The 240,731-nt window shown below is 36.1% G+C and overlaps 8 protein-coding genes, 3 long non-coding RNA genes and 2 pseudogenes across 13 annotated transcripts; 7 read left to right on the top strand and 6 right to left on the bottom strand.

The window, feature by feature from the left end:
- Positions 1 to 558: 558 nt before the first annotated feature.
- On the top strand, positions 559 to 24,281 carry LOC123667163 (adenylyl cyclase 78C-like). The gene is made up of 19 exons (XM_045601135.1): positions 559 to 751; positions 1,841 to 1,984; positions 2,226 to 2,305; positions 2,613 to 2,762; positions 3,557 to 3,693; positions 4,028 to 4,195; positions 4,469 to 4,574; positions 4,671 to 4,772; positions 11,307 to 11,518; positions 15,077 to 15,265; positions 15,412 to 15,726; positions 16,247 to 16,481; positions 16,931 to 17,051; positions 17,190 to 17,296; positions 18,238 to 18,352; positions 18,779 to 18,924; positions 20,986 to 21,244; positions 21,981 to 22,074; positions 23,581 to 24,281. Exons 1-19 carry the CDS (start codon positions 598 to 600, stop codon positions 23,975 to 23,977), a joined length of 3,231 nt encoding a protein of 1,076 aa, XP_045457091.1. The 5' UTR covers positions 559 to 597; the 3' UTR covers positions 23,978 to 24,281.
- A 4,183-nt stretch (positions 24,282 to 28,464) lies between these two features.
- Positions 28,465 to 44,226, bottom strand: LOC123667174 (FERM, ARHGEF and pleckstrin domain-containing protein 2-like). Its single transcript, XM_045601146.1, has 16 exons — positions 44,196 to 44,226; positions 43,777 to 43,965; positions 43,390 to 43,483; positions 43,020 to 43,146; positions 39,100 to 39,265; positions 37,967 to 38,059; positions 37,474 to 37,541; positions 35,222 to 35,402; positions 34,180 to 34,317; positions 33,835 to 33,932; positions 33,472 to 33,595; positions 32,711 to 32,860; positions 31,893 to 31,996; positions 31,107 to 31,249; positions 30,694 to 30,810; positions 28,465 to 28,821 (listed from the first exon to the last, which is right to left on the bottom strand). The coding sequence occupies exons 1-16, from the start codon at positions 44,224 to 44,226 to the stop codon at positions 28,776 to 28,778; spliced, it is 1,869 nt and encodes a 622-aa protein (XP_045457102.1). The 3' UTR covers positions 28,465 to 28,775.
- Positions 44,227 to 50,568: 6,342 nt separating this feature from the next.
- Positions 50,569 to 110,986, bottom strand: LOC123667185 (microtubule-associated protein futsch). The gene is made up of 13 exons (XM_045601156.1): positions 110,911 to 110,986; positions 106,737 to 106,879; positions 77,196 to 77,300; positions 76,384 to 76,606; positions 70,084 to 70,207; positions 69,555 to 69,619; positions 68,746 to 68,924; positions 68,140 to 68,300; positions 67,542 to 67,616; positions 65,595 to 65,713; positions 65,115 to 65,266; positions 59,381 to 61,878; positions 50,569 to 59,314 (listed from the first exon to the last, which is right to left on the bottom strand). The coding sequence occupies exons 1-13, from the start codon at positions 110,984 to 110,986 to the stop codon at positions 50,569 to 50,571; spliced, it is 12,666 nt and encodes a 4,221-aa protein (XP_045457112.1).
- A 6,113-nt stretch (positions 110,987 to 117,099) lies between these two features.
- On the top strand, positions 117,100 to 139,438 carry LOC123659813 (probable phospholipid-transporting ATPase IIB). Its single transcript, XM_045594985.1, has 16 exons — positions 117,100 to 117,268; positions 120,545 to 120,787; positions 127,171 to 127,391; positions 128,590 to 128,797; positions 129,710 to 129,932; positions 131,646 to 131,835; positions 132,885 to 133,000; positions 133,375 to 133,512; positions 133,911 to 134,084; positions 134,448 to 134,618; positions 134,725 to 135,100; positions 136,199 to 136,374; positions 137,307 to 137,411; positions 137,646 to 137,772; positions 138,156 to 138,359; positions 139,268 to 139,438. The coding sequence occupies exons 1-16, from the start codon at positions 117,144 to 117,146 to the stop codon at positions 139,402 to 139,404; spliced, it is 2,934 nt and encodes a 977-aa protein (XP_045450941.1). The 5' UTR covers positions 117,100 to 117,143; the 3' UTR covers positions 139,405 to 139,438.
- A 4,075-nt stretch (positions 139,439 to 143,513) lies between these two features.
- LOC123667198 lies at positions 143,514 to 145,533 on the bottom strand. Its single transcript, XM_045601162.1, has 2 exons — positions 145,503 to 145,533; positions 143,514 to 145,393 (listed from the first exon to the last, which is right to left on the bottom strand). Exons 1-2 carry the CDS (start codon positions 145,531 to 145,533, stop codon positions 143,709 to 143,711), a joined length of 1,716 nt encoding a protein of 571 aa, XP_045457118.1. The 3' UTR covers positions 143,514 to 143,708.
- Positions 145,534 to 146,010: 477 nt separating this feature from the next.
- Positions 146,011 to 159,136, top strand: LOC123663084 (replication factor C subunit 1). The gene is made up of 18 exons (XM_045597824.1): positions 146,011 to 146,235; positions 147,836 to 147,934; positions 148,215 to 148,785; positions 149,441 to 149,550; positions 149,928 to 150,056; positions 150,285 to 150,696; positions 151,585 to 151,708; positions 152,285 to 152,412; positions 152,581 to 152,727; positions 153,406 to 153,489; positions 153,831 to 153,979; positions 154,417 to 154,593; positions 155,002 to 155,153; positions 156,074 to 156,182; positions 156,707 to 156,852; positions 157,224 to 157,437; positions 158,133 to 158,303; positions 158,934 to 159,136. The coding sequence occupies exons 1-18, from the start codon at positions 146,227 to 146,229 to the stop codon at positions 159,060 to 159,062; spliced, it is 3,060 nt and encodes a 1,019-aa protein (XP_045453780.1). The 5' UTR covers positions 146,011 to 146,226; the 3' UTR covers positions 159,063 to 159,136.
- Positions 159,137 to 170,583: 11,447 nt separating this feature from the next.
- LOC123659819 lies at positions 170,584 to 171,458 on the bottom strand (annotated as a pseudogene).
- Positions 171,459 to 171,568: 110 nt separating this feature from the next.
- On the bottom strand, positions 171,569 to 172,558 carry LOC123659827 (annotated as a pseudogene).
- Positions 172,559 to 174,829: 2,271 nt separating this feature from the next.
- Positions 174,830 to 192,042, top strand: LOC123663091 (aspartate aminotransferase, cytoplasmic). The gene is made up of 10 exons (XM_045597832.1): positions 174,830 to 175,096; positions 175,618 to 175,725; positions 182,435 to 182,508; positions 182,981 to 183,089; positions 183,598 to 183,815; positions 185,942 to 186,092; positions 186,883 to 187,048; positions 187,288 to 187,359; positions 187,952 to 188,167; positions 191,814 to 192,042. Exons 1-10 carry the CDS (start codon positions 174,985 to 174,987, stop codon positions 191,833 to 191,835), a joined length of 1,248 nt encoding a protein of 415 aa, XP_045453788.1. The 5' UTR covers positions 174,830 to 174,984; the 3' UTR covers positions 191,836 to 192,042.
- On the top strand, positions 188,308 to 190,996 carry LOC123663105. The gene is made up of 2 exons (XR_006744612.1): positions 188,308 to 188,998; positions 189,423 to 190,996. It is a non-coding gene; the product is annotated as an uncharacterized LOC123663105 (long non-coding RNA).
- Positions 192,043 to 193,574: 1,532 nt separating the features above from the next.
- LOC123663099 lies at positions 193,575 to 194,327 on the bottom strand. The gene is made up of 2 exons (XR_006744609.1): positions 193,995 to 194,327; positions 193,575 to 193,800 (listed from the first exon to the last, which is right to left on the bottom strand). It is a non-coding gene; the product is annotated as an uncharacterized LOC123663099 (long non-coding RNA).
- A 30,131-nt stretch (positions 194,328 to 224,458) lies between these two features.
- LOC123663114 lies at positions 224,459 to 237,846 on the top strand. Of its 3 annotated transcripts, none has more exons than XR_006744618.1 (6): positions 224,459 to 224,534; positions 225,756 to 225,953; positions 226,768 to 227,146; positions 228,060 to 228,201; positions 236,215 to 236,294; positions 237,369 to 237,465. XR_006744618.1 is itself a non-coding variant. In XM_045597847.1 (6 exons), the coding sequence occupies exons 1-6, from the start codon at positions 224,496 to 224,498 to the stop codon at positions 237,621 to 237,623; spliced, it is 1,089 nt and encodes a 362-aa protein (XP_045453803.1). In that variant the 5' UTR covers positions 224,479 to 224,495; the 3' UTR covers positions 237,624 to 237,846. The 3 variants fall into 3 exon arrangements, 2 of the variants coding, with proteins under 2 accessions (XP_045453803.1, XP_045453804.1); XM_045597847.1 differs by having other exon boundaries at positions 224,479 to 224,534; positions 228,060 to 228,197; positions 237,369 to 237,846; XM_045597848.1 differs by having other exon boundaries at positions 224,481 to 224,522; positions 228,060 to 228,197; positions 237,369 to 237,846.
- LOC123663160 lies at positions 230,422 to 231,161 on the top strand. The gene is made up of 2 exons (XR_006744621.1): positions 230,422 to 230,963; positions 231,110 to 231,161. It is a non-coding gene; the product is annotated as an uncharacterized LOC123663160 (long non-coding RNA).
- Positions 237,847 to 240,731: the final 2,885 nt, after the last annotated feature.

A 240,731-nucleotide genomic window follows, 5' to 3' on the forward strand; every position in this document is an offset into this window, starting at 1 on the left:
TACTTTATTTAACTTCTTGGAGAACCCACAAGTATAATTTTAACTTTTCGGAAACTTCGTTTTACACTAAAAAGTCGTTCAATATAAATCAATTTTTGAATATGAGTCTAGTAGGTTATATTCTCACTATATGATCTGGATAATAGTAGCACTTGTGAATCTTAACTTATTCAAACACCTCATGCACTTTTTTGTTTATTATACAATACTTCTTAATTTTTAATACAAAAAATACACGGAGCTGATGTAGTGAACTGATAGCGACATCTGTCTAAATAAGAGAAAGCTTCATTTTAAAACACGACCTTCCTTAAGTGCTAATGTCAATCACAACCAACTTTCTTTGTAACTTTTGATCGGATTAAATAAATAATTTAGAGACACTCAACTTATCTTGAATTTTTTTTTTTTTTTGATTTATTAAAATATCAAAAGAGAACTTATTTTAGAAACCCAATTTCACATGTTTTTCCATATATTTTTACTAATTTATGTCTAAAGTTAGAAATAGAAGAACGCGACAAAAAAAAAGGTGAGTTAGATATTTTTCTCTATCAGGCTCCATCATGTGGTATACGGCTTCTCTTTGGCAACGCCATGCTCTACACTGCTGTTAACTTCGGCGGCATGTACACTAAGTATCTAGCGGACTGGGGGCAGAGGAAAGCGTTTCTGGAGACTCATAAGTCGATGGTGACGAGGCAAAAGACGAAGCGAGAGAGCGATCGACAATGGAAACTGTTTCAAAGTGGTAAGACCCATACACAAAATACCATATCACTTACTCCTATCGTAGTCCACTGCTGGACATAGGCCTCCACTAGTTCGCGCCAAAAATGGCGTGAACTCATGTATTACACCCAAAATCATCGCACTGGGTAGGCGGGTTTGTGACTGCACGGCTGGCTTTGTCGCACCAAAGACGTTGCTGCCCGTCTTTGGCCTGTGTATTTCAAAGCCAGCAGTTGGACGGTTATTCCGACATCGGTCGGATTTTTAAATTCCAAGGTGGTTGTGGAATTGCGTTATCCCTTAGTCACCTCTTACGACACCCACGGGAAGAGAGGGGGTGGCTATATTTATTTATTTATTTATTTATTTATTTATTTATTTATTCTATTTTATTTCTTACATCTAATATTACAGGCATAACCCAATTCATTAGACATAGTAAACGAGACAAAAAGCAAAAATTAAAAAAAAAAAAATTAAACTACAATTAAAAAAGAATTAGCTGACTTGAGCATAACACTAAAAACAAAACAATGTAACATTAATAACTATAAAACATTAAATTCATTTCTCATAACATATTATGTACAAAGTATATATTATTTGCTGCCCTAACCACACAGCACAAAACACCATATACGTAGGTACGTAGGTATTTTAGTAGTATGTGCCGAAGCATGATGTTTCTTTTTACTAGTTAAATTTAATTTATATAAAATAATTTAAGTGGATTAGTAAGTTAATAGTTTATCGAGTAATTCTTAAATGAATAGATTAGAATGAACAAAATAGTATCAGTTCTAATCACATTAAGAGAGCGAGTTTACTTTGAAACAACCACATTTGAAAACAAATTAGTAACCCAATTACGCTACAGCCTGTACTATTCCACTGCTGGGCATAGGCCTCTTTCCACATGTAGGAGGAAGATCAGAGCTTAATCCACCACTCCGCTCCAATGTGGGTTGAAGGATGGTAATACAATTAAGCTAAATTAAATTTCGAATAGTGTTATATATATATATATATATATATATATATATATATATATATATATATATATATATATATATTTAAATAATAAACGTAAGCTTTATTTTCTCAATAGTGATACCAGATTTTCTAGCCAAAGAGATTTCTAGTCATGTGTCGAGAGTCCGAGGAGAGTTCCAAGAGCAGCAATTTAATAATTTGTACATTCAAAGGCATGAAGATGTTTCAATTCTCTTTGCTGATATCAAGGGTTTTACAGGTTTGTTATTTATATTTCTGTCTGATTATGAATGCATATGATATAAATTGAGAATCCTTATGATTGAATGTAAATATGAAGAAAAGCAACGTTGTTTTATATTTCAATGTCTAAGAGACAAGATTGTCATATCGCAAAGGGAATATGGTGTTTTGCTCACAATTAAGACAATACCGTGTCTCTTCTATATATGTATTTTGCTTAGTAAAAATAATATTGACTTTATTTTCATATCTTTTAGAACTTTCGAGCAAATGTAGCGCCCAGGATTTGGTTAAATTATTAAATGAACTTTTTGCAAGATTCGATCGATTGGCGTCGGTAAGTGTTTCACATTATTTTTACAATATTCAAAAGTACCATCAGTTTATAGAACAAATTATTTTTAAAACAAACTCAAAGGAACAATATGGACATGATTATCGCCACCAATAACTTCATTAATAAAATAATAATGGAAACTTGAAGTGTTGGCGATGCGTTCACAGCAACAGGACGCGGGCTCGATCCCCGTACATGACAAACATTTGTGTTTATATATCGATGTTTGTCGTGGTTTGGGCATTCTGTTTAAAACCTGATATCATTTGACATGGCTCTTAATAATCAATTGTTATTGTCCATGCAGGAGAACCACTGCCTTAGAATCAAGCTGCTGGGCGACTGCTACTTCTGCGTGAGCGGCTTGCCGGACAAGCGCAGCGACCACGCCTTCTGCTGCGTCAACATGGGCCTGCAGATGATACGCGTCATCCGCGACGTTCGGTACAACAAACAGGTCAACTACTGCTTTTTTGTCTGATTACATTCCTAAAATTCCAGTAATGTCAAGTTAGAATTGTGCATCTTAGTGTATTATAAGAAATGAAACAAAAAAAAAAGAGTGTGCTTAGACCACACGACTGAAGTGAAACTTCTTTAGCTCCACCTAACTTATATCTCCCTCTCAACTTCCGTTCGCCTCGCCCCATCACACTTTTCGTGACGCTTTCGTTACGCATTCACCAGCTTATTCCCCAAGTCAAACGTGAGTAAAGAAGTTTTACCTCAAGTTAGTGAAATTTATGGAATTGTACTAAATTTTAAATATAATCGTATATTATAAATAACAAATAATACTAACTACTAATTAAAATATTTAATGAGGTAATAATCTATAATATAAAAATGAGTCGCTGAATGTGTTGCTAAGCGCAAAACTCGAGAACGGTTGGACCGATTTCGCTAATTCTTTTTTTTAAATATTCCTTGAAGTACGAGGATGGTTCTTACGGAGAGAAAAATTATAAAAAAAAAATTTAAAATTTCCTGAAAAAGTCTAAAAACAACACTTTTCTATACTCCCATACAAAAGATTTGTGATAATACTTAAAAGTCAATTTTAACTTTAATACCATACGATAAAGTTTGTGTTAGGCGATACGAGTTCGCCGGGTCAGCTAGTAATAAATAATTATATATTTCAACTTCGTTGACGTTTTAGTTAGTGTTTATAAAGAGAACTTTTCTAAAAACGTAACCTCGATACTGGACACCAAGACCACCTAACTAACATTTGATGATAATTAACAGGTGGACTTAGACATGCGGATCGGAATACATAGTGGCATAGTGTTGTGCGGAGTTCTTGGTCTGCTTAAATGGCAATTCGATCTCTGGTCGCATGATGTTACACTAGCGAACCATATGGAAAGTGGAGGGCTGCCAGGGTAAGTTTAAGACATAGAACTGTCCAAAGTAAAACTAAACACAAAAAGTGCAGATAATTCAAAATAAAATCATTAAATTTAAAATTTTGAAGCCTAATAGATTCTTAGAACGAACTATTTGGTGATGTGACAAGACAGGGTCGCGTTTCCAATCTCGACAAGTAACGCAATATTTTAAAACCGTAAAGTTTTCAATATTCATCTCGTGCGTTGATAAATAACATTGATAACCTAAATAGGTTTCAAGTGGAATTCCAAAATATATGCTAGATTAACATATACATGACCGTAGATAAGTCTGTTCACAAATAGATAAATATGTTTGGTATTGTAGGCGTGTGCACATATCGTCAGCAACCATGGAGTGCCTGAATGGCGCGTTTGAAGTTGAACCCGGGGAGGGAGAAAAACGTAATCCGTATTTACGAGAGCTTAACATTACCACGTATCTGATAAAAGCAACAGAGCAGCCGAGGAGGAGTAGAAACAAATCGACAAATAAGTAAGACGCCAATGTTTTACTATAAACATCTGAACCGAACGAACGTGTGAAATTAAAATAATCGTTAGATTTTCTGAAATATTTCCATAAAAAAAAAAAAAAAAAAAAAAAAAAAAAAAAAACTAGTAAAAGGTAGTACCTAGAAAGCTTTTTTTAATAATATGCTGAATTAATCCAGTCGATATTTAGCGATTCCTTTTTATTTATATTGATTTGCGAATTTCCCGTACAGTTTTATTGGATTATGTATAATTTAAACATATTTTTATGTAGTGTACAACAACAAGTGCGACAAAACGATACGACATGCAGACGCCCGAGCGGAAGCATTGAAGAGGAAACCACTACCGATTGGATACCAGAAATGCCGTTTCAAAATGTAAGAAAAAGTCAAATTCAATTTGAGCAATAAAATAAATTATGTTTTGGTAATGACTATTTTATATAAATACTTTAATATTTTTTAATTTTTCAGTATTTTCAAAGTAGCACCCCGAGTACAACGTGGTACCGGCGTGTTGACAAAAATAAGGATGTCGAGCACGGCCAAGACGTTGAAATCACATCAATATCGGAGGTATATTTAAATTTAAATTTGAAATCAATGAATCAAATTATTTTATAGGATTTTGTAATACAGTAAAAAGTATTTAAAATTTTGAGAGGAATATGAGCGGGTAAATAATTTTCTTTTATTTCTTTAGTAACAAATGTTCAGGATTCAAGAGTAATTATCGTAAAATCTTTTCAAAGTTTAAGTGCTCTCAGCTTATATTTAGAATCGAGATGATATTTATGTGTTACTGGCTGACTCGGCAAACGTTGTCTTGCCGCTAAACGCTATTTAAAAATAGGGGTTGGTGGTAGAAGGGTGAAAATTTAAGGTTGTATGTATTTTTCAACGCCAAATCATAATAAAATAATAAATAAATAATTTATCTAATAATTAGAAAAAAAAATTGGGGTGGACTACTTTAGTATTTAGGGGGGTGAAAAATAGACGTTGTTCGATTCTCAGACCTACCCAGTATGCACACAAAATTTCATGAGAATCGATCAAGCCGTTTCGGAGGAGTTTAACTATAAACACCGCGACACGAGAATTTTATATATTAGATATTACTTTTACCTATATAGGAATTATGGCAATGATCATTTTGAAACCCACGATATTTCGGCGACGTTGCAGACGCCACGGTCATACCATATGGTAAAGTGAAAATTTAAAAACTTATGTGTCGAAACTGATGAACCGATTTAGTCTGTAATATCCTACTGTTGGTCATAGGCTGCTTTCTTCAAAAAGGAGATGAAGTTTAATCCACCACGCTGCCCCACAATGAGTAGTGATCACTACTACCTCTTTCTGAGAACAAACAACCAGGTCTGACAACTTAACGCACGTCTTGGCACGATGGGACAGGAGACCATAGACATAGACCCACAAGGACAGACACACAAACTGGAAATAAATATTTCTAAGAATAAAAACATCTACTCCGAGCGGAGTTAAGGCATATAAGACCCGTACGATGCATATGCGGCGTTTCCCCGCGTATTAAACTTTTTATATCAGAAAATAATTAAATCTCATTTCATGTTTTTTTTTTATATTTTTTATATAAATATTTATTGATATATGTTAATTATTGATATTTTGAATTCTTCTTTACAATTTGTATGTTACAATTTATCTATATAGTCCGGTCAAATTAGACTAAAAAATAGAGGTGAGGTTAAAAAAATTCCGACTTGGCTGAATATTGGTAGGATTGTTCAATATACTATTATAAAGGAAATGTGAAAAGTCCTCATCGATCCGACACGTGCAAAAAAATTTACCCGGGGTCAGTAAATTTTAACATAAAATTAGCTCAGACAAAAATTGTAGATCAGATAATTATCTATTAAAAATGTATGAATACATTTTTTCCTAAGAGCCACCGTTTTTGAGATATAACGATTCAAAAAGTTGAAAGCGTTGTAATCGTCATAATATGCACACGTGTCCACGCCACCTTTGAGGTAGCGTACTTAGCGCGTTTTTTTTTAATGTGGTTTCCCCAGTAAGTCTATTCCACTGATATTTTATGATTCTATTTAATTACCTGACTGCCAAGGAAGGGTTATGTTTTTTGCGCGTATCTTGTATGTATGTATGTTTGTATGTAATATTCTTTACTACCTCATATTTCCAGAACCACTGAACGGATCTACATAATTGAAGTATCGTTAGGTTCGTCTTAGCTGCCCAAGTGTTCTTAGATAGGTGACATTAAAAAAAAAAACAAACATGGCGGCTGCGCGAAGCCATTGTAGTTAATGAAAAATTTTTTTTTCTCGAATACTACAATATGGGTATCAAATTGAAGGGCACAATACAAGGATTTGAATTTTTTTTTTTGTTGGAAAAGAGACATCCCTGGTGTGGTACCATGATTAGGAAACCAGGATCTGATGATGGGATCCCAGAGAAATCGAGGGAAACTCTCGAAAATCCGCATAACTTTTTACTGGGTGTACCGATTTTGATGATTTTAACTTAATCGAAAGCCGATGTTTATCATGTGGTCATATTTCATCGAGATCTGATTACAACTTTTGGAGTAATCTTTGATAATGCGTATTTCTTGACGATTTTTTCGTGTACCTCGTACATTGTATTACTTGTCGATGTAATTGAAGTCGATTTTTTTTCGTTTGCCTGCAAACACAATTATTAATAATGAATTAACGCAAAATAAAAATAAAAAATAACGATAAATTAAAAATTGATACAAAATACACAATTACAAGACTGAGAGTAATTGCTTCTCAAAAACTGATAGGCGCTCCAACAAATCGTCTTTTTTTTTTGAAAATCATATCTAAATACGAATTACATATACCGACAGTAATATAAAAATATCAAAAATAAAAAATAATTAAAAAATAATAATGATAAAATGTGAAAAATATTTTTCGATTTTACAGACATAATAATAAAAAATAAGACTGGGGATTTGAACCATGATCTTCTCAGTTGATCCCGACCGGCCGATTTCCCCCCGAGCTATTGCAACTAAATTGACAGATGCGAAATTTACCTTCGTATTCTAACGATATTTTTTCACGCCCTAAAAACAGGGATTAAACGACATTTTCTAAAAATGAATCCTAGCTATATCGATTTGTCTCCCCCGAAATATCCTATATACTAAATTTTATGAAAATCGTTGGAGCTGTTTCCTAGATTCAGATTATATATATATTCATATACATATATATACATGAATTGCTCGTTTAATAGTATAACATATAGAGTAGGAGTGCAGAATGCTAATATTTTTTTTTAAATTATGCATAAAAATATACTAAACTAGCTGTGCCCGCGGCTTCGCCCGCGTTGAAATCAGTGTGTCACAGAGTTTTCCCGGCAAACTTCCAGTGAAACTCTTATCAAAATCGGCTTAGCCGTTCTGTAAACCTTCCTCTTGAAGCCCTTCATTGGTGAAACCGCATGAAAACCCGTTCAGTAGATTTTGAGGGAATCGATCACAAACACTTTTGGAGACTTTGTTTTATAATACACTAACTGTTTAACGCAAATTATTTTTTTATTTAAGTCACTTGAAACGATTATCACACTGAGTAACTTTTTAAAAGGCACACTTTAGTATAATTTAATAAAAACATTATAAAACCTCTCTATACACCACATTTTTAGTTTTATTTTTAGGCTGCAGTATAAATAACCTATCAGGCGAACTTACAGGTGCTGTATATGTTTCATACAAACTATAAACCCCCATTACACCCCCTTAGCGGTGGAATATCGCAAAACCCGTTCTTAGCGGACGTCTACCAACTGTAATCTACCTTCCTGCCAAAATTCACCTCTGTCTCCATCCTGGATGGATGGAACCATCCAGCGGTTTATGAGTCAGTGACCTTTCTCTTACATATATTTAGATTTCATTCATTCATTCATTCATTACAGCCTATACAGTCCACGCTGGACATAGGCCTCCACAAGTTTACGCCAAAAATAACGTGAACTTATGTGTTTTGCCCATAGTCATCACGCTGGGCAGGCGGGTTAGTGACCGCAGTACTGGCTTTGTCGCACCGAAGACGCTGCTGCCCGTCTTCGGCCTGTGTATTTCAAAGCCAGCAGTTGGATGGTTATCCCGCCATCGGTCGGCTTCTTAAGTCCCAAGGTGGTTGTGGAACCTTGTTATCCCTTAGTCGCCTCTTACGACACCCACGGGAAGAGAGGGGGTGGCTAAATTCTTTAGTGCCGTAGCCACACAGCACATATATAGATTATGATACATTATTTGGAAACTTCGTCACCATCTATAGAGCATACATTTTAAATTTCAAGTTTCTTACTTCAAAAACATAGGACTTTCATACAAACTTCCAACCCCCGTTTTATCCCTTTAGGGGTCGAATTTCGTAAAATCCGTTCTTAGCGGATGTCTCAGCTCTATAAGAAACCTACCTGCCAAATTTCAAGTTTGTAGCTGTTATAGTTTCGGAGATTTCGTGATGAATGCGTTAACATACCATGCCCCGTTTTAACCCCAAAAAGGAGTTGATTTCTAAGATGCATTATTTGAACACCTTCTCACCTTCTATAGAGTATACATTTGAAATTTCAAGTCTCTTACTTCAAAAACATAGGACTTTCATGCAAACTTCGAACCCCCGTTTTACCCTCATAGGGGTCGAGTTTCGTAAAATCCATTCTTAGCGTAGTTTACGCCCTATAAGGAGCCTACTTGCTAAAATTCAAGTTTGTAGATGTTATAGTTTCGGAGATTTCGTGATCAGTGAGTCAACCTATGATCCCCCGTTTTAATCCCAAAAAGGAGTTGATTTCTAAAGATACATTATTTGGACACCTTTTCATCATCTATAGAGCTTACATTTTAAATTTCAAGTCTCTTCATTCAAAAACATAGGACTTTCATACAAACTTCCTACCCCCGTTTTACCTCCTTAAGGGTCGAGTTTCGTAAAATACGTTCTTAGCAAATGCCTACGTCTTATAAGGAGTCTACCTGCCAAATTTCAAGTTTGTAGGTGTTATAGTTTCGGAGATTTCGTGATGAATGCGTTAACCTACAATGCCCCGTTTTAACCCCAAAAGGGAGTTGATTTCTAAAGATATATTATTTGGACACCTCCTCACCATCTATAGAGCATACATTTTAAATTTCAAGTCTTTTACCTCAAAAAGATAGGACTTTCATACAAACTTCCAACCCCCGTTTTACCCCCTTAGGGGTCGAGTTTTATAAAATCCGTTCTTAGCGAATGTCTAAACCCTATAAGAAACCTACTTGTCAAATTTCAAGTTTGTAGGTGTTATAGGTTCGGAGATTTCGTGATCAGTGAGTCAACCTACGATCCCCCGTTTTAACCCCAAAAAGGAGTTTATTTCTAAAGATACATTATTTGGACACCTTTTCATCATCTATAGAGCTTACATTTTAAATTTCAAGTCTCTTACTTAAAAAACATAGGACTTTCATACAAACTTCCAACCCCCATTTCACCCCCTTAGGGGTCGAGTTTCGTAAAATCCGTTCTTAGCGGATGCGTACGTCTTATAAGGAGCCTACCTGCCAAATTTCAAGTTTGTAGGTGTTATATTTTTTTTTTTTTTTTTTTTTTTTTTTTTTTTTTTTTTTTTTTTTTTTTTTTTTTTTTTAATTCATGTGCATATTTGTAAAACAAGGCAAATACATAAGAAATTCTCAGTACCTAATTGAACTGACTTCGTCGCGGGCGGTTGGTTCAGCACGTGCTTCGGTGACAGCCTCGTCGACGTTGACGTCATTTGTTTTTATTTTATGTATGCCATCGTCTCTTTTTTTTTTTTTATAGCCTGTAAATGCAGGGTTGTGTAAGATAAATTAGGCACGGGAACGATTTTAAAGAAATATGATCTTACCTTAATAAATAGCCTCATTCGTAGCCTTGCTCCTTTTATATATTATACGAGTATAATGGAAGCGTGCGTCGTCGGGCTTACGTCTTCCCATGTCCGGCGCGCGCGGTGGTCTGAGCTTACCTGCATTCCGTGCACCCGACGACGTAACATCACATAATTTCACTACTATTTATTTATTTATTTATTTATGCAAAATATATCTTCTCTGTTGTTACTTATTTATTTATTTTGCTCCATTTTACATGTTTATTTATAATATTTGTTATATACATGTACGGATATGTATATGTGTGTATGTGTATTATATGTTTATGTGTGTGTGTATGTGTATGTATGTGTGTGTGGTGTATGTATGCGTATATAATTATATTGCTAGAAGAAAGGAATGATACTTGTCGCGCTAGTCAAAACAGGGGTATCACTGAAAATCAGCGTTGGTTTTTGTTTTTTATGAAAGCCAACACCAAGCTGAGTGATATACCTTTTTGGGGCACAGCACTTAGCCGCAGGCGGTATTATTTGGTCATATAATCACACATTTTCACATTTCTTGTTTATTCGTCTTTTTTTTTCATAACTTCTTTGGAATTTTTTATGTACATTTTTTTTTTACTTTTTTTTTTTTTTTTTGATGTTATAGTTTTTTGTAGTCTATATTACTGGTCATGTAAATTTCTTTTTTCTATATGTAGTTATTGATTAATTATTATTATGTCTATTTAAGTGTGTCTTTTTTTGTGTAAAAACTGTCTGCGTTTTTGAGTGATGCTCCGAATAAACGTGTTTCTTTCTTTCTTTCTTTCTTTCTTTCTTTCTTTATAGTTTCGGAGATTTCGTGATGAGTGAGTGACCTTTCGCTTTTATATATATTATAGATTATAGATAGATATATGGCTCTTATATTGATTGTCAGTCTGTAGTCAAATTGAAATTTTTTAAAAAAGATTCTTTATTTTCATTTTTTTTTTGGTTTTCTTTGATTTAAATTTTTAATTGTGGTCGAATATCGACCTCTGGGCGACCAACTAGTCAATTCTATTATTTATTTTGCATGGAGTATACCGTTTTTCACTAAAAGTCGGTGGAGATATCGAAGGTTCTATCATGACTTCATCCGTTAAATAGCCGATTCGCTAAACATTTAGTGACACGTAGCCGTGTGTGCAGCAGGAAGACGACGTGATAAACCACTCGATCGAGGTGAGCAGCAACCGGCGCATGCGGCTGCGGCACATGCGGCCGTGGTCGCTGCGCTTCCGGCGCGCCGCGCTCGAGCGCAGCTTCGGCCGCCTCGACGAGCGCACCTTCAAGTCCAACGCCATGTGCTGCTGGCTGCTCTGGCTCTTCATCGTCGCCGTGCAGTGCGTCGTGCACTACAAGTACGTTACTTTACATCGACTTCGGCCGCCTCGACGAGCGCACCTTCAAGTCCAACGCCATGTGCTGCTGGCTGCTCTGGCTCTTCATCGTCGCCGTGCAGTGCGTCGTGCACTACAAGTACGTTACTTTACATCGACTTCGGCCGCCTCGACGAGCGCACCTTCAAGTCCAACGCCATGTGCTGCTGGCTGCTCTGGCTCTTCATCGTCGCCGTGCAGTGCGTCGTGCACTACAAGTACGTTACTTTACATCGACTTCGGCCGCCTCGACGAGCGCACCTTCAAGTCCAACGCCATGTGCTGCTGGCTGCTCTGGCTCTTCATCGTCGCCGTGCAGTGCGTCGTGCACTACAAGTACGTTACTTTACATCGACTTCGGCCGCCTCGACGAGCGCACCTTCAAGTCCAACGCCATGTGCTGCTGGCTGCTCTGGCTCTTCATCGTCGCCGTGCAGTGCGTCGTGCACTACAAGTACGTTACTTTACATCGACTTCGGCCGCCTCGACGAGCGCACCTTCAAGTCCAACGCCATGTGCTGCTGGCTGCTCTGGCTCTTCATCGTCGCCGTGCAGTGCGTCGTGCACTACAAGTACGTTACTTTACATCGACTTCGGCCGCCTCGACGAGCGCACCTTCAAGTCCAACGCCATGTGCTGCTGGCTGCTCTGGCTCTTCATCGTCGCCGTGCAGTGCGTCGTGCACTACAAGTACGTTACTTTACATCGACTTCGGCCGCCTCGACGAGCGCACCTTCAAGTCCAACGCCATGTGCTGCTGGCTGCTCTGGCTCTTCATCGTCGCCGTGCAGTGCGTCGTGCACTACAAGTACGTTACTTTACATCGACTTCGGCCGCCTCGACGAGCGCACCTTCAAGTCCAACGCCATGTGCTGCTGGCTGCTCTGGCTCTTCATCGTCGCCGTGCAGTGCGTCGTGCACTACAAGTACGTTACTTTACATCGACTTCGGCCGCCTCGACGAGCGCACCTTCAAGTCCAACGCCATGTGCTGCTGGCTGCTCTGGCTCTTCATCGTCGCCGTGCAGTGCGTCGTGCACTACAAGTACGTTACTTTACATCGACTTCGGCCGCCTCGACGAGCGCACCTTCAAGTCCAACGCCATGTGCTGCTGGCTGCTCTGGCTCTTCATCGTCGCCGTGCAGTGCGTCGTGCACTACAAGTACGTTACTTTACATCGACTTCGGCCGCCTCGACGAGCGCACCTTCAAGTCCAACGCCATGTGCTGCTGGCTGCTCTGGCTCTTCATCGTCGCCGTGCAGTGCGTCGTGCACTACAAGTACGTTACTTTACATCGACTTCGGCCGCCTCGACGAGCGCACCTTCAAGTCCAACGCCATGTGCTGCTGGCTGCTCTGGCTCTTCATCGTCGCCGTGCAGTGCGTCGTGCACTACAAGTACGTTACTTTACATCGACTTCGGCCGCCTCGACGAGCGCACCTTCAAGTCCAACGCCATGTGCTGCTGGCTGCTCTGGCTCTTCATCGTCGCCGTGCAGTGCGTCGTGCACTACAAGTACGTTACTTTACATCGACTTCGGCCGCCTCGACGAGCGCACCTTCAAGTCCAACGCCATGTGCTGCTGGCTGCTCTGGCTCTTCATCGTCGCCGTGCAGTGCGTCGTGCACTACAAGTACGTTACTTTACATCGACTTCGGCCGCCTCGACGAGCGCACCTTCAAGTCCAACGCCATGTGCTGCTGGCTGCTCTGGCTCTTCATCGTCGCCGTGCAGTGCGTCGTGCACTACAAGTACGTTACTTTACATCGACTTCGGCCGCCTCGACGAGCGCACCTTCAAGTCCAACGCCATGTGCTGCTGGCTGCTCTGGCTCTTCATCGTCGCCGTGCAGTGCGTCGTGCACTACAAGTACGTTACTTTACATCGACTTCGGCCGCCTCGACGAGCGCACCTTCAAGTCCAACGCCATGTGCTGCTGGCTGCTCTGGCTCTTCATCGTCGCCGTGCAGTGCGTCGTGCACTACAAGTACGTTACTTTACATCGACTTCGGCCGCCTCGACGAGCGCACCTTCAAGTCCAACGCCATGTGCTGCTGGCTGCTCTGGCTCTTCATCGTCGCCGTGCAGTGCGTCGTGCACTACAAGTACGTTACTTTACATCGACTTCGGCCGCCTCGACGAGCGCACCTTCAAGTCCAACGCCATGTGCTGCTGGCTGCTCTGGCTCTTCATCGTCGCCGTGCAGTGCGTCGTGCACTACAAGTACGTTACTTTACATCGACTTCGGCCGCCTCGACGAGCGCACCTTCAAGTCCAACGCCATGTGCTGCTGGCTGCTCTGGCTCTTCATCGTCGCCGTGCAGTGCGTCGTGCACTACAAGTACGTTACTTTACATCGACTTCGGCCGCCTCGACGAGCGCACCTTCAAGTCCAACGCCATGTGCTGCTGGCTGCTCTGGCTCTTCATCGTCGCCGTGCAGTGCGTCGTGCACTACAAGTACGTTACTTTACATCGACTTCGGCCGCCTCGACGAGCGCACCTTCAAGTCCAACGCCATGTGCTGCTGGCTGCTCTGGCTCTTCATCGTCGCCGTGCAGTGCGTCGTGCACTACAAGTACGTTACTTTACATCGACTTCGGCCGCCTCGACGAGCGCACCTTCAAGTCCAACGCCATGTGCTGCTGGCTGCTCTGGCTCTTCATCGTCGCCGTGCAGTGCGTCGTGCACTACAAGTACGTTACTTTACATCGACTTCGGCCGCCTCGACGAGCGCACCTTCAAGTCCAACGCCATGTGCTGCTGGCTGCTCTGGCTCTTCATCGTCGCCGTGCAGTGCGTCGTGCACTACAAGTACATTGCTCTACACTGACTTCGCAGAACAACGAGATTCTCTTTTTTTTTTATATCCCTAGTTCGGCAAACAAGCGTACGGCTCACCTGATGGTAAGCGATTACCGTAGCTTATAGACGCCTGCAACACCAGAAGCATCGCAAGCGCGTTGCCGACTCAATCCCCAATCCCCCGGGAGCTCTGGTCACCTTACTCACTACAGCATCACAACACTGCTTGAAAACAGTATTATTTAGCTATGATCTTCTGTAAGGTTGAGGTACTACCCCAGTCGGGCTGCTCTATATTTTGAGCAGGAATTTTCCTGCTGTACCCTACCTCAGTTACACTACACTACTCTCTCTACTCGTCTCTATTCGACTGATTTTTTTTAAATGTATGTTATCTCAGAACTTTTGACTGAGTGGTGAGAAAAATAGATTATCAATTAAATTACCATATTTAGTCAAGAAAGGGTTTAGAAATGGAAACAGTTACAGTAGAATATACACAATTCAGATTTGCCTAGACAAATCAATTTCTCAGATTATTTATTTCCAACTACAAAGTCATGTATAACACATTTACATACACACGTTTATAAATATTTTTTTAGATCTTAATTAATGTAAAAAATATTTCTTTAAATCTTAATTAATGTAAAAAAATATTTTTTTAGATCTTAATAAATGTAAAAGTATTTTTTAGATCTTAATTAATGTAAAAAATACATTTCTTTTTCGTAGTTGCTGGATATTGCTAATAATTCTGGCAGGAATGACGGTATCCCTTACACTATCGTTCTTTGTGGTAATGGCGGAAGAATTTCCAGTTGCACTGCCACGCCTGGCAAATTTCTCAGCGGCATTAAGCGCTGACAGAATACGACGAAATGTTCACATTTGTTGTTTTGTGACTATTATGTCAATATCTAGGTAAGCGTGGAATTTATCTATATTTTTATACAAAACTGATAACTATACACTATGTCAAGCATGTTTACTCTAGTAGAAGTTAATGTAAGAAACGTTTAACTCGATTCCTGAACAGCTTACATTGATTACGTTTTAAACATTTTCAGTACAGTAAAGTTATACATATGCCCACCATCTTTTCCCGATATTGGTCCATCGAACACAAGTACGCCAGCAGAAGCAACTTTACAAAGTCACGCAAACAATGACTCGCTGTCAGAAGAGGAAATAAGATCATTCGAATGTTACAAGCCAGAATACGTTGTCTTTACTTGGATAATATGTCTAGTAGCTCTAACTTCAATATTGAAACTGTACTACTTGATAAAAACACTGCTAGCGTTGATCAATGTAGCTCTGTACTCAGTTCTGTTACTCATTTACTATAACGTTGATTATTACAGTTCCCCAGCACATGACACGTAAGTTTCTTGTTTTTTTAGTTATATTTTCTACAGTTAATATTACTAACTAGCATCATTACGATTAAAATCCAGTTTCAATGGTTTTTTTTTTTTTTTTTTTTAATATGTATCACTAGGTCGGCAAACAAGCGTACGGCTCACTTGATGGTAAGCGATTACCGTAGCTTATAAACACTTGCAACACCAGAAGCATCGCAAGCGCGTTGCCGACCCAATCCCCAATCCCCCCAGGAGCTCTGGTCACCTTACTCACCAACAGGAACACAACACTGCTTGAAAACAGTATTATTTAGCTGTGATCTTCTGTAAGGTCGAGGTGCTACCCCAGTCGGGCCGCTCCATATTTAGAGCAGGAAATTCCTGCTGTGCCCTACCTCAGTTGGTGTTATGTAGTTTTGAACTAATATGGTAACTAAAAATATTTACACAAGCTTTAAAATTGTTTATTACTCTAGATGTCGTTGTTAGTTTTTTTGAAGACAGAATAGGTAAAATCATAATATTATTACATTTTCAGTGAGTTACGGTTTTACGTCCAGATGTTGATCTTGATGACAATGTTCTCAATAATAGTAATATATCACGCGCGTCTGGTTGAAGTTACGTCTAGGCTTGACTTCCTCTGGAAGTTACAAGCCGAAACCGACTTAAAGGAAATGAGGGACACGCAGAGAACCAACAGACATCTGCTGAAACACATACTGCCTGATCACGTGGTCAATCATTTTTTATCCAAAGACAGGTGTCCAGATGTAAGTAGTATTAATGCACCTTATTTGTTATATTCGAGATTCCTTTGACTAGATCCATTAAGATGCGCTGACCCATATTCAGGTAGAAATAAGCATTGAATACGAACCTCGAGAGTTAGAGCTCGTTTTGCCCAAAAATGGGACGTTTATAGCAGTATAGTACTGTAACTATGAAAATAATATTTGATATCAATTACTGGTGTTCTATTATAAAGAAAATATAAAAATGAATGTTTGTCTATATGTCCTTTATAGAATCTGAAACTATACATTTGATCATGTCATGATCTTCAGCAAAGTATTGTGTATGAGCACGCAAAGGTTTCTGAGTTGTTACGACCAAAACAAAAAAAAAGCGTAGCAACTATCGAATATTCTATTAAAAAGAAGAAAATTCTGAACAAATTATTTTATTTTATTTTCTTAACTACTACCATTGGTGTTTTTAGGAATTGTATTGGCAATGGAGAGGAGAAGTTGGAGTAATGTTTGCCGGAATACCAAATTTTCATGAATTCTATTCCGAACAAAAAGCCGTTGACTGCATGCGACTCCTCAACGAGATCATTTGTAATGTACCAATCGGATTTACCCGTCTCAGTCAAATTCTTGTAGAAAACAAGAGAACTTTTTTTGGCTGTTGAATTAATAAATTTAATTGAATCAATACTTCAAGGCAAATAACTCGAACCTCGTGCTTGTTTGCAGTTGACTTCGATAGATTACTGATGCAGCCACGGTTCAAAAGTATCGAGAAAATAAAGACAATTGCAGCAACGTATATGGCAGCTTCTGGCTTGAACCCTAATCATAAGGTATGTTTGAGTTGTGCGTATTTACGATATATTTATTTTTTCTTATCAATTGTGATTTATAAGTACTGAAAGTAATTGGTTTCTTATCAAGCTGTGATATTGTAATAAATATACCTTACTCCTAATAACTTGTAAGTACGTCCTTTAAGGAAAAATAATATTTTTATTATAATAAATGAAATATAATCAATAAGCTGTGTGCCTACGGCACTAAAGAATATAGCCAGCCCCGTCTCTTTCCGTGGGTGTCGTAAGGAACGATTAAGGGGTAACACAGTTCCACTATCACCTTGGAACTTATAAAGCGGACCGATGGCAGAATAACCATAAATGAATCACAATCAAATTATAATATTCTCAAGTACAGGTCAGTCACGTCAGTGGTACAAAAAATTATGTGGTATCACGGGACACCAGGTAGGAACGAAGTTTCTTCGGATAGTATAGAAGCAACACAATTAAAAAAAAAATTAAATTTTATATATTTTCTAGTTCTTGATTTTTTTTTCTTTGTTGATTGGATTTTAATTAAGTACATAAAAGTATATAGGAAATTTAGTATTTTAGAAAATAACAAATACCGTAAAATAAAATAAATCAAACGAAATAATAATAATAATAATAATTCAAACTATTAAGTGGAAAAAAAACACGTCTATTTATTTTTGTCGACAGTATAAAATTACATAAATAATTTAAAAAAAGGTTTACTAGTAATATTTTAATTTTACAAACGTCATATTATACAGTCGTGTGACTGATATTACGTCACTTCCGTTATATATTTTACTTACGGCTTTAGTATCACATTTTTTTCAGTTCGATCGCCCAGCCAAATGTCAAGCCTGCCGTAAGAAACTTCGTTTCAAAAATATCTGATAATTTTGTTAAATAATATGCTAATTACATTTCACTTTTTTTTAAATATACCGTATTTCTAGACTACCGATGACGATTACGACCATCTCTGTGCGCTGGTCGACTACGCCTTCGCGCTGCGGGAGGCGCTCGAAGATATCAACAAACACAGTTTTAATAAGTTTCGGTTACGAGTCGGTGAGACATTTCTTCATAAAGACTAAATGTCAGCTTTCGAGGAGTATAACTGGAATATAATAATATATTTTTCAATGATAGTCTGACTATTTTGCCAGTTTTCAAAATTAAATTCAGACTGTTATCTCAACTGCACCGATCAATCAATCTCCGTGTGTTCTCCACTCTACGCGACATTGGTGGAATCAACCGTGCTACTTTGGCACAATTCAAAGCCATTAAACCAATCAATCAATCAATTAATATAAATTTCTTAAAAAGGTCTATGTTTTGTTATTTAAGTCATAAGGTCATAGTCATATGTCCACAAAAATGTAAAGTTTAATCTGTGACATTTATTAATCCACACATTATCTATTAGCCAAAATGTATTTAAACAATGTCAGGACTCGCCCATCTGAAAAACAAACGTTTTATGCATTGCAGGAATCAGCTGCGGACCTTTGGTTGGCGGGGTGATCGGCGCTCGTAAGCCCGTGTATGATATTTGGGGCAACACTGTTAACGAAGCTTCGCGGATGGAGTCCACTGGTGCTATGGATCGAATACAAGTTACGAAGTACACAAAACATGTAAGTTTAGTTGTAAGGCCTACAAATGTAGTAAAAATATATGAGGTTTATAACTCACGCCTAGCTTAGGACTTTCTAAAACGTGCCAATTTTAGACATCTCTCTGCGCTCTGAAATAAGCTAATAAAACTATAAACTTAAAACAAATAAAGCTTAAAGATATGTTTATTTTATAAAATACTATTTGTACCCTACAAACACTGTTGCAGTTTATGCATTACTATTATATCACACATTCAACCATTTAATCATTCATAACATTTAAACATTTAACCACTCAGTACTCAACGATTCAAACATTTAACCATTCAATCATTTAAACATTTGTATAATTCAACTGTTTAACTATTCCTACCACTCAATTCAACCATTTAACCGTTCGTACCACTTAATTACCAGCTGGAACCAGACAACATTCCACTGGTATTCTTATCAAAGTTCACGGATCCACTTTCCTTGCCGTTGCTTTTAATCTTTAATCGATTCATAATAGATGGTAAATTTCCAAACAAATGGAAGATGAGCAAAATTGTTCCCGTACATAAATATCTGGTAGAAAAGACATGGTGTGCAACTATCGACTTATCTCACTACAAATTTGGTATCGTACGGGTCCATTTTATGTGTTAGCATCGATATAGGCAAACAGGTGGATGTTGTCTGTACCGATTTTTCGAAAGCTTTTGATAAGTTTAATCGCAAAATACTAGGAAAAAATTCTCATTATTTGGGATATGCGACCTACTTCTTGCATAGTGTGAATCATCGGCAGGTTTTTCACTGTGGTAATAAATGGACACCAATCACAAATGTTTGTTTTGACTTTCGATAATTTTACAATTTTGACATAATATATAACATAATAATGTATACATAATATATTATAAACACGGTTATTAGTGTTTATAGTGGCGGCCCCACGTTGGGCGCCACTATAAACACGGGTATCGTGCTTAAACTATTTATTACTAGTTCAGGTTAGGTACAAAACAGTAACAACGCAACAAAAACACAACATACTACTACAATGTAAGAAATAATCGCATGCGCTCTGGACAACGGCGTGGGACCCACTGTATCTATGCGCCGTGCACCGCCCTACGTTGGGCGCCAGATTATACATTTTAGTTTAGCCTGACGTGGTAATTTGTTAATTTTATTTGATTTCAATGTTGGCAATGGCAATTATTTTATTATTTTTTATTTTAGCTTCTTAAATTTTTGTACTTTCGACATTGTATTTTATCATGTTTCTCTGAATTGTTAATGGGTATTGTACTAGATACATATTAACGATATTGTTCATTCTTAATTTTAATCAGTAATTGCTTATTTATTTGATAATCAACAAAAGATACATTAACAATAGTTTCTTACACACGAGCTTACAATATGATGTCAATGTTCTTTTAATTACATTACCTACGTGATAATGCATGTGATAACCGACATGCATTATCACGTCAAGTAACACAAAGAATTTTATTATAATTTAATTGCCAAGTACACACACACACACTTCAGCCTACCGCAGTCCACTGCTGGACATAGGCCTCCCCAAGTTCTCCCCGGTCTTCCGCAATCCTCATCCAACCTACACCGGCAATCTTACGTAGATCGTCGTAATTAAATTATAATTTAATTGCCAAGTATAAAAGTTAGTAAATAAATAAGTTAATGAATTATTACAGCCTATACAGTCCACTGCTGGACATAGGCCTCCACAAGTTTACGCCAAAAACAACGTGAACTCATGTGTTCTGCCCATAGTCACCACGCTGGGCAGGCGGGTCGGTGACCGCAGTACTGGCTTTGTCGTACCGAAGACGCTGCTGCCCGTCTTCGGCCTGTGTATTTCAAAGCCAGCAGTTGGATGGTTATCGCGCCATCGGTCGGCTTCTTAAGTTCCAAGGTGGTAGCGGAACTGTGTTATCCCTTAGTCGCCTCTTACGACACCCACGGGAAGAGAGGGGGTGGCTAAATTCTTTAGTGCCGTAGCCACACAGCACAGCAAGTTAATGAAAGTAGTGAGCTATTCGAGTGTAGTCGTGCGGCCGGCAGGTGCTGGAGCGGCGCGGCTACGGGCTGCAGGCGCGCGGCGCGGTGGAGGTGAAGGGCAAGGGGCGCATGGAGACGTGGTGGGTGACGCGCGAGGGCGCGCGCGGGGGGGGCGCGCCCGCCGCGCCCGCGCCGCCGCGCTCGCTGGCCGCGCTCGTGTACAGCATGCTGCAGGCGCGCCGCCGCATCTACACGCACCCCTTCGGCGCCGCCGGTCAGTCGCTGGAGTGGCCCACTGCTGGGCACAGCGCCCAGCGCCGCGGTGCGCTGGAGTGCCCCACAGCATAGGCCTCTGTCCTCGTGTAGGAGACAGATCAGATCGCTATCAAATGTACATGATAACAACCGGGCCCGATAGCTTAAAACACGGTGAGGAGACTCACAAGAGCTAACAACCAGATCGAAAATATTTGTATAAATAAAAATATCCACTGCGAGCGGAAATCGAACGCGCGACTATCAGTGTTTAGGCGCCGCCGACTGTACACCATTACACCATAGCGGTCAACATCGTCGGTCACATATTGGTACAAGACGATTACCCAAATTGGGTACACAGGGTACCCCGAATCGCAGAATATAATAAATCCGTAATCACGAAAACTCTATTTTATTAAAGCTCTTTCCTTACAAATTGCAGTCTGACTCAGTCATTGCCGTTTTTTTAGTTGTTAAAGTAAAATAAACAAATATAGACAAGTCATTACTATGATTATTAATCCTCAATCAATCATCTAGCATAAAAATTGTGTCTCCTAAATGTTAGATATCATTTTTTTTTTCTTCAAAAGGTGTCAAAAAGTTTGTTAGAATATTTGTACCTCTACGTTTGAAAACAAAGTTGAACTCAATTGATATTTTACAAAAAAGACAAGTAGATAGTATATAACATACACATTATATACATTTATAATTCCTAACATAATCGAATTCAATTTAAAATACACTTTATTCAAGTACATTTTAGGCTGTTTTCTGACACGTTGAGGACGTTCCAGGTCCAAGCCGGATACGGCCGGAGCGCGCCGGCACCGCGCCCAGCGAGCGGCGGCCCGGCGCCCGCCAGCCGCGGCCCCGGAACACGTTCGTGTAGTACGTACACCGTGCATACAAATCTATACATATAACTAGCTGACCCGGCGAACTTCGTATTGCCTAACAGTGACTTTTAAGTATTATCACAAATCTTTTGTATGGGAGTATAGAAAAGTGTGGTTTTTAGACTTTTTTAGAAAATTTAAATATTTTTTTTTTTACAATTTTCTCTCCGTAAGAACCATCCTCGTACTTCAAGGAATATTTTAAAAAAAGAATTAGCGAAATCGGTCCAACCGTTCTCGAGTTTTGCGCTTAGCAACACATTCAGCGACTCATTTTCATATTATAGATAAAATGGTAGGAAAGCCAAAACTGTACATTGAATATTTTTTAAAAAAAATACTTGGGGTGTGATCTACAATCGATACCGAAGCCAAAAGAATTTTTGTCTGTTTGTCTGTATGTATGTCCGGGATAAACTCAAAAAGTACCGCACGGATTTACTTCAAATTTGGCACGAATATTATTAAGAAGTCAGGTCAACATATAGGCTACAAATTATCACGCTATCAACTACGAGCAGTGAACCTTTATTTCTTCAACGCATTCTGTAACAACGTGTAATCTAACGACGCATATTTGAATATTGTTATTATGTTAATAACCATGCTATAAGCTAGCTTCACACTATAAATAAAGACATTCTGTAGTATATTTAGTATCAGCATTGCATCCGTGCGAAGCCGGGGCGGGTCGCTAGTATGAAATAACGAAATTAGAATATCTTGACAACATTTATCCGATGTGCCTTATTTAAACTTTTTTATTAAAATATGGACGTAGATTTTATTTTATTATTTAAATAAATACATCACTAGGTCGGCGAACAAGCGAACGGCTCACCTGATGGTAAGCGATTGCCGTAGCTTATAGACGCCTGCAACACCAGAAGCATTGCAAGCGCGTTGCCGACCCTATCGCCCATCAGGTGCTCTGGTCACCTTACTCGCCAAAAGGAACACAATACTGCTTGAAAACAGTATTATTTAGCTGTGGTCTTCTGTAAGGTCGAGGTACTACCCCAGTCGGACTGCTTCATATTTTGAGCAGGAAATTTCCTGTTGTGGCCCTACCTTAGTTAAAAATGAGACGCGTAGGTAAATAGCTAATATCGAGTTTTGACTAAAACGTTGTAATTAAGTTTGAGACGCGTTGAGGTCATAAGTAATAGCACTGGCTGTTGCACTGGCGGTTGCGGGTTTGATCCTCGCTTATGACAAATATTTGTGTTAGCCATATAGATTTGCCATAGTACACCAGAATGTGTGAAGAAAAAAAAAACTCTTTATATTCTACGGTTGGCGCCATTTTTCAGTTTTTTTTTTTTTATTATATTAAATTGCTTTATTTTTTCGCAACTGTATTAAAAATAGTCGGTTCAGTACACGTGCGGAACCGTAATTTCAACTTGTTCCGACTGTCAACGTTGGAACTCTTTGCAATGACAGCCTTTCCACACTCGTAATGGAATATAGTATGACGCCTCCGTCCTGTGCGCAGTAGTGCGCACTCGGAGGCGGGCAGCCGGCCGCACGCCAACAGCGCGGCGGCGCGCCGGCCGCACATGGCGCCGCTGGCGTCCAGCTCCGCGCCGCACACGCCCACCGCCGCGCACGCGTCGCCCGAACAGATCTTCACCGGCCCCACCAAGCTAGGCATAGGCGCGCGACTCAAGGCCGCGAGCTTCTCCTACAGAACGAGGCCGAGCAGGGACCGCTCGCCGAACATTCGAGAAGAGAATCTCGGATCGGGAACTTCGATAGCGAACGGAGCTCCCGGTTCCTTCAGATTTAGATCCGTGACGACGGCGTCCTTCTTCAGAAGCAGAAATAAGGAGAGAAAACAGAATCAAGAGATGACCAACGAGAGCGGCGACACGGTCACCACTCGTATGTGAATAATGAAAGAATATTAGACGGTTACCGACGTTGCATTTGTAATAATTTTTGATATATTGTACGTAAGTTTAAAGGGTATTTAAAGTCAGACGCTGGCGTCGATGTAGATTTAATATTAATTTCTCAAATTTTGACCCGATATTTATTTATTGTTTCGGTTTTTATAGTATCTTTCAGTACATCTTACAGGTACATATTTATACTTATTGTTAAGATTTTATCGTAACTAAGTTGTGATTTTAATACTTTTCACGTAAATGTTATTTTTATTTTATTTAATTATAATAAAACAATTATTTACTACTTTTTATATATTTGATGGAGCAAACCATTTAACGCTTAAATTATGAGATCTATTAAATATTTATAGATGCCATATGTAGACATAAAATACAAAATACGTACAAACGAACGCGACAAAGTCGATATTTACAGAGTTGATTACTTTGAGTACTGACAACTTTTGTTTTTTTATATATATATTCAAGATTATAAGAAGCAATACCTACCTACAGTAATTTATTTCTTTAACTACTTATATTTAATTATACTGTCAATCACTCCTCGCATTTCATAGACTCTATAATTGATATATCTAATTTTAAACAATTTTAATTTTAAATTACGTTTAAAAAAATTTTCTTTCTTTATATTTATATTTCAATAACTGTAATAATTTAAAAATACTAAACCATTCAAAGACTACATTAAAATCAAGTTTTTTGTATCTTTAATACATACCTACTGTTTTGTTAGTGAGAATACTTTTTAATGTGTGCAGCCATTAAGTAAAAGTTTAAGTCAAAAAATATACTATAATGTATTTTAAGTATCATAAAAAAATTATTTAACTTTCACAAAATAAAATATCCACGAATTTGGCGGATTTAATGTACGTTAAATAATAATTATTACATTGTGTGCAATTTTACTAAAGGTTGTACTCGTTAGTAGTCGTAATGTATGTATATTTTACTAATTATATGAAATCGTATGCCAAAAGAAAACCATTGATCTCCTAATATTTTAAGCCATAAAACGGGTACACTTTAACTATAGCAAATTAAAAATATTTTATAAATACATTTATATATTGTATATCTTTAGAATTAAGACGATAATTATTATATATATTTTAAAGAATTAATACGATCATGAATTTTAAAATATTTTAAGATATTATCTGTAAAGTAGAAAATAAATGGAAGCCAAATAATTTAATCTCTGTTAAATGATCTTAAATGTCTATTTGTAATTTGTAGTCTAAAAATATATGGTGGTCAAAATAAACATTTTTTTTCTATTTAACTTTATCAAAATAATCTTCAAATTATCGTTATAAATCATGACAATGGTAAGATAACGCTGTGTAGTACCAATGACACATTTCCTTATTGACTGTTTTACATGAATGGAAATCACCGAAAAATTATTGTGATTAATCGATAAATATGAAACGGTAAAGATAAAATGATGAGTCAATTTTTATACGATATCTTTTTGTGAAATTTTCCTAATCGATAAAAATAATCTCTTATCCTATTTGTGTATTTAAGACAGATAAAAACAATAATAATATTGCATTTTTTTTTAAATGATTGTTACTGTTGGCTATAGCGTCACCGGTGTGGGGGGCCAGGTAGGTACTATAGACACCGGCCGCGAAGGACGATGTGAGCCTTTTTAGAGGGCTCAGGGGGACGTTCATCCTAAGGGTGTCTTCTAGTGATATCGCACCTCGGCTTAGAACGTCGTCGGAATGGAGAAATTATATTTGAACAACGTTTTAACTAAATGGAAAGCGTTTACGCATTCCCGAGCATAAAGCAGAGAGTATATGGTACTAAGACTCTATGAAATAGTTAAAAACGAAAGGTTAAGAAAAATACGACTAAATAATACACAACTCATATTTTCAATTTCTATAATTCATACAAAAATCTTGTGTTGACCTTTGTGATGTACATGATTACGAAACAAAGTCCCTCATAATTTCTTTGTGACTATTTAACCTTTCCTTATTATGGCCAGTATATTTGATACGCTAGATATTGGAACTAATAATGTCTGTGAAATATTATTTAAGAATTTATGACACATTATATAAAAGCTTTGATCTTTCGATTATATTCGTTTTTATAAATATTCATAACATTAAAAATATTTGTTTTAAAATCTGGCGTTAAATATACACTCATGTACTAAAACAGAGTAACCTTATCGACAAAAATGAAGAAATGGGATTTTAAAAAATGTATACAAACAATATTTAAGTTTATCTTCAAGATAAATAATGCGATTACTGAGTTCAAAGCCTACATATACTAAACATATTTAATTTACAAGACAAGATTTCCTATATTTTTTGTAAAAATTGTTTTCAATTAAACATTTTCATTTGTTATTAACAATAATCTTGCAATAAATCGTAATACATTTTTCCTTTTATTTATTTCATAAAATTAAACACTTAATTGAAATATTTACAGACAACATTATATTATTTATGAAAGCTTTCCTTTATTTCAACGATAAAAAAACTTAAATAAGAAAATAATATTAAATAGTTACGAAAAAATACATATTTTGTACAAATTTAAAAAAAAATCATTCAAGTCACAGATCGTTATTTTCATTTCTTATTTAATTATTCTCAATATTATCAATATGTTATCAGATATACTGTCACAAAAAGTGATATATTTTCATGTAAATAGCAAATTAATATCTGAATATGCATATAGCTAAAAGACAAAACATGCCATGTGTTCCCATTGATACTATACATGGATACATTTCTTAACACCAAATATCATATTATAAATCGCAAAATTTAAACCAAAAAATATATATATTATATTATATTTTTTTTATACTTCTCCCTTTCCTTTTTTAGATAATTTACTTACTAGTGATATTATTGAAAAAGTTCACATACCTAATTATCACTTTTCATATCGTAAAATGTGATTTATGATAATCGTTTTTATACAGATAATTTACAATATTTTATTCAATAGACGATAGTTTGTACTAAACAAATAACCTTTCTACAATTTTTTTACTATACTACGCACATACATACACATATTTGTAATTTTTATATGTACGTACACTTTCCTATGTATTTGTTCATCAAATACAATAATTATAAAAAAGTTTAGACCAATTTATCTATAAACTTAATATGAATTTGGCATTCAGTTTATTGTCACGTTAAAATTTTTTGAAGATATTCATAATTTTTTGGAATGTCCTCCTAACAAACATAACATCTAATATTGTACTATTATATTCGACAATATAATCTTATATTCACTTCAAAATTAGCAGTTTTATTAAATAGAAAAAGAAGATAAGGCAGAAGATAAGAAGCTATCTTCTCCTCTTCTCTTCTGTTAGTAAAGAATTGTGTGAATATTTTTATTAATAAATAAAATAAATATATACTTAATACGTATTATTATGATTCATCTTAATTATGTGTAACATAAATTTAATTACATTTATTTCATCAGACTACGGAGAAGAATAGTAATTTATTTCAAGTTTGTCTATTTCTTTGACAACCATGAGTTGTTTACAAATAAATAAGTAGGAATTACTTTTCTTCTGTTATCGCAGTCAAATGTCTTTCCTATATATCTCTGAATAACTAAATTAATTTACTAGTATGTCTTTACTCTTTACGTACCGTCTTTTATTTGTACAAATATCATAATAAATAAGTTAGTATGCATTTAACAATTGTTAATTATACTTATAAAATAGCATTTCATGACTAACTGCTCTGTTTTATAATCTTAACACTCAAACAGGAAGATTTTTGGGAAAAGCATAGTAAGACCACGCCAATGATATGAATGAACTACTAAAACTTGTTTTCTTTTTAAAGATTAATGTAATGAAACGATTAATATTTGTCAGTAAAAACATCAGACCTCAATCAGTTTCCAGACATTATGATAAGTCCATCTTCGTTTTCAAAGACTTCTTTTTAACGAGTCATGTTTACCTTAGAGAAGAAGGCATCACAGAGAAGTTCTTCAACCTTCATATACCGGACCACACGAAGTATTGGAAATATAAAGACAGACTTGTTACTGTATCAATGGTAAGACTCACGCCTGCTTATATTATAACAGAAGAGTTCGAAAACAAAGACGATAAACCCATCATTATACCCCACCTCAGATAAAAAAAAAATTAAAATGAAAAAGTGAAATCACGTTCAGGAAGAACAGTAGATATTATATACGTAAGTATTATCGACCGTAGAACGGTCTCTGGAGGGTCGTACTCACCACACCTAATTTTTTTTACAGTCTTAGCATAAAAACTTATTTGATATATATAATTTAAAAAAAAAAAGAATTTTTAAAAATGTCATAAAACATTTTTACATCTTTCGAATTACGCGCCATTTTTATTTTTCATGTTATTTACTTTTTCTGTCGTTTTAATTCCTTGAATAAAAATTAGTGGATTAATAAAAGAAATTTTTATTTCAACAAATGAAAATAACAAGAATCAATAACATCTCCACTCCACTTAAAATCTGTACTAATATAATTGATATAAATAAACGAAACCTACCTGTTTACGAAATAAATATAGGCAAGATCTTTTGAAAGTGTACAGATATTTTTACTAATTAAAAATTTGCTTATTTTTTACAGAGCGTCCTATCAACTTATGGCACCAATGTTAATGGTTTTACTATATTAAAACATTTCTTTTGTATTCTTATTTTAAATTTTTCTTACAAATTTGGAGTTTTACTATAGTTAACATTATTCAGTTGCTGTCTGAAGCCATCGGGGTTTTTAAGACTTCTATCCATCTGTGAACAAAAATTTGAAATAAACATACATATAAAAACAATGTATAAGAATGTATTACGGCTGAAATCTGAATCTAAGCAATGAAATTCAAATCCTATATAAATTATAATCAGATATATATTTTTATATTTCTGTTTTCTTGTATTTTAATGATGTGCTCATAGGCATTATTAGAAAAAATCAAGATTTGTTTGATCTGAGTCACGTATTTCCATCTGCTATAGTTACGGAAATATTTTTTGTACAATGTGATATGTGTAAAAAAAATCGTTAATATCGATACTTGTCAAGTTGTAACCGTTTATCGGTAATCAATGACTCGAAGTATTCTATACTTTTTTCGTACTTAGTGATTTAAATGCGATTGTATTCAATTTTCAGTACATTTTTCGTGAACACTGAAATAATCTAGAGTTATATCCCTTTGAACCTAATATTTTTCTAAACTGGTAAAATTCAGGTATATTGTATGAATGGCCAAATGATAAAAATAAATAAATCTAAAGAGTTATCTATTGTTTGAGGAACGTTGATTTAGTATAATTATTCTAGAATTTAAACAACGATAAGTTATGGGTGTAAAGTAATTTAACTGTACTAGTATAATTTATGACATAATTGTAACACTTAGTGAATATGAAAAAAGGTACAACTCGAAATGATTCAATTTAATATTTACTACAAAAACGAAAATGTATTATCAAAGCTACTTCACTCTACAAAAGGTAATATTTAAGTTAAACCTAGCCCACTTAGTTCACGAAGAAGAAATTTTAATTTTATTTTGTTCTGTAAAATAATGATTTTCGTCTAGTATCACTTGTCACAGGAGGCACAGATCTTATTTATGGACTTATTCAACACGACGCCAGTCCCATTGTAACTTTGACTAATAATTAAAGCTATACAAATAAAATTGTTGGCGCAACGGTTACAGCCATGGATTGTACCTGTTGCGTTGGCGGCTGCGGGTTCTATCCTCGCACATAAAAAACATTTGTATTGGCCATACGGGTGTTTGCCGTGGTCTGGGTGTTTGTGCAGTCTTTGTGGGTCTCCACACCGTGCCTCGGAGAGCATTTTAAGCCGTCGGTCCCGGTTGTTATCATGTACACCTGATAGCGATCGTTACTCATAGTAGGGAATATATCCGCCAACCCGCATTGGAGCAGCGTGGTGGATTAAGCTCTGATCCTTCTCCTACATGAGGAAAGGGGCCTATGCCCAGTAGTGGGATATTACAGGCTGGAGCGAATACAAATTAAATAAATAAAAAACCAAAACAATTGGTTTGGAATATCAGTCATTTGTGGTTCATTTATCATGTAAACGGCGCTATGCGTGCTCATTATTTCTAGGAAAGTAAAGACTTTGAGATAAATGAAATTTGTTATTAGGTAATTACCCATGATCACTATGTATTATCACGATGATACGGATTGAAACGCATACAGTTTTGATATGTGTGATACTGTAGCTGTCGTCCGAGCGATATACGTTTTCTACTCGCCTTATCGTGCGAGAACATTCAATAAAATAATTATTTTAACTCGCGACAATCGTGCGTGAGCAACAAGTATTCTTAACGCTTTATTGTAGTGAATATACTCGTACAATAAAAAAAAAAACAACTTGCAAATATTTAAGTAAAGAATTACATTAGTTTCTGTCGTCACACAAGTACGTACTATATCCATAAAAGCTTGACACACACATAATCACGCAACATAGAAAGAATTCTCCGCTTATTATATAGCCAATATCCATTACTTTTGTAAAAAACAATTCGAACCAGTAATTCCTGAGATTAGCGCGTTCAAACAAACAAACACCTCAGCTTCATAATATTACTATAGTGTAAATAGCCATACCTGCTATAAGTGAAGTGGCTGTCCGCTCGGAAGAAGTACACGTGGTTCTTGAACTGCAGTTTGAACACGAACTCCTTGTCGATGCCGTCACTCGGAACCGGCGCGCCCACGTTGTAGCTATCATGTGTAATTAATTAAAAGATAATTAAATATAGATGTATTTAGTAAGTAACAGTGTTATGGACAAGTCGTGGATTTAAAGTTCTCTTTTTACCATTCAAAAAAAAAATAAAAAAATAAAACTCTTTTAAGAAAAATAGTTTTATTTTAGTTACCCGTTAAATACAAAAAAAGACTCTCATGACTGAATTACAAATTCTTATGAGTAAATAAAGTATCTCAATCCTCAAATGTTGGAGCAATTTAATTTTAGCATATCTCTTGATAATTTATTATTATGTTAGTAATCTCACCCAAGCAGAGGCAGCGAGGCTAATGGCGAGTTGTCACGACACGTCTTATAAAAGAACAATGTGAACATCGCGAACACCACCCACAGCTTCTGCCAGCCATGTGAGTTCTTGAACTTTCGTAGTAAGTAGCCGGACAGTTGGCTCTGTTGATAATAATACACATTTTGTGTAATAAATGACACAGTATAATATAATTCATTAAAAATTATTAGTGTACACATTGCGTAGTAGTAGTAGTGTACTCAATGTGTAGTAGTAGTAATGTACTCAATGTGTAGTAGTAGTAGTGTACGCAGTGTATAGTAGTAGTAGTAATGTACTCAATGTGTAGTAGTAGTAATGTACTCAATGTGTAGTAGTAGTAGTGTACGCAGTGTATAGTAGTAGCAGTAATGTACTCAATGTGTAGTAGTAGTAGTGTACGCAGTGTGTAGTAGTAATAGTAGTGTATTCAATGTGTAGTAGTAGTAGTAGTGTACGCAGTGTGTAGTAGTAATAGTAGTGTACTCAATGTGTAGTAGTAGTAGTGTACCAATGTATAGTAGTAGTAGTAGTGTACTCAATGTGTAGTAGTAGTAGTAGTAGTAGTAGTAGTGTACTCAATGTGTAGTAGTAGTAGTAGTAGTGTACTCAATGTGTAGTAGTAGTAGTAGTAGTGTACTCAATGTGTAGTAGTAGTAGTAGTAGTGTACTCAATGTGTAGTAGTCGTAGTAGTCGTGTAGGCAGTGCGTAAAGTAGTGTAGTGAATGTGTCGATAGTGTAGTGTGCGCAGTCGGCGAGCGTACCCGCATGGCGCGGTGCAGCTGCGCCCGCCGCAGCGAGGCGGCGCGGTGCCAGCACACGTGCGCCAGTGCGCTGCCCGCGCCCGCGCCCGCGCCTTCACTCTCCTCTGGGCACAGACACATTCTATTGATTACATTACATTCAACTAATTCCAGTTTCGGTTGTTGATTGTTAATAATAATTGTTTGCTTGCAAACAAAAAAAAAACGACTTCAATTACATCGACAAGTAATACGACGCAAGTAGACGGAAAAAATTAACAAACGCACTAGTCGTCACTACGATTTTCAAGGATTCCCCTCTATTTCTCTGGGATTCCCTCATCAGATCCTGATTTTCTTATCATGGTATCACACTTGGGATATTTCCTTTCCAACAAAAAAAGAACTATCAAAATCGGTTCATAACCAACGAAATTGTATAAGTTGTTATATATATATATATATATATATATATATATATATATATATATATATATGTGCGTTTGAATTGAGTAACCTCTTCCTTTTTTGAAGTCTGTTAAAAAGCACAATCAAACTGTAGATAATACTTTGGCTTTTCCTAAATAATCAAAATTAGCTTACTAACCAAATGTATATAGTAATAAGACTGTTCTGTAGCATAAGTATTTATCGCGGAACGGAAAACTATCCGCATTCGACGTTCACTAAGTGGAAACGCTTTCTTACAGAAAGCGTCCCAAAAATTATCTCTGACTAGATCATTTATTTAAAAAACATGTTTTAAGCATTAAAAAAAACTGGGTTAAGGACGAGTATGCAAGTAGATACCGTAGTTAGAGCACAAGTTGTGTACGTACCGTAGTCAGGCAGTGCGTTGGAAAGCTGCAAGTCTCCGGGCGTGGGCGCCGGGCGGTCGCGTGCGCGGGCTATCGCGTCCTCTACGGCGGCGCTCCACCCGGCGTACTCGCTCTCGCTGCTGCTTAGCGTCAGTCGAGACTCGTCAGTCACTGGGAACGTAAGGAAATATTTAAATACAAACCGGATCGGCATCATTCTTATCATAGAAAGAAAATTTCGCTTTAATCCCGATCTTTAACTACATGCGTTAAGCAAAATTTAATAGGGTTTATTAGAAAAAAATAAAAAATTCTTCCGTCAAACAATCCAACCAAATAAACTTTTAATTTAATATTGTACACAACAAAGCAAATTTAACAGTTTAGTTTATTTACTTTGAGAAAATGGTTTGTAATCGCTGTCACTTAGGCGCTTTAGATCAGGGACATACCCCTTGATCAATTAAATCATATAGAATTAGAACGGCGTGTTCAAATTGACCTGTTGAAGTAAAAACAGCTGGTCTAATTTACAACTATATATTTGGTTAAGAGCGCGGTTAAGCTAAATGACAGTAATGATTTACTATTTTCTTATTCTGAAGACTATGCTATACGATTAGCCTTATCAATAAAGAAATTTTTTTAGCAAATAGACTTGTTAAGAGGAAAAAAAATGATAAAATGTGTACCACAAGACTTAGTAGATTTACGATTTGTACGACTTTATGCAATAAATAAAACACTGCCATATTGCCTACATTAACTATTGATAAGCATACCTTTAATGACAAAGGAATGAGGTAAATCCGCATTTTCGATAGTCAACTGTTGCAGCGGCAACACCGCCTGCGCTCGAAACTGACCGCTCGAACACTTCGAAGCCAGGATGAGAATGTCGTTGAACTATGGATAAACACGCAAAATGTCATTAATTCTTATACTAATATAATAAAGATATAGTTTTTTGGGGGATTTTTGGGGGATTTATTTTTCACCAGTTAAAAGTTAAATTATCCCATTCAGTCAGAATGTCATAGGCTACATTTTATTTCGGTTATAGTAAGATTTTAGTTTAAAAATTGAATTTTGCTAAACAAGCCAAAAGAAAAGGCACTACTGTAGTACCAAGTAAGACAACATACCAAAAACAGCATTCTTTGTTGCAATCCCTTTGAAGTGTGTGTATAGACGCAGCCCAATCTTATAAATTCTCGGTCTGCGACCAGCAACTTATCATATCCTGAACAAGAAATTCAATATGACTGTCAAGTTATGAAAATCCTATTGCTACGTGGAATTGATTAGAATTTATAGATAGTTTTGTACAGATTTACAAATTGGGTTGGACTCTTATTTATACTCTATACAAAACTTAGCACAGCAGAACGTCTACAAGAAAAAACATAATAAAACAGATTTCTGACAAAACAAAATTGTTATTATGTATAGAGCATTGTGAATATACGTAAGAAATGTTTAATACTTACCAACGAGATCTCGCTGCAACTGACACAGCGCGGCGTGGTTCTCCACATGTCGTAGTTGTTCATTCGCTGCTTCCGCAAGGCTTCGAGCGCATTCAAGCGCTGCACGAGCCATCTTGCTACCCGTCGCCGACCAAAGCTCTGTATGAGACACATATTTTACTAAACATCTTAGCAAACTAGTTTTGATTGTACTTTATGTATATTTCTTTAATGTGATATAAAATCATGTAAAAAAAGAGATAAAAAATAGAGTAGAAAAATAGAGTATTTATTATTAACAATAACGCCGACGCCGCGTTGGCGCAACGGTTACAGCCATGGATTGTACCTGTTGCGCGGGCGGTTGCGGGTTCGATCCCCACACATGACAAACATTTGTATTAGCCATACAGGTGTTTGCCGTGGGGGGGTGTCTGGGTGTTTGTGCAGTCCTTGTGGGTCTCCCCACCGTGCCTCGGAGAGCACGTTAAGCCGTCGATCCCGGTTATTATCATGTACACCTGATAGCGATCGTTACTCATAGTGAGGAATATATCCGCCAACCCGCATTGGAGCAGCGTGGTGGATTAAGCTCTTATCCTTCTCATATATGGGGAAAGAGGCCTATGCCCAGTAGTGGGATATTACAGGCTGAAGCGTATTAACAATAATAGGACAATATCTAATAATTCATATTTATTTTACGTTTAACATAACCCTTTAGAAAATTCTAACAGTAGTGACGTAGCCCTGGTACAAAGCAGAAGCCAAGTAGAGTAACCACGGCAGCAAAGCGACACGATTAAATGCAATACGTATACGCCATACACAAAAGCAAATGAAAAGCGTGGTAGTGGTAGTGGTAGTGTTGCTGGTAGTGGTGGTGATAGTGATGGTAGTGATGGTGATGGTAGTGATAGTGATGGCAGTGGTAGTGATAGTGATGGTGGTAGTGTGGGTGGTAGTAGTGGTGGTGGTAGTGGTAGCTATGGTAGTGGTGGTGGTGGTGGTAGCTACGGCAGTGGTGGTGGTGGTTTTGGTGATGGCGGTGGCAGCGGGGTACCGTGAGCGAGCCGCTCGTAGTGCTGCAGGCGGTGCAGCGGCCGCAGCAGCAGGCAGGCGAGCGGCAGCGGCGCGGCGCGCTCGAAGGCGGCGGCGTGGCGCGCGCCCTCGCCGCCGCGCCGCCGCGCGCTCTCCACCAGCGCCACGGCGCCCGCCGCCTGCTCCGTGTACGACTTGTACGCCTGCGCCCACATGCGGTCACATTCATTCCTTTTAAGTCATCGAGAGCAGTCCAATCATTGACTATATGGGTCCTATCACTCCTATCCTAAGGTTGCCTAAAAGAGATCGCTGTCTTAACGATAAGGCCGCCTCTTGTGCATTTTTTTTGTTGCTATGTAAATCCTTTTTGATGAACAATAAAGAGTATAAATAAATTAAGTATTAAAAATTACTGTGTGATGACACACATAATATGTCTGTCTAATATCAATTTAATTAACTAATGAATATTATTAAAATAACTTTTTATTATATGATAAAAAACATTATTATATATTATACACATTGAAACATCGACATTTATTGACTAATAAAAAAAAATTGATCCATAGCTGTGTCTATAGGGCACTTTCAGTAGTGAAAAATAAATTATAAATTTGATAAAAATTAAAATTTGTGTAGAAATACACTTAAATATTCTGATTTGGAATCATTAAAGCACATTATTGTTTTATTATATTGAAATTAAAAGTCGTATATTTTAATCTGTATATCATGTGACCTAAACACGACCCGCCATGGTATGACGTCATACGAGCAATAACAAAAACATAGTTCTGTCACAGCTGTAAACAGCTAGGTAGTATCAACTTTAACTTCAAGGAGTAATACTTGCGCTCTTTCGTTAGTGCATTTCATTTGTACCTATTTATTTATTAAAATGCAAAAAGGTTTTATAAAAGCAGATAGTACGAATCTGCCAAAAATTGATTGAATGATGGTTGTAAAGTTTTTTGCATGTAAACCAGACTTCTATTCTGCGGACTGCTGTGTTATTTCGGAAAATATCTTTGTATTACTTGTTATATTATACTGTTTTTTTTTTTAATGTAGGTATACCTAATTTGAAAAATAGTGTTAAAAAGTGTCTGGTTATGTTTTATTCCTTATGTTACTGCCAAATTAAGATTTAATAGTATTTTAATGCTAGTATTTATACAGCTAGATACTACACACCAACGATAGCTATTGTAATTCATTATTTTACACAAAAACATCAAATATTTGTAGCTGTTAACGTTGAACGACAAAGAGTATATGTATAAGGTATTGAACTTTTGACGTATTGAACGAGTTCGGTCTTACATACGTCATACACGACTTTTGTTATTAACCATATTACGTCACTAAAATGACTGATTAACGTTTTCACGGAAATAAAATAGGTTTAAAATGTAATTTAATTTTATGGCATGAAAGCGTGTTTATTCTGCCGAAATATATTTTTTTTTTTTGTGGCTTTTTATTGGAAAATCAACATTTCGAAGTACTTTTTCAAACATAGTGGAATACCCTATTGTAAGCGCGCCATCCAATTGTTCCGAATGCAACAACGTAATAGTCTTATAAATATTATAAAGGGAATCCTGTTATTGGCCTTATTTTTTTAATTGTTTATAGTATGTATTAACTAAAACGCTGTTGGTTTTTTTTAATAAAAAAATAAATAAAATAAAGTATGCAAGAAAAATCCGATTTTGCTTAATCCTAAAACCGTAGTATTAAAATTCAATCGACTTTTATTGTAGACTAGCTGACCCGGCGAACTTCGTATCGCCTAACACAAACTTTATCGTATGGTATTAAAGTTCAAATTGACTTTTAAGTATTATCACAAATCTTTTGTATGGGAGTATAGAAAAGTGTTGTTTTTAGACTTTTTCAGGAAATTTTCAATTTTTTTTTTTTTAGAATTTTTCTCTCCGTAAGAACCATCCTCGTACTTCAAGGAATATTTTAAAAAAAGAATTAGCGAAATCGGTCCAACCGTTCTCGAGTTTTGCGCTTAGCAACACATTCAGCGACTCATTTTTATATTATAGAATAAGTAAAGCAACTTTTACATTTTAAAAAATCTTTTAATAAAGTGCGTGCATGGGTCTGATGGGTGCAAATTGTATTTGTCTGTATATGCGTAAGCGCGTGCACACACACGAGCCTATACATCAAATTCTCATAAATAAGAGTAAACATTTATGTCATAATAAATCATAAAAAACTATAACTATAAACGTTTGTAATTATACGTACGTCAGATGTGTTGGTCAAATAGTCGCTTAGTAACTCAGCAACTTTCTTATATTCTGGTTCTTCATTATCTGCAACAAATTATGTACAGTAAAAATACACACTTTTATTTATTAGACATTTATACGAGTATATAGCTTCAAATATGACATACTTATACATAAGACAATTACATTTTATTTAAACACACAAAATTGGCAATGGAGCTTTTAATGAAACTATTTTAAAAAGTAATGGTCACGAAAAAGTTATAATCATATCCATGAAAAAAAATTTTTTTAGTAAACAAATATTTGAACAATATTAACAATGTTATGTATGTGTTCATGCGCAAATGCAATTATAAATTTTTTACTACAAGTTCATACTGAATTATTAACGACAGACTTATTTCAATCAGAACAGCATAAACAATGATAATGGTCTATGGCATTTTCAATAGCGCTACTATGGCACGGACTCTACAACGTTATACCGACATGCTTTTTACCATCGCTTTTGATCGGTAAATCGATACATGAGACAATTCGATCGAGGTACGCAAGAAACGGTCCCGCGGGTAACGCAAGCAGAGTTTCCAAATCCACTTCTGTAAAAAAATGTATGATAACTATTTTTAGAACGTTAAAAACTAAAACACGACTACGAATAAAGTTGCTAAAAAGGGACTGGCTGGACACTGAAATGCAAAAACGATTAACAGAACCGAAGTGAATCAGTCAGTAAATTTGCTACTGCTGGGATAAGGCTTGTTTTGCTCAAATACGGGTTGACGAAACATTTAATTATCATAACCATCTGATTAAAGTTAAGAAGTAGGAGCAAATGCTCAAACAAGGCAGGCCCCTGTTTCCCTGGTCCTTTTGTCACTAACTCCCTGCCGATGGGGATAAGTATATATATGTAATGTAATGTAAGTATGTATGTGTGCATGTATGGGTGTAACGCCGAGTTGCACGAAAAGAAATTAACATTTAAGTAGTGATTAATCTAATTTAATCGCAAGAATTTTATGAAATTCTTGTGATTAAATTAGTTTAATCTCTACTTAAATTTTAATTTTGTTTCGTGCAACTCGGCGTAAGTGTATGTAATTATGTATACATAAAAAAAAACCGTCCCCTGCCGGCCGGCAGCGCCAGCGGCTCGAGCGCGAGGCAGGCGCGCGCCAGCGACCCCACGTACGCGAGCACACGAGCGGCACAGTACCTTCGTGGGCGGCGGGCTCGGAGGCCAGCGCGCGGTCGAGGCGGGCGAGCAGCGCGCCGGCCGGCAGCGCCAGCGGCTCGAGCGCGAGGCAGGCGCGCGCCAGCGACCCCACGTACGCGAGCACACGAGCGGCACAGTACCTTCGTGGGCGGCGGGCTCGGAGGCCAGCGCGCGGTCGAGGCGGGCGAGCAGCGCGCCGGCCGGCAGCGCCAGCGGCTCGAGCGCGAGGCAGGCGCGCGCCAGCGACCCCACGTACGCGAGCACACGAGCGGCACAGTACCTTCGTGGGCGGCGGGCTCGGAGGCCAGCGCGCGGTCGAGGCGGGCGAGCAGCGCGCCGGCCGGCAGCGCCAGCGGCTCGAGCGCGAGGCAGGCGCGCGCCAGCGACCCCACGTACGCGAGCACACGAGCGGCACAGTACCTTCGTGGGCGGCGGGCTCGGAGGCCAGCGCGCGGTCGAGGCGGGCGAGCAGCGCGCCGGCCGGCAGCGCCAGCGGCTCGAGCGCGAGGCAGGCGCGCGCCAGCGCCGCCGCCTCCGCGCCGCCCGCCGCGCTGCGGCACAGCGACCCCACGCGCTTCGACCACGTCTGCGAACAGCGCTCACTGTCTGCATATATTGTGGCGGTTCTATGTTTTTATCGGAATCAAATAATTGTGTTTGCTCGCAAAGTAAAAAAAACTGACTTCAATTATATTGACAATTAAAACAACGTAGGGACACGAAACAATAGTCAAGTAAATACGCGTTATCAAAGACTATTCAAAAAGTAGTAATCAGATCTCGGTCAAATTTTAATGGGACAACAGGACACGCAACACTTTCGATTTAAAAAAAAATCATCGAAATCGGTCCACCCAGTCAAGAGTTCTGAGGTAACATACATTAAAATAAAATGCAATCAAATTAAAAACCTCCTTTTTTGGAAGTTCATTAAAAGGGAGGGCGTTCTTAATTTGACTGAAATTTTACTACCTCATAACTTTTAATAAGTGTACCGATTTTGATGATTCTTTTTTTATTCGTAAGCTGGTGCTTGTCGTGTGATCACATTTAAATTTAAACGAAATCAGATAATAAATTTATGAGATAACCCTAATAATACGTACATACCTAATTGTCTGTTCTATCGACTACCTACGTCGTACTACTTGTCGATGTAATTCAAGTCGGGTTCTTTTCGTTTGCGAGGAAACACAATTAGGAAATTAATATTGGAATTAACTCCTTAAGAGTCATTTCGCAATTTTACGCTCTGCGAGTTTAGGTAAATTTGGTCACATCGCGCGAGTCGTACGAGCCGCGCGATCTTTGTGCTAGTAAGTATAGTGTGACAACCAAAAGACCATCTTGATCATTTTCTAATGTATAATAAAAATTAATAATATACACGGTGATTTTATAACCGTTTTGGAAACGAAATATTTTACTTTGGAATCATCTATAGTACATATAAAAATGGATAAATCAATTGTAATGTTGACTAAAAAAAAGTTTCAATTTTAATATTCATTTTTATTCGATCGACTTGGAAAGTAGTAAGGCACTGATCATTCATTCATTATTTTATATGAATGAAACACGTCCGTGCGCGTTTCGGTTGATAAAAGTAGGTATACCTATAGGCGCGAGCTAGCGAGTACTTACGTAGATAGACTCGTTTGTCCTTCATACTTTACACGGGCTTAGGACCGTCAGAAATACCTATTTTATTTAAACTTCTTTTCGATTATTAACCACGATTGTTCTTTTCACAAAAAATCAATTTATAAACGGACTGTAGGTATAAACTTCAGGCGTATTTAAAAAATCGGAGTTTTCTACAGAATAATTAACTTACATACCTATTAACAGTTTATTTACACTATTTACACTTCTCTGTATCGAAGCAACTGCTCAAAATGGAGTCCGCTGCGTTCAATACACAAATGTACGCATTTAATACAATTGTCTTTTAATTTTCTTAATGTGTCTTGATCACTTTTCACTTTATCAAAAGCGTCCACTATCGCAATGCGTAAATCATCACAGCTTTCATAATGACTGACGTGTATAACTTTTTATTTCCGATCACAAGAAAAAATCCAGTGGCGTAAAGTCTGGACTTCCAGGTGGCCAAGACACAGGCCCTCCTCGACCTATCCACCTATCACTAAACTCACTGTCCAGGTACATCGTCTACTAACTCAGATATTACTCTCCTTAACATCTCTAAGTACGAATTGCCGGTTAGATGACCAAACAAAATAATTCCACGTTATTGAGCTGATAATCAATAAAAATAGGCCCTATTAGTTGGTCGTTAATAATACCGGCCTACACGTTCACACTGAAACAAACCTGGTGATGGTTTTCTCGTATCAAGTGGGGGTTAATTAGAGCCCAGTAATGCTCATTGTGCACATTGTATAGTCCCACTCGAGTAAACAGTGACTCGTCCGTCCAGAGTATGTTGTCGTTTGTATTATTTAACAACCACTGGCAAAAGGCGATTCTTTCCGGTGCGTTGTTTATTACGTGAGCCTTACGAAAATGATACGGGTGTAATCCTTGTGTACGTAATATCTTCCATACGAAGTTTTGGCTAACATCGAATTCTCTTGCTGCCATCCTTGTCCTCCGCCAGGGATCGCACTCGAAGTACTCAAGAACATCTTCAAACTCCGGCGAATAATAATTTAAACGTCCTTGACCTTGTTTACGCATGTACCGCTATGGTATTACTGACCGACTGAAAGCCAGGGACGCGGGACGCCGACGATTACAAGGACAAGTGAGCAACGCCGTCATTGGTCGACTCCGGCGCAACTCGGTAGCTTTGTTTTTATTGGCTAATACGATTTTGTGACTCGCTATTAAAACGTATAGTATTTCTATTTTTAGAATGTACCTACCGTGTAGCGCTACTACTGGTTCTCACTTTTTATCTGTAAACGATATGAATATCGACTTTGATGAAAAAAAAAATACATATATTATTAAATTAACGTTATATATAGGTTCTGTTATTGATAAATAATTCAAAATTTTCGTTTCCAAAACGCTTTCAAAATCACCCGGTATAATATATGGTATATATAATATATAGTATAAAATGTTTTTTACATAATTAATTTGTTAAATATTTCAAGTATGTTATATAACAACAGTCAATAAATTTAAAATAAAAATAAAAATTCAATTTTATGAAATAATTTTTCTTTAAATTGATTTAGTTTTTTCAGTTTACGAATGAATCTAATATTTACGATATGAATAAAATAGCATTTTATGACATCGAAACCGACAAACATATTAATTAACAAATAACAAGACAAACAGATTGAAATGCCTATTTGTATTGATAATGTGAGAAAAGAAAATTAAATTATACATTTGTTTACAGAAATTATCATTATATTATTTTACAGTCATTTTCGTAATATGTTTATTTTATTATGAAAGTATCAAATGCGGTTTATCCGCTATAACAACAGGCGCTTGGCGCGTGTGAGCGAAAGAGACGGCTGCGCAGAATTTGGCGTGGACCTTACCTCTAAGAGCGCTAGCGCTCGACTGATTTACTGGGCTTGATGCGTGGTAATATATACTATCTTTTTATTATAAAATGATTATATCTTTTAATTATTTTTGTATTCCTTAATGATGTAAGTTTACTTTAATGAAGATAGTTCGTTAAAATTTCTTAGTTTTCTAAGAAAAATATCGCTTTTAAAATTGTACTTATTTGAAAAATATTCGTAACTTTAAATTTTTTTTATCGTTTAATAGAGATACAAATGGAATAAAAATCTGTGATAGTCCTCAACAAAACTATATTCCACATATTACGATATTTTTTTAAAATATACATTGCGACCGTTTACCCAGGGAGGAGGCTGATGAAAAGGTTAATAATTTTATACACACAATATAAATCAAAATTCTGATCTGACTATCGACTACAACAAAGGTTGCTCTATTATATTTCAAGAATATAAATTACATTATTGCATCCAACACTGAGATTAACGACGTTAAAATATTACAATTTCGCGGATTGTTACCGATTTTTGTGAAATGGCTCTTAAGAAACGATATAAGCTCCGCGGAGAAAAAATATGGAGAATGAGTGTAAAACGATTGACGCTGACGCTCAGCTCACTGTACCGTAATAACAGCAAGCGTTAATATGTTTTAACTTCAGAATTTTATTATTTAAAGTATTTATAAATTGTTTAAATTAAAAGAACATTCAAATATCACGAGAAACAAAAAAAAATATTCATAGCGTAAGTATAAGAACCAAAACGTTTAATAACATTTCACTCTACAAGCGATAGATTATATAATCAAATACTTACAACTGTGACTAACTCCAGGTCGCGCTTGTACGTTCGTTCCGTCATGAGTAATTCTTTAGCCACATAATACGTTATGTCGCCGCGTCGCTTGCCTGTGTCTCCCGCTACCGCTACTCCGGATGGTATGCTAAGAATAAACAAATATTGTAAACTTTTTAATATACTTTTTAGTACTTAGTTAAGTAAAGATAAATCGTTTTTTATGTGTTTGTGACTTTTAACACGTAACAAACACACTTTTTTTTAGTTGCTAACATCTGGAATTCGTAGTAACAATATGTTATATTATTTTCAACTGTCGCATTAAAATCAGTTGAATGGAAACATTTGATTCATAGTATAGTAAGAACCTCTAGCATATAATATTTACCTATTATTGTTCCGCCTCGACAATGTATCGCCTGCGTCACTCTCTCCACCGCTTAAGACATCCATATTGTTGGTCGACGCCGACACTATATTAACTGCAAAATTAAGAAGTAATCTTTTGGGAATAGTTTGTATGAGATCAAAAAATCAAGATAATATATAAATAAAATTAATCACTAAGTGTGGTGCTAAGGCATTAACTTGTAAATGGCTAGATGGCGTATATTTTCCGTTTCATAATAATAATAGTCACAATTTAAAAATTATCACGTTTTCTAATTCTTATACACTCGATAGAAAACTGACTGACACTGAAAATTCTTTGCTCGTTATTTTATGTATAAAGTTATTTAATTCCATTCAATACATAAGCCCTATCTACACTAACCATGAACATTCCCATTAACAGTGTCGCAATCCCTCCTGTTATCCAGCGTCTCGTGTCTGTATCCATTTGTCACGCGTCTCTCGAACGGCGTGGACGTACACACGGGCGCGTCCGTTGTGTCCGTAGTGTCGTTGGGCGACATGCATAGACTTGCTGAGGATACCGTTGGATCCTCTTGTGACGTCACATCTATTGAAATATTATATTTATTAGTGATATGATTTTCAAGTGTTAGATAAATAATTTAAAATAATTATAAAGTTGAAATACCAAAATTAAGTTGAAAACAAAATTTAAAAGTTGTAAAAATTAAATATCTATATTTTGTATAGTTTTAAAAGGCGTTTATAAATGAAGATTGTTAAAGCGTGTGTTTTAAATTTTTATTTTTGGTTCAATGAATAAAATTAGTATATTACCAAAGTTATTTAAGGCAATAACATTATTCATTTATGTAAAAAATAATCTTTTAACATAAAAATAACGGCAAACTAATATAAAAATATGTGTAATAGTAAAAAAATGTATAAGCCTGTAAAAATAATAAATTAAAAATTAAACAAAAACCCTGCCTGTAATAATAATAAAAAAAAACATATTTTTTTTATTCAAACAGATTAACCAATAAAATAACAACATGCCAACATTATAACAAACTTACACGTATTTCCTGGCTGCACTATTATAGTATAGGTTAAAACAAAATTATAAAGACAAAATAGAAAACATCGATATTCGTTCATTTTATTTATTTATTGTATTACTATCCCCAACCCGAGGGCTAGCGTATTGCAGGGATATCGTACACTTAAAATTACATATAAATTCAAAAAGGAAGTAACGTTCGAAACATTAAAAAACAATACGTAATACGATATTAAAATCATATAATATCAATGAAATAACATTACAGTCTATTCTGATTGTACAATTTCAATCGAAAATTCGAAACACTTAATAGCTACGATTTTTTAATTATTTTTTTAATGCCATATTATTGCACTAACTAAAGAGGTTTAATAGCCTCTCGACAATATTTAACTAATGTTACGTGCGCGGTTCGTTGCAGTGCGCACGTGTGTGAGGACGTGCGTACGTGCGCATGTACGTACATGTGTGCGTGCGTACGTGAGCCGTTAAATGAACGAACTTAACATATTTATGACTGCTTAAAAATAAAACAATTATGCATATTGAGACAGCAAAAAAGATTTTGCATACATTAGAACTTAGTGTTTATTATTTAAAAATTTATGAAAACTATAATCGTGAAAAATAAATTACATATATCTTTTACAACGCACATGTCTATATCGACGCTAGAAAGCAAACAGGTAGTAATCCACAAAAGTACAATTGTTCACCAGAGCAGAAAAACTTTTTGTTTTTTTTTAATTTTAATCATAACTTGCGTTATTATGGACCTAGAGTTGCCATTTTTTGACACTATATTTATGATTTTTTGCTAAATAGCTTATCTTAAATGGATTTAACCTAAAGTTTATTTAAAATAATATTTTGTGGGTTACGACATTTGACAATATATTTTACAATCCATTAAAACGTAGTAACTGAAGTAAGTAAACGTATGGAACGACAAAAATCGCACTTTTTTTTGGAAAGAAAAAATGTGGTAACGATCATTACTTTAGGTAACATCACCTATAAAAACCGCATAATAATGAACAATGTTTGATATTTTGTCATCAGTACGTAGTAACTAGTATTATTTTGCATAACCCGAAAAATCTAATTGTAGTAAAGGTAAATCAATTGAACTGAGGTTGCTAAACAGCCTGCAGTAAGAGTCAAAGAAATAAAACGTATATAATAGAAATAAATGTACTTTTGATATTATGTTTATGTAAAAAAAATCAGAAAGTATTTTTAACATATTGTTTCGGTTTTTAGACCATAATTTGACCAATTGAATTTAAGAATACAAATCAGTTTAATTTAATATTTGAAAAAAAAATTACAATTAGACCTAAACAAAACATGATGTACCTTCTTGCACTAATCGAAATTAAAACAATCATTATTACGTATTAATCCATAAAACATTAACAATCAACAGTTTCTGTCATAACATATAAGTATAAATAAAAAACAATTTTTGTTATAATAAACCCTACAAACCTTTAAAAATAATCAGTACTTTCTTTAGCTTCAATAAACTAAAAATAATTACTTTAACAATCGTCTTCAACATCGGTGTCAGGTAAACAATCTTTGACTTTTGCGCTGGTCTTAAAATCTAAATATTCTTTTGCGAAAGCGAATCTTTTCGGAATTACCAGTTTTTCTACAAATTTTTTTAAATCTGCATATTTCTTTTGACAAATTGGCAACTTTGAAGAGTACAACTTCTGTTTTGGGGTCACAAAGGGGTGGGGTTTTATGAGAAACGACCCCTAAGGGGGTAAAACGGGGGTTGGAAGTTTGTATGAAAGTCCTATGTTTTTGAAGTAAGAGACTTGAAATTTCAAATGTAAGCTCTATAGATGGTGAAAAGGTGTCCAAATAATGTATCTTTAGAAATCAACCCCTTTTTGGGGTTAAAACGGGGGATTGTAGGTTTACTCACTCATCACGAAATCTCCGAAATTATAACACCTACAAACTTGAAATTTGGCAAATAGGTTTTGTATAGGACATAAAAGATAAAACGGGGGTCGGAAGTTTGTATGAAAGGCCTATGTTTTTAAAGTAAGAGACGAAATTTAAAATGTATGCTCTATAGATGGTGAAAAGGAGTCCAAATAATGTATCGTAATCTATATATATATATATATAAAAGAGAAGGGTCACTGACTCACTCATCACGAGAACTCAAAAACCGCTGGATGGTCCATCCATCCAGGATGGACAAAGATGAAATTTAGCAGGGAGGTAGATTATAGTTAGTAAACGTCCGATAAGAACGGATTTTTTGATATTCCACTGCTAAGGGCGTTTGATTGGGATTAATAGTTTGTATGAAACATATACAGCAGCTACCAGTTCGCCTGCTAGGTTATTTATACTGCAGCCTGAAAATAAAACTAAAAATGTAGTGTATAGAGATGTTTTATAAAAATAACTAATAAATTATACTAAATTGTGCGTTAGAAAAAGTTACTCAGAGTAATAAGCATTTCAAGTGACTGAAATTAAAAAATAATTTGCTTAAACATCTTGATTGTAATTTATATCTCCATAACCACGCGAACGTAGTCGCGGGCAACAGTTAGTGTATTATAACAATAAGTCCCCAAAAGTGTATGTGATCGATTCCCTCAAAATTTACTGAACGGCTTTTCATGCGGTTTTACCAATGGAGAGAGGGCTTCAAGAGGAAGGTTTACGGAACGACTAAGCCGATTTTGATGAGATTTTGAGTTTCACTGGAAGTTTGCCGGGAAAACTTTGTGACTCACTGATTTAAACGCTGACGAAGCCGCGGACACAGCTAGTTTAGTATATATGCGTTGTGTTGAACCTAAAATCTTTAGTAGTGTTGTGAAACAAAGTTACTTGTTTCATTGAATCCTTGTAAATGGTGTAAATAAAGTGAAAAAAATAAAATAAACCGTGTAAAGCGTTATAAGCATCACAATATAAAAAAATATCACCTACTAAAAGGTATTAAACGCATGTGACCATAATTTTACGAGCAGCAAAACTGTAGTAACCCGCATTAGATATGGAATTATTGATGTTGTAACTTTTAGATTAGTTTTTTTTGTAGAAAACAAATTGTCGTAAGAAACAGAGTAAGAAATAATACCTGTTTTTTTGTTATTTACATCGTTTTATTGGTGCAAGAATGAAAAAAATATGGCAATTTTGAAAATCCTATATTTTTTATTATCAGTCGTACAGTTACTTGACATATACCATTCGACGCGTAATTTTTTTCTTATTCTAATGACGCAATAAAAAAATATTTCGATGGGTGTTGGTTACTACGTGTTTGCTTTCTAGCGTCGATATATTTCAGAAAGTACACGTGATTTTTGTATGTGTGTCACATAACAATAAAATATACCATACTGCAACGGATACCTTATTATTTCAAGTACAATTCATGTAAATATATAATTCTTAAATAGAGAATTAGATATACTCGAAATGATTATGAAATACATAGAAAAATACATTCTAACTTTAACCAAAATTTTGTGTTAAGTCCGGCCCTGGCATGAATTTTTTTTACGTGTGTACATAGAAAATTTTGACAAACAGATAGACATAATTAAAAATATAAAGTGATAATATATTTTAGTTTTTGTGCAGTTTCAATATTGTTGAAGTAAAACTTCTTCACGCACGCTTGACTTGAGGAGTAAGCTAGAGAATGCCTGAAGAGAGCGATACCAAGTGTGATCGATACAAGTTAGATGGAACTAAAGAAGTTTCGCTGCAGTTGTGTGGTCTAAACCACGCTCGTTTTTAGGTAATTATGTTTTTAATAAATATGGAACACGAGACAGGAAACTTGACATAAATATCTTAGTGTCAAATAAATAAAAACAATAGTCCTTTTAAGTCGAAACAAAAGAAATGAAGTATAAAACATTAGACGTGACGACGCGTTAGCGCAGCGGTCATAGCACTGGCGATTGTGCTGGCGGTCGCGGGTTCGATCTCCGCTCGCGACAGCATTTGTATTAGCCATATAGATGTTTGTCGTGGTCTAGGCGTTTTTGCTTGTGTATTGTGTGTGTTACCGGACCCCCGGACACAGGAGATAATCCTACTGGGGGCCGTTGAGTGTAAAAATAAAAACTTTGGAAGCAAATGCATGTAGGATAAAAGCCAATTTTAATAACAACAAATTAATTTTAGTTATTGGCAAAAAAACTCGCCACTATAAGTGGCACATCCAGGAACATCTAACCTACCCTTAATATGACGAAAATTTAACAATTAATAAAATAAATCTTTAAATTTTTCAAATAACTGAATAAATACAAAAAAAAATTGTTTTAATCAATATATCTTTAACAATATGTCACAAGTGTCAACGAATTATTTTAAATACAAATAACAAAACATATATTACATTCATCAATGATTTCGTATTTTAACAATTGCCTAATTAAATAGCATAAGTTTTACGGTGAATTATTTCTTTTAATTTGTATGTGAGGACTATGAAGTGAGCTTATTGCTATGTTATTTATTATCGAAACTTAGTCTCAAGTTGGGAATCCCTACCTTTAAAGACTATATCAGTTCTAATAGTTTTAAGTCATTCAAATGACTTTATTTTTGTATTTCTTTACATTCTTGTCAATATTAATACACATAATACGAAGTTGAATCAAACATACTGGAACACTTAGTAACATTTGAATTGACATTTATTTGGTACTATTTGGTACATTGAGTCAACATAACGTGGTACATTATTATAGTTTAACGTCTCTTTAAATTGTCACCAGCCAGTATATATATATATATATAAGATTATAAGAATATGTTTACACATCCGTATTAAAGTATAAAATAAAATAATAAGATCATTTAGAAGTTAAAACTACTAAGAGAATTTAACAAGTTACTTTTAAAAGTAATTAAAAAAGAAATATAGTTATAAAAGATGTTTAAATTATTAAACTTAAGTAAATTATTACTTATTCGTTATTTTTTATAATTTCGATATCGATGGAATGGGGAGTAATATTATTACTTAGCTAATGAAAATCTTATACAGGTACGACTACCTTTTATTCTACTCTCGCCGCAGATTTCGATGCTTAATAATTCTGATCTACTTTCACTCACATACTAAGACGAAATGGGATCGACAAATTTGACAATTACACACCTTACTCGAAATGTGTTTATAACATTCTCTTTAAAAATTCGAATAAAAATCATTTTTTTTAATAAACGGTGGATAAATTGAGCAGATTTGGCACGATTGCAGACATTTTCGTATGCAAGTCTTATTGTACATGGAAGTGACGACAAAAGAAATAGTCTTTTGAGACAAATCAATTGAGCAATAATATAAACAATACAAGACCTTGGATCTCTACACAAAAATAAATTCACAGCCTTTATACAATACTTATACACCTGAAGTAAGTTTTAATAACAATTAAACAACGCAAACAAAGGCGGAGTTTGACTAGGATATTTTTAAATTACAAATAAAAAATAATCATGTATATCGTGATACGAGGTTTGCTTCTAAGTCGACCAAGGAAAATAGAACCTTTTATATATATATTAATAAATATTGCGTTTTATGTAATATATTGTGTTAATATCGTGGCTAAAACGGAACTGACAATTTCATCGTTATAATATAAACGTATAATAAGCTTATTTTTTAATGTTGGTATTCTTTACAGGTTGTCAGGCAACTTTTCCTTGGACGAATTTTTTAGAGCTTTATAAAACGAAAACTATTGCTTAAACGCTTTTGTATATAATTGCTATACAATAAGTAAACGATTAAAAGTAGATATTTCGCCAATATACACATAACTACATCTAGTATACTTAATAAGCTAGGGTAAGGTACAATAACGTTTTTAAATTACACGTTAATCAATTACAGTCACGCTATCAGGGTTTGGCACTATATATTTTTTTCTAGTCAATAAAAGTGAGAAGGTAAATATTTAATTTAATAGGAATCGTAATATCGATACGATCGTAACAATTAATAGCGAATTAGAATCACTACTACGAAACGCTAAATAAAACAAAACACGCTCGCACGGAATAATTAATAATCATCCAACAACGGGAGTCGACGATGACTTGGCCAGAAGTGATCATTTAGAAGTGCAGCTATTCGTTCTCGTCATCAGAGCAAAGGGGAGGGGGGAGGGTGGAAACATCAAACTTTTGCTCGGGACTATCACTCGAAGCTTGAGAATCGACATAGTGACTAGAATAAAAACGTTCCACATTGTTCAAACTGAAACGCTGATCGAGATCCCTTGAAAATCGTTCGTCGGCACCATCTCTCCGCTCTACGTTGTGTTCGTATTGTGGATAAAATTCTTGAGTTTGAAACATATCCACATCCTCATAGTGCTCAGGATAAGGACTGCCTCTGTACTCTTCGTATTCATCCTTGTCTGGAGGCAACTCTGTGTCCGAATAGGCGATTGATTCTCCGCGTTCAAATAAGTAACTTCCCGATTTGTTTATTTTTGGAGCTCTTTTTATGGTGTCGATAGGATATGCGTAATCGTCAGAATCATCCTTGTCGCTTGGGTCATCATAAAACATAGACCTAGACTGGTGTTGACCTGATGACTCACCTAAGCTCTTATTCTCAGTTTGACGATATCCTGTAGATTTAACCCTTTTGAGTGAAGACTGTCGGCTACTTTTATTTGAGTAGGAAGTTCTTGGAGGACTACCCTCTGGCACAAAAGGCGGCTCTTGAGAATCGAGATATGGATGACGCAAGCGACCCAATCTATCAAATCGGGGAAAACCCATTTCATCTTCTTCAACGGAAGATCCGAAACCTTGGAATTGAACTGGATTTATATTAACGGGAAATTTCTGTGATTCATACGATGCACTTTTATATTTGGCGTAGTTAACTTGTTCTTCATCTTCCGAATAACTGGCTGTCTCTTGAACCTCGTCATTTTTAGAATCTGCTTTTGACATTTCTGATGAACCCGATTCTACTTCAGGAATATAACTGTCAGAGCATTCAGAGCTTTCCATACGTCGAAGAGAGTCATCGACTGCTAAATATTTAGTTCCTTTAAATTTATCGCTTTCAGAAGAACATTGACTTTTGGTTGAATCTTCTTCGAGCACATCTTGTATCTTTTCTTGTTTTTTGCGCGTGTTAGTAACTTGTTTTTTACGTCTAAAAGTCCTCATTCTCTCACGCGGATCTCGAATAACATCCAGTGAACTGTCTGTATCATTTCCGCTTGGTGGGCTTTTTAATGAAATATTTCTAACGAGTAAAGATTTTTTCACTGGTGTTTTAAGAGGTTGAATAGGAGGTGATTCTGAACTTAAACTACTGGAGTAGTAAGGGGAACATCTAGACAATGGCGTTTTCCCTGACCTTTCATTAGATTTTTTTTCCTGCAATTCTCTATGAACAGATGGTATTTCGGGAACGGTTATTACAGGTAAATCTGATGAAGACAAGTAATGCTCATGGAATGACCAGCTTTTGGGCTTACTGCGAAACTGTTGAGATATTTTATACTCCTTAATTTGATTTTTTGAAAGTGTTTTATCATCATAACTGGCATGTTTTGCTAAGGGCTTGTAATCAGATCGTACAAAGTGACTAGTCGATTCTTCACGAATTATATTAGAAAACTCTTGGCTTTGATATCGTTCACTATGTTTTTCTTCTTGACTGTAAAGCTGGGAAGGTATATCAATATCAATTTCAGGCTGTGGTCCAAAAAAGTAAGGCTTATTATAACCAATATCTTCACTTTGACATCGGGTTGTGGGTCGAATGTGTTTATGTGTCTCTTCCTCGTAGCTTAAGCTCTTCGGCGGTGTTTTAAGATATCGTTCTTTGGTCAGATCTTCAGAAGCTGGGATACCTCGTAAGCGTTGGTCGAATCTCAGAACACCGTTTGTATGTTTTTGTAAACTACTTAAAGAGCTTGAACTTGATTTGTCAGACTTGTCACTGTAACTGATCGATGATGATTTATCTGTTTTACCAGTATATGACGTAGTTAGTCTAAGCACGGGTTCCTTAGTATCGCTTACCTCGTTAGTCGTTGTAGACGTTCTTTCATAAGTTCTATCATCTGCCTCAATCTTTTCTTCAACCGGTGAATTATCTTTTATAACAGTTTTATCTGACTTTGTATCATCTAAATCTGGTTGATCTTCACGAGCAGTAGCCACTAATGTGTGACTTGTACTCGCGGACCACTCAGATATAGATTGAGCTAAAGTAAGAGTACTATCACTTTTTGTACCTGAACTACTATCTACTTTTCTGGACACTGTCGTTTCCGAACTGCATAACTTATCATATCTTATATTTTCTGAACTTTTATCAAGACTGCTACTTTTAGAACTAGCTTCTGCTTGAGATCCCATTTTAGGTAATTGTTCAGATTTCTTACTTGAGTGAGATGTTGAATACTTTTTAACTGTCTTTTTATCGGATTTATCACTTTTTGGAATAGATACGGCAGATATACTTTCCGATGCTGAAAGATTCGCGTATTGTCTTACTGTATTTGTACCTGTCGACCACTCTGAAATACTTAAGCAAATTGACGTGTCTTCCGAGTGTGAACTGTGAGTGCATTTTTTTTGGGGTAATCCAATTTTAACGGTACCATCTAAATCAGTACCAAAAGAACTCGTTTCTTCTTCAGAGTGGCTACTGTGACTACATCTCTTACATGCACTCGAGCTACCAACGCTAAGTTTAGCGACAGCTCTAACAGTTTCTTCAACATTTGTTTGTGAAAGTAAGTCATCAATTGATGTATCTGAATTATTCGAACCAAACGAAAATTTTTGACCGCCTATTTGCGAAAAACCTTTATCGAAATCAGGTGAAAGTGACTTAGGGTCGCCACCAAAAACATCGTCTGTATACAGATGATCATCATCATATACTGGACTATGATTGGTAGGAGACTTTTGGGGCTGACTTATGATCACCTTATCTTCCAAATTGTTTTTTACGGTAAAAGATTTGCTTTCAGCTCTTGAGCAACACGTACCCATATCACCCATTAAACACGTTGCTTTGCTTATGGTTCCACTAAGACAAGATTTGTCATAATTCGGAACTACACCTTTGTTAAGACATGTATACTCATCGTGATTATCCAAGGGTTCTACCATATAACCTGATTTATCATAAGGAATAACTTTAGGACTTTTCTGATTAATATCTGGAATTGGTTCAGTAGATTTCTCCGACTTCGATTCCAGCACATCTCTTTCTAAGTCTTCGTCGTTATTTAAAGTATCACTATCATCATCTGACCCCACTTGACCTTTAGAACTCTCGGACTGTATCATTACTTTCATAGCTTGTTCTGGTTCATTACTCATATAATAAATATGAACTTTCTCAACAATAGGTGTTTCTAATGTTCCCGAAGCAAAGGAATTTATATCTTCATTATCACTAGATTTTTGTCGGCCTAGATCTGAACCCATACTTTTCGTAGCTGCTTGTGGCGGCAATTCTGGTAGTGGCCAGTCTTCAGAATCTTGACTTTCACTAGCTGAAGATTGTCTGAATGGTGCCAAATGGTGTCCATTGCCTGATTTCTTTTGACGTTCTTCATTTCTTTTCGAATCAAATACGTCATCATATTTCTTACTATTCAATTTTTCAAGGTCTTTCTTTGATTCTGAATACATATCACTAATTTTAGTTTGGTCTATCGGTATATCAGGCATCTCAGCAGACGTTCTGCGATCTGTATCTGATATATACGCAACATTGGCATTACTAGGCGGATCAGAGCTTAGGCTGGCTTGATGATCGCTTGAGTTTAATGACTCTTCATTTATACTCTCTGACCTTGAACAAGCTTTTGTAGAATCTTCATCTGCACTAGTTTTTTCTGATGTTGTACTACGTTCTGAAATTCGAGACAAAGTTCGACCAAAATTTTGACCGTAACCAATAACGACATCAGAGGTCTGTGCTGATGACGTTGCTGGATATAGAAAGTTCACGGGAAAATCATTAAGATCATCTGTAAAATCAGCTTCTGTAGAATCCTTTGAAGTGTTAGCTGACAAAGGTGGATTTTTAGAAAATGTATGAAAATCGTCAAGCAGTCTTTGATTATTATATTCGAATGCGTCTTTATTCACTGATAAACTTTCATACCCCTCGTGATCCTGCGGTATCCAAGCTTCTTCAATACTCGTACTATTTTCACTACCCGAAGCGCCAAAGAAAGGTCGCCACGTCGGTTTTAGTTCTTCACCGCGTCGATACGCCTCACCCAGAGATCCAGACGTAGACTCAGTTGTTTCAAATGATCCTCGCGATTCGACACTAAGTGATCCCCTAGAATCCATACTAGACTTTGATGAACTCTTTTGTTCATCAAGCCTAGCTTTTCTCCGAGATGAAGAATCATCCACACTAAGAGATCCTTTGGAAGGCGTTGTTGTGGTAGTAGTATCCACACTCGATTTAGATGAACTCTTTTGGTCAACATCCTTTAAGGCTCTCTTTTTCATAAGCTCTCTTTCGAATGAAGATGTTATAACATTACCATCATCATCAAAATCAACCGTCATATTTTGATCTTCTTGAGATATCGTAATAGCAATTTTCGTCTTTTTAACAGTTTTTTGCAACTCTTTTTTAATATCAGAAGCTTTCGATGCTGCTGATTGGCTTGATTCTGACTCTTCTACAACACATTTACCTATTTTATCTAAAGCATTCTTTCTTTGATTGGGCTTAGAAAGTTGTTCGACGGTTTTGTCAATACTTTCAGAACTCGAATCCGAATCTGTTGGCGCTTTTTGAGAATCTACTTGCCCTTGTTTTTCTAAAGTTGGAGTTGGAGACTTTCTAGTACCAAATTTCGATGGACTTCTTGGACTTTCAATACGACCTAATTCAGGTACAGGTGAAGGTGACTTTGAGTTTGATTTTGAATGTTCACTAGACATAGTATGCTGAGATAATAAATGTTCTTCACCATATTCCATAGCTTGTTTTAACTCCTCTAAGCACTCTCTGTCCTTTTTATTAAGTTTCTCGATATCTTGTGATATACCTAAAGGTCTCGCAATTGAACAACTTACACTCGATTCATCATCAATTGAACTTCCTTTGATGTTTGCACTGGAAGGACTCACATCTTTCTCTATGCTAGTCCAAGATGTTGACTCTGAACTTCGTGAACGTTCTGCGCTTAATTTAAGCAGTTCGCCACGTCTTGACTTTGCAGATAATAGTGTCTTATGTTCATTTTTTTGTTCTGTTGGTGATATGTCATTTGCACTGCCAGAACTACCGGTGAGCTCCCCTGATTCAGATTTATTTGCAGATTTAGAAGTGCTAGCATCAATAAATGGAATACTTTCAATAGTTGGGCTGTTTTCTTGTGGCGGAGTAACGATAATTTTATTTTTATTTTTGAACTTCAATGCTAAATCTGTTGATTTAATAACATCTTTAACCTTAACTTCAGCGTCCGTGTCATTGTCTATTATTAATTGGGACATAGATTCATTCTTCAAAAATTCAACTAAACTTGCCGATGATTCTTCAAATGTACTTTGCGCTTCTAAAGCTTTCATGCTTTTATTTGTGTCCGAAAATGGTAAGTCAGTATCTGCCGTTAATTCATCATAATCTGCGGTCACACCTGAACCAGTATCGTCACTTTTTCCACGAGGCAAAGTACTTATTTTTTCTCTTTTAGACGCTTGGTCTTGATCTGATGAACTATCAGCATCTATATAAGGAAGTGAGATACCTAGCATGTTACTTTCATCAGACATTTTCAAGTCACTAACTTCAGTGATCGATTCTTCTTCACTTGTTAAACGTGTAATTTCAGGTTTTTTATCTTCAACTACAGTCTTCAAATCTTGATTGCTCTTGCTTTCTTGTAGTTCCGATTGTTTTTGCTTATTATAGATTTCTATCTTTCTACGTTCCATAATGACTGTTTGAGTATCATTTTCAATAACTGTATGTTGTGAACTTGTTATCCATTCAATTGACGAATCGTCCTCGGTTTTTTCTTTGTAACTATGTGTGGGAGAACTTTCTTTTGCTTCAGTATCTTGTAGAATAGTATCAGTTTCTTCTTTGACAGTAGGATGCACGTCAACTGTTACAACTTCCTGTTTAAAATATATATCATTATTAGACTCTTGTATAGAAGCTGGTGTCACATAATTTCTATCCAAACTCTTTGATTTGACTTTTGATTCAAAATATGGATCAACTTTTCTCTCGAGACTTTTTGATTTTATGCTTGGATGAACTTTCTGATAAACTACTTTCCCTTCTATTTGTTGTTTTATCTCTTGCTTCTTGGACAAAGTTTTAGGAGGTTTTTGTAGACTTGCCAAGTCATCAAATTTATCTTCTAACGATTGACTCGATTTATCATCCATACTTTTATTGATTTTATTATTTGTTTTTGCCGTCTTCTGATCTTCGAAGCTCCTGCTGATTTTTCCAGCTAGTTTATTATCAAGTTTTTTCGGTGACTTTGCAATAAATACGTGATCTTCTGCTTTACTATTTATTTTAGTTTCTATAATTATTTTGTCACCTTCGGTCTTGACCACTATTTTATCCTCTGGTGGTGGGAAAGGTGGTAACGTATCTTTTACGGGACTTATTAAAGTTTTGGTTTGTTTTAATGCTGCTTCAAACAACATTTGTTGTTTTTCTTTACGTTTTGCAATTTCGGTGTCACTATCTTCTTGAGATTTGGTACGTTCCTTGCTTCCTCCACGTTTAACTTCCATTTTTTCTAAAGATTTAGACTTTTCTTTGGAAACTCTCTTCGCAGTTTGATCTATTTCTTGACTTTTGGTTCTAGCTATATCTAAAGGAGGCACAGTTAAGAAATCTGGTCTTTCTTTAAGCGACGATGGCAATGATTTTTGCGTTTGAAGGGCTTTTACTTTAGTTTCATTTGTGTCAAGAGAACCTGCTTTATTTAATTTACTAGTCTTTTGTTTATCATCAGGTTTTGGTTTAAGAGTTAATTTCTTTTTCTCTTTACGTTTTATTCTTTCAATATCGGGTACTATTTGATCCTCGCTCAAATCTGATAATTTTCTTATACTTCCTCTAGGTGAATTCAACGAAGATGTTGGTGATCTCGAAGGCGACTTAGACAGTGGTGACCGTGATATAGGTGATCGAGCTAGGGGTGATCTAGATGGTGATTTTGCTTTTGTTATTTTACTTAAATCATATTGGCGTTTAAATGAACGAGGCCTTCTTTGCACAACTAATTCTTCTAACAATTTCATTTCTTCATTATCAATTAAAGCTGACTTTGACGTTCCTGATGCTTCTGCTATATTTTCTTCTTCTTCATCAATTTTATCGATAACTTCCTTTTTTACTGTAGTTTTAGACATCTTGTCATCCATTAATGACTTCTCCTCCAAAATATCTCCTTCTTCATTAACATCTTCAACGGTATCATCTTTTGATGAAAATGCATTCATTGGTGGTAACCTATGTAACTGTATAACAGGCGTATCTAAGCTTTTAGCTCTACGACTGGACGTCGGCGAATCTTGGGTAGCTTTTTGTCGTTGTAAAGAAAAAACAGACCCTTCAGAAAGATTCAATCTAGCATGAGCAAAAAGTATAGGAGTGCCTCCTGGTTTACGAAGCATTGGAGAAATTAATTCATCACGTAACCTTTTTTTAATATCAAGTTTGCTTTGATCCTTTTTATCAGTCTGTGACAACTCGTTTTTTTCTTCCGACTGAGTGCGTATGCCCGTTACCTTTTGGATTTCCATGTCAACTAGTTCATCATCAGATTTTAAAAACTCAGTACTTTCGAGAATCGGAGATGGTATATTCTCATTGTACTCCCAAGTAGAACTTTCCTTGCTGACCTGTTTTATTTCTGGCGCTTTTGTTACAATGTCATCTTCTGAACTTGGTATTGAAATAGAACGCTCCGAAATCCGTCTTAATTCAGTGGCATTACAGCTAACATTATCTAATACTTGAGGATTATATTTTGCCTCAAGTTCAGCTAACTTACGACATTGCGGTGGTGAACCTTCTATTTCTGTTGAACTCATAGTCTGACCTCGATGCCAAGCACCTGAAGTAATTTTATCATACTCTAGTTGAAGTATAGGCTCTAAGTCTTTACGGGACTGTGGCGGTGAAAATTCTAATTTAGGTGCAGCTTCCGTAGTACCAAACACATCATCCGAATCTACGCTTTCGTCATCTGATGAAAACGAAGTAATCCTTATTTTGTTGTTATTTTTATTTTTTACCTTTCCACCAGGGCCTTTTTTACCAGTTCCACGGCCTTTCGGTATTCTTTTGGGTGGTAATTTTTCTGATTTTGATTTAATATCTGCACGAAGTTTTTCTGCAGCCGTTAAAGGCTTTGGGTCTTTACAAATAGGCGGCTGTTGAACATTACGTCCGTTTATAGCAAATTTTATATCATGTGAATATTGGGGTTCTTGTCTCATACTATCTGTTTTTGAGCTTGTAGCTGAATCACTTTCTATTTGGCTTAATTTAGAGTTTAATGTTTCCAGTAATGCTGAATCTAACGTTTTCGAAATATCTCTTTTTGGACTTGGTAAATGTTGTAACTGTCCGCTTTTATCTACTTCTAAGGTAACCGGATCGACCTTCGATAAATCAATATTTTGCGTAAATAAGAAATCGCGGTTTTCTACTTCTAGGAATTTAGAGACGTGATCAGGCTGAACGCTATTTCTAGGAGATTTCGGTGACTTAGGAGATTTAGGCGACTTTGGTGATTTAGGTGATTTTGGAGATTTTGGTGACTTAGGTGACTTCGGTGAACGAGGAGATTTTGGATGATCATGATATTTGCACCTGGGATGAGCATTTACATGATGACGACCGTTTTGCGGTGGCAATGTTATAATATCTGGTGGGGGCTTTTTATCTTCAAGAGGAGAAGGGGCAGTCCCATTCATGATGTGCCTCTTATGTAACACATACGGAATATCATAATCATCAGTGACCTTTCTATTATCATTAAAACCAGCTTTAAAAGCATCGAAATCTTTAAAGTAATTTTGAGGTAAATCAAATAAGGGTCGTATAGTTTCCGAGTGTCTAGCAGGTAATTCGAAATGCGATCGCTTAGTCGCAATTGGTGGGGCGCTTGGTATTTGCCGAAAGATGTAATCTTCGTCACTTGATTCAGCGGGAGTCAAATCAATGGATTTTTGATGCATGAGCACATGTCTTCTTGAATTTACACTGCTAAATCGCGGTCTGTTGGCTAAACTATTAGGATCACTCTTTGTCCTTTCGACAGTAGGATGAATATATGGTACAGCAGTATCAGCGAGACGACTGCTAGAACTCGTGTCCAATATAAGCTTTGGATTATATTCATCAAAGTGAGTCTTTGCCATCAGTTCTTCTTTGAGATTTTCCTTTCTTACAATATGTGTATGAACTTTACCACGCATAGATTTATCGAACTCTGATTGAAGAATCGACGATGTACCAGATTGAATAGCTGCAGACTTAGCTCTATTTTTAGCGTACTCAATACTGTCCATTGCTGGCAAAATACGCACATTAACATCAGATTCATTTGACGATTCTTTAACCAATTGTGATGGTTGAGTTTCTTTACTTATCGATCTAGTTAAAGATTCTATTTTCTCTTTATCAAAGCTAAACACGGTTTCCGAAGAACGACGTCTTTGATAATTTTGAATTTTAGCCGATCTATTACTATCGATTTCAGTCTCTAGACCGGCAATTTTCTCGGGCCAAATATGAGTAGTACGCGGATGCATATCTTCTTCTTCAGTAGAAAATTCGTCACTTTTCTTTATCGGACTTGAATCAGAATATTGTGCGTATTGATCAAGATCTACATTTTGCAAACTAGTTGAATGTACATGATTACTTTCTTTATGCTTATTATTACTCGGGAACGTTGAGTATGGTGTCGGAAGGTGATAGTAGTTGGGTGAAGTGATCAAATTTGCTATAAGGTCCTCATGAGATTTATCGAATAGTGTTTTTTCTCGATATTCTGGCTTTTCCATCCCAATAAAAGTCGATTGAGTGTCGTAAAAATCTTTGCCAGAATCGGGACTGGAAGAAGGTGAAATAGGTTCAAAGGGATCAATATATGCGTTTTGGATACTTGTACTACTCCGACGCCTCATACTTAAATCGTCAGGTTCATACAAGTTCTTTTTACAATCATAGTAATCGGATTTAGAATCTTGACTAGAGGTTCTCGAACCGGACCTATCGGAACTTTTACTTTTAAGCGTTTCCCGAGATTTTTTGCTATCGGTATGATAGACGCTATCGCGTGACTTTTTACTAGATTCGGCGCTACTTTTAGACAGTTTAGAGTCGTAAATATCGCTCTTCGATTCCTGGCTAGACGTACGAGAACCTAGAGCGCGTTTAATTTCTTTATAGAAGTTTCCGTCCGATCGAACCGAAAGTTTCTCTCGAGGCAGAATTCTCGGATCGTCCGCTAGGAACGGATCCAGAGGTAAATCGTTATCGCTCTTATATTTGACTCCCGAAATGTTGAGATTCGCGTCCGCGTCCTCGGTCTCCGAGAGGTGGGACAGCGACTGGTCGTCGTCGGAGGGCAGGTCGTTGCCGGAGTCGAGCGAGCACGAGCGCGTGCGCGCGACGGCCGAGCGCGAGGCGGAGCGCACGCGCGCGTAGCGGCGCTCCGAGCACTCGTCGTCGGAGCGCTCCACGAGCTCGTAGCTGTCGTGCGACAGGTCGTCCTGCGAGCCGCTGCGCGCGAAGGGCGGCAGGTCGAGCCGGGCCTCGCCCACCGCGCCCGGGAAGCTGGACGAGTACGCGCGCCCGATCAGCTCGCGCTGCGAGCCGACGCCCAGGACGAAGGCGAGCGTGCGCGCGTCGTCGTAGCGCGTGACGGGCGAGTCGACGCGGCGCGGGCGATAGGCGTCCAGGTCGGCCAGCAGGCTGCGCGTGTCGGGCGCGCGGCGCGAGCGGCCGGCCTCGTCGAAGCTGAAGTCGCGCAGGTTGCGGCAGCTCGCGCTGCGGCCCCACGGCGCGCGCCGCGCGGGCGGCGAGGCGCCCCCTTCGAGCGCCGGCGACGCGGCCGAGCGCGACGAGCGCGTGGACGGGCACGCCGAGTAGATATTGCTCTGCGAGAGCTCGAACTCGAGCCGCTCCGAGGACTTGTTAAAGCTGGACGACTGCTTGGCGAGCACGAAGTCCGGGTAGACGCTAGGGGGCGGGGAGTCTGCGGCGGGGCGCGTGGCAGTGTGTGTGTGCGTGTGGGTGCGCGTGCGCGTGTGCGTGTGCGAGGGCTGACCTGGCGTGCGCGGGCGCGGCCCACGAGGCGGCGGAGTGGGAGCGCGCGCGCGCCCACTGCGCTCCGCATCCACCGTCCACGTACTCTCCGGAGACGTCTACGAGAGTAAAAATCTATATTATTATATATTAATACGTGAAACATAAGCTTTTCACCCCTTTTTACGAAAACTGCGCGGACTGAGGAATATGAAATTTCGTACACTTATAGTTTATATAGAGAAGAAGTGCAGAACGCTAGTTTTTTTTTTTTTTTTTTGTTATGCATAAAAATATATGAAATCAATAAAAAAGACATTATACACACTCTTTTGTTGACTGTCAAAGTCTGTAATCAAATTGAAAAATTTGAAAAAAGGTTCTTTATTTTCATCATTTTTTTCGTTTTATTTAATTTAAACTTAGTACCACTAGTAAAAATAAATAAATAAATATCTTTAACATTCACACACGACCGTTTTTTTCTAAGGTAAGCAACTTAATGCATGTGTTCTAGGAAACAACCGACTGATAAAGCTACATATTTATTTTACACACACACACACACACGAACACACGTAAATATATGTATATTACATATATATATTACAAGCCAGAATTTGGGTGAGTATCGATGAATTTTAAATGTTGCACTGGACGATTGCGTCTATATCGGAAGCTTACGAATACGAAAATCGAATATCTCACCAACGGTGTCGTCATCTGATGAGGCGGAAGCGAATCCTCCATAGGATGATGATTGACCTCGGCATGGGTCACTACTTCTGGACCCACCTGTGTGTACGTAAACAGCCATCTTTATATATTAATGATCAATAATACAGGTTCTAGGCACACATAAATTTTAGTGGCATGTGCTGAGAAAGATGGTGTGCTAGTTACTTTATGACCTCTTACGACAACAGATTACTAAACATTTTCAACCTTGACATTAAAGTATTAACATATAAATGTTTATTATCTGTCATTATACAGGTGTGTCATAAATAGTGGATAATCCGTTAACTGGGGTTAGCCCTGATGTCGAGCTTCAAAAAAATGTACTTTTTATGTCAGGGGGGATTTTTTTGATAAATTTTATGGGAAAATACTAGACATATGAGTAGCTAGCAACATTAAATTCTGAAATCTATTTAATTTTTTGTAAAATTTATCACTGGGGACAAGAGAAGGAATGTGGCAACAAAATGACGGGTGTCTCGTGCATTTTACTGTTCGGGTGCGGGAATATTTTAACGACACATACCCAGATATGAGGATTGGGCGCTTGGGTCCAATTTTATGGCAACCACGATCGCCTGACCTGAACTACGTGGACGTATTTTTTGGATGGATTAAAGAAAAAGTTTATAATAAAGCAGTGTCGACAATCGAAGAATTGCGCACACGTGTGCAATTAGCCGCTCGTGAAATTGAAATATCAGGCTATGCACGCCGTATAAAGATATATAAGGCGATGTCGAGCCTGCATTGCTGCCAATGGAGGACATTTTGAACATTTAGTTCGATGTAACAAATGCATTTTTATAATAAAAACCTTTGCTTTTTTTTTCTTTATCCTAACATTTAAGCGTCAAATGCTAATGACACAAAACGAACTTACCGACCGTGATAAGCTCTTTCACTCCTACAAAGTAATTATGCTTGTCAAAGCACTAATTGTTATACCTTTTTAGAAACTAGACTAAGATTTTTTTTAAATACTGGGCAATTCTAGTACAGTACATTTTTTCACGGTTAAATGGTTAAATCTTGCCAAAAAGTAGGGATTAAAAATAAAAATAACATCTAACGCTAATTTTCACAAGTTTAGAATAAATTATGCCTGAAATAGTAATTTCATTAGATAGTAAAAGGATTCCAGAGTAAAATTAAATAAAAATTACACTAAAATACCTTAATTTGTAAAAATTATGACCAAATTACTAGTTGCGGTAGTTTTTTTTTTTTTTTTTGAAAAAACACAAAAATTCTCAATTTTTAGTGTTGGCAACCCTGACATAAAAAGTACATTTTCTTGAAGCGCAGCATCAGGGCTACCCTCAGTTACGATATTATCCACTATTTACGACACAGCCTGTATATGTGTAAATGAGTGGGAGCAATAATTTGACACAGAAACATGTATGAAATTAATGTCAAAATTATTAAAATAAAATTCACATTGAATATAAATATTAAAACAAACACCACATATTGACACAAAGCAAAGAAGTTGTTAGGTTATGACTGCAAGAAAAATTAGAAACATTTTACAGACACAGACTATCAAAGCCCTTACTATTTGATTGCAGTACAGTTTTGTAAGCTGAAAAAGAAAGAAATTATTTTTCTAGGTGCAATAAAAATTTAAAATTTACTTGGTAACCAAGTTGGTAAGGTTGATAGACCAATTCGATTTCATTTTTTAAATATATACAAATACATACAATTGGAGTGTCTGTTTGTAATATTAAAATAACCACTTTTAACTAAATTTATATGTAAATACGATACATATACCAAAATAACATTTTTATAATTTTTGTCTATCTATCTGTCTGTCTGTTTGTTCCGGCTAATCTCTGAAACGGTTGGATCGATTTTGACGGGTCTTTCACTAGCAGATAACTGATGTAAATAAGGAGTAACTGAGGCTACTTTTATTTTAGTTTTTTCTTTTTAATTTATAACTGCGAGCTGAACAATAATTGTTTTCTTAAAACCCACGCGGGCGAAGTTACGGGTACAGCTAGTTAAGAAATAATATTTTACGTTGCCTCCAAATTTAATCATTCACATTACAATGTTACATTAGGTACAAGAAAAGAAACTGTTATTTCAAATACAAATGTACGCGTACATACAAAATTGAAGAATTAGCGTGATTTCAGAATGTCCTTTGTAAATATACTTTCATGTAAAGTACAATTTTTAAATAAAAGCAAAGGATCCTGACTTTCAACCGCGGATGGCATTGACGAACACTTCACTTCAACAAATTTGTCTTTAAAATTTATTTTTTGCGTGAAGTTGCAGGGAAACATCACGAAGAAAACTTTCGAATGTTTCGAAAAAAGCTGAAGAAAGGAGTGAGGCAAAGTAGCGGATTTAAGCTCAAACCCCGTCCATTTCTAGAATTTTCCCCTTTCTCCTTCTTGCCTGTGTCCATTATCTTTTGCATGACGTTGGAGGAAATCTATTTGATATTCCGAAAGAATTTGAAGAACTGCTGTGAGGTAAACTAGTGGATTTAGGCTCAAACCTTTTACCTTCGTGAAAATAAGAGACTCGGGTCTCTTAGGACGTTGGTTAGGTCGTTTAGGACGTGAGTAGCCACTATCTAGGTACGTACCTTGTCCCTCGTGGAGACGAAGGCGGTAGCTGGTGGGGGTGGGCGAGCGGTTGCGCGGCGCGCCGCCGCCGCCGCCTCCTCCGCAGAGTAGCCCTTCATCATCAGAGAGGCCTCCAGGTAGTGAGGTTGCTTGTCCCACTCCAGGGAAATCGCTGCACCGGATCAATCGATATCATTACAATCGTACGATTCGTTAGCTCTCTGTGAGTTTGATAAACGGAGACAAAATTCCGACAAGTATCAAAATTCCATATGTCATCAAAAACATCCACATAACAAAATACAATTACTTTCGATGAGTATTCGATTAGCGATTGACGGTTTCGTTTATCGATTTGTCTCAATATACAATAACTAAACGAGTTTTTCATTTAACTACTAAACATCGTAGTATGTTTCGGTAGCAGTAGACGTGATTCGAAAACCGCTACCGCCAATCGCCGCACGTCAGTAGCTAGTGTACGGCCGAGACCGCGTTACCGTCGGAGCCGGGCGGCAGCGGCAGCAGCGGGTGCGCGGACACGCTGGCGCTGAGCGCGGGCGCGGGCGCGGCGGCGCGCGGGCCGGCCGCCGGGCGCGGCGCGCGGAACGAGCCCGACCTGGACATCGGGCAGAGGATGGTCACTCCTGGCTCAATCGCGCGCTCTACCACTGCGCCACCGAACACCCCCTCCTCTCCACCCATCTCTCTTTCTATCCATCTCTCTCTCTATCCATCTCTCTCTCTATACATCTCTCTCTCTATACATCTCTCTCTCTATACATCTCTCTCTCTATACATCTCTCTCTCTATACATCTCTCTCTCTATCCATCTCTCCATCCATCTTTTCCTCCGTTCTCGATTTAAGGGATCGACATCGGACAGAAGATGGTCACGCCTGGCACCTGGCTCGAGCGACCCCTCACCTCATTACCACTGCGCGACCGTACCGATTCCTCTCCCTCTTTCTTTCTCTCTCTCTCTCTCTCTCTCTCTCTCACACTCCGTTCTAGATATACGCGATTTGCCACACCGAGCGACGGGATCGGCTGACGTCGGGCGGCGAGTGTCTTTATTCGTTACGCACGATGATAGAAAAAAAAAAAACTAATAAAAACATCAATGAAAAATCTACTCATATTCGAACCATGTACGAAACAAAACGGGTAGGATATAACGACAAAAATGTGCACAGTGGTAGATTAGAAAAAAAAAGTATTAATCTAAAAATCGAAAGCGTCACGACAGATTAACACGAGCGTGGCGCTGTATTGGAGACGGTGATACCGACACTATTGCATTTTTTTTAACGTGACATTGATCGTAATCAAAGCTAAAACTCAGATAACATCGAACGAGCGTACCATCCTCCGACCGATAGTCAGTGTCGCGTGACGACTACACTTGATTCAAGTTTTGGAAGAAGCGAAAGTCTCAACGTATACAGCGCATGCTCGAGAATGCTAATCACCATTTATAATACAAAACCATTCGAAGCCTCCCACTACCCGATACTAATTATTTGTTTAGGGTCTTCAAATAACATGCAAATAAATCACGCTTCGATAAATCGGTGTTATAAGTATTATTTCGTGAAACAACCAAAAGCTAGTGTTTTTAAACCCACTTTGGTTAAACGGACTTAATATACAATTAATCTTAGTTAAAGTAATTAGCATAAATCAGTAATGGAAATTGAAGATATAAAGTATTAGTCTAATAGAAAATATATGTAATAAAAAGGCCACTATTTCTTCTTAGTCTAGTTAATAAGTTCAACTACGCGTTAAACAGAGATAAAGCTCCTAAAAATATGAGCCTTAGCTCATTCGATCCGGAATGACGTCTAGAAAAATGGGTCGAAAGGATTTTCTAGCACACAAAAATTGCAAGTTATTATAGTTATGTATAGCAAATGAAGTTGCAAAAAAAGGGAACATAGTTTTTTCTTAAGAACTCCGAAATTATTAACTTTTAAGAAGTTTTAAATGAAAGGCAATTTATGCGTGCAAGAAGACCCATTAGAACCATTTTCCTAGACGTCATTCCGGATCTAATGAGCCATGGCTCATTGTGAACTTTATGTGTATTTAACACGTGCTTGAACTTATTGACTAGGCTATCTAATCATAAAATAATAATTTGAAACATCAATAGATCAATTTTGATTTTTGAAATTGATCACTTACAAGAAAATTTGCCTATCGTCACTAGCAAATGTCTTAAATTAAATAATTTGTCCTTTTTTAAAAAAAAAATCGTGACTTTCATAATTTTGGTAACAGAGGACAAAACAACTAAATGTACAACACTAGGATTAGACTAGCTACTACTAACAACTAACTAATACTATTTTAAAGCATACCTGGAAACTAGGCTTTTCATGAAAACATGCAGGATATGTCCAAATACTTTAAAACTAATGCTACTAAAAGAAATTACGCACCTCTGGAATGTTTGTCTCTTCACGTAGTTGTCTCTAACGAACTCCACAATTTGTTTTTGTGTTTTACCACTATACCTGAAATATATATAAAGGAATATATTCCTTTGAGTTTGCATACTTGTATAGTACCTTTTTTTTATAACAGTAGTAATATGTTTTGTTTTAGAAAGAGATTTTTGACACTTCATTATAGTCACATATAAAAGAAATAATTAATTTTAATTTTATGTATAGTAATTGGTAAATAGCTTTAAATGTCGTTTCTTTGTTTTTTCAGAGCAACACATTGTATAATTTTCCGATTCCTTTAAGTAATCAACTAATATCTTATATATATTAGGTGATTTATGAACAATTTTAGAAAAATATTGTTCGGTAGCCCACAACTCGATCTTAGCTATTGTTTTAAAAATATGGCAATACCATTTTTATGAATATTTTCATATTCCAAAGTTTTTCAAAGTTCACAATTGTCAGTCAGAAAAAAGTCAAAAAAGTTTTTTCAATGTTTGAACAGCGTAAATCCGACTCGAACTTATATTTTATAGAAACAATTATAATTAAAAAAGTCAATCTTAATGATGTAAGTTGAAATTACCTAAACGACGATCCTCTAGACATGACCCTTGTCTTGTGTCTGGGGAGGCGAGGCACGCTAGAACATCGGAAGAAACCGTGGTTTTCGACGCATTTCTTCCAAAAGTTCTTGCATTCGTTTCTACTCTCAAAGAAAAACTCGACTACGTCGCGATAGTAGCCCTGGAAAAGAAAAGTTTTTGCAACATACAAATAAGTATTTTTGGTCTGATTTTTATTTCTGCTAAATCAGCAGAAATCCTTGATCCAATATAAATTTTAAATGTGACAACGTATATTATTTAATAGCCCAAACTCGCAAGGTAGTTTTACGACGATTAATCAGACATTAAAGTTGTAGGATCAGAAACCCATTATCGGTGTTTTTCATATAGTATTCTGAAATAACTTATCCAATTTTGATTGATTTGCAACATACTCAACCGACTTCTTTTACAGATTGTCCACTTTTTGGGCACTTATACCCCCACTTTTATTGAATTATACTATTAGCCCATTTAATGGCATTTAAAGCTTATAATCCTTTATTGCTTAGCTAATAATTATTTGATTAGTTAGGGTTAGTAGGGTTCATTTGATGTTAACAGAGATTATAAGCAAGCATTACGTATCCCTCCGGATGTAATTTGATCAAGAATCGTTTCCTCTTGAAGGATATCTTCCTGATCTTGGCCCAGCTGAAGGTGTTGATCTTGGTGATGTGTTGGAACACGACGATGCCCATGTGAGCCACCGCTAGGTTTAGAGGAACACCCTCATGGTCTTTTGCCGCATGCATCTTTATACCTACAAAAGGCAAACGACTGTTCTAAGAGCAATATTTTTTTGGGCTATACATATCATTTATACCAGTTAAGTAGCATGAAAACCTCATAGGTTTATTTGGGTACAGAGAGTCTTCCATATTATGAAGTTCTAAATAAACACTTAACACTTAACGGACCTCACTAGGATTGACTCATGTGTTGGGGGTCCAGAAACACACAATATACAAGTCCAAGAGCCCATACCAAGGAGAAAATCGGTATGGCCAAAACAAATGTACACCTTGTACGGGAATCGAACCCGCAACCGCCAATACAAAAGCCATAAGCAAGTGCTGTGACCATTGCGCTAACGCATCATCAATATTTTGAAAATGGTATAATTTCATTCCTGAATACTTATGCAGACTTTAGATTATTCATTGTTGTTTTTTTTTTCGGGTTTGATTATTCATGCCCTATACAAAAAAAAAAAAAAAAAAAAAAAAAAAAAAAAAAAAAAAAAAAAATATATATATATATATATATATATATATATATTATATATATTATCAAATTGTGTATAAGCGAGAAAATGAAACCTATTATGAAACAAATTTAATTCATTTATGTTTGTTTAATTTAGTAACATTATTTAGCAGTAAAATTTTACCGTATAATTCACATCTTCGCGCTGTCTCTAATAAATTCAAATCCGCCTCTGCGGGGCTTTGGCCGCTGTAACAAGAGTAACATACATTAACATATTATTAGATTCATAAGTCTAATATTGTAACAGAGCAAACAAATTAAAGCACTGTCTCATAAGATCTATTTCAAAATTAAAGGGTTATTTACAAAATCATTTATCTTGAAGGTAATTAGAGCAATAACGTAGCCAAAGTACGGAAGCCGTAGTAAGTGAGAATGCATTTTAATTCTTACAGCTTTGACAATAGGATATTAAATATTTATGTCATTAAGAATGTTTCCTAAAAACCCTAAGTATATTTAGTAAAGAAAGCTCTTAGCATTATGTCTTGTGAAGTTCATAAATTTTGTTTTCAAGTTAAATTAGTTAGTAACCAAAATGTTTTCAAAGCGAGTTAATATTTATATGTGTGTGTTGTGTAATTTTGCTGTATGTATAATTTGCTTTTCGTATGGTTTACAATTTGCATTGCAAATATATGTAAACACACATGTGTTTCTTGTGGTTCTCCATTATCCGCCTCTCGGACTCCGAATCCTGTCCGGGGAAGAACTTGTAGCCACTGAGGTAGGTGTGGTCCGGATAGTCTTCAGGTACGAAGTCACCGCACTCAGCTGGAAAAAGTAATTTAATTACATTACACATACAGTAATTGTACGTACGGTGTATTATTAATAATATTTAAGCTTTGTGGTGAATTCAAAATTTAAAAAAATACAGTCAATGAGCTTTGAAGGAGTAAAATGAACGTCCCATATCTTCTATGGTTCAGATAATCGGATTATATTGTACTTTCTAATTAAAAAAGCCTGTAATATCCCACTACTGGGCATAGGCCTCTTTCCCCGTGTAGGAGGAAGGATCAGAGCTTAATCTACCAGGCTGCTCCAATGCGGGTTGGCGGATATATTCCCTACTATGAGTAACGATCGCTATCAGGTAGGTGTACTTGATAACACTGCACTTGCTCTCCGAGGCACGGTGGGAGGATCCACAAGGACTATCAACCAGACCGGAAATAAATATTTGTATAAACACAAATATCAACTCCGAGCGGGAATCGAAACCCGACCGTCGGTGTTTAGGCACCGCCGACACGGCACACGCACCATTACACCAGAGCGATCGTCGTGACTGACAGAACTTAATAAAGAAAAAAAAACTAAATTAATGTTAAAATAATTTTAAAAGTTAAATAATGAGAAATATTATAATATATGCAAAGCTAATAAAACATAGTCCCATGAGTACAAAGTGAAGTTAACGTTTACATCATTGATGACGAGCTGCCAAGGTCTCGGTCATTGTTTAGAGTCCAATGCATGAACGCGTCAGAGTCTCGTCTCAGTTATTTATTATTTACTTTAGTGCGAGCTCCAGTACACTATCTACACTTCGGATATGAAACTTCGAGATAAAGCATTTTTTCGTTTCCTCCATTCCATACGCTTTGGTAGTTACTTTATTTGGAGGATTGTATGATGACTCAATATACTCAAAGATTGTTTATTGACATATTCATCATTCATACCAGATAAGATTTTCCGAGATATTTAAAAGTCGAAATGAATTAAATACGGTCATTGACATCTGACGGTAACGACAAATTTTTGTATAGACCATTCAGATGTTTGTCTTGGTCTGAACGTTTGTGCTTGTATTGTTAGTGTTTCTGAACCCCGACACAGGATTGTCATCCTACTGCAGTCCATGGATTGTGAGGCGCTAATTTATTTATTTAACGGAATTAGACGGTACTGTTCACACGAATATTTAGCGACTTGATTATAAAGGTGTCCCGTGATAAAGTGCAACCTCGAAAGGTAGTAAAACTAGACAACAAAATAGAAATAGAATTAAAAAACAATAATTCTATTAATTATTTTATTTTGATTTTACCCAAAGTAGTGGGATCGATTACTTTAAAATAAAAATAAAATATTATGCCATGTACTCGGCGGTAAGGATAAAATAACAATTAATTAGCTCGCAAAAAAGTGCCAAAATTTATGACTTTAACTTTGCAAAAAATTTTGAAAAAAAAAAACATTTCTTATGACTGGTTTTTTCAATGATGTCTAAAGGAGATGGGGACTTTTGGGCCAAAATGTAATGAGTAGAGATATTGTTTAAAAAATTGGTCCTATTTTTTTATTTTAAAATATAAAATATCAGCTCAATTCTGAATCTGGAAGCGGAGAAAATTGAGAAAGATAGTTTTCATCAAATTATTTGGGTATCGATTCCACTATAATCGATTACAGAATTCAAAAAGAAAATGTTTGCACTAGTTAATTAACTCAAGATAATTTAGATGCATAATTAAAGCTGTAAACAATAATGTGCATTTAAATAAAGTTACATTAATATCGAAAATATCAATTAATATTTGATAAACCAAAATGATTATCGATTTCGTATCGATCTAAAATAAATCATATTTTTAATGACAGCTTTGACAGCTTACTAACAGTAATACTGTGTCCGTCACTCGATTCGTGTTTACTGTTTTCCGATGTATTCTGAGTCCATTCCTGATATTTATTTATGCTTTCAAGTGTATATCAATATTTGTAATGAGTTTTCAAACAGTCTTTACTAAATATAACAAACATTAATGCTACAAGAACTTAGTGATTGGGTTTTTTTATAGACATTGTAACATAACCTCACTTTTACGAAAAGTCTAATAACTCCACTCTCAGATAGCCAAAATATAGATAATTTTCAGGAGGGATCAATAAGCCTAAATGCATTAATTGATACCATTTTCATTTATTACATTTTGGCCCAAGAATGTATGGAATCGTATCCATCTCCTTTCTCAGAATTATGCCCCCAATACCGAGAAATAGTAGGGGACAGCATGGGAACATGCACAATATAAGCAAAAAAACGTGTATCAGTTCTGACACGCGACTCGAGTTTCTTTTTAACCGACTTCTAAAAAAGGAGGAGGTTCTCAATTCGACTGTATTATTATTATTATTTTTTTATGTATGTTACATCAGAACTTTTGACCAGGTAGACCGATTTCGACAAATTTTGTTTTAATCGAAAGGTGGTGTATGTCAATTGGTCCCATTTAAATTTATTTGAGATCTAACAGCTACTTTTCGAGTTATATCTAATAATGCGTTTTTACTTGACGCTTTTTTCGTCGACTTACGTTGTATTATACCGCATAACTTTCTACTGGATGTACCGATTTTGATAATTATTTTTTTGTTGGAAAGGAGATATCCCTAGTTTAGTACCATGATAAGGAAACTAGGATCTGATAATGGGATCCAAGAGAAATCGAGGGAAACTCTCGAAAATCCGCAATAACTTTTTACTGGGTATACCGATTTTGATAATTTTTAATTTAATCGAAAGCTGGTGTTTATCATGTGGTCACATATAAATTTTATCGAGATCTGATAACTACTTTTTGAGTAATCTTTGATAACGCGTAGTTGCTTAACTATTTTTTCGTCGATCTACGTTGTATTACTTGTCGATGTAATTGAAGTCGGTTTTTTTTTGTTTGCGAGCACATAATTTTTCAAAATGTCCTATGGATATATGAATTTATATAACGTATATTTAACACAAGTCGTTTAAAAGTATTTTTTTTAGTAATGTAATTTTTAGTGTCCCCAAGCCTAGAAATTGCGACTGTTATATGACACATTTGGAAAACATATTTGCTCATATTACACAGAAATCGAAAGACTCTGTGTCACATTCATCATTTACAACGTACATTATTCCAAATCATTGAGCTTGTACGTAGTACGTTATACTTCAATGTTCCAAATCAATTAAAGACTATAAATTAGTTTGACGTTGGATTTAGGATAATCTAATCGACCAACAATAGTAACTACATCACATCTTAAATTTCAGTTAAAATAATTTGTATTCATTTAACTGTCAGAACGACATTATATCATAACGCAGTTTCAAATTCAGACAGTAATTTATAACATCCTGATCTGACGAGGCAAGGATACGGGGGCATTGATTGTATTTGAACGATCGTTACGTCGAGTTAACCGGGTACGTCTTCATAAAAATATACCAACTCTGCTCTTATTTGTCCTTTTTCTTGAATACAGTTGCCTAAAAAAACACGGTTAGGAATATTTTACAAGTATTTTCATAAATTATTAAGATTAGATAAGACATCCTCTTCCTTTTCATCTTCTTTTTATTTTTGTTGGGGTTATAATTTTTTTATTAATTTAATTGAAAAATTAAGCCACACGTCGCTTCAGCCTGTAATATACAATTTCTTTGCCGAAATAGATTCTGGTTTTGTCAAAATACGATTACATTCTCCAAAATTGGTATAAAACAGTTTGTTAGGAAAAAATTAACGTCTTCTCGTTTACTATTTTAATAACTACAATATAATAATTTATCACAACAATATAATTTTAATAATTTTAATGATCGAATAAATGTGTAGTGTTTACTAATGCGTAAAGAAAATTTACGCTTCAGCCTGTAATATCCCACTACTGGACATAGGCCTCTTTCCCCATGTAGGAGAAGGATCAGAGCTTAATCCACCACGCTGCTCCAATGCGGGTTGGCAGATATATTCCCTACTATGAGTAACGATCGCTATCAGGTATACATGATAACAACCGGGACCGACGGCTTAAAATGCTCTTCGAGGCACGATGGGAATAAGCCACACGTAATAATAAGTAAATGTTTATTTTTCAACATCTAGAAACATTTAGAGCAACGCCATAATAGTTTCGTTTTAATATTGTAAAAGTCGAGAATAGAAAAAAAACTACACATTACATCTACACAATAATTTAACAAATATCTCGTGGCGAAATAGGATAGTAGTAGGTGTTGGTTTAATGACATCACTCAGTGAACATAAAGGTGAATAGTTAGTTACCACAAACGCCAAGCGATTTGTTCGATAATATGCGAAACAACGTGTGTGCATTAACCTGGTTCTAACCGCAAAGCCTAGTGTCAACGTAAGAGTGAAACACTTGATATTTAAACACATATTAAATTAATCTTTTATTTACTCGAAGCAAAATATCTAGACGGGGTAACAATAAGGGGTTAATTAAGTCTACGGTGAGTGGGGTGCTCTCCGACCCTGTACTTGGACACATCAATTAGTGTGTATTTACGCGTTTGATTGATACAAAAATAAAAATTACTTTAGTTTTTGACAAGTAAACATAAGTATTTCAACTGTTTTATGATTTCAATTTGAAAAACGGAACAAGTGATACTACAATTACGCATAATTAAATAAATAAAATAAGTATTCTTTTAAAATCACTGAACAGCTGACTTTCGATATTATAATACAAAACAATTTAGAACACACTTTATTTCTAGAATCTTAGACAAAAATAGGCTTAGAACATAGAACAAGATCGATGAACAAAATTAAATAAATATCTTTAAATTACACACACTGTCGTCTGTTCTTTAGGTAGCCAACATGCCACGCAACAGGTAACAGCCAACTTATATAATAGCTACATTTTCTTGTGACCTTGTGTCAATGACTAATAGCAGCATTATCGGTCAAAGCGAGCGGAACATCAGTGAGTTTTTATACCGAGATATTGTATTGTATGCTAAGTATGTAGTTTTTCAACAACTCAGTTTATTGGCCGCGCTTTTTTATTATATGACTGAAGACCTTTACCTCTATCTCTATATACAAAATATGATTGGTCATTCAGTAAACATATTCAAACAAACTGAAACACTTAGAACAATAATCCTTTAAACGTATTGTTAAATCATGCGTTCACGTGAAAACTAATTTTATTAGTTACATCACCGCAAAGCGAACGAGACATTAATTAAAAATTCCTTAACAATACAAATTATTATCTCTATTTCTTATTAATTCCGCTCTTAAATTAAAGTGTAATTACAGTACACACTTAACTGAACTTAATTGTCTTTTAAATGTACATCCCGCACCTTATATTATATGCCTTTTAATTATATTATAGGCCTCATTTCTCTCTCCGCTCTCTGAGCTCTGGTTACCTTACTCACTACAGAAACACAATATTATTTGAGAGCAGTATCAATTCGCAGCAATTTTCTGTAAGATCTAGGAATTTTCCGCGTCAAGAGTCTTCAGATTTAGAGCAATGTTTTTCTGCTGCGCTTTCCTACAAGGATTTATAAACATTGATATAGAAATCCTTTCAAGCACAAACAAATATATTCTCAACTTTTGAAACAAAAACACACACGTACCTAAACCAACTTTTATATAATAACACTAATACTTAAATAGAGTCTACGGATTCCATTTAACACACGTAAAAGGTTACTCCGAGAACGCAAACAAAACAAAATCCCCAAGTGAATTCTTCGTATATTAATCTCAGCTTTCATAAGCTTTTTTCTGGAACACGCACCCATTCTTTGCATACCGCGTTGTGTAATCTTATATATACATAATATACTTTATTAAGGAATTCAGAAGATAGTGTAGTTTGTTTTTTTCTTTTGAGTAACTCGGTATATTCTTAAAATGTAAAATTTGGGACGATGAGCACGATCTATTCAGAAACTCCCGTATATTTTTATTGAATTTTAACGTAGCTTAACCTTAAAATTATTATGAAAGTAACGTTGCTAACTTACAACCTAACGTAATACAAGTATACAAAGAATAATACTTGTTCACGTATTCTGCAGTTTACGACTTATGCTTTGAAAACGGAGCGGAAAATTCTGACTTGTAACATCCAATTAAAATAGACAACTCAACAAGAAGAATTTCTCTTACCTTGGACAATATAACTGGCCATCAAAGCCGCTGTATTTTCGTTACATTGTATGCATCCCTGTGCGAGGTCTCTCTTCACTTGTAAGCAGAAGAGATACCGAGTGAACTCTTCTTCGAGCCTAGCGGGGTCCGGAGTGTAGAACTTGACACAAAACCTCAGAGTTGGTTCCAACATTGACAGACCAACTTGCCGGCACATTGGCTTTTCGACGTCCAACCAGTACTATAAGGGGAAAATTATAATATATAATTATATACTTTAATACTTATTATTAAAAGTATGGTACTCTAATTGCAGATTGACTAGCATGCTTTTATTTAATTCTATTTATTGAATTGAGTGATCGTAAACCACTTAATTGATCGACAGAGCTTAAGTATATTTTTCTCCGACTTGAAATATAAGCGTAATAATTAGTTATTGTTTCATTTTCCTATTAATTTTTATTTTTTTGACTCTGTATAGTGTAGCTTTAGCATTTTCATCCTGTAATGGCTATACAAAAGAAAGCAACAGAAATCATTGTTGACCAATTATTCTATTAACTTGCACTCGATATTACCATCAGTGACATATAGTTCTGCTATCAGTTCTCACTAGTTTCTATAAAACATAAAATTTATACTGGACATAAAAAATCTAAACTTCAGTAAAAGTTGAGCAATTAGTGTAGTTGAAAGAATAACTCAAACATGGACAATACAAAGATGTTCATATTACGGATTCCCTTGTTAGTTCTGAAACATATTGTACTGAAGATTCCAAGGTACATTTTAACTTTACCGTTGTTAAAAGTTAGGTCTCACTTTACCTTTGATCCGTTGGCGTCTTGGTACTCGAGCCCGAAGTAATCTGCTTCTAGTAGATGTAGCTGTCGACACACTTGATCGAACAATACTCGTCCGAGCGCCTTTGACTGCGACAAAAATAAAATCGTTATAAAATGTACCGAAATTACTTTACCCTTACTAAGTTAAGTATAATATCGGTTAATTATTACTTTTACAACAGTTTAAAAAAAAAACTTTTATTTTAAAACACATTACGCATTACATTAACGCAGAGAGACGTAAAGTAGACAGACTAGCCCTTAGGCGCAGTTTATAGTGACCCTGCTTTCTGCTCCGAGGGTTGTGGGTACGATTTCCACCCCGGGTCTGATGTAATATAAATATTTATTTATATATTTATATATTTATATATGTATTATTTATGTTTATCGAAAAAAATATGTAGCTATATACAAGTCGGCTGTTACCTATTACACAAGCATTAAGTTGCTAACTTTAGGAACAGACGACCATGTGTGTATTGTATAGATATTTATTTATTTAAATAATTGACCCGTTTTCAGAAGGGTCCGAACGCTGGTATGTACAAAATATGGAACCCTAAAAACGATAAATTTCGAAAAGATATGTTTAAAATTTAACGGTTCGAAAACAAAACGAATCGGTTTTTGAATGTAGGAACCGGGTGTAAAGCGGCATTATAAAACCATGTTTAAATAAAAGCCTATGTACATATATGCCTCAAGTATATTCAAGTATATAGTCAGTTCTATACGAGCGATTGTGCGTTAATAAACTAAGAAATACTTTATTTTGTGTTATATCACTGTAATGGACTCTTGAGGGAGAAAACTCTGGCGTATCGCCGACACATACATACTCCTTATGTGTTAGAGTTAAATGTTGAATTTACCAATTATATCTTTATTAAGTATCCATTCCAAACGAGTACCGAACCCGCAATTATGTCCTATATTTAGTTATAGATATTTTTTTTAATTAACCGACTTCAAGAAAGGAGGATGTTACTCAATTCGACCGTATATATATCACTTCAGTCAATCGCAGTCCACTGCTGCACATAGGCCTCCAAAGTTCGTACCAAAAATGGCGTGAACTCATGTGTTTTGCCCATAGTCACCACACCGAAGCACCGAAGACGCTGCTGCCCGTCTTCGGCCTGTGTATTCCAAAGCCAGCAGTTGGATGGTTATCCCGCCATCGGTCGGCTTTGTAAGTTCCAAGGTGGTAGTGGAACTGTGTTATCCCTTAGTCGCCTCTTACGAAACTCACAGGAAGAGGGGGGTATATTCTTACTGCCGGAGCCACACAGCGTATATAAAATCATTACGTAAACAATATTATGAAAAACATTGACTATCTATACTATGTAAAATTACAACCGTAAAACTAAAGTTTTATATATATATATATATATATATATATATATATATATATATATATATATATATATATTAGTTATATGTATGTGTATATATATATAATTTTTTGGTGGTTTTTTAAAGCTATTTATAATGAATAAGTACAGTATTGTTTATTTGATAAAAAAAGAAAAGAACTATACTTATAAGCGAAATACTGTATATGGATAATGTAATATGGATAAAAGCATAGAATACATAATACAAGTGTAGCAACTCATACATATTATGCAGGGATATAAAAAACAATTATACGTATTAAGTGACAAATAGTACGCTTTAAGGTCTTTTTTGAAGCAAGATAGGGATTGGCTTGTTTTATAGGAGGAGGTAGAGCATTCCAAAGTTGAACAGCTTTAACTGCAAAAGAGTTGAAATAAAAAGAAGTAATGTGAGCTGGAGTTTCGAGCATCAAAGTAGACTCAGATCTAAGGGTGCGTTCATGTGTATTACAAAGATACTTGAAACGCTCCTTAAGGTACAGAGGTGTATCAGAATGAAAAAGTATACAATATACACTCGCGTGCAACTGAATCGACTCAAGCCGTATATTGGTATATAAGTTTGATTTTTCGGAAAATGGCTTATCGGATTTTTGTAAAACTTTTTTTATTCGAAAGACATATATTTTTTTTTCATAAATATAGCCATTTTCAAATAAACAATGAAAAACTTTTTAAATAAATACGGTCAAACATGAGCGTTCCAGAAATTACTCGTTGCGGTATCCATGAGTTGCGAGACTAAATCATGTATAAAAGCTCACGTGACCCATATTTTTTATCAATCACTCGTCAGACGTTGACAGGTATACATCTCCTTAAGCTCCCAGTATTTAAATCGCGATCCAATGGACACTACCTCAGAAGCAACGGTCCAAGTTGTTGGTTTGTTGCAAGCGGGCCATCATCACAGGCAAGTCGCTCGTAAACTTAACATGAGCCAATCAGCTGTTTCACGAGTATACAGAAGGTTTCAAGAGACTAGTGGCTTCGTTCGGAGACCATAAACCAATAGACACCGGAGCACATCTGAGACGGACGACCGCTTCATTGTCTTAACTTCGTTGAGAAATCGGTATCTCACGGGCGTTGATGTGCAACAGGAGCTCAGAAGGGTTCGAGAAGTGGCTGTCAGTCAGTGGCTAATTAGAAGACGGCTGAAGAAATCCAATTTAACTCCTAAACGGCCAGCCAGAGGCCCGAAACTGACCGCAGGTCACCGTTAAGCCCGACTTTAATTTGCTCGTGAACACCTCAATTGGACTATTGAGCAATGGAGCTCCAACCTGTTCATTGACGATAGCAGAATGTGTCTCCATGGCAACGACAGACGAGACCGAGTATACAGGCGTCCAGGGAAATGGTCCTCGCAATGATGTTTCGTTGAAACAGTATCATATGGCGGTGGTTCAGTTATGATGTGGGCTGGAATATCATATGAAGGGATGACCGAGCTTGTTTTCGTGCCTGGTGGTGGTCGGAGTGGTGGTCTAACAGCTCAAAAGTACGTGGAAAACATTCTCCTCGATCATGTTGTACCTTATGCAGGGTACATAGGAGAAGATTTTCTATTGATGCATGATAATGCTCGGTGCCATACAGCAAGTGTTACTCGCCAGTTTCTTCAAGAGGTGCATATTGAGACGATGATGTGGCCAGCCCTCAGTCCTGATCTGAATTGCATTGAGCATTTATGGGATGAGCTGAAATGGAGGGTGCGAGCTAGAGATACGGCTCCATCAAGCATCGTTGAGCTCAAAACTACGCTAGAGGAAGAATGGAATACGATACCTCAAGATTTTATCAAAAAAGTGATAAAATCAATGAAAAATCGCATGTAAGCCATTATAAAAGCTAGGGGAGGCAATAAAAAGTATAGAAAATTTTAATTTTCTTTACTTATATCAAAAATAATTTTTTTATTCATTATGTTGTTGTTTTCATTTTTCTTCATTTTTTATGCATTTCTGTCAAATTAAATTTTATCAATAAATACTCAACCGATTTTTCTCATTAGAATAGCATTTTTTAAGAGAAAAGATTAGGCTTTCAAACAAAAAAAAAAACAAGAAAATCGGATAAGCCATTTTCCTAAAAATCGATCTTTTATACCAATATACGGCTTGAGTCGATTCAGTTGCACGCGAGTGTAGTAGCGAGAGTATGTGAGTATTCCTGCGAAAGCGAATCGGAAGCCACTTGAGACAATTGCGAAATTCGGAAACGTGGTCATATTTGCGAAGACCAAATATGAACCGTATGCAGAGATTTTGAAGGCGCTCAAGCTTATTTAATTGCTCCTCTTTAAGATCAAGATAGCAAGTGTCAGCATAGTCAAGAATTGGTAGAAGGAGTGACTGTGCTAACGTAATTTTGGTAGGCAGAGGGAGGAAATATTGCAGTCGTCGCAGTGATCCGATAGCTGCAAATAGTTTACGGCTCATCTCACTCAGCTGAGGTGCCCAAGAAAGATGTCTATCGAAGATAATTCCGAGGTTTTTGACTTTGTCGCTGTAACTGGTTACGGCGTTGTTATAAACGACTGGTGGTATAAGTGACCAATCTATTCGACACACAAGTTTAGGACTACCGATAATAATGACTTGACATTTTGAGGGATTGAATGTTTAATCCGTAGGAGTTACTCCATCTATATATGTTCTTCAAGTCATTATTTAAATTGCTTATTGATGTAGGTAGATCTGTCAACTTAGCGTGAGAATAAATTTGAAGATCATCGGCATGCAAGTGGTAGAGAGAAGATATGCGGAGAGTTATTGAATTTATGAAGATCGAAAATAAGAGCGAGGACAACATGCCACCTTGCGGAACGCCAGCATTAACGTTAGACCAGTCTGAATAAGAATCCTGGACACGAACGCGCTGCCGACGACCAAACAAGTAACTATGAAACCAATCAATTGCTGATGGAGATATGTTAATTGAGCACAAAACAGCCAACAGTAAATCAAAATCCACCGCGTTAAACGCATTGCTAAAGTCCAGCAAGGTCAACACGGTGAGATTCTGACCGTCCATTGCCCGCCTAATGTCGTCAGTGATTTTCACAAGGGCCGTTGCCGTACTATGACCTTTATGGAAACCGGACTGATAAGGATTTAGGATATATTAAAAGGGTAGGAAAATCAAAACTGTACATTGAATATTTTTTTCAAAGAATACTTGGGGTGTGATATATATACATATATATGATATACAATAGATACCAAAGCCAAAAATATAGTTTTTAGAATTTTTGTCTGTTTGCCTGTTAGTCTGTATGTATGTCCGGTATAAACTAAAAAAGTACTGCATGGATTTACTTCAAATTTGGCACGAATATTATTAAGAAGTCGGGTCAACATATAGGCTACATATTATCACGCTATCACCTACGGGGACGAGCAGTGAACCTTTATTTCTTCAACGCATTCTGTAACAACGTGTAATCTAACGACGCATATTTGAATGTTGTTGTTATTATGTTAATAACCATGTCATAAGCTAGCTTCACACTATAAATAAAGACATTCTGTAGTATATTTAGTATCAGCATTGCACCCGTGCGAAGCCGGAACGGGTCGCTAGTTAAATTATAAATTAAAAATGAATTGTTTCTAATTAAAATCTTTTACAATGTAACATGATGCATTGTTTGATAACAATATTTTGCCATAATGAGTACGATAGGCAGTAATGACGCGAATCACTACATAGTATAAAACAAAGTCGCTTTCTCTGTCCCTGCACATGTATGTACGCTTAAATCTTTAAAACTACGCATCAGATTTTGATGCGGTTCTTTTTAATAGATAGATTGATTCAAGAGGAAGGTTTATATGTATAATGACATCCATTAAATAGTGGAGAAATACTGTTATTTTTGAGTTTTCTAATGTTATGTCGTAAATAATAATTTTTTTTTTCGCTTAAATTGCAAACGCAGGCTGAACCCTACGAGATTTATCAAAATAATGTACTAAGTATTGTACACATTGAAAAGGTCTACAGAAAACTCCGCGATGGTATATACCTATCTCTTATGGATATCCCACAATAACATTTTTTTGTCATTTACTTTTTACGACAAATAATGGCTAATTTTCGAAGCGATTTTAACCAATACAGCATTAATCCTTATCCAATTAAATACCTTAAATGTATTTTTTATTTAATATAGATCTATATGGCCCTTTACTGCATATGATTTAAATGAATATTTTCGAAGATATTACAGATTTAAAAATCGCGGTACGTAGCGTTTGCGGCGGTTCCGGCAGGCTTTTACTCTAAGTTAACGCGTGCGGGCCACGGGCAGTAATGAATAAATCAAAACTATTGGATCGATTTTAATCATTTTTTCAGGAAATGACATAGGCTATAATTATATTTTATACCCGTGCGAAGCCGGAGCGGGTCGCTAGTTTTTATATAAATGCTTTTATGTAAATATTGTTCTGTTGTACAAAGAGGTTCTATATTTACGATATTTTTTAGAAAAAGAACGTGCTAATTTTGAGATTTTTTTGATTATAATACGATTTAAAATCTCCATTTCAACATCAACACTATACTCACTGTTTACCAAATTTGTTGAGGTTCATTGAGTAAGGTTAAGTTCATTTTGGAATTGGGGTCTCTAGCCCAATATCCTTGTTCCCAATCATATTTCAGACTAATTATATAACTGTGTCAAGTGTGTTTGTCCCGAGGGCTGCAGCATTAAGATTTTATTTTACTGTTTGTTATTTTTCTTTTATCATTACTTAATTTGTTTATATAAAACTTTAAATATAATTCTGTAATATTAAAAAAGAAAAACAAATATTTTCTTTCTATAATAATTACAAAGTCAAACTTTTAAATTTATACCTAATACAAAAATTCGACACCGTTCTCTTATAAAACACTTAAAATAATTAACGCGAGGGTATTTTATAAAGTAAATATCGCGTTCCTTTGAAGACATTGTCACTTTATACCGCCTCGCTTTCAAATTGTTATCCTCCAGGTCAATGTAACTTGATGACGATGTCTATGCAGGATCGGAATTTCATATTGTTTTCTGTGAGTGGAAGGCACCACTTTAACCTCTAAGGGTATACACGTATAAATTTAAAGAAATTGTTTTGAATTCCACATTACATATTGTGTAATATATACTATACCGGCTAGTATAATCAATATGTACAATGTTCTCGTATATTGGCTAATTTTGTACATTAAGCATTTTAGTTTTTGGTTTTCTGTTTGGCCTCTTTGTTTGAAATATAAATTTCAAAAATTCTTAACCGATTAAGAAGAAATATGAAATAATAAAAGTAAAAAACTAGCAACCGCTCTGGTGTGTAGTGATGTAGTGATATAGTGATGCGTGTAGACACCTAAAACAACAGTGGGGTGTTACAGGCTGAAGCGAAAAGTAACTTTATACATCAGAACTTTTGACCGTGTGGACCGATTTCGACAATTTTTTTTTTAATCGAAAGGTGGTGTGTGTCAATTGGTCCCATTTAAATTTATTTGAGATCTAACAACTACTTTTCGAGTTATATCTAATAATGCGTTTTTACTTGACGCTTTTTTCGTCGACCTACGTTGTATTATACCGCATAACTTTCCACTGGATGTACCGATTTTGATAATTCTTTTTTTGTTGGAAAGGAGATATCCTTAGTTTAGTACCATGATAAGGAAACCAGGATCTGATGATGGGATCCCAGAGAAATCGAGGGAAACTCTTGAAAATTCGCAATAACGTTTTACTGGGTGTACCGATTTTAACAATTTTTAGTTTAATCGAAAGCTGATGTTTGTCATGTGGTCACATATAAATTTTATTGAGATCTGATAACTACTTTTTGAGTAATCTTTGATAACGCGTAGTTACTTGACTATTTTTTCGTCGATCTACGTTGTATTACTCGTCGATGTAATTGAAGTCGGTTTTTTTCGTTTGCGAGCAAACACAATTATTTTATGATTTAATGTATTTTTCTGCGTAATTTCAAAAAAATATTCACATTCTGCACTCCTGCTCTATATAAGCAATCATTACAGCCTATACAGTCCACTGCTGGACATAGGCCTCCACAAGTTTACGCCAAAAATAACGTGAACTCATGTGTTTTGCCCATAGTCACCACGCTGGGCAGGCGGGTTGGTGACCGCAGTACTGGCTTTGTCGCACCGAAGACGCTGCTGCCCGTCTTCGGCCTACGTATTTCAAAGCCAGCAGTTGGATGGTTATCCCGCCATCGGTCGGCTTCTTATGTTCCAAGGTGATTGTGGAACCTTGTTATCCCTTAGTCGCCTCTTACGACACCCACGGGAAGAGAGGGGGTGGCTAAATTCTTTAGTGCCGTAGCCACACAGCTATATAAGCAATAAATGTGCGAAATTTTATACTACTCAGTCCGCGAAATTTTCGTAAAAAGGGGTACAAAGTTTTTTACAAGTCTTCGCGTATTAATATATAGATAGTTACATACGTAGATAGATAATATTAAAACCATTTCAAATAGTTATGAAAATATTTATTGACAGAAATGACCAACCAGACGGCCAAACCGATTTACATGTGAGGTATTTAATCGAATAATTTCCGCTCAGAATATATTCCGCTTCCTCGTCCTGGAGGCTCGTTCGCACTGGGCTAGTAACTTAGCTGAGTAGCGTTTACTTTGGCAACTAGCTAATACCCGGCGCGACAATGTCTTCATTGCGTTTAAAATGTATTTAAGTATACTGTGCTAATTTTTTTTTTTTTTGTAACACGTAGTGGTTTTTAAAATTATTTTTAAACTTTTTTTTAAAGATTACATACTAAGTAAAAAATGAATCAAAATATTGTAATATGACTATTATATTAATAAGGGTCAAGAGTCTAATCGTGAGTCAAATTAAAATCAATAATTGAATTCTATAAAGTAGCTTTGCTGTGAAGCACGGACGAGGGTAGAACTCTTTCGTTTTAATAACATACATATGTAAATAGTACTCGGTACACAAGTATACAGTGAAAAAGTGGTGCTTTTGTTAAATATCTTGACTACAACAACAGATTTGTTTCTTTAACAGCTAATGATAAATTTGAATGGAAAAATAAAATAGTGTCACTATGTCACTTGTCACATATATATATTTAACTCTTAAGACTATTATAACTCGGCTAACTTTTTAGCTTACGATATATTCGTGTTAAGAAAATAGTATGTCATCGCTGTCATTTGTTCAAATAAACTAATTGCAATGAGGCAATTAGAAGGCTAATTTAAGTGACAACGATGACTTATTATTTTCTTAAAGCAAATAGACTATAGTGTAAAAAAAAAACAATTATTCGAATAAAATTTTAGTGTAGCCATTTTAGTATATGTACCATTAACATAGTTGCAAGGTTTCTCTAACAAACAGGAGGACTGTGTCTTAAATAAATATTACTATTATTATTGAATGGGTCGTCTGTATATTCGCTTATTATACTGATTTTTATGTTCAGTTATGTTGAGCCATAAAATTATTCTACACTTGACTAAATACTAGCTCGGAGCGAAGCAACCATAACCCACAGCTCTCTATACTATTAACAGTGCAATCGTGTCGATAACGAACGACCGAGGGAGCGTACGAGGGAGCGAGTCGTATAAATAAAGTTGATTGTTTGATGGATATGTACATATGTATGATATCTTTATGTATTCGAAGATTTGTGTTTTTGAGTTATGTTTAGGCTCTGTTTCTTTTTATCTAAGAGATAGAAATTTTATAATATACTAGCTGACTCAGCAAACGTTGTCTTGCCGCTAAACGCTATTTAAAAAGAAGGGTTGGTGGTAGAAGGGTGAAAATTTAGGGTTGTATGTATTTTTCAACGCCAAATCATTATAAAATAAAAAATAAATAATTTATCAAAAAATTAAAAAGAAAATTGGGGTGGACTATCCTTAACATTTAGGGGGATGAAAAAAAGATGTTGTTCGATTCTCAGACCTACCCAATATGCACACAAAATTTCATGAGAATCGCTCAAGCCCTTTCGAGGGAGTTTAACTACAAACACCGCGACACGAGAATTTTATATATTAGATTTTTCTTTTTCACCAATAAACTTCACATCTGCCAGATCATTGATTTCTATATCTGCCAGATATATCTATTCATAAATTGCGATTGAAAAAATTTGTAATTTATCGATTAAGGGGAAACAGCATCTAAGGACATGTTTTACCTCCGGTTGATAAAGTATTTCAGAAACGTTTGTATGAGATAAACTTTATTAACAAACTAGCCGACCCGTGCCCACTTCGTTGGGCGTTAATTGTTATTATATTAACCAAATAACATACTTTAAAGAACAAATTTTATAGCACTTAAATAAATAATATGTTGCTCCAACGCCATCTATCAAAAATCGAGAAAACGTCGTCGATAGACTAAAATAAGACTAAATTAATAACGTCGAAAGACTTATAAATTGTTTTCTAATAGCGATAGATGGCGCTAGTTTATTTACCATTTTAATATTATATATTTTTTTTTTCTTATTTACTGAATTTATTGTTCAATTACAATAAAATATAGCCTATATCACTTCTGAATAGTGTAGCTTTCTGTTAGTGAAAGAATTTTCATGATCGGATCAGTATTTGCGAAGATTACCCCCTACATACAAACAAAGTTATAAACTTTACCTCTTTATAATATTAGTATAGATATAGAAGTATAGATGTTGAAACAAGCACTTTATACTTGTACGGGTCAACGCACATTGAGCAATATGATTGTTTTGCTAATTAGTAACCTCTTTAATTTAGCTGATTTATTACGAAATTGTTATTTTCTTATGCAGATTTCTAATGAAATTGATATTTGTTTGCTACGATTGACGTCAAATGACGTCTGTACTTCTGCCTATATATACTCAAAATAATCTGAATAAATTTAGTGTTTGATCGACTCTCATTGGGTTTGGTTTCCCTCATAACCTTCCCTCACATGTCATCACTCACTCAACCATAGACTGTACCATACAGTTTTTTTGGTCCTTCGAGATTACTTTCTACAAGACAACAGTCTTTCTTCGAGGATTCACACAGACAGGACCATACATACAGTTTTTTGGTCCTTCGAGAATACAGCCTTGCTGCTGACAAGCTACGCAGTCATTCTGAACCTGCAAGCTACAAGACAACAGTCTTACTTCGAGGATACATACAGTTTTTTGGTCCTTCGAGAATACAGCCTTGCTGCTGACAAGCTGCGCAGTCATTCTGAACCTGCAGGCTAGAAGACAACAGTCTTACTTCGAGGATACATACAGTCGTTGATCCTTCGAGAAAAAATAAATATTTCTTCGAGAAATCACTCAAGAAAACGGTCAATCAAGACTATAAACTCTAAGGATTTCCATCGACATTTGGAGAATCCACATACAGTGGCCACAACGCTCACGTGGAATTTGTGTGACTGCGAATCGGTTGACTGGCTTCCCAGAAGCGGGTTCCACCAGTTAAATTGAGAAGGCGCAAACAAGGTCGCACTATCCACTGAGAGACTGGCCTGGACCTCTGAAGACGGTCCTATCAATTATACATCAACGTCAGCATTAAAAAATGATGAAAATGGAGGGATCACTTCAAATTTCAAACGCCACTAAGACCTCACCAACGGATCGAGGTCAGGCAACAGAATTAATGTCACTCCAAAGAACAAACTTCCGAGCTTTTCATCGACAAATAAATCGCTTGAAAGTAGATGAAATCCAAGACAAATGGGAGCTGGAAGACGAGTTACGCAACATACAAACGCGCTGGAACGCAATAGACGCTTTGCACTTGCAAATAGATAATATCCTACAAGGATCGGATACCCAGTACGATAGTGAGTTTTACGCCTACGAAGATTCATATAAGTCAATCAAAAGGGCGTTGAATCTTAAACTCACATCGACCATTCATCATGAAAAATCGACACCACAGATCGACTTGCCTACATTTACAGGCAAATATACGCAATGGCCTACGTTTTATGACTTATACGTAGAAAGTATTCATAATAACAATTTGATTACAAAAACTCAGAAGATGCAACACCTAAAGAGCAAATTACGAGGAGATGCTGAACGAATCATCCAACATCTAACTATCTCAGCGGACAACTACGACACAGCGTGGGAATTGTTGACACACAGATATAACAATCCACAATTGTTATTTACTAAACAAATCGAAATCTTTATTAATCAGCCAGCCGCTCAAAAACAATCAGCGTACGAGATTAGACGTATTTACGACACGTCAATGGAATGTATCTACGCTATTAAAAACCTGGGTATCGATACAAGTACCTGGGACCCATTACTAGTTCATATTATTACAAAAAAGCTGGATACAGTCACCTATAACGACTACAAGGAAGCCCGGAAAATGCCACGAGAATTACCTTCACTCTCGGAGCTAATGGACTTCTTAGAGAGCAAATTCATCGCTTTAGAACCAAGCGGCATAAGAGATAGAGAAATGTTGTCATCATTCAAAAAATATAATCAACAAAAATCAGTTAATAACAAGACTTACAAGCCTCAATTTCAAAAGGAACATCGGTATGGAAAATTAATAAATAAAGAATATCAAAGCGTTGCGACATACATGTCAAATTGCCCGATTTGTAACAAGAAACATCCCTTATACAAATGCGAGAAGTTTATCAAATTAACACCGGGCGAACGTTATCGAATTATCGAAGATTTTAACCTTTGTCATAATTGCTTGTACACACATAACAAGAATTTATGTACGTCAATGAAAAAATGCAAACTATGTAAAAAGAGTCATAACACAATGTTACATGACGCCTATACTATAAACATTAATAAGCAGTCTACAAACTCGCTGACTGACATGTCTAGTGGGTCATCAACCCAACTGAATACTCCAACTCCGCAAAAATATCAAGTCTCGTTGCAACAAGATGCTAAGCAACATTGCGTCAATCACGTCGCTACGGATGAAGAAGAGATTTTACTGACTACCTTGTCTATCAGAGTTAAGGCCCTTGATGGCACATATATGACATTGAGATGTCTGCTCGACCAAGGCTCTCAGATTTCCCTAATATCGGAAAACGCCGCTCAGATGCTGGGCTTGCCGCGGCAACGGTACCATGCTTCGGTATCTGGTATTGGTAACGGATCGAAACATAGCAAAGGAGTCGTCAAGCTCGAGTGTCAGTCTATTTACCAAGATTACGCGTTTACGACGCAAGCATTAGTCATCAATCACGTCATTAACAATTTACCAAACATATCCTTCAAGAAAGAATCGTGGCCTCATATACAACACATACAACTAGCCGACCCGGAATACAACGTATCTAGGCCTATCGATCTATTACTAGACGCAAGCATATATTCAGAAATTATAATGAGCGGCCTGATCAAAGGTCCGAACATGGCTCCAATAGCCCAACAAACAAAGTTAGGCTGGATACTATCGGGTAGCGTGAAAACGTTTAAATGTCACGTGATTACTACAGACCTGTCAGCGATTTCTCAATATTGGGAGCTAGAAGAAGTCAATGATTCGTCTATCGAAATGACTCCAGACGAAGAGTATTGTGAACAATTCTATCAATCAACAACAAAACGTTTATCAAACGGACGATATGAAGTGGCCCTCCCCATGAAACCGGGATTTGAAAAGGACCTCGGTGAATCGAAAACAAAGGCAATTGCTCAGTTCTACAACTTAGAAAAGAAGATGAATAAAAACGATTGCTTCTCGGAAAGCTACAGAAATTTTATGCAAGAATACGAACAAAGTGGTCACATGTCTCCCGTTACAAAATGTAGTTCATTTGTACACTATCTTCCTCATCACGGTGTACAAAAAAACGACTCTACAACAACTAAACTACGAACGGTATTCAATGGATCATCAAAAACATCAAGTGGATTCAGCTTAAATGACTTGATGGAGCGTGGTCCGAATTTGCAAAAGGATTTACAGCATCTCATCTTAGTATGGCGACAACATAAGTATGTCGTTACTGCTGACATAGAGAAAATGTTTCGTCAAATAATGGTTCGAGAAACCGATCAACATCTGCAACGTATTGTCTGGAGAAGCATACAAGAAGCCCCCTTAAGGGAGTACCAATTGACTACGGTCACGTATGGTACAAAGGCGGCCCCTTATCTCGCTATGCGTACTATAAAGCAGCTAGCTATGGATGACGCACACAAGTTTCCCCTGGCAGCTAAAGCGCTAATGACGTCATTATACATGGATGATCTGCTCGAAGGTTGTGATAATATCTCTCAAGCAAAACAGTTACAAAGAGAGATCATCGATATCCTGAAGGGAGCCGGCATGAATATTCGGAAGTGGTCCAGCAATACAAAGGAACTGATTGAAGGGCTATCCGCTAATCAATTAGACACTCCGCTAGATTTTAAGGGCCTAGAAAACCGAAAAACCTTAGGCTTACGCTGGATTCCGTCGTCAGATATTTTCGTATTCAAAAATATATTCGAAGATGAAAACAGTGATGACGTCATAACTAAAAGACAACTCCTTTCGAACATTTCCAAGGTATATGATCCCATGGGATTTCTCAGCCCCCTTTCAGTTCGCGCAAAGCTTTTATTCCAACAAACTTGGTCTGAAGAAACCACGGATTGGGATACACAATTGTCGAATACCATAACGAATGAATGGATAAAGCTGAAACGTGACTATCAACAAATAGACCAGTTTAAAATTCCTAGATACATAGGCGATAAAAATCATTATACAATTCATGGATTTTGTGACGCATCCGAAAAAGCATATGCTTGCGCTATTTATGCCGTCACGATAAATTCTAAGGGCAAGTACACATCGACGCTTGTGACTGCTAAGACAAAATTAGCACCCTTGAAGAAAAAACTATCCTTGCCAAAACTTGAGCTATGTGGAGCACTGCTACTATCACGGCTTATAAAAAAAGTAATTCAAACCTTGCCTGATAATCTACAAGTATTTGCCTGGACCGACTCCATGGTGGTTCTTGGTTGGTTATATGGAGATGTCAATAGGTGGAAACAGTTCGTGGCTAACAGAGTTCGAACTATCCTCAATATAATTCCATCATCGTCATGGCATCATGTTAAATCTGAAGATAACCCTGCAGACTGCGCCTCGAGAGGACTGTCAACACAGCAGTTATTGGAGCATCATTTATGGTGGCAAGGCCCGCAGTGGTTGTTAACATTTAATTCGAGTACAATGAAGGAAGAAAAATATCAACCACCACGCTTAGAAATAAAAGCATCCAGTGTGACCGCAGCCTTATCTTATAAAAATGCTTTAGTATTGCAATTATTAAATGAATGTAGCTCAATAGAGCGCTTAATCACTATAATCGGCTGGCTCACACGTTATACACAATGGTTGCGACGTAAACAAATACTTCAACAAAATTATCTTTCGTCATCAGAAAGAAAAAACGCGATGAACTTAATTATTAAGACAATACAAACAATTGAATTTGAGGAGGAAATTGAACGACTACAAAAACAACAAGGTTTAAGTAAATCTAGTAAACTGCTAAGTTTACTACCTTATCTAGACCCATGTGATGGGTTACTTAGAGTTGGGGGGAGATTAAACAATTCCTATCTTAGTCACTCAGCTAAGCACCCCGTAATACTACCCAGTCACGGCAAACTCACTGAACTTATTGTACGACACGCTCATTACACCACGCTTCACGGTGGACCAAGCCTGACTTTGTCTTATATACGAGAAAACTATTGGGTTATCAGTGGGCTTAGAACAGTAAAAAGAGAACTTCGAAAGTGTGTCAAATGTCGACGTTTCAAGGCAGAGAAGATAACGCAGATTATGGCTGATTTACCCGAGCCTCGAGTTACTCCTTCACGCGCATTCTATCATTGTGGCGTTGATTTCACTGGATCCTTCGATATCAAATCAAACAAGGGCCGTGGAATACGAACACAGAAGGCCTATGTTGCAGTCTTCGTTTGCCTCTCGACAAAGGCCGTTCACCTAGAGCTAGTGTCTGATATAAGCACACCAGGATTTTTGGCAGCATTCCGACGTTTTTGTGCCAGAAGATCCACCCCGAAACACATGTACAGCGATCAAGGAAGGAATTTTATTGGGGCATCCAAAGAACTGAAGAAGGAATATAACATTCTCGTTGCTATAAATACAGACGTGATGAATAAGATCAATGACTATGACATTCAATGGCATTTTAATGCACCAGCCTATCCCTCAGCCGGAGGGCTATGGGAAGCTGCCGTCAAGAGTTTTAAACACCACCTACGTCGTGTAATAGGTGAGCAAAAGTTAACTTATGAAGAATTCACAACGCTCTTGTACCAGATCGAGGCATGTCTTAACTCTAGACCTTTACTCGCCTTGACTGAAAATCCAGAAGATGAGTATCTAACACCTGGGCATTTCTTGGTTGGAGGATCCCTGATAGCAAGACCACAAACCGACTCTAACCACATGAACTTAAAAACAAGATGGCAGACTATTCAAGCAATGAATAAACAGTTCTGGAAAAGGTGGTCATCTGACTACTTACAACAGTTACAAGTTCGTACCAAGTGGAGAACACCCTCTAAAAACGTCGAGGTTAACGATATTGTCTTAATCAAAGACGAAAACCTGAGTCCCGGCAAATGGTCCATGGGTAGAGTGGTTAAAGTCCACCCTGGCAAAGATGGATACGTACGAGTTGTATCCGTCAAAACTAAGAATGGCGTTATACAAAGACCCGTTTTAAAACTGTCAGTTCTACCCGTAAGAGAAGAAGGTACCGGAACTCAAGCACAGAACCGTATCGATAACATTTCAACAACGACATGCGGCGACGACACAGGCGTCGACTCGCAACAGAGGCAACGAAGGGGTAGACAATTAAGAAGGCCTCTCGGAACATTCTTTACTATGATATTGATGCTAATTCTATTTCTATTTAAACCAACTGAATGTTCATACAACGTTACAGCTCTGAACAGTAATCAAAACATTTATTTCGATAAAATGTATGACGTACACATAATACGCGATGAATGGAAACTAATCGCTTACTACAATATGAGTACCTATTGGTCGGCATTACGTCATGTGAAAGATTATGTCGGTCATTTGGAAGAATCATACTTAAGCCTCGATCTACTTCCAACACAATACAGGAGTATCATATATCAATTACAACACGAAATATCGGAAATCGAACATTATAACGCAATTTTCAAAAAACATATATATAAAAGACAAAAACGAGGACTGATTAACGGTGTAGGCTATGTAGCGAACTCACTATTTGGTGTCTTGGATGAGCGTTTCGCTAAAAAATATGAAAAGGATATAGAAAAAATTTCTGTAAATGAGAACCATCTACGATTCTTATTAAAAAATCAAACAAGTATCATAGAAGCGCAATATAACATTCTTCAGAGGAATGAAGTTATAATGAACAAGCAATTCGAAATAATACAGAAATGTCTAAAGAATCTTACCCTTATTACTAATCGAACTGAGAAGGTGACTAACAATGAATTACAAATTTTGTCATCTTCAGTCTCAGCTATGATTATTTTATCAAATCTACGACGCTTGCAAGAAAGCGTTATAAACACTTTAACAAGCCTCGCAAACGGTCATTTAGATGCACATTTGTTGCCGCCTGAACAATTGGAAGAACAATTAAATATCATATACCGACATATACCGAATGACCTGACTTTGCCTGCCGATAAAAACGATTTTAAAGAACTTTATAAGCTAATGAAGGTTAACGGCGACATTGGTTCTTCTTATTTGATAATCGAAATCAAGATCCCCTTGGTAATTAAGGAAAATTTTGAACTGGATAGAGTAATAACCCTTCCTCAGCAGCATTATAACGTAGAATTTATCGCACCATACATTGCATTCAATCTACAAAAGGACTTACTACTCATCTTGACAGAATCAGATGTAGAAAATTGTGTCCACATACAGACAAACAAATTATTATGCGCTCTCGATAAGCCGATATACGAATTACAAATAACCAGCGGAATGTGTAACTTGAGTATACACAATACAACAATATGTAAAACAAAGGAGGCACCATGTCGCGTGCGCTGGGTCAAGTTACATAACAATAACAAGTGGCTTTATTCCTGCTGTGGGAAATGCACAGTGCGCATATTTTGCATTGACACTGGAGTTGTATTGACAACACTGACCGGGAATGGCCTTTTACAAATCGGTCAAGGTTGTACAATAAAAGGTGACACCTTCTCTATATTCACTCAAAATAGTTATATGAGCCAAGTTAAGGTCCAAGAAAACATACCGATCCCAGCCGATTATTCAATATTAAATTCCATAATAAATACTTCGGATTTCCAACTGTTTACACCCGAGGATCATGAAGACTTGTGGCGCCGGATGAAGTCTCAGATCATTAACCTCAAGGAGCAGGAAAACGCATCACTCAGTATACACGATATACATCAGTACTCTGTCTTGTATATAATCTTAGGGTCTATCATTGTTGCGGGATGTCTCTACGGTACCATGCGATATCGCAGAAACAAAATTATACAGAGCAGTGCTGTGAAAGACGTCTCCACGACCGCAGTTCCAGTTGCAGCAGATAAGAACGAAGACCAGGAGGCCCCTGCTCCCCCGAGCGCGCGACCGCGATTCGTTCGACTGGACATACCAATTAAAGAGTAGTGCAGTGATGATTATTATATAAGTTATTTAAATCTAGGTACTTAAATTTTAATTGTATTGTTATTATTGTTATTGTAGATTTTAATATCAAAATTATCTTTCTTCTTTGAGTCGGCAGGATGTACGGGTCAACGCACATTGAGCAATATGATTGTTTTGCTAATTAGTAACCTCTTTAATTTAGCTGATTTATTACGAAATTGTTATTTTCTTATGCAGATTTCTAATGAAATTGATATTTGTTTGCTACGATTGACGTCAAATGACGTCTGTACTTCTGCCTATATATACTCAAAATAATCTGAATAAATTTAGTGTTTGATCGACTCTCATTGGGTTTGGTTTCCCTCATAACCTTCCCTCACATGTCATCACTCACTCAACCATAGACTGTACCATACAATACTGAACCAATTTAAAAATTTTCTTCTACAGTAGAAAGTTAGAATATCCATAAATATCCAGGGCATACTTACGCTTCAAGTCAAGCCAAACGTAGTGTCAATAAATGTTAATCGAATGATAGATATAAATTTGTTTGATCGTCGATTTTTATGTTATAGTACGAGATACAATGAGAGAGAGAGATTTTATTAAATAACGTTGTTTGGGCGCGATTTCCTTAGGCAATCTATCAGATATAGTATATTGATATAATTGTATGTATTATATTGTATGTATTGTATGTATTACCTTACATATGTACTGGGTCATTATCATTAAACACATGAGGGTAAATATTTCTCAGGCCGGATCGGATTAGACCATTAAGTTGGTATTAAGAACTGAAGATGACGTTTGCGCAATTCAAACGAGGTCTAGTGGAGATTGATTTCAAGAGTGTAACATCTGATATAATATATTCGAAGAGATCTTCTTGCATTTATTGAAAAAAAAGAAAGTAATTCTTCTCATTGTCAATTATGGTTTCATGATAAAGACTTGTAGCTTGTAGGTTTTTTACTAGCCCGTTGATGAAATTTATTGTGAGTTAGGGCGCAAAGCAGCGCTTCTTGCTACGGGGGGTTTTGGGTTCAATTCCCGTGACGAGTCTGGCTTTATATATGAATAAGACATTAATATATGAGTGTGTTATTATATTTACTACGAAAAACATTTTATTTAATGGCGTGGAATTGTATATAACACATGGATCTTCGATTCAATTAAATACGACCGCGACAAGTTTTCAGATGTTAATTTCAATTGTTTAACAATAATCTTGCGCCTGGCGGTCATAATAAAAATGTAGAACCATGATCTAAATAAAGGGTGACGGATTAAGCACCTCATCTTTGTAACGAGAGGAAAGAAGTTTGCATGACTGTAAAGTACTTACTAACTTATACAGCCTTCAATAACATTCAGGGCGTTTTCAAGAAATAATACTTCAATAAGTAGGTAACATGAAGTAAACTTTTATTCTTCCGTTTTAATTTAAAAATTATTTCTTTCCGGTCTGGTTATCTGTCCTTGTGGGTCTCCCCACAGCTGATAACGATCGTTACGCGTAGTATGGAATAATCGTTTATGCGCCAACTCACAGTAGAGCAGTGTGGTGAATTAGGCTTCGAAAGAGGTCTATGTACAGCAGTGCATATGCAATCGAGATCGATCGTATTTATAAATATTTTAAAAACATTTTTAATTTCATTAAATTTGATAAAAATGAAATTTAAAAAACCTTATATATCGCATAAAGAGTGTAGAATATAGAGAATGTGAACTTATAGTAAATATTGAGAAACCAGTCTCAAATGATTTCATCATAACAGTAGCCGGACGATTGTTATTTCAATTATTCAGTCAGTCGTCAAAACCCCGTTACCACATTCTGTGCACACTCGACATACACTACAAAATGATACGATCAAAACTGAATAAAGACTGCAGACCGAGTTAAAAATATTTCATTTCAATATAGGTCAAGTTCTGTGTGACCTTAACATGATTAACTAAAAAAAAAACAACATTTAATAGCAAATTAAGGCTCAAAAGCGAGTAATGGTAAGCAATTAGGGCGGCCAGCTTTATTTTAGCCCACGATTATTTACGGAGAGGTTTCTCTTTGACGTCAAAAAGGTAACACCCCGTAAGGCGCACTACTCCTTTAAATAGATTTTTATCGCTTGCACTTTACAAACCTATCTCCGAGAAAAATGATTAACGAGATAACGAAGGTTCCTTTAGAAAGAGTTTTTTATGTCGATGTATATTTATAATTTTATACAGGGAACGGTTAGTTGTGAAGTAGATTAGGGATGATGACTCATGAAAAATCTCGTGTCGGGCGATGTGATGCAAAACTACTTGCAATAACGATTAATATTATAACTAGCGACTCGACCCGGCTTCCCACGGGTTCAATGCTGATACTAAATATATAGATGGAAGTAACTTTTACCAAAAAAACGGATACTATAGCAACGGTTACCATGGTAACCATTCGTGATGTCAGCCAGTGGTAAATCACATAAATATAAACAAAATTAAATAAACATTTTAAAGACAAATATATTGTTACGTAAACGTAGGGGTACATTGAGAGAAAGAAAAAATTTATTTAACCTTCAAGCGGTCGCGCGATATTTTGTTTACGGCCTAAAGTATATAGAAGGCATCGATTCAACGTCGCGCGACTGCTTGATGGTTAAGGAAATTAAAATTAAAATTAAAAGAAAAAAAAAAAAACATTAGAATTAATTAAACACGCTATTAAAAATACTCACATTTGATATTTCACAATATAATTGTGTTTGCAGGCAAACGAAAAAAAAACTGACTTCAATTACATCGACAGGTAATACAATGTAGATCGACGAAAAAATAGTCAAGTAACTACGCGTTATCAAAGATTACTCAAAAATTAGTTATCAAATCTCGATAAAATTTAAATGTGACCACATGATAAACATCAGCTTTTGATTAAATTAAAAATTATCGAAATCGATACACCCAGTAAAAAGTTATGCGGATTTTCGAGAGTTTCCCTCGATTTCTCTGGGATCCCATCAGCAAATCCTGGTTTCCTCATCATGGTACTAAACTAGGGATATCCTCTTTCTAACAAAAAAAGAATTATCAAAATCGGTACATCCAGTAGAAAGTTATGTGGTATAATACAACGTAGGTCGACGAAAAAAGCGTCAAGTAAAAACGCATTATTAGATATAGCTCGAAAAGTAGTACTTAGATCTCAAATAAATTTTAATGGGACCAATTGACACACACCACCTTTCGATCAAAAAAATTTTTGTCGAAATCGGTCCACACGGTCAAAAGTTCTGATGTAACATACATATAAAAAAAAAAAAAATACAGTCGAATTGAGAACCTCCTCCTTTTTTGGAAGTCCGTTAAAAAGCTCACAGACAACTTTTTTCCTCTTCGCTCCAAAGTCGAGAATTAATTAAACACACTATTAAAAATACTCACACGCGATACTTCAAAATAAAGGCTCACAGATAACTTCTTTCCTTTTCGTTTCGAAATCGCTTCGCTCGAATCGCTGCGCGGGCGACACCAGACTCTTATATATTCAGAGAGCTAGGTTCTAGGATATTCGAGAAAGTTTGAGAATATTTTCTTTCTCACTTCTAGAATGTTCTCGACATTATCGGCCTTCGTAACAATAGGTTCTGCAGCTGTAGCATACGTAGTAAAGGCGCGAAATTTAAAAACTTAAATTTTAAAATGTTTTCAGAATTAATTTGAGTAACTAAAATTATGTCGCTTTAACTCCAAAAAATATGTTAGCTACTGCTGTATAAATACACAAAATTTAGTAACTTTATTATAGTAACAAATGTAATTTAAGACTTTATTGAAATTGGAATTTTAAATTTCGCGCCATTACTATACATGCTGCAATTGCTTGCAGCTCCTTTCGAAATGCAACCCAAATAATCGTTGTTCTGAACGAAGTTCAAATACTCGACAACAGATGGCGCCACTACACTAAATTTCCAAGTTGAAGGGTTGGAAAAGCCCTTATATCTTTAAAATCACGCTCTTTAGGTTAAAACGGGAACTTTCTTGTTCGAGGGGGCATAAAGGGCTATCACACTATATAAGTCCCTTTATCGCGCCAAGACTCCTTTTTAAGTTTTATCGGCACGCACATTTTATCAACTTAGTTTTATAATATGAAATAAAAATGATAATGATGTACTAGTGAGCACTCGTATGGACCTAATGCGTGTAAAACGTGAGTAGACTGTATTTGTGTACCATATGCTGTAGTTTCTTTTTAAACTACTCTTATTATTGAAATACAACCTATAGTAAATATTAAATTTAAATATCTCGGTTCCATTATTTAATATTTGAAAAACAATATTAGGACATAAAAAAAAATTAAAAGAAGAAGTTGAGCGAATATAAAAATTTAATAGTACCGCTGAATTTAAAGTTTTAGAAAAGTTACGGAATAATATAAATTTTCAATATAGTCAACTAAGTTGACCGAAAGGCGTAACAGAAGGGGCACAATGGAGTCGTTGAAGCAATCAAAGCTGCCGGCTAAGCCTTTTTCTTGATAACTTCTGGCGAACCGCCAGCTGCGCCTGTTAACGGTTGATACAGACGCAACGCTCTCTGGGATAGCTTGCACGATCAATCGCAAAGCTGCCTCTAAGCTTTTATCGGACAGGGTTATGACTGACACTTCTAATTTTAATTTTTACTTTCAACTGAACCTTGTATCTCATATCCTATAAGAAAACAATAAAAAAACGGTACGCATTTTCTTTTAGTACATTTAAGCAAGAAAATACGACAAGGAGTAATTTATCTAAGTTTAAGTTAAGTAAAGCCAATATCTTCTACAGGAAACGTCCCTGCACGGTCGTCTTAAGGGTCAATGATACCATTTCAAGCCACCGTTATCCAATTCAAAAGCTCGACTACGACATACATTGAAATAGTGAGTACGTCGGCTAACATATTATATCGTCTGTTATAAAATAAATCTTAGATAATACTATAAGATTGAAAATAATTTGTTTTACTTCTTCCTAGATTAGATTTACTTGAGACTTTTGTTGCCATAAATATTATTACTCTTATTTTCGAATTTATAGCAAACTGCAGGGGTACTGATAACGTTGCTTTTAGAAACGTAGCTTGCGATAACCTCCCAAGTCGTCCGTAGCAAAAAATTTGGGACGATGTATCGGTAGTCCAATTCACGCCCACTTCCAAATACTTCAACTGCATTGCGGAATGAAACTAAAACTGTAACCGTAAGTAGGGACGCGGAGTGATATTATTTCGGACAGACTGTTGTTTCTGGCTGACTTATTACAGCAGTTCGCTCTTACTACACACACATTAATGTAGCATTACGTTAGAGTGGTCATAAATTCTTGCATGATCCGCAAATATTAAATCCTCCTTTACGTCATGAGTGTGCACAACTTAATCTTTTTGTTTGGTCTCTTCTAGTTGCATAAATAAATATACTTATAAATAATTTGATCCCTAGTTTTTATAGTGGAATTCTACAATCATCCAAGATATTAGCGACTTCGCATTCAGAAAATAGTGACATTTCGCTGTCATTTACAAATAATTTAGCCCTTAGACCAATTAAATCGTATTTAGTAAGAAGGACCGTCTAAAGAGACTTCGACTGGACAATTTAAACACGTCGATCTAATTTATTACAATTTAATTGGTTAAGGGAAGTGACTTAGCTGAGTGACAGAGTACAATATTTCAACTTTCTTAGCTCGAAAATAAAAACGGAAGCATTGTAATTTGTTTTACGTAAAATTTTATCGATCTACTAGCTGACCCCGCAAACGTTGTTTTGCCATAACACAAAATTTCAAATATTTTTCTCAATTTGATCGCAACACCAACTGTCGGGACAAACTGAAATTAAAATAGAATAATATTTAATATTTGATGCTGCGATGGTAGCGCAGTCTACCGGATCCAATGTAAAACATTCCAAAATTAACAACTACTTATAAATGAAAAATTAGTTAAATAAACATTTTCCAGTGGACCAAATTGTGAATCCAAAACCGTCCTCAAATCCCCTTGAACTCGCACAAAAAATTTCATCAAAATCCGTCCAGCCGTCTTGGAGGTGTTCAGTGACATACACACGCACACAAGAAATATATATATATATAAAGATTTAAATCGGGAATTGTTAATGGTGTAACTAAAATGATTCGCACATAAACGGACTTCCGAATCCATCCCGGGGAACGATGACCGATAATATAAACCAGGTTGAAACTTGAATATAAAACAGGAGTTACGACATGCCTTGGCATTGTTTCCATGCAATTATATCGTACAAATCGTTTCGGCGTTTTTATTGTATTTATTTACGTGGAGCTTCGAAATGATCGTGATTAATTACTTATCAACATAAATACGTTTTAATTGATTACGTAATATTTAACGTTTTTACATATTAAAAAGTATGAAAATATACCCAGTTTTAACGATTAAAAACTGATTTTAAGGAATCATTTTTTCAAGGAATTTAAGGAATCATTCAATACTGGAAACAGATTTTAAGGAATCATTCAATATTCGAGCTTTTACAAGATTTATTCAACATTGCAGTAACCATTTAAATAAAATTATGAAAATAATTCTCATACCAAAACTGAATTTTATTCGCGTTTCTTTAAAGTCTTAAATAATTTACATGTTCATACCTGAGTTGCGCTCGCACGTGACTAGTATTTAATGTATATTGTAAATCCTACTGCAAATAATCTTCAACCATATGAGTCTACAGTGTAGGTACTATCTATGCAAATAAATAAAATTGGAGTGTCTGTTTGTAATATTAAAATAACCGTTTATTACTAAATGCATATGGGTGTATACACGGTACATATACCAAAATAACATGTTTTACAATTTTTGTCAGTCTGTCTGTCTGTATTTTTTTGTATTCCACGCGGACGACATCGCGGGCAGAGTATTTTAATATAAGCTAAATACGTAATAAAGATTATCGAACTTCTTTAAGCCAGCGACCATCTTTTAATGGCTCATATAAACATTTAGGTATCTTCAAGAGTTTTACGATCTGATGTTCGGGGAGACATAAAATCACTTGTTTATGAAGACAAAGCAGTATCGGCCCTATCACTGAGGTGTTTACTTCCATCACCTACAACCATATAGCTAAATAGATTAACTTTCACTATGAAAAAGAAAACTAATTCGTTTTCAGTATAAAGGAGTATAAAGGAGCGTAAATTTATTGACTTGGAAGCTTCATCAATATTTTCTTTTAGTTCAACCACATTGTTTAGAAACTTTAATTCCGTTTGAACAGCTTACACACATAAACTAAATTACAAAACGTATCGGTAACTTCTGGGAAGTCTACCGTTCGTTTTAGTGTGATTGATGTAAACAACCTCTTTTACGGGAGCTGTAAAAAATGTTACTTGTTCAAAAAAAAAAACGAATGTGCAAATTATTATTAATTTAAATAAAATAATACTTATTCTATATTTCCTTTGTCATTAGGTCGAATAACTACTAACAACGTAATAAAAAATTAAGCGCGGCGCGGGGATGATTCGAGAATGTCCTTGTCGAGTTAAAAGCTTTACTCCATCTTTGGACGACACACAACGACATACATACGTATTTACGAGTATATTTTATGGATGTATGTACAATGTGAGACCTAATACACGCTAAGGAACAAAAGCGGGTTAAGAAGATGCTTTCTAGGCGAACAACGCGTCAGCATCGATACATTCATCGTTCTAATGGACGGAGGTGCGACTTCTTTACACAAAGCAACGTTTTTCACGTACTTACCAACCATATAGCATAATTTCTGTTAAACCACCATTGTAAGCGTACCTCAGAATAATTAATGACAAAGATGAGAATGTAGTGTCCATAGTGTAGTAATCACAGTGTTTCATTCAGATTGTTTGCGATTAATAAGTTTCCTAATCGCGATACAACATTTTTATTATAAAATGGATTGTTAAATTTGAAGTGTTTACTAAAAATATTTTGCTTGCTGAATTAATTTATGTCTGATTTAGGGTTCCCAACAGAACTATAACATAAAGTAATGTACTCTATTTCAGGACCCGTACTACATACTGTTCAACAAATATTGAACGCTAAAAGTAATATAGCTTCTGATTTATATTCATTTAAAATATTTAACAAACCCTAAGACATTTTTAAGCCTCGTATAATATAATTTAGGTTTACTTTATTTTTTCTAAGATATAATATACTTTTTGAAGTGTATGTTCATGCTTTATACATTTTTTTAATACGATTTTCAGCTGAAAATAGCTCACACTCCCTAGTGTAATGTCTAAGATGTATGTACTTATTATAAATTGATGAAATTCTCCATTTAAGTTCTTTTTATACAATGTCTAAGAAATGACACTATGTCAACATTCTTATCATCACATTATCAGGCTTGTTGAACAACTGACTAGGACAAGTCAAAAAACCGTGTTATTTATTTATATTCGCTTTTTTACATCCATACGTTTTTAATATAATAAAAAAAATTAATAAATCTCATAAGTCATCACATTAACTCGAAAGGTTCAAGTGGACGAGATTCCTTTTTGAGACAAGCCCAACCCTTGTACAGTTTTATCTTTTTGCATTAGCATTAAGTCTTTCATACACGTATACGCTTTTTAATTACGGTTTCAAGTTTTAATCAAAATTATATTTAGCAAAACTGCTTTAGAAAATATCAGAACTTTTTTTTAACTTATTTATTTATAAAAGATCCCAAAGACTCCAAGTTTACACCATGTTGCAACTATCAAGACAATTATTTATTTTTACGTTATACCTATCTTTAATTTATAGCAATGGCTAATTATTCTTATTTTTGTTTTTTTGAACTATGACTTAATCTTAAAACTTAGTATATAGTGTAACGGAGTTATCTTTAAATATTACAGTATTTTATTTTTAATCACCACTAAAGCATAAAACAATTTAAAAATCAAAAACTCTCACAATCAAAACTTTTATATGAAAATTTCTCACAAGTCGAAGAAACGAACTCTAACTGAACGGAACTTATAAAACTTGAATTTAACGCGATCCATCCAAAAGTTTTTCCGCGACAAACTAATAGAAGCTAAAAACGCTGTAATTCTGCAGTGAAAAAGTTTCATCATTTGACTTTTGAACACGCTTTAAAAAAACGTGTGTCCGTGTAGTCGAGGATATTGTTTTAAAACACAAAAGTTGAACGTGAACAAAATACTTCAATTGACAACCAGCAGTTTCGTAGGTTTAAGTATATCAAATTAAAAGGTTTAAAGTACGTAAAACTTCTTAAGTACAAAGTTTTAGGATAATAAATTAAATGAAACCTTCGCAAACTGTCTTTTTAGTAGCCTCCGTTAATCTCTTATTTTCATGCTTTTTCTATACTAGATCAAATATTATTAGAATTTTCTGCCAAAATTTTAGTATAAGAGATTAGAGGGGCAGATGTAAACCATCAGCATCATCAGCCTGTTAGTCTACTACTGGATCACCCGCTATAACCATCTACTCACTACCAGCTACCCTCCTCAAGTCATACATGTAAATGCCACACTATAAAATAAATCATCAATAACGATCATTACTTTCTTCTAAATAATTATAGCATATAAACAATCACACCGCAAAACTAATGAGAATACAAGAAAACTCCATTCTTTCATTATAAAAGAAACATATTGAACGTTTTAATGTCGACAATCAATTATTGTTTTCCGTCAGAACAGACAAATGAATAGCAAATAAATAATGAACAAGCGAACTATGATTCAATATTGTCGTTAGTTTAACGATCGCTGGCATGGAAGGTCAGATATTGCTGAGTGGACAAGTTATAATTAGGCCTCGATGGAGGCTATTAGTGACTTGCAAATCTGTTCAACATTTTAACTAAACAGCGTTAGGTCCTTTGACATGTTAATTTATTAAATTACTGTTATCGGAGAAGATGATGATGGAATATTTAGGGTTAGGATGCAATTTAGGTTGAGGCATAAAATTTATTAATAAAAACTACTATTTCCAGGATTAGAAGACATATTTAGATTGTAAAAGTAACTTCAATTTCGGGATTTCGTGTAAGAACAAAATACTGCAGTCAATCTTACGTCATGTCGTCATCACCATATATCACGCTGCATGGTAGCTATATAGCCGTTTGATATACCACACATTGTAACAGACGATCGTACCATATGTCCCGTTTCCTCGGTTCATAACTGATTTCAAGTGCGGTTAAGTCTGATGAGGCATTAAGCGACGTCTTAGTACACCGTAGTATCGAAACCATAATTGAATGTTAGCTATTATCGAAAATCGAAGGACGAAATGGCTTTTAGTTAACTTTAGGTGCGAAAATGGGCGAGACAGGTACGCTGAATTCTTGTAAAAATTTTAGCAAAGCGTTCCTGAAAATTTCTTACATAGAAATGTTTGATTTTTTATGTTTTTCACATTTTAGTCAACAAAAATGAAAGTTCCTAAAAACGATATTAATAATCGGATCAGACAGCTGATAGTATATTTTACGTCATAAAACTATTTTTATGGACCTTTAAATATTTCCACAAATTCTTACTGGACGATATATCATTAGTTCATAAACAAAAGAAAACACGCCTTTTCTGACCATTTGTCATCTTGCGTCAAAAGCATACAACCTCTTATGGTAGTGTAGGTGTGTCTGTAAGGAAAAGCTTGGATGGGGTCCAAGCTTTTTTCATACATATGACATATTTGACGCCATGGTAAGTCTAGAAAAATTCAAAATCCGACATATAGTATCGCTAAATGTGTCATCAAGTTCTAATCTAGCGAACGGCTGGGCCAATTCGGCTATTGCACGTCTCCAAGGAGGCTGTACTGTTCTCTCACAAAATGAAAAGTACGATGACGATGAAGCACTTAATCTTATACCTCTATAATTTTATAACAATGCATTAATATGCTGCTACACACATCCAACTATAAATATCACATAAAGAAGAATCGATTTAAAAAATATTATGTAGGACGTCAACATTTTGGATGTACGGACGATAGCAAAAGAATGCGAGAACTTGACGAAATAAGCTGCCTTTTTTTTAATTTTTTCAGGAAGCTATTAACTACTTAACCCTGTTGGATATGAAGGCTGAAAACTTATTTTTAACGATAAACGTTTCTACAATTTCTATCATAATAAATTATTTTTGATGATTACAGGATTATTCTCCACTAAATTATTTGCACAATGATATGCAAACTATCCTGGTTCATGGATTTGACAGTTCAAGACAGGACGTCTATACGATCAGCTAGTTCTGAAATAAAAATAAGAAACTCACCTGTATCTGGAACATGGATATGGAGTCGTCCAGCATCTGCACGCGCACAGCGAGCATCTTGCCGCCCTTCTTGGGCGTGGCGGGAGGCGTGCGAGCGCCGCCGTCGACGCCCGCCGGCGTGCTCGCTGAGTGGTGCATACGACCTACAGAATTGTTACGATTACAAAATCAACATCAAAAATTATTTAAGCAGGCTTCAAAAGTACTTTTAAATCGTCATTATATAAATTAATTTTGTTTAAATTAATCAGTAATAGTTTAAAGGTGAAGCTACCACCGATTCGGAATGTAGATTCTGCAAAGAGGAACCGGTAAGAAACTTATAAAGAAATCTGTGTTTTGTTATAAATTTGTTAATATCTTAAATGATATGTGAAGTCAGAAAATGTCCTGCTCAAAATTTAAAGCAGTCCTACTTGGGGAAGTCCCTCAACCTACTGCTCTCAAGAGTCTCAAGTAATGTTGTGTTCCTATGGTGAGTGAGGTAGCCAGAGCTTCTGGGGAGGGTCGGCAGCGTGTTTGCAATGTTGCAAGCGAACGCTATTTTGCCAGGTCATTTAAACAAAAAAAAAAAAATTACTATCACATATATTAATGTCGCCCCTTTACTACTTGCATATTGTGGCTTTCTAATATAGAGCGAATTATTACAATTGTTTCAATTTACGCGGAAAAAAAAAACGCATTTACCACGCGCGAGTACCAGAACGAAAGTCGATTTTTACGGGACTTTGTTGTTTGAAGTTGTGAAGCAAAATATAGGTTAACCCTGAAATTCCCGCGAAATCGGTATTTGCGCGGGAAAAGCCGCGTCTACCGTGTGCGAGTACCGGAACGACTGAACCGATTTTTACGTGACTTTCACTGGAAGATGGAACACGAGTTTGTGGTGAAACATATAGGCTACTTTTTATACCAGAATAACCGCCAAATCAGGATTTACGCGGGAACCCACGTTTAGCGCGAGCGAGTACATACTGCCCAGACTGATAAAATAACCAAACATTTTTCTATCAAAGAAGACAATTATACCTAATTTTCCAAAAAGTTTTACTTAATTATAGAACAAATCGTCAATCGTTGTCATTCACTTATCGCGAAATCTCAAAAACCGCTGGACGTATATAGTTGAAATTTGACAGGGAGAGTTTATAGTTAGTAGACGTCCTCTAAGAACGAGTTTCGCGATTAAGATCGCACTGAAGAGGTCTAAAGGCTCTCATGAGTTCTTACAAAAGCTCTAATTTTTTTATCATATGAATTTAAAATTTGACAGAGATAAATAATAGTTAGTAAATGTTCACCAAGAACGGATTTTTCGACAGGGCCATAATTAAGATGGTCTAAGGGCCCTTGAAATGTTATAAAAGTCCATAATTTTTTCAATCTAGGGTGCATTATCCAGAAATGGAGATCAAAAAATTATACCTCTAAGGGTTTGAAATATGAACTGAAAATTTAAATGGAAAGTTTGTCATTTTTGAAACTGGAATAATCATATTTTAATTTTCGACTACTGATTAAAAATTTGTTAGCACATGTTTCAGCTTTTGTGAAAGTTCTAACCTTAAATACTTTAGCCCCTCTATGTAAATATAATCAGTTTTTTACGAGAGCAAAGCCGCGGGCAACTGCTGGTATTACATAAAAACACTAAGCAAATCAATAATAACTACTTGATACTAGATTATTTCGTGTTGAAGTAAATAGTAATCGATTACAATTTACCGATTAACTATACTTTACGATTTCACTTGCTTTAGATTACAATATTTTTCTCAAATAGCATATTTCGTATCGTTTTTATTGAATGGAGAGTGGTATGAGAGTTAGAACGTTTTCACAAATCACAAATTTTTAAATTTATTTTATTAATACATATAGATTATAATATTCTTATGAAACGAACTTTTATCAGCTAAAAAAATTAAATGATTAGTGAAATACTTATGTTAACTTTCGGCGTCCTAGTTACCCGTTTCATCATTACAGCCTATACGGTCCACTGCTGGACATAGGCCTCCACAAGTTTACGCCAAAAATAACGTGAACTCATGTGTTTTGCCCATAGTCACCACGCTGGGCAAGCGAGCTACCCGTTTGAATTTACACAAATTTTAATATTTATATGCTGTAAGTTACCGAGGAAGGTTATAAGTAGGCCATAATATAACGCTACGACTTACGATTTTTTTTTGTGATGTTAAAAGAGTAACTTTTTAACTAAATGTAATTGATATTGCTACTTAAAAATTATCTATTTCTCTAGTTGTTTCGGCTCGTCTGAATCAATTCTCACTAGACAGTTTCCTTTGCGTGATCTTGAAAGAATAACTACACAATGTCATATACACATATACCAATCAAGAAAAAAATCTACACATCTGTTCGTATCGGCTAATCTACCATAAATAGTGAGAAATTTTAATCGAGATATAAAATAAAAAGTATTGAAGGAAGTGATAGGCTATCCTTATTCAGAAAAAGAAATAGATTTTCTCGACGTCAAATGACTATAAGCAAACATAAAATTTGTAACAAAAAAAAAATCAAAACCGAACTAAACTGAAACATCCTATTTATAAGCGTTTCACTGCGGAAAAAACTTCCTCTGCATACGAGATAAAAGTTGGAGCCTATATAAAATTATAAAAGAACGATTATTTACTTAATTCCAGGCAAAAAAAAGACGCTGAGAACAGTTGTGTTAGAATATATTTGCATTACTTCAATCTCCTCTCCATCAAATATCAATGTAGATGTATGAAAATCAATTCCAATAACGGCCGTTCTGAATTTAATTTTTTACGGAAAATCTTTAGGTATTTACCAATCTGTTGCGGCTGTTTTAACCGCCTTAAAAAAAAAACATTTTCTATTCTAGTGTATTTTTTTTTATGCATTGTCTCGTAATTTTTAGTTGACGCTCATCTGGTCCCATTTAAATTTTAACGAGTCGTTTTTAAGTTATCCCTAATAGTAACATTAACTTCTACTCAGGTGATAATGTTCTTATTTTATAAGTTATTCGGTGTTTTTTTGTATATTTAATATTGTATATTTAGTTGACGTCTCCTCTCTCGGTCTCTTACATTTATGGTAGTGAGAAAAATTATATATTTTTTTATACCACTGGAGTAGCAAACAAGCGTTCATTCGCCCAAAGATGGGCGTGCGGGCGACGCATCGTATTTCAAAGATAATGCCTGCTAAACCAGAAGCATCACAAACAGCAAACATCAATTGAATAGGTAGGTGATCGTCAATAAAATCGTCTTGTTACAATGACAACTGAACTACTTTAAATTGATTAGGAATTTCACTTTGTACTTAATTTACTTATTTTTGACAATCCTTATGACCATATTTTTTTTATTGCATTTTAAAGGTTGAGAACATTCCCCATACGCGTGCTAAATGTTTTTATATAAGATAGACGTTTATCATGATCACGGACATTAGTATTTTGTCTTTTTATACATAACTAGGTCGGCTGACAAGCGTACGGCTAACGTGATGGTAAACGATTACCATAGCATATAGACGTCTGCAACACCAGAAGCATCGCAAGCGCGTCGCCGACACCATCCCCCATAGCCCCCAGGAGCTCTGGTCACCTTACTCGCCAACAGGAACACAACACCGCTTGAAAACAGTATTATTTAGCTGTAATCCTCGGTAAGGTCGAAGTACCCCAGTGCTTCGTATTTTGAGCAGCCAATTTCCTGCTATGCCCTACCTCAGTTTCTCCTTGTCTGTCTTTTTTGATCTCGCTGTCTGGTCATTTGTATGTGTGATATATGTATTTTCGAAAATAACACTGGACACGGGATTCTCTTCCTACTGGCACCCGTTTAGTGTGAAGTGTTTATTTATTGTCGACATTAATACTAGGTACTTACGTACTTTTTCAATATATTTAAATAAGACGTAAATATGCAACTAATAAAACGCAGTTACAACTTCGCATTGAGATTTAAATATTTATAATAGATCCAGACTTTAATTTTGACATGAAGTAAACGCATATGTAATTTTGGTAAAATACAAATAAATTTATCGTCGGCGAGATAACAAAGTTACGTGTAAGAACAGGTTTTTTTAAATGTAAATTAGTGATAATATAGAACAATTTTAACAGTTATATTCTGTAGACTCAAATAAAAAAAGTTACCTGGTATGTTCCATCCAATAGTGGACAGATGTCCAGTCGAGTTGCAACTGCCGGGGGGTAGCTCGGTCTCCATCATATTGTTGGCATGTCACTTTCAGAACACTGCACTACATACACTCCCATTGTCACTACACTAAGTTACTAAAAGTTCTGTCGGCTCCGTCTGTAACAAACAAACACTTTGTTTTATTTCTTATTACCTTTCTATTGAGAACTTGCTGACCTGACAGACATTGTCCTGTTTTTTTAACTATGTATTTTGAATTCGAATTGGTATAATTAATAGAAAAATATTATAAAAAAAGAGTTTTTATGTACATCCTCTTTGACGATATTTGCAGCGTGCATTCTGTCAATTCTATGGCAAACGTCATAAGGTTACATTAAAAAAGTTTATATTGTCCATATGCGCTAAGGTTAGATAAGAAATAATTTTATATGGTGGTTAAGTATTCTCAGATTTTCTAATTTTCCAGGCAATTTTCTTAATTTTTTCGTTCATAAGAAACTTCACCTGACAATAACAACCCCACCACTGAAAAGGATTGGCAAAATCGGTTCAGCCGTTCACACGTGTGTGGCCAAGGAAATAGAGATTCATTTTTATATATTATATAGACTAGCTGTACCACGTGGTTTCACCCGAGTAATTTCTAATCCTGTGGATATGTCAGGATGAAAAGTAGCCTATGTGTATTTAAGATATCCAGCTATCTACATACCAAATTTAATTAAAATCAGTTCAGTAGTTGTTGCATGAAAGAGTAACAAACATACTAACAAACATACTAACAAACATACATACATACATACATACATACATACATCTTCACAAAATTTCATACTTATAATATTAGTAGGACACTTTTTAACCAACTCAAAAAACGAGTAGGTTCTCAATCACACTTTTTAGTGTGTTTTACACCATAACTTTTTACTAGGTTTTGTACACTCAGTACTAATGATTCTTTTTCTGAATAATAACTTAAGCCATGAGATTTAAAACATGTTAGTTGTTATTGCTTTAATGTATAAACTAGGGAGGTATAAAATATCTAACAAATTATGTGGTTTAAATGCCAAAAAAATGTATCTATCCATTGGTTTTTTATATATTAGATAGCTTTACCGGTGAGACAGGGCCAAAGTAGCTGAAATTAATAAACAAATTATATCTCATATAAAAATGTATGTTGATAAAAATGTAAAGAAGCAAGACTAGATAATCTGCATGGTTTTACTTCTGCTTACTGCTAGGCTTTATTATGTGATGTATTTTGATTTTATATAGCCTACAGCCTATGAACATACTTTCTAAGACTTAAACTTTAGCATGCTTAAAAATATATAACTACTTTTCTTTATGAATCCATTTAAAATAAATTTTTCAATAAAATTAGAAACCGATTTAGGTATTCAGAAATTAATATTGACTTTTTTCTTATATAATTTTTTTTGTAGTCTATATTACTGCTGTTATTCTTTTTGTGTAAAAACTTTCTGCAATGTATGTGGTCTTCCAAATAAATGTGTTTCTTTCTTTCTTTCGTTCAACTAATTTTAAAATTATTACAAAATATTTACTAAGTAAAGTAATATTAAATGCCTAGTAAAACTATTTTATAAAACTAAAATGCAAAATAATTATAAAAAATACAATTAAAAATTAATTTATGGCGTAAATTAAATTTTAAATTATTTTTTTACATATCTGCTTTGTTACCATTGAAATATGAAATATCATTAATTTTAAATAAAAACTATACAATTATTTAATATAAATACACAAATGTTTAAAAAAATGGTAAGTTAAAAATAGTTTTTAGTAATTAAAACATTACCTCACTCCATGCAGTTAAGTGTCCCTCATTGTGATATTAATTATTCCTTTCATTATCAGAGTATAAAAAGCGAAATTAAATCACTAAGTTACTGTATATCATTCAATTATACTATAAACCTCGTTTAAAGAACTAGTAAATTCAGTTACTGCATACGAGGTGCAAGACCGCCGGCCTACATCACACCCCCAGACATAAATAGTAGCCTCAATGCAATAACCAGAAAATAGGTCACACGGAGGTGCGCCCGCCTGCCGGGCCGACCGACAGAGACAACTCGGCGCGACCTCCACCGCGCCGCATCAGTCTAATAAGGACCCTTGCAAATTTAATTACGCAAACTACGATCGTAAAATAAGACACATTAGTCGAGCTCCTTAATTGATATTAATTACTAAATAATTGACTAAATTCTTATATTTATTACTAATATATCTCTCCTTACTTTCAAATGATCGCGGATAAATGAAAGAGAACACAACGAAACGGTGTCCCGACTCCCGAGTTTTCTTCCTGCTGTCAACCACCACTGAAGTCATTGATCTTATTTGTCATGTGATGCACTACCACTTTTTGAGCACTAAAAATACTTATAATCAACACGTAGTCTTTACTTTCTTATAAGCTTCACCATAAAGCCTCTAACTAGCCTCCGACACTGTTTATTTAATATTTAAACAAGAACTCCTCACACACCCAGAACGAATCATACGCCATATTTATTTACTTTAATAAATGTAAATGTTACTAGTTTAGAAAACAGAGTTATTAATAATATTTAATATCGTATGCATATTGCATAATGCAAGTTTATTTAAAATAATAAAATTATTGACAGGTTACAATAAAAATTTTAACTTCTAATACAAATTTAAGTTTTAATAAGAAATCGATCTAGTTATATCAGGCAGACTCGAATCCAGCTCTCAATAAATTAAAAAAAAATCAGTGCTACCAATATTGGAACAATTTGCCTAAAACAGAGTATCAATTTTTTAAATTAGGCTGTTTTAGAAAAATTTAGGGCCGTAGCTTAAATTATATCGTTTGCCATTATTTTACATTGGTACTAGAAAACTTAAAATATTAAATATTTTTTAATTTGTTTAGGCTATTATATAATATTATGTTTTTAACTTGGCTAATAATATTCAATTTCACTCATTATCTGCGTTTTTATATTTTTTATGAGTTTCCCTATTTGTATTCGTGGGTACTATGTTTTCAAAAACTTTTTATGTACTGATGATTAATAGATTAACTACAAAAACAAAATATTATTTCTCAATAAAATAGAGTGTGTGCTTAAGACCGCATGGCAGAAGTCAAAACTTCATCAACAATCGCAATCAAGCAATAACGCAATAAGTTCCGAGTTCACCCAAACGAGCTTTTCGCCTCAGAGCATGACGGATCAGTCTAACTTACTACCTACAAAAATGTATATTGGTGTGCCAAAAAAAGTTTTCCCTCCAAAAAGTTCACAATCATAGAAGCAAACAAACAGTCAATAACTTAAATATTTCTCTACAGTTTAAGTGTAAAGTGTGTATGAATTAGTAAACCCAAAGATATATTACAAAAAAAGATGCTTAACTTTTCGCAAAGCTTTAAGTTTTATCGTTAATGAGAATTAGACATATGGTTCTAAATAAAGCTTTAGATTTTAACATAATATTCTGTGTCAACAGTCTTTGTCAACAGTACGCTCATGCAAGTTTGAACTTATGTATGGAAATACAAAAATTCATTAAAAACTTAAATAAAACGCATCGTTAAATTTTTCATTTAATTATGTACCTCACACCTGTTTCGCAGAGTATAGGTAGAGACAACAGATTTTCAGAATAATGAATAATGTAACTGCTATCTGATTTCGGCAATAAGGCTTTAAAATAATAATCAATAACAAAAATAAATAATCTCAAATAATTATTAGGTAATATATCCCAATATCTAATGGTAAAAATTACAAGTAGCAAACAGTGTCAACTGTCGAGACGTAGTATTTCGGGCTGCCAACGATAAGTTATAGGCGACTTCATTTATTCCACGCTCTTTTTTGCCAAGCTTTATATAGTGTTTAATTAAATAAAATTTAAATACTAAATACTTAATGATATGTGCACATACATATAATCACGCCTCTTTCCCGTAGGGGTAGGCAGAGACCACTTCTTTCCACTTGCTGCGAACTTTATGTTAGAGTATTAAAAATATAAATCAATAATCAAAACATTTATTTTAAGGTTTAGCGACACTATCATTTTAATATCAGTAAAATCGGTTAATTACAAAACCTTTGATAACTCGTTTGTCATGGCAACACAGTTGACACTTTAAAAAAAATAGAACGTTGGCGGGAATTAGTTTAATTTAGTTTTGGCGGTGGTAGATCAAAAAGGAGAGAGAATATATACTGACTACGGATCAGACGTAAAAGGCGGTCTCGATATTACTTAGTGGCGTTAAGTACTGATGTGTTAATTAATAAACTTTATAATAGTGCATATTGAGTTTTTCTAACACTTACATACTTCTTTCGCTTCGTCCACTTTCATTATTCCCTTCATACATGCTCTTCGATCTAAGGTACTCTTGACCTGGCCTTTTTTCAAGACGTCCCTTATTTGGTTTCGGAACGTCCGCCTAGGTCTACCCCTTCCAACCCTTCCATCCACAGTCGCGTTATACACTTTTTCCGTCAATCGTTCTTCACTCATTCTCTCGACATAACCAAACCATCTGAGCATACCTTTCTCAATTTTTGTCACTACATCTTCTTTCAGACCACAACGTTTCCTTATCTCACTATTTCTTAACCTGTCACTCAGTTTAACTCCTATCATACTTCTTAACGCTCTCATTTCAACTGCATTTATTCTCCTTTCATGTTTCTTCTGCCATACCCAACTTTCACTTCCGTACATGAGTGTCGGAACCAGCACCCCCTCCCTCATGCACAGCACTCTCAGACTTTCCATCTCTTGTAAACTTTGAACCCAGATACACAAACTCATTCACTTGTTCAATTTGTTAATGAGATGCGTTTGTTTATTAATGAAATAAAAAATACAGTCATACATAAAATTGCAAAAATTATATTAACTAACTTATTTAAAATCTGTTTTAACAGAAATTGGGGAGTTTATTTTTATATGAGTGACAATACAAACTGGTTGCTTACATTCATATTATTCTTCCTTTTTTAGGATAAATGGCTTTCAATAGTGCCAAATGAGCATATAGGATTTCCCCAATATCACGTAGAATGGAGCATAAAGGAAGGTACATAATACAATAATTATTACATTTTTATGTGCACTTTATCCATGTCCCGCGAATTGTCAGTTGTCAATTTTGCCATCCGCTCAGTTGTCAAATACTGATTAGATACGAAAGTGTTTGTTGCTTTGTTGTTAAATGTAGAATAAATGTTTCATATAAAAAACATATAATGTATATACAAAATTGAATATCTATTATCATATGAATTATGGAGACTACGCCGCTGTTACCACGTCCGAAAAAGAAATCAATATCGACTAGGTAGGAATAACGTAAGTTCTGTTTTTATTTTCCTAATGGTACGCCTCTGTTTATCATAACATTTCGATTTTAGGTTTCAGTTTCCGTGGTTTCGTAAACGTGAGCTATGTTCGAGGGTCATATACTTAGGACAACTGCCTGAAGAAGAATTTCCTGCCAACTATGTTTGCAATCAGGTGAGTCTGACCTCGATCAGTCGCACGCTTAAATAATAAAGAATCTATTAAGAGCATAGATCTTTATGTATGACGTATGATGTTAGTAACGTAATTTTTGCTTAACTGTGATTTCTCAACCCAATGACTTATTGAATGTAATATTAACAAATAATATTAAAACTTCCATCAATGATGATAATAATAACATTATAATCACATCAAAAACTATTATATAAGTATTTTGGTTAATTTTATTCAAAATTTCTACAACAAAACAGAAATTAACAGTAAATAAATAACAATATATCTAAGAGCAAAAGACTAAACTTTTCACTGTTACTCTAAAATTAATACTAATGTTCGTTGTTATCTAATATACAAATGGATATTAATCTATTGAACTAACTATATATTAAAAATACTCTACTTAATATAGTTGCTGTCGTTCACATGGGACTTACTGTGGTTATTGTTTGCCTTTGTTCAGTCATCAGCACATCGGCAATATTTCAATATTTAGAGAATCTCAATATAATAATAAGCAATTTTGAGAATCTCAATAAAATAGCGTCAAAGAATATAATTAATAATTTTTTCCGTGTTTCAGAAATATAATATCATTACATTCCTGCCACTGGTACTATTCGAACAGTTCAGGTTTTTTTTGAACCTGTACTTCCTGGTGATGGCACTTAGTCAATTCATTCCGAGCATCAGGATTGGTTATTTGTATACATATTGGGGACCACTTTGTTTTGTACTTGCCGTAACATTGTTCAGAGAAGCTGTCGATGATTTTAGAAGATACAGGTGAGAGTATTAAGTATAGAAATGTTTACATTTACAAAAATCTATATAATTATATTAATGTGTGAAGCAAAGACCTTGTACCCCTGAAGTAGTGCAGAATGCTAATATTTTATCAAAATTATGCATAAAAAATACATGAAATCAATAATAATAATAAAAAAAAAAACATTGTACACACTACCTTTTATTTCACACACACACACACACATTTATATACCCTTTTCCTTATTATTATAAATTATAGTCTTTGATAACAGAACCTTAATAATGTTCAAACTTATAATTGAAATTAAATTAATTGTGGTCGAATTTCGACCACTGGGTGACCACTAGTTTCACAAATTGTGAGTGTGATCTTGTCTATATTTCGAGATTTTTCTATTTTCCTCTATAGTTTAAGTTAGAAATCTATTTTTTATATCTCTTAATTTAAATTCAATTATGTTCTTTCCAAATAGAATAGAGAAAACTTATTAAATTTAAATGTTTTTTTTTTCATAAAATGATATACATACACACATATGACACATTTATAGACATACTAGCTGTGCCCGCGGCTTCGCCCGCGTTGAAATTAGTGTGTCACAAAGTTTTCCCGGCAAACTTCCAGTGAAACTCTCATCAAAATCGGCTTAGCCGTTCCGTAAACCTTCCTCTTGCCAATGGTGGAGCCCTCTCTCCAATGGTGAAACCGCATGAAAATCCGTTCAGTAGATTTTGAGCGAATCGATCACATACACTTTTGGGGACTTTGTAATATAATACACTAACTGTTGCCCGCGACTACGTCCGCATGGTTATGAAGATATGCATTACTATTAAGATGTTTAACGCAAATTATTTTTTTATTTCAGTCACTTGAAATGCTTATCAAACTGAGTAACTTTTTAAAAGGCACAATGTAGTATAATTTAATAGTTATTTTTATAAAACCTCTCTATACACCACATTTTTAGTTTTATTTTTAGGCTGTATATGTTTCATACAAACTATCAACCCCAATTAAACCCCGTTAGCGGTGGAATATCGTAAAATCCGATCTTAGCGGACGTCTGCTAACTATAATCTACCTCCCTGCCAAATTTTATCTTTGTCCAACCTGGATGGATAGACCATCTTGCGATTTTTGAGTTCTCGTGATGAGTGAGTTAGTGACCTTACTCTTTCATAGAAATATAGATTATTACGATGTATTATTTGGACACCTTCTCACCATCTATAGAGCATATATTTTAAATTTCAAGTCTCTTACTTCAAAGACATAGGACTTTCATACAAACTTCCAACCCCTGTTTTACACCCTTAGGGGTCGAGTTTCGTAAAATCCGTTCTTAGCGGTAGTTTACGCCCTATAAGGAACCTACCTGCTAAATTCCAACTTTATGGCTGTTATTGTTTCGGAGATTTCGTGATGAGGTAGTCAACCCACCATCCCCCGTTTTAACCCCAATAAGGAGTTGATTTCTAAAGATACATTATTTGGACACCTTTTCACCATCTAAAGAGCATACATTTTAAATTTCAAATCTCTTACTTCAAAAACATAGGACTTTCATACAAACTTTCAACCCCCGTTTTACCCCCTTAGGGGTCGAATTTCGTAAAACCCGTTCTTAACAAATGTCTAAGCCCTATAAGGAGCCTATCTGCCAAATTTCAAGTTTGTAGGTGTTATAGTTTCGGAGATTTTGTGATGAGTGAGTCAACCTACCATCCCCCGTTTTGACCCCAAAAAGGAGTTGATTTCTAAAGATACATTATTTAGACACCTTTTCATCATCTATAGAGCATACATTTCAAATTTCAAGTCTCTTACTTCAAAAATATAGGACTTTCATACAAACTTGCAACCCCCGTTTTACCCCCTTAGGGGCCGAGTTTCGTAAAATCCGTTCTTAGCGGATGTCTACGTCCTATAAGGAGCCTACCTGCCAAATTTCAAGTTTGTAGGTGTTATAGTTTCGGAGATTTCGTGATGAGTGAGTGACCTTTCGCTTTTATATATATTATTATTATAGATTATAGATTAATGATATGGAATATACTGTGAATAAAAAATTTATGCAAATTTAATAATGTATAAAGTACTGTTTGATTGATTCTCAGGATATTATTGTTGCAGTCAGAACTCTTAACCAGTCAAAAGTACTATTGACTAGCGAAATCAGTCAAAAGTACTTTTGACTGGACAAGTTGGTCAAAAGTGGTTTTGACTGAAAATTATTGGTTATTAGTACTTTTGACTGCAAATTCGCGGTTAAAAATACTTTTGACTGACGCTCTCCGTCAAAAGTATTTTTAACTGCAAAAAAGCGTCAGTCAAAAGCACTACTAACTCGTTAGATGTGAATAAATTTAGTCAAATGATCCTGATAAATCTTAATAACACGATCTTCTTGCGACTGCATGTCAATCAGATCGACTTGGCAGCGGCTGTTCATTTCAGTGTGCAGGATCGGTTTCTAAGCCTGACCCATCCTTTTCTTGCTTTTCTTCCTTTGGCATACTTCGCACATTGATAAATATAATTATATTAATCATTTATTTTGTAATATTAGCGTACTTTTTTGCCGTTTCATTCTTAAGTCTATCGCGACCACAATGTCCTATAGAAATATGAGCAGCATCAATAATGTCGTAGATTTCCTCAGCCGGCGAAATTATTTGACAGGTTCTGTGTTTGTAACTAATTTTTTTATACCACAAACTTCAATGTGTTAATGCGTTGTAGTCTACTGTACTGTAATGGTGTTTCCTTTTCATTAAATTTCGCGTCTTTCACAGCTATTGCAAACTTTTTAAATTTTTCTTTTGTCATCACATTGAAATGACTATCTTTCATATCTTCCATCGCTAAAATTCTTTGCAAAAAGCCTTGTTTGTTTTCGTAGTCACTCATTTTTGTTCTAATATCAGCACTTTCTCCACTAATAATAATGAGTAATATAAAAGTTTATATGTGCGTTTGTCGTTATTTTTATCGACCACCTTAACTTTTTAAGAGTTTTGACTGATACAACCAGTCAAAACCACTTTTAACGGAATCATTTAGTCAAAAGTACTTTTAACCAGCTCCATTGGGCAAAAGTACTTTTAACTGTTATTTTAGTCAAAAGTGTTATTGACTAAAGCAAACGGTCAAAAGTACTTCTGACTGATTTTGCTAGTCAATAGTGCTTTTGACTGGTTAAGAGTTTTGACTGCAACATTATCATACAATCACAATATCATAAAGTCACAGGTACAGCTTGTAGTATATGGAAGTCATTGTTACAGACGAGACAAAGAAGTTAACAGGCAGCGCTATGAACGTATAGCTCTTGACACAAATATAAATGGATACCGTCCATTCATCACAGAGCACGTACCAGCGTCAGAGCTGCGTGTGGGAGACATTGTTATGCTCCACAAGGGTCAAAGAGTACCGGCTGATATGATCTTATTACGTACTAATGAGACAATGGGTACTGTATTCATTAGGACAGACCAGCTGGATGGTGAAATCGATTGGAAAGTAAGGTGAGAATTTTATATAAACTTCCTGTTTCATATATATGTTTATAAAGTATATTTTAAGTGAGCGTTAAGGACATTTGCTTCCACATAAATGAGACATTTCCTATTTATATTTAATAAATTTTTCATCAAAAATACTTCTTCAACTAATAAACACTTCTTCAACGTTATGATATCAATATTAATTATATTAATTAATATATAAATTACAATACATGGTTTAATTTAATTCTTCTTGCTTTGTATAAGGCTCAAGTTTCAGCTAATCGCTAATTTAATTAGATGTAAGTCAGGTTTTATTTTAAACCGGATATGAGTAGGATATGAGCACAAAAAATTTTTGGCTAAAGTAGTTAATAAGCTAAATAGTAATTGGTTATCTTTTTTAAGGATCTACATATTTGCTAAACGTCAACTGTTCTATATATAAAAATAGGTAAAAAAACTTTTTAAGTTAAACGGTTTTATGTTAAACATACATTGCAATGTTTAAGATAAATGTACTAAAAACCAAAAAATAATAAAATAGATACAGTCGTGGGTATAATAAACATATGCATAGACTAGACTAAAATAAAACCGTGGGGCACGTCAATTGTCTACAAATTATCGACTTAATGTGCGATAGAAGAATCGTTTAATTCGTCGTTAAAATAGGCAGTTGGCCCGCAGACGGTGAGGAAATTACTTACTATTTTCTTGCTCATGGAAATTCCAATAGTTATACACTCCATGTAAATAAAAGAGATGTTTCAACTAGTTTATCGTTGGACATTCACACTGCTGGCTGGCGAGGAATCGTTTCACTGCTCGTAGTTTGTCTTTAATCGACAAAACATATGATAAAAGTACTACTCGCTCACCACTATGAAACCCTAAAACTCGCTTATAATCGAGCTTGCTAGCTTGTTTCCACATTCTAGCCCTACTTATCACACGTCCATCTTTGTCGGTTGAACAACTGCCTAATTATAGTGTAACATTACAAAACAAACATTTTAATCAACGATTGTAGACAATTGACGTGCCCCACGGTTTTATTTTAGTCTAGTCTATGCATATGTTTATTATACCCACGACTGTATCTATTTTATTATTTTTTGGTTTTTAGTACATTTATCTTAAACATTGCAATGTATGTTTAACATAAAACCGTTTAACTTAAAAAGTTTTTTTACCTATTTTTATTTTCTAGTTTTTAGTTTTTATTTCGCATTCTGTTTAATTCATTTAGTGCTTCATTATTGCAAGGCCCATCTTAAATATTGAGGTTGTATAGTGCACTGTAGTCTTCTTGTCAAGCCCTTTTATTTGATACCCATATTGGTGGGATTGATAAAAAATTGTTATCAGACATTTGGTAGCGGCGGCCAGCTTAGATTTCAATTTTGCATAGTAAATTGTATTCTACTTGTTGAGACCTTTCATTTGATACCCATGTTGATGGGATTGATAAAACCTAAGTTATCCGCCATTTTGTAGAGGCCGCCATCTTGGATTTTAATTTTATATAGTACATTGATTATACTGGTTGAGCACTTTCATTTGATACCCATATTGATGGGATCGATAAAACCTACGTTATCCGCCATTTTGTAGCGGCCGCCATCTTGGATTTCAATTTTTTATAGTATATTGTATTCTGCTTGTTGAGCCCTTTCATTTGATACCCATATTGATGGGATTATTAAAACATAAATTATCCGCCATTTTGTAGCGGCGGCCATCTTGAATTTATAATGATAATGAATAAACATAATTGTATTGTCACCAAAATCCAAAGTGTATACAAAATTTCAGATTAATCGGCTGACAGGAAGAGGGTGAAATTTGAATTACTAAATTTGACCCAAGAATAAATAATAAATAAAAAATAAAACAAACGGGGTGAGCTAAATAAAACCGTTTAAAAATATAAATGCGCTTATAGTAGTTTTTAGTTCTTCTAACAAGTGCTGTTTATATTTATAAAGTTAACTTTGTATCAACATAATGTACTAATATGAGTAATCATGGTATGGGATGATCGGAAATGCGCATTCCCCCGTCACCTAGCTGTGTTACAAAAAAACTAAGATCCATTTCAATGACATTTTATTTCTCATAAACTTGTAGTAAATAGATATTTATTTATTTATTAAACCTTTTATGCATGTTGATCGACAATATTACAAAAATGCCTCTTCAAAGCCACAAAGGCCTCCTCCAGCTCCTTCCACTTCTCTCGGGACAATGCAGCCCTCTGCCATAATGGGCCTGCAACCCTTCTGATCTCGTCTGACCATCGCTTCCTTTGTCTTCCTCTCTTTCTTGTGGTGTGAAATCGAAGGGTCCACAGGGACACATCCCTCGTCCAATTATCTCCAGATAATAACCATAATAAATCGATATTAACCATGTCCAAAAAATATAGCAATGTATTAATTTAATATAAGTTATTAAAATATTTAACTTTAATGTTTTTTTTTTCCTTTAGACGCAGAGTACATTGTTTTGTAATCACAAAGTGCACCAATTCACTTTGTGTCTTCTTCATTCTACGTGATATTCGTGAATCATCGTTTTTTGTTGCTATTGGAAGTAAATAATCCACGTAAATAAATGAAAATAGAGTACTTTTTCATACACATAAATTCAGACAAATTATAGACCATTTTATGTATACATTATGTACGTAAATGAGGTAGGATATTTTATAGAAAATATTCTGCTCAAAATGCGGAACGGCCCAGCTGGGGAAGGACATCGATCTCACAAAAGATCACAGCTAAATAATACTGCTTCAAGCAGTGTTGTGTTCCTGTGGTGAGTGAGGTAACCAGAGCTCCTGAGGTTTGGGGATAGGGTCGGCAACGCGCTTGTAATGCTTCTAGGGCTACAGCCTATAAGCTACTTTAACCGCTTACCATCAGGTGAGCCGTACGCTTAAGCGTAATTAAGTGCAATTACTCTTATTTAATTACCGCTCGTTTCCAGTATTCGCGTCTGCCTAAATATCAGTTGTAATTATAATTAATACTATAAGTATAGATAATTGTTATTGTTAAACTAGTTCAGACTGAGTCATTGACATGAAGCGTGTAGCGTTTCTCATTTACGGAGATAAGAATGTTTATCATTGGGATTTTAGTACATCTCGAGCTAAATAAACCATTATAAAATGTATAAATAGACGTTTTCTTGCGTATTATTTTACGTCAAACTAGTTGCGAATGATTTGATTAAATTATGTAGAAAACAAGCTAAGCTGCGCTTCGCGGTTTTACCAGTTTAATTTTCCGTACAAATCCTGAAGGACTAGTTTTTTTTTAACAATATATGTATGATAAGCTAGGTGTAAATAAATAAAAATTGGTGTTAAGAGCCATTTCACAATTTTACGCTCTGCAAGTTTAGGTAAATTTGGTCGCATCGCGCGAGTCGTACGTGCCGCTCGATCTTTGTGCTAGTACGTATAGTGTGACAACCAAAAGACCATCGTGATCATTTTCTGATGTATAATAAAAATTATAACCATGGTATAAAATGTTTTTTACATAATTAATTTGTTAAAAATTTCAAGTATGTTATATAACAACAGTCAATAAATTTAAAATAAAATTAAAAAAATCAATTTTATGAAACAATTTTTTTAAATTGATTTAGTTTTTTCAGTTTACGAATGAATCTAATATTTACGATATGAATAAAAAAGCATTTAATGACATCGACACCGACAAACATATTAATTAACAAATAACAAGACAAACAGATTGAAATGCCTATTTGTATTATAGTGTGAGAAAAGAAAATTAAATTATACATTTGTTTACAGAAATTATCATTATATTATTTTACAGTCATTTTCGTAATATGTTTATTTTATTTATATTTTATTATGAAAGTATCAAATGCGTTTTATCCGCTATAACAACAGGCGCTTGGCGCGTGTGAGCGAAAGAGACGGCTGCGCAGAATTTGGCGTGGACCTTACCTCTAAGAGCGCTAGCGCTCGACTGATTTACCGGGCTTGATGCGTGGCAATATATACTATCTTTTTATTATTTAATATAAAATGTATTAAAAATAATTACATCTTTTAATTATTTTTTTTGTATTCCTTAATGATGTAAGTTTACTTTGATGGAGATAGTTCGTTAAAATTTCTTAGTTTTCTAAGAGAAATATCGCTTTTAAAATTGTACTTATTTGGAAAATATTCGTAACTTTAAATTTTTTTTATCGTTTAATAGAGATACAAATGGAATAAAAATCTATGATAGTGGACAACAAAATTATATTCCACATATTATGATATTTTTTTAAAATGGTTTCAACGTAGAGGTTATTGAAAAGTAGGACTTCAAAGTATACATTGCGACCGTTTACCCAGGGAGGAGGCTGATGAAAAGGTTAATAATTTTATACACATAATATAAATCAAAATTCTGATCGGACTATGGACTACAACAAAGGTTGCTCTATTATATTTCAAGAATATAAATTACATTATTGCATCCAACACTGAGATTAACGACGTCAAAATATTACAATTTCGCGGATTGTTACCTTTTTTTGTGAAATGGCTCTTAATTACTTTTATGGTAAATCAATATTGTTATATAAGCGGCAATTTATAAGACTTTGACGATGTTGGACAGTCGGACCGTGGCAAGTCTTTGCTGCGGTCTATGTATGCAGTTATTTATGCCTATACTAAGCTTGCGATCCTTCTGTGTGATGTGAAGCGGTTACCGTAGCCTACGTTTTTTCGGCCCTATACTCAGAACCTCCCCGTTAGTGGGTTTGGCTATCATACTCACTTCAGGAACACCACAATACTTGTGAGCAATATCATTTTTAACCGACTTCAAAAAAAGGAGGAGGTTACTCAATTCGACCGTATATATGTATATATATTTTATATATATACATATGTATATATATACAATATATATACATGGGATATCTTCAGTTCAAGTCTAACAAGTTTGACGAATGTTACGAACATAGATGCAAAAGACATCATATATTACCGTTGCATGAAAGGCGTAAAATAGCAGACATTACATCGTTGACCAGGATAGCGCAAAGTAAATTAGATTCTCCCGATCTTCTTATTAAAATTTACCTAAAACTACCTAAAAGATCATTAAGACATTGTTGGGGCCAGTGCCCTGTGCCGTAATGGTTAGGGAAAACTGGTACCCGATGCTGGTTAATGAAAGTGGACTGTATTTTTTCGTATCGTATATTGTAGTTTAAAATACAAAAATATATAAAACTATGGACGGCTTGGCGTCGCGGATAAAGAAATAATAGTGTTGACGGCTCGGCGTCGCGGATGACAATTTAATTCGTCGGCGCTGCGCTCGCATCGTCGCCGGCACTCCCCGCCCCTTGCGTCTCGCGCGCCCCACGCGATCATCAGGCGCGCGCGTACTCAAACAGACATCCCCTCAACTATTTACATGCCCCTAGTTGCTCGGCAAACTATAGGCAAAACTCCTTTCTTTTGAGGTCCGCAGATCAAATCAATAAGCTGAATGACTTCCCCGACTTTGACCTATTTAACACGTCTGTAAAAACAATTAGAACGAAACTGGCAAGACACTGGTTCGATATGGTATCATAAACCTTTTTTCCTTATTTAAAGTTCATATATAGTGTAGGTATGTAGTTAATTTCATGCTGGATTTTTTAATTTTTTTTTTTAAATTTTTAACTGTTGTAAATTTTTAAATGCATTCAAAATAATAGATTTGTACATGCGAAAGCAACTAAATGGTGCTTAGATATTTCCTTTTTTTAAAGCAATTGTTAAAATGTATCACTGTATGCTTTCCTAATAAAACAAAATAAAAAATAAAAATAATATATGTTCGGGGATAATTTCGTCGTTTATGAACCGATTTTGACAATTCTTTTTTTGTTGGAAAGAAGATATCCCTAGTTTGGTACCATGCTAAGGAAACCAGGATCTGGTGATGGAATCCCAGAGAAATCGAGGGAAGCTCTCGAAAATACATACTCGCATAACTTTTTACTAGGTGTACCGATTTTAATGATTTTTAATTTAATCGAAAGTCGATGTTTATCATGTGGTTACATTTAAATTTCATCGAGATCTGATTACAAATTTTGGAGTAATCTTTGATAATGCGTATTTACTTGACTATTTTTTCTGCCTACTACGTTGTATTACTTTTTGATAAAATTGAAGTCGGTTTTTCTTCGTTTGCCTGCAAACACAATTATGCTATGATCGACTATAACGAACTACTAGGAGCACTTCCTCACTCACGCTGCTCCAAATTTTAAGCAAGATCCTATTGATCTTAGATATTTTCTGCTGTGTCCTACCTCAATAGATATTTCATTTAATCTTTTATTTTCTATTTTTTAAGAATACCCTTACCGTCGACCCAGAAACTTCCAACCGACGCCCACTTGCTGGACATAAACGCGCAACTGTTTGTAGAGAAACCGGAGAAAGATATACATTCGTTTATCGGTACGTGCACGAGATTGGATGAAGAGGAGAGTGATTCTTTGGACATTGAGAATACATTGTGGAGTGGGTGTGTCGTAGCGTCAGGACAGGCCACTGGACTGGTTATTTATACTGGTAAGAAGAATATCACTAAAAACGAACCTTTTAATACAATATATATCACTCTTGCACGTCTGTGCCCCACGGTAACATCTATTCTCACCACCACGGGTAGACTGGTAGAGATCTCTTATAAAGATAAGTTCGCCCTTGCTAATTTTCTTTATAAATATGATTTTTACTTGTTTCTTTTTTTAAGTGCAATATAGAATGTAATGTATACATAGTATTAAATACAGTATTGTAATACGTCATTATAAGACCGGTTTCTGACAATGATATGGCAGGCAGCTGGGATTCATCTGACCGTTTTCGTGAACTATTTTCCAAGTTCTAATCTAATGTTACCAATATTTTACTTTGTTATTTAAAATATTAAATAATTTTCGGCACTCTAACATATCTATACTCTTTGATTATTTTTCAAATCTAGTTTTATGACTGTCTTGTAAACATAGTCTGTAGAAAGTGGGTGTTCTAAGAGCGACGCAGTTTCTAGATTTTAAAACAAATGTTCGTGACAAGGTATGGTTGGTAATAACACAAAAATAGTTGGTTATGACGAAAAAAATTATAGCCTGACCTTTTGTTGTAATTGAATTTGTAGGTCAATAACGTAGTTAAAATACTGTTTCAAATTCATTCAGTTAAAATATTTTGAAACTATTATTTAGATTTTAAACATATGTTATTCTATTAATGACTAATTTTTTAAATATATTTATTAGTGTAATACAACAAAGATGCACAGTGTACAACTTTTGCGGTCTTTTTACTAGTATGTCCAATAATAAAGGAAATCTAGAATAACATTTTCTGTTTGATCTAAATATTATTCTATTTTAATGCTGAAAACAATGTTGTCATTAGTTAATATTTGTGTCGCCAAATGACCTTTGACATTGCTTAAATCAGAGATTCCAGAAGTGGTCAGTTTTTCAGGGGTACAAACAAAAACCGCAAAGTTCTTTAATTCGTAAATAACTTGTAGCAAAAAGAAAGAAAACTACGATTTTCAAACTCATTTAGCTATTGGGGTCTTCGCTATCAATTCATTTTTAAAAATGGTCTGTTGCTTAAAGTAATTTGGGAATTCCTGTTTCAAAGATATGTTGAAAATATTTGTAGGTAAATACCCCATATTGATCTCAGCTCTTTCCTAATTCGGACATCTATAGAAGCCACATAGTGAAAAATACTAAATATCTCATAGGTAGTGAAACTCGAAGTGTTATGAACAACTCAGCGCCTCGGTCGAAAATTGGTCGGCTGGACCTGCAAGTGAACGATTTTACCAAAGTACTGTTTGTCGCTACTCTCTTCACATCACTACTAATGATAGTGTTGAAGGGATTCGATGGTCCGTGGTACGGGTTCCTGTTCAGATTCGTGCTGCTCTTCTCGTACATCATACCTATCAGGTCAGTTTAAATTTTAATACTTTTAACACTAAGAAAAATAACACATTTTCAGTTAGGTTTGGGGCGTAAGGGGTAAGAATGTCCAAAAATTAAAGCAAAAAAAAAAAGTGATAATGTGATTCTTATGAGCATTTTAATATATTTTGTGTCGATTAAGTGAATCTAGTAGTGAAGTAATGAAATTTTGTGTCGTTTTTCTATAAGTAATTATAGAAAAATCGCACAACATTGTCTAGTGTGATGTTTAACATGTTAAATAACATTTCTAGACTCAAAAACCTGTTACAGTGTTGATAGATTTTAGATTTTTCATAATTTTACAATAGCAATCGCTTGAAATTTTACTAACAATATAAGCAGACTTTCAATTACAAAATTATATACGACGATTTTAGCACATTTCCCTATTGAATACTAAAAAAACAATTAATGAATATAAAAAAATATCCAAGATCACGTTTTGGCATAATTAATTTTTATATAATTCATCATCATCATCAGCACTTCAGCCTAATACAGTCCACTGCTGGACATAGGCCTCCAAAAGTTCGCGCCAAAAATAACGTGAACTCATGTGTTTTGCCCATAGTCACCACGCTGGGCAGGCGGGTTGGTGACCGCAGTACTGGCTTTGTCGCACCGATGACGCTGCTGCCCGTCTTCGGCCTGTATATTTCAAAGCCAGCAGTTGGATGGTTATCACGCCATCGGTCGGCTTTTTAAGTTCTAAGGTGGTAGTGGAACTGTGTTATCCCTTAGTCGTCTCTTACGACACCCACGGGAAGAGAAGGGGTGGCTATATTCTTACTGCCATAACTACACAGCATATTATATAATTATGTGAACATAAAACTTAAAACCTCAAATATATCTTAAAAAACAAAAAAATCATAACCGTGGATTGGTATACAGTCTGCGCGTCAACTTAGACATGGGCAAGGCGTTCTATTCGTGGACAATACAACGTGATAAGAAAATCGAAGGGACCGTAATGCGTTCCACCACCATACCAGAGGAACTGGGCAGGATACAGTATCTACTGGCTGATAAAACTGGAACTCTGACGAAAAACGAAATGGTGTTTCAGAAGTTGCACCTCGGTAATGCATTGTTCGATAAGAATAATTTTTATGAGGTGAGTTTAAATCTGTATTTCCATACTAATAATTATAAGATTTTTCCTAAATTTCATACTTTATTTGTTTGTAATAGATAAACTCTAAAACTATTGGACCGATATTACTTATTGTATGGTGTACAATTTATATGTGAGTGAGATATGACATGTGAGGGACGGTCATGAGGTAAACCAAACCCAATGAAAGTCGATCTACTGATGAGAGTCGATTAACTTTAAGATAATTGTAGTATAGGCAGAAGTACAGACGTCATATGTGCCGTCATATGTGTATGGAAATCTTAGATATATGCAAAACAGTAGTTTCACAAGAACTAACGTGAACTAAAGGAGGTTATTAGATCACAACATTGCTGAGTGTGCGGTAACCTGTACATTTATTTAACGAGGGTGGGATGATAAGTAACTAGCCTAATAAGAAAACACTTAACTTTCCGTGATAAAATTAATTTTATTTGTCGACATAGTCTCCGTGGACCTCTACGCACTTATTCCATCTTCGTTCTAAAGCAGTAATGCCTTCTATAAAATGATTTCTTTCGAGGCCTGCAAAATACTCCTCTACAGCGGCTATGACTTGATTATTTGTGGCAAATTTCTATTCGCCCAAAAAAGTTTTGAGCTTAGGGAATAAGTGGAAGTCTGATGGCGCTAGATCAGGCGAATAAGGTGGGTGGGGCAGCAAATCATACTTAAATTCGTTGATTTTTGCCATAGCTTTAACACATGTGTGAACCCTAGTGTTGTTTTGGTGGAAGGTGATTTTTTTTTTAGCCAAACCCGGTCGTATTTGCTGAATACATTGATGAAGCATATCTAGAAGATTAGCGTAGTATTCTCCATTATTGTTTGACCTTCAGGAAGGTAATCTATCATCAAGATCCCTTCTGCATCGCAAAAGACGGAAGCCATCACTTTTCCAGCCGAGTTTACAGCCATGGCTTTTTTTGGAGCCGGGCATCCCGATTGAGTCCACTGTTTTGATTGAATTTTTGATTCTGGCGTGTAATGATGAACCCATGTTTCATCTGTTACAAATCGACGTAAAAAATCGGCCTTATTACTCTGAAAACGGTTCAGACTTTCTTTTGAGTTTTGTACCCGCATCCTTTTTTGATCGTGCTTAAGCAACCGCGGCACCCAACGGGCCGATAACTTTTTCATATTTAATTCCTCACTTAGGATATGATGTACCCGTTCTTTTGAGATACCTGTAGTGTCAGCTATTTCAGATAACTTCAATCGTCTGTACGACCGCGCTTAAACTCAGCCACCCAGTTTTTTACTGTGGCATAAGAAGGAGCACATTCACCCAAAACATTCTTTAACTCATCATAGATATCTTTCCCCTTCATGCCCTTCATATGAAGAAACTTTATCACCGCTCTTTGTTCAATTTTATCCATTTTGAAAACAGTTGACGAAATATATTTTCAAATGGCAAAAAATCAGTAAAATTTTCACGCCACCAAATTCGAATTTAGAACACAGGTGGCCAGAGATACGAATTTAAAAATGACATTTATTTTTTTTTTAATTTTAACTTCTTAAATAGCAGTGGTTAGTTACTTAGCCCTCGTATCATCAGAAGCTTTAAACATATTTTTCACATTAATTTTAATGATATAAAAATCTACGTTTATAATTTTGTTTTTATGTAACTCATTAGGAGATCACAGATTTTTTCTACAAAAACAAATAACCTTACAGGTAGAAGCGTTCCTAACCCAGCACGTAACAAACGACGCACCATCTTTACCGACATCGCCTACAACTGAAGGGGCGGCGATGGCGCCGACTCCAAGACAAATTTGGGAAGCTGTGCTCGCTCTGGCGGTCTGTCACAACGTCACTCCGGTTTATGACATGGATGACCAACGAGCTGATGAGGCTCAGTCAGGTAATTTCTTCTTACTTTGATACTGTGTTTTTGGCGGAAGGGGAGCTTAATATTTAGAGACAAGTTTGGGAAGCAGTACCACCCTGGCGCTCTGTTACAATGTCACCCCGGTTATGATATGGATGACCAGCCAGCTGATGAGCCTAAGTCAGGTAACTTCTTAGCATACTGTCTTCCATGACAGAAAAGGAAATATAATATTTGAGTCTCTAAAAATTTGTGAAGTAGTGCTGTGAGATGGGTAAAATGTATTACGTAATAGCGTAAGCATAAGAAACAATTTAGAGGCAGGACGAGAAGCGGAGCTGGCTGTGGCACTCTATTTTAACATCACATCTGCGTGTAAAATGGACGAATAATAAACTAATATCATTTTACAAAGCTAAATTTTGGGTTGTCTGGAAGAAATGGCTAATTAGCCATAAGTCCGCCCATTGTACTTCACTGTCTGTAACTATCTTTATGCTTTGTTTGTAATATATTTGTGGTGTACAATAAAGTATAAAATAAATAAATAAATAAATTTTTTATGGTATAAATTTAAAAATGAAAGAAACGCTCTCCTCACCTTCTTTGATTCATAAAATTTCATTAAATTCATAAAAGTTCATTATCTGTAATATATAGTTAGTCAGTCTTTGCAGCAGTATATTAGTAATATGATATGTAAAAAAATGTGTGTATATGTACTTATGTACGCACGTAAGAAGTTATACTTCATTGGCTAGCTAACTTCACGTTGCTAACTTCTTCTTCGTTGACTAGCTAACTTTAAGATGTCGGTTTTTTGTGCGCGCGCATCGTAAAAATTTACCCTCATCATTTTTCCCTAGCCAGCCCTGCCGTCAGCAACCTGCCTGCCCAGCTTGGTGACTATGGGCAAAACACATGAGTTCACGCCATTTTTGGCGTGAACTTGTAGAGGCGCATGACCAGCAGTGGACTGTGATAGGCTGAAATGATGATGATGATGATGATGAATGATGAATGATGAATGATGATTTTTCCCTAACGCGCCAAAAGAAGTATTACTTCAACATTTTATCCAGATATGGATAGCTCGGTAATGTCTGAGAGCTGCGGCGGTGCAGTGCCTCAACAACAACTGTGCGACTACCAAGCGGCCAGTCCGGATGAAGTCGCTCTCGTCAAATGGACTGATATGGTCAGTGAATTTTGTTTTGATTATTTAGTATGACATTAAAAAAAATGTATATAGTCACATCGTAAATTTTGTTGTTGTTTTTAAAAAATAAATTTCCCTTCTTAATGGTTGAAGATGTATTCACAAGTTGTTTTTAGTTGGATAAATTTTTAAAATCAAATAACCGCATCACACTTGATGGTTACAATTCAATGAAGTGCGGATCAAACAAGTAACAGCTAGTCGTTGTGACCACTGCACTAGTATATCAGACAATTAATCTGACGATATTGTGTGCTACAAGGGAATTGAAATAAAAATCCTTGTCTCCCTTATTCTAGCTGTTAAAAGTCTCCACCTCCACACGAGTTAACACATTTATATTTCTTCAACAGATGGGCGTATCTCTCTACAGTCGCGACTTGCACAATATATCCCTGAAACTTCGCGCAGCTAATGAGATTATATCGTACAATATTCTGCAGTTATTCCCTTTTACCAGCGAGAGCAAAATGATGGGCATCATTGTTCAGGTAAAACACTTTACGGTGTGGCTTGTTTTTATCTTCAATTATTTTTGTTACTTATAGTTATGCTTATATGCTATGGTTTCTTTTCATTTTGCAGCGTTTATGGGTTTTGTGTAGATATTGTCGGTTAGCAGACAGTATCATTAGAATTCTACTTCTTTCTATTCTTATATCAATGAATAGTTGTCATATTCAGCCGCTGTAAAGCACTGAAGTCTTTTATAAGAGCTATTTCTTCTAGTTTTCATGCTGGTTTTATTTAATTTTAAACTTTAAGCCTCCATATCTTGCAGCGTATTTTTCTATATGTAACACGATTTTATATAATACTCATGCACGTTTATTGTGTCTGAAACTAAGATAAATATATATAAAGTACCTCATTATTTTTTTTATTACAGGATGAAAACACTCAAAAGATCACCTACTATGTGAAAGGCGCAGATGTAGCGTTGGCCAAGCTGTTAAACTCTTCCTGGCTCAGTGCTGAGTGCACGAAGCTGGCTGCGGAGGGCTTACGGACTCTAGTCGTTGCCAAGAAGACTTTGACTAAGAACGAGTACTTGGAGTTTGAGGTGATCATTTTGACTGTCCTTAAGCTTTTATACAATTATTGTTTATATTTATTTCATGGAAATTATCACAAAAACCAGTAAGCTAGTCACAGAGGTTTAATCAATGCACTAATTGCGCCTAAATAATAACACAAAAAAGGGGAGAAATTGATTTGGGAGAAGGAAGCTATTATCTACTCCTGACAATAGGTTTACTTAACTTGTGAAAAGCATCTGTGATCAACTTCACTCTTGATACCGTTGATCGTTGATTTGTTTATAAATTTTTTAACCTGTCGTTAGTCAGTTTTCCAGTACTGACTGAGGTGTTACTGAGAGAAGATAGGTTGTTGAGTAAGTTCAGTAATGTGTAATTTGTTGCAGAGCGAGTACAAGGAGGCGCGTCTGAGCGTGACGTCACGCACGGAACGCACGGCGGCGTGCCTGGCGCGGCTGCAGCGGGGGCTGGCGCTGCTGGCGCTCACCGGCGTGGAGGACCGCCTGGCCGAGCGCGTGCCCGCCACGCTGGCCGACCTGCGCGCCGCCGGGATCAAGGTGCGGAGCGTCGTGCGTGCGTGCGTGCGTGCGTGCTGTAGCGCAGTCACACTATGTCCAATTTCACTGCGCCGAGATGTTAACGTTGTTTGTGTTTTGTTTTCAGATCTGGATGCTGACGGGCGACAAGCTGGAGACGGCGCTGTGCATCGCTCGCTCGCTACAACTGGGCGGCGGTGCACGCTGGCTCGCCGCGCCCGAGTGCACGTCGCGTAGAGACGCGTACGCGCTGCTGACGTCACTGGCGGGTAACGCGGAGGGCACCGACCTCATCGTGGAGGGCGAGACGCTGGAAGTGTGCCTGCGGTCGTACGAGGCGGAGTTCGTGGAGTTGCTGTGCGCGTGCTCGGGCGTGGTGGTGGCGAGGTGTTCCCCGACGCAGAAGGCGCGCGTGGCGCAGCTGTTGCGCGCGCGTGGCCTGGTAGTAGCTGCGGCTGGGGATGGTGGGAATGACGTCGCTATGATACAAGAGGCCGACATGGGTGAGATTACTATACAACGTAACAAAACATAACAGTACACTTTATTGCACACCGAGCGGAATGATTATCTTACGACTAATGCTGTCAGACCAGACCTAACGGAGTTGGACTTAATAGCTAAAATGCTCTTCTTAACATCACATTCATCCAGCTAGTTAAGAAAGAAAGTGGGGGTATTAGGAGTTGTCAAAGTTGAAAGTTGATTTCAAGTGAAAGATTTAGCACACTATCAAAGGTAACAAATGAGGAAAAATGGAGATTCAACTCGTTAAAGTCTAAATTTTGAGAGCAATAATTGATATAATTTTTTTTTATAATTATTTTAATTTAGAAAGTTCCAGACTTTACTAGGGTCTTCTTCGATGACAGATTTATAAATACGGCGTTGTTGTGCATCTCTACATACCCTATTACAACGATTCCGAGCCCTTATGTATCGTATCGTGGCTTTGCGCGAACCTTTTTATTTTTATTATAATATACAAACGTACATCATAGTATGCGGTTACCGTAGTTTGTGGAAGACTACAGCACCAAAAGTATCGCAACAGTCGCTCTGGCTACCTTACTCTTCGTAGAAACACAATATTGCTTAAGATTCTTCAGAGCATTGCTAGTTACCTGCGATCGTTTGTAAGGTTGAGGTACTTTTCCAAGCGATCTGCTCCAGATTTTGAGTAGGATATGTCCCAGTATACCCTACCTCAATAACTAATTTCCATCGTCCATAACCGCTCATTGAGACGATTAACGGGGAACGACTTTCATACTCCACTACTACTACAACGACTTTCTTATTTGTACACTTCCTAACCGCTTTTCTATACGCTGTCCTATACCCAAAGGTTGTCTGGAAGAAATCGCTCTTTTAGCGATAAGACCGCCTTTGTTCATCTTCCTCTAATTATACTACTTTTGTTTGTATCTTTTAATAGTGTGCAATAAAGAATATTATTATTATTATTACTTCAAAATTGAATTTGAACGAAATATTTTTATCGGGGCTTAAGATTTAACTCTCAGTGAAGTGTCCACATTTCGGCCGTGGCACGCCGCCACTCGCTGCCGTCCTATACTGAGCCAGCTTCCCGCCGGCAGGCGTGGGCATCGAGGGCGCGGAGGGGCGCGCGGCGTCGCTGGCGGGCGACGTGAGCGTGCGCGCCTTCAGCTGCCTGGCGCGCCTGCTGCTGCTGCACGGCCGCCGCTCGCTGGCGCGCTCCGCCGCGCTGTGCCTGTTCATCGTGCACCGCGGCCTCATCGTGTCCACCATGCAGGTCCGCACGCTGAACACCTCCACACCTCACACGTCCCACCGCTGCCCCTACACCTCTTGCCCCTGAAGGCCTCACACGTCCCACCGCTGCCCCTACGCCTCTTGCCCCTGAAGGCCTCACACGTCCCACCGCTGCCCCTACGCCTCTTGCCCCTGAAGGCCTCACACGTCCCACCGCTGCCCCTACGCCTCTTGCCCCTGAAGGCCTCACACGTCCCGCCGCTGCCCCTACACCTCTTGCCCCTGAAGGCCTCACACGTCCCACCGCTGCCCCTACACCTCTTGCCCCTGAAGGCCTCACACGTCCCACCGCTGCCCCTAGGCCTCTCGCCCCGTGGACGATAAGGATCACTTCCAATCCAACATGCTGCGCCCCTGCGGGTAGCCAGATATGTTCCCTACTTTGATTAACGACCACTATCAGACATTTATGATAACGACCGAGACCGGCGGCTTAATGCTGTCATCCCAAGCGGGCGCAGCGGGAAATATTCTCCTCTAAATCTAGAGCAGCCCGACTGGGGAAGCACCACGACCTTAGAGAAGATCGTAGCTAAATAATACTGCTACTAAGCAGTGTTGTATTTGAGTGGTGAGTTAGGTGACCAGAGCTTATAAACTTGTTGCACAACTAGAGTTACTCATCCAACACTTTATTTTACAGCTAATTGTTTTATCAATACTATTATCACCATATTGTAACTTAAATCCTCAAAATAATAGTTCACATTATCTTGTACATAGCAACTTTCTACTATTTACATCTCTTAGGATAACAATCCTAATCCAAACATAATCCCATTTCTTTCATAGAATTTTTTATCTGTATTTATATCACTATTCAAAAGTTTTGTATCAACATTGTCACTACAATGAAGTTAATGATAGTTTTAATAACATGTTTACGTTACACTATAATTTCTTTATTTCTAGGCTGTATTTTCCGTAGTATTTTACTTCTCGTCCGTATCACTCTACCCTGGATTTCTTATGGTCGGTTATGGAACTGTTTTCACTATGCTACCAGTATTTTCACTCGTAAGTCACTTTTAATATACCTTTACTATAATTTAGTTGCTATTGCAATAGTGCACAATGAAAACTCTTAAATAATGACAATTTGGTAGTAAAAAAAATGCAATTTTTTCCATTCAATTCAACTTAATACAATCAGACATTTACATAAAACTGTCTATGGCTTCAATCAATTTTGAATTTTTTTTTTTTTTGTATGACCGGTAGAGGTTAAATAAAATACTGTTCTATTTAAAGGTATTAGATAAAGATATATCAAGCGTAACAGCACTAAGGTATCCGCAACTGTACAAGCAGATGACAAAAGGACGACAGTTATCATACAAGACGTTTTATATATGGATCGGGATCTCTATTTATCAAGGTATTGTTATATTATACAAAATATACTATTAAAATATATAAATAATGTGACTATATTGTGAGTTTTTGATATATTTCTCACTCTGTCTCAGTTCTCTTTCTCTTTCTGCGATTCTTTTGTAATGTCTCTTTTTCTCTTGGGATGACAATATGAGATTTTTTTCATCCCAATATTGTAATAATAATGTGGTCACCCAAAGTGGTCCTCGAAAGCGAGATGCAGAGAGAGTGTGTCTTACTAGGCTATAACTAAGTACCTACTCCAGATTTTACCCTAAAACAGTTCGGTGTTCCGTAAAACATGCATTTTGACAAATGGTCATCACTAAAAGGTTGAGAACCACTGATCTAAATTAACACATTCTATTGTTCTTGTTCAATCAGGTGGTGTGATAATGTACGGCGCGCTTGTACTGTTCGAGGATCAGCTGATCCACATCGTGGAGATCAGCTACACGGCGCTGATCCTCACGGAGCTGATCATGGTCGCGCTCACGGTGGTCACGTGGCACCGCCTCATGATCCTCGCGGAGCTTGTCAGCCTCGCCATGTATACCGCGACTCTGCTCATCTTCACCACATACTTCGGTATGTATTGTTTGTCACTAAGAAATATGTGTCCACTTATATTGTAGTTAAGTAATCCCACTGCATAGCAAAGCATTTATTCTCCACTAGCTGCCCGAACAGACTTCGTTTTGTCAAAAGTTTATAGTAAATTAATTTTTTATTTTTTTTTTTTATTTTCTTTTAGTGCAAAATAAGTATACGCTTTTTTATTATTTTTTACCTTTTTGTTCAGTTTTTTTTTCACTAAATCACAAATGCGCTTATGAGCCCCACGGTAACATCATCTCTCACCACCATGAGTAGACTAAGTTCGCCCTTGCCTACATCCTTTGTGAAAATGACTTGTAATTATGTTTTTTTTTAAAGTGCAATAAAGAATATATATAATTAGTACTAAAACCTTTAGGAACATACAAAAAAAATTATTAGCCGAATTGGTTGAGCAATTCTCGAGTTATGCGTTTAGCAACATTCATTTTTATTTATATAGATTATAAGATAATCTATCTTGGATATTTTCTATGGATTCAAAAAAAAAATATCGTGCTTACTGGATTAGTAGTATGGTGTTATTTTTTTTTATGTTATTAATTTTAAATATTACTGTTATAAGTTGTGATCAAATAAAATTATTTTCATTCCTTCAAATAGCTGCTTAATTATAGAAGTAGATGAGCGGATGCATATACATATCTCCATATTTTTCTTAAGATCTACAGATTTCTAAATAATGTTGAAAACAAAATACAAAGCTTAATCTGAAAACAGTTTTAGAGACTTCAAAAATGGAAGACATTTGGTTAAGGATTTATAATTTTTTACATAAATAAAAATTCCTAATCTTGTTGTATAATATTATAATTATCTAAAATCTTTAAAGACTAAACAAAGATATAAGTAAAATGTAATTTTCCATCACCAAACAGACGGAGATTTTATACGACACTGGGACTTTTGGTGGAAGGTAACGGCCATCACACTCGTATCTTGCTTACCTCTGTACATCGTCAAGTACATGCACAGGAAGTGGAGCAACCGCCAGTACAAAAACTTAAAGAAATGATGGTAAATTAATAAACATAATAGTATTTTTTTTTTATATAAATTTTGACTCTGGCTTATGAAAGTTAAGCCTATGTTAAGTACAACTTTTAAAAGGCAATACTTGAATAATGTTGCTAGTATAATTTTTAAGTAATAAAATATATAATAGTATACGACTTACATTTTAACACCGTTATATAGAAAGTTTTATAATTCAATAATTAATGTATACAAATATTATATAACGATTCTAATAGTTATTCTGTTTATAAAAATACGTGATATTCAATTCAGAACATTCGCTTTCAAGTATCAAACTGAGTTAATACAAAAACAGACAAAATAGTGATAGCATATCATAACTTTTAATTTATTGTCCAATATTAGACAAAACTTTCCTAAGTCAGAATTTAAAGGAAGCACATTTTTGTTTTTTATTCAATATATACATACATGTTTTTTATTATTTTCTTTCACATTTTTTTATTGTTTAGTATTATTAATAGTATTTAATATAGCCAATTTCAATACTGTATTTGTTTTAAGTATTATATTCAAAATATAATGTCTCGAGAGTAATATAAATATGTATATATTGATTTGTGATAAATAATAAAATGTGTTCAAAGTGATAAATTGATCAGTGCCTTTATTGTGTCAGTTATTTGAATTTTATTGGTGATAAACGATCGTTGTAAATTAAACTTGGCTATCGGTACAGATATTGAGCGCTCGGCGACAGTGGGCGCTTTGCAAATCATGCAGGGGTCGCAAACAGTTTTGTTCTGTACAAAAATAAAAATAAATAAAATATAAAACTATTTTCTACTCATTAAATATCTATATCCATAAAATGTTCAAGTTAAGTGCTCAATAATCCGTGTCGATAACTATAGAACAACATAGAAAATGTAACGAATTTTAATTATTAAATAACTTATTTTTTATTGCACCATTTCTTATGAATCTCAACTTTCGAATTTATCTTTTTAACGAAGGGATTTCGTTTTGAAAATTAGCAGCTTATGTTCTTAGTAATGTTATGTTAGGTATTGATTGTTGAAAATACAAATTATATTCAAATAGGATCATCTTCATCACTACATAATATAAAACAAAGTAGCTTCCCGCCTGTCTGTCCCTACGCATACGCTTAGATCCTTAAAACTACTCAACTGAATTTGATGCGGTGTTTTTAATAGATAGAGTGATTCAACAGGGAGCTTTATATGTATAATACATGCATAATATGGTACAGAATCACTGAATAATTTTAGAGGTTTCTAACGTATCTTTTGTTGTTGATAGTATCAGCATTGCACTCGTGCGAAGCCGGGGCGGGTCGCGAGTATATAATATATCTATAAATCGACGTATGGGCAAAAAAAATTTTGTAGACAACTTTTAAAGTATTCAACTGTAACTTAAAGTTATGATTAAAGAACTTAAATTATATTAGACTTGATTTTGAAAAGTATTAAATTGGTTTACTATACTCAATAGAAGCTTCTGAAAATTTTGTTTAAATAATATAATTTTGGAGATGATGTATGACTTATGATTACCTAATTATTACCTCCTCAAATATATAATTTACAGGCATTTTGTTATTAAAAACGAATTGAAATTTTTTTTTAAATTATAAATATACATGGGTTGATTGGAGGAGATTAAGTTCGCCCTTGCTAACTTCCTATATTATAATGACTATTGTAAAATTACTTAGTGCAATAATGAATATATAACATTTCTAAATCTCCCTAAGCTTGTATATGTAGTGATATTCTTTTTCCTAATACAAATAATTTAATAGGCATAATTTATTTTTGAACATCTAATTTTTTTCAATATTATATTAAATATTTGTTTATATTTAAAGCACCGATACAAAATTATTTTCCATTAATCTATAAATTTGGTTTTGTAAAATGTTGATTACTGTACACATATGATTCATACTTTTCAAAGTTATTTTTAAATTGCGTAGTTAGTTAAAATTTCCAAAATTATAATGAACAGGTTTTAAGATTTAAAAAACATATAAGGAAAGTTAAAAATTGATTGTTATCATATAAATCTTACATAATAAAAAATAGAATTTTATTACGTCTTGCGTTACTATTTGAGTATTTATTTTATTATTATTTTTAATGTATGAGATATTAAATGAAAATTTTCTGTGATTTCAACAAATATGCGATAGATGAAAGTCATTCATAATACTTATACGAGGGTAGACAAAGTTATAAGGATAGAAGGGTACAAGTAGATTTTTAGCGATAGAAGGTATGGATGGCTTCATAGTTGTAAGGACAATATATTCCATAATATTTGTAGTAATAATAAATAAAGAATGACAGTTATCAATGTACAAAATGTGTTATTTGTGATACAAGTATTTATTTCATAGTAGTATAGATCGTTGGATGTTTTTTGTTTTATTGTGTTTATTCGCGTGTTAATCGTATGAAGATTATAAGTATGATAAGTATCTAATAAAATTTAAATTTATAAATACAGTTTGGTTTTATTTTTACTGGTTGCAACCCTATTAATTAATAATAATATAATTGTGTTTGCTGGCAAACGAAAAAAAAGGACTTCAATTACATCGACAAGTAATACAGCGTAGGTAGACGAAAAAATAGTCAAGTATATACGCATTATCAAAGATTGATCCAAAAGTTGTAATCGGATCTCGATGAAATTTAAATGTGACCTGATGTGACATGATAAGCGTCAGCTTTCCATTAGATTAAAAATCATCAAAATCGGTACACCCAGTAAAAAGTTATGCGGATTTTGGAGGGTTTCCCTCGATTTCTCTGGGATCCCATCATCCTGGTTTCCTTATCACCACACTTAGGATATCTCTTTTCCAACAAAAAAATAATTATCAAAATCGGTTCATAAACAACGAAGTTATCGCCTAACATACGTAATATATATATATATATATATATATATATATATATATATATATATATATATATATATATATATATATATATATATTAATATAATTTATATATATACAGTCGAATTGAGTAACCTCCTTCTTTTTTGAAGTCGGTTAAAAAATACTATCAAAAGCCATTCAAAGTTTTGAACTACCTTCAAATACCCACACGAAATGTTTGCGCACCTCACGTCTGTAACATCATATCCTCACTTTTAGTACGAAGTGCAAAACATTCAAAAAATATCGCTGAAATATGAAAAAGTTAAAATATTTAATAAAATGATATGTAATCGTGTTAATTTGGCATGAAGTAAATAAAATAAAAATTGTTTTATCAAAAAAACTACGTAGAATACTGTTAAAGCATCAGGCTCAATTTCACTAATAAACAGAATTGCTATTGAATCTGTTAGGTACACAAATACTATTTGTAAATAATTGTGTTTGCTCGCAAACGAAAAAAAAAACCGACTTCAATTACATCCACAAGTAATACAACGTAGATCGACGAAAAAATAGTCAAGCAACTACGCGTTATCAAAGATTACTCAAAAAGTAGTTATCAGATCTCAATAAAATTTATATGTGACCACATGATAAACATCAGCTTTCGATTAAATTAAAAATTATCAAAATCGGTACACCCAGTAAAAAGTTATTACGGATTTTCGAGAGTTTCGCTCGATTTCTCTGGGATCCCATCATCAGATCCTGGTTTCCTTATCATGGTATCAAACAAAGGATATCCCCTTTCTAACAAAAAAAGAATTATAAAAATCGGTACATCCAGTAGAAAGTTATGCGGTATAATACAACGTAGGTCGACGAAAAAAGCGTCAAGTAAAAACGCATTATTAGATATAACTCGAAAAGTAGTTGTTGTATCTCAAATAAATTTAAATGGGACCAATTGGCACACACCACCTTTCGATTAAAACAAAATTTGTCGAAATCGGTCTACCCGGTCAAAAGTTCTGATGTAACATACATAAAAAAAAAAAAAAAAAATTACAGTCGAATTGAGAACCTCCTCCTTTTTTGGAAGTCGGTTAAAAATGCTAACGTTACGTACGCGGCAAGACGAACGCGGGGTAAAGAAGCGACAAACGGGAGAAAGCGTTTCAAGCCAACGAGTTTCGAAAACTTCAAAACAAGAAACTACAGGGAACAAACGACATAAGTACTTTATTTGTCAAAAATAATCAACATCTACATAAAAATAAATATCTTAACAGTTTTAAATAAACCTTAAATAAATTCAATATGTCTTAAACAATACTCGGTAAAACTACAAAATGAGTCATCCTAAAAAACGTTTAAATCTTCGAAGAAAAAACAGGTTTTTTTCTGTGTTATCTTTGTTACTGCGGAGTTGTGTAGGAATTCATGTCGAGTTCTGTGCCCGAAGTTGATTTTGTATGTAGAGAATGTTTGGAAATCACACGTCGTGCCCACGCTAAGTCACGAGAACTTCTTGACTTACGACATCTAGATTTAGAGCTCGCGGAACTAGCGGATTGTGAAGTGGAACTGTCCGAACCTGTCCAAGAATTTGTCTCCTGTACACCTCGACATGTTTGTTCCGAATTCGTAACTGTGCTAGTGGAATACATTGGTATCTGGGTTTTAATTCTTGGTCGTTTTCTGTCGATTTTCATTTGAGTAATCGGTGTTTCTATCTTCGGTGGGCTTTTAGGTCTTTCTGGACGACTGTTCGCAGAATTTTCATTTATTTTTAGACTCTCCTTTGAAGAATCATCAGAATCTTCACTTGTATCTTCATTTCCACTCATTATTACTGACATGAGCTTTTCAGTATTTTCATGCATGTCATATACTTTTTGGGTCTTTATAGACCCAAGAGAAGAAGTTTTTGTTTTGGAAGATGATTTTTTCGTACGTTTTTTATCCGTATAATAAACTGCGCTGCGATGAGAAGGAAGCATTGCTGGTATATTTGAATCTACGTTTGTATACGCAATATCTTTACTGACTGAACTTTTATTAAATCCTTTACAGTGACACCCATCATCATCACCTATAATGTAACTGTAACATGTTTGTAAGAGACAAATAGCTAGTCCTATCGATAGTATAACAGCCACATACAAATGAGGTGTCCAGTCCGTGTTGATATACACGTATGATTCCTTCAGTGCTTTCCAAGGCCGCCATTTTGTGACACTGGAATCATCATAGTTAAAGAGATTTCTTCGATATAATCCTTTTCCATAACCTTGAACTGCTGCAGCTATTCGTAATATTCCGCCGTACGCAGCATAAAGTTTTTCATCGGCAAGCCGAGGCGCAACATCTCTCTTCATCCAGTGCCAAAGCTCGTTATTAAAACTTACGAAATCAGCGTGACGACAGGAATCTGGAGAACTTCGTAATATACATTTACAAACAGTTGTGTAATATTTTAATAAGATATTTTCCGAGAGGGGCGACAATAAGCTAAAGAAGCCATCCGATTTTAAGGGCAAAGCTATTGCAGATGGTCTAAAATGATCGTCTGATTTTGGCTGTGGTATATGGATACAGGACTTTGAATCACGTTTTGTGACTAATCGAGCACATGGGTCAAATAAATAAGTAGGCCCAACTCGAATCTTTTCAACCGTAAAGTTTGTCCATTCGGGAACACTATTAGATCTTTTCCAACCTAAGCCTTGCGTATTTAATAATATTTTGAGATGACTGTAAAAATCATGTAATTCCCGTACATTTCTATATGAAACATATCCGGCATAGTAGGCGAATCTAGCATTTGGAAGAATTTCGCTCCTCATATGTGAACCTATGGCGTCTGCAAGAACTTTTTTAAGAATTAAAATCGTACGTTTATCTGAATTATTTTCTAGTACTTGAAACGAATTACGAAAATATTTTAATGTTTCAGTCAAATAATGATCGTTAACATTATCTGGTGTGACTGCTGGTGGTATAATTTCTTCAATTATTTTCCGAGCGCGTAACTTAGATATGTCTTCTTTACTCCAGCAGTCAGTTTGAGCAAATCTTTTATAAAACAAAGTACTACCCACTTGAGAGCATTTTATTATTTTTAAAAGTAAGAAGACATACACAAAAAATAACATTGCATTTTAAATTTTTTATTGTTTTGTTACAGTTACCTATTTAAAAATCTCCACAGTCTTGAGTAAACTGAAGATTCAATGTCATTTCAGGATATCTATGGATAAATATAAACAATAACACAGTAAATAAAATTTAAACTTACCTCTTTTTCTTGTTCTTTAACTATTTAGAATACTAATGTTTTTTGCTTAGGTACCTATTTTTTTATGCAACAATTGCTAAGCGTTTAGATGTTGGGAAAATTTTTCTGTTAAATTGCATTAAAAATCTTGAAGACCAATCATATTTGAGTTATGTAAACAACGAAAAGTTTTCTAAGAATCATAATCTTTTAAAATTTTAAAAATATACGAAGATTTTTATGGAAAATAAATAAATTAAGAGAATGCCCTTTAATTTCAATGAGTAGCAATTATAAACAAATATATATAAAAGATTACGTTGCGTGGTGTTAATGTTTTGAGTTTTTCTAAAAGAAACTAAAGTAAATTCAACTAATCTTGAATTAACTTGGTTAGTTTCAACTTTTTTTGGTTTAATGGAACGGATTTATGTGCGAAAAAAACCACGAAAAAAAATGAAAAAAAACTAACATTGACAGTGACATCTCTACCAGTTAAATATTGCAACAATTTGGCGGTATCAAATGTTTAAAAGATTGTACCTATTTGTTTTCAGTTATCTAATCTTTAGTTAAGTTTATCATTTTGTTATATTTGAAACAAATGTCTGTGTTATGTGATTGATCAGAAGGTTCTGATATTTATATTGTTCAAAATGTCAAGGGTAAGAAACTACGTCGGTTTTTCAGACTATTTATTTATATTATGCTGTATATGTAGCTGAGCCCACGACTTCATCCGCGTGGAATTTAACAAAAAAGTTATTGTTCAGTTCTTAGATTAATTAATAAATATTTTTTTAGAATAAAAGCCTATGTTACTCCTTATTATATCAGCTAGTTGCCAGTGAGTCTGTCAAGTCCCTTAAAAATCTGTCCAGCCGTTTCAGAGATTAGAAAAAGAGAGCAGAGATTTTAGAAAAAACAGACAGAGAGACAATAATTGTAAAAAATGCTATTTTGCTATATGTACCGTGTATACATCCATATGCATTTACTAAAAAGTGGTTATTTTAATATTACAAATAGACACTAATTTTATTTATTTGTATAGATTGCACTTGTTATATATGAGTATGTTATAGTTTGAGTGTTTTACTGATTAGATTAATAAGCCAAGGGCAGCTGTAGCCCATAGCATCCCGGCTGGAACTAATATAGTGCTCCCTTGTGGAGAAAACCCGACTGGCTGCAAATGCGCAAATTAAATTTGTGTAAATATTACTTTCAAAGTAACTCAAAAAATTCTTAACCAAAATAAAATGAATTCTATATCGATACCCCCCATTATATATGTATACCTAGGCTATAACATCCAACTATGCCACAACAACTTCGAGATAGATGAAGCTTGAATGCTTGAAGTTCTCTCAAAGATAGGATTAAAAATGAGACTATCCGCGTGACAATGAAAGTAACCATCATAGCCCACAGAATTAGCAAGTTGAAGTGGCAGTGTGTCACCTGTGTCGAACCTATGGCCGTTGAAGCAGACGTGTCCTTGAGTAGAGAGCGCGTCTTGGCAAATGCAGTATTGGACGTCCTCCGGCACGTTGGACTGACAATCTACACAAGATTGCTAGTGCAGGCTGGATGAGGATGGCGTAACACCGGGATGTGTGGCGTGAATGGGAGAGGGTCTATATCCAGCAGTGGACTGCAATAGACTATACCGACTGAACCCCCTTCAATGCGGCTCTCATTCCTAACACCCTGAGCCCAAGTGCGCTAATCCAGCACTATAGCCACCCCTGTAATAAGACATAGTTAAATGCTGTGGTAGTATGTTACGTTATTGTCGGGGGACTTCAGCCGGCTGGACGACACGACCCTGGAGGTTTCGTTCGGGCCTACCACCGGGGCGAAATTCCGGACGACTGCTCACACGTGGTGGTAGTACTATATACCACTTATAATATAGACAAATTATTTGACATGAATTCAGGTGTGAAAGCCTGCCATTATTAATATCGTTTAAATATTTAACACTTGTACTCTCATGACACCAATATTCTTAGCAGAGCATTAACCCTAAACATAAAATCATACTCAATTGGACATTGGCAAATCCTCACGGAACCCATTATACAAGAAGAAGAAGAAGAACTTATTAGAAATGTTTGAAGGTTTTTTTATTATCATGTACTATTTTTATACTAATTAAAATAACATAACAAAATGTAATAAAAATAGCATAAATTTAGTTAAAAAAATAAGAGTTTCAAGGGTCATAAAGTTTTATAAAAAAAAAAACTTATATTTCAGGATATAAGATCATTTTTCACGGTTAAAAAAGAAAAGAAAGCAAAAGACGAGGATAGTGATGTTATACCGGAATCACCAAATGTTCAAATTATACAAAAGGTAAATTTAACATTATATATTTTTTTTTTGTATACAAAAATTAAAAACTATTCAGTTACGTCCATTGTGATAACGATTCAGTAAAACCAAAGATTTGTTAAAAAAAGGGTGGTAGAACTAAATAATCCAAGTTATTTTAAATTTGCTTTTGAAACTTAATTAAACCAGCATTTAAGTATTCCACTATTGAATAAAGACCCTTTAAAATATCAAAGTGTTAGACCTTTATTCTTTCTGTTAAGTAATCTTTATCATACTCAACTAATAATTATTTTTTTAGAAAAAACCAAATAGAAAACGCAGACAAATCAAAGATGACTCAGATGAGGAAATTTTTACATCTAAAAAGAAAATTCAATCACCTCCAAAGGCAAAACTTAAGGAAGTTAAACCCACTGAATTATTTGGCAGTGCTCCGATAAAAAGAACAGAACCATTGGTTAAAAAATCAAAGAAGAAAACAGAAATTGCTATACATTCAGATGAAGAATTTGAACAGAGTTTATTACAAATTGACGAAATAAATTGCATAGAAAACGAAAAGAAAACACCAGAAAAAAATCAAGTAAACAATATTAAAAAAAATGGGACAAAAAGTACTCAAAATCATGACTCAATCAATAATAAAATTTCAAAACCATCACCAAAAAAATCACCAAAACCATCATCAAAGAGAAAATTGGATACAAGTATTGATGTTAAAAAAGAAATTGAAACAATTCCTAAACAAATCGAAAAATCTTGTGCAGATTTCAGTGAATTTGTTAACGATGAGGAACATGACGATAATGATCAATCAAGTGTACCAAAATCAAAGAAATTCAAGATGGATAAAAGTCTTAATGAGTCTGGTATGTTTCAAATTATATTTGCGTAAGTTTCTTACAGCTATAAGTAAATATAAACATATTTTATATTAATTGGACTATTCTCAATGAGTAACTCGTTTTAAAATATTGCAATGAGTAATAACTATATATTACAAATAGCCAGCTAACCTGACATTGTCCTGTCTTGCAAATACTCAAAAGTTTGAAGTTTAAATAGTCATTGAGTCAGTCTTTCTAATTTATCAACAACAGCTATCTTAAAGTGTCTTTAACTATAGCTTGATGGGACGTCCATTCATTCCATTCATTTCCATGTGTATAGATAAACTATGTTCTTTATTATGCATACTTATTATTATTATTTTTTTTCAATATTTACTATAAGGGACTTTACTTAGTTTAATCTTCTTCATTTTTTATTACACCCCCACATATTAAAGTTGAAACATGAAACTGGGCTTACAGTCTGTGCAGTCTTTATATTGTAAACAATCATTCCGGAGAATTCAAATCAAAAAGAAGTAAGAATTTCTAAATGTTTTCAACTGAAATCTATTAAACCAATTAATCAGTCAATCAAAATAAGGCCTACAATAGGCCTTATTTTTTTTTAGGTTAAATAACTATGATCATAATTTTTTTTTTCTTTTTTTTAATTTTAAACATTCTTTCACAGTTCTTTCAGATGAAGAAAGACATGAAAGGAAACGATACTCTGCTGCTCTTTACCAAAAATATTTGAACAGATCCGGGCCCAAGCACTTAGGGTCTAAAGAGATACCTGAGGTATGTTAATTTTTAAAATAAAAACAAATATGAAACGGGATACCATTATTTTTGTTGGTTACTTCACCCACTATTTAGGCAAAACTTCTTTTAATAATATTAGTATAAGATAGTCCATACTTAACCTGTCTGATTAATATAAAAATTTAAGCTTTAACAGTCACTAAAAACACTCATTCAAATGAAATGCAGCTAATTCTCTCCCCCTTCTTATTATTCCCCCTTGATTACTAATCCCATGGCCATGGCATTTGCAACTTTGCTTGTAATATCGGAATTTTCTATATAATAATAAGTAATAATCTGATCTTTCATATTTTTTTTCATAATGTAATCTTTTGTTCATCTTTACCAAATACCTATCAATTATGTTCTAGGGTGCACCAAATTGCTTAAAGGATTATGCGTTCCTACTGACCGGTGTCCTAGATTCGTTTGAACGTGATGAAATTGTTGCTGCCATTACAAAGTACGGAGGCTGTGTGAAGAGTGGCATCAGTAAAAAGGTGCAATTTTTTACATGTAATTCTAAACTATGTACTAATTATCTCAATATGATGTCATTATGTTAGTTATGATTCATTTCTATAGAATGTTTTCTTTGAAAATTTTTAATAAGTGTGTGTCAACTCGGACATACGTCTATTGTCTACGCCATAAAAATAATTACAGTGACAAACACACAGAGACAGACAGAGTGAGACAGGATTAATACGTAACAATAAATGTTACAGGTAACACATGTCTTAGCCGGTGAAGACGCCGGTCCAGCTAAATTAGCGAAAGCACAAGAGCTCGGCATAAAAATCATCAGTGAAGACGAATTTCTATCAGTCATAAAAGATTCAACTAATAAAAAACATTCGCCTAGAGACAAAAAACCATCACATAATGAAAATAAGAGAAGTGACAAAAAGTCAAATGAAAATAAAAATGAATCAAGTACCAAAAGAAATAAAAAATCTCCAAAGTCTGAAGAAAAGAATAAAATCACTGTAAATAAAATTAAGAAAGAATCTTTATCACCGAAAAAGAATGTAAGTAAGGAAATAGTGAAATCAGATGAGAGAAAAGTAAAGTCAGAAGATACAAAATCTAAGTCTGAAATAATAGAAAAATCGGTTCAATCAGGAAATAAACTTAATGGTATATATGCTTATGAATATTAATTATACATGTACAGCAATGAGAAAAATCTTTATCCCTAAAGAATCTACTGTTTCATCAAATTAATTATATTAATATTAGTTATTTATTTGAAACTTTTAATCTAAATCAATATGGCCACCAGTTCGTTTTTCCTCTACTACCATACTCTCTCTTGTATAGTTATCGACGGATATTGAGCACTGACCTTCAACATATGTAACTTACTTTGCTTCATCATCATTGGCCTTAGTCCGTCTATTGCAGACGATTTAGACAGTGTCAGACAGACACTGTATCGCCTAGGACACTCTTCAAAAAAACGCAGAGTTGCCTAAGCTCTGCGCCACCCTCTCGACCTCACTGACTAGGCCCACAGGAACGACGAGTCAACGTGTGGAGCCAGTTCAGCTGCAGGAGTCTTTCGCATTTTAGATCTATGCCACGAATGCTTGACGGAGACCCCATTCCGGGTTTCAAATGAAGTTTTCTTTCTCCAGGACCCTGATGATTTTGAGCGAAGTTTATCCCTCAGTCGCCTTTTACGACCCCCACGGGAAGAAAGGGGGTGGTGCTATTTTACTCGGCCGACACCACACGGCATTATCACTTTGCATTAACAATATATAGACATTTAATGAGTAGTAAATACTCTACGTTTTAGTTTTTGCTATTTTTGTACTGAACAAAACTGTTTGTGACCCCTGCATGATGCACAAATCGATCCCCACTCTCGCAACTCTCAATATCCTTGCCATGACATGTGAAACATGTAATCATATTTATATACTTTGATAATTCAAAATAAAAAAAATAAGTCCTCAACTTTCACATAAGATCATAAAGTAAAATAAACAAACTTATTAACTACTAATTGTTATATTACAGGTGAATTTTCAAAGTCAAGTAGTTCAATAGATGCTTCTAATGCACTAATGTGGGTTGATAAGTATAAGCCGCAGAACTTGAAACAGATCATAGGGCAGCATGGAGAAGCCAGCAATGTTAAAAAGTGTGTAAAATGCTTTATTTTTTGTATTATCACATTATGTAATTTTATAAAAGTATGAGAGGTGTATGTAGTTAACGTTTTTTGGTAAGATAAGTGCGTGAGTGTGAATGAATGAACTAAATATATGGAATAGAATGGGATATTTCGTGATACGATTTGGCCTGTAACATCCCACTGCTGGGCATAGCCCTCTTTCTCCACATAGGAAAAATATCGGAGAACAATTCACCATGCTGCTATAAAAACAATCGCTATCAGGTGAATATGATAACAATCAGGCTCGACAGTTAAACGTACTCTCCGAGGCACAGTGACGAGACCCACAAGGACAAACATCCAAACCACTAAGAAATATTCGCACAAATACAAATATTCATCCTGAGTGAAAATTGAACCCTCAAACTGCCTGTTGTTAGACGCGTACATGGCACACGCACAACTATACCAGAGGGGTTATATAGTGTATCTCGTGAATGATCTGGCTCTATTGGAATTAAATCCCATACTATTTTGACGATTAATGAGGATAAAAATAAAACATAATTTGATTATAACTGTATTATTTAAACTTCATAGGTTATTAAACTGGTTGACGAAATGGTATGCAAATAGAAAAGCAAAACTGCCAAAACCCAATCCGTGGGCAAAAAATGATGATGGAGGATATTATAAAGCTGCACTGTTGTCCGGACCACCAGGAGTTGGTGAGTAACAATAAATGTAATATTTAGTAATATTATATACAATATTAATAAATGTAAAAAAATGTTGACGTCACTGTGCTGTAGTACTGCGTGTGCCGTTTAGGCGTCTATATACCGGCGGCTGCGGGTATTATTAACAGTTTCATACTAAGTTTAATAATCTTGCAGGTAAAACAACCACAGTGTCGCTAGTGTGCAAGGAGTTAGGGTTCGACATGGTAGAGTTCAACGCCTCGGACACCAGGAGCAAGAACCTTATTAAGGACCAGATCAGTGATCTGTTGACCACTACTTCCCTGTCGGGTTATGCTAAAGGTACTTTTTTATTTTTATTTTTTCTTTTACTCCCTTCTATCTGCAATCAGCTCTTGAGCTTTAATCAGATTCGTTGTTTCTGGTGAGTTTATCCAAAAAAAAATGTTTATAAAACAATAAATATAGTTAATAATTCGTCATTGAAGTTCTATCGAGAAAAAAGGAGAGAAGAAATAAATAAATAAATATTATATAACATACACACATGGTCGTCTGTTCCTATGGTAACTAAATGCTTGTGTTACAGGTAACAGCCGACTGTTATAACTATATTATTTTTTGATAAATATACATATAAATAATACATATATAAATTTATAAATACAAATATTACACCCAGACTCAGGCGGGAATCCAACCCGCAACCCGCGTAACAAAAAACAGGGCCACTACAAACTGCGCCAACGGGCTAGTCGAAGGGAAAATGTGTACTTTTATATAGAGACATTTGTATAGATTGTTCCTTGTTACATTTTTAGATGTTTTGATTAGGTTATGCTTGATTCTGATTAGCTAAATTTTATATATATATATTGGCATTGCTTAATGCTTGATCCATACATTTTAATATGTAAAGTTTTTTTGGAAATAACTTAGAAATTGGACGTAGAGTGTCTCTTGCTTGTATATACTTCTATTTTTATTTAATGTATTCTGAAATATAATTGGCAATTTCAGGTAACAGTGGCAAGGGCGCGGTGACAAAGAAACACGTTCTAGTGATGGATGAAGTGGACGGTATGGCTGGGAACGAAGATAGAGGTATGTGTAGATATTTGTTAATCGTTACTAATTTATTACTCATTGAATTACGAAGCTGACTGCTGTGGTTAGGTTGTGACATGAATTTCATTAACATCGATGGCCATGTATGTGGCCTTGTATAAACATTTGTTTCTGATTGTATTTTATTTGTCCCTCAATTCTAGCGATATTTAAAAAACAAATAAATATAAAAGTAAGAGGTTAAACTAAGTTGTCAAAAACCAACTGGCACCACCACCTAGTCTTATCCTCTTCAGTCGCCTTGTCTCTGATAAAGTCCAAGTGACGTAGCTTTCCACTAATAAAAACAAATGTACAACTGTAATAAAATATTCCAGGTGGTCTCCAAGAGTTAATATCGCTGATCAAGTCTACATCAGTGCCGATTATATGCATGTGTAATGACCGGAATAGCGAGAAGATGCGGACCCTCGTCAACTACTGCTACGACCTAAGATTCACCAGGCCGCGACTGGAACAGATCAAGGTATGTGTCTCTCAGTGAGGGTTTTATTACACGCTTCAGCCTGTAATATCCCACTGTTGAGCATAGGCTTCTTTCCCCGTGAAGGACGATTCCATTTCCCCAGGAGAACGATCATAGCTTAATTCACCACGCAGCTCCAATGCGGGTTGGCGAATGTACCCCCCTACTAAGAATAACTATCGCTATCAGGTGTACATGATAACAACCAGGACTGACGGGACTGCTTAACGTGCTCTCCAAGGCACGGTGGGGAGACTGACAGTGACTAACAACCAGACTAGAAATAAATATTTGTATAAACAAAAATATACACTCCGAGTGAGAATCAGACCTACGACCGTCGGTCTTTAGGCGCCGCCAAAACGACACACGCATCATTACACCAGAGCAGTCGTCATATATAGTGAAATAAATATATCCATTTCTCTCTTTTTCAGGCGGCGATGATGTCGATATGCTTCAAAGAAGGTCTGAAGCTCCCCGGAGACGCTCTGTCACAACTAATCACAGCGTCAGGTAACGACGTGCGACAGACTCTACACCGCCTGGCGCTGTGTGCTGCCTCGCCGCATGTCTGCAGTGACGCCAGCTCTGTGAGGAAGGATGTCAAGACGGTGAGGCTATATTGGAGCCTGCTGTAGGTGCCTGCTGGGCAAGGAGACGCTGAACTAGAGTAACCTACGGGTTGCGAATAACACTTTGTCTTTTGTCATTCAAGATAATTAGAAATGGGACTTTTTGTGATTGTATCTAAACTTAGATTTTCGAAAAGAATTTCCTTCTCACTTCCTGTATAAGAAATCGATATTTGTACAAATACGAATTATGACCTAGAATATACTACACGTAAACCTATAATCACATAATATATTAATTGATTCTATTTATACCGATAACCACTTCGCTTATGTCTTACAAATTTACAATGTCCATATTGAATTTTATCTAAAATGGATTTAAGGATTTAGACAGGTGTTATATTAGTATAGAATGGTCATATTATAAGCTTCCTATGTACACAGAGTCCGTGGGAGGCCATCCGCAAGGTGTTCAGCTCGGAGGAACACAAGGGAATGTCGCTGAACGACAAGAGCGACCTGTTCTTCAGTGACTACAGCCTCGCACCTCTCTTTGTACAGGAAAACTATCTAAACGTTGCGCCGCACTGCCCTAAGTATGTACTATTTATATTATACATAGGAATCTATATAGGTGAAGCTTCTTACGAAAATTGTGCAAACAGAGAAGTATGAAATTTTGCACACTTTTAGTTTATATGCATAAAAATTGTGCATAAAAATATATTCAATTTATAAAAAAAAATCACAACTTATCATTTAAATTATTTATGGTCGAATTTCGACAACTGGACGACCAATAGTCATGATAAAATTGTAAAATACTAGCAGACAACAGTCCAATTGTGTTTTCAAACCATACACGAACCCATAGTTAGTTAGTTGTGGGCTCGATTTTGCGCATTTTAGACTCAAAGCTGGTCCGTTATGCGTGAAAAACACGACCCATGAAAATGTACACACGAAATTCATGTCTTAGTATTGACAGTTGTGTACGTTCAGTGTGTTTGAGTACGCAACTGTGTGCGTTGGAGTACGCATAGAAGCGTGTTGTACTAGCGTATGGGTGTGCATAAGTGCGTATACTATTAAAATATAAATATCGAGGAAAAGAGTCACTCTAGAATATGATGTAACCTATTGAGCTTGTTACACATTTGAGCTCTAGTTACAATTTTAAAGGTTTGGCATGACAACGTCTAATAAATCGATGAACGTCGGCTGCATGCACGAAAAGGGATGACTCGTTGTCCCGTTATGCTCACTGTCCAGTTACGCCCATTGTCCCGTTACGCTCATTGAGCGTTTGCGCCGCATCTATCTCCCTTCCACTCTGTTGGCCTATGCGTCCGAGGAGATATTTTGTTATAACGTTGTCACGTTAAACTATCGTTGGTAAACCAACTTTACAGACAACCAATTTCTTTATTAATTGTTATTGATAATGTTTTAATGTTGTTAATTACATATTTTGTAATATATTTCTAGGTAGTCTTATTATTTAATTTGTCCCTAGGCAAGAAATCTTAGAAAGGATAAGTAAAGCAGCTGAGAGTATTAGTATAGGAGACATAATAGACGCTAAGATAAGAGGCCAGCAAGCCTGGAGTTTGCTGCCATTGCAGGTATGAACTTTATTATATGAACAATACCTTTACAAGGTTGAATTTTCTGAGCATTTTTTTTTTATCAACAAGAATAAACGCCCCAAACATAAAATCCTCAGTAGGATTACTCTTATGAACACAAACACACTCGCAACGACCTGAGCTTGACATATACCTATAATTCTACATGACATATACAAATGTTTGTTACAAGCAAGGATAAAACCGTAGTGACCGTTGCACCATGTTAAAATGGACTACTGCCATTTACTTTGTAATCCAACACAAGAACATAATTATTTAAAATGAATTAATTATCAATTAAAAAGAACACTAGTGTGCTTTAGATCACACAACTGAAGTAAAACCATCTGACTCATGTCTTCCTCTCAATTTCCGTGCGCCTCGCCCGATCACACTTTCCGCAACGCTCTCATTACGCGTTCGCCAGTCTACTCCCCAAGTCAAGCGTGCGTAGAGAAGTTTTACTTCAAAAATATTGTTCTAAAGCCTGTTAATAATTTATCGACAAAATATTTCAGGCAATGTACAGCAGCGTGATACCGGGTAACATTCTAGAAGGTCACGTAGCTGGACAGATACAGTTTCCATCGTGGCTCGGGAAGAACTCTAGAAAGAATAAAATGCATCGGCTCTGTCAGGAGATACATGCGCATACCAGACTGAGGTATGATTTAATTATATTTGTGTGTTAATTTATTTTAAATATATATTTAATGAATTTGTTGTAATTGAATATTCATGTCAATTTTTTATTTTTATTTTTTATTACATCCATGTATTTTGAAAAATATATGAGAGTATGTTTTTTCTCACATCAATATTAGTATTAAACTATATATTTATTAAATATATTTAGTATAAAAGTTATTGCAAACTGAAATGTTTACATAAAGTAGTTTAAACAAATGTGACTTAATTTACATAATTTTCTCAAGTTAATTATCGTATTTGAACTTATATTGTAATCTTTTTTTACTTCAAGAATTAATATTTTTTATGAATCTGCAAGGCAATAAATACTTACAAATTCCACAGTACATCAGGCTCTAAATCTTCAATATACCTGGACTATGCATACCATCTCCGAGATGCAGTTGTTAATCCATTGATAAAAGATAAAGCAGACGGCATAGAAAAGTCCTTAGATGTACTGGAATCTTATCATCTTTTAAGAGAAGATCTAGATTCGTTGGTGGAGTTATCTCTGTGGCCCGGTCAGAGGAATCCTACGATACTGATTGATTCAAAGGTAAGTGTGTTGATATTGTATCACCGTAGACATGATACAAATATGTGAGGTAGTTTTAATTTACACAATTGAATTAAATTTGTCACCTAACAGTCAGTTTCCTATTTATATAGTAAACGATTTAAGTAGGCTCAGCAGGAAATATCTTATTCAAAAGCTTGAGCAGCCCAACTGTAAATATCTAAACCTTACAGAAGATCACAAACAATACTGCTCTCAAGTGCTCTTGTGGTTAGTAAGGTGGCCAGTTCCTGGGCGTTGGGCTTTTGAGTCTATAGGCTATACCATCAGACAATTCTTATACGTTCTTATATGTTCTTACGCCACGGTTCGCTTAAACCGAATATAAAAATCATCATATCAAAAATTTCGCTCTAGCGGGTACATCGTTCCATAGCTTAATTGGCTAGAGCGCCGACACGGTCAGTCGGAGACGCGGGTTCGAACCCCGCTGGAGCGGTCAATTTTTGATATGATATTCAAGAAAAAAGTTCTTATACTTGTTTGGTGCCCTAGTGGTATCAAAAAGACATGTAACGTCCTGGACAGGTCTTACAAAACTTTACATTTAGTTTATTTCTAATTTTGAAGACTTGTTTAACTGTTTTTTGAACATGTAAACACCAATTTCTTATAAATCAATAGTCTGCAATACTGTCTCCGTCTAGTTTTACGTTACAAATGTTTATTTTCAGGTAAAAGCAGCCATGACGCGTACATATAATAAGAAAGCGACCGCCTTACCTTATGCACCGGCAACTGTTAAGAAAGGCAGTAAGGTTGCTCAAGAGGATACGGAATATTCTCAGGAAGATGAGGAGCAGGCGTCAGAAGATAGTGACCCCGAGAATGATGCGCTTATAAAAGTAAGATATATTGTATGTGTATGTAATTTTTTCAACACAAACTATTATTTCATTTGATAAGCTCCATTTATGCAATCTATCGAGATCTGACAAGTTCTTTTTCAATTATCTCTAAAGGCCAGTTTATACTTTGTGATAGTAACTACGAGTGATTAGTAATCAGCATAATTAAGTGAATAAAAATATGTTCTATTTTTTTGCGAGTAGCCCCGTCCCGCGCGCAGTTACTCGCAACTTGTCAGGCTAAACACACAGTTTGGACATGCAGTGATTAGTGTTTAGCATTGTTGCGCGGACGACACTCGCTGTGTTTTTTAGCATTATTGTATCATTATTTGAAATAAATACTATTTAGAAAGGAAAAATGTCGAAGTGGACTGAAGATACGACCTATAAATTTGTACAGGAGTATCTATAACTTCGAAGTCTTTATATAATTGTAAAGACCCTAAATACAATCCAGTCCATATTTGCTGTTCGACGTCCAACGAATGAATTTTACTAAGCGCAGGAGCTAAACTAAAATCAAAGTGTAAACTAGCCTTAAGAATGCGTATTGATTTGACAATTATTTCGTCTACCTAGGTTGTATTATGTACTTTTTAATGTATTCGTTGTTTTTTTTTCTAGAAAAAGAAGAATAAAGAGACAGAAAAACCCAGTAGTAGTAAAACAAGTAAAGGAAAACAAAATGAAGCATCCAGTCCCACTAAAGGGAAAGGCAAAAAAACTGCCCCTAAAGGTGGCAAAAAGAAGTAACTACTGTAGCTTTAAATGTGACCTAATAATTTTTATTTGGAATCTCGTAACTTTCAATAAATATTTTTTTTAACTTTCGATTTATTTATTTATTCAAGATTACCCGATGGTGAAACGGAACTAAAACCTAATTACGCTTTTTACTGTATTGTGTAATGAGATATCGTCGCTGATACTGCAATACCGCGGAACCAACAGTGGAAGAAGATCGTAAGTCCAGTAACAAATTTTAAAGGAGAGAGAGAAATAACTGAATATTTTCTTTATTTCTGTGTCTTAACTCGACTGAACCGTAGCATGACTTCAAATTTTTGTTCTTTACCGCCTCTTATGATTACTTAGTCCTTAAACGCTTTATTTATTCGTTTTTGGGCTAAAAAACATTTTCGCGGTATTGCATCTTCGAAAATTTATTGACATTGATTTGCAGCCTACGCGTAATTCTTATATTTTACAGGTAACATTCTAAAAACTTGATGTGGCTGACAGAAACACTTCAACAACAAGTTTATTACATTAATCAGTTGAAACAACAAATATTTTCATTTACCCTCCTCTAACGCTTCAGCCTGTAATATCCCACTATTGGGCATAGGCCTCTTTCCCCATGTAGGGGAAGGATCAGAGCTTAATCCACAACGCTGCTCCAATGCGGGTTGGCAAAAAAACTGGCCCTCTAAAATATCAAATAAAAACATTCTTACCTTTAGCTAACAAGGCATGTAGAACTTAAATATTATCCAATTCTGACTGATTCTACTACCAATTCTATGTATTGCTTGGATCTTAAATGGACAATAATAATTTAATTGAAAAATTAAAAAAAACTGTTGAAATTTTTCAATAACATTTTTTTCTTCATCATCATTCATCCATCCATTCATGATCCAAAAATGTCTAAAATCTATCGTTAGAAAATATAATTTTACTCTGCTGACCTCATGGACGATGCCAACCGCTCTAAAGAGCCTATGCACGAAATCTCACTATCCATTTTTTTGTAGTTCTGTGGTATTAGTGTTAGTTACTAGGTATTGCGGTCACCAACCCGCCTGCCTAGCGTGGTGACTATGGGCAAAACACATGAGTTCACATTATTTTTGACGTAAACATGTGGAGGCCCATGTCCAGCAGTGGACTGTATAGGCTGTAATGATCTAGGTATTGCAGTATCACCTTGAATGTTTTATTCATTCTTTTAATATAATGGCTTTCGATAGTGCAAAGGTGGCGCAATTGGAAATGCTTTAATTCCATAATTTATTTATGGCTAATTCTGACATTGTTATACTATTTGCTAGGAAAACTAATTATGTACATTTTAATTTTGCTAATCGGAAAACGTTACACGTTACAAAACAATATGTTTAAACTTAAGGACAAAAAACAGTCATATCTTGCTTTCCTGAAAAGTTATTTATAGTTCTATAACATTTTTATATAAATTACTATTTTCAATATAGCACTCAAATAATTCCCGTAAAATCGCTACATTTTCTTGCTTTTGGAAAGAAATAATAACTATCAAACACAAAGTAAGATTCCTAAATCATTTTTTTTTTAAATTACCATTTAAGGTTCGGAAATATTATTTTATGAAATTTCCTTTAGTCCATTATATTTACTTATATTGCAGTTTTATTAGTTCTTATTGTGAAAAGATCAAAAATAAACAAGTCAAGAACACAAAACTGACAACACTCATTTATTATTACATAATTGCAACTAGATATTCACAGAATTTAATTTTTGTCTCTATAACTTAATCCTTACGAATTTTAGCCACTCTGGGGTCGTCGGGTCTCATAATAACATAGATTTTCTTGTATCTTCTATTGTCTCCGTCGTTTTTTTCGTAGTTATAACATGCGAGAACACCTAGACCAATACCAATAAGACCTAAGCCAGTAGTCGCAACGATTTCTGGGATTTCATTCCAAGCTTGCTGGAGTAGTTGACCAACTGTTCGCCTAGCTGCAGGGGCCGCCATGATTTTATCTTCTTGGTTCACAGAAGATACAGTTTTTTTATTGGAAAATTGCAAGAAAATAAGTTCAATGGCAAAAACAGAACCCAATAATTGTCAAATGTCAAAGTCAGACATCAGTTAATACTTTCTGTAAGTATTACTATACTCTGTGGTTATTACATGGAGCATAGAGAAATTTCTCATTTTCTATTTCTCATTCATTTCTCTATGCTCCATGAGTTATTAAATAATCACACATGAAATGATATTACAGAAAAAAAATGCATTGTAAATTAAATCTTACAATTCTTACAAATTGAATTAAGTAAATAAATCCTACACTGCAATACATATTTTAAAGACATACCATACTATTATTATTATGTACTTGAGATTTAATGAGAATTGAAAGAAGTAAATAGTTTATTTATTTATTTTACGCTTTTGAACACAAATACTAAGAATTGGATATTCAAAGGAAGGAAAAGAAAAGGAATAGGTATTTAAGTCGCATCAGTTGGAACAAGCGGACTTATCGCTAATATTTTTCGTTAATATTTAAGATCTCTACTCTCTACTAAACAATAAAGTTATTATTATTATTGGACTAGATGTCACTCCACCCGCTTAATATATAATAGATACATATATTATAATAACTATTTATATAAATAATATAGTAAATTTACTTACACTAGCTGACCAAGCAAACATTGTTTTGCTATATATGTTTTTAACCCCGTTTATCCCCCCCCATAACTTAGCGGTATAAAAAATAGATATTGTTCGATTCGCAGACCTACCCAATAAGCACACAAAATTTCATGAGAATCGGTCAATACGTTTCGGAGGAGATAAACTACAACACAACGGCCACACCGCGATGGCTTTCATGAGGTTCTCGTCATGCGGGACGGTGATGTCCACTAAAAACACCCTCGACCGTGACCTGCCCATCACCACGATATCAGGCTTGTTCGCCAGTATCGTCCTATCTGTGACGATAGGTAGGTCCCAGTAGAGCCGGCCTCCGTCGCGTTCGCTTACTTAGTTTTAAACCACGTTCTAGGCCCGCTATACTATATAATGAGCGGCCCACGGGCCGCATACGCATATAAATTTTTGTTAAAACTGATTTTTTCATTAATAAACTAACTACATTGGTAACTTGGAATTACGTTTTAATTAAAACTTAAATAGTTCTATATTTTATTCTATATTTTTAATTTTTAATCTATATTTTTGCTTGCGGCCCGCAACACTATGTCTGAAACGTGTTCGTGGCCCCTTAAAAAAGGTTGAGTATGGCTGGTCTAGACCAAGATTTAAATGTTTATTGACGTCTCAATTTGACAAGATGTGTCAGTGTTCTGTTGATATTTTGAATAATTTCGTTGTTTGTTGTTGAAAGACATTGACCTAAACGAATTTAAGATTATTGATAATCCTGTTTACTAATCAGTATTATTGCCTAATAATGCCAGAACCAAAAGAAATAGGACATCAGATAAAATTTCCTAATACATTATTGGGTCTTTTCAAAAGGGGATGGTGGGAAATTCCCGAAATAATGGCGTCCTCATGCATAGGATTATTGGGGATCGGTTTAGGACTGATTGCTGTTATAAATTATACCAGGAATGACGGTGATAATCGAGAATATAAAAAAGTTTACATGATAATGCGACCAGACGATCCAAGAGTACCGCGACTGAAAAACCCAGTTTATACTCAATATAAAGGCTAACAAGTAACAATTATTATAGTGAATTATATAAAATTTCACATTATATAATAAAACTAGCTGACCTGGCAAACATCGTATCACCTTATTTTTTTTTCTTAAATATAATAATTACATATATCAAAACAAAATATACCCTATCTTTCAAGTTGGATCAAACTGCACACGGTGTGCAAATTTGATTAAAATCGGTTAAGTAGTTTAAGAGTTCATCGCGGACAAACATTGTGACACGAGACTTATATATATTAAGATTACATTTATATGGACTCTAAGTTATTTAACTCATAATCAGTAGTTTTTACTAGCATTTAAAAACAGGTTACTTTTAATTCATAGTCCGAATTATACTTTAGATTAAATATTCAAAAGATGGCTTGTATAACATGGTTGGTCTTTTCGATACTTTTATTTAAACAATTTTAACCAGTGAGTATTGGGTTTGGGTTAATAATAGACATTTGTATTATAGCTTCTCTATTCTTTATTCTGTACACGAGGACTTAACAAAGCAAATATATAGCAGAGCAATTATTTATCAGACATCTTAAGTCGTATCTTATTTATTCTCTCTCTTCTCTCTATCTCTGTGTCTGGTGGGCTTACGCCCGACGGTTGTTGTCGGGATCTTGTATATATATTTTTTTTATACACTCAATCACTTTGATAACTTTGACAGCGCGATGTAGGATACGTCAGTTTTCTCTAGTTTGGAATGTTTGGATGTCCCGCGCGATAGATCGCTACAGTACTATATCCAACAGTGAGCTTCTTTCTTTTATTAGTTAGAAGCTTTGCTCGCATTTGATTTTGATTAATGTTTATTTAAATGTATATGTATCTTCGAAATGTTTATTACTGTTGGCCCTACTGGCCTTTACAGCTAGTACGTACTACATTACTAAAGACTTCAACTGATTAAAGACCCCGGCCGTGCTCCTCACAAGTAATGCGATTTTATTATCGGACGACAGACACTTTGAGCCCTACTAGCAACAGTACTTACTGTACTAACTAGGCTCGGCTAGTATTACTAACGTACAAAACTTTTGGATTGGTTTAGTGTGTAAGGTTAAACCTATCCTGAAGCTTGTCACTTAAATTTGTATACAAACATTTATGTAAATACGTATACGTGACGTACCTACCTACGAGGGCGCGTTTTTATGTTCGCGGAATGAAGGGTAAGGTGTTGAAATAAAAAAATCAAATTATTTTTCCTTTTCAATATATTCAAGACGGACACATTTTTCAGATCTTTCTCATAAAAAAATGTTTTGTCCTTGTCCTCAAAATACGCTGAAACTGCCTCCTTAACTTCATCATCGGTGGTAAATTTTTTACCCCGCAGCTCTTTTTTCATTTTTGGAAAGAGGTAATAATCACTCGGGGCCAGGTCTGAGCTGTAGGGTGGGTGGTTCAAAATATCGATGCCCACTTTAACCAGGGCAGCTAACGCAACGCGGCTCTTGTAAACGGGCGCATTATCGTGCAAAATCAGCACACCTTTCGCCAATTTTCCCCATCTTTTCTGTTTAATGGCTTCTTTTAATCGCTCTAATATTGAAGCGTAGTATTCTCCGGTTATAGAAACACCTTTATCTTTATTATCGATCAATAATATTCCTTCTGAGTCCCAAAAGACCGTTGCCATGAGTTTCCCAGCTGACTGTGACACCTTAAACTTCTTGGGAGAGGGGTGCTGTGCCCTTTTTATGCCACTGCATAGAGTCTTGTTTCGACTCAGGTTCATAATGATGAACCCAAGTTTCGTCTCCAGTAACAATTCGACTCAATACACCATCCTTGTCTTCATTGCAGAGGTCAAAAAATGCACGTGAACACTCTACGCGTTGTTGTTTTTGAGCATTCTCAGTACCCATCTTGGCTGACCTTAGTCATGCCAAGATGATCGTGCAGGATTTTAAAAATAGTTGTATCGGATACGCTAACCACTTCTGCGAGTTGTTTCTTCTTTAGCCGAGCATCGTTGAGTACAATTCGACTTTTTGGATAAGTTCTGGCGTGATCACCTCGATACTCCTGCCCGGCCTCGGGTCGTCTTCAAGGGATTCCCTTCCTTTTTTAACAAACTGTGCCACTTGTACACCATGGTTTTTTCTGGACAAGAGTCACCGTAAGCCGATGACATCTCATCCATTATGGTCGCAACTGATTTTCCTTGCTTGGTAAGGAACTTTATAACGGCACGATATTCGATTTTTTTCATATTTCACTTTTCACTCCTGATTATGTTGTTTGGTTGGCGATAGCTCAAAGACTAATAGTCTAATAACGATGAAATCTCGTATTTATACTAATGATGAGTCACTAAACACGTTACGATCCTAATGAGCCTAATCACCCCCCTCCAACCCTCTCATTCCGCGAACTTAAAAACGCACCCTCGTACTTACGAAGCTTGCCTAATTCATAACTAAACTATAATAAATAAAGGGAATTGCTGAAGTGGTTATAACTAGCGTCATGTAAAAAGAAAAGAAAATGGGGGGGTGCGTTTAAGCATGGGTATACTCGCGCACGAAAGTACGCTGTGTCCTATATACCCAAAGGTTGTCTGGAAGAGATCGCTACTCGTTTATTTATATCGTTTTATTTCTATTTTTTTATTTGTAATATGTTATTGTGTTGATTGTTGTTGTGTACAATAAAGAGTATCTATCTATCTATCTACTGCCGTTTTATTTTTTAATTAGGCTTTCACTCGCGGCTTCGTATAATGGTTATTGGTAGGTACATTAAAAAATACTAGAAATACCAGTGCGAATAATTCGGACTAAATAAGTATAGTAATTATCACTTTACAAAATTATTATTTTTTAAACAATAGCCATAACAATTTTTTTAGTGATTAAAATATCGTATTCAAAAATATTAATTATCTGTACTCTCGATATTCGTATTTTAATTGTTTTTAACATAGAGCAACACGGAGGGGAGTAGCCATTGCGTTTGTTACCGATACAAAACTTTCTGTCATTTTTTGCGGGGGAAAATTACACACATGCACACTTTATCTAATTCCCACACAAAAATAATCGTCTGTCACTACGAAACTGACACATACTAAATTAAAATCACACTTACATTTTTCACACACACATAGATACATTCTGTGTCATTACAGTATAATGACACGCCGCAACTACACTGACAAGTTGCCTACAGCCGTGGTTGTAACAACTATCGATATCCATTATCGATAAATTCAAGAACTCGGTTAGGGACATAAGGTTTTTAAAGTGATACAAAGGTAAGATTTTATTATAAAAATAGACTTAATTTATTATATACTACAAATCAAACATCTTCATGTAAAATAAGCGATTATAAAGAGTAAAGATTTGATTGTTTGTTTGTTAGCATTGAATAGGCTCCGAAACTATTGGACCGATTCAAAAAATTATTTCATCGTTAAGAAGCTACACTATCCTTGAGCGACATAGGTTATACTATATTTTTAAAAATATTAGGGATCTTTACTAAAACTAAAATTAAAATAATGTAACCCAAGGGATAAAAAAATATCCTAAAAAATTTCTTACATTGCGTGCGCTGCAAAAACTAATGATAGTAGAAATATATAACGTAGTAAGACTTTGTAGAACACATCATTATCTACAATAATAGTATTTGCTCGCAAACGAAAAAAAAAACTGACTTCAATTACATCGACAAGTAATACAATATATGTAATATATACGCGTTATCAAAGGTTACTCAAAAAGTTGTTATCAGATATCGATGAAATTTAAGCGCAACCACATGATAAACATCAGCTTTCTATTAAATTAAAAATCATCAAAATCGGTCCACCCAGTCAAAAGTTCTGAAGTAACATACATAAAAACTACAGTCGAATTGAGAACCTCCTCCCTTTTTGGAAGTCGGTTAAAAAGTGTTGTGACAGCATATGTCTAACTATTATAATTATGTCACAATACGTTTGGTGCAACGTTGTTGTGCCAAACAATGCTAGTCTACAATAAACGATTTAAAATTAACCCACATTTTGAGGAGTTGATGATGTACACTGTGATGTCAACGAATCAGGAATAGGGAGCGTAGCACTAATGGCATCATAAAATGATAGCCTGTCATCTGCTAGATTGAATGATTTGTTGATGACTCTGAAAGGATGGATTTAACATTGTTAATTTTCAAAGTTGACAAATCTAAGTTCCGTTTCACTACTATGACTAAGGTGAACCATATCTTGATTACCTTGTACATGAGACAAAAAAAAAACTTACGGGACAAAAACAGTGTGGCGTTAGTGTTGGTTTGGTGCCCTCGATTAATCCTTCTATTGTTCGCCGACACTTGAAAGTTAATGGTATTGATATGATCTGAACAAATTACACTATTTTTTGTGGGTGTCCAGGTTAATCTGTTATTACAATTTTTTTCCATGTATCCCTTAATGATCCTTTGGTAGACAACTCAAACAGTGCATCGATACAATGGGCCTGCGCATCGCTTCCACTCCTCAACCGACATACTGGCCAACGGATAACAACAAACTGCCAGACTTGCTGGACTTTTTCATTACCGGTGGCATTTCCGGGGGCTACCTTAAAGTCGATCTATGTTTTGACAGTTCGTCTGATCACACTCCTTTAATACTTACATTCAGTACTACTATAATCGAGTTTGAAAGACCCATGCACCTTAGTAACTCGCACACGGACTGGAGTGGCTTCCGGGAATTCGTTGAGGACTCTGTACAACTAAACATTAAACTGAAAACTACAATGGAGATCGATGCAGCGCTGGAGAGATTTACCAAAGTTGTCCAGGAAGCATGCTGGCGGAACAGAGTTGAAAAAGGAACGTTTGCACACAAATTACCCCCTTGAAATAAGAAATAAAATCGCAGAGAAACGCAGGCTTCGCCGCAGATGGCACCTGAGTCGTCGTCGTGAGGACAAGAGGGATTTAAATAGAGCTATCGTCGAATTGAGGCAAATGATCAGAGAGGCTGACGACGACACACTTCAAAGCAAACTAGAAACTATGACAGCAACTAGCTCTACCAACTACTCGCTGTGGCGATCCGCGAAAGCAGGTGATAGACCTCAGGAACTCAAGCCCCCTATCAGATCTGGTAATGGCGGGTGGGCCAGAACAAATAAACAAAAAGCAGACTTGTTTGCAGAACACCTGTCAATGGTCTTTTCGCCTAATGAGGCTGCTGGTCAAAACCTGGAAATTGATGTGAACTCGATACTAGCCCAAAACCTACAACTAGAACTACCTATTAAACCTGCATCTCCACAGGAAGTTCAGAGGATCATCAGAAGCCTTGATAACAGGAAGGCCCCGGGATTCGACCTGATCACCAAAGAAATACTCGTGCAATTGCCAAGAAAGGCCATCGTCCTCATCACAGCGCTTTATAATGCTATGCTTAGACTCCAGTACATCCCTAGCTTATGGAAGGTTTCACAAATCATAATGATCCACAAAGTAGGCAAAACACCATATGATAAAACTTCATATCGACCAATTAGCTTGCTACCGGTACTGTCAAAAGTCTTTGAAAAGTTGTTACTCAGGAGATTAACTCCAATTCTCATGGAGCGAGATATTATACCGAATCACCAGTTTGGCTTTAGACCTCAACATGGAACCGTGGAACAGGCCCACAGAGTCTGTGCATCAATACGAAGGAGCCTAGAAAACAAAGAATATTGCTCGTCGGCTTTCCTGGACATACAACAGGCTTTTGACAAGGTGTGGCACAGAGGTCTACTCTGCAAAATAAAACAGACTCTACCCCATAGCTATTTCCTTATACTGGAATCATATCTGTCTGGGAGAATTTTTTACGTCAAAGAGGCTGAGGAAACTTCAGATTTCTATGCAATAAATGCTAGAGTACCGCAAGGGTCAGTCCTTGGACCTGTGCTCTACACACTCTATACGGCTGATCTGCCCTTAACACCCGGCGTTATAACTGCCACCTACGCAGACGATACCGCAATTCTTGCTTCTAGTGCCGATCCTAGACAAGCATCGGATACGCTACAAGTTGGCCTAGACAAAGTGAACAAATGGATGCAGACGTGGCGGATAAAAGCAAGCGCTACTAAATCGGTGCAGGTAACTTTTGCTCTCCGATACGGAAATTGCCCTCCGGTAAAACTTGGCGACAAGATACTACCCACCAGTGATTGCGTAAAATATTTGGGTCTACACCTCGATCGTCGTCTAACATGGAAAAACCACATTAAGGCCAAGAGAGACGAAATATCCATACAACACCGGAATCTGTACTGGATGCTAGGTAGAAATGCAAAACTATCGCTAGATAACAAGCTCTTGCTCTACAAAGCGATAATTAAACCAATATGGATGTACGGGATACAGCTATGGGGAAGCGCAAGCGACTCTAATGTAAATGTAATCCAGAGGCAACAGAACAAAATACTCAGATCTATAGCCAATGTACCCTGGTACGTCACCAACAATGAGATCATGGAACACCTATCGATGAATTCTGTGAGGCACGAGATCCGGTCCAATACCTCAAGATATAAAGAAAGGCTATTAAACCACCCGAATGAGCTAGCCCGTCAATTAACTATCGACGACTGTATCAAAAGGCTAAGAAGGCATAACATACTGGAACTACAAAACAGACACTGAACTGGAGAAAAACTGAGAGTAGATGTCTCATTGGAGGCACACTCCGCCACAGACGAATATCACAACCAATTTGCTTATAGTTCGGACAGACTGATTGCAAATACTACTTAAAAAAAAAAATGTATCCCTTGTTTTTAGAAAACCTGCCAAATTTTTATATAAAACATTATGGTCGAAGTTCACATTAAGTAATTCTAGTAAAATGTATTAATACTCGTAATACGCATATTATATTTAATTTAATGCAATTTTATTATATAACTATGTTTATTAAAAAAAGCTAGCAATATTATATTTTAAATAAATCAAAATCTCAAAAATGTCCGTCACCTCCTTTGCTTTGCCGTTTTTATCGATAACTATCTGCAAACAAACTGGTAACAACACTATCGCTCGGCGACAGTGACTTCTCGGAAATAGACTCCGATCAGTCGCTCGACCGATCCGCATATTGTATGAGGGCGAGCGGCCTGTGTTGGTAAACAAATCGAGTCAACACGACCGATAATATTTGTAATTTTTAAGTTTAAAAAAGGTTTAAAAGTAGTATACAAGTAATAATGTGATTAAAAAATACTTACGTATGAAAGGTAACGCCATGTTTTAGTAAATTTGATGTGGCAGATCTTTTTTTGAAGCAAAAAACAGAACAATTTGGCATTTTTTGAAGGACGTTGATCCAATCGCGCAACTAGATTTAGTCTAGTGATCAGTGCGGCTACAACTAGTTTTATTGTATGCATATGGCCATTTGGCCTTATACCTTGACAGAGGGGAACGCCTGTACATGGCTACTCCCCTCCGTGTTGCTCTTTGGTTTTTAAAGTGCGTTTCAGTAAAGAGTTCCCTTCGTGGTTATATTGGCTTAATTGGCTTCAATGTTGCCATATCTTGATATAAAATTTCCCTAACTACTTATGATAATCGTATTTCCTGATTTTGGTAAGATGTTGTTCGGGTGCAATAAATTTTTAAGTTCTAAATTTTTAAGTATCTACATACCTATCTACAAGGGCAAGAGGCAAGGCTGCTTTTAGATTAGGAATTTTATTTTTAAAACTTGATTAAATATCAATTGGTTTGTAATATTTATTTACGCTAAAATGTTATTAGTTATTTACAAAATAAAACATTAATAAAACAACAATGATTTTTATTGAATGTAATTTAGCCAGTATTATATGTTAGTAAGAAAACATGGAATTTATTTATTTATTATAAGAATGGTCCATTTCTATAGGATTAACACCTGAAATTATGCTATCGCAATCACTGTCTGAAGAAGTTTCATGTCTTTTACTTCAATAATGAAATTATCCATTTCTTTATCCAATTCCAAATCATTGGCATAATATTTTTCTTCGATACGTCTGATGTGATCACATTCTTTCTTCCATATGTCAGGTGTGATACTATCAAAAGCTTCTTCCGTCAGGTGAACAAAATTTTTTGATTCTCGCCCCACATTTTTTTCGGCCACCCGTTTCTTCATGACACTCCAAATCATTTCGATTGGGTTAAGATCGCAGTGGTAAGGCGGTAACCTTAACGATTTGTGACCATGCAATGTTAAGTATGAATCCACTTCATAAATAGGTTCTTCTTTGTGCTCTTTAATGATTTCATAAAGTTATACTTTAAGCATGTTTGGCAAATACGCAAGTCCCCTACTGGTAATCCACTGTTTCAGTTCCGCTTTACTATTTGCCATTGTTGGCGACTTGTTAGTTTTGACGCTATGATACGGCGCGTTATCCATTACTACTAAACTTTGCGGAGGGAGATTAGGTACAAGTTTCTCTTTCAACCACTTCATAAAATTGGTTTGGTTCATATCATCGTGATAATCACCTGACTTTGTCTGTGACTTGAAAATCAACCTTGCGTTGGGCACGAAACCGTTTTCTCCTCCAGCATGCACTATTATCCAGCGAGCTCCCTTTGTATCGGAAGATAGAACTCCTTCTTCACCTTCATTTTGCCAGCATTTGGTGACACCGTACGAAGCATGGATGTAAGTTTCATCCAGGTAAATGACAGGTCGAGGATCAGCAGCACTACGATTCACCCGCATCTGTGTTAGATTGTGATATTTAGCTCGCCAAGCTATTATGTCTGGCCTCTCCATTAAAATTTTTCTCCTGCTTTTGCATTTTTGAAAGCGAAAACCAATTGATCGCATGATCCTCCACAGACTTGTGCGGCTTCCGTTGAAATTATATCGACCTTCAAATCATGCAATAGTTTTGTCAAGGTCGGAACTTCTTTTCGAACAGCATAAAATTCATGAACTTTATGTCGTATAACGCATAGGTCAAAGTCGTCCAATTTAACTCTCTTTTCGTGTGGGCGTGATTTTCCCGGAGTTGAAATTTTCGTGGATGTACTCGCGGCAACTGCACCTTCTTGACATATTTTGTCACCGTCTTTTCTGATATACCTAAAAATAAAATTAAATAACGTTCAGACCTAATGCAATCATCCAATGTAAGGAAATTATTAAAATCATAACATATATTAACAAGATGCTAAGGTTAAAATGTTTGCCTCCCTTTTTAGAAAAAAACCTCACAATTACTCCAGATAAATTATATATCATATTGTAGATAATTGCTTGCTCTACCGGCTTCCACAACTAAAAAATTATTATTGCTTTTGCTTTTGTAAATTAATTAATTATTAAACTTATAGATATGTGATGGCTTTAATTTTGAAACAACGTCAACATAATTGACAATTATTATACTTATTTACTGCGAGTTATTCGCACGGGTATTGCTAGTAATACTTATTAGTAAACTAAGTATTACTTATTAAATAATTATTTTTACTTATAACTATTATGTCTGTTATAAAATATATTATCGGGACTAACATCTGCTTATGGTAACACCATTTTACTAACCTCTCATGGCTGCTACCCGACGGCGAACATTTTCGAATGGAATAAGAGGAGCTTTATTAGTTTTTTCACGTTCACAAAACCTTTTAACTTTGAGAACCAATTCTCTTTCACCACTTCTTAATATCTTAGGCATGATTGATAAGTAAATAACACTAAAAAAAAATTAAAAACCTCGAGAGCTCTGAACACTGATAGCATTGAAACAATACGACAACCAGTGCTACCAACATTTAAAACAGAAAGGAACTCTTTTGTGAAACGCACTATATGTTCAAAATGAAAATAAATAGTAAATGGAGTTTTACAAGTGTCCGTATGTTAATGTTTTGTGAAAGTGAGTGATAAATTCGGAAAAAACGTGAATTACGATTGACAGTGGTTTGTTTACCAAATAAGACTGTTCCAAAAAATGGACAGTACGAAAAAAGTTTTTTCAAGAGTTGGCAGCACTGTAAATCGCCTTGCGCATTTTGACAGCCAGCGTTCTCTTAACATGACGCGAATTATAACGCACTTCTCTATGTAAAACTATTTTGTTATTTAAAACTTTTTTGCACGATAGTATTTCGAGTCGACGTCGACGGTCGAACTGTCCAAACAATAGCACACCGGCAAGCATGCGACGCGTGATGCGTGTGATAAACACGCCCGCCCCCTACCCAGTGTTGCCGTTTTAGCCATTTTGTGGCTAGATCTAGCGGATTTTCAACGGTTTTAGCCAAAAAAACAATCCATTTTAGCCAACAAAATAAATCTAGCTACTTCTGGCTGCTTTGTAGATTGTTACTACATACATATTTTTATTACTATAAAAAGTTTACCGACTAATACATACGACCATACGATACCAATACTACCAAACTAAAATACATAGTTAATTTTTGGCAACCTCAATAATGTCCGCATTATGGCAGGAGGATTCCCGAAGGAATTTTTATCTTTAACGTAATTTAGGTTCGATCGAATGAAAATGGACACAATTGCAATTGCTGTTGAGCTTAGTTTGTTTTGCATAACGTCAATTCTACTCATATCAAAATGTCAAACGGAGCGCAATATTGTTAATGTTTACTCATACGCAATACGCATTTTTTAAAATTAAAGCGTGTGAATATCTAACGGAAACCTACTAAAATCTAAATAATATTAAAACAAAAAATTTGGGCGATTTTAACAGAGATTGGGAAGAATCAGAATCAGAGTATGGTAATACTTAAAAAAATAGCGCGTCTCTGAAGTTGCCAGGGTGTCGTTTAAATATATCCCGTTTTTTCAGTATCTATTTTCATTAACCAGACTATAGATAAAATATTATGTTTTTTTTTTGATATCGCAGGGTAACCCATTTACGGGTGATATCCAGGATGCCCGGGTAGGCATTCCTAGAGCGTATGTCGGCTTAGCACTTGGGGGTGCACTACCGACCAAAACCCCTGCGGGAGCCTTCAGCCGCTTTAATAGGAGGGTCCCGGATCTGCAGGCAACAGGATCCCTCCAGCGACAGGCTGGCCTCGGCGAAAAGACCAGACTTCTCCTCCATGGGGCTGTCCGGCTCACCTCTAAACAATCCCGACGACGCCATGTCTAGCAGGACCGGGTTCCCATCCCGGCCCGACATGGGCACAGGGGCGTTACTGGAAACGCATTAAGTAGCGCCTCCTACGCACCCCCGTTCGTCGCCTGCGGACGGAGGCCTCGTCGGCGGCCCCCTCTCTCATCCGCTCGTCGTTCTCCTTCTGGGACATTACTGTCCCGCAGAAGGAGACCATCGCCTTCCAGGACTCGTCGTCGCCGAGCATCGCGGTGATAACGCTCAGCAGTGACAAGTCCCCTCCGAGGACTGTCGTCAGATCGCGACGTAGCGCCGCCCATCTCGGGCACACCTCGAGGGTGTGCTGGGCAGAGTCCACCGCCGCGCCACAATCGTGACATTCAGTCGTCGGCTCCCTTTGGGCCGTCCGACACAAGTATTCACCAAAGCAGCCGTGCCCGGTGAGAACCTGCATCAGACGGAAGGCGAGGGGTTTGCGCTTACGGCACATCCACCGCTCAAGGACCGGGCGCAAGGCAGCCGTTACGCGTGTGCCATACGGCTGCTCCGCCAGGTCCTCCCCCCATCTCCGCATTAGTGCTTCTTGCCCCATCCGGAGATAAAATATTATAGTTTATAGTTCCCAATGCTTAAAATCTAAGCTTTTTAATACAACAGTCTGTCAAGTCTATTAGGATCCAAGCGGTTGGTTCCCTTATTACTTGCGATGTTGCCGGCAATTGAAAAAAGGCGCTCTCAAAGAACAAATGATCCCACAATACATCACGGTTATTTAATGAATATTATGATAACAGTTTTTTTGTTCTGAGTTTACCCTAAATTACACTGAATCGATTCTGTACAACATAAAGATTTAAAAATCGATTTATTTGGTCCGAGGAATCGATTAATCGATTTCAGGTCGCATGCCTGTGTGACAATTGTGACATTGTCGATACCTAAAGGTCATCGACTGAAGTTGCGGAATTTAATTTGCAAACATTCTTTTTAATTTATTCCTATCTTTTTCAATTATTTTGGCATTAGTGCGCGAGTAGTCTGTATCGAAGGTCGTGAACGTGTGTCAAATAAAAAATAAAAATGGGTTCTCGTTTCCAAGTCGTAGAACTAGGACCGCCAATTGAAGTGTTTCAATTAACCAAACTTTTTGCTGATGATACTTTTAAAAATAAAGTTAATCTCTCGGTAGGAGGTAAGTTATTATATTAGTTTTTATCCTGCGCTGTTTTTATAATGATCATATTATTAATAATAATTATTATGTAATAATGTAAACAAAACGAGCCGGTAAAAAAATTGCCGGTAAAATCGAGATTTATTCATAGTTGTGATAAGGGAAAAAATTAAAATTTAGTGTCCAAGAATTATTCATTTCTTAAATTTTGCTAAGAACATTTAAAGAATTAGTATCCAAACTAAATAATAGGTTTTTTTCTTTGTAATTCATAGAGATCAGAACTGGAAAAAGTACTTTCCTAATTAGACATTTCATTTTACTTCCTCTTACATGAAAAAAGAGGCCTATGCGCAGCAGTGCGATATTTACAAGCTGATTCAATCAATTACATCAATTCAGCCTGTAACATGCCACTGCTGATCAAAAGCCTCTTTCTTCATGTCGGAAAAGGATTACAGCTTAATTCACCACGCTGCTCCACTGCAGGTTGGTGAATATATTTAATTCACTAATCATTGTTTCTTTTCAATGATCAGCATACCGAGATGAGAACGGCAAACCATGGGTACTACCTGTTGTACGAAAGACTGAGAAGCAAATGGCTGCTGATGAAAGTCTGCTTCACGAATACCTGCCTGTATTAGGTAAGATTTATAAAATATTTGCAAGGGTAAGGAACACCTTTGGATCTTTAAAGAAGTGTAAAAGCAAAGTGAAATTAATAGGAAGTGGGATATTAAGTTGGGATAAATTATCAAGGAGGCAAAAAGAATTATTAATTGGACAAGAGAGGAAGATATGATCGAGAGTTCCATTATCTAATCCACATTCACAGAGAGAGGAATCTTTTATTCTAAGTTTATGTAGAAAAACAGGGGAACAGCAGTGATCTATACGAACTATACATAAAATCGATACAGTAGTTTTAGATAATTTTTTGAATTTACAGAACCTCAGAGAAATCAAAATTAGATGGCATTTTTTATCTAATTTACAACAAAAATGTAGCTGAAACCACAAATATACAGATTTTAAGACAAAATTTTTCACCGTATAACAAAAATACTGATTTGCACACTGAATTAACCATCTTACAACAGAATTTCCAAAATCATTTTCTAAAACTTTAGGTTCGGATAGGTTATTTTAATACCCGGGGTGAGGTGGCGAATGCTATCACGACCCCATCTTGCCCCACCCAGGCGGACGACTGCTCACACGTGGTGGTTTTTTATTCAGTAGGAGTCTGGCATAACCCTCTGGCCCCGCGCTGGGTATCCATGATGGATTTTCCCCACGTAAAAAAAAGGTTATTTTAATACAATAAGATTTTTTTATGTTGTAATAAGAAAGATTGATTTGTTAAAAAAACTGAGTTACCTTACTGTCCTTTCTGTTTTGTAATTTGTTAAAAAAAACTGAGTTACCTTACTGTTTAATAGGTGATGGATTTAAAAAAAAAATAGATTTAAATATTTTGTTGCACACACAGAATTATCAGTTTTACTTTTAGTAAACAGATAGTCATTCAGTAAAACAGTTTAGCTTTATAGATGAAACAGTTAAACAGTATGCAGTTGTCCTTGGTTCATACGCATTACTTCAAATACATAGTATGTGACGCAGGTACATAATTATGTACATACCATGAACTCCAATTAGAAACTACAATTGTCTTACTGCAGAATTTTCTATAAATAACTAACTAGAGAACAAAAAACTTGATAAACAAAAAAAAATTGAGGTTTTATTCAAGCGTTTTAAGGTCATCAGTTCTTTTATTTACATCAGCTGTGGTAGGGATCTTACATACATTGTTTTTTTTTCTATTTTTAGATTTAAAAAAAACATTAAAGTTTTTTTTTTTTGTATGGTTTATTTAAAAATTGTAGCTCTATGCAACCTTTTTAATTAGCAAAACAGGCACACTGCGTAATTATACTGTTATTAGTATCAATGTAGTTGATGTTATATAATTTGTGGCGTGTTTCACGTCAAATTTCCGTTAGGTAGTATTGTTTTGTAGTGAAATATTATGTTTCTTAGCTTGCAATCTTTAATAGTATTATTTTACTAATTAATTCTATTGTTTGATAAATCAAAGTCATTCAAAGTACTTGTCATCAAAGTTGCTGTATTTAAATTAAAAAAAAATCTTCACCCGCATACACATTGAGCAAGTATTTTGCGTTATTGCTTAAGATGTTTTGTGTCTGCGTGCGTGAATGTGTGCGTTCCACAGACGTTTAAATAGAAAAAAAAATTAAGCTGGATGAGGATATGAAATATGCTTACTAAATATACACCATATGTTTAAGTATTTCATAATAATTGTGTTTGCAGGCAAACAAAGAAAAACCGACTTCAATTATATCGACAAGTAATACAACGTAGGTAGATGAAAAAATAGTCAAGTAAATACTTATTATCAAAGATTACTCCAAAAGTTGTAATCAGATCTCGATGAAATTTAAATGGGGACACCCAGTAAAAAGTTATGCGGATTTTTGAGAGTTTCAAAAAAACGTTTTACGTTCAGTTGGTCGACCCAGATAGACTCTCTAACTGCTCGATCCTCCTCCATGCGTTTGACATGTCCGAGCCACCGCAGCCGATAGTATTGATTTGATTGGATTTATTTGATTTGATAACTCCTATGATGTTTGGCTCAGACACCAGGTCTACAATTTCAGTATTAGTCTTTATTCGACAGCTGCCGTCTTGCCTTTTAGTTGGTCCTAGGATCTTACGGTAAATTATCTTTTCCGTGACCAGAAGCCTATTCTCCTCTCTGAGCTTAATGTTCAAACCTCACAACCGTACATCAGGATTGGACGAATAATGGTTTTGTAGATTGTGTATTATGTCTTCCTACTTAGAAGCTTGGACACTAAGACCTTGTGCAGGGCTGCATTGCACATGGTCTTGGTGTCAACTATGTTTTTTATACGGATCTGTATTTCTTCGCCATGTGTATTCGGTCACAGTGCAGCCAAGATATTTAAATTTGGTCACTCCCTTGTACCTGGTATTTCCAACAAGGAGGTCTTGTCTTGCTTCGCGAATATTCCTATATCGCTTCATGTGGAAGTACTCGGTCTTGTCATGGTTGATCATGAGACCAAACTTTTGAGTCTGCTCTCCGGGTATCATAGCAGCTACAGCAACATCATTAATGCGTTCCCCCAACAAGCCCAAATCGTCTTATCACCATTCATGTCAAGCCCTAGATCGAGTGTCATCAATTCCCAATTACATGCTCTAAACCAAATTGAAGAGCATGGGTGACAGGCGTCACCCTGTTTTAGACCGGTAATAAGAGGAAATTTGTCGCTTAGCTCGCCGCCTACACTTACACACATCCTGCTCACTCAAGTAGCCGCCATCACTAGGTCCTCCTAGGCTTTTTTGAAATGTCAAAATACCTTAAGATGGCATACATGGAAATTCGATCCACGCTGTCATATACTTTCCTGAATTAAGTCCACGAATAATGAGCGAATGCTCTGAGTGTATACCTTACCCTAGTCCGTAATATAATATATTATGAAAATTTCTTATCATATTTGATCGAAACAGTTTCGAGCATATTCTGGCGTATAATCTACAAAACGGAATAAACTAGGATTAAATATTGTAATCGTAATTTTAAATCTTCAATATCACGTCACCAAAAACGTTTGGTGATAATTAACAATCTCCATCACATTATATGTAAATTTACATAGTTATCGTCACGGATATTGTGTCTTCAACTTCACTTCAACATTATTTTATATAGATAGATATATATATTTAATAAGTATTAAATACTTTTAATTTTTATTATTTTATGTTAACAAAACTATCATCTGTTTGCGACCCCAGCACGATTTGCAAAGCCATCCACTTGTCGCCGAGCGCTCAATATCCGTGGCGATACCTATACTCATACTTGCTAGTCGCTTGCAACTAATTTCAGCAATGGCTTCCACTTACAGTGATTTAGCACCTATTGGCTAATAGAGCATATCCTTTGGTCTTAAGATCAAAGTATCTTTCTTGAAAATGCTACAATAGAGCTATAAATTGTGAAAATAAACTAAACGTATATCATTTCGCATGTACAATATTAGTGTATACTAACAATTATAGTAGAATAGATATTTATGTGTAGGTAGGTCTACAATTCTTATCATAAATGTACTTACGTAAGCCGTTGCTTCATCGAGTCGATTCCCAATATTAGTGATAATAAACATTTTATCGGTTTGTATGATTATAGGTACAATACGTCGATAGAGACAAAAATATTAAAAAAAACCAGGCGCAATAAATAAACGATGGTATCGGTCACCAACCCGCCTGCCCAGCGTGGTGACTATGGGCAAAACACATGAGTTCACGTTATTTTTGGCGTCAACTTGTGGAGGCCTATGTCCAGCAGTGGACTGTATAGGCTGTAATGATGATCGCTCGCAATATCATGGATTACGACGTAAATCCTGTATCAGGGGCCTAAGAAGACATCCGCACAATACAAATAAATACTAACCCGACCAACACATATTTGGCCTATTGACTACATTTTGAGAGAACCCTATTCTGTGGCCTTTCAGCCCATCTTGGCTTTATCAGACTTAGACTAATGGCATATTGAATGTCAATATTTGAGGTTCTAAGCGATGTATTGAGATAAAACACACACCAACTTTTAAGTTAAATCTCCGGCATAACAACTGTGGAAATCTCATCAATGTACCCATTTGAAACTACACTAAATCATTACATAGTATAAAACAAAGTCGCTTCCCACTGTTTGTATGCTTAGATATTGATGCGGTATTTTTTACTAAATAGGGTGATTCCAGAGGAAGGTTAATATGTATAATACATGCATAACATAATAGAGGAACACTGATAGTTTTTGCAACCGTGCGAAGCCGGAGCGGGTCGCTAGTCTTATATAAAAAAGGCGAAAGAAGATAATAAAATAAGTAACCATCATATTAAACATAAAATAAATAACACAGCATCACATTTATATGACGAAACTTTATTTTCATATTATAATCTAATTTATTTGCGGTTAAGAATCTGATGCAACTATTATCTAAAAATAACGTAATAATATGATTTGATACGTCACGATCGGTCGAGTAAATTTATAACAAGCTATAATAATAATGTGTGTGACGAGTTACTGTCAAGCTCCGATAAACAACATTGTATGTTTACACTATTGTATGTTTACACTATTGTTATTTTACGAGCACGCACAAAATATAATTATTGAACAAATTATCACATAAGTATAAAACATTTGGTAATTCATCATCACATCAGCCTATCGCAGTCCACTACTGGATATGGGCCTCCACAAGTTCGAGCCAAAAATGGCGTGAACTCATGTGTTTTGCCCATAGTCACCACGTTGGGCAGGCGGGTTGGTGACCACAGGGCTGGCTTTATTGCACCGAAGACGCTGCTGCCCGTCTTCGGCCTGTGTATTTCAAAGTCAGTAGTCGGATGGTTATCCCGCCATCGGTCGACTTTTTAAGTTCCAAGATGGTAGTAGAACTGTGTTATCCCTTAGTCGCCTCTTACGACACCCACGGGAAGAGAGGGGGTGGCTGTATTCTTTAATGCCGTAATCACACAGCATTTGGTAATTCATATCTTGTAGTAATTAGTAATTGTATAAGGCAAGAGCGGGGCCTAATACTACAGGTATTAACATAATTAAAAAAGAGATACCCAACTTGAAGCCCGTTTGCACAGTTTACAGTGACTGCTTTCTTCTCCGAGCATTATGTTTATCGATTCTCATCCCAAGTCTGGGTGTAATACACGCATGTTCTTTTATTTATTACAGAAAATATATATTTATCTATTTAAAATCGGCTCTTACCTAAATCACAGGTACTAATTTTCCTATCTTAAAAACAGAAAACCGTGTTTGTATGCTAAAAGTAAAAATGTATATTATGTTAAAATATACGTATAATACTGTAAATATACTTCATGAATGCAATAAATTACATATCTAAAACTACCTGCCCCGGCAAATTTCGTTCCGCCATATTCCAATTTGGTGCAATCAAATTCATTTATATTTATGAAGAAGATTAGACATATTGTTAGTATCTTTAACAATCAACTCTGACCTGGTTATGAGCTACCTAGTCATGCTTATTTTCGTATATAATATTCCGCAAGTACATATGTATATCTATTATGCGAAAGCACAGCATTAATGCATTTTACGAATTTCCCGTCAAAATATGAATTATTTTATGTAGGTGGATTCTTGACAATGAACATTCCTAATTAAGAAGTTGCAGTTTTTACTGCTTGCATTTTTAATTGAAATATCATTAACGTGACTAATTATTATTAAATTGGAACTCTCAAGTATCGTCAGCTTAATAATGTAACAACTAGTTTTAAAAAATTATATGCTAATACTGTTATATGTATAAAATAACTATAGGTACTCGTAATGTCAATTTGTTTGTTTATTTTTTGTAATAAAACACTTGAAAAATTGTCTGGGTAATGGCGCATTCAAAAAAAAAAACAAAATCAAAAACGTTATTTACGCTACTATCTAACTATATTCAAATAGGCCCCATGAGTACTTTCGAATCGTCATTTTACAAATTAAAACTTTAATAATTGTGTTTGCTCGCAAACGAAAAAAAAACCGACTTCAATTACATCGACAAGTAATACAACGTAGATCGACGAAAAAATAGTCAAGCAACTACGCGTTATTAAAGATTACTCAAAAAGTAGTTATCAGATCTCGATAAAATTTATATGTGACCACATGATAAACATCAGCTTTCGATTAAATTAAAAATTATCAAAATCGGTACACCCAGTCAAAAGTTATTACGGATTTTCGAAAGTTTCCCTCGATTCCTCTGGGATCTCATCATCAGATCCTAGTTTCCTTATCACGGTACCAAACTAGGGATATCCCCTTTCGAACAAAAAAAGAATTATCAAAATCGGTATATCCAGTAGAAAGTTATGCGGTATAATACAACGTAGGTCGACGAAAAAAGCGTCAAGTAAAAACACATTATTAGATATAACTCGAAAAGTAGTTGTTAGATCTCAAATAAATTTAAATGGGACCAATTGGCACACACCACCTTTCGATTAAAACAAAATTTGTCGAAATCGGTCCACACGGGCAAAAGTTCTGATGTAACATACATTAAAAAAAAAAAAAAAAAAAAAAATACAGTCGAATTGAGAACCTCCTCCTTTTTTGGAAGTCGGTTAAAAATGATTATGGTATTTGTAAAAGTAAAGCTTTAAAATCCAAGTTACAGATAGTGAAGAATGTTTTTTTTTGTACAGGTTTGGATCAGTTTAGTAAGGCATCAGTCTCGATGCTCCTTGGAGAAGATAGTCCAGCGATCGCTGAAGGCCGGGCAAGTTCAATATTACTTCATTTTATTTTACTTTTTCTGTTAGAGAATTTGGTTAGGTTGTTCCACTGAGGAGCAAAAAATAATTTCTCCTTGTTTCTTGCGAGAAACTTCTTTAGCAGTAGGCTAATAGGCCTGCACTGTCTCTAAGATATACAAAACGTAACTGGCTATGAGAATAAGAGAGAAAGAAAATTGCTTGCTCGCACCTCTCTCTCTTGCACCCTTTGCCTCGCCCGATCACATTTTTCGTAACGCTCTCGTCACGCATTCACCAGCTTACTCCCCAAGTCAAAAGCGTAAAGTAGTCTCGTACGTAAAGTAGTTTTATTTCAAAAATAACGGTAATCATTTGTAAACTACAAACTGATGATGAACATCCGAAATGAATGAACTCAAATCGCGTGTCGGATACACACTTTTTTTAACTGAAGTTCTCTCCATAAAAGTTATATGACTGTTTGGTTGTCTTCAGGCTTTTGGCATACAGACATTATCAGGCACCGGTGGTCTTAGAGTTGGGGCAGAGCTGCTCAACAAGCACTTGAAATACACGACTTTCTACTACTCGAATCCAACTTGGGGTAAGTAATATGGAGTTGTACTGAGGGAATAATAGTTAATGATATTTTATTGGTTAAGAGAAATGATTGTTTCCAACATTTGCAGCCGATAAGTGCAATAAAAATTATAGAAAAACTATAAATATAAGTACATACATTCGTTATTTATTTATTTTTGCAATTTGATAATGAAAATATTTTTTTAAAGTAATAAAAATAAGTTGTGTATTTACCGATACGCCTTAATGAGTTTATTAACTTTGATAATTTTCTATTCGATAAATTTGCCAAAACAACAACTAACAAAAAAAAAATTAATGTATACATTCAATTGGTTGTTTTTATTATTATTATTTTTTTCTAATATAAATATAATAATAATTACCAAACTTAAATATCTAGTCTCTATTTAAAACTTATAACCTACTACAATCGAGTTTACTTTGAAATCTCGTAGTTGAATATTTGTGAAAGTGGACTGGACTAAATTCGAAAATAACCTTCTGAAGCATACTTTATATTTGTGTAGAAAACCATCACCTAGTATTCGTGAACTCCGGTTTCACACAACCGCGGCAATACCGCTACTGGAACTCTAAGACCAGAGAGTTGGACTTTTCTGGAATGATCGAGGACCTGAAAAACGCCCCAGAGAACTCCGTGATAATATTACACGCGTGTGCCCACAACCCTACCGGCATCGACCCTACCCACGAGCAGTGGGAGAAGATAGCTGATGTTATGGAGGTCAGTTTACGAATATTTTTTTTATTTCCTAGTTGAACCGACAGATTTTTTCGATTTTCTAATTCTGCTCCTAAACTCCTAAATTTGAGAATGTCTGGACGAATTTGGCTTAAAGTGGCAACCAGTTTTTGTGTTCAATGTATGCGCCTAGCGATCGGCGGTTTGAAGGTTCGATTCCCGCTCGGAATGTATATTTATACAAATAAATCATACTAAACTTTTGACCGTATATACAATATATTTTTTTATGTATGTTCGAGGATAACTTCGTTCGTTTTTAAACCGATTTTGATAATTGTTTTTTTGTCGGAAAGGAGATATCCCAAGATACCATGATAAGGAAACCAGGAACTGATGATGGAATCCCAGAGAAATCGAGGGGAACCCTCGAAAATCGTAGTGATGACTAGTGCGTTTGTTAATTTTTTCGTCTACTTACGTGGTTTTACTTGTCGATGTAATTTAAGTCGGTTTTTTTCGTTTGCGATCAAACACAATTATACCCATATTCATTTCATATTCTCTACAAGAAAGAATTGTCGGTAGAAATCGTCTTCGATTATTCAACGTGTTTACAATTTTGAGCTATAGTTTTTTGTCAAAATTTTGTAGTGGGTCAATTTCAAGTTTTTTTTTGTTGTTGATATGCTATACTTTAGATATATCGATTTCAAAAATAATAAGCAAAAATGTGAATAAAAGCAAATCGAGTGTGGTTTAAACCACATGACTGAAGTAAAACTTCTTTAATTGCCCCTACAGTAACATACTATCTCTCTTTCTATCTTCACTAACTTATATCTCCCTCTCAACTTCCGTTAGCCTCGCCCGATGATACATTTCGTAACTCTCTCGTCACGCATTCACCAGCTTACTCCCTAAATCAAGAGTCCGTAAAGAAGTTTTACTTCAAAAAATTAAATTTCATGCAGTCGTTCGTAATTGATACGCGTCATTGAAACGCCATCAAATATTTATGTAATATTATTTATTTTGCGATTCCAAAATAAGATTCACAAAAATAAACACTAGGATTCTTGCCAATTACAAAACGCACGGTCTTGAATGTGTTATGCAATTCTGAAACTATTTTAAAGCTTTGTAAACGTTTGAAAACAAACAATATGTTTTTGTCTTATTAATTTTTATAATAACCTTAGAAATTAGGTTCTCAGAAATTCCTTAGGTTGTGAACTTCTGCATGATTGTATTGGTACAATGTATGATTGTCATCATCATCATCATCATTCCAGCCTATTGCAGTCCACTGCTGGACATAGGCCTCCACAAGTTCGCGCCAAAAATGCGTGAACTCATGTGTGTTGCCCATAGTCACCACGCTGGGCAGGCGGGTTGGTGACCGCAGGGCTGGCTTTTTCGCACCTAAGACGCTGCTGCCCGTCTTCGGCCTGTTGTTTCAAAGCCAGCGGTTAGATGGTTATCCCGCCATCAGTCGGCTTCTTAAGTTCCAAGGTGGTAGTGGAACTTTGTTATCCCTTAGTCGCCTCTTACGACACCCACGGGAAGAAAGGGGGTGGCTTGTATGTATGATTGTAATTTAGGTTAATTAATTCTATATTAATAACAATTGTTAAAACACACCAAAAAAGTGTTTGTGAGCAATTCACACGCGGCAGAAGTAAAACTTCTGAAAACTAGCCTACAAGACTTTTTTTTTCACAGAGAATATAAAATAATATAAAATGGATTCTATCTCGTTATCTCGTTTCCTCGTATACAAACTCTGGAAAGGCCGGTCTAGGATAGTATCCCAACCTTTACAGTTGTTACACAGTTAAATTAACATTGCTTTCACGTTTGTATTGAGTTCCTGCGGCGGGTCGGCAACATACTTTCGGTACTTCTGGCGTTGCAGACGGTACTGCTAAAAATTCACTTATTCGCTTATTAGGTTTTGGTTTGCAACTTGACTCTAAGAATTGTTAAGTTCAGTACCTAGATAAAACATTTTTTTAGGAAAACAAATTTAGATCAGTATTTTTTCATATTTATGTCCAAAGTCGTGTTAGATTAATCTTCGTATTTTTTCTCAACAGGGCGAGAAAACTTCTCCAATGTGTATTATGCTTATTTTACTTTATTTAAAGTGAAAAATATTGTTGCAGGAGCGTAAATTGTTCCCATTCTTCGACAGCGCGTACCAAGGTTTTGCTTCAGGAGACTTAGATCGCGATGCGTGGGCCGTGCGCTACTTCGTTAAACGAGGCTTTGAACTCGTCTGTGCACAGTCATATGCCAAGAACTTTGGATTATACAGTAAGTTGTGCGATAAGAATTGTGAATGGACGGATGTTCGTCACCATTATATATATTTATAGCTATTATGGTTTATTAACATTATTCTCTCATGCGGTGTTCAACAGTGTTCAATAAATAAAAAAAATAAATTCCTTGTTTTAATATTGATTCAGTTCAGTCAGCCAGTAACTCGCTATCTGCTCTCTATGGTAACAACCGTAGCAAGTTCCAACCCTTCCACTGAGATAGAGGCCTTTGCCAACAATGAGAAGTTATGGGCTGTCATGTGATGAGTAGACAAAGTTTCGATGTGTAAAGAGACGAGTCATTAGTACTTTTGAGATCTGTTTGAATCAAATAAATTTTGCTTTTGATATCAATCATACTATTTACTGATTCCATAGTCAAAATGCGTAAACACTTGATGGGACATTGTCGTTTTCCTAATGATTGTCTATTTATTGTTTACCAGTGTACAAACTCCAACTTAAGTTAGGTTTTAATAGATGACGTTATTGGTATTTTTAGTCGCGCTTACATTATTATAGCTTAAAGTTAATGCTAGTTCTAAGATTTATTAATAGATGGCGATGTCTGTCTTTTACATTGCGCTTACATTATGCCATATGTAACAAGTCTTATTAAATTTGGTGGAATGTAAAATTTGTATACCCTTAAATTATACCGTTGGTGCACAATTTTTTTTATTACAACCCTTGTTGCATCCCTCGTTTTGACCTGTCAAAACCGGGTGTTATACAACCGGTAAATAGACAAATAGATGAAACATACACCCCCCCCCCCACAGACGAGCGCGTGGGCAACCTGACGCTGGTGACGTCGGACGCGAGGCTCGAGCCCGCGCTCCGCTCCCAGCTGACGTGGATCGTGCGCGGCTCGTACTCGAACCCGCCGGCGCACGGCGCGCGCGTCGTCGCCGGCGTGCTGCAGGACTCCAAGCTCTTCGACGAGTGGTGAGTGTGCGTGTGCGTTTGCGTGTGCTTGTGCGTGTGCAGGTGCGTGTGCGTGTGCAGGTGCATGTGCGTGTGCAGGTGCGTGTGCGTGTGCTTGTGCGTATGCATGTGCGTGTGCGTGTGCGTTTGCGTGTTCATGTTCAAAAATGTAAATATCATATATCGAATAGTGTTGAAATGCTTTTGATATTTGGATTTCGTTTTTTTTTTTACACGATTTTTTTATTTTATTTTTACAGGAGAGATCACATCAAGCTAATGTCATCCAGAGTTATCCAGATGAGAGAAGCGCTAAGAGCTGAACTTATCAAGTAAGATAAATAAATTATATTAAATTAATTTTATCTAACCAATTTTTATTTAATTTTTTACTTAAATTCACTAAAACAAACAATTAACTGAAGAAATCTGGGCATTGTTGGCCTTTAATTGCTTCAAAACTGGTCTTGCTAAAGGTCTCTTCCTCTGTTTGGAAGAACGATTGAAGCATAAACTGCCTCAATATTAAATATCAGTTTAGATAATTTCTACAAAAACGTATGATCGCTATTCAGATATTTATGATAAGATGCGATATCTTTTCTTACCTGTGGCGGACTTTCATGCTCTCCGAGATATGATGGGGAGTACAATATAAAACAAAGATTTTGAAGTATCAAAAAATATGCTATACGTATATTTGTGTTATGGCATGGTATACCTTTGACAAATTTCGGTCCCTAACGTACAACGCTACGTAATTACTAATATTTCTCAAAACTGTTTTTAATTTAGTGACACATTATTTTTTTGTGTCATAAAAATGTATATCTTATAAAGTTAATCAAGCGATATTACAAGTGACATCATAACCATATTATGGTCAAGGTTACTTCTCGTACCTAACATCATTGTACTTTTCAGGCTGGGCACACCGGGCACTTGGGACCACATCGTGAAGCAAATCGGTCTGTTCTCATACACGGGTCTGACACCGCGTCAATGCGAGCACCTCATACAAGCTCATCACATCTACCTACTCCGTTCGGGAAGGATAAACATTTGCGGTCTTAACCCCGGCAACGTGGCTTACGTAGCCAATGCCATTCATGATGCGATTACAAAATTCCCGGAGAACGAGTGAGGCTAAATTTTTTTTAAATTTTTATACGTGTTGGCGAATTTGACTTTCTTTTTTCGATCATATTATTTAACAATATTTTTTTGTCATATATTTATAAAAAAAAATTTTATATGGTACCACTGAATAAATTATTTTAACATCGAAAAATTTCAAATATGACATTAGAATAGAAATTGTTTTATGAGATTGTTATTATAATTATTTTGTATTTGCTTTACAAACGAAATTGATATTTGAAAGCTTTTATTTCACATTGTAATAGGTACTGCATTTATTTTAACTCATTCCTTAAGCAGCTATGAAATAAATAAATAAGTTGGTTAACATGAGAACAGACGACCGTGTGTGTATGTTATGACTTATAAGATATAAAAATGCGATATGCATTTAAAATTAAAATCAATTTCGCCTACACGTATCACTACAAAAAAAACGTTTAGAACTCAGAGTGTAAGTTTGCGTAACTTTAGTAGCCTTGATGTCGTTTTTAAACTTTATATTTAAAAAAAATAAACTAATAATAAAACGCAAGTGCAATAGTCGTACGTAAACTTACATTTCGGTTTTAGTATAAATCTTTGAAAATATAGCACATTATATACAGTTCGTATAAAATATTATGTCTATTAAAACAAAGTAATAAAGGTCTTTTATTATAAAACTTTAGAAAAATTTACTCCGGTTCCTATAACATAGTTTTATGTACTTTCTTAAGGGGGTGATACACGTACGAACTTAAAGATCGCGGATTTTAAGATAGCGAACTTAATCGGCTCGACGTTCACCGACACCGACACACGTGAAGCTTACTCACTCTATATTGCGATGTCATCGACAGAAGAAGCTTGTGTGTTATTTAGAAATTCTATCGTACTAAATTTTAAAAACCAAAAAAGACGAAGTTCTGAAATAATTCATTTTGAGTAATTTCTCAAACAAAAGTAATAAAAATTACAAATACCTACACTACAAGCGTTAGACGAGCAACTAGCGTAAAATAATTGTGATTTAAAAAAAAACTGATTTCAATTACATCGACAAGTAACATATCGTAGGTAGACGAAAAAACAGTCAAGTAAATACGCATTATTAGATATAACCCAAAAACTACTTATTAGATCGCAATCAAATTTAAATGGGACCACACGACACACTATCTTTTGATTGAAATAAAAATCATGAAAATCGGTCCACCCAGTCAAAAGTTCTAAGGTTCTGAATCGAATTGAGAACCTCCTCCTTTTTTGAAAGTCGGTTAAAATTGGTGGCTCGCGGCTCGCCTTGCTGCCACACGCACGATCGCAGGCGGGTTACGAGCAAAGTTTCAAACTTGTCGGATCGCCAACGAACTTACTCGGCGGTTATAAAGTACGCGTACTTGGGGTGACACACTAGCGAAAAAGGTCGTGGAGCCACAAGTTCGCGAACTTACTCGCACGTCTATCACCCCCTTTAGAATCGTAAAATCTATAGAAATATTTTAGAACTGAAAAAATGTTTAATATAGAAATTGACCACTATTTAATATTTTTAAGGTAAGTTAGTCTCCATTTTCAGACAACACCAATTGTATCAATTCTTACTAAATACTTCTAAGAAAAAATAATATATACACTATTACTGATTTTCAAATATACCTAATATTATTTTACTCAAATGGTGTCAATGCCATTGCTGAACAAAAGTGTGTTCATAAGAAACAATATTGGTATGGGGCGATAAACGATATGGGGCCTTATTGGTCTTTTTTGTATAAAATTAATCATTTTTCAACTACTTTGATGTGTTTTTTTATTGACCCTTATCGTTAAAACATCACATGATACAAAATTTGATAATAAAATAGGTAAATAAAAAAAAAAAATAGGATTTTTTTGTAATATCATTGTGGTGTACAATAAAGTATAAGAATAAAAAAATAAAATTAAATAAATAAATATATCCGAAAAATATTAGGTCTACATTGTAAGTATGATAATACTCAATACTCATCATTTATGAAAAGAAATGTAACTTAAAAACAAAATTAATGTATTATCATCACCAATAATGTCGTGGACAAAATATCGCTATAACGGTCAATGATAAGACACTATTACAGCTAAGTATTAAAAGAGCTTTCAGATGTCACAAAACTTTTATCTAACAGAATAGTAGACCTACAGATATACCATTTAAACTCAAAGTTATTTAAAATTTATTAATATTTTTAATTTGTAAGAATATTTATTAAACACAAATGAATAAAGTTCTCTGTTTAATATCAAAAATCAGAATAATCTAAATTATTATTAAACAAGTTGGCTGTAAACAAGAGGCGTTTAATTAAACCACACACCTTTATACTACAGACAAAAAATCAGTCAAATACAATCTACTGCTTCTAGTAGTTCTTCTTCAACTTGTAAATTGATTGCTGTCCAAACTATTGTAATAATTTGACTTAATTTTTTGTACCTGCATACTTAATGGTATGCTGTATAATGTAATGTCTTTCGCTTGTATCCATGTGTGCAATTATTATGAGTATGTGGATCTTTATTATAGTATTTAAAAAAAATATATATTAATCGTATAAATTTATAAAAAAAAGAAAATGCTACGAATGTGACACATAGAGAATAATATAACATTAGGGAATGTATGTATAGGTCGGAAATAAGATTTTTCTGATATTTTTTGATATTAAATTAATATGATACATATGGATGATATATTTTTAGTTCTAACAAATAGACTGGTGCATAGTTCCATAGATAAAATTAACTCGTACGATTTAGGTTCGCACAAATAAATATTGTTTTAAAATAAAATGCCTTACTCAATTTTGTATTTATTTTATTCTAGATTGTATAAGCGATGTTGCTAATATTAAATTTCAGTTACAAAATATTGTTTTATTTGATACATTTTTTTCTTTTTGTACTTTGTAGTTTTTTGTACTACATGCAATTAAAAACTATACCTGTGACTACAAAAACACAACTGAAATTACTAAGTAAAAAACCTCATTACAAGGTTAATTTTGTTTACTTATTCATAAAAACAAAAGCGTAATAATAATTTAAGGAAATACTTACATAATTATATATTTTGTAAAATTAAACGCCATTGCGATTTAGCTAATGACAGTCATGTGTGACACCGTTGTAACTTTGTAACTTTCGGTATAAAACAATGTTACTCCGATTCAGCAATGACTATAATTATACTTATGTATGTAACGAATGTTGAGTATGTTTGGTGGCATGAAGTGAGACGTAGGTCAAGGTAATACTGTACAGTGATTGGCTAACTTTGTGATACGCCAAAGTGCCATTCTTGCGTCTTTCGTGATTAGTTTTCCTACACGTGATTTATGATTAAGACTACAAGACAAGTATAATATAGATTTTATATATTCTAATCTATTTTATCTTATAATATAGGTTAGTACATATGTAGCTAGCTATTATTCTATGCTATATACCTGATGTATTTTAAAACTTGGTTTGTTAGTTATTTAGTTGCCAGGTACATTTTTTTTTAAATTATAATAATACTTTTTTTTTGTTTAATAGTACTATATTGCAGTAAGTAGTGTACTAGGTATGAGTTGTAAATACAAAAGCCAGGAGTAAAATTGAGTATTTTTGTTTGCAGTGATTCTCGGGCAAAATTATAAGGAAGCGACTGGACTGTGGCAACACAGGCTGGTATGTCGAATGGAATATTTCGTGACGGTTATAACTTATTCTATTAGAGAAAAACAATTTTAAAAAGTTGAGAGTTTATTTTATATAAATTTTGCATTTATTAGTTATTTATGTTGTGTGAATACGATGTATATTTTGCAATTAAATAAAAGAAAATTTGTTTTGAAAATTTAAAACATAATTTTTATTTTAATACTAGCTGTTCTTGTGTCTTCGTCCGCGTGGAATTAAAAAAAAATATTTTTCAGTTTGTAGTTATAAAATAAATAAATTTCTAAAATAAAAGTAGCCTAAGTTACTCCTCATTACATCAGCTATCTGCCAAATGAAAATCCCTTCAAAATTGGTCCAGCCGTTTCAGAAAATAGCCGGAACAAACAAACAGACAGACGAAAATTGTAAAAAATGCTATTTGGCTATATGCACTGTGTATACATACGTCCATATGCATTTAGTGAAAAGCTATTATTTTAATATTACAAACAAACACTCCAATTTATTTGTATAGATATCATCCATTTTATAATCATATACATATAAAATATAGTAATGTTTATATTCTACTATAAACTAATCTAATAATCTACGATGTTCATCAATTTTTCAAAGTTCTTCTCACTCATACATAGTAAAAACGAGTGCGACAATGTACGGATAAAAATAATAATGCAATACGAGCAGATCGACAGTTATTATTATTCTTATTCCTTTTTATTGCTTCCAAAGAAAAAAAAGGTATAGTTCGCTTTGCATATGCACTTACAGTTGCATATGCGTAGCATAATGTTTTTGTTTAGTTGACTAGATAGTCGAGTATCATAATAGGTATGAAACTCCGTTAAAAAAAAAGAGCTGCGTATAACATTATAGAGAAGAATGGGAAAAGTATGAGATGGAGTTTAAATATTGGCTAAACCTGTGCCAGCTGACTCAACTAAAAGCTCTTTGTTGTTACTGTTACACTGAAATGTATCAAAATTAAACGATTAGAGGAAGCATTTGGAAACGAACAAACATAAACGAAATCCGATTTAGTATCAAAAATAAAAAGTAACGTTTCCTTCTGCAAAATATATATGCAAGGATTGTGCAAGAGCTAAGTGTATTTTAGCTATGTATACCTATTACAGAACACTATTCCGTTTGACACATAGACCACTTGACAAATGTGGGGCAAAAATGTTTCAAGGATTTGAAATCGACGTGTGATATGAAACTCCATCTATAGAACCAAATGCACCCGTGTAATAAATGATATTCTTGCACCTCATTTCAAAAAGGGTTTACTAGACGACATAGGGGATCAAATATATAGTTTACTGTTGGCTGAATCGACGTATGTGAGCATAATAAAATATCTTGGAATTGTCGTAAGATTTTTTAGTACAAAAGAAAGCCAAATTGTGTCTGCGTTTTTAACTTTACAATCACTGGAAAGTTCGGATGCCCTCAGTATCAACCACGGACGTAATATACTAACATATTACGTCCATGGTTGATACTTATTCTTATTCTTGAAATGGCTCCTTTGCGGATTTGCCAATATCAGGGTATTTAAACTTTGCTTTATTTGGAGTTATAGTGGGAGTACTAGTTCGTTTCCAATTCCCGCACAAGTTTGCCTGAAAGAAAAATTAACTTGCCTAAGTGGTTGATACGTGGGGCACACTAAAAGTTTCCGCAATGAATAAGAAAAAAAAAAATACTATTAAAAATCAAAAATGAATTTATTGTTTCTCAAAGTATTAATGCACTTTTTCATACGATTAAACCAATTTTAAAAACATTTGTGCCACTCCTCCGTGGAGACCTCATAAACTTGTTTTTCATACTCTTCGACGGCCTCTTCTGGTGATGGAAATCGTTGACCGCGTAATTAGTTCTTAATTTTTGGGAATAAGAAAAGATGTTTCAAATTACATTTACAGAAATTTCTGAAAAAAATTAGCATAATCACCTGAGTAATTTCTTTTTGAAATGAGTTTCAAGAATATCGTTTATTACATGGGTATATTTGGTTCTATGCAGTTTCATATCACACGCCGATTTCAAATCCTTGAAACATTTTTACACACATCTGTCAAGTGGCCAATGTGGCGAATGGAACTGTGTTCTGTAATATACACACCTAATATACACTCAGCTCTTGCACAATCATTGCATATATAATTTGTTGAAGGAAATAGCCTAGTTTCAGTCTATAACATCTCACTGCTGGGCATAGGCCTTTTGCTCATATAGCAGAAGGATCAGAACTTAATCCACCACGCAGCTCCAATGCGGGATGGTGCAATATAATATATATAACAGCCTAAGCTCCAGTCACGTTGGGAAGACCCACAAGGACAGACAAACAGATCGAAATAAATACAAATATCGACTCCAAGCGGGAATCGAAACCGCGACCGTCGGGGTTTTTAGGCGCCACCGACACAGCACATGCATTATTACACCAGAGCAGTCTTAAGCACACACTCTATTTTTTTTGCAATAGCACCAAGCTTATGAAGAGAAGCTATTTATTTCCGCATTTGGATCATTATACAATGTTGTCACACATGGATTCATGTTCATATGGATTTTGGTTCCAGATATCTGTTGGAATTATATCGTATTTTATCCCCATCTAGAGAAGTTTCCTCTCGGCATAATTCTCTACAAATCTGGATAGTTTTATCAATATTTATATTTGACTCGAATTCTTGCCTCCTTTGCAAGATTATGTTCTCATTGTCATCATAGATGGAAATAAATTTCATCTCCGCTAATATTTCTACTTCTTCACTTCGAAATGGTAAATGTAGAGTCACCATTTCACGCTTATATTGCTGGAAATCACTAGGCACGTCGTAATTTCGATACCGAATTATCCTTGGTTCAATCCGCTCAATATACTCTCCATTTTTATTTTTCGTGTATTTGGATACAAATTGAGCTAATGATACACTCTCTAAGTATTCTGGTCTTTTCTCATACTTATCGAACCAGTTTTCCTTCCATATGTCTTTACAATAATCATCTAATTTACTCAACTCGTCTATACTTTTTCTTATTCGCTGACGTTCAATTGGCCAAACTGTTGGTATATATACGATACTTAATGAAGATTTACACATAGGCTCTCGCAGTAAATACCAAGCAGCTTCTTGACTTGTGATCTCTGTATGATTTAATATGTTCACACTAATCTTTTTAGTTATTTCAGTTATATCAAATTCCGGATGTTCATTCATTGTTTCCATTATTTTTTTTTGTAAGTGACTCCCTCCACTATTTGTTTTATTTATGTACTCTGCTACAAAAGCAGCACATGAATATTCGTCTGTAATGAATTGAAAGTCGGTATTAGATTTAACAATATTTAATATGAATGGATTGAACGGTATAAGCCACTTTTCACATGGATCTCGTTTTACGAAAACCTTTGGTCTCGTTATTCCTGCTCTGATAATATTGTAGTATTCATCATCCGAATTTATATCATTGTGACTGTAAAAATCGCCTATATCCACAAAATCTTCATTTTCTAGTGATACTCTTATTTTTGTATATCGTTTCTGATAGTTGATAAATCCTTCTTCTGTATCTTTCATTGGACATAAAATCATAGTTTTTTTGCATGGCATAAATGGAGCTTCAAATCTACATTTTTGTGCTTTATTTGAAGTGATTTTTTTAAAGCAGGAGATTGTATGCTTATGCGTTTGAAGTATAATATTTCCCGATGCTTCCGATGCCGAAACCGATATTAAAGCATCAATAAGTTCTATAACTTTATTATAATCCTCATTAAGTGCATCATTCGGAGCATTATCAAGCCATGCTAAGATGTGGGCATGAGGACTGCCTCGATGCTGAAATTCAATACGCTTGAAGTAATGGAGAACTCGAAACTTACGGAACGGAGTACATTTTTTTGATTGAAGAATAGTCATAATGACATTGACTAATTTGTTGAAATATATAGCGCAAGTTACAGCGTCTTCATTGATCAGCGTACTTTTTACCATAAAGTGTAATTTTGCTACTGCGTCTTTTGTAATAGAATCGTGTTTGTTCAATTTGTACAATAGTTGTAGTAAATCAGGCCATCCGATTTCGTTAGCACTTATTGTGAAAAATACAGTTGGCTTACCTAATTGCCTGATCATAGCGAATAAATCCTTCTTATTTTCAGACCAATACCAGGTAGAATTTGGTATTGAACGTAAAAAAGCGAGATTACTTTCGATGCAACCATGAATATAGCCCTCAGATTGTATTTGCTCTTTAGTGACATTTGAATTTTTCCCTACATGCCTAAAAGCAACTCTGAGTGAATCCCTTACTCTTATTCTTATGGTTTTCATTGCCATGTATAATAAATGATGAGGCGTTACTCCTCGTCTATCAGATCGTCTCAATTCGCTATTTGCCATCATAAATGGGGTAACTGTAATCTCTTCACGGAACTGACGGAAGTGGCCTAAGTAAATAGAAGGAAATGATAATTCTTCAGCGTGTTCATCAAATAACAAACTTATATGCGCGTTATTTTCTCCTGGGGCTATATTTAAATACAAGTCACCATTCCACATTAGTGTTTGTTGCTGAGCTAATAAACTCTCTTCAATGGGAATATTCTCGGTAAATTCATTTATATAATTTTCACCATGTTTATCGCTATCAACCCTATCGTCAGGTAAATTATCGAAGAATTGTTCATCTATTGTAATATCATATGCTCTATACAGAGGAGTATTTACTAAGTAACGCAGCCATTCTTTAACAGTTCGTTTGTTAATCAACCCATGTAAAAAGCTAGATTTCTGTACCTTTTTTCGTTTGATGTGTATATAGATACAATGAGCATCACTGATATTCCTCGGTAAGGAATTCACCATAGTGTTGATTTCTACGGGAACATTAATAATTTGTCCATAAATTCCGTTTTGACCATGAATATTCCGGAGTCTCCTTATTTGCATAAATGGAATCCTGGGAGAAATCAGCCTTTCTGATACTAAATCTAATTGACAATTAAGTAAATTACTTGGAATTACAGGATATTTGAAACCATTGTATACAGCCATTGAGGGAATAGATTTTTTCTGGATACTAGTACGGCAAGTTGAACAAGCTGCGATGGAATGTTCATCGACGTTAGGAAGAAATGTCATCACGAACTTCATACTTTCATTATTCAATTTTTTTATATCATTTTTGAACCATAATCTGTCACAAATTTTGCAAGCATGTCCGAAACTATTTTGTGTAAACTGTCTATGAAATTCCGTGTGTGCACTACTGTTTCTTGTATAGGAACTGTATGTCGATGATCTATTGATATGAAGAGTGGGAGCAACCGCATGTGATTGAAGTTGTAGTGGCGGTGAATTGTCTTCAATGTTTATTTCGCAATTTTCTTCGTCTGGTAGTACTTGGCAACATCGTTCATTTGCTTGTATTACATTATTGGTTTTTCGTGAAGGTCCTACACAATTATTCTCAGAGTCACTTAAATTTACTAAATAATCATTCATAACATTTGGAATATTCATATTTGCGGATGTTCCTGGCATCTGTGAATTATGAATAGCGATTCTCTGATCATTAATTGTGAGCTCCGGATCGCCATATGGTGGTCTGGGAATTTGTGTATCATCAATCGCATGTTCAATTTTTTTTATTCTAGAGAGTCGTTTCTTATCACGATATCTTTTAGAGCGTTCCCTTGATAATTCTTTTCGTCGTTCTAACGTATTTTTCCGTATTTGTTCATTATCGTGTTTGGGTTTATTTTGGGAGAGTAATTTCTGCTGCTGAGCTTCTTCACGCTTTTTTTTACGATGTCTTATTAAGCATGCGTTAGCTAATTTCCTCTTCCGTTTTAATTCGTCATTGAGTCTGTTGTTCTGATCCACCATAGATTTGGCAATCTGAAAAAAAAGACAGTATTCAAACATTCATATCTCATATTATTATTACTCATAAAAATAGCCTGTTTCTCAAACATATTTATTTTTGAATATCGGAAAGTAAAAGTTAACAGAGAATAAAAGTTAGGTTAATTTTTAATTATATTATATAAATGTACATATTATATATATATACATGAATGTATAGAAGGTGGGTAGAACATGGAAGGCCACTGTAAAGAACAAACAGTGTTCATTAACTGGATAAATGAAAGAAACAAATTATTAATTAACACTTGGTTTTCTTGTGTAGCATGTAAATTAATTTTTTTATTCTAAATATCATCACTATTTATTAAACTCAACTTTTAATAAGCTTTTCCCAATGGCCTTGCAAGGAAAAGAGCTCCATAGAAAGCCAATATTATAAATCACTCGTTCAACTAAACTAGAGGTATGTACCACATAGTTTATTCAGAATAACTAAACAAAATTAGTATTGATGATGAAAAACGCAATGATAAAACTGAAAAAAAAATTTTTTTTTTGCAATACTATTCAGAGGGCGAGAAAGTAGGATATTTTTGTGAAAATAAACTATACATTTTTAACGTTCCTTGACACTAATATTAGAAGGATAGTATTATAAATATTCATAAAGTACACAAAATACACTTTGCATACATGTATAGTATGTATACAATTTTCTTACAAAGAAAATAAGAGAACTCGATCCAAACATAAAGCTAACAGTGCAGAATTTGAACGGTACGTGTGACGTCATTGATCTTGGCTAGTGTACGAAACAAAACCTACAGCGTGATCTTTTTCGTCCAATGCATTTTATGCTCGTTTTCAATATTACCGTAGTTTATGTCCAGAAAATTATTTTTAAACACAGGAAGATTTCTACCTGTGTGAAACAATGTAGTATGTATGTATTATACTGTATTAATATACAAACAATTAATAACAAGTCATCAAATAAATAAATACACACTACACCAAAACTAATATGAGCCCCAACAACTAATCTACTTAGCTATTCATGGTCTGTCTTTTAGAAAAATTAATTGATTGATTGGTTTAATGGCTTTCAGTTGTGCCAAAGTAGCACGGTTGATTCCGCGAATGTCTCGTAGAGTAGAGAACACACGAAGGAGATTAATTGGTCAGTGCAGTAGAGATAACAGTCTCTATTTAATTTTGAAAACGGGGTTCGAACCCGCGTCTCCGACTGACCGTGTCGGCGCTCTAGCCAATTAAGCTATGGAACGATGTACCCGCTAGAGCGAAATTTTTGATATGATGATTTTTATTTTCGGTTTAAGCGAACCGTGGCGCCGTCTATAGTGAGTTCTTTGATTGATTGATTGATTGATTGATTGATTGATTGGTTTAATGGCTTTCAGTTGTGCCAGAGAAGCACGGTTGATTCCGCCAATGTCACGTAGAGTGGAGAACACACGTAGGAGATTGATTGATCGGTGCAGTTGAGATAACAGTCTCAATTTAATTTTGAAAACAGGCAAAATAGTGAGTTCTTTACAGAGACCCGTAACTATTCAAAGTTTCATATTACAATGAAAATCTTTGACAGGAGACGACACCATGCTATTTTTAATATGTACGATTTTATTTTTGTGTTACCCACACATTAGGAATTCTAAACATTTTTGAATATCATATCAAAAATTGACCACTCCAGCGGGATTCGAATCCGCGTCTCTGACTGACCGTGTCGGCGCTCTAGCCAATTAAGCTATGGAACGATGTACCCGCTGAAGCTCAGAAAAAGAAAAGGGGGCATCCATTTCATCCGAGATAGATGCTGGCATTGAAGTAAAGATGTCCTCACAAGGGACAAAGGAAGGGGTGTGTTTGTCTGCAAAATCATTAAGCCATACAGAAGGATCATTAGAGGATAGGCTATCAGAGGCTAGGGAGCGGCGAAATTTTTTAAGTTGGTTCCAAACTAGAGGTGGAGGAGAGCAGGGAGTAAGGGATTCACAGAGGCGAATCCAACCAAATTTTTTCTTTTTTGACACCAAGCGTTTAAACTTGGCATCCAATTTTTGATACCTGATAAAGTTTTCAGGGCACATGCCAGAGTATGCCTTTTCTGCTTCCGATCTTAGTTCAGCCAGGCGTTTGCAATCCTCATCCCACCAGGGGGTGGCAAGCAAACATGTTTTTGAGTGGTGCTTTTTAGGTAAATGGGTATTAGCAGAATTTAAAATAGCATTAAGAAAAAGATCATAACAAATTAAAATATTTCCATCATCTTGAGAATCAGGGAGGATGTCAATCATGCTATCAACAGATTCAGCATAAGGAGATAAATTAGAAAACTTCAATTTAAATTTAAGAAAAGGGATAGAGTCAGAAGGCAGGGAAGGTCGTAAGTGCATAGCAAGGATAATGGGAAAGTGATCACTGCCAAAAGTGGATGGGAGAACTTTCCAGGACAACATAGAAGCTAAAGTAGGGGAGGCTTAGGAAAGGTCTACTGCAGATTTGGGGTTCTAATTAGGATAAGCTCTTCGAGTTGGTAAACCATCGTTGAGAATGCAAAAGTTGAATTCATCAAAGACGTCCAACAACAGGAGAGCAAAACCATCAGTAAGGTGGGATCCCCAGGTGTGATGGGAGATAAAATCTCCCATGACAAGAACAGGGCTAGGAAGAGAAGAAAAGATAGAACGGAGTTCAGGGATAAGGGAAGGACTAGGATAAGGAATATACAGAGATAAAAAGGAAATGTCACAGGATCTAACAGCAACAGCATTGATGTGCTGGCTGGGGGAGGATATGGGGATTTAGGAGAAGGGGATTTTGTGCCGAATGAGGATGGCACTACCCGCATTGGCATCACTTCTGTCATCTCTCAAACAGAAGAATCCTGGAACCCGAAAACGAGAACCTGGAACTTATCATGTTTCAGAGATGGCAATAATGGCAGGATTATGCAGGTTGATTAAGGATATTTCATGTTTTTTTGGGCGGATGCTCTTACAGTTCCATTGAAGGAAGCTGAGCGGGGCCATTTTTAAGGATAGAAAAGAGTTGAGCAAGTGATGCGGCAACGTTGGGCGGTAAGGACATATCATTACATGTAGTAATAATACTGAGGATCATTTGGACGAGGTTTTCTAATAGGTTATTACTATAAGGGGTTAAGGGACTATGAGGGTTGTTTAGTGCACAACCATTAGGGAGAGAAGAAGGGATGTCACCTACAATGGATTGATGGGCTTACTTTGCCTAGAGCGGCTACAGGACGAGGATAATGCGTTACCGTTTACGATAGGACTTATTCAGTGAAGAAGGAGGTTGTGTTGAGGAGGTGGGAATATATACGGGGGGGGGGGGTGAATATTTCCTTTGTCATCTCTGGATATGACCGACGAACAGGAGGATAGCGAGACGATGCTTCTATATAGGATATGTTATCCGTGGACATTGTGTCTTAATGTGGCCAAAAGGGCAACAATTTAGGTAGGTAAATTATAGGTCTCAAATGGTAAGGATGTATGGAACGAAAAAACTCTACTTGGGAGAATTTGACTTCTAAAAGTTAGAACCACTGACTGGGTTGGGACCCAAGTGACTACGCCTTCCTGAACGTTTTTGCGATTCAGTCTACGAGCTTTCATGACTGAACCGCAGCCAGGTGGGAGCTCTAATGACTCCACTAATTCCTCCATTGACCAGTCAACCCGAATACCCTTTACAAGACCCATTCGAGTTATATTGTAAGTCGGTACAGAAGCATTGAACTTTACACATTCCAAATATGAGATTTTTTAAAAAATCATTTGCAGTTTGAGCTGAAACAAATTCAACAGAAATTTTGTTTCTGCCTACATTTTTAACGCCGTCTTTCACAACTGAGCCAATTTTGTATGTGTGTAAAAATTGGCCGAATTTCAAAGCGCGAATAGTAGTTCCTAAGGCTGGGTCTGGGGTTTCACGGGCAACAAGGACAATGAAGGGACCTTTGTCGTCATCAGAGTCTTAGGGCCTTCGGAAAAGGATGGGTGTGTGTAAAGAGATTGTGTTATGAACCAAATGTAGCAACACTAAACTATTATATTATCTATGACAGTTAGTATAGTTTACGAAATGGTTTTTATCTATGAGCTGTCATTCGTCACCTTTGAATTTAAAAATTTGCATCGTTTTTTCCGGTCTCCGTATAAAAGTTACGCTTTTGTTTGTACTTGTTCGTTCTCGCGAAAAATTATCGCCTTTGTTGATCGAACCATCCTTTGTTGTTTGAAGTAATTTAATTGTTAATAGCAAATTGTATTCCTTGTATTCCTTGTTGAATTATTGTGAAAAACGTGAGGGAACTACGCCGAACAACGGCCATTTTGATTGCTGGTTCCTGCTTCAGCCCGCCACTTCAGTTAAGTATAATTGATTAGCATTAGACGTAATGATTGGCCAATTATAGTTTGATGTTAATTAAGTTATACCTGGCGAAGCTTCACCGAACAGTATTCAGTGAAACTAAGGTAGGATTTTTATTTAAGACATTAAGTGTTAGCTCTGCGTACTGCAGACAATTGTTCGTCCCGTTCGTACCTGAGATCACGCTTCCACTCGTTTTCAATATACTCCAGGTCGGACGTAACAAGTTTTGGTAGCAGAGCGTGGTTAACTTATTGTTGCTCAGTTTATTATATTGTATGAATAAGTTAGGTCACAATTTGTTTAATTCTTTCTTTATTAAAATATTATATTTAGATACTTAAGGTCTAATATTTGGATTTGAGTTAATAACAGCTGTTGTCTTATGCTTTATTGAAGGTTAATTTCTTATAAATACTCTTGTTTGTTAGTATAAGATTAGAAATAGCTGTTTAAATGGGTATTTATCAGTAAATTCATTAATTTGTTGAGTAAATTGTGTTATTGCTTTGAATCTAGTTTGTTGAAATATTAGATTAAAAAACTTAGTTTTAATTTTTTCTTGTATTATTACTGAAGTTATTTAAGATTTGATACTTGATTTCAATTCAGTGATAGCAGTTGTTTCATTGGAATTAATTTGATTATTGTTTGTTGTTACTGTTGTTATATCTGTGCCTTTGAAGATGACTTCGATCGCGGTCACCATGGTCCGTGAATCTTGTTCAGGAATCACAGCTCAACTGAGATGGTTCAGTTCAGCGGTCGCCTTGGTGAATAGGGAAGACCGCACGGAGGCCTTAATAGACAGGTACGAGAAATGCCCGGCTCGACTTGAACAGGTCGAGACTCTGTACCAGCGCCTCCTTCTGCACCTTGACGATGTGCCAATGGAGTCGCTTCCGAAGGAGCGACGGGAGCAAGTCCACGAGGACTACGTCCAAATTTTGGGCCTCGCCGATGAAATCTCCCAACGCGCCCGGGAGATCTTAGCCTCGCGCGCCGGAGTACCGCCTACAAGGGCCTCTTTGAAGACTCCCGTGGGCCTTTTGACCCGACTGCCTAACCTGGATCTCCCCCATTTCGATGGTCGACTCGACGCGTGGATGGGTTTCATCGGCCTGTTCGAAAGCCTTGTGGACTCTAGGGAGGATTTGAGCCTGTCCCAAAAGCTGGCCTACCTGCTCTCAGTGCTGGATGGAGAGGCAAGAGAATTGGTGCAGCACCTCCCGATTTGTGAAGGGAGCTATGCGGTCGCGCGGTCATTACTCACCAAGCGCTACCAAAACCAGCGCTGTCTGGCCGATGCTCATATCGACCAGATAATGGACATTCCTGTCGTGAGTAATACCGCCCAGTTGAGGACCAAGATGCTTAACCCCCTCGTTGCAGCTACCAATGCTCTTAGCCGCTTGGGCCTGCCGGTTGACCAGTCGTCATACTGGTTGGTGCGTATTATGCTCAAGCGGTTGCCGGTGTCCCTGAGAGCACGTTTTGAACAGGCGCACACTAGGGATGAGGCATCTCCTCTCCCTAGTTATGAGCAATTGTTGGCGTTCCTGGAGAATGAGTGTCGCATGGGCGACGTTATGGATGCGCCGCTGGGACTATCAAGCTCCGGACCCACCAACAAACGGCGCACTGCTCAAATGGCGCCAAAGGGAAGGGCGTCCCCCCGCTTTGCAGTCGCGCAGGCTGCGCGACCGGTCTGCCGGTTCTGTAAGTCCCGGGGGCACCGAACGATGCAGTGCCCGGACTTTGTAGCGTTGCATGTGGCCTCTCGTAGGCGGATTGCTAAGGCCCGAGGCTGGTGTTTCTCCTGCCTGGGGGACCACTTTCAGCGCGCTTGCCCCGACATGCACCCGTGTCTTGTTTGTGGAGGGCAACATTTAAAGGTGCTGTGCGCCAACGCAAATGGCCGCCGCGACCACCCGGGGTCGCCTTCGGGCGGGTATGAGAGCGGACACCGGGCTCAGTCCCGCAATTTGGAGTCCGGCTCACCTCCCCCCCGCCACGCAGATTGTGCTGCTGTGGATCGCCGACATGATTCGGCGCGCAGCCCCACGGGCGGGTATGGAAGGGGGCCTCGGGTTCAATCCCGCACCTTTGTGCCCCGTTCGCCCTCACCGCACCCTCGTGACCTATCACGGTCACCTCCAGTCATTTACCACGATTACCGTGACGCACGTCCGGTACGATTGCCGTCCCCCCCTCTGGCGGAGCGTCCCCGTTTGGAGCCGCGCAACCCTCAGTACGGACGCTCCCGGCGCTACGAACCGCCGACTATGGCTCGTGGCAGTCGCCATCGAGAGGAGGGCGAGTTTAAACCACTCCCTCGTTTGACGTGCCGTCCCGGGACAGCGGCGATAGATCGCCGCCACGCCAACATTAGGATGTTGGCGTCTGCCCCCGCTATGCACCACCCCCTTTTGAGACCGTCCTCTTGCCCACGGCCTATGTCCGGGTCTGGGGACGGACGGGCGCCTCGGTTGTAGTCCGAGCAATATTGGACACAGGCTCACAAGGGTGCATAGCCTCGTCTTGGTTGGTGGGGCAGACTGGCCTGAATATTAAAAAGTATTCAGATGTAATAAGAGGTGTCGGGAACGCCCCTGTAACCACGGTTGAGGGCCACGTTTCGTTTGAGTTCTCGCCTTCAAATTCTCCACGCCCGACGCTGAGATCGTCGGCCATTGTGATGGAGAACATCTTGGGCAGTCACCCGCAAGTTCGGTTGTCTGCGGATGCGGTAAAATTGACCGCCGATTTGGACTTGGCTGACCCTAAATTCGACCTACCTGGCACGGTCGATTTGTTGCTTGGCGCCGATGTACTGGGCAAAATATTACTCGGTAAGGATCGTGTTTTGCAGCCAGGTGGCTTAGTAGCCCTCCGGACCATATTTGGGTTCGCATTGATGGGGCCTGTATTGAGGGCTCCCCCTCCTGCTGAACCTGGAACGGCTTTGATGGTGGGCTCCGCCCTCTCTGACGCCGTGCAGAGATTTTGGGAAGTGGAAGAGCCACCACAAGCACCCCGCTCTGATCCGGAACACGAGGAGTGTGAACGGTTCTACAAGAGCAACACCAGTTATCTTCGTTCTGACCGGATCATGACAAGATTGCCATTTCTTGCCGTACGACCGCCCCTTGGCGACTCGCGGCCTACTGCAGAGAAGCGTTTGTTGGCAATGGAACGCCGCATGAGCAGGGACCCGCTACTCAAAGAGAAGTATATTGACTTCATGCGGGAGTATGAAGATTTTGGACACATGTCTGTGTCAAAATTTGATTGGCGCTCGATGGAGCATTTTTTCCTCCCACATCATGCCGTCATAAAACCATCAAGTGGTAAGCTGCGCACAGTTTTTGATGGTTCTGCGCAGACCACATCGGGAGTGTCCTTGAACCAGTGTCTTCATCCTGGTCCCAAATTGCTTAAGGACCTTTGTGATGTCATTACACGGTTTCGTCGTCATCAATTTGTTTTTGTGGCTGACATCAAGATGATGTTCAGGCAAACGGTTATTCACCCTGATGATCGCCGATACCAGTTGATATTGTGGCGGGAAAACCCGCAAGATCCCATGCTTGTCTACGAGCTCAACACGAACACGTACGGGCTGCGGTCTAGCCCCTTTTTGGCCATACGCTCGCTTCGGGAGCTCGCAGATCGAGAGCGTATGTCGTTTCCTCGCGCTGCCGCCATTTTGAAGGAGGATCTATATGTCGATGACATATGCACTGGCGCGTCCACGGAGAGAGAGGCTCTCCTCTTGCGTGACGAGTTGATTGGCATCCTAGCCTCCGCAGGATATGAGTTGCGTAAATGGATCTCCAACTTACCTGCGCTCTTGGATGGGCTACCTGATGACCACCAGCAGGATCCTCACCTATTTGAGAACCGTGACAATCCTACCATGATGACAGTCCTTGGAATACAGTACAGACCAGTCCAGGACATCTTCACGTTCAACGTCGATTTGGATTCGCCTCGCACTTGGACGAAACGGCTGGTTCTGTCGACTGTCGCGAGAACGTTTGATCCCAATGGTTGGATATGCCCAGTCATATTCTGGGCCAAATGCTTCCTGCAGAGACTTTGGACTGCAGGTCTTGGATGGGACGAGCCACTCCGCGAAGCTATTTTGAAGGACTGGCTCCTGTTTGCTTCCTCATTGCCTGCTATCAATATGATATCGTTGCCCCGTGCTATGCTTCCACCAGGGAAGCATACAGCGTCCCTTCATGGGTTCTCGGACGCTTCGGAACGTGGGTACGCAGCAGCCGTATATTTGCGCACCGTGACCATGGATGGTCAAGTGAAGGTGTCATTGGTCATGGCGAAGAGCAAGGTTGCGCCTCTTCGAACTACCTTGACAATTCCCAAGCTAGAGTTGTCAGGGGCGGCCCTTCTTGCTCGCCTCTTGAATCACGTCATGTCCACCTTGTGCCCGTCAGTTAACATTGAGACAGTCTATGCATGGACTGACAGTCAAATTGTTCTGTGTTGGCTGAAGACGTCAGTCCACACCTTAGAGGTGTTTGTTGCAAATCGGGTCTCTCAGATCCAGAAATCGGAAACCCCGTTAATCTGGAGGCATGTGCCTGGCGAAGTCAACCCTGCTGATTGCGCATCACGGGGATGTATGGCCCCCTTTTTGGTTGAGCACTCCCTGTGGTGGGGACCTGAGTGGTTGACCAGGTCAGAATCTAATTGGCCGCGAACACCGGCCTTGGATACTGTCACATTGCCTGGGTTGCGAACCCTTGCGATTGAACGGCGGGACCATCCGTTCGACCCAGATTTCCTAATGAATCGCTACAGCTCATTAGACAAATTACTGGGGGTCACCGCTTGGATCTAGCGCTTCACCAGAAATTGTAGACACCCACAGAACAAATGCTTGGAGGCGTTCTTATCGCCACAAGAGCTCCAGGATGCTCTTCTTCATTGGGTTCGTTCTGTGCAAGAAGAGAACTTTGAAAATGAGATTGATATTTTGAGAAAAGGCAAATGTAAACTGTCTGGAGCCATTTGCAAACTGAACCCCTTTTTGGACAGTGCGGGTCTTTTGCGAGTCGGAGGGCGTCTAAGGAACGCAAACCTCCCGTATGGAGCTCGTCATCCCCTCCTGTTGCCCAAAAGTGGCCACTTAGTGAGTTTGTTGGTGACTGATCGTCACATCAAGAACTCCCACGCCGGCTGTAATGCCTTATTGGCCATTTTACAACGAGAATTTTGGATTTTATCGGCCCGAAGGACGATCCGTAGTGTGGTCTTTCGCTGCATGTCTTGTTATAGACTCAAGGCCTCTACCATGCAGCCTATCATGGGTGACCTGCCGTCGGATCGGGTCACAGAGACAAGGCCCTTTGCTGGAGTTGGGACGGACTTTGCAGGTCCCTTTTCGGTTAAGACCTCGACCCTCAGGAACGGTAAAACGGTCAAGTCCTACCTGTGCGTCTTTGTTTGCCTGTCCACCAAGGCGGTACACTTAGAACTAGTCTCAGCCCTCTCGACAGAGGCCTTTGTTGCGACGTTAGATAGATTCGTGTCACGACGAGGACTACCGTCCTTGATTCGGTCGGATTGCGGCACCAACTTCAAAGGCACAAATAACTATTTAAAGGAGATATATGAATTTTTGGCGTCTAATGAGACTGAGATTGCGTCTAGACTAGCTAGTCGCAGAATAATTTGGAAGTTCAGTCCCGCGTCATGCCCCCACTGGGAAGGAATTTTTGAAAGTGTTGTAAAGGTTGCCAAAACACATTTGCGACGAGTAATTGGCGAGTCCGTATTAACATTTGAGGAGCTCGCAACTGTGTTTTGCAAAATTGAAGCCATGTTGAATTCACGCCCGTTGTGCCCGATCTCTTCAGACCCTAACGATTTGGAAGCCCTCACACCGGGCCATTTTTTGATTGGACGGCCGCTGAACGCCCTGCCGGAATACCCCTATGTTGATGTGAAACTCAATCGTCTCTCGCGGTTTGAATTGATCCAACAACTCACTCAGAGCTTTTGGAAACGTTGGAATTTGGAATATTTGCATATTCTCCAGCAGCGCGTTAAGTGGACTGACAAGACTGATCCACCGCATGTTGGTGACCTCGTTCTGGTTAAGGACGCTAACTCACCGCCACTGTGTTGGCGCAGAGGGCGCATTCTTAACCTCGTCTTTGGAGCAGATGGAGTGCCCCGTTTTGCTGAGGTTCGGGTGGACGGTTCTGTTCTGAAGAGAGCGGTATCAACCTTGTCACGACTGCCAATTGATTAGCGGCCAGGTAGTCCTGGCCGAGGCGGGTAGATGTTATGAACCAAATGTAGCAACACTAAACTATTATATTATCTATGACAGTTAGTATAGTTTACGAAATGGTTTTTATCTATGAGCTGTCATTCGTCACCTTTGAATTTAAAAATTTGCATCGTTTTTTCCGGTCTCCGTATAAAAGTTACGCTTTTGTTTGTACTTGTTCGTTCTCGCGAAAAATTATCGCCTTTGTTGATCGAACCATCCTTTGTTGTTTGAAGTAATTTAATTGTTAATAGCAAATTGTATTCCTTGTATTCCTTGTTGAATTATTGTGAAAAACGTGAGGGAACTACGCCGAACAACGGCCATTTTGATTGCTGGTTCCTGCTTCAGCCCGCCACTTCAGTTAAGTATAATTGATTAGCATTAGACGTAATGATTGGCCAATTATAGTTTGATGTTAATTAAGTTATACCTGGCGAGGCTTCACCGAACAGTATTCAGTGAAACTAAGGTAGGATTTTTATTTAAGACATTAAGTGTTAGCTCTGCGTACTGCAGACAATTGTTCGTCCCGTTCGTACCTGAGATCACGCTTCCACTCGTTTTCAATATACTCCAGGTCGGACGTAACAGATTGTATTGCCGCTAGGGGCTACGGCTAGCCGTGGATGGATGAACAATAGTTTTTTTAGAAGAGGAGTCGCTAAAAGAGTCAATAGCTGGGCGTTTTCTTATATTTTGATGAGAGGAAGAGGATTCAGATATATTTCGATCGTCAGTAGAACCACCCGTATCTGGCGGGTCTGGAGGACGATCGAGATCCATTTTTAAAATTAAATATATACACTAAACTTACAATACAATTATAATTAAACACTTACCTACAGTAAAAATGTTAGTTTAACCACTAATCCCACAAAAATCTACTATTTACACTGTAAACAATAAGAAATGAGACACCAAGATCACTAAAACCCTGACAGTAGGTATCTCATGCGAGCTGTCCTGCACGCATCGAAACCCAAAAGACGTAGCTTTCGCCATCAGTGAGGTGTACAACGGGATCTACAGCTCGAGCCCGATCATCCACTCGTTGCGCATGGAAGGATTCACCGATTCACGAATACAAGCAGAACAGAACCGGACCCTGTACCTGACTTTCACGCAAGAGGAGAAGAAGGCGTTGATAGGTCGGGGATACGGAGCTGGGGAGGGGTCGAGAATCCTGACCATTCATGAGGCGCAGGGACAGACGAGTGAAAACGTCATTGTTATCCAGACGAGGGCGGAGAGGCTTTGAATCCATGATAGTGTCTCGCATGCGGTGGTCGCGGTGACTAGACACACTAACACCTGTGTCTATTACACCGACGACAAGGACGACGCAATTGGCCACTTCGTCAGAAGGGCGGTGGAGGCTAACCGTAGGCAAATTCTCGAGTACAGCCTCAAAATGGCGATCCATAATAGGGATGCGAATGTTATTGAGGATGTGCTCGCGAAACTGGCGGCGGGCGCTGGTTTAGAAAAATGAGAGTGGCCGTCGACAATGCGGTAAATTAACAATGTATGTCACACAATGTAAATTATAAAGCATGTAGTGCATTATAAAATCAATGGAGCATGTAGAAAAAAAAAAAAAACCATAGTCGTAAGTGATTATTCTAGTTACTGTTATTTAATTTAATTCTAATAATTATTCTAATTATTATTATTCTATAATTATATATATCTCTCACGGTCAGTTTTGGACTCACCATCGAAATAGAGAAAATAAGCTTTAGTTCGAAATTCGAATGCAATGTTGAAAATAATACGCCTCAACGCTTGAAAATTAAAATTTAAATAAAAAAAGGCATGGGCACTCAAGAGCCTATGGATGTTAAAACTTAAATAAAAAAAAAAAAAAAGATCACTAAAACACGTGTGTTTACCACAGCTAACGCAAGCGGACCACTAGAAAAATTAAATTAAGTTTACTTACTTCTCGACTGTCACTGTTTCTGTTTGTCAAATGTGATTTTTTTGTATTTATAGGATCTAATTCTTCATTTCCTGAAAAATACAGGAATTATAAAATGTTTAAACAGCTTAAAAATAATAAACAAATATAAATCAATGTGAACATAATTCTATTTACACAAAAGTAAATTTTAAAGTAAATAGAACTGACTGAAAATTTTATGCTTTTGTTTTTTCAAGTTATATGATAGCTTAAGAAGTATAGACAACTTTGCTTTTTTACCTGTTTTTATGACTACCGTTAAACTTCTTATATGGTTTTTTATAACAGGTAAATAAATAGGCTTTCTAGATAGAAATTGCTGAGTGGCTACGGCATTAAAGAAGATAGCCATTCCCTCTCTTCCGTTGGGTGTCGTAAGAGGCGACTAAGGGATAACACAGGTCCACTTCACACTTGGAACTTATAAAGCCGACAGATGGCGAGATAACCATCAAACTGCTGGCTTTGAAATACACAAGCTGAAGACAGGCAGCAGCATCGTCGGTGCGACTAAGCCAGCCCTGTGTTCACCAACCAGCCTGCCTAGCGTGGTGACTATTGGCAACACACATGAATTCATGCCATTTTAGGCACAAACTTTTGGAGGGCTATGTCCCACAGTGGACTGCAATAGGCTAAAATGAGATTATGAGATGAATGAGATAAAAATTAGGTATTATTATAATCAGATCAGTAGTTTTCGAGGTTATCTCGTAAAAAAAGACAACGGGTTCTTTAACTATAATAAATTTTACTATAAAAATTGTATGAGGACCAAAATGATACCAACAAATTAAGTTAACTTACCATAAACAGCTATATGTAGTTGTGAAGGCTGTTGATGAATGATTTCCTCAGGTTCAATTTTAATAATATCTAAGTTTGGTAAGTCATCTCGTGACAAATTGTATGGCCCATTTGCAGAACTATACTGCTCGTCATCTGACACAATTTCTTTCTTAGTATCGACATTCACATACACAAAATTAACTATTGACTTATCCACTTGGATCGGCTTTGGCCATACCCTATCATTAGACAAATTAAGCTGTGTTTTGTCCTCTCTGTATCTCTGTTGAAGTATTTCATCATTTCTCTTAACTATTGCCGTGAAATTGCATGCACGTAACAACAGCTGACAGCATGTTTCGCATATTATTTTGGAATGTCTATCCAATTCTGATATCTGTTGCAATGAAAATAATTATGATTAATTTTAAATTAATGCTTAACATGCAACAACCCAGAAAAATGAGAATCAGATCAGAATTTGGTAGCTCACAACAAAGTAGAATTACCCAGACTACTATATGATACCATGATACTAATCACAAAAGAAAATTTGAGATGAGTTGTACAAGAAATATGTCTGGGTTAGACTTGGTATGCTTAGATACAAGTAATACTGTTTATATGTAATTTTTTTAACTGCATGATTACTATTGAGTATGGCGAAGCACCACACTTCTTATCCGATTTTCGAAGGACCAAACACTGTTGAGGTTGCAAAGCTTCTTAATTAAACTTCAATTGTTTCCTCGGTTCTTATTTCTTTATTTCTTATTTCTTCCTTGTTCTAGTTTCTTGTTTGAGTGCGGCGAATGTTCGTTAGAGAGTGACTGGCTGTTGCTGGGAAACGCGTTATATAGCGTTTCCCACACCCCGGTAACAGCCGCATAACGGGAGATGGCTAGTACATTTCCCGCGCCTTTGCAACGGGCCAATGGCGGTAGGTCTTGGTCACGCCATTTGCGTTGACCAATCACAGACCTGCTTCTAGGAGAGTGGGCAACATAACGGTACATGTTGGCGACAAGTACCAACCTAATAGGACGGTCAATAACGGTAGATTTTGGCCCCGCCCTTTGCGGAGTACCAATCTAACGGGCCCGTTTGATAACGGTACATCTTGGCCCCGCCCTTTGCGGAGCACCAACCGATCGGACCCGTTTCAGCCCGCGTTTGGTAGAAGGGGTGTTTTGCCTCACTTTCTGGCCCGTATGTCTATTTCATACTGTTGCCCTCTCTCTCTCTCTCGTGCCTGTTGCCATCTCCTGTTTTCTCGCATACATTCGTCTTACTCTTACATTATTTTTACAATAGCTTAATGTCTAAGATACAATTTACTTATATCTATGTATCTTACGTACTACTTAATACTTTATTTTATTAGCCTACTTATAACTAACAAAAACAATCAATTGTGACGTAAGCCGTCCGTAACATTCTCCCCCCGGCGTAGACTCTTCGCAGCCTCTCCGCTCAGCAGGACGGCGATCTTCGTTGCAGGTCTCCGGAACACACCTCCTTTGGTTCGCACGTCGGCCGCTCGGACGACGCCGTCTGGTCCCGGATACACTCGTACGATGATCCCCCTGGGCCATGTGTTGCGTGGCAGCGTGCCGTCGACGATCATGACGAGGTCGTTCGGCTGCAGCTGTGGTCCCTCCGTCCTCGATTGCCCTCTTGGTATGAGTGTCGGCAGGTACTCCCTGAGCCATCGTCTCCAGAACTGGTCCGCCATCGCCTGTGATCGCCGCCATGTGCTGCGATCCGCTTCGGTACACGGCCCCGTCCTAGGCAGGCCTGTCGACGACCCCATTAAGAAGTGATTTGGAGTTAAGGCTTCTTCTTCTTCGTAGTCTACTGGAACGTGCGTCAGCGGCCTCGCATTTATGCTGTACTCTGCTTCCGTGAGTAGTGTCTGAAGCACTTCCTCCTTCGGAGATTTCTCCTTCAGCGTTGTACTGAGCGCCGCTTTAACAGAGCGCACCAATCGTTCCCATGCGCCTCCCATGTGTGGCGCCCCCGGTGGTATGAATCGCCATTCTGTCTCATATTGTAGACAGTAGTTCCGGAGCTCGGGGATCCATTTTCGATAACAATCTCGCAGCTCGACGTCGGCGCCTCGGAAATTCGTGGCGTTGTCGGAGTAAATAACTCGCGGCCAGCCCCTTCTGGCGGCCATTCGTCGCAACGCCATAATTGCCGAGTCCGTTGATAGAGACGGTACGATCTCTAGGTGCACTGCTCGCGTTGTTAGGCATGTGAACAGTGCACACCATCTCTTCTCGTGCCTCCTTCCGATGGTTACCGTCAAGGGACCGAAGTAGTCCACACCACAGTATGTAAATGCGCGGTGCCCCGGATCAATTCGTTCCGCAGGTAGGTCTCCCTTCGGTGGACGCCTAGGCGTCGCTTTGTACACCCGACAGAACTGACAGCCCTTTGCTATCTTTCTTACTGTCGGTCGCAGGCGAAATATAACGAACCGTTGGCGTAAGTCATTTACTACGCGCTCGTTATTCGCGTGCCCGGCGTTCCGATGTCCGTTGTCTATCAGTAACCTTGTGAAGGAGTGCCCGCCGTCTAATATCACTGGTCGGTTCGAGTGTGTTGTTACCGTTGACGCTCCAATACGTCCTCTCGCTTTTAAGATGCCGTCTTCTATTTCCGGGTCCAACTTCGTAAGGTTGCTGTTTTTACGAAGCGGCTGTTTTGTTTTTAACCTATTTAAGTCATCGCCGAACGACTCCTTTTGAGATTGTCGTATCCATCTCGCTTCGGCGTCTTTCATGTGCGTTACTTGCAACGGAATGTCTCTCTGTTTTACTTTGAGCCTCTCGATGAATAATCGTACCATGGCCGTGGCTCTTATTAGCCTCTTATACGATGAGAACCGGCTAATGTCGGGTAGCGTGACGTCATCGCTAGTACTTCCTTCTGACGTACTGTACACTACTTCGTCGCATCGCTCGCCGTCCGGTATCATTGTAGGCCACTCTTCCTCAGGCGTTCTCAAAAACGAAGGTCCATTGAACCAGCGGTCCGTTCTGCTTATCCGTCTGGTTCCAATGCGCGTAGCGTCGTCTGCTACGTTGTCGTCTGTTGATATCCATCGCCAGTCGTCTTTATGTGATAACTCGGCGATTTCAGCAAGCCTGTGTGCCACGAACGGTGTGTACTTCTTGTCTTCGTTTCGGATCCAATGAAGCACCGTTTTGGAGTCGGTCCAGTAAACAACCTTGCTCGGTTTCCATGTGTGTTCTTTAACTATCACACTGGCCATCCGAGCTCCAATAACCGCCGCCTGCAGTTCTAGCCGCGGTATCGTTAACAGCTTTAACGGCGCCACCTTTGCTTTTCCCATGACATGCGCTACTTCTATGGCGCCGTCCTCGTGACGGATCCTCCAGTAGGCTGTCGTCGCAAAGGCTTGTTCACTAGCGTCGTTGAACACGTGCAGCTGTACTTCTGACCCCGGTGCTATCTCCATACTGTAGCATCGCGGCAGAGCCAGGGCGGAGATGTCTTCTAGACCGGTTACCCACTGCTGAAACTCTTCAGCTTCGTCGCTTGGGAGCTCTTCGTCCCATTGCACCTTCTTCAGCCACAGCCTTTGTAGGATTATCTTCCCTACCACGGTGTACTGGCTAATGAGTCCTAGTGGATCGTAGATAGACATGACGGCGCTTAGTGCCTCCCGCTTTGTCGGCACTCTACGTTGAGTTTTGACGGCTTCCGGGACTCTTTTGATGTCCGTATTGAAGCCGACAGTGTCCTCTCTCGGGTTCCATCTGAGCCCGAGAGTCTTCTCCATTTGGTGCGCCGTCAGTCGGACTTCTGAGTTCTTTGATCGCTTAACGTCCGGTATACTCTCGAGCACCTTTGTGCTGTTCGAGTTCCATCCCCGCAGGTTAAAGTTAGCCCTTTCATGTATTCGCATGACGTCCCGTATCGTTTCGACCGCTTTGTTTTCATCGTCGAAGCTGTCTAAGTAGTCATCCATGTAGTGTTTCTCCTTTATGGCTCGCGCTGGCTCGGGGTACTCGTCTTCAAATTCGGAAGCGTTGTAGTTTCTCACGCTGTGAGCGAGAAACGGTGAACACGACGCTCCGAATATCATTGACGTCATTTTAAATGTGCGCGGTTTTTCATTGGGACCGTCTCGCCACAGGAACATCTGTGCCGGTTGATCTTCGGGGCGGATCTTCACTCGTAGGAACATTTCCTCGATATCCGCCGTGACCGCGATCTTCTTCTCGCGGAACCCGAATAATATACCGGTCAACGATGCTAGCAAATCCGGTCCCTCCAGAAGGCAGTCGTTCAAGCTCACGCCGTCCACTCTGGCCGCTGCGTCGAACACCATCCGTACCCGTTCTGGCTTGTTTATGTTGACGACGGCGAAGTGTGGTAGGTACCACTTGACGCTGCTTGCTTGTTCGCTACCGTCGCATTCCTCTGCGTAGCCCTTACCGATGAGATTCGCGACTTGCTTCCCGTATTCGCTTTTGAATGCGGGCTCCTTGCTCATTTTCTTTTCGAGCGTGCGAAGCCTCTTGAGCGCGTATTCGTAGCTGTCGGGTAGTACCAGGTTGTCAGTTTTCCATGGTAAACCGACCTCGAACTGATTGCCTTTTCGTTTGATCGTCTCCTTTAGGACCCGCTCCGCTCTCTTGTCGTTCTCACTGACTCGAGTTTTGTTCGTTATTCCCAGTGAGTCGACGTCGAAGTGTTTCTCGACGAGCCTTTGCAGCTGCAAATCGCTGGCTGGGGTGAACACGTGGAGCACAGATTCTTCTTTCTGCATTATAATCCTTTCGGGCACTGAACCGTGGATCACCCATCCCAGCATGGTTCTCGATGCGGCTGGTTCGTTGTGTTTACCGGTACGCAGTTGTCTCGACACAATCAGGTGCCAGTTGTCAGCACCGATCAACATCCGAGGCTTGACATCTTCGTTGACGGTGTGTCTCACGACGCCTCGTAGATGTTTGTATCGAGTCAAATTATCCGGTACTCGCTGCCGACACAGCTGCAACCCTTTGACCGTTCTTGCTGTAATCTCGTGTTTCACATCCTCGTGTACGCCTTGGATGTGGAACTTCACCGTTGCGCTGCTCACTCGTCGATCTTCATTGATACCTTTAAGCTTGAGCGGCTTCTTCGGACCCCCTTTGACGATCTCGTATGCCAGGTCTTCGTCGATCAACGTTACTGTAGACCCTTCGTCGAGGAGCGCGTCCGTGATGACCTCCCCCCGTAGACCACTTAATTTTACCTTGCAGGTCTTCAGTAACACGGTTCCTGGCATTGACTTTGTTGCGACATTCATTACTGTCGCCGGTGTGCTCTGTTCTGCACACGGTTCTTCCTCTTTAGGAACAATTTCTGTTTTTTTGTGCAAAATGGCGTGGTGTGGCATCTTGCATCCATCGACTCCGCAGAGTTTTGCCTGGCATGTGGCTCTGCTATGTTTCCGCTTCATACATCTGAAGCATAGCCGCTGTTCCTTAGCCCACTTCCACACTTCATTCGTAGTAAGTTTCTTTAGCTGCGGACACAACGGGGTATAGTGACTCGTCGACTTGCATCGGAAGCACATGACTGATTGCTCTTCACGCGTTGCTTCACTAGTAGTAAATACCCTTTCTTTAACCACGGTCCTCTTCGTTGTTGGTCGCTCCCTTCTGAGAAACCCTGAAGCGCCGTGTCTACCGGTGTGCGTGAAACGTAGCAGCTTGTCTGCTTCCGCCATCAAAAACTCGGCGAGCACCGTTATCTCGTTGTCACAGGCGATTCTCTCTTCATTCACCGCCGCGTGTTCCGCCCATTTGCTTATTAAATGCGGGCTAAGCTTCTCCATGACGTCCCTTATTAATAGCGGATTCTGGAGATAACCTCTTTTGTCTACACTCTTCATTGTGTAGACGATGTTCTGGAGCTTGACGGCTAACTCGTTCAATTCCCCGCTGGAGCTGCCGACCCTCGGAAGTCTCTTTAGATCTTCCATCGCCTTATCTACGATGTATTCGGGCCGGCCATACTTCATTTCCAGCGTCTTCATAATAAGATCCGGGTGAGTTGCCGTGTATAGCTGAGAGAGCACTATCTCTCTTGCTTCCCCTCGGAGGCTATTTCTTAGTCGGAGAAGATTCTCTGTTGCGCTGAACTTATACAGTCGCGTTGAATCCTCCATAGCCGCCTTGAAGGGAAGCCACTCCATGATGCTACCGTTGAATGGCGGGAGGTCTGACGTCTGTCGCGGCGGCGGTCTGGAATGGATCATTTTCTCTAACACGTTTGCGAGCTGTTCGATCCCTTCCCCTCTTTGTTGCATCCGCTCCTCCCCCCGCACTTCCGTTGCGAGGGAAGGTTGTACGTCTGGCTCCTGTGGTTGGTTGGTAGCTTGACTCCTATCGATCCATTCGCAGACTATTTCATTTTCGTCTATGGTCGCCGCTTCATCCGCTTCTATCGCCGAGATGTTCGCTTCTAATCGCCTTTTGATTAGATTTTTCTGTATGTTCAGGCGCCTTTCTTCGAGCTCCGCTAGTTGCTTTTCAGCCTCGTACTCGGCCAATCTAATGCGGGCTATAGCGCTGTTTGTCGAGCGCCGAGAGCGCACAGTACCTGTAGGCGATGGAGGCCTACAAGACTGTGTCGTCTCTGTCCGCTGTGACGTCGACGGTTGTGCGCTATCTCCTTCTAGCGGGGCGAGGAGCGCCGGGGGTGCCATAGAAATTCGCAATAGCGATTTTTCTATTGCTCTTCCTTGTGATATTGTTTCTACGGCTGTTGATGGTGATCTCGGAGATTCTTCGTGGATCTGTTGAAAGGTGGCAGAATTTGCTTGTAAGGCGCGTTCCGATTCACCGATTCCCGATTCTGATCTGTTCTTGCGGCTTCTTGTGTAATTTGCCATGACGCTGATTTTTTCTTTTTTCTGTATCCGACGTTCGAAGGACCAAACACTATTGAGTATGGCGAAGCACCACACTTCTTATCCGATTTTCGAAGGACCAAACACTGTTGAGGTTGCAAAGCTTCTTAATTAAACTTCAATTGTTTCCTCGGTTCTTATTTCTTTATTTCTTATTTCTTCCTTGTTCTAGTTTCTTGTTTGAGTGCGGCGAATGTTCGTTAGAGAGTGACTGGCTGTTGCTGGGAAACGCGTTATATAGCGTTTCCCACACCCCGGTAACAGCCGCATAACGGGAGATGGCTAGTACATTTCCCGCGCCTTTGCAACGGGCCAATGGCGGTAGGTCTTGGTCACGCCATTTGCGTTGACCAATCACAGACCTGCTTCTAGGAGAGTGGGCAACATAACGGTACATGTTGGCGACAAGTACCAACCTAATAGGACGGTCAATAACGGTAGATTTTGGCCCCGCCCTTTGCGGAGTACCAATCTAACGGGCCCGTTTGATAACGGTACATCTTGGCCCCGCCCTTTGCGGAGCACCAACCGATCGGACCCGTTTCAGCCCGCGTTTGGTAGAAGGGGTGTTTTGCCTCACTTTCTGGCCCGTATGTCTATTTCATACTGTTGCCCTCTCTCTCTCTCTCGTGCCTGTTGCCATCTCCTGTTTTCTCGCATACATTCGTCTTACTCTTACATTATTTTTACAATAGCTTAATGTCTAAGATACAATTTACTTATATCTATGTATCTTACGTACTACTTAATACTTTATTTTATTAGCCTACTTATAACTAACAAAAACAATCAATTGTGACGTAAGCCGTCCGTAACAATTACAATTGTTACAACAAATTAAATTTTATAAAAAACACAAATAGGTAAATAAAAAAATTAATAATAAATACTAATAAGAAAAAATATACAGATTATATAAAATTATATTTCAGTTTTTTTTATCACTGTGCATTAATTTAAATACATGTCATCGACGTCTATCTTATAGGTACTCTATATTTCTGTATTAGAGTACACAAAAATTTTCAAATCAATCCTGTGTGGAAAAAAAAAAAGAAACGTCCATACCTGTATATTTGCTATTTTCGCTAAGTCCTCAGCTATACTATTTTCCATTCCATCCCAAGGCGGCGTCCAACTCTCGAATATATTGTATAAAACACAGTCCTCATTAGGGATTTGCAAACATGCGCGGCACTCAAACGTTTGCTCGCTTTTCACACCGATTTCTTCTATATGACTCTCCGCTTCCTTCATTTCGGCGAACTATAGACCATATAGAATGTATTTTTATTAAATAATCATCCTGCAATGTCTAGTCTTTGTTACAAAATCGAAGTAAATACATAAAAATTAACTGTGCGGTTTTATGAAACCATGATGCCAGTGATTTTTTTTAACCTCGTTAGGGAATGATTTTTAACCGACTTTAAAAAAGGAGGAGGTTACTCAATTCGATATATATATATATATATGTGGACGGGACGGAATATATATATTCCGTTTTTTTGGTAGTCTTATTTGGTAAACAAACCGCTGTCAATCGTAATTCACGTTTTTTACGCATTTATCACTCACTTTTACAACACATTCGCTTAAGGACATTTGTAAAACTCCATTTACTATTTATTTCACTAAAAACAATTATCAATTTATCATTTTAAACAGAAAAGACAAAAACTACTAAAATACGAATTCCGAGAGTACAGATAACTAATATTTTCGAATATGACATTTCAATATCTTTTTTAATAGGCAAATAGGGATGTGGTCAGAATATTTTTAGAGGTGAATGAGTATAAGTGAATGAACAGCATGAGCGATAAAATAGGCCATGTTCTTTAACTATATTTTAAATTTTTACGAATTATAACTTGTTAAATAATATTACCGTAAACCGATTTGTTATTAATTTGTATTTTGTTAGTTTTTTTTTTATGTTGAGCGCAAAAAATGCTTACAAAATATTGCAAATGTCAATCATTTATGGTAAAGTGTTCATTGTAGAGGTTTTCATTTTATATTATGAATATTTCTGAATATCAATTTCATCCTAAACATTTTTAACGCTATCCCATATAATATTAAAGTATACCACATAGCAACGGCATAAACGTTTACTGTAGTTCCCAGGAAAAAAATTTGAGACTTTAGGATGAGACTTACCTTAGAGGATTACCCAATGAGAGCTTCGTGGAGTACAATGCTATTAGTCCTTTTTTGTAGATGTTAGAGAGAGTGTGCCGCCGGCGCTAGGTTTTTTTATTCATAGTAAATACAAATAATGTGACAATAATATTAATAGGGTCGACTTTTTTTTTAGACACAGGTGGCCCTATTTTGTTGTAAATTTTATTTTTGGCGTCTTTTTTACCGACCATTTCACATAAACGAAATATAAATTTGTTGCCTTTGATGCTCGATTAATATTTTTTTTTTTTCGTAATTCTGTAACCTCTACTAATTCTTAGCAAAAATATTCAATATATTATTAGGTTTTGAAATAATTCTAGCGATATGTTAGCGTTAATATTTGAACATAAAATGAATTTTATATTCGTCTATGGCTTATTAATATTGTTCATTCATTTGCTCTTTGTGTCACTTTACTATACTTACAATATTACTCTATTGTCTGTGGTCGGAAGTACGCCATATTTGTTCACTATTTAGGACTATTCCAAAAAAATAGAATATATATATATATTCTATTTTTTTGGCTTATTATTATTGTTCATTCATTTGCTCTTTGTGTCACTTTACTATACTTACAATATTACTCTATTGTCTGTGGTCGGAAGTACGCCATATTTGTTCACTATTTAGGACTATTCCAAAAAAATAGAATATATATATATATATATATATATATATATATATATATATACGTATATACACGGGGGGAAACCCTCGAAAATCGTAGTGACGACTAGTGCGTTTTTTAATTTTTTTCGTCTACTTACGTTGTATTACTTGTCGATGTAATTAAAGTCGGTTTTTCTCGCTTGCGAGTAAACACAATTATTATTAAAAAATAAGATTACGTTTTGTCTTTTTCCTAAGCTTACACTATCTACATTTTAAATCAGGGTTCGCCAAACCGATTCTCAATAAGTAACGGTTTTATGTTTACAAAGTAACTATTTAAATCTTATACATTTCAGATATTCCTATAATTTTATCCACCTCTTGATCGAATAGCTGTAAAAAAAAAGTTCCAGATGATCCTGTAAAATTTTGTATAACGGCAAGTATTCTAAATATTGTTTTTCTATTACAATTGTTTGGTACAAATTGAGTGCACTAGACATGTTCACAAGCATACCAATGAATCCTGTTTTGCGACGAGAAGTTACTATTAATTGCCCTGTTTCCAACTTTATTTTTTTTATGTATATATTAACATCAGCAAACATTTGAATGACATCTCCGTGATTCTTACAAAAAATTGCTTTTTTCCAGCCTGGAGGTCGAAGAGAACGACTGTTGAGGCAATCAAACACATCATTAAAAATTCTTATAAATTGTGCAGTTGGACTACTACCTTGAAATTGAGGCAATTTTAAATTATTCTCACAAAATTCAAGTGCATCTGCTACAGAGTTGCTAAACAACTGAGTAGCAAGACGCACTTTCATTTTTTGAGTAGCCAAATCCACATGGGCTTTGCTTAATTTCGTCTCTAAGTGAAGACCTTCTTTCTCTTGAAGATCGAGTAGTAACTTAATGTATTTAAACTCAATCTTGTACTAATTTAATGCAAAGACATGGATCTATAAATGCAAAAACTTTTTGGGTCTACAGCAAACCCAGTTTTTTCTTGACATTTCTGCAAGTTACATCCTAGATCCTGGAACATGGCAAAATTGGCTGCTGGTCCATCACAAGTAAGCGCAACAATATTTATACCTGTTGCCTCTACCATTTGAATGCACACTTGAACTAAATGGGATTTTTGCTCCCCTGTTAGAGAATTAATAAAAAAATATCCCACTGGGAGCTTCCATGCCTCATTTATGGACGTAAGGAGCATAACGAAACACTCACTGGCTTCCTCAGTGGAATCTGATTCTTCCATGATACCCGTGTTTATTCGGCCATAAAACTTTTTAGTTGAGTTGTCCCAATACATACCCTTTCGTATAGCCATTTCATCAATAACGAGAGAGCAAAGGATTGGTCTTGGACTGTTTTGGGCTTTTATTTTCAATGTGTTAAATGCCTCAGTAGTAAAGCCTGGCTCTGCATCTACACTTTGGTACCATTTTGTTAGTGTCCGAGGATGAGGTAAACAATCATTATAGGTTTTTCGTACAAATCTATATGCTTTGGGTGATAAAAAGTTTAAGGTAAGCGCAAACTTCCGTATGTCTTCCCCATATGTTCGAGTACAAGGTTCACCTCTATGTTTTAAAATTTGCCGAGAAAGGAACTCTGGAGAGCCGGCACATTCTTCTAATAGAATAGCACTTTCATGAGAAACGAAATTTTGTTATTTCAACTCGTCAATGATTCCTTGAAAATCATGCACCCTCTGCTTCAATCTTCGGCATTTTTGCCTAAGTACCTTTATTCTCTTTTGCTGTAGGTGGACTCGTTCTGATAACTTTTCAATTTTTTTTGTGTCTTTATCTGCCAAGATCTGAAAAACATTTTTCTATTAAATGAAGTGTTATCTGAAGGAGACTTCCCTGTACGTCCTATCCGATTCTGCTAATATTATAAACGTTAATACAACTGTGTGTGTGAGTATGTTTGTTACCACGTATCTCCATAACTACTAAACCGATTTTAATGATATTTAAAATGTAGATAGTGTAAGCTTAGGAAAAAGACAAAACGTAATCTTATTTTTTAATAATAATTGTGTTTACTTGCAACCGAGAAAAACGGACTTTAATTACATCGACAAGTAATACAACGTAAGTAGACGAAAAAAGTTAAAAAACGCACTAGTCGTCACTACGATTTTCGGGGGTTTCCCCCCGTGTATATATATATATATATATATATATATATATATATATATATATAGATATCGTTCCTCTCTCTCATTCCAAAAGGAAGTGTTCCAGCAGGAATCAGCAAGTCTAAAACTTATTATAAGCCATACAAATGCATAATTCCACCAGTTTTCATTTCAGAACGATGGTCTAAATGTCCCGTTTCAGATCTTTCCGAGCTTTCCCTTACATCCTGTATTTAATGCACTGGACAGTTCATAGAATAAACTATTATTAAGTAGGAATGCACTATCTGGATATGAGTGATATGTTTCATACAAATTAGTAAACCCTGTTTACTCATAATTTATGATGACCATATACAAAAGCTTGCACATTTATTTTATTAGTAGGATTTTGCACTGTTATTTGAATTATAGTATACTAGCGACCCACACCGGCTTCACACGGTTGCAAAAAATATCAGTATTCGTCTACTATATTATGCATGTATTATACATATAAACCTTCCTCTATAATCACTCTATTTACTAAAGAAAACCCCATCAAAACCTGTTGCATAGTTTTTTTAAGATCTAAGCATACAGACAGCGGGAAGCGGCTTTGTTTTATACTATGTAATGAAAATACAGGAAGTAGCTGAATAAATACTTACTGGAAAAAGAGTTGGCACCACATCATCTTTTAGGCGCACGACATCCAATGTCCTGTTGATACACTTTTCTTCAAAATGTTTTGAGCATACCCTTACTATTTTGAAAGGTTTAATATTTTCTGTGCCTATACTATCCTTCCACAATTTTTGAAGGGCTTCGTTCCTCGGAAATCTACAAAATACATTGCATATCGTTACTGTCGTATAATCGTAATTATATTTAATCAGAAAAATATTATAAAGAGTATGTATCGATAAATCGTAACTTGCATAATGATGTCCAACACTATGTTTTTATGTAAACATTCCAAACAAGTATTTTATTATTTAAGTTGTTAGTAAAAGAATCAATTATGTATAATAGCGAAAAACGTAATCTTCAGTTCCTATTATGGAACTAAAACTTAACTTACACGAAAAATATACAGAAATATAAGAAAAAACTACAACTAACCTAAAAAATGTTAATCCTTCGTCATTCTCCCTAGAATTTGAACTACATCCTCTGATGCAACACTTTGTCATGTTAATTTTGCTCAAATATCCTTTAAGTATCAACAAAATCACCAAAACACACTCAGTTTATAGAAAATTAACAACTTTAGTCCAAAAATCGTTTTTATGACAGACGAACTACCTTTAAAAATGCAGACTTAACCACCTCATGTTTTATCTATGGTAATACTTCATTTCGTCGCGTCATGTGTGATGCCATATTTCATGTTCGGGTAATATCACGCGTAATGTATCAATTGCATTACTTACACATGTCTAGTTACGTTATTTCTTTTTAGTCAAATAAAGAGTAAATGGAGTTTTAGAAATGTCTGTAAGCTAATATGTTGTGAAAGTGAGTGGTAAATGCGGAAAAAACGTGAATTACGTATTGACAGGGGTATGTTTACTAAATAAGACTTCCAAAAAAACAATATACAATCAGCAAATTAAACTCGTGACAATACTAGTTCTTTTTAGTGATAATGCGAGTGATAACCACAGTCTATATAGCTAATACAAATGGGTGTCATATACGGAGATCGAACCCGCAACAGCCACAAACCAGTGCTGTGACCGTCGCATCAAGGCGTCGTCAGTCGAATAATTTGAAACTAAAAGAAATGAACAAACATTTCTTCAATGAGCTTATGCAACAGGGTACTCTAATGGCTATATCTCGTGATCCAAAATTACTGATAGGAATTCCTAACCATTCATACTTTTGTAATAAACATTTACAAAACTTCACGAGAACACCATCCTACTTCTTACAGCCTACCTACTAAGTTAGGTGTAAGAACTTTTTGTCAAGTCACTATTATGCAGTCTACCAGCTTAGATTAGAACTATACTAATAAGTAAGTATAATTTACACACGTTATTCATAAGTTCTGAATATGTCCCTACTATATTTTATATTCATTCTTTCTTACACCTGCCTACTAATAACGGTATAGATCTAAAGATTACTAATAAGTATCTACGTACGTAGATAAATAAGCAGTCTTTACATTTACAACCATGGATATCAGCGCTGGTGAACCAATTATTACTTAGGCAATCAAATACCATGAAAGACTTAAGTTTCGGAAGGTTTTCTTATTGAGCGTAGACAAAACCAGCTTCTACTTTATTAGTAGTTACTCGTATTACATAACTCTATAACAACACTGATTTTTAGCGCCAGGAATGGCATAATGCTTATAACTTCTTAAGTAATGGTCTGATTTTGATAAATCAAAAATAAATAACGTGGATACTAGTTCTATTGAACTCACTATAACTTTATTGATCATCATATAGGTGTTTTAACAGAAATACGAATAGAATGTTTGTTTGAATTATAAATTACTAAAAGCTTAGTTAATTTTTATGTTTTTACTTCGATTTTGTCACGAAAACATTGCAACACACAAACACGTGGAATGATTATTTAATAAAGATGTATTTTATATAATCTCTAGTTCTCCAAAATGAGTGAAACGGAGAGTCAAATGGAAGAAACTGGTGTGGAAAGCGAACAAACAATCGAGTGTCGCGCGTGTTTGCAAATCCTTAATAAGGACTGTGTTTTATACAATATATTCGAGGGTTGGACGCCGCCTTGGGATGGAATGGAAAATAGTATAGCTGAGGACTTAGCGAAAATAGCAAATGTACAGGTATGGGACATTTATTTTATTTTTACATGAAACCATTGATTTGAAAGTTTTAAATTTTTATGTACTCTAATACGAAATATAAAGTACCTATCTATAAGGCAGACGTGGATGAAATGTACACGTATTTAAATTAATTCACAGTAAAAAAACTGCAAATTAATTTTATTTAATCTGTATATATTTGTGTATATTGTTGTTTAAAATATATTTATTTATTTATTTATTTTAATTATTTATACTTTATTGTACACCACAACTACATTTTAAAAAATAAACACATTTAAAAAACATTTAGACTGTGAAGTACAATGGGTGGACATATGGTTATTTAGCCATTTCTTCCAGATAACCCAATATATATATTTTTTAATAATACACTATATTTAATATCTTAATTTACATAATATTCGCTACGCTTACGAATATTTGCTTCAGTGAAGCCAATAAACAATGTTACTTGTAACTAAGCATACCAAGTGTAACCCAAACATTTCAGCTAGTCATTACATTAAGAGCCGTCATTTTGAATCCAAATAGGTTAGGGTTATTTTTTTAACAAAATTATGTCGATAAACGGTCTAATTATGAGCTTAGATAATTCGACGGCTCCTAATCTAAAGACTTACCCATGTTTCTTGTACAAGTCTTCTCAAATTTTATTTTGTGATTAGTATCATAATATCATATAGTAGTCTGGGTAATTGTTCATTATTGTGTGTTTCCAAATTCCGATGTGATTCCCATCTTTCAGGGTTGTTGCATGTAAAGCAATAATTTGCTATTAACCATAACTATATTGTTTTCATTGCAACAGATATCAGAATCGGATAGACATTCTAAAATAATATGCGAAACATGCTGTCAGCTGTTGTTACGTGCATGCAATTTCACGGCGATTGTTAAGAGAAATGATGAAATACTCCGACAGAGGTACGAAGAGGATAAAACACAGCTTAATTTGTCTGATGATAGAGTATGGCCAAAGCCGATCCAAGTGGATAAGTCAATAGTTAAATTTATGTATGAGGATGTCGATACTAAGAAAGAAACTGTGTCAGATGACGAGGAGTATCCTTCTGCAAATGGGTCGTACGATCCGTCTCAAGATGACTTACCAAACTTAGATATCATTAAAGTTGAACCTGAGGAAATCATTCAGCAACAGCCTTCACAACTACACATAGCCGTTAATGGTAAGTTAACTTAATTTTTTGGTATCATTTTGGTTCTTGTGCAATTTTTATAGTAAAATCTATTATAGTTAAAAAAGTCGTTGTCTTTTTTTACCAGCTAACCTCGGAAGCTTCTGATCTGATTATAATTATACTTAATATTTATCTATAAAGCCTATTTATTGAAAGTTTGTCCATTATGAAATATCATACTAGAAGTTTAGCGGTAGTCATAAAACAGGTAAAAAGGAAAGTTGTCTATAGCTATCATAATATAACCTGAGAAAAAAACAAGCTTACAAAATTTACAGTGTTCCAAAATTGATTTTTAAAGTGTAACTTATTCTAACGCTACGAAAATTTTCGTTCATCTATCGCATGTCACAACGTGTCGCGTTACAGCTGGCCGCGAAGTAGGGATAAAGTGAAAGGCGCATAGTAGAGCAACCAAGGCCAATAAGGCGCCAGCATCAGCTGATCGTGTAGCATTTATATTCTCACTTATTCATGCAGTGTGGCTATATGCTGTTTGGCTACGGCATTAAAGAATATAGCCACCCCCTCCCTTCTCGTGGGTGTTGTAAGAGGCGACTAAGTAATAACACAGTTCCACTACCACCTTGGAAGTTATAAAGCCGACCGATGACGGGGTAAACATCCAACTGCTGGCTTTGAAATACACAGGCTGAAGACGGGCAGCAGCGTCTTCGGTGCGATAAAGCCAGCCCTGCAGTCACTAACCCTCCTGTCCAGCGTGGTGACTATGGGCAACACACATGAGTTCAAGCTATTTTTGGCGCGAATTCGTGGAGGCCTATGTCCAGCAGTGGACTGAAATAGGCTGAAGTGTGTTATTCGTGCAGTGTTTGTGTGTTTTGATCTGTGTATTAATGTAAATGTTTTATTCACTTTATCGTGATGGATAACGATACAGATCATGAGTTAAATAAACCGGTCAACAAGGAAAAAACCAAGGATAGTGCGAAAATATCCGACGATGAATTAATTTTACGCCGTAAGAGAAAAAACGCTGAAAGAGTTCGTGCTTATAGAGCAAGGAAAAGGGCTCTCAGTGAGTTAGTTTAACTTTAATAACAATGAATTTAATAGAATTATTAGATCTTTCTGTCTGTGGGTATTGTTGTTTATGCACTAATAGAAGGATTTGTTTCTTTAAAAGATTGTTAATAATTAACAAATCAATTATTTTTTATTATTAGCATTTTTTAGCTCCAAATAAATATTTCGACGCGACGCCCCCGTGTAATAAGTCGGTAATTTGCTCTTAGGGACTTTTTGCTGTTATGTTAAAATCGTAATCTATGGGTCGGAATATTATAGGTATTAATATTATTTCTTTTCGGTATTCGGTAAGTTGCTATTACTGGGTTATTGTAGTGTATAATTTGCAGTAATTTCCTTTAAACCCTAATACCATATTTATGTCGTGTATAATCGTACGAATTAATCGTAAAACATAAAACAGGAATAGCAAATAACAAAATTTTTAGAAAGAAAATCGGTTATTAAATGTTTGGTAACATTAACATTATTCGTTTCAAATTCGAACATGTCGATACCTTAAGGTATTAAACATTATTGTGTTTACTTTACCATCCGATAATTTGTAATATACATTTATCTACACTAATGTTGTAACATTCTACTTATGTTTCCAATACTTGACTTATAATTACTACTGTTATAGCGCAGACAACAAAACACTCAATTTAAGCAATTTCACATGATGGTATAATATCCACATCGATATCGTAAAATCTCATTATAACATCGCGCGCATGCGCGCAGCTGCGCTCTCATTGGTTAGATTTTAATGGCGGCAAAATCACTGTGACAATACACGTACGCGTGAATTTAATTTAATAAATTAAAAGTTAAAAATGGATAGCGACGATGATATTTGTACGCCTCCGGATATTCTAGAATTGGCAACAAAATTAACTCACAATCTTTTGCCAGAAAAATCTAGAAAATTATATGAAAAAGAATATAATAACTTTTTGGCATGGAAGATCGAAAAGAAAACTACATCATTTTCTGAAAATGTCATTCTTGCGTATCTCAAAGACCTCTCCGACAAATTCAAGCCGTCTTCTATGTGGGCTAAATATTCTATGCTCAAGTCCACACTAAGTATCTACAACAAAATTGATATCACGAAGTATTCAAAAGTCATAGCGTTCCTGAAACGCAGTTCAGAAGGACACAAGGAAAAAAAGTCCTTGACGTTTACATCAGGTCAAATAAAGATGTTCCTGGAAGATTCACCAGATATTTTGTATCTTTTTGAAAAGGTAAGTGTATTTTAGTTCTGTTATTTAATCTACCTAGTACTTACGTACTACACACGCAAGTTATCTAGACACTCCGTTTAAGCGCTTTGTGTATAAATTTGGTAGTAGGTACCTACACTTTACTACTTCATAAATCATATTTTTTGCTTTGGCTATGTACCTCAAGCTTATTATATCGTTTATTGTTACAGGTTGCACTAATCTTCGGCATAATGGGGGCATGCCGAAGGCAAGAGCTATACAACATCCAGTTCGATGAAGTCTCTAACATAGATGACAGTACAATCATGGTGAAAGTTTCGAAAACAAAAACGAAAATAGATCGTTCTTTTGTTGTGACGGGCAACTGCTATGCCGTATGTAAAAAATACATGGAACTTCGACCAACCCCCTGTCGAAACCCTGCCTTTTTCTTGAGCTATAGATCGGGTAAGTGCGTCGATCAAAGAACTGGTATTAATAAATTTGGTGCTCTGGGAAAAACTATCGCAAGTTTTCTGAATCTGCCTAACCCAGCGTTGTACACGGGGCATTGCTTCCGGCGCACCTCGGCGACCCTTCCCATAGATAGTGGTGGTGATTTAACCGCACTGAAACGACACGGAGGGTGGAAGTCTTCTACTGTGGCTGAAAGCTACATTGATGAGTCTTTAATGAATAAAATTCAAGTCTCAAATACGATCTTGAACAGTATAGAAAACAAGACGAATGAAGTAATTATAAATATTCCGACTCCGTCTACGAGCTCTACTGCTTGCCCCGCGACCGCTACAGCTGCTGGATCAATAATTAACAATAACTTTCAGAATTGTACCCTCCAAAATTTGAACAATTATTATAAATAAACTATTGTCAGCTTTTACTCTTGTTGTTTGATTAATTGCATTAGTGAAGATAAAGTAGTGTATGCAACTGCATATAACACGGGTATTAAAACACTCGTTACTATTATGAAACTCGCTGCGCTCGTTTCATAAACTCACACTCGTGTTTTAATACCCTTCATTATATGACAGTTGCATAAACTACTATTCTTTTCGGTATTCGGTAAGTTGCTATTACTGGGTTATTGTGGTGAATAATTTGCAGTAATTTTTAATTTCCTTTAAACGCTAATGCCATATTTATGTCGTGTATAATCGTACGAATTAATCGTAAAACATTAAACAGGAATAGCAAATAACAAAATTTTTAGAAAGAAAATCGGTTATTAAATGTTTGGTAACATTAGCACAACTACTATTCGTTTCAAATTCGAACATGTCGATACCTGAAGGTATTCAACATTATTGTGCTTACTTCACCATCCGATAATTTGTAATATACATTTCTCTCTTTCTTTTTATGGTATTCTGATTATTATAAATGTATTTATGTTTAAGTGTGAATGAAGATTGTATAGGATACTGTTGTTTACCACTTGAATTAGTATTTTAAGATGGAATCGAGAAAACCTAGAGAATTAAAAAATTCTCGTGTAAAACGAATGCTGTTCTTGGTGAACAAATTAGATGACTTTGAGAGTAAGTACTTTATTCTACCTATTAAAACTATTTTGTTGTTTAATGGTGTAATAATTTCATTTCTGTGATAATGTTTAAATAAGATTATATTTAAATAAGGAAGACGTTTAACTTCTTACTTCTTATATTTTAATTTATAATTTTAGGTGAAGACGTAGAATCAAATAAATACATGAATACTTCAAAAACAAAAAAAAAGGAATTATGCGATCAAATGATGTAACATTGGTAGACAGTAATATAGCATCAATACATACTTCATGTAAAAAATCTACTATAGAATTAGATGAAACAATAAAACCAGCCCGAAACATAGAAACCGAAAGCTTCAATAAAACTGATGTGACACTAACAGGAAACATACCAAGGAATTGTCCTGAGGGTGATGACAAGATTGAAATGGAACATAATTGTTCTAAGGCAAGATGCACAGATGATGAAGAAAGCGTTACAAGTAACCAGGATAAACCAGCTAAATCAAACAAAGAAGAAAAAAACTAACAAGAAAATGCAAACTGGACAAAAATGAGTGGCGTTGTAAGAAAAATAAAAAAACTGAACAACAGCGGCGAGGCCTACGAAGGATGTAACTCTAAAAAAAGGTACCCTAAAAAATCTTTAGGTCCCACGTGCGCGTGTAAAGAGGTTTGTGGTGAAAAATTAGTTCGTCTGAGAGGCAACGCATATTCGATAACTTTTATAGTCTCGTTGATCGGGAACTTCAGTGGTTATATTTAAGTAAACATGTAAAAACTGACACCATCAAACGTATGTCATTAGAACGCATAAACAATCGCACTCAAACATTAAAATATCATTTTTCCTTAAATGACGAGGACGTATTAGTTTGTAAAATTTTTTTTTTTAATACATTACAAATTGGGAAACAATAGTGTATACAGCATTAGAGAAGGTAAAATCAGATGAGGGCTTCAAAGATAACAGGGTAGTTCACAATAACAGATCTCGGAAAATGAGTACTGCTACAGAGTTAAGTATTAAAACGCATATTGAACTGTTTCCAAAAGTAGAATCGCATTACACTCGAAAAACATCCAAGCGGGAATTTCTTTCAGAAAATTTAAATATTTCAAAAATGTATCGCTTTTAGACTGAGTGGTTTGAAAATCAAAATTACAATGATGTTAATGGCTACAAAACGCCAATATGAAACTGTGTTTATTACAAATTACAACTACTCATTTTTAAAACCAAAAAAGAATCAATGCCCTTCATGTTCTTTATTTGATCAAGCTGATCCTTTGGTTAAAGCGTCTCTAGAGGAAAATCATAGATACCATTTAGAAAGAAAAGATATTATTAGAAAAATTAAAAAAGGCGAAATAGATACTACTGATAAAAATAGTTCTATGATAGCAATTTTTGATTTACTAAAAGTCTTAAGTATACCACAATCTGAAGTAAGTATATTTCACTACAAGCGTAAATATCCTGTATATAATTTTACAGTTTTTGAGGCGCTTAGAAAAAAAGGCTACTGTTATGTGTGGCACTTCCAAATAGCAAAAAGAGGTAGTAGGGAAATAGGTAGCGCCTTGCTACATTTTTTTAAAACTAGCCACGAAAATGGCATTACCACATTTCACTTTATCCTGATGGATGTTATGGGCAAAATAAAAATAGATATATTTTTGCTCGATATCTTTATGCTGCCAAATTACTAGGCATTTCTATTACCCACAGGTTTTTCGAAACGGGACACTGCCAGAATGAGGGAGATTCCATGTATTATGATGGCCCACGTTGAAAGAAACTTAAAGAATAAAGTGGTATACCCTCCCGACCAAATATATAACTTTATTTTGAACTCTAAAGTAACTGGCGAAAAGTATTGTGTTAAACAGTAATGTGTCAACTGGGCGGACGTAATGGAGGTTAAAGCGACACATTTGCAGGAAAATAAACTGTTTTTTAGATACAATTTTGAAGACGCATATTCCGAACTTGATACTAATCTACAATCTACTTTAAATAGTAGACGGCGAGGACGTAAACGAACACAAGTTACACTTATAGTTCCAGGTAATATTGAGTTGCAACAAGCCTACCACCAGCCCATTCCAATCACCAAAGCTTTACACACAGATCTAATGAGTTTTTGTAAAAGTGGCGCTATCCCGCGATTTTATCATTTCTTTCGTTAGGTCGTTATCGTTTACTGAAAATGTGGACGCAACAGACAAAAATGAAGAGGGTAATTGTTGACTTTTTAAATTTATGTTGCTATTGCTTTTTATTTAGAATTTCACACTGATTTTGTTAGAACGAAGTTCCTTACGGCAGGCTTGACATTTGGCGGGGCGACCGAACTGAAAAAAATGTGATACTAAAACCGTAAAAAAAAAATATAACGGAAGTGACGTAATATCAGTCACACGACTGTATAATATGACGTTTTTAAAACTAAAATATTACTAGTAAACTTTTTTTTTTAAGTTATTTATATATTATGCTGTCGACAAAAATAAATAAAGACACGTGTTTTTTTATTTAACTTAATAGTAATATAATAATAATTATTATTATTTTGTTTGATTTATTTTATTTTACGGTATTTGTTATTTTCTAAAATACTAAATTTCCTAAATACTTTTATGTTCTTAATTAAAAACCAATCAACAAAATTTAAAAAAAAAATCAAGAACTAGAAAATATGTATAAAATTCAATATTTTTTAAAAATTGTGTTGCTTCTTTACTATCCGAATGAACTTCGTTCCGACCTGGTGTCCCATGACACCACATAATTTTTTTTAATCGTCTTTTTCAATATGTTTTTCTTATATTCATTCATTTATATCATTGATTATGGCTATAATTTTTGTAAATTGTATTTAAATATAATAAAAATGATTCATAATTATTAATTTATTTCAAATAAAAACTTTGGTTTATTATTCTTCAAAGGTTTTTTTTTGTTATGAACGGTAATATGAAAAAGTTGTTGTTAAACTTTCTATTTAGTACTGTATTTTATTTATACGGTATTTCTTGCATGTAGAAAATTACTAGAATAACTTGGTTAAAATATATTACGTTCACTAGCTATAATAATAATAAACGTTATTAAAGTCGATAGTATGCTGTTACAAATCAACACTCTTCATAAATTTACCACAATAATCCCGTTAGTTACAAAATATTTTTCGTATTGCAGCTGACAGGATGTATATAATTTAAATCGGGTGATAAAATAGCATTTCACAAAAAAATAGCTTTCATTTGATGTATCAATAACCGTAATACTCCCAGAGATTAGAAAGTTATTCAAGAAAAACAGTAAATTATTTTTCCTGTAAAATTTGCTTTTTTCGATTACCGACTCGGGGGCGTCGATTTATACTATTTAAAATAACCTGTTACCAGTCAATAAATGTGTTAATTATTTATTAAATAATAATTTTAAATAGTAAGAAATATTTGCTTGGGGCCGAAAAATAGTCTCTATTATATGATTTGTTTACTATTAACAAATCTCTTCAAAGACTATCAATTCTTTTTATCAGGGTGTATCATTTGTTTTTGTATCAATTTCATATGAATATTTGATGAAGTATTTTAATTTTTATCTGGTTCATTCAATATATTTAATTTTATTTAGGCGTTCAGTCATCTTCACAAGCTGAACTACACTCTGAAATATATTATAGTTAAAGAACCCGCTGTCTTTTTTTTTACCAGATAACCTCGAAAGCTACTGATCTGATTATAATAAGACTTAATTTTTTTTTCTAGAAACCCTATTTATTTATCCGTTATGAAATACCATATATGAACTTTAACGTAGTCATAAAAACAGGTAAAATAACCGTGTTTGCTCGCACACGAAAAAAAAACCGACTTCAATTACGTCGACAAGTAATACAACATAAGAAGACGAAAAAATAGTCAAGTAAATACGCGTAATCAAAGATTACTCAAAAAATGCTATCAGATCGGCTTAATATAGTCGACGAAAAAATGGTCTAGTAAATACGCATTATTAGATATAACTCGATAAGTACTTTTCAGATCTCAATTAAATTTAAACGGGACTAAAAGACACGTAACAACTTTCGATTAAAAAAAAATCTGTCAAAAGTTCTGAAGTAACATACATAAAAAATACAATCGTATTGAAACCTCCTCCTTTTTTGGAAGGCGGTTAGAAAGCAAAGGGGACTGTCCACTTTGTATGGGGGTTTCGGCCCCGAGTGGACAGTCACTGAGAACAATAATTATATATTAAGTTAGTAGTACTAACAAGTAGGAATTAGAAAATGATACAGTTTTGTGTCCAGGTGTTTCTTTTTTGTTTTTTTTTTGTGGATTTACAAGAAGGTTTCTGAAATAAAAAATCATTGTTTTTGTTCTACTAATCGGATTTGTACGTTAACATATAAAATAAATACAAAATATATTTTCCTACTTATAAATATGCCTACTGTGTATTTTACGTCGCAGTAGTGATGAATTCTCGGTTGACGGAAAACCTTTCAGTAGGTTGCTATATCACTATGAAAGAATATGGAAGTCAAATGAATGTTGACGCAAAAGTCTGTAGTTTAGGGTTGCCATAACAAATAATATTTTCAAGAAACAAAATAAATCGATAATCGAATTTAATATAATTAATTGCTTGCTTTTTATGTAGTTAATAACAATGTTTCTAAAATAGTTTATTTTTCACCAAAGTTAAACGTTTTTTTACTAAATACACTTTTATAGACTTTTTTTCTTATTACATAATTCGATTTAACAATACTTTTAATCGATTTTAACAAATAAATGATTTAAAAATATTTTAAAATCGATTGTTCGTTAATAATAATTGTTTGTTTAAGACTGGCAACGTGGTGTAATCAAATCACCAACCGAAAATAAACTAGAAGTATATAATTAATGAATTAAAATACTTATTAAATAAACTTTTTATCAGTTTATCAAATACAACTGAAAATCACGAATAATCATAATTTAATATATGATTTTTTTTGGTATAATTGTTTTTTTTTATGGATTCTGTTCACGCTGGGCCGAAAATGGACAGTCCCCTTTGTCTATACTTCTATAGCTATCATATAACTTGAAAAACAAAAGCATAAAATTTTCAGTCAGTTCTATTCTTTCCAAAATTGACTTTTGTATAAATGGAATTATGTTCATATTGATTTATATTTGTTTATCTTTATTTATTATTTTTAAGTTGGTTTTAAGTTGTTGAAGTATTTTATAATTCCTGTATTTTTCAGAATACGAACAATTCTTGTTGAATGAATCTTTAAATTCCAAAAAATCAAATTTGACAAACGGAAACAGCGACAGTGGAGAAGTAAGTAAACTTAATAAAATAAAAGAGGACGCGTTGGCGCATCGGTCATAGCACTGGTTGTTGCGCTGGCGGACGCGGGTTCGATCCCCGCTCACGACAGACATTTGTATTGGCCATATAGATGTTTGTCATGGTCTGGGCGTTTGTGCTTGTGTATTGTGTGTGTTTCCGGACCCCCGACACAGAAGAATATCCTACTGGGAGCCGTTGTGTGAAGTGTTTATTTATTTATATATTCATTTATTTTTTATTTATATTTTTACTTATATATATATATATATATATATATATATATATATATATATATATATTTATTTTATTTAATTTTTCTAAAAGACAAGCAATGAATTGCTAAGTGGATTGGTTGTTGGGGCTCATATTAGTTTTGATGACTTGTCATTAAATGTTTGTATATAATTACAGTATAATACATATATACTACATTGTTTTGCGCAGGGAGAAATCTACCTGTGTGAAACTAATTAAAATTCTTCACATCAAGATCTGTCATTAAAAATAGTCAAAATGAGTTCTAAAACTATGTAAATACATTAAATAATGAAATCTAATATGTTAAACCAAGACAAAATATGATATACAAATTCATAATATTTATAGTTGTTTAGTAAATACGTCATACATACATTTGCATATAAATACGAGAATAAATATAACATCGAGACTCAGGGTTGTAATCGAAAGCACAACGCTGGAGCGAAAAGCAGGGTTAGTGGCATTAGTGCCAATGGGCCGGTGTTATTAAAAAAATGAAAAATGAAAAGGGTCGATCCCGAAATGATCAAGAAGCCCCCGTTCAAATCCTCATGTCTCCAGATCGATTTTTTTTTCTAATTGCACTCGTGACTATTTAAATAACCAGTGTATATTTCTTTTTATTATGACGGTAAGATTGAAAAATATTATTCATATTTAATCGGTATGTAATTCGTCCTTAAATTAAATTTCCAAAGAACATGATTTACCAAAAAAAAAAAAAAACGAGCTAAGCTCGGTCATCCAGGTACTGAGCAATAATGATATGAGGTATGAATGTTTGAATAATGTCTTTTTCAGATTGCAAACGACGACGAACGACGAAGAGTATCATCAAGGGTACGCTTTGAAAGATATCGTTATAAAATACGACATTCTATCATAAAAAAATTTGAACGCGCGAGTGATGATACACAAATTCCCGGACCATCATACGGCGGTCCGGAGCTCACAATTAAGGAATCAGGGAAGGATCAGAGAATCACCATTCATAATTCACAGATTCCACGAAGATCCGCAAATAGGAAAATTCCAAAAGTTGTTTATTTTTTTTAATATCTTTATTAGAGACTTTTATGTATAAATGTTACGAATGATTATTTAGTAAATTTAAGTGACTCTGAGAATAATTGTGCAGGACCTTCACGAAGAACCAATAATGTAGGGGATATAATTAGTCTAGAAACAGATTTCTTTATTTGTTATGTGACCTAACTTCTTATTTTATTATAAGTAACGGGAAAACGAGATAGAATCTAATAAACTAATTTGTTGTTTATTTTTTTTTACAACGCCTCCTAAAAATTCTATAAAAAGCGTTAAGTAAAGATCAACAATTATTTTTACTTGTCCTTCCTATTTTTATTTGCCACCTAATTTACTTACTCAGCCACTAATTTTACATCTTACGTTTTTCATCACCATTTTACGTTTTACAGCTTCAAAACAAGGTCCACAAAAAATATAATTCAAGCTTCCATAGACAGTATCATTTATTAAAACTTAGCATGTAAAATAATAAATCATATTCTTTTATCGTGCAAATAGCCAATGCAAAATTTGGCTCGAGCGCGCGAAACGACAGCGACCGGCCATTTGCACCAATCAGAAAGTGCCATACGATTCGACGAGTTAGTCATGGTCTAAGAGCCGGCTGCAAATTAGTGCATTCATCGAGTTTTTGCTAAAAACCAAATTTTTATTTATATTTATAATTAGGAGAATATATATCTACAATAAAACAGCAGTATAAGTATAAAACGTTGTGTATTACGAACTTCAAAACCCGTGGTTTTTATGTTAGAATAAAAAATCAGCAACTGTTCAGTTGAGAACACTTGCATGCGACCCATGTGCAATGGCTTCAAAGCGTTGCTCAGCTGCCAATCGCTATTGTTGTCTAACAAATGATGTTACGCCCTAACTCTCTTTCATTCTACTTTAAAAATTTACAAGTTTCAACAGCCAGCAATTCCTGCGGCCTGATTTAATTAGGCAACCATATATTATATTAAATAGAAAAAAAATAGCTTTTGATTTGATGTATAAATCATAAATGTGTGTTATGGACGTATAAACGTATCGAAATCATACCCGTTTACACCTGGCTGCGAAGAGGTGCGACCAGGTGCACAACGGCAACTGTGATTTTTCAGAATCTATATTATATTGCTATGATGTAGATGATATTTTATTTAAAAAACAATTGAACGTAATAATTTCCAAAATCCCCAAAATCAATCAACAATAATTTAATAAAAAATACTAGCAGCCAAATTTTGATAGGTAACGTGGTAGATATATATACATATATAATCCTAAGCTATACAAATAAATAAAATTCGAGTATTTGTTTGTAATATTATAATAACCAGTGATGAAACGTTTAGCAGTTTGGGCGGATACTGGATATTCAGCCAACCATGTGGCCGAATAGCCGAATATCCGACCGCCGGATATCCGGCGGAACTTAGCTGTTTGGTGTATCGCATACACACACACACACACACTTGCCTTTTCTCCCGTGGGGGTCGTAAAAGGCGACCGAGGGATAAAACCTGGCTCAAAATCATCAGGGTCCTGGAGAAGCAATTTTATATACCATACTGTATGACCTCCACCTAAAGCCGAAATCAATTTTGTGAGTGTTTAAAGAAAAACACTGAACTTAAAATACCTACAAAACGATTATTGATATTAAAATTAGAGTTGTACAATCAACACCAGCCAGTACTGCATATTTAATTCCAGGCAACAACTCATTCAAAAATAATCAAGCTGAGAAGAAATTCATGAGTTTTGATGAATACAAAAAAGTGTTTTTGTCATCTTAAAACGTCATACTACCGAAGAATCAGACTGAGTGGATTACTGTTTTCTGTGATTGTCCATACTTTTATCGCAAGTACATCTGTGATTATGTGATAGGCCTTGCAATCAGACTAAACTACAAAACGTGAATAGTGACGCCACCGTTAGTGGCAAAGGCACAATCGTTTGGATTAAAAAGAAAGCGTGGAAGGCCAACTAAAGCGCGAGCTGCCTTAATAATCCAATAATGGTTTATTTTCTTTTTGTTAGGTAGGTACCTTAACCTACTCTATAAGCCCCGCAAGTTAATATATTGCGATGGAACCTTGTCACAATAACAGCTGCGTGACATCATCCGTCACACAAAAGTACAGATAGAAAAAAGCACCATAAATGATTAGTTTTGTTATAAAAAAAACAATGATTACACTCATAAGTACATAAAAATTATATTGTTGATGTGTAAATATGAAAATATTTCTTAATTAATGTCTGGGTTATGTGGTAAATAATAATCATTACATAGTATAAAACAAAGTCACTTCCTGCGTCTGTCTGTCCGTCCAGTATGCTTATATAATATAACCCCGGGCGCAGCCGGGGCGAGCCGCTAGTAAATTATAAATAAAACCAGGTTGGCATGTAAAAAATGTATGTTTATTTAAAACAGGCACGGTTTATATTTTGGATAACCAACTTAGAGTCCTCTTTCTCTTTTACAAAATAATTGTCCACTTTAATTATCATTTCACGAGCATGACTGTTAATTAATTTCTTACTCATTTTAAAGGGTAACAGGTAACAAAACTAAACAACAAAACTCAACAATAAAACTTGGATAACACAAACAAAAAGCAATAGGGAGCGTAAGCACGTAAGCCCATAATAAGTTACTCTATGCTTCCAACCTACAAATCGTTCTTAACACACAGTCAATTAATAAATTTATGTTATCGAGCCGAAATCTTTTAATTTATACAAATTCAACACCAAACAATATATATATATGTTCGGGGATAACTCCGTCGTTTATGAACCGATTTTGATAATTCTTTTTTTTTTTTTTGGAAAAGAGATCCCAAGAGTGGTAGCATGATAAGGAAACCAAGATCTGTTGATGAATCCCAGATAAATCGAGGGAACCCTCGAAAATCGTAGTGATGACTAGTGCGTTTGTTAATTTTCTACTTGCGTTACCTTGTTAATTTTCTGCGTGCGTTTGTTTTTTTTCTACAGTCACCCGCCTGCCCCACGCCATGCGTGCGTTCACGCCATTTTTGGCGCGAACTTGTGGAGGCCTATGTCCAGCAGTGAAATGCGATAATCTGAAGTAATGATGAGTGATAATATGAT

The sequence above is a fragment of the Melitaea cinxia genome, chromosome 2 (assembly GCF_905220565.1).
Source record: "Melitaea cinxia chromosome 2, ilMelCinx1.1, whole genome shotgun sequence".
Lineage (NCBI taxonomy): Eukaryota > Metazoa > Arthropoda > Insecta > Lepidoptera > Nymphalidae > Melitaea > Melitaea cinxia.

Bases quoted from the DNA above. Each gene is read 5' to 3' on its own strand.
- LOC123667163 (XM_045601135.1), top strand. From the start codon at position 598: ATGCTCTACACTGCTGTTAACTTCGGCGGCATGTACACTAAGTATCTA. The intron at 2,763-3,556 runs GTCAACTACTGC...GATAATTAACAG, and splicing joins ACGTTCGGTACAACAAACAG to GTGGACTTAGACATGCGGAT. The intron at 15,266-15,411 runs GTAAGCGTGGAA...AAACATTTTCAG, and splicing joins ACTATTATGTCAATATCTAG to TACAGTAAAGTTATACATAT.
- LOC123667174 (XM_045601146.1), bottom strand. From the start codon at position 44,226: ATGAATAATGTTATTGCCTTAAATAACTTTG. The intron at 39,266-43,019 runs GTAAGTATTTGA...CGCTGTTCGCAG, and splicing joins ACCTGGAGTTAGTCACAGTT to ACGTGGTCGAAGCGCGTGGG. The intron at 38,060-39,099 runs GTACTGTGCCGC...ATTTTTTTACAG, and splicing joins CGAGCCCGCCGCCCACGAAG to AAGTGGATTTGGAAACTCTG.
- LOC123667185 (XM_045601156.1), bottom strand. From the start codon at position 110,986: ATGATGGAGACCGAGCTACCCCCCGGCAGTTGCAACTCGACTGGACAT. The intron at 68,925-69,554 runs GTAAAATTTTAC...TGCCTTTTGTAG, and splicing joins GCGAAGATGTGAATTATACG to GTATAAAGATGCATGCGGCA. The intron at 61,879-65,114 runs GTACGTACCTAG...TTACTCTCGTAG, and splicing joins TCGTCTCCACGAGGGACAAG to ACGTCTCCGGAGAGTACGTG.
- LOC123659813 (XM_045594985.1), top strand. From the start codon at position 117,144: ATGGCACTTAGTCAATTCATTCCGAGCATCAGGATTGGTTATTTGTAT. The intron at 120,788-127,170 runs GTGAGAATTTTA...CTATTTTTTAAG, and splicing joins GAAATCGATTGGAAAGTAAG to AATACCCTTACCGTCGACCC. The intron at 137,773-138,155 runs GTATTGTTATAT...TTGTTCAATCAG, and splicing joins CGGGATCTCTATTTATCAAG to GTGGTGTGATAATGTACGGC.
- LOC123667198 (XM_045601162.1), bottom strand. From the start codon at position 145,533: ATGACATTGAATCTTCAGTTTACTCAAGACT. The intron at 145,394-145,502 runs GTGGAGATTTTT...AATGCTCTCAAG, and splicing joins TCTTCAGTTTACTCAAGACT to TGGGTAGTACTTTGTTTTAT.
- LOC123663084 (XM_045597824.1), top strand. The intron at 147,935-148,214 runs GTAAATTTAACA...TTATTTTTTTAG, and splicing joins ATGTTCAAATTATACAAAAG to AAAAAACCAAATAGAAAACG. The intron at 152,413-152,580 runs GTGAGTAACAAT...ATAATCTTGCAG, and splicing joins GTCCGGACCACCAGGAGTTG to GTAAAACAACCACAGTGTCG.
- LOC123663091 (XM_045597832.1), top strand. From the start codon at position 174,985: ATGGGTTCTCGTTTCCAAGTCGTAGAACTAGGACCGCCAATTGAAGTG. The intron at 175,097-175,617 runs GTAAGTTATTAT...TTCAATGATCAG, and splicing joins AGTTAATCTCTCGGTAGGAG to CATACCGAGATGAGAACGGC. The intron at 175,726-182,434 runs GTAAGATTTATA...TTTTTTGTACAG, and splicing joins CGAATACCTGCCTGTATTAG to GTTTGGATCAGTTTAGTAAG.
- LOC123663114 (XM_045597847.1), top strand. From the start codon at position 224,496: ATGTGTGATGCCATATTTCATGTTCGGGTAATATCACGC. The intron at 225,954-226,767 runs GTATGGGACATT...TCATTGCAACAG, and splicing joins CGAAAATAGCAAATGTACAG to ATATCAGAATCGGATAGACA. The intron at 227,147-228,059 runs GTAAGTTAACTT...ATAACGATACAG, and splicing joins ACTACACATAGCCGTTAATG to ATCATGAGTTAAATAAACCG.